This window comes from Martes martes (genome assembly GCF_963455335.1).
Source record: "Martes martes genome assembly, chromosome: 7".
NCBI lineage: Eukaryota > Metazoa > Chordata > Mammalia > Carnivora > Mustelidae > Martes > Martes martes.
The window spans coordinates 18,037,136-18,324,576 of record NC_137894.1 but is presented as its reverse complement, the minus strand read 5'-3'; the positions used below and the strand labels follow the sequence as shown (position 1 = coordinate 18,324,576).

General features: G+C 48.5%; 2 protein-coding genes and 1 pseudogene across 4 annotated transcripts; 1 reads left to right on the top strand and 2 right to left on the bottom strand.

Moving 5' to 3' along the window:
* Positions 1-51,781: 51,781 nt before the first annotated feature.
* LRRK1 (leucine rich repeat kinase 1) lies at positions 51,782-174,679 on the bottom strand. Its single transcript, XM_080808394.1, has 34 exons — positions 174,560-174,679; positions 169,355-169,571; positions 134,829-134,992; positions 126,636-126,807; positions 123,212-123,391; positions 122,648-122,796; positions 101,112-101,338; positions 99,929-100,056; positions 99,678-99,841; positions 98,654-98,791; positions 96,530-96,642; positions 95,179-95,255; positions 90,548-90,677; positions 89,874-89,986; positions 89,244-89,458; positions 86,794-86,958; positions 86,137-86,309; positions 85,046-85,166; positions 84,655-84,814; positions 83,949-84,225; positions 80,339-80,510; positions 77,625-77,788; positions 76,256-76,395; positions 73,982-74,231; positions 71,740-71,906; positions 69,630-69,827; positions 68,321-68,598; positions 66,214-66,408; positions 65,524-65,675; positions 60,012-60,129; positions 58,808-58,924; positions 55,466-56,316; positions 55,009-55,110; positions 51,782-53,166 (listed from the first exon to the last, which is right to left on the bottom strand). The coding sequence occupies exons 2-34, from the start codon at positions 169,449-169,451 to the stop codon at positions 52,989-52,991; spliced, it is 6,045 nt and encodes a 2,014-aa protein (XP_080664520.1). The 5' UTR covers positions 169,452-169,571; positions 174,560-174,679; the 3' UTR covers positions 51,782-52,988.
* A 2,903-nt stretch (positions 174,680-177,582) lies between these two features.
* Positions 177,583-214,615, bottom strand: ALDH1A3 (aldehyde dehydrogenase 1 family member A3). Of its 2 annotated transcripts, XM_080808870.1 has the most exons (14): positions 214,399-214,615; positions 208,572-208,676; positions 206,141-206,281; positions 201,457-201,586; positions 201,087-201,148; positions 198,385-198,513; positions 196,715-196,828; positions 194,385-194,487; positions 191,795-191,979; positions 188,252-188,416; positions 186,918-187,075; positions 185,594-185,668; positions 182,080-182,233; positions 178,911-179,461 (listed from the first exon to the last, which is right to left on the bottom strand). In XM_080808870.1, the coding sequence occupies exons 1-13, from the start codon at positions 214,495-214,497 to the stop codon at positions 182,122-182,124; spliced, it is 1,578 nt and encodes a 525-aa protein (XP_080664996.1). In that variant the 5' UTR covers positions 214,498-214,615; the 3' UTR covers positions 178,911-179,461; positions 182,080-182,121. The 2 variants fall into 2 exon arrangements, with proteins under 2 accessions (XP_080664997.1, XP_080664996.1); XM_080808871.1 differs by lacking the exon at positions 182,080-182,233 and having other exon boundaries at positions 177,583-179,461.
* Positions 214,616-268,276: 53,661 nt separating this feature from the next.
* On the top strand, positions 268,277-268,920 carry LOC308346077 (ATP synthase subunit O, mitochondrial-like; annotated as a pseudogene). The gene has a single exon. The product of its transcript is annotated as an ATP synthase subunit O, mitochondrial-like (transcript).
* Positions 268,921-287,441: the final 18,521 nt, after the last annotated feature.

The following is a 287,441-nucleotide window of genomic DNA, read 5'->3' as shown; positions in this document are numbered from 1 at the left end:
TAATCTTTCAGGGCATTGGGCACGGCAACTTTTTCCCCGCCCCAGGGCATTTGCACATGCTAGTTGCTATCTGTCATGTTTTCCCTTGCATTCTTTCCACCACGGGCTCACTCCCTATCCTCCCTATCTTGGTTGAAATGGCATGCTGTCAGAGAGGACTCTGATCGCCTAGTGTTACTGTCGTCTCAGTCTGTTTATTTTCTTTGCAATGCTTGAACATTTACTGGTCCCTAATTGTCTTATTTATTTGACTGTCTCCTTATCTGCTTCTCAGATTGAATACCAGGCCCATGACGGGGAGACCGGCCCTGTCTTACTCACTGACCGGCAGAGTCCCTGCAAAAGTGGGCACTCCATAAACTCATCTTGTTTGAATACGATTTTTCTGTCTCTCAAACCTAGCCCAGTCCCTGGTGCTCCAGAAATCTCTCTCGACTCATCTGGCAGGATTGCTTGGGCAGATGTTGCCTGTAGCAGGTGTTCCTGTGGGGAAAACAGGGTTTGGTCAACCCTGTGGCCCACTCGGCTCTCAAACGGCATTTACAAGGAATTGCCCAGCGGTGAAATGCGGCCAATCAGCTGGCCCTATGGGGGCACAGGCCCTCTCTCCCGCCCTCCACGAGTTGAGGCTCCGTGGCCGTTCACAGGCTTGTAAAAGGTGGCTCCCCGGAGGCCTCAGACCTCCTGGTTGTTTGGCATGTTGATGTGAGTGATGAAAATTCTCCAAAGACTCAGGTGAAGTGTGTGGGGGAGCAGATCTCCCAGGCAGGTCAAAGGTGTTTTGATTTATGACGTGTTGCCCTTTCCTGTTGGGTACAGGCCAGAGACGGTGAGCAGGATGGTTTTGTTCGGGCTTGTGAAGTTATAGGAGGAATCCTGTGGGCCTCGAGTCACTAGCTGAGAGCAGTAGAGTACGTGAGAGTGGAAAGGGGGCCCTTCTTGAATGGTAACCATGCGTAGCACTTGCTAGGCGCCAGCTGTATGCCATTCCCCAGGGAGGCCATTGTCCACATTGTGTGCGGTCTTCACACTATCCTCAAGGCCGGTGGGTCTGCATTTTGTAGTCAGAGCCTCTCGAGCTCTGAGCAGCCCCCACAGCTCAAGAGTGGGAGAGCTGGGACTGTGGCCAGGCCCACCTTTTCTAAACCCTCTGCAGGGAAGCTGAAGCCAAAAAGGCAGCCTTGGCCAGGCTCCTCTGCAGGTGAGGTCACCCCTTGGGGGTTCCTGGGTTTGTTCCCCTTGTGGGGGTGGAGACTTGGCAGCCTGGGAGTGGGAGCCACAGGGCAGGCAGGTGGGGGGCTGGCTGGGGCCCCGCCTTGACCCAGTGGCCTGGCCAAAATAGGTCCTGGGAGGTCACTCAGCCTCCCACAAGCTTCCCTTAGGGTGTTGGGCCCAGTCCCAGCATGTGGATCACAGCGTCAGCCCACCCCAGGGGAGCACCGTCTCCTAGGGGAGGAGGGGCCTGGGCGGGCTCCTCGGTGCTCATCAGTTTTTACCATTTACGGTGTCTCCATGTGGCCTTCATTCCACATCTGTCAGAGCACTTGTCCCACCACTGACAGCTGCTGTGCCGTTGTCGTTGTTGTTATTATTATTTTGCTAGTGGTTTTCATATCGAGGTGGGAGACTGGCTCATTTGTTTTTGTGCCCACAATGCTTGGAAGGCAGGAGTACGGACCCGATGGAAAGCAGTACACAAGGATGGAAGGATGGATGGGTGGATGGGTAGGTGGATGGATGGGTGGATGAGTGGGTGGGTGAATGGGTTAAATGAATGGTGCGTGGCTGGTGGGTGGGTGGTTAGACGGATGGTGGAAGGGTGAATGGACAAGTGGAGGGTGGGCGGATGAATGGGTGGTGGGTAGATAGGTGGTTGGATGTGTGGGTGGATGGGCGGATGAGTGGTGGGTGGATGGGTTAATGGATGGTCAGGTGCATAGATGGTGGGGGTGGGTCGATGTTCCGGTGGATGGATGAGTGGGTGGGTAGATGAGGAAGTTGAGAGCAGATAGAGGATTTGTTTCCACTTGCCCCGTCAGCCAACACAGAGGCCAACAGCACCCCCCATCCTCCTCAACTGTCTTCCTCCTGTCTCTGTTGGTCTCTCCTCCCTTTGGGCCCCCACACCATCCCATTGTTGGTGTGATGGGGCCAGGGTGTGACTCTGGTCACCAGAAGCGGGGATTGTGGTAAGGGAAGAAGCAAGGGGGTGGGTGAATGGGGGCCACCACTATAGCTCCCCAAGTGGAAACGTGAGGACTCTGAACCTCATCCTTCTGGGGCAGTGTTGCCAACAGAACTTTCTTCAATGATGGAATGTTCTATGTCTGTGCTGCCCAATATGGTAATCACCAGCCCCATGTGGCTATTGAACACTTAAAATGTTGAAATATTAGTGTGATAGAGGAGCTGACTTTTTATTTAAATTTCTTGTTAACTTTTTACTGAGATATAATTATATATAACATTATATTAGTTTCAGGTGTACAACATAATAATTCAATATTTGTCTATACTGTGAAATGACCACCACAGTGTGTCTAATTAATATCCATCACCACACGTACTTAAAATATTGTTTTCTCATGATGAAAAGTTTTTTTTTTAGGGTTTTATTTATTTATTTGACAGACAGAGATCACAAGTAGGCAGAGAGTCAGGCAGAGAGAGAGGAGGAAGCAGGTTCCCCACTGAGCAGAGAGCCAGATGCGGGGCTGGATCCCAGGACCCTGGGATCATGACCTGAGCCAAAGGCAGAGGCTTTAACCCACTGAGCCACCCAGGCGACCCTTGTGATGAAAAGTTTTAAGACTGACTGTCATAGCAAGTTTCAAATATGCAACGTAATATTATTAATTATAGCCTCCATGCTGCAAATTACATCCGCAGGACTTGTTTTATAACTGGAAGTTTCTCTCTTTCGACCACCTTCCCCCATTTCACCCCACCTCCACACCCCCTACTCCAGCAATCACCAATCCGTTCTCTGTATCTATGAATTTGGTTTTTTGGTTTGTTTGTTTTGTTTTTTAGATTCCACGCATAAGTGAGATCATATGGTATTTGTCTTTCCCTGACTCCTTTTACTTATTTGCCATATTTTCTTTGCCCATTCATTTCTTGATGGACACATAGGTTGCTTCCATGTCTTGGTTCTTGTAAATAAGGCTGCAGTGAATATGGGGGTACAGATACCTTTTGGAGTTAATGATTTCCCTGCCTTTAGGTAAATACCCAGAAGAAGGATCGCTGGGTCATGTGGTAATTCTGTGTTTAATTGTTCAAGGAGCCTCCTCCCTGTTTTCCGTATCGGCGGTGCCAATCTGCACTGCCACCCAGAGAGCACAAGGATTTCCTTTTCTCCATCTCCTTGTCGACACTGGTTATCTCCCGTCATATTGACGACAGCCATTCTCATGTCTGAGAGGTGACATCTCATTGTGGTTTGGGTTCGCATTTTCCTGATGATTTGTGATGTTGAGCACCAACATTTATTTGATTTTAATTCATTTTAAATTTCTATGCCAACAGCCAAAGACGAGGAGTGGCTGACCATTTGAGGAGGCCCAGCTCTGGTGGGCTAGATCAGCTCTTATTACTAAAATGACCTCATCCGAAGAAGAGTCCTAGGCCAGAGAGAATCCCTGCCTCCTAAGCCCGAGAACCCAGGACGGACAAGGGGAAGAGACGTTGCTACAGCAAAGACATTGGCAGGCACCGTCTTGGGCTCTCGGATGCCCTCCGCTGTGGTGCAGAAGCTGGAGTCTCACAGGGCAGGCTCTGAGCATCTCCTGCTGGCTTGTGGCCTCCTGAAATAAGACCGCACTTGGGCTCAGCCTCTCTGACACTCGGTGGGTGTCTGTCCTTATGGAAAGGGTAAAAGTAGAAGTGCTAAGTACCCTGAAGACACAACTGTGGGACGGCCTTTGCTCTCCTTCCTCTTTTCTCCCTCTGCTGCTTGGAGCATGGATGTGATGCAAGAATTCCACCACCTGTAATGAGAACCAGGGGTCCCCCCTCCCCACCCTCCCCAGCCAGGGATGATGGAGGAGAAAGCCCAAGTGGCCTCGCCTCCCTATTTAAGCATACGAGCTCACCCCCTGTGGTGGATAATCCTGGCAGGACCCAGCTTACAGGGCCTGACTCTCTTCTGCTCTCCGGACATATGGCCGGACTCCCCGAAGCTCCGGCCGTATGCATCCATCACGCATGCGCACCATCTAGACATGGGCTGAGGGGCTCCGAGTGGTCGCAGCTCCTGCTCCCCGCCCCCCCCCGCCCCTTGTCCTCCTGGACCAGCTTCTTCCAGGAGGCAGCACTGGCTTTGAACACATTCTTTCTTTTCTGTGGTCTAACCCTTGTCCTCTGGGGTTTTTTTGGACCAAAGCCAAAACACAAAACCAAAACTTTCCTTTTCGAAAGATCTGGGCTCTTGGAACATTGAGCTTGGGCATCTCCTGTTCCTCTTCCCCGAGTCTCCCCTTTGCAGCGGACGCCAAAACCTCCCCGCGCATGCTCTGTTCTCTGCTGCCTCACCCCCACCATGAGGACCTCCGGTGTGAAATAACCTCCGGTCTGAAGGGGCTGAATGATGGAGTAGCATGAAGTACCAAAAGCCCCCAGCCAGGAAACAAAGCCCTTAGATGAATATGGCGGAGTAGTATTCCGTCACGAACGGAAATAGCTCCGTGTGAGTTGAAAAGAACCCCTTTCCCTCATTCTGTCAAGGAGGAAGAGACTTCTTGGCCTGAAATGTGTTCGGATCCCACCGGGAACAGGTGGGAAGGGCAGAGTGGAGGGGTGGGGTGAGCAAAGAAACCTACTCCTCAAAGCAGATGCAGCCTGAGTCAGGCCCCGTGACACCTCCACACACACACACACACACGCGCGCGCGCACGCACGCACATACTGCCGACCATTGACCATCATGAGTTCAATGTATTAGAGCCATAGAGGGCGTTGGTGCCCCAGCAGAAGCTGGGGGCTCTGCAGCTAGCCCCAGGAGCCCTGGGAGGGTGGTCTTGGAAGTTGCCGGGGGTGATGTATTTTTTTCCTAGAGCGGTGGGTGGGTAGGGGGCTGGGGCTGCCAGATTGTGACACATGTCTGTGAGGTGGAGCCCAGGCCTAGACGGTCCCCGAAGTCTGTCTAAGTCCCCAGGTTCCTCCCCAATGCAGGGGGGGGGCCCTCTTTCCAACCCCAGGGCCCAGGCACCTCAGGGTGTCTGTCCCATCGGTGACGTCTGCTCTTGGGAACACCGGAACCCTTAAAGTGAGCTCCTCAGGGAGGTTGTGCAGAAACAGGGATCTACTCCACATTTAAGAATGCATGGTGGGATTTCAGGCATCAGCTAATGGGTGGACAGCTCGATTTCGGTGTCTGGCCTTTTCCGCTACCCTTGAAATTACTCATCGTCTGGGTTTAAGGCCCTGACGGCAGCGCTGAGACCAAGTATATGAAGAGGACCTTCATGAGGCCTCTCGGGATGACCATGAGCTCCAGGCTGTACGCCTAGAACGGACCAGCCCAGCAACCTCTCCCCACCCCCGAGAGTCTGTGGAGAGTCGGGAGGCTGGAAGCTTAGTCCCCACTCCGCCCCAGCTGCCTGTGGGAACTGGCGGGCCCCAGCCCCTCTCTGCTGTCAGATCTTACTTCTGTAAAGGGAAGTGGGTCACCTTTGGGGCAGTGAGCACAGGGAGAGGACAATCCTGGGTTCTAAGTCCTTCTCCCATGTGGGGGACCTGAGGCTTTTTGGGAGGCCAGCTGGTGCTAGGCCTGGGGCAGGGGCAGCATGAGGCAGGCCTGGGACATCTTGTGCCAGAAAGCAAGCAAGTGCCGAGAGATTTCTGGGATAACTGGGACATCGAAAAGCATAATGACCGTAATTGAGCACAAAGAACAGTACATACAAATCATAGGCCCATGGTGATCATCGGGGAAAAAAAGAAAAAGAAAAAGAAAAAAGACAAGGAAGGGAGAGAGGGTGGGAAGGAAGAGAAGCCCATTTCCCACCATTGCAGGTGAGCATGACACCTTTTTCAGAGAAACGCTTGTCCCTCCCAGGGAGTAAGGAAAGCTCTTCTTCACAGGAGGATGCCCAACAATGCAGAAAGTTGGAGAGAATCAGGAACTCACTGATCTGCAACCCTCAGTGTGTAACTGATTCAGGCCGGGGCCGTCGGTGGAGGCTGAAACCATTTAGTGAGAGGTTGCTGGGGACTGGGGTATTCACAGGGCACCAAAATATCACCCTATGGGTAACTTGGCATCACAGAAGTACACCCGCCCTTTGGGAAAGAGAGAGAGCCCTGTCTGAGCGGACAAAGAGCTGCCCTGAGTGAGGGTCCCTGCCCCAGCTTCCCAGACCCCTCCGTGGGTCCTCGGGAGTGGAGGGCAGTGAGTCTGGTCATGTGTGTGGCTCAGGGGTCTGGGGCTCCAGGGTCCACTGTCCACGGTGTCAGGGGCTGTGCTCCTGATAGATGCTTTCCTCTGAGCTGATGCTTCCTTTGAGTGTGGTGGGCAGGACCCTGGGGTTCTGACTCTATCCTCTGGCCACCGTGTGGCTTCTGGACCTCTCGGTCTCTAAACCTGGAAAAACACCCCTGCCCATTTCGGACAGTTTAAGAAATAAAGATACTATAGAAATCTGTCATTATTGTTTCTCTGTCCTTCTTTGTCTTGAGTGAGTTCTGAGATAATCCAAACCCCGCTTAACAGGGGCACCTGCCTACAGAGGACGTTCTGATGTCCAGTCGGAACAAAGACCTCCCTAAGTCCTGGTGTTAAGTAACAAAAGCAAGTTGGAACAACACATATGCTATGAACAGATCTCCCAGGTGCATGTGCGCATGCACACACACACACACACACACACACTCCTCACTTGGGGTGCTGAGCGTATGGGTACTAAGTGTAGAAGAACAGGACCCAACCCACTCTGCTACTGATAGGGGGCAGGAAGCACAGGTTTGGGGTGTGTGTGTGTGTGTGTGTGCCTGTGCACACATGCACACCTGTAAGTACCTGGCTTGGTCTGTCCTTGTATGTTACCTACAGAATCAGAAGCATAAAACAGGAAGCCCAGCAATCTGGAATGTGTGTGGAGCCAGGAATCATATAGAAGAGGTGCTATGTGTCCCAGGGTGTTAGATGTCTGTGTCCGGATCAGTTCCCAACACATTCCTTCTCAGGAAGCCACACAGCCACCTTGGTGCCAGCACCTTCCCTTCTCTGGCGCAAACCGGGGGACTCTCCACATTGTGTCCCCTCCCGGCTCACACAGCTTGTCACAGCTGTGGGCTTCTTGACTTCCAGCAGGTTGGCTTGTGAGTCCTGCTTCACAGAGGAGAAAAGCAAGGCTCAGAGAGCATGGGGGACTTGCTCAAGGTCCCACAGCTGGAAGCGGCTTCTCCTAAACCCACATTCTTCCCACACCCCACTCCAGGCTCCATGCTGCCCCTCCACTCCACTCCTGCACTGACGCCCAGCTCCCTGTTCACGTCCCCTCCTGTTCCAGCCCAGAAAGAGACCCAAGTCCTCTTCTTAGTGGTTCAGCCCTGCCCTCCCTGTGTCCTTGATCCCAAGGGCATTGTTATGCACACTGCCTGGTGCCAGCTACAACGGCTGCTCCCTCCTCCTCGAGTGCTCAGACCTTGGTCTCTGCCCTGCCACCACAGCCCACAAACACTACCCAGGAGATGCTGAACCTAGATTCAGAGGAATGACAGTCTTCCTGGAAGATGCAGTGCATCTGGGATGAGATGTTCCTCCTGGTGGGACAGACACATGAGGCCAGTCTGTGTGTATGAGAGATGGAGGATTGCTTGAGACCTCTAGGAGAGGGCAGGTGACACCAAGCGACACCACAGAAGCCCTCAGAGTCTCTCTGTGGGTGTGGGGATCATATCCTGCGGGCAGTGCATGGGAGCTGACCCCGCTCTGCTGAGATGGACAGGTCTGGGGGGCCTATGACACCTGGATGACCTCCATCCAGTGCTGGTCTCTAACTTGGGAGCCTGGACTTCAGGTTCAATGAAATCCTGAATTAGCAGATTATAATAATGATAAACGTTGACAATGAGCACTCGCGGGTTGCTTGGCATGGACTCAATGTTTATATGTATGTCTTCAACTTAAAAAAAAATTATTTGGGGGCACCTGGGTGGTTCAGTCGGTTAGGTGACTGTCTTCAGCTCGGGTCATGAACCCGGGCTCCTGAGATAGAGCCCTGCATTGGGGTCCCTGCTCATCAGAGAACCAGCTTCTCCCTCTCCCTCTGCCTGCTGTTCTGCCTACTTATGCTGTCTGTCTAGCTCTCTGTCAAATAAATAAAAATCTTTAAAAAAAAGATTGATTGATTGATTGATTGATTGATTTTAGAGAGAGAGAGCACATGAGCAGAGGGAGGGGCAGAGGAAGAGGGAAAAGGGAAGCTGACTCTCTTGCTAAGGGCAAGCCTGACCCTGGGCTCGATCCCAGGACCCTGAGATCATGACCTGAACTGAAACCAAGAGTCGGATGTCTAATTGCCTGAGCTACCCAGGTGCCCCCTGTCCTAATTCATCTTTATAGGTACTATTATTTACTTTTTCAGGAAACTCTGCATTCCTCCCCCTCTGGGCCCCTGTGGGCATTGCCCACCAGAAAGGCAGGGCATAGCCTGCGGCAAGCTCTCACTTTAGTACAGCCTGTGAGGTGAGTCCAGGGGTCAGGAGAGAGCATGACATGTGGACACTTCACAGCCCTGAGTTGAGAGCCCACTGCCACATCAACGGGCCCTTCCCTGGCCAGGGTTCAGAGCTGTGTTCATGACATGCATGTACTCATTTCCCCCAAATGCTAGGGAACCCTTTCGACATTTTCACGAGCCTTTTAAAGAGTGGGGTAGGGAGGTGGGGGGGGGGGAGATGTGAACAGATACTTCATCAAAGAAGATACACAGATAGCCAATCAGGACGTGGAAAGACGGAATGTCATTAATCGTTAGGGAAACGCAAAACAAATCGAGGATAAGATGCCACCACGCGCCTGTTAGAACAGCTAAAATGAAAAACACTCACAGCACTCCGTGCTGGTGAGGACGTGGAGGAACTGGAACTTCTGCGCGCTGCCGGTGGGCACCGGGAGCCGTAAAACCGCGCTGGAAACCAGTGCGGCTGCTCCCTACAAAGGTAGACAGAAAACCTACCATACGACCGGTGGTCCTACACCTAGGTATTCACCCTGGAGTTGAAAACGCGTGCGCTCACAAAAACGTGTCCGCGATTGTTCACAGCAGCATTATCCGCCGCGCCTATGGAGCGGAAAAACCCAAACGTGCATCTGCTGGTGAACGAATGAACACAGCACGGCGTAGCCTCACACGCTGGCGCTACCCGGTGTAGGTAAGAGAGCGACGCCCCGAAGCTCGCAGTGATACGGCGGAAGCTCAAAAACATGAATGAAAGAAACTAGAGCCACAATTTTCAGGGTTCCAATTCGATGACCCTCCAGAAAAGGCAAAACTCTGGGGACGGAAAAGAGATCAGCTGTTGCCAGGTTTGGGGATGGGGGAAGGAGAATGACCACAAGGGGACAAGGTGATGGAGATATTCCTTATCTAGACTGTGGTGGTGGTTACATGACTAGGCACTTGTCTGAGAGCACCAGGTTGTATGCCTAAAAAGCCAAATTTTATCATAGGTAAAGTACATCTCAAAAATCTGATTTAAAAATAGTTCAACCTGGGGGCACCTGGGCGGCTCAGCAGGTTGAGTATCTGACTCTTGGTTTTGGCCCAGCTCGTGATCTCAGGGTCGTGAGATCGAGCCCCATGCTGGACTCCAGGCTCAGCACGGAGTCTGCTTGGTATTCTCTCTCCCTCCCCCTCCGCCCTCCCCCTGCTCGCGTTCTCTCTCTCTCTCTCTCTCAAATAAATAAATAAATAAATAAACTCTTAAAAAAGAAGTTCAACCTGAAGGGCCCCTCCTCCCCATATGATCAGGCCATGCCTGTCGGTAAAGGCCTCCCTTACAGATTCCACAACTGAAGAGGCCACAGTGGAGAGCCAGGAACGAGAATCACATTCACAGAAAAGACCCAGCTCTACCTCGCAGGCTCTGGGGGAAATGAGTTGGTCATTGGGCTTCCCTTAAAGGAACACTGGGCAGGCCTATCTCTCGGGTGGGATTGTGTCAGGACCTTTCAAAGCCAGATTCTAGAAGCATCCAGCCTGGGAAGGACCCCTTCCAGCCCCGGCCCTGCTGGGCACTCCTTGATCCCCTGGTGGCTCTGGGCACCCTGGCAGGAGCTCCCTGGGGGCAGGCCAGGCCTGAGTGGGCAGCCCCTTCTTGTTCCCACTCCCTCCCCCACCACCAGTGGCCTGGGAGCGGGTGGGCATGGGCTGTCCCTTCCCACCTCATGGCCCGAGTGTCAGGGAATTAGAAACATGCGGCTGAGAGGCCCTGGCAGATGGGAAGGTGTCAGAGGCACCCAGCAGCTATGGCCCAGCCAGACCCAGACCCTGGGACCCCAGGGGCCTGTCAAGCAGGAGCATGAGGCTGGGGTGCAGGACGGCAGAGGGGAAAGGTCAGGGAGCTCAAGGACGTTGAAAAGAGCAAATGGAGAATATTTCATAAATAAAGGAAGAGTTGCTGCTGGTCGAGAAGGGCCTCTGTGGTGCTGGGCTGGGTCTGGGCCAGGCTGGACAGCTTGGCTGCTTTCCGGGGGGGCTGGCCAGAGCCTCTTTCTAGGACATAGTGGCCAGGTTTGGGCTGCTGGGATGTAGAGAGTCAACCCCTCATCAGGCCCTGGTGTGGGGGACTGTGCTCCCCCCATCATGTCACTTGGACCCATGGCCCTTATCTTTAGTGTCCTTATCCTTGACCTCAGAGCTGCCATGAAGACCAAGTCAGGCAAGGTGTTGAGAGGTAAGGGACGGTGAGGGTTGGGGTCTGAGATCAGCTCAGACCCTAGAAGCCATGACCTGTCACTTTGCTCCTATCTTGGTGGGGGGTATTTAGGTGAGAGAGGCTCGGCGGCCTTTCCTTGGTGGACAAAGCACAGTCACAACACTCACCTTCCACAAGGGGTTATCATGGAATGACATGGCCCGATGAGGGGGAAAGGGTCGGAGCCAATGGGCCTCCTGGAACAGGCTCGGTGAAGACATTGCATTTCTCCCCTCCCTTCTAGCTGGTCGCACTCAATCCCCTTCACCCTCCAGGCAGCTACAGGAGCTCAGGAGCAAGGGGAGCTTCTGCCTGGGTGTGGAGGGGGAACCACAAGGGAAGGAGGACAGGCTCTGAGTGGGAAAGAGGGGAAGAGGGGCCATCGTGGGAACTGCAACTGGGTTGGGCCTCCCTTCCCCGGGCCCAGCAAGGCCAGCCAAGGGCCTCTCCATACACGTTTCACAGAGACTTGCACACCTCTGAGGCTAAGCCATCTCTCCCCTTGAATGAGCCTTTAGCTTTGTACCATGTTTTGGTCATAGGGGCTCCACCAAGCAGCCATGGTGGCCTCTCCTTGCCAGAGCTGAGGCCGAGGAATCGCAGCGGTCAGCATTTATGAGTCTCTCTGTGCGGCCCCGTGCCCTCCCCTCCAAGGGCCATGTCCCCTCCAGTCCCCAGTGGAGTGGGGCTGAATGGACCCAGGCTTGTCCATTGGGCCAAGGTGAGACACAGTCAAGGGGTGGGCCAAAGCCCACATTTGCCTCCTGCTCTTACTAACCACTTGTACCACTTGCCTGGTTCTCCTCCCCGTGGAGATCAGAAGTGGCCTTCCTGCGGACGCCCGGGGGTCATGGTGGTTATAGATGTGTCTGGTTTGGGGTCCAGTCTGGACTGTGCCACAAGGAGCACCTGCACCCTTGCCTCACTTGGGAAGAGAACTCACCTCACACCTGGGTTTGTGCATTCACGTGTAGGTTCTGTGTGTCTCCCAGGCTGGGTGTTCGCACAGAAAGACTCTGAGGTGTGGGGATGAGTGATTCTCTCAAAGTCAGAACAGGCCCCTGGCCCCTGAGTGCCACGAAGTCCGGCATTAATTCCCGTAGGAAAACGGGCACATAGGGTGGTGTATTATATTTCTGCAACCATTTTTTTAAAAAAATTTCTGAATTGGCAGTAGTTGTTCATTGGTACAAAATTCAAAATGCATCAAAAGGCACATAGTGAAAATCTCCTTTCCCGTCCTTGCTTCCAGCTCCTCTCCCCTGGAGGCCAACCCTTTTCTTGGATTCATTTTCTTAGGTGTCTTTCTAAAGATAATTTAGCTTACTTAAGTAAATACATTTATAGATTCCTTTGACCACGTTCAACCTGAATGGCAGCCTACCATATGCATCATGATTTGTTTTTCCATTTACCATACAATGGAGATTCTTCCTTGTGCTTGTAGAATTGCCTCTTTCATTTTAATGGTTGCATGGTATTTCAATGTAGCAGGCAGTATTGTTCTTTGCACAACTCCAGGGAGGTACCAGTGTGGTATTCAGGGTAATGCTGGAGAGATATGCTATAACTGATTTGACCCATTCCTTATTAATGGGCTTTTAGCCCATGATTCATCTGCTCCAACTGCTGTAGCAAAACACCATAGACTGGGAGGCTTAAGCAGAGCTCATCGATTTCCTCTCAGTTCCGGAGTCTGGAAGTCTGAGATCTAGGTGGCTGGGGTTGGTGCCCAGGGAGGGCTCTTTTCCCGGCTTGCAGGCGGCCACCTTCTTACTGTGTCGTCACATGGCAGAGAGTGAGTGAGCTCCGAGTCCCTTTCTCTCCTTATCAGGCCACCAATCCTACTGGCTGAGGACCTCGCCCTTATGATCTAAGTTAACCCTAATTGCCTCTTTAAAGGTCCCATCTCCAAATACAGTCACACTGGAGATAAAGGCTTTAATATAATAATTTCAGGGGGAACACAAGTCAGTCCATATAGCTTGTTTCCGTATTTGATTATGATCAAATAAAAAACAAAACCGAGGATTAGGCAACCTGCCTGTTCTGCATCTCGGAACCAGAAGGTCGTGTTGGCCAAGGAGACAACACAGGTCCTGATTGCCTGGTGCTCTGGTCTGACCTCTGCTTGACATGCTTGCTGCCTTCTTGGGGCTGACTGGCCCTCCTCCAGCTCCTGGGCCACGGAACTGTGTAACTATGTGTTTAACGAACAGCCACAGATGGAGGGTGTCTTGGATGTGTCTCTTGTTATTTCTGATGAATAGCAGGTCTTTCCAGAAATGGCTTCTAGGTTTATTGGTCCTGGAATTTCATTGGTTGTAGCTGATACAGAAGTGTCGATGATTGTGGTAAATGAAACCGTAATCTTGCCCTTATTAGCCGCCTCTTTTCCTAATGAGCTGCTTATGCAAGCCTTCTTTCCCCACTGGAGATCCACATCGACAAAAACCCTCTCCGAACCAACATACTGCGTTGTCACCTTGCTGATTCCCTGGCTGGGAGGTGAATAAACTTTGACATAGGCCCGAAGCCATTTGTGCTAGGAAATTTTGCTTCAACGCCACTACGAACAACCCCGCAACATCATCGGTCATATGTCATTTCGCATGTGTGCGAGTCTACTGTAAAGTGCATTCCCGGGAGTGTGGGTGAGGGGTGGTGGCTTGGCAGCAAGCGTCCTTTCCACCTTTCCTTTAGTGTTCTTTCAAAGGCTGGAAAGTGAGCAGCTGCATTTCCTGCTTCCCTTGCAGCTAGAGTGGTGTGCTGGTAAATACTTAACAACCAGCTCTCCAAAAAACAAACATATAAATAAATACATAAATAAATAAATAAAAGAATAAATAAATAACGTACACTCAGGCTTTTTGTAGTTCTTGCTGATTTTCATGGTGTAAATACTCCCAGAGTTGTCTATTTCCATTTAGCTATTTGTATGATGCCACTGAACGTGAAATTGGGATGCTGTGTACCACTGACCCTTGTGGGGGGAGCTGGCTCCAGCACATGCCCAGTTCTGCCACGTAGGGACACGCTACTATGGTTCCATGCCAAGAGCATCCCCCCTCTGCTTTTGGCTGTTCCTGCTGGCAAGCAGAGTTGTGGTGGATGTTTCTGCAACAACGGCAGCCCAGGGTCCACTTGGTCCTTTTGTGAGGTCTGGAGGCAGGTGCAGTCACCAGCGGTGGTGACCTCCTGACCCCCACCTGGCTGGCAGGGCTGAGGCAGCAGCATCCGGCCGCCTGGTCCCCAGGCATTGTTCCGGGCATCTCTCCAATAGGCCTGCTCCTCCAGCCCTTTCAATAAAATTGTAAGCCCATAATTTCCTGTCTAAACCCCCTTTTGCTTCAAAGTGTTTGAGTGGTTTCTATTTCCTGCAACTAAACCTTGGATGATATCAAGTGGAATCTGAAACCTTTTTTTTTTATTTTAACAGATATACATTTCCCTCAAGCCCATTCCCTCATCTCTCTGTGCAGAAGGATCATAATGAGTCATAAGGTCTCAGAGGACGATGATAAAAAATTGGCACGTGTTAAGCTTGGTAAATCTGGCCAGTCTGGAGGGAAGCATCTGAGGGCACTGAGAAGGACAGGACCCATTTCCAGAGTGTGTAAGGCTCTGTCCTTCCCCAGCCTCCTCTCCAGGCCCTACTGAGGCCCTTCATCCACTCTAGGCTTTAACAAGGCCTACTGTCAGGGAAAACCATTAACCAGATCTATGCTGTTGGAGTATTATCAGAACCCAACTGTTCTGGGGAAGAGGAGTAATAAACTCCAGGAAATTATAGCCATCCTGTCCCAACTTAGGGGGAGAAAAAACCCGAGACACTCCTGTGAGATTCGCAATCCAGAGAGACAGTCTCACTAAAAGACTGAGACATAATACTAGGACGGTAGAACACTTCCCCTCCCCACACATCTGACCACATTACTAAAGGTTACTTATGGCAATTCCTTTTACCTGGTACATCATACCCAACTACCAAGAAAAATGACAAGGCTTACCATCAAAGGCGTTACAAGAGGAGAAGACTACAGACCAATACATCTCATGAACAGAGACACAGAATTCCTTAACAAACTATTAGGAAATTACACCCAACAATATGTAAAAAGAATTATACAACATGACCAAGTGGGATTTATCCCAGGGAAGCAAGCCTGGTTCAAGACTTGCAAGTTAATGTAACCCATCACACCAAAAGGCTAAAAAGGGAAATCACTCGATCATACGAAGAACAAGCATTTGACAAAACCCAACAATTATTCATGATAAAAATGTAGTAAACTATGAATAGAAGGGAACTTCCTCAACCTGATAAAAAACATTTACAAAAACCTATCGCTAACATCATACTTAATGGTGGGAAACTAGAAGCTTTCCCACTAAGATCAGGAACAAGACAAAGATGTCCTCTCTTCTCACTACTCCTTTTCAACATCATATTGGAAGTATTAGCTCATGCAATAAGACAAGAAAAGGAAATAAAAGTATATAAACTAGGAAGGAAGAAATAAAACTGAAGAACAAATCAAGAAAATTAAATATTACCAAAAATGTAGTAGTTGCCCAAGTTTTATCTTGTTCAGATGTTTTGGGGTTTTCTGCCAAGATATAATTTACACACCATAAAACTCACCATTTTGAAGTCTACAATTCAGTGGTTTTCAGTATTATTCACAAGGTTTAATAGTCATCACAATTATTTAATTCTAGAACATTTTAGAAAAAATTTTATTTATTTATTTTGAGAGAGAGAGAGCATGAGCAGGGGAAGGACAGAGGCAGAGGGAGAGAGAGAGAATCTCAGACTCCACACTGACTGTGGAGCCCAATGTGGGGCTCACTCTCACGACCTTGAGATCATGACCTGAGCTGAAATCAGGAGTTGGATGCTTACCCGACTGAGCCACCCAGGTGCCCCTAGAACATTTTAATTACCTGAAAAATAAACCCCATTTATTAGCTGTCACTCCTCATTCCTCCCCTTCCAAGTCTCTGACAACTAGTAGTCTGGGTCTCTAAGGATTTGCCTATTCTGAGCCTGTAATATAGATGGAATAATGTAACATGTGACTTTTTGTGTCTGGCTTTTTCCCTTAGCATATTTTCAAGACCCGTCTACGTTGTAGCATGTAACAACACTTCTTTCCTTTTTATGGCTGAGTGATTTTCCATTTATGGATCTATCATATTTGTTTATACATTCATTAGGTGATGGATATTTGAGTTGTTCCTACTTTTTGGCTATTATGAGTAATGTGGCTATGAAGATCCATGTACAAGGTTTTGTGGGGAAATATTTTCATTTCTCTTGGGCATACACCTAGGAATGAAATTGCAGGCTCATATAGTAACTCTGTGTTTAACTTTTTGAGGAATCACCAAACTGCTTTTCAAGGTGGCTGCATCATTTCCCATTCTCATTAGCAGTGTAAGTGTTCCACTTTCTCTACGTCCTTGCAAACATTTATTATTTGCCTTTTACATTTATTTATTTACTCATTTATTAAAGATTTTATTTTTAAGTAACATCTATACCCAACAGGGGCTTGAACCTATGACCCCAAGATCCAGAGTCTCATGCTCCACCAACTGAGCCAGTCAGGAACCCCAGCTTTTTAAAAATTATAGCAATTCTAATGTATTTGAAGTGGAATCTCATCTGGTTTTCATTGCATTTCCCTAATAATTAACCATGTCAAGTATCATTTTGTACATGTTTTGTACGAATACTCATTAGCCAGTTGTATGTCTTCTTTGGAAAAATGTCTATTCAAATTCTTTGCAATTTTAAAATCAGGTTAATGAGTTTTTAGAATTCTTTGTGTAATCCAGAAACAAGCTCCTTATCAGGCATATTATTTGCAAATATTTTTTCCCTTTCTTTGGGTCTTTTCACTTTCTTGATGGTGTGCTTTAAAACACAAAAGAATTTAATTTTGATGATGTCCAATTGATTTATTATTTTATTTTGTTGCTTATGGTGTCATATCTAAGAAACTCTTGCCCAATACAAGATCAAGATTTATGTCTATGTTTGTTTCCAAGAGTATTTCAGTTTTAGCTCTCACATTTGGGTTTTTGATCCATGTTCGGCTAATTTTTTTATATGGTGTGAGTTGGGGGTCCAATTTCGTTTCTTTGCTGGTACATATACAGTTGCAGCTGTCCTAAAATTATTTTTTGAAGACTTTTCCTCCCCCCCATTGATTTGTGTTGGCACCATTGGTAAAGCATCCATTGACCATATGTAACTATCTGATGCCTCATTTCTGTTGGTCTCCCTCTTCTTATCTTGAAAAATGTAAGTTGCAGACCTTGACTCTTCCCTCTTGTTTCAGTTAAAAATTCTTCCTAAATGGGTCAACAGGTGGCCCCATTTACAACCCTGGTGGCTGGTTGGCTTGCTGGCTTGGTGCCTCTGTTGTCCTCCACATGCTCCCTGCAGCAGGCTGACTCGGTTTTCCTCCCAGAGTTCCAAATGAATGCAGGTGGAAGCTGCAAGGTCCCTTGAGTTCTTGCTTGGAGTCGCATGGCTTCACTTGTGCTACACTCTACTGCTCAAAGCAAGTTTACAAGTTGGCATCTATTAGAAGGGTGTGGAAATAGACTGTGCCTTTTGGTAGAAGCTGCAAAGAAACTTCGAAGAATCTGTGGCCATTTTTAATTCACAACAATCTCTAAACACACCTGTGTATTTTCTAAGAACAAGGAAATTGTGGATTACATATGGATTACACATGGTTGTAGAGTCAGAGTTTTCAGGGAAAGAGACATTTAATAGAGGCCCAAAGGAAGGGAATACAACATGGGGAAGAGTGCTAAAAGCAGGAGGGAGAGCATGTGCAAAGGTCCTGGGACAGGAAAGCATTTGGTGTGTTCAAGGAACAACACAGAGACCAGTGTGACAGGAGAGAAGTGGGGCTGTTGAACACCAAATAGAATAAAATATGTAATCATGTTATATTATGGGATGGGAGAGATGAACTATTGCTTATCATTGCAATTCTCTCAAGATATTTTCAGAGGGTGAGAGAAGACAGAAAAAAAAAAAACAAACAACAACAAAACAACCCACATCTTTAGTAATAATCTCCAGCTATATCAGGGCCAGGGAGAAGCATCAGGAATGCCACATTCCACATGCCTAGGTGGCTCAGTTGGTTAAGCATCTACCTTTGGCTCAGGTCATGATCTTGGGGTCCTGGGATCAAGTCCCACATCAGTCTCCCTGCTCAGTGGGGAGCCTGCTTCTCTCTCTGGCCCACCCCCTCCTTGTGCTTGCTTGTTATTTCTCTCTCTGACAAATAAGTAAATGAAATTAAAAAAAAAAAAAAAGAATGCCACATTTCCCTTAGTGTCCAACTCCCGCTACCCAAAACGGGCTCTGCATTGGAAACCTGGGCCAGTCCATTCTGGTGGGCTTGAACACCTGCTTTGGATCCCCTTTCTTCTCTGGCTTCTCAGCCCCAGCTAGGTGGACCTCTCATGTGCCAGCTGGCTCCCCAGGCTCCCCTGCCTTTCAGGGTCCCTGATTCCAGTGACTTCTAAGGGGCAAGAGGGTTCAAAGGTCTTAGCATTTAGCCATACAGGGCTTTCCCTGGGGCTGCTCGAGGGCCTGGGGCCGGTGATGGAATCCACAGGAAAACAGTCATGCTCTCAGCCGGGGCATCTCCGGAGCCACGCTAGCCTTCCAGGTGACCTCATGTGGAGGCAAGCCCTGGCCGCTCTTGCTTTTGGAGCCTTTCAATATATTAAGAAAAGAGAGGGAAGGGGGGAAGGACGGGGAGAGGGAGGGAAGGAGGTCAGCCAGGAGAGGGGAGCCGGGCCTTGGAAGCGGGGAGCTCTGCTCACGTGCTGGTTGGGGAGTTAGTCCAGCAGGAGGGCGGGTCAGGAACCCAGGGGTTCCGGAGAGAGCTGCCCCACCTCACTGTGATTTCCAGCTGCCCTTATCCTGTCTGAGAGTTAGAAGGTCTCTCTCCCTGTGTACTCTGTCTCTCTCTTCTTTGTGGGTCTTTCTTTGCTCTGTCTCCGTTTCTCTCTCTCTCTCTCTCTCTCATTCCAGCGGCTGACGCAGGGGCCTTCCCCTCCCTACCGCCAGGACTCCTAACGGCAAAGCTGCCTTTGGACATCCCAGCCTCGGAAAATAGCAGAAGGGTGCTGGCAGGCTAGGGAATTTCTTCTCTCCAGGCTGGCCTTTGTCCAGCTGGAGGCCCCAGCCGGCCCTGCCCCCAGGACCCCCTGCCGTGTGTGGTTTCTGGCCTTCGCTGTGGCCAGGGCCGTGGTGTCTGGTGTCTCAGTGGGGCCCACACGGCTGGAGCAGATCAAGGATGCGGTGGACCGTGAGGGCGTTTCTCGCAGGCCTGCCCACCTCCAGTGTGAGGGAGAATGTTCTGGAGAGGCCTCTCTTGGTCTCCTTCTGACCTTCTTTCCTCGGCAGTCACTATTTTCCCCAGATGCCGGGAGGTAGGGATGTGTGTGGACATCACAGGGTTTGTCCTCTTTCTTGGCCCTGCCCGGCCCCTCCAGTGCTGGGGGCACGAGAGTGTCATTGTCCCAGCTGGCCGAGGGCAATGGCGTGCCTCTGAGGCCCGGGACTGCCTGGTTCAGCCACACAAATGTGGTGTTTCAGTATTTATTTTTAGTGGCCACTAGTTAAATAGAGCCTTCCCTTTGATGGGGGCAACCCTAAAAAGTAAAAATAAATGAAATCTTTGCCTTGTCAGGAAGTACTACCAGTCCCTGCTGGGTGGACCCTGAGCCCAGTCCCCAAATGTCCAGGGCAACCATCAAGGCTCGTGATTTGAGGGCCCCTCAGGGAGCCAGGCCAGTGGTGACCACAGCCCCTCACCGGGAAGACCACAGACCTTCTCTCTCCAGCCTCCCGGCCAGCACCCAGTTCACCTGCCCCACACGGGCCCCCAGAACCTGGTGGGTTGTCGACCAGGACTGGGGGCTTGGGTTTCCTGCGAGCACTAGCTGACCTCTCTGACCCTGGCTCAAATCAGGAGGTCCTACATGCTTGGAGAGACACATGAGAGTCTGTTGGCTTAGATGTTCTGGAAATCTGTATGAACCAACAGCACCAGCTCTTGGGGTTATACCGGCCAGAGCCCTGCTGCTTGTTCCAACTGAAGCTGGCTTTGGAGGTCAAGGGCTCTGGTAGCTTCTCTTGTGCTAAAGCATTGGAAGGCTCAGGGGAGGCTGAGTTCACCCTTGGGTTTGGATTTGAGAGTGTCAGGTTGGGCGGGGGTGTCTTTGCCCCCCAGCAGAAAGGGCGGCTGGCCCTGGTGGGTCTTGGGGGACACTGCCCCAGAGCCCGCAGCCAGGCCATCTCCTATCCTGTTTGTCAGGGGCCTGGCATCCCCACCAGAGAAGGGATATTCTTGGTTCAAGATGTTTCTCCAAAGGAGTCTGGGTGCACCCGGCCCACCTTGGGTAGGGTGATACCCCAAGGTCAGGGACCACCTAATCTTAACGCCTGTTCTGGTTTTCAGCTGTGAAAACTGGCCCAAAGCCACCAAGTCCCTTTTCCCAGAGCTCATATAGGAATGTGGGTTCAAACCCAAAACTATCTCTGGGTTTTTGACCCTTTTCCAGGCTACCTTCTCATTGGCTTATTGTCCCTTGTCCCTACTGCAGACTGGATTGATTATTTTATCACAGTGTTTCTTAAACCCAAATAATGTAGGCCCTGCCGCCACCCGCCTTTTGGAGGAAAAGCATTATCTTGGTTCCCTAGGACTGATCTGAATTATTTTCATTATAACGTTACTTAAATACATTAAAAAAAAAAAAAAACATGAAAACGGGCATAACCCTTATGCTTGTAGCTGTTCTGGACCCAGACCCCCAAGACCATTCACCAATCACAGACAAAATGAAAAGAAGAAAGAGACTCCGACGACGGCCATCAACCTCATGGAGGTAGGGCGACACCCACCTGGTCTGTGGTGTCTCCCCCTAGTGCCTGTACTTGAGCTGGGAAGCCCGTTGGAGCATGTCACGCAGTAGAGTCCCTACGTCCTCTGTATGATAATGGCAGGAGCTTCCTCACTCTCCGGGAACTGGTCCGCGGAACACCATGGGGGTGAGGCTGGGGTCTGGGCCCTGGTCACTGAGCAAAGCCCCAGAGACACGTGGTGCTGGCCAGGGCGGTACTGGAGCAGGACCGGAGCAAGGGACCTCAGCGCCCAGGGTGGACGAGGGAGTCCTGCGCTTGGAGCAGAGGACAGGAGGGGACAACTTTTGGCTAGAGGAAAGGTGGCAGGCCCCCAGGAATGGGCCACTTGGGCCACCGGCCACTTCTGTCCTGTTGGGCCCTCACTGCCCCCGACCAGTCCCGGTCTGTCTCTGAGAATGTAGGGTCAGCACAGCATGACCCTACAGGCCCCAGGATGCGACCGGCAGATGGGGTAGGGAATCCCTGTTCTCAACCTGGGAATGGCAGGTCACGCGCGGCTGGCTCACAGATCTGAACCCCACACCGAGGGATGGACTTTGTTCCATCTCTGCTCTCGGTTACCCCCTTCAGCCCCCTCTCAGATGGAATGGGGCTGCCAACAAGTGTGAGACCCTTTGTCTCTTGGGCCTTCTGTTTAAAGCCTCTCCACTTACTAGCCGATGGCCTTTGGGTTTGTCAGTCGATCTTTCTGGGCTGCAGTTCCTCAGTCTGTGAAATGGGTCCATGTGTGAATTCCACGAGGGGATAAGGATCTTCTGCTTTAGATTCTAATTCACCTAGACATACCTGTAACATGTATGTGTGTGCAATTACACATACGTGTGTAGACATGGATGTTCTTTTATAAGCAAGCTAAAAACGCAGCAATTAAAATAACCGCGAGCTTCTCTCCAGGGGCCTGGGGGCACCAGGCTTTGCCTCCCTAGAAGACCCGAAGCCGCGTGACCCCAGGAGGAAGGAGCTGGAGCAAAATGGCAGCCTTAGGAGCAACCCAACAACACAACAACACTTTCACTGTGTCTGTTCCTGGTTTCATCGGGGAGCAGGGGAAGAAAAGCAACTCAACTTTAGTTGACCTCGGTCGGGTCACAGGGCACCTTAGGCAGGAGGTTCTGCTCACTGGGGGCCCCCACTTTTTTTGGCCTCCATCGCTCAACATGGGCACCCAGTGGAAACCCTTTGCAAGGACTGCAAATAAGCCAAATCTCTTTTGGCCTTGGATCTCTTTTGGAAGTAGATGACACGTAAATTATTATTAAGAAGATGCAAAATATTATATCAAGGGTTTTCATGCCCAGAACTGTCCTGGGGAGCACAGTGAGCCACAGGGGATAGTCTTCCACATCTCTGAAACTTGCCTCTTTCGAGCTTTGTTTTATCAGAGCTGCCAGAGCTTTTACTTTCCCAGGAAAGAGCCTGTTTTCAGATCTGGATGGGGACGGAGCATTGACGGCCCAACCATGAGGACCGAGGGGCTGTCCTTCTACGGGGTTGCTAAGCTGGCAGGATATACATTTCTAGCTCCCCTCATAAGACGGAGGCCTGCCTGGGATAAGGTTGAGATGGAGAGATGAAGAGGAGAGCCTGGATGAAGCCATGCCTGAAGCCACATACGCAGATATCTGTTATATGAACTTCCCTTCCTATCAGCAACCCCATCCCTGCCCCCTCAACTTTTCTTACAGAGGTGGTTTTAGCCAAAAGCATCCTGACCACCCACCAGTACCATTACGCAGTAAGAAGTATGTGGACCTGCTCACCCATCCACTCACAGGCTACCACTGTGCCAGGCCCTGGGATAGGCGCCAGGGGCACAGAGACAAGTTAGATCTTCAGTTAGCACCTTGGTTGCTGAGGGGGCAGATGTGAGATGAATCCATACCACCCAGTGCTGAGCGTCAGAGGAAGGAAGGAGCGGGGAGAGGAAGTGAATCTGAGAGGGCTTCCCTGAGGAGGCGACATGAGCCTCAAACTTGAGGGAGAGATGGGGTTTTGCTAGAAAGAGAGGAGGACCTGTGGGCACAGACCAAGGAGCTGACAGGACATGGAGTATGTGCAGAAACCCCAGGCCAGGAGCTGGCAGCCGGTGTTCCCTGAGCCGGGAAGGCTGGGAAGACAGCTGCAGCCTCCGCCCGGCTCCTGCGGGGGGCCCCGGGGCAGCACTGGCAGGAAGAGACCGCGGGAAGCCTGGGGACACGCATGGCTGGGAGAGGGAGGGATGTAGTCACTTTCTTTCCAGCTCCTCATGGTAAAGAAATGACTTCCCTCCTGCACAAGTGGGACTTCCTCTGCATCTGGAAAATAGATATTAATGCTGTGTTTGACGACGCGGCACCTGGTGGGACGGGGCCCCCCAGCAGCCCGGTGTGCTCACGGCCAGCCCCACCGCCCTCCATAAGAGCCCCGCGACTGTCCCGCTGGCCCGGAGGCCCCCACGTCCAGGCAGGGAGCAACTTGGCTCTGCCACAACTCTCCGAATAAGTGGTTTTTATTTCATGTTCACCAGGGAGGTTACAAAATAGAATTGGGGCTGCGGCTCCGCATATTAGTTATGCCATGTTCCCCCATCTCCCTTCCCAAAAGCCGCTCACAAAGGGGTCTTTGTTCTCCGCAAGTTCAAAGTCAGCTTCTCCAACGGGAAACGGATTGGCGATGACAAGGAGGAGACTGAGTTTTACTGGCTGTCCGACCAGAAATGTGGGACGCCAGGGCGAGTGCGGTCTGCCGGCCGCAGAAGCCCATGTGAATGGATTTCCAGTGTGAGCCGAAGGCAGGCTGCGGGGGGCAGCCCACAGCGGCTCTCCCCCGGCGGCCACGGTCCACACTCTGCCTCCACTGCCTGGCTTTCCCCACCCAGAGCGTGAGGGTCCTCAGACCCCAGACTAGAAGGAAATCAGAGGGTTTTGTTCCATTCCTGGGCCTTCCGGGGCTCTTCAGAGGGTCTCATAAGAGCGTGGGCAGGTCTCGGGGGACCCACGCCCGCTCCAACCCTTCCGAAGCTTGGACTGATTGAATGAATGTCCAGGTCAGGCTTTAAGGGAGAAGCCTTTTTCAAAGAAAGTTTGCCAAGGACTGACCTGGGTGCCCTTTAGGCCTAGGAGATGCTGGGCGCCAGGAGATAGTCGGGGTAGGAGGCTCAGAGCCCGGAATCCTGTGCAACCTCTAACAGGGTGGCTCACCTTTCTGGGTCTTGTCTGTCCCTCTGGAAAGTGGAGTCACAGTGGTCTGATGGGAGTGCAGCCCAGGGCTGGGACCACTGGCTCAGAGGTACAGAGGTGGGCACCCACTGCTTGGCTGAACCAGACTTTTGAAGGTCAGAGAGCCTTCTCAGGGCACCTGCTCCTCGCCTAATGTAGGCCCACCACCATGGTGTGGCCCTCGCTGAGAGCAGGAGGGGCAAGGGCTCAGCACTGTGGGCCCTGGGCTGGGACTCCAGCTTTCATCCCAAGGGGACAGTCCTACACAATGCCTCTTACAGTGGGGGGCTCGTTCCCAGCATCCTGGAGGAAGCTGAGTAGCAGCATGTCCAGAACCTCGGCTCAGCGGCCCAACCCCTCCTCCCCGACCATGGTGGTCCCAAGGAGGAGGCCAAACCACGGGGCTCTCAGTTGCCAGCATCGTTGGGGTCTTAGGACACAGCAGGCCCATGGAGGCCCTCAGAGACGATGCTGGCATCCTTGACTACAGAGCTGGCCCGGGACCCATGTGTGGTTGGGAGTCTTTGAGGCAGTGGCTGTGGCCCAGACCACACCCTCAGACCTCAGACCCACTCCCTGGGGCCTGCCCCCAGTGGAGCCTCCCCTCCCTGCCATCCCCTGCCGGCCTGGTCCACAGCCTGCCACTCACAACACCCCAGGTTTTGTTCCAGCAACAACAGCGTCGGAATTTGGGGATGGGGTAGGGGCACAGTGGTGGGTCCCAGGTGCCCGTCCTGGCCGTAGGGTTTTCTCCACCCTGGAGTGGCGGCTGCTGGAATGACAGTGAGGACCACCTGTCTGCCCCTCTGCCAGGAGCCAGAGCTTCCTTTGGGAGGTCACCGATGTGTTTTGATGCATTTCTGCCGCTCCAGGGTCTCGCTGGGACAGAGCAGGGAACTGCCAGCAGGAGCGGGAGGGGCTTTAGGAAAACAAAACCTCCCTCTGGGCCTGTGGGAAGAGCCCCTGAGCTCCCTGTGTCAGCAGGGAGAGGAGGCCCCTGTGTGAGTCTTACAAAGCTAGGAGGAGAAGGAGGGTCTCTCAGAGCCCCCCTGCCTGGCTCCAAGATTCCAGATCTTTCCAGAGCCCTGCTCTCAGGGCATTTCAGAGCAGAAACCAGGCCCAGATGGAGGCTGATACAGGGGCCCTTTCCAAGGCTGGGGGGGGTGCTTTGCAGAAATGGCACTTCCCGAGGCTCCTGAATGGCCTCCTTAGGTGGCCTGTCACCGCCGCCAGCAGTTGTGTTCCCTGATAAACACTGGCTCTGGCCGTTGAGCCGTCACGGGCCCTGGTGACCTTCTGGGCAGGCTAGAGGTACTCTGTGGAAACCACATCTCAGGGGAGGCCCCTCCGCTCACACCGTCAGGCAGGAAAGTGGGGTTTTGCAGTAACAGCTTCCACATCAACCAAGAGGCCAGCGGCAGGGGTGCAGGGAACTCTCCGCAATCGTGGGACCCTCGCCATCCCAGACACAACTCCCCGTGGGAGGCAGGATGCTCGGGCCAGCTCGCCTCGGGAGCTGCTGTCATCTAACCAGAGGACGGGTCGGGATTCTCTCCACGTTTTACCTGGGGAAAACCAAGGTTCACCAAGTCACGAGGATTTAGGATTAGGGTCTGCTTGCTCCAATCCCGGGGTGCTCCCAGTTCACACTGCCTCGTGGGGAGCAGGCGCTATGCTCTGCGTTTCCTCTTTAATACTCTCCCCACAGCTGCGCTGTGGGTATCGAAGGGAGCAGGCTGCATTCTAGGCAGGTGCAAAGGGCTAATAGAGTAGAAGTGTAGAAATCAGAGGCAGGTGGTTCATCCCGGGAGAACCCCCAATGGAGGCAGGACATGTTAAAGTTTTAGTTCACAGGTAAAAGAGAACAAGGACATCTGCTCCTTTCCCGCCACCTCCCCCCACCCCCGCGCCGTAGTTAGGAATGACCTGGGTGCCACCCACTTGTTAGAAAAAGTCGGTTTTTGTGAAGGAGTCCTCTCCTTTGGCATCCTGTGGGGTGAGTTGGACCCCTGTTACCCTGTTAAGTCCCCTGTTACCCACCAATATTATTTTCTTGGACTACAACAACTAATACCTTGGCTCCTGATTTCCCTGGGCTGGAAACAATGTAGCGATGTTTAAGAATTACATAAATGAGGGGCGCCTGGTTGGCTCAGTCACTTAAGCCTCTGCCTTCAGCTCAGGTCATGATCTCAGCGTCCTGGGATCAAGTCCTGTGTCAGGCTCCCTGCTCAGTGGGGAGCCTGCTTCTCCCTCTGCCTCTGCCCCCTCCCTGCTTGTTCTCTCTTTCTCAAATAAATAAAATATTTTTTAAAAATTACATAAACAACGTCACAGCATGTCATCAAGGCAATAAGTACCTCAAATATTTCTGTTATTATTGTCATAGATCACCCCTGCCCCCGACAAGTTGCAGCCACAACACCAGCATCCCTTGTGTTCCTTTCCTCCTTGAGATCTCAGGCAGATGCATCATAAACAAATACATGAAGAAGGGTCATATTTTCAGGACACATATATGACATCCTTATCTGGCAAAAAAATATATATATGTTTTCAGATTTGTAAATTGGGTCTAAATATTGCAAAATCATTTTCACAAATTTATGATTTGCCAAAAAATAGAGGCATAAAATCAAAGTATGCTTTGTGACCCAGTCAACAAAACCACAAGAATGACATGACATGAGCAAATGTTGGGACCATTGCCAAGAATGAGTCTGTGAATGGGACATTTGAAAGTTTGAAACGGAAACTTTCCCCCCAGCTCTCATAGCCTGGTTAGGTTGAAATTCTCTTATCTTCAGATTAACCTGTGGGTCACGGGGCCATGGATGGATGCCATAAGGGCAGCTGGGAGATGGACTTCGTGAGGGGCAGGCTCCTGGGCTAGGGCTGGGGGGGCGCAGACCCCTCCCCATTGTACCTCCATCCACCCTTCTGAGACTCTGCACCAGGCCATGTGCCTGCTGTTGCCTGGCGGCATTCCTTGCTTAGCGGGGAAAATGACCCAGGGAGGTCACACAAGGTGGGAGCAAGCTACATTCCTCCCCTAGTGGCCTCAGCTCCCTTGGGCCTGCCCCGAATATTTCCAGGCTCCGAGGCAAGGGCACAAAGGGACATCCACATACGATACGCAGAACCATTGACAAGCTTTAACTTCCTTTTTTTTTTTTTAGATTTTATTTACTTGACAGAGAGGGAGCGAGACAGTGAGAGAGGGGATACGAGCAGGGGGAATGGGAGAGGGAGAAGAAGACTTCCCACCGAACAGGGAGCCCAATCTCTGGCCTCGATGCTGGGCCCGGAGATCATGACCTGAGCCGAAGGCAGACACTTAATGACTGAGCCACCCAGGTGTCCCATTCCATTATTATTATTTTTTTTTTTTTGAGGAAATATTTTCTTCCCTCCCACCTGGGTAGATATATTTTTGTAACGATATGAAAGGCCTGGTTCACATTAGGGATTGTAATGCTTTATAAATCTTGCTGCATGAGAATGGGATAGAGAGGAGAGCCCTGGAGCCCGGCCATGGCCTGCCCCCTTCTCCTCCTCCCACGCCAGGCTCTGTCTGTGAGGGGTCACGAACCCACAGGTTCGAGCTTTATCCAGCCCCTCCGTGGTGTGCGGCCCAAGCGTGCACCGTTAGTGGTGTGGCCTCCCTAGAACGGACAGGTCTGGCAAGAGGCCCAGGCAGGCCCGTGAGGATAGGGTGGGGGGTTCTGGGCTCTGGGGCGTGGGCTTTGTGTGGGCCAATCCCTTGCAGCCCCTCGCTCCTGGCCTCGCTGGGAGAGGGCCCGAGCAGGCCCCAGGGATAGTGCCGAGTAGGCTCCTCTCCGCGGCAGGTCCTGGGGTCCCCACACTGCCTTTGCTGCCTCCTGTCACTGTTCACAGATTGCCGGCTGAATGAATAAACAGCCCACAGGCTTCTTGCGAACTGGCTCAGTTCCCTGGAACCCACTGAGACGGGACAGCCACGTCCCTGCAGGTGCAGCTGCTGCTGCCTCACAGGTGGGGTGGGGGCAGCGAGGAAGCTGGCAATCAAGGGAGGACCAGCGCCTAGAACAGGTCTCGAGGTCGGGACCTGGCTAGAGGGCCTGCTTCCCGGCAGAAGCCGGGACCCCCAGCTTGGTCTCTGCTCCTTTCGCCCTCATGGTTACATCTCAGGGGCTTCCTCTGTGTTTTGAGCCTCCCAGGACGGCTCAGGTGGGCAGGGCCTCCCGGGCGGGGAGGGAGGGAGGAGGGAGGGGGAGGGGTGCATCCACACTGTAGCAGGCACCAGAATCTCCTCCCTTTTCAGGACTGAGTAATGTTCCATCGATGGATCAACCACATTTAGTTTATGCTTTTATCCGTCAGTGGGCACGAGTTTTGGCCACTTCTTGGCTATTGTGAATAATGTTGCTGTGAACATGGGTGTGCTGCTTTTGGGGAAAAAAAAATCGTATCATGAATATTTTCCTTCCTGGTGTCTGGCTGCAGCGGGCATCAGGAAGTGGAGCTGAGAAGGTCAGGGAGGGGGTGGGTGTATGCTAAGCAGCACTTCCGAAGGGGCATCAAGTCAGGAAAGATGGTGCCATGAGTTCGTGGCTTTAGAGTCCGGTCCTGGCACGAGTGTGTGGAGTGTGTCGAGGGGAGGGGAACTCTGCTCTCGAGATGTTAGATCCACTGTCTGCAAATGGATCATGACAGTATCACTTGGCTGATGTTGGTAGCAAGCAAAGTAGCCAGTTGGCAACTGACATTAAACAAAGAGACGGGTTTTGAAAAACAGCCCCGTGTGGAAGTGTAGTCAGCCAAACAGAGAACGAGCGACTAACTTCCCAAGGAGGTTTCTGTCTCCGTGGAAGGGATGAACGGGTAGGGTTTGGAGCGACTCTGAGAATATGGGACGTCTGGGGGGGAGGCGTGTAAGATCTGACATCTTTGAGCCAACACTGAGTGCCAGGAATTGTGGGGATTGCTTCTCAAACAAACAGTAACAATGGGGGAAAGGTTGGCCCCTGCATCGGGTTGAATGGTGGCTCCCCAAAACATCTGTCTCCATCTAGTTCCCTAGAAACCTGTGAATACAACCTTGTTTGAAAAAAGGGTCTTCGCAGATGTAATTCTGTTACAGGTCTTAAGATGAGATCATTCTGCATGATTCTGTCGCCCTCATCCAGCGACAGGTGCCTTATAAGAGACAGAGGAGGCACAGGTCATGTGATCAGGGAGGCCAAGACTAGGGTGACCGAGTCACCAGGTCATCCGTAGAGCCTCTGTTGGTGAGCATGACCCTGGGACCCTTTAACTTGGGACTTCCGGCTCCAAAACTGTTAGAGAAGAAATTTCCGTGGTGTTAAGCCACTTGGTGTTAACCAAGTTTGTAGGAATTATCATGGCAGCCCCAGGAAACCAATTGAAAATGGAATCATTAAAATCTGCTGACAAGGGGGGAGTGGTTTAATTAAAGTGAATTCTGGAATTATCTGTTGGTTTGACATCAGCCAGCACTTGGGTGGGTGAGGCGGGACAGGAGAAAGATGGGGGGTTAGCAGGCGGTTTGCGGAAGGAAGTCGCGTCGGTCTGCACGAGGTGGGTTATAGAATCCTGAGGTTCTATGGGAGACGGCCCAAATGTTGGATTCGAATTTCATTTATCAGGTATTTCTAACTACAGATGACCCTTGAATAGTGAGGGTTCAAACTGTGTGGGTCCACTTATATGTGGGTTTTTTTTAAAGTACAGTCCCATAAGTGTATTTTCTCTCCCTTATAATTTTCTTTTTTTATTATTGCTATTATTTTTTTAAGGTTTTATTTATTTGAGAGAGAGAGTGAGAGAGAGAGAGAGAGGGAGCACAAGCAGGGGGAGGGGCAGAGGCAGGGGGAGAAGCAGGCTCCCCGCTGAGCAGGTAGGCTGACACGGGGCTCGATCCCAGGACCCCAAGATCATGACCTGAGCTGAAGGCAGGCGCTTAAAGACTGAGCCACCCAGGCGCCCCTCCCTTATGATTTTATTAATAGCATTTTATTTTCTCCAGCTGATCTTACTGTAAGTATACAGTATATAATACCTGTAACACACAACATCTATGTTAATCTATTGTTTATGTTATTGGTAAGGCTTCCGGTCAACAGTGGCTATTAGTAATTAAGTTTTAGGGGAGTCAAGAATTTTATGCGGATTTTTGACTGTGGGCAAGACAGTTGGTGCCTCTAAGCTGTGTTATTCAAGGGTTAACCCTTGTATTTGTAAATTGTCTTGAAAATATCTCCCTCTCTCCCCCCTTGCCTTCCTCCTCCTCTCCCTCTTTTCTTCACTTTCTCGCACACATATGCACACTCATTCAGTGTGACCAGCTATGTACACACTGGCGGCCACCAACACATTGACCCGTACTTCTGGGTTCGCTTGATTTCATGCAAACCTTAAAATAAAGCTTCTTCCATGTCTCTGACAAACTTGTTAACAACGGTTACCATTTGCAACTAATTGCCTGTGTGAATCAGAATTTCCTTAAAATTCTATAGCCAGGAAAAAAAAAAAAAGAATTGGAAAACAAGGCTGATACGGAGCCACCAGCCATAACCTTCGATTTTTAATTGCATCCAGACCCAAAGCTGTGTCTTGCTTGTACTGAAAGAAACACAACCCAGATCGTAATTTCCAACTTGATTCACATCTTCCAAAACATTTAAGAATCTAGTCCATAGCGATTTTTACTAAAACCTCCACATGCATTCTTTTTTTTTTTAAGATTTTATTTATTTATTTGAGAGATTGAGAGACAGAAGGAGAGAGCAGAGTGGCAGATGGGGAGGGAGAAGGACAAGCAGACTCCCTGCTGTGTGTAGAGCCCGACGTGGGGCTTCTTCACACAACCCTGAGATCATGACCTGAGCTGAAACTGAGAGTCAGACGCTCCACGAACTGAGCCACCCAGGTGCCCCATTATGTATTTAAAGGGGACACAGTCACTACTAAACACACTTTGGAAAGAGAAAGTCAAAGGAACAAGTGCTTGTTTGGATTTATCCTTCAAGTCGGGGGGGTTGATGCTGGATTGGGTTGGAACCCTCACGAGGCATCCCCTTGGTCTGGACGCAGGAACTCCCACAACTCCTCACCCCTGTGCACACTGAGCTCATGCTCACCAGGGCCACCATTCCTACAACTTGGCTTTCTAGAAATTCTAGCCAGAAATCCTTCTGGGCCATCAATTAATGTCGGCCCCTTGAAAAGAGCATCCCATCAGTGTGAACGATCGTTTGGCTGTTCTGTTTCATCAAGAGTTGGCTTCCGCGAGTCGTCTAGTTGCAACACACGGACAAGACCCTGGACCAGCCAAGAACCATGGGCCATTTGCTTGTGGAAGGCCACGCTGGGGTTTCCTGGTGAAAACCCAGGTCGTTGCCAGCCCTTGCCAACTTTTGTCCAAGTGGAATCAGATGATGAACAACAGAGGGTTCAGCATTAGTTGGCCGAGAGTGGAACACTTTGGTGCAAGATACCCAGCTGCAGGCAGACCACCACCAGGCAAGGATTTGTGGGGCATGGGACACTCTGGAGAGACTCTGCCCGTGGGGAGCTGTCCCCCATGATCCCAGCCTGAATGTCACGGTTCTTCTTCAGGGCCTCTGTCTGATCTGTGGCATGGGTCTTGAGGGAGGCTTTCTAGTGTGTCTGGAGCCTTGGAAGAGTCTCTGTGTCCAGGTGTCTGAGAACAGGTGGCTGAGTCCCTTAGAGGAGGGTTTTTGGTTGAAGCTTGGATGTCTGCTAATCTCATCCTAAACTGTCTCTCTCAAGGAGCTGGCGGGGGTGGTGGTGGTGGTGGGCATATTTCTGGGCGTCCAGAGAGAGAGAGTCCTGTGCTTATCCACGAGGCTTCCCTGCAGGGACAGACTTTAAATGAAATCAGACTTTGGATGGGTAATGACCCTGGGCAGCCCAGCTTCTGGATCGTGACAAAAAAGCAAGCAAACAAACAGAAACCATGCATTTAAAAAAGGCTGGGCTAACTGCGTGTTCTCTTCTACCTTTCTGGCAATGACAACGTTTGCTTCCTAACACCTGGAAAGGGAGCCACCCCCATGAATGCACTCAGAGCTCTGAAGGCTGCGTGTGTGTGTGTGTTGCGGGGTGGGGGGTGTTCCTGTAGCAGCTTGTGCATTTGGCTTTGAGATTGGTTGGCAACTCCAAAGTAGGTCTGAGAGTGAAGTTGCCTTTAATTTGGAACTGACGGAGCATGCCTCCTCAGTTCCTATTAGCATGTGGGGCTTTGAAAGGAGCTTAATAAATCCCCTAATGCTGGCGAGAAATCAATGTTCTAATTAGCATTCAGAGCAGACAGCCATTTCCAAGAAAAACCTCCCGTCCCAGCAAAATCAGTGTGGATTTCCTCTCTCAAACCTCTTTGGGAGAGTAATATCGCACCCTTTAAATTTATTAGGGCACCTTTCAAACGGTTGAATACAATTTGTGGGTATGGGGAATATCTCCCTGGAGTCTGGCTCCTCTGTGTCCAATGGGGAGAATGTTCTGGGCTTTTTGGTTTGAAGATGGTGGTTCCAGGAGGACTCTCGGGGCAGACATCTGGGCCACCCCCTCCCAGCATCACGCCTGGGGCAGACAACACCAACCGATCACAGCCCCTCTGCCTGGCTCACACACCCTTCCGGACACGGTCGCTCAAGCAGCACTCGGCGTGGAGCCGAAGAGATGAAATCCTTGCTCTAGCACAGTTTACAGTCTAAGAAGGGACTGGGGGGGTGAGGGGTTCCCAGGAAAACATGCACAATGACACCAACAGTACAGGGAAGGAGGAGTGGGTCTAGAACATCTTATCCTGGGGATGCTGAGGAGGGACAGTTGAGTCCTGGAGGATCGGTAGGCCGTCGCTGGAGGAGGAAGGCTTGTCCAGGGCACAGAAAGACCAGGGTAGCCATAGCAGACAGGCTAGGACTCTGGAGAGCTGGGAGGACCAGGTCGCTAGGCCTTGAAGGCCACATTGAGAATGATTGTCTTCATGGAGAAAGAGAACAGCAGCCCCTGGTGCCGTCCCCGAGGCCATGACAGAGTGAAACAGGACAAGGCCACTTCCTAGCCGTGTCTAAGCACAGACGCTAACAGGGTTGCGGTGCATGTCACAACACAGCAAATATCCTCTCTCAATTAAAACAGGTGACCGCCGCCCCCTCCCCTTGCTCTAGGCTCTCCTCCCGGCAGATGACATTAATTTATTGGGACACTCTCCACCACACCGCATCTGCTGCCCGAACACAGCCAATCTAGAGCCCCGTCTGGCTTCCTCGGGTCGGCCCCAGAGCCACCGCACAAGCCAGGCCCTCTGCCCTTTCTGACACCCTCTGCCCAGATGGCCCTCGGTAGCCCCGGGTGTCCGGCCTGGTTCAGCGAGGTGCTCGTTTCTGGCATCTTCTCTTCTTCCAGCTCCTCATCTAGCTCAGGTCCTAATGCCCTCCTGCTCAGAGGGCAGAAGGGAGATGAGGGGGATGCCAGTCAGGAAGCCATCAGTTGGCTGGTATTGTCACTGTGATCTCACATGGGGTCCCCCTGGACCAGGTGGCTGTTTGTTTGTTTGTTTGTTTGTTTGTTTTAAAGAACTCGCTTTCCTGAGCACTGAGTTCTCCAGGGAACCCTACCCCCATCCTTCCTGGGGTAGGCTCTGCTGAGTGCCCTTGGCCTCAGTAAGCATATTTCCTCGAGGATTGGCATGCCCAGCCTGTCTCTAGCTGGGCCCCTCAGTGGCTCTCCATCACATGTGGCCTGCGGGACTTACCCTTTGGACTGACTTTGGGGGTGTGGTCCCCCCTCACCCTCACTCTGCCATCTGAGCGGTGGGCTGGCCCATGGCATGTCTCAGATTGTCCAGGAGGTGTCGACCCATTGTGTGTCTTGTGCTGCAGGGGACAATATGAACATTCGGAGGGTTCCTCTCGGGGCTCTGCTTATGAAATTTAAGGGGAAGGGGGAAATACTTCTTGACTCTTTTTCTCTTTTGCAGGGAGTAGAGAGGGGACTCACAGGACATCAGTGACTCTTTCCAAAACTCCACCCCATCCCCTGTGATCCCTGGGCTTTTGACCCTCAGTGTGGGCGAGGAGTTTAGGTACCTTCACGCTTTCTGCTAGAATGTGAAATCGATTGTCCTGGTGTGTCAGAGGACACTTCTACAATATTCAGATGGCCCCACTGTCCCCGCTATCTGCCCTCACCCCTCAGAGGCACCCTGGCCTGGAATGAATGAGATCTCATCTTGCATGTCCTCATCCTGGGGCGGCTGCACTCCGGAGGACCAGAGTTTTTGTCTCCGTCCCATGTCCCGTGGTACCAGGGCCCATGGCCATCAGGGTGGAGTGGAGCTCCAGAGCCAATGTTGGAGGTGGGACCCAGCCGACAGAGGAGCCGAGGGGCCCGTGCCAGACGGCCTCCCCTCACGAGGAGAGGCTGTGACAGCCACCAGTATCCCTTGGAGTCTGTGTCAGACCCGGTGTGAGTTGAGTGGACCCCATCTGTCCTCCTAAAAAGCGTGACCACTTAGTTTGAGGGGACAGTGGCGTCCCGAGGCCCAAGAGTGGCTAAGAAGGCTTCCAGCTGCTCATCGGTCCTCTCTGCTCCGCCGCGGAAGCCGTGCCAAGGCCCAGCTGCGGGACAGTCTGCAGTTCCCCATGCCATCCACTTAGAAAGGCTCTTGGCACAGCCAGGGACCGGCATGACAGGGAGAAAGAGCCCAGTTTTCTTTTCGGAAGCTGCAGCCAAATCGGGCTTGTTGAAGCACTTTACTGAATCCTGAGAGAAAGACTCTTTGCGTCCAGCTCTGAATGTAGGATTCCTGTTCTCATGTGGATTCTCTTCCAGTGGAATTTGGAGAGAGGCCTGGGCTTGGAGGCCGCCACTCACTGTGTGATCACAGGCAAGCCACCCAACCTCTGCGAGTTTGGGTTTTCTTGTTTGCACGATAGGCAGTAGGAAGCACCTGTATGCTGAGTAGTTTCTGGACACTGGATCGCCTCTGGTGCTGGTCACGAGCATCATGGCTGCCCCGAAGGCGGCAACTGTCCCGGGGGCCACTGGCTGGCCCCATTGGGTGACTTACTCTTTTTCTTCTGGCACAAAGTCCCCAGCCCCTCGACTGCAGAGATTGTGTCTTCCATTCCACGCCCTCAGCCCTATGACTACCACACGGAAGGTTCCTGACTAGATGTTGCAAGGACGAGTGTTAATTGGGAGGGAGTCGACTTCCGGCTTTCACACGTAAAATGAAGTTTTCATGAACTCATGAATCGACAAGAGAAACTAAGTAGCATTTTACCAAACACCTACTGTGCCCAGTGATTTACATACATTTTCTCCTGTGATCTTCACACTAGTCCTGTGAGGTACCATTTCCCATTTTACTGGGAAAAAATGGAGGAAGCTCAGTCTTGGTCAAGATTGGTCAATACGTAAGGAGGAGGGGTAGGACTTGTATGGAGTCTGACCCCTCACACGGTGTTCTTTGCATTCCTCCAGGCTGCCCACAGACAGACATCTGGTAGACCATGCTTGTTACAAAGTAGAATCATGGTCTAGCAGGGAAATAATGAACTCCAGCCCCAAGTCTGAAGGAGGTGCCGGCAGATGGCTCATGTCTCCCATTGGCTGTGGGAATGAAGGACTGGCATCCGGGCCTTCCCAGGGAGCGCATGGAGACTCCTCTGCCCTGACTGACTCAGCCCCAACCTCAGAGTTGCCCGAAGAAGCAGCGAGGGGTGGCTGGGCCAAGCTTGGTCTGCCACCTCTTAGTCCCTTGACTCTACAGGTGCTGCATTCTGCAAAACCACACTATTTCATTTTGCCTTCCTCTGGGGTTCCCAGAAAGTTTATTCACAGAGGTGAGATTGCCTCATAACTCAGTTTTTTTTATTATGGTAAAATATATGTAATGCCAAACTTACCTTTTTAACCATTTAACTAAAAAGTGTACAATCCCATGGCAATAATTTGCAATTATGCATGCATTCCCAATGTTGCAAACCATCCCCACCATCTGTCCCCAGGATCTGCAAACTATTAAACACTTACCTCCCATTTACCTCTCTCCCCAGGCCCTGGTAATCTTTAGTCCATGTTCGTTCTTTCTTTCTTTCTCTTTCTTTCTTTCTTTCTTTCTTTCTTTCTTTCTTTCTTTCTTTCTTTCCTTCATCTCTTTCTTTCTTTCTCTTTTTAAATATTTTATTTATTTATTTGACAGAGAGAGAGAGCACAAGCAGGGGGAGTGGCAGGCAGAGGGAGAGGGAGAAGCAGACTCCCCACTGAGCAGGGAACCTGATATGGGCTTCGATCCCAGGACCCTTGGATCATGACCTGAGCTGAAGGCAGAGGCTTAACTGGCAGAGCCACCCAGGCACCTCCCATGTTCCTTCTTTATGAATCTACCTACTCGAGGTGCCTCATAGAGGAGGAATCATACAGTATTTGCCCTTTTATGACTGGCTTCTTTCATTGAGCATCAGGCCCCATGGGTTCATCAACATGGCAGCCTGTGTCAGAATTTCTCCTTTTTTTTTTTTTTTAAGATTTTATTTATTTATTTGACAGACAGAGACCACAAGTAGGCAGAGAGGCAGAGAGAGGGGGGGAAGCAGGCTCCCCGCTGAGCAGAGAGCCCGATGCGGGGCTCGATGCCAGGACCCTGAGATCATGACCTGAGCCGAAGGCAGAGGCTTAACCCACTGAGCCACCCAGGCGCCCCAGAATTTCTCATTTTAAAGGCTGAATAATATTCCACCTTTTATCATATTTTGTGTGTCTATTCATCTATCAATGAACACTTGGGTTGTTCCCACCTCTTACCTATTGCGAATAATGTTGTTATGAACAGGGTTGTACAGACACCTCTTCGAGTCCGTGCTTTCAGGTCTTGGGGCGTATAACTAGGAGTGGAAATGCCGCATCACGTGGAATTCTACATCCAATGTTTTGGGGAACTGCTTTATTTTTTTCCACAGCGGCTGAACCATTTTTACTCTCCTACCCACACCGCCCAAGGGTTCCCTTCTCTCTGCATCCTTGCCAAAACTTGTTATTTTCAGGCTTTTTTTTTTTTTTTTAAACAATAGCTATCCTAAAGGTGTGTTTTTGTGCCTCTTAACTTTCTGGAACCCTCATGTCCAATTAAAAAAATTTGTCTGCCCTGTTCTACCTCATTCATTATAATATTTTTTATTACATATGCAGTACCTGAACATATTCTTTAGAGAAAAAAATATGAAGGGGCACCGGATGGCACAGTCAGTTAGGTGTCCAGCTTTTGATTTCAGCTCAGGTCACAGTCTTGGGGTCATTGGATCGAGCCCCGTGTCAGCCTCTGTGCTGGGTGTGGAGCTTGCTTGGGATTCTCTCTCTCCCTCTGTCCCTCCCTGCTCACATGATCTCTATCTCTCTCTAAAAATAAAATTTTAAAAATGATAAAATAAAAATAACAATAAAGTAAAATAACAAATCTTATAAAAAGAAAAAGGAAAAAAACCTTTGAGGAAATGGAAGAGTTGTGTCCAAGGGTACACGGATTTGAATGTTTAAAGGCTACCGTCAAGTTGTTCTCCAAGGCGGCTGTTCTTACATACTTTTCTGTCGACAGTATCCAAAGGGTAAGGTTTCCTCACAGCCTCACTGATATTTAATATTATTCATCTTTTAAAAACTTGACAATCAATTGGGGGGAAATATGGCGGGTAACGAGATTTCTAAGGTCTTGTCGTTAGATGTCTCTTGGGTCCCTGTGGTCAGCCCTCGGCAAGGACAGGAAACAGCACCCCTTCCCCTCTGCTTGGCTGCCCCGTCTTCCCTTACTCAGCCCTGCAGATGGGTGTCCAGGAGCTGCCCTGTGATCCTCCTTCAGACCTGAGGTGTCTCAGGGTCATTTGGAGAAGGAGGGCAGGGCAGCCCTGTGAGAAGGAATAGGGGCTCGGAGCGATGGCTGGGAGTCAAGAGAAGGTGGTCAGCCCTGGACAGTCTGGCTGGCTTCCAGGTTTGTCCCAGCAAAATGCTCAGGATGTAATGAGTAGAAGGAACCTCCAGCCGGGCGATGCTGACTTGATTTCTTTTGAAACGAGGGAAGCTGGAATTCTGCCACTAATGATCTCCATGACTCACAAAGAAATCTGGAGTCATGTCCCACGCAGCTGGATTAGCGCTGCTCTTTGGTCTGATGTGACAATTAATCGAATGTGTGTGACAACATGAAATCATGACAAATGGCCCTTCCACTTGGAGATTTCTTACTGTCCAGAGAAGAGAAAATATGGCAACTGCATCAGATCACGAGCAAAGAACTCCATCTTTTAACTTCCTTCGTGCATAAAAGTTGCTGGTGGGAATGAAAGGGACAAATACCCAGAGGAAACTTTGGTCTCGGGCAGGAGCTGCGCACGGGTGTCTGGGAATCTGCAAGGGTTTCTGTTGGAATGTGTCTGCGCTCTGCCTGGATCAGCCCCTTTCGGGCCGTCTGCCGTGGGACTGGGTCCTGGAGCAGAATTTTAAAAAGTTGATTTGGTTCGGGCTTTTAAAAAAATTAAAACAAAACAAATACCCGCCCCCACTGGGCCAGGACAACAACTCTTTCCCAGGCTGGGGAACAAGCAAGCCCCTCGGCCAGGTTGCCCCTGGTGACGACACATTTTGGGTTGGCTGCTCCTCTGGGCCTTTGTTTCTCTTTTGCGCAATGCGGTGGGAGAAGGTCAAGGCCGTTTCCTGCCGCACATTGTGAGAAGTCAAACCCACACCTTGGAGCCTCTCACCTACCCCCGGCTCCCTGGTGGGCAACAGAGCAGGAAGAATAAAGGCATCTGTGTTGCTGGTTTCCCAGAGGCCTGGGGGGAGCAGATCATCTGTGGCTAACAAAGGCGGCCATCTTGGGGCCCTGAGGGCTGTGGACCCCTCGGGTCCCTGGGACTGGGAGCCCTTGTCCACGAGACCCAGCCCCTTGCCCAGCCCCACCTATGCAGCCCCGGGGACTTGACATCTTTTTTCCCCGTTCCTGGAAACCTCCATTCATCTGTCCTCTCCCGAGCAGTGAGAGTAGTTGAGGGAGAGGAGGGCGCGGAGCCCAGGCCTACAGCAAGGGGCAGGGGGAAAGCCTATTCCCTCTCTAAGTTCACCAGTCGGTGGTGACAGGGGTTTGCTCTCCACTTGTGAGGACCCAGGTGCTGCATTCATCTGTCAGGCTCAGAAACACTGAGCACAGCCCGGCAGATCCAGCCCTGGAGCTCCGCCAGCGTCAATGGTCACTTCTCGGCTACCAATGCCTTCTTCGGGCCTGCAGGACACAGGCCAGCTCTGCTTGATGGGACCTGCTGACTCCGGTTCCTTGGGCCTGGGACCTCGGGGGCTTGTGGTTAAGCTGTGTCATAGGAGGCAGCTCCCATGGCCCAGAACCCAGGTCATTAGCTGCTAGAGAGGGCGAGGGGCAACTCTCCAAGGGACCTGTGGCCTCTTGCGCCCTGGCGACATTCACCAAAGGGAAAAAGGACAGGAGGGTGGATTGGCCCAGCTTTCAGAATGCCCTCCTTGGCCACCTGTTCCAGGTTCTGTCAGAAAATAACCAGCTACACCAATGCTCACGGTTCTGTGGGTCTGGAATTTGGACAGGGCACAGGAGGCTGGCTTGCCTCTACCCTGTGATGTCTGAGGCCTCAGGCGACAGCTACGCATGACGAAACAGTGGGCAATCATCTGCAGGCACCTTCCCTCTTGTTTCCCCCACAGGATGCTGACTGCTGGCGGGGCCTGGAGGTCAGGGCAGCTCTGTGTGTTGTCACCACGTAGCTTGAACTTCCTCACAACATGGCGGCCTTGTCATAGCCACACTTCTCACATGGTGGCTCCGGGCCCAGAGGCGAGCACCCGGCTTCACTGCCTCTTCTGCCTGAGTTTTGGCAGTCTCCTGGCATCATGTCCACTGGATTCTTTCACAGGAGGGATGTCAAGGCTCGTGGTATGGGAGGCGGTCGTGGCCATCTTTGGAAAGCTCTCATTGGTTTTCCTCTCACTCTGCCCCAGCCATGGTCCAGCTGCACAGGCGGCCTTGAGCAGGCCTCTCCCATGCCTTCTTCCCTTCCTGACCAGCGATCGGGCAGGTCCTTCACAGGCCCAATAGTGAGCCGGGCCTCACAGGACGGGGGAGGTCCCTGCATCTCTGCCATTCTCACCGAGGCTGCGCTCAAGGGGCACATTCAGGATTCACGGGAGCTCAGAGGGCCACTTGGTTTCTCGAAGGATCCCAGGTGGCCTGGCCTTGCCTGCCTGCCTCAGTATCTGTGGCCGTTCATGTGGCTTTGGGTCCTGTGTTTCTTGGCTATTAACCTGAGGCTCTGGAATGAGGGAAGCCAGGCAAAGCCTCACTTTGGGGGCCCAGGAGCCCCCTCAGTGGTCCAGAGGTTCCTCTGTGGATGGAAGCCCCCTCCGTAGCTGTGGTTCAGGGGCGTTGGGACAGAGCCCTTGACATGCCCTTTCCTATTTGTGTAGAGGTCGTTTCTGTGGAATGCCGTGTCCGTGGGGCTGAGACCGAGTGAGCTGCCAACGCGCTTCCTGTGGCCGTTGGGGCAGAAGCTGCAGACCGGGAAAGGAGAGTGAGTCCCAGCTGTGAGAATTGTGGCATCTTTGTAGTTCCAGAAGCTACTTTTTCCAGAGACTTTCACAGGAATAGTTTTCTCTGGATTTTCCAGACCACCCCCCCCACTCTCTATCTGTTGCCCATGTGCTGCTCACCCTCTGCCCCGAGCAATCCCCAGAGTAGACATGGGGTCTGACTCAGGCCTGCACCTGGCCGTGGGCAACATGCCAGGGATGGAAGCCTGTGTGTCTGTGCACACACACACACACACACACACACACACACAAATGTACATATCTACCACCTAGATGGTGACACATACTTCATGCCACACACCACACACACCCACACCACAGGTATACCATACACAACCACCACACACGCACACTTGCACACACCACATTCCACACACACGCACACTACGCACTCCTCACACATCATATACCATACCCCCCCAAATACCACACACCACACACCACGGGCCACATACACACGTACACTTCCACACTCACATCACACACACACACACACGCACCCCTTTATCATATATACACCCATACCATACCCCCCAGATAGACACACATCCACAAACCAGACCCATACCTGCACACAGACACCAGACACAGCACACACACATTCACCTACATGTGCCACACATGCACACTTACAGACCTCACACGTACGCTAGACAAACCTATGTACATACAAGGACATACACCATACAAGGACACACACTATACACCACACGCACACCCACACCCTTCACACGCACACATGCACACACACACCACTACATATAACACACGCCACACCTCACACATGCACACACCGTACCCATGCGTGCACAGACCACATGTGCACATGTACACACACCACACCACACACATGCACACACATTCACACATGTACACACTGTACCCATGTGTGCAGACACATACCACACATGCACACACACGCCACACCACACACATGGACACACCCACATGCACACACCGTACCCATGTGTGCAGACACATATCACACGTGCACATGTACACGCATACCACACCATACACACCACGCACGTATGCACACACACACGTACACCAGACACTCCCTCACATGGGGACTCACACTACACACCACACACACACCACACCCTCTGCACATATGCCCATGCACCCCACATACACAGAGAAAAGACTCCACACAAGCCTGCGGCATATGCAGAAAAGCCAAGTTACATTCTTAAAAATTTCTATTACACGGAGAACGCAAGCTGTCGGTCAGAAAGTTCCAAGGAGTCCGGAGGAGAAGACAGGCGCCGCCTCTCCCGCAGCGGGCCCGCCAGGACCCCAGGCCCTCCAGGCCTCCTCCGGGCCTCTGCTCACCCCCGCAGCTCGGGCGGCTCTATTTACATAGGTCCACACGCAGCCACAGGGTTCCTTCTTCCCCAGATGGGCTCATACTTGGGAATACTTGGTAAAGTAAACTCATCAAGCCCACAAACTCTCCTCAGAGGGCCAGGAGCCCGGAGACATCCATTTCTCCGCAGGCCCCATCGAGGCGGGGAGGGCAAGGGCCGGGCCTCTGGGCGCAGGGCGCCCCCTGGCTGCGGGTGGGGGAACCACCACGGGGAGTCTCGAACTTGCCGGGGGAGCTGGTGGCTGTGAGGAATGGGGGTGGAGAGGCGGCCTCCCCTTCCTTCCTGCCCTGGGCTCCAGGGAGGGAGAAGGGCTCTTCTGTTTTGGGAAACAGCATATCCTTTGGCTGAGCACCCAGCAGCTGGCCACCATGGCCTGCCGTGTCGCCTCTGTGCTGTGTGAGAGGCGGGTCTCCACCTCTGGCCTTGCCTATGGTGTTACAGGCACCATCTAGAAGCTTCTCGTAACTGGGGCCGACTGGTTTTCTGAGAGGGCCCCATAACTGTGGCACACTTGCTGGGGTGCAGAGAAAGCGTCTGCCACCCTCTCCACTGCCTGGCTCAGGGTCCACCTGCCTGTCACCCATTAACTTGTAGGTCCTCTGGGAGGATTGGGGGTCCTGGTCCTGAAGGGAATATTCAGGAAGGTCGGCCTACGAACATACCCTCGCAACCTGTTGTGCCAGGCCTGTGTGAGCCCCCCAAACCCAGCCACTGCTCCGGGGACACATACACACTCACCCCACTGGGCACCACGCTGCTGGGTCAGAGACACTCACTCTGACTCTATCGAAGGCCTGTCATGGTCCCCAAGTGGCCCTTGCATTCCGTGAATGAGGAAACAGGAGTCACAGCGCCGAGACACTCTCCTGGGCCTTTCAGGGCTGTGGGCAAGGGCAGTACTTGAACCTGGGTCTCCAAACCCCTCACTCGCCACCTCTTTGAGGAACAGCTACTCCTTTAGACCTCAGCAACCCTGAAAGGGAAGGTTGGGGTGAAAGTTCGGTCCTTTGGCTTTGGGGGTTTAGAAAGGCTGACTACAGGACCTGTCAGAGACCTCGGGCCACCCCTTCCCCGGGCTTTCCTGTTCCGAGGACCGCCCTGCCCCCATGCTGGGGCTGAGTGCTGTACTGAGCGCTCACTACGGGCTCTGGGTCACCGCCCAGGAGGTGGGTGGGACAGGAGCTGGAGGTCCCAGGAGCAGGGGGCCGCTGTGGCGAGGCCAGGCGGGGGTAGACGGAGGGAAGCCGAGTTTCCTGACTCCCGCCCTGCTGCTCCTCACCACGCGGTATAATTCAGTGTGACTCTCTCTGCTCTCTCAATTCCGACCTCTGAACGTGGCTGTGAATGCAAGGCAAACGGCTAGCAGGCAGCGTCAAGGTCAGGAGTGTGGGGGATGGGCGGCCCAGGGGCTGGAAGGGGTCCCCGCCCCGCAGACCCCCCTGGAAGGAGGTCTCCCTCATGACACGCAGGCTAAGCTCCGGCCCATACTCGGCTCCACAGAAGGCGACAAACACCTACCGTGCTTTAGGTACAAGTAAAAATATTTTAATAAGTGAAATTGAGCTGAAATGTGAATTCACTTTCATTTCTTGAGCTGGGTTTGGTTGGAGGCCTCCGTGTCCCGTCCCAGCTATCACAGAGGTGGAGGAACCTTCTAGCTCCCAGGCATAGACTGTCTCCTCTGTGGAAGCTTCCATCCCACCCGCCTCTTTCCCTTCCTCCCTTCATCTCTGCCATACCTGTGGCGAAGTACACAGCTCTGAGAGCAGGGTTGGCACAGGCTGACCTTGGCTGGCCTTGAAGACAAAGGATCTGTTTGGGGCCCATGGGGAAGATGTCACCTTGCCCCGTGCAGCACATAGCACATCTGGGCGGCCACCTGAGGAGGAAGTGAAGAAGCCGGCTCCGTGTCTGGCTGCAGTGCAAGTCCGGCCATCAGGCAGAGCTCCTGAGGGACCAGTGTGTACTTGGTGGGGGAGGGCAGGACAAGCTTTCTGGGGCCGTCCTGGAGCTTCAGAACATGCCCCGCCCCCTACTCTGATGTTATTTTTTCCCCAACATTACTGAAGTATCATTGGCAAGTAAGAATTGTGTGTATTTAAAGTGTACAATGTGACTTTAAAAAATATTTTATTTATTTATTTGAGAGAGAGAGAGAGCATGAACAGGGGCAGAAGGAGAGGGAGAGGGAGAAACAGACTCCCTGCCGAGCAGGAAGCCCGATGCGGGGCTCGATCCCAGGACCCCGGGATCATGACCTGAGCCAAAGGAAGACAGCCAACCGACAGGGCCACCCAGGCGCCCCGTGTGACGTTTTGATACAGGTGTCCATTGTGAACTGAATACCGTAATCAAGCTAATCACCATCCATGACCTCAGACTTACTTTTTCTGTGTGGTGAAAACTCTAAAGATTTACTCTTTTGGCAGATTTGAAGCATGCAGTGTATTACTATTGAGTACAGTTGCAATGCTGTACATGAGGTTTCCAGAACTTGTTACTGAAAGTTTGTCCTGGGGCTCCCGACCGGCTTGGTCCCAGGAGCATGTCACTCTTGATCTCGGGCTTGTGAGTTCTGGCCCTATGTTGGGTGTAGAGATTACTTAAAAATAAAATCTAAAAAATTAAAAAAAAAAAAAAAGAAAGGAAGGAAGAAAGAAAGAAAGAAAGAAAGAAAGAGAGAAAGAAAGAAAGAAAAAGTTTGTACCATGTGATCAGCACCTGAACCTGAGAGGGGTTTCCATCTATCCCCCAACCCGTGGTAACTACCATTCTACTCTCTTGTTACTGACTTTGACTTTATCAGATTCCGTGTGTGAAACCAATCAGTATTTGTCTTTCCGTATCTGGCTTATTTCACTTAACCTAATGTCCCCCAGGTTCATCCACAGTGTGGTAAATGCCAGGATTTGTTTCCTTTTAAAGGCCGACTAATTTTCTGTATATATGTATCCACACCACATCAACATTCCTCTGTTGACAGACACGCTCTTTCCGTATCTAGGTAGCTGTGAGTAATGCTGCAATGAATGTGAGTACAGATATCTCTTGGAGATAGAGATTTTGTTTCTTTTGGAAACAGACCTGGAAGTGGGATTGCTGTATACGATGGTAGTTCTATTTTTAGTATTTCGAGGAACCTCCATACTGTTTTCCACAATGGCTATACCAATCGAAATTTCTGCCAGAAGTATGTATAAGACTTCCTTCTTCTCCACATTCTCACCAATATTTGTTATCTTTTGACTTTTTTATAATGGCCATCCTAATAGTGAGGTGCTATGCCATTATTGTTTCGATTTGAACTTGCTAATGATTAATGACATTGAACATATTTTCATAGATCTGTTGGCCATTTGTACGTCTTCTTTTTTGCCCACTTATAAATCAGGTTGTTTGGAGGGGTTTTTTCTTTCTTTTTGTTTGTTTGTTTGTTTTTTGCTATTGAGTGGTACGATTTCCTTATATATATTTTGTATATTAACCCCTTATTGGATACATGGTCTGCAGATATTCTTTCCCATTCCATAGCTTGTTTTTTCACTTTCTTATTGCTTCCTTTCCTAGGAAGAAGCTTTTTACTTTGATGCAGGCTCACTTGTTTGTGTTTGCTTTTGTTGCCTTTGAAGTCAAATCCAAGAAACCATTGCCAAGACCAATGTCAAAGAGCTTTTCCCTTTTGTTTTCTTCTAGGAGTTTCATTGTTTCAGGTCTAATATTTAAGTCTAAATCCTTTTTGAATTGATTTGTGTGTATTGTGTAAGACAAAGGTCCAGTTTCATTCTTTATGTGTGGATATTCAATTTTCCCAACACTATTTACTGAAGCGATGATATTTTCCCCATTGTGTATTCTTGGGGCTTTTTTTTGAAGACTAGTTGACCGTATATGGGTGGGTTTATTTCTAGGATTTTGACTGTGTCCCATTGGTCCATCTGCCTGTTTTTATGCCAGTACCGTACTGTTTCAATTATTATAGCTTGGTAATATCAAGAAGTTTGATACCAGGAAGATGACTCCAGCTTCGTTCTTCTTGTTCAAGAGTGCTTTGGCTATTTGGGATCTTTTGTGGTTCCAAACAAATTTAGGATTGTTTTTCCTATTTCTGTGAAAAATGCCATTTGAATTTTGAGAGGAGTTGCATTTATATAGATCACTTTGTATAGTGTTCATAATATTAATTCTTCTAATGTATGATGGGGTATCTTTCCATTTATTCATGTCTTCTTCAATTTCTGCCGCCTGTGTTTCTGGTTTTCAGTGTACAGATATTTCACCTCTTGGCTTAAATTTATTTTTTTTAATGCTATTGTAAATAAGATGGTTTTCTTAATTCCTTCTTGGGGTAGTTCATTTTCATTGTATAGAAACACAACTGATGTTTGCATGTTGATTTTGTATCCTAAAATCTCACTGAATTTGTTAGTGTTAACCGTTTTTGTCTATATATGGAGTCTTCAGAGTTTTCTTTGCATAACATCATGTTATCTGTAAATACAATTTGACTACTTCCTTTCCTATTTGGATCTCTCCATTTATTTTTCTTGCCTAATTGTTTTGGCTAGGATTTCCAGTACTCTGTTGGATAGAAGTGGTGAGAGTGGGATCCTTGTTTTGTTCACAGTCTTTGAGAAAAAGTTTTTAGCTTTTCACTGCTGAGTATGATGTTAGCTGTGGGCTTATCATACATGATCTTTATTATGTTGAGGTATATTCCTTATATGTCTAATTTGTTGAGAATATCTTTATATCGTGAAAGAATGCTCAACTTTGTCAAATGTTCCCATATGAGATGATCATATGATACTTGTCCTTTATTCTGTTAAATGTAATCTATTGACATTGCATATGTTGAAACATCCTTGCATTCCAGGAATAAATCCCACTAGGTCATGGTGTACCATCCCTTTAATGTGTTTTTAAATTAGGGTTGTTTTGTTTTGTTGGGGATTTTTGCAGTTGTGTTCACCAGAGATATTGATCTGTAATGTTATTTTCTTGTTGTGTACTTGTCTGGCTTTGGTATAAGGATTGTTGCTGGCTTTAAAAAATGAGTTTGGAAGTGCTCTCTTCTCCTGAATATTTTGGAAGAATTTGAGGATTGGTATTAATTCCTCTTTAAATGTTTGGTAGAATTCACTAGTGAATGACTTTTCTTTGTTGGGAGATTTTTGACTACTGATTCAATCTCTACCCATTATTGATCTGTTCAGATTTTCTATTTCTTCATGATTCATCTTGGTAGATTGTATGCTTCTAGGGACTTATCCATTTTTTTCAAGCTTATCCTATTTGTTAGGATATAATTGTTCCTTGTAGGTTCTCATGACCCTTTGTATTTCTGTGGTATCAGTTGTAATCTGTATCTACCCTTTTGTTTCTAATTTTATATATTTGAGTATTTTTTTCTTAGTCTAGCTAAACGCTTGCCAATTTTGTTTATTTTTTCAAAAAGCAAGTTCACTTTCATTGATGTTTTCTATTATTTTTCTAGTCTCTGTTTCATTTATTTCTGCTCTGATCTTTGTTATTTCTTTCTTTATGTAAACTTTATTTTTTAGTTTATTCTTTTTCCAGTTCTTTGGGTGTAAAATTACATTGTTTATTTAAAATCTTTTTTTTTCCTTCTTATTGTCAGCATTATCTCTGTAAATTCCCCCCTTAGAAGGCTTTTGCTGTGTCCTGTAAGTTTTGTCATGTAGTATTTCCATTTTTGTTTGTTTCAAGATATTTGATTTCTCTTTCAATTTCTTTTTTGATGCAATGGTTGTTCAGGTGTGTTTTGCTTAATTTCCACATATTTGTGATTTTTCCAGTTTTCTTCCTGATATTAACATTAGTTTCTTACTATTGTGGTAAGAAAAGATACTGATGTGACTTCAATCTTCTTACATTTCTTATAACTTATTTTGTGACCTAACATATGATCTATCCTGGACAATGTTCTGTATGGACTTGAGAAGAACGTGTATTCTGATGGTGGTGGATGAAATATTTTTTGTGTGTCTCTTAGGTCCATTTAGTCCAAAGTGTAGTTCAAGCCCAGTGTTTCTGTAATGACTTTCTGACTGGGTGATCTGTCCATTGTTGAAAATGGGGTATTGACCTTCAGTGCTTTAAAGACCCCAAGAATCAGATAAAACATACATAAAATGCTACATCTATTACAAAACTGAGTACTACTATAAAACAGACCCAACATCCACTGCCTTAGCTTCACACCTTCCTTGTTCCAGATGAGCCCCCTTCTTATTCATAGCCATAGTTCTTCCAAGCGTTTCTGAGCCTTCCTAGGTTGTAGTGACAGGGGAGAGGGTGGTCATGACCGGGAGGCAGGGGAGGGCATCCTGGCCAAGGGTAGGGCGCTGGGTTGGGGCTGTCATGTACACTGCCTCTCCTGATCCCAACAGGGTGGGAATTGTCATGCCATTTCACAAAAAAGAAACCAGGGCCACAGAAGTGGGATAGCTTGCTCAGAGTTGAGGGTTTAGATTTGCAGGACATCAAAGCTGGCCTTTGGGTGACTAGGGTGCAACCCTGAATCTCTTTGTGGTTGTGGTTGTTCCAAGAAAAAGAACTATAGACCAGGTCCAGCTCTCATGATGCAGAAGTAAGCTCTTGGGGGCAGTTCTGGCCATGGAATGTTCCAGTTCATCATTGCTCAGGTCCCTCTGCTTGAGCTTAAACAGAGACTTGTGAAGACCAGCCTGAGAGCATCCCTTGTTTGCCACGGGGCTCGGGTTGTGTTAGTGGAAAATGTACCTTCACTTTTAGGAATTGCACTGGGCCGCTGGTAGTGGAGAGTTGGAACCAGGAAGTGATTTCCTGGTCCATGAGGTAATGAGGAGGCTAGAGGTCAGCATCTCGGGCTGGCATGGTGGGCTGCCTCCCCATTGCTGTCCCCAGGTCTTCCTGGCATCCCTAGAGGGCCCTGCCCTCAGGCTCTGTGGAGGACCGGGGAGGGAAGGACGGGATCGAAGGGGCTCCCACTGAGTCAGCCATCCGATAGTGCTTCCCTGAAGCCCTCCTCAGCCATCTCCGCACCATCCCCAGCTGAGCTCCATCCCAGCCTCACCCCTCCCTGTAAGGGAGGCTGAGAACCGATGTGCCAACAAAAGCAGGGTCTGTTCCTGAGCAGTTGCTGCCAGTGGCTCTCCAAGTGCTATTTTAACTAACTGCCCCCACCTTCCTGCCCCTATTTCCTTCAAGGCAGCTCCATTCAGCCCAGGATGGGAAATACCACTGGATGCTCAGGGAGGCAGAGGGTTTGAGGCCCCGGGCCCTGATATGTCAGACACTGTGGCTTCTTCTGGGGCATCGGTCTGCTGGCATCTAGAGGAGGGGGTTCACCATGCTGTCTTTCTGTACCCTTGGTGGGGGTGTGGTCTGCATCCCCATGCCTCCTCTGGGGGGGTCAGCAGATACTGTCTGCAAGAGGTGCGGACAGTCTGAGGGGCTGTGCAGGGAGGTGGGATCTAGGGCACCTCCAGGTAGGGCCACTGCAGACTCTGAGTGATCAGTGGCCCCGGTAGGTAGTGACCAGCTGACGACTGGTCATCAGAGAGGCTGCTGCGTTCCCTGGTGCAGGGCGGTGGCGGGAGGTGGGAGGAGGCTGGGTGCTCATCTGGTGGGTGTTGACCCTGCAGCTGGGCTGCACGTGTCCACAACACCAGGGTAAGGGGAGACCGGGGACAGAGTCCATTGGCCTTTGTCAACTGTTCCCAGTCCCTCCCACCTGTCCTCCTCAGCCTGGGACTCTCTGCCTACATCCCAAAGACTGCAGGGCGAGGGGGCGTGGTTTCTGTTTGAGCCAAGCCATGGGGTCAGGTGGATGTGACAGATTACTGGCCCCGCCCCTGGGACCTGATATTTTCCATGGGGACTTCCTATGACCTCTGGACACCAAGGTCGAGGAGTGTCCTTCCTGGGGCCCAGGGGAGAAGTCCCTCCCAGCCTGGCTCACCGTCATGGAAAGGCTTATCTATAATTTAAATAGTGCAGTGAGGAAATATAAAACAAAACCTGGGACCTCCTGCTCTATGCCAGCCCTCGACTCTCCTCCCCAGGGGCAGCCAATGTCTGCCAGACTCCTGGGCACTTTTTGGGATATTTCCCCTGTGCATACCCGTGGAGCTTTACTTTTTTCACTCAAATAGTAACTATATACACACCACACTGCGAGTTGCTTTTTAGGAAAACAATGCATTTATGACACCCCGGAGAACATGGTGGAGTAGAACCTCTGGCACCGCCCCGTTCTCTGACCAGCTGCAGAGGACGGCAGGGTTGGCAGGTCAGACATTTTTGACTTTCCTCTTGCTAGAGGTTTAGGTCATCTCCTGTTTGGGGCCACTATAGGTGATGCCACAATGACACTCTTGTTCTGTAGCACTGGGCCCTTTCACGGAAGATTTGAGATCGAATGTTGAAATGGGACCATTAGGTCAAAGGGTATGTGCATTTGAAATTTTGATGGGTATGGCCAAAATGCCCTCCAAGGGGTGGCCTGACTGTCAATTAGCTCCCCTTTAGCCCACTTGCCACTCAGCAAAGAGTTAAAGACAATTAGGTCACCAAACATCCCTGCTTAAAACTACCAGCAGCTTTGATGGAGATCCATGCCTACAAAGCCATGCCCAGCAGGCCTCTGAGCACCCCCTTCTTCCAAATGCTCCAGCCCCACCAGCTCTTCATCTGTCCTTCTGGCACAGCAGCTCATTCCTGCCACAGGGCCTTTGCACAGGTGGACCTTTCAACATGGCATCCTTGGATCCCCACAGGAATGCCAACATGAGGGGTAAAGGACATTTTGTTGTTGTCCTCATGACCTCTTCCTAACTGTTGGGGGAGGGTGAGTGCTATTTATGTCCTCTTCCTGTTTTCCTTTTGTGTTTTCTCTTTCTTATAGATAGGTACGAACTCTTTGCATATAAGACAAATTAGCCATTTGGCTCTCATTTGTCACCAATATTTTTTTCTCCAGTTGACTGTCTTTTGACTCTGTGGTAGTTTTTCTGTTTAAGTTTCTAATTTTTATGTAGTGAAACCATTTCCTGCACGGGTTTCTGACTTTTGTGCAGAGGTGCCCTAAGCCGGCTCCGTGAGGCCATGGGCTAAACGCCCGGGCTCTCCTCGCGGCAGCTTTGGGCCTCAGGCTGGGAGGAGGCCAGGTCAGAAAGTGGGTTAGGACTGGATGGTGGGGGCCCTGAGCGTTGGCCTAGCAGTCTGGCTGCAGGTGGTAGAGCATGGAATGGGGGCAGGGGAAGGATGGGACCCGGTTTGCATGTGGGGAGCAGCGGGCAGCTGTGGGGTGCCGGGATGGCAAGGGAAGGAGAGTGACGAGTACCAAGGCCGACCTGAGGGACCACAGCAGGATGTGGTGGTGACGTAGGTGGGAGGCAGAGACCCGCAGTCCCCATTGGACTCGATGCCCAGGCCAGCAGCGAAAGGAAGTGGGTAGGCTGAGGCTGATGCAGCGGCTGTCTGTGCTCGCGGAAGCTGCGATGGGGCTGCTTGCATGGGGACAGCTGTGCACTTGGGGGGGGGTGGGGGGCTGCGATGGGGCTGCTTGCATGGGGACAGCTGTGCGGCGGGGGGGTGCTGCCCATTCCACCCCAGCAGCGACCGGGCCTGGGTCCTTCCAACACGCTCTACAGACAGAGGCTGACATCATTCTCAAGAGAACTGGTTTATTTTCAAATAAAAGGAACCACCTTTGCCCACATATCCCAGCCAATCTTAAGTCGGATCTGCATAACTTAATTTTAGAAAAAGGTCAACAACTTGAACCAGAGGAAGAGCTCACGTTCACACCACCATTCCGGGTCCAGTGGCCTCAGATGATTCCTTTCGGGAGCCACGTGGTCCGTGTGCACATGTGTGTGCACTAATTTACACAAAGGGTGGCTCTCAGACCCATACATCCCCCATTAACCATTTCGCTCCTTAGACTTCGCTGTCCACGAGTGCCGTCAATGCTGAGCCAACGCCTGATTTGGTGGGAGCCCCGCACGAGGTGATTTCACAACCGGGGCCTAACCACTGAGCTATTACTTAATTTGTTAAAGTGATAAACAAGATTATTACGTGCAAACAGACAGGGTTTGTGCTCCAGCTGCGTCTGAGTTTACTGTACGAAGCTATAAACACACGGCCCTTTCTGAAGTCCCGCTGATTGAGTTTCCCCGGCCTTTTGTCGGCAGGAGAAGAATGTAGGGGCCGAGTGGGTGCTCCGGGCCCCGCGCGAGCTCTTGGCTTTCTGGCTGTGTCACTTAAAGGAACTCATTCATCCCCCAGATTGGGCAGTGCTCCTCCCCGACGTTCTTCTGAGGGCTTCTCAGGCAGAGACTTTCCTGAGCGGGAGACATCTGATCTCAGCTTGCCCAAGCGGGGCCCCGGAGCCCCAGGGACTTGTGAAATGGGCTGAGAGCTTGGAGACCACTGGGGGAAGGGGCAGAGGTCACGGCCCCCTCCCGCCCCTGCCCCCAAACTGCTCCCCAGCTGAGAGCCTCTAGCGTAACTCCATCTGAGACCTGGGGAGGGACCGGGAAGACCCAGCCCTGCTTTGTGTGACCCAGGCCGGAGCGCGGCCCCCCTCCCCTGCTCCTGGACTTCAGAGAGGAGGCAGGGGCAGTTGCTCCCAACCAGGCCCCACCGTCTTCTCGTGGGTTGTAAAACCCGTAATGGGAGAATGGAGGTAGGCAACTAGCTCTGCCCTGGAGAACCGGGGAGCCCCCCAGACCACGGCCAAAGTGGTGGTGGCACTTCTAGCAGCAAATGTTTCAGGGGCAAATCCAGTTGGTCTTCTGGGTCCTCAGGGGGCAGCAGGCAGCAGGCGGAGGGGTGGCCCGGGGCAGCCAGGTCTCCACGACTGTCATTCCATAGGAATCACCTTCTCTTCCGCGTGCAAGCCTCCAGCCTGCCCAGCTCCTCATAGGACTGGTAGAAAATGTCAAACTCCCTGGTGCCCCAGCCCCTCCAGACAGCAAGGCACCACTCCGTGTTTTCGTTCTCGAAGCCACACACGACTGTGTCCTTTGCCACCACGGCTGCGTCCATAAGCACCCTACAGAGAAAGAAGAGGTCTGAGAAAATCTACAGGGGTCCCCACTTGGTTGGGGCCAGGAACCTCAGTGTGCAACTTCTTGGGAGCCTGGCTGAGGGGGGGCATCTGGACATCCTAGCCCGACAGCAGGCTGTGCTCTGCTGCACCTGCTTCCCCCAGGGGTCTGGCCCGTGGGCGGAGGCTTCCTAACTAAAGAAGAGCCTAGGGCATCCCTTCATGTGCATGGGGACCGTCTGTAAGGGACTCACTCCACAGAGAGCAGGTAGCCTCTGTCACTGGACCGAGACCCCCAAGTGTCCAGAAAGCACCATCACCTCTGACTGCTGCTTGTCAATGGACACTAACGGATTTGAAGCACTGACTCGGTTCTCCTTGCTGTCAGCTCAGGCCCAGCTCTTCCTCCCACGCTAAGTTCTTGGTGCTTAGGAAATCCAGGGTGGTATAACCGACGGAAACCCGTGCCAACATGCCCTAACTATACGCATTTGTTTTCGGAGGCTGTGGATTGTTTTGCCGATCTGTGCACACACCATAGGTTTCCTGCTAGGCCTCAGCCGGACTGGGCAGCCCATGTCCCAGCACTCACCACCTTGCCCTGTGGCCAGCGTGCAAACCGGTATGACATGCAGGGCCTCTGGCCACCTCAGGGCCCTGCACGCTGCAGGCATTCACTAGCTATCTGCCAAGAGAATCAATGTCTCAGATGCATGGCAAAAGGCTGGTGGGATCGGGCTATGCCCCTCAGTGTCAGCTGGCTGCCTGGGCTGCTTTCTCCCTACAAGACAGTAAACCTGCCTTTGGAGGCTGCACAGGAAAATACCACAAGTGAAAAACTTAAGGACACTAATGATGGGCGAGGTGAGGTCCACAGGCCTGGGCTCTACAGACGTGCCTGCTTCCCCAGAAGCTCCCCTACCCCCCTCACCTGTGATGTGGTCACTACTTCACCCACAAACTCAGTTGGGGCTCAGCGCACACACACACACACACAATGCATCCCAGATCTTGTTTCTGGAATCAGTGGCAGACCAGGGGTCAGTGGTTCTGGTGGGTCCTTGAGGATGCCCCGTGTTTTCGGGCAAGGGAAGGGACCTGCCACAGATGTTTCCTCTTTCACCGTTATCCTGCTCTAGGGCAAACAAGCCTCATGGCATTTCTCCATCAAGGAGGTTTGCAGGATGGGGCTCAGTAGACAAAGTGAGGTGTGCGTACTGCTGGCTGGCAGGGAACTCTGGGGATACTGGCCAGTGCCAGCCTCCCACGCCCACAGCCACGCACACTGCATCCGGATAGGCTGTCTTGCCCCAGAACAACCCTCATGGTGGAGTCTGGTCTGCATCCTGGTAGGGCCCCCCGACAGATGGGTATGGAGCCATGGCAGAGCCTGGGCTTGGGCACAGGGAGGGGTGGTGTGTGCCAGGTCTGTGCCTCCCCTAGGGGCTGTCTGGGCAGGTGGAGACCCCAGAAAGGGCCCTCCTACTCGGTGGGAAGGACAGTGAATCAGTCAGCTCCCCATGTCAATGGCAGCTGGACTCCAGCCCTGGACATATAGACCCCAGGCAGGACCCTCAGTCCACAGGTGCACTGGGAACCCCAGAAACAGCCAGCCAGGATCTGTGGACCCATGACCCGTGATGCCCGGTTCAGCTAGTATTTGCTGAGCTCCGAGGAGCTGCCTGGAGGACCTCATCTTGTTCCTTCTCTGCCTTCTGGCCACCATGGCATTTATTGGTGGAGGACAGAAGGGTGAGAAGCCCCTGCGTGGGTAGCGGGTGCTGGCAGAGGGGTCCGGATTCCCCGCACCACAGCTGGGGGGCCTAAAGGAGGCACCTTCAGGCTTACCCATGTGGAGTCAGCTCCCGGGCTTTTAAGACGGCGAGGACGCGGCCCCGCTGGCCCCCCGCGTCCTTCTCCAGGCCGATGACAATGACATCGCCGCCGCGCCTGCGAAACCAAACCCGAGAAGGGGAAGCGTTTTGTCCAGGGCATGCTCTCAGGGGTGGGGGGGGGGACGGCGTGCACAGAGGGGAGGCAACAAATGCGCCGTCTCTGTGAGAACGGATTGGGTTACCGCGAGGGCGCCACTGCCGGGCCCAGGAAGCCTTTCCCAGCGGGAAACCGAATCACTGCAGACCGGGGCTCTGCCTGGCGGTCCTCGGGGGGCAGATGAGCACTCGTGGGGGCCCTTCTCAGGTTTTCTAAAGAGACCCCTCCAGGCTCCAGAACACAGGGAGCGCAGCGGCCTCGGCCAGCTCCCATGGGCGGTATGGGAGCGTGCCCCACTTGCGGGGAAACGTACCTGGGGACCCAGATGACGTCTTTCACGGCTAGGATCCTCACGGCCTGCAGGTGCTGGCTGAAGGCGTCCCCGTCCACGGGCGTCAGGTCGTGCTCAGACCTGTCGGAGCCCGAGGCGGGCTCGTGCAGCCGGTCAGAGTCCTCGCAGTCCGTGGAGAAAGGCACACTGGAAGAGCTGGCCGGGGAGCAGGGCAGGCTGGAGGGGGACGTGGGGGCCCGGTGGGGGGAGGACGGGGAGTAGGAGGACACGGAGCAGTAGTCAGTCAGCGAGTCCTGGTGCGTCAGGATCTGTGTGCCTAGCTCCTCGCTGTACATGATGCTCACGTCCGCGATGGAGTCCCCCTCGGGCTCTTTGGAGCCGGCTGCGTGGCTGACCGGGGACTCCGGACCCAGGGGGCGCACTGGAAACATGTCTCTGAGCGGGCTGGGGTCCCCACAGAAGTACCGGGCACACAGCTGGTAGGTGGCCGCGTGGTACATCACCAGCAAGTTGGCCCTGTCGTCCAGGCACCAGACGACCTCCTCCCCACGGCACTCGGAGCTGCACACGACCGAGGTGACCACCGAAGGGGCCGAGTAGGGCTCCAGCCTCCTGCTGATCTCCAGGGCCGCACAGTCGATGACCAGCAGGCCCGGCCCGTTGCTGTACCAGACCTCGGACCCGCTGTTGACCACCTCCATGGCCTTCACGGCGTAGGGGTTCTGCCGCGTGTCTTCATCTGGGATGCTGAACTTGGACCTGTTGGCTGTGTGTGAGCACAGGTAGGAGCAGCTGTTGTCCGGGGCACCCCGCACCACAGGAAACACTGCCACAAGTCCGTCATCCAGGCCTGCCAGCACCAGGTAGGAATTCTGCGAGGAGAAGACGGGACTGCCCGTGAGCCTCCCGCAGGCTGGGAGAGAAGCGGAGTGGGCACAAGACTCCTCTTTGACTGACCCCAGCACCCTCAGAGGAGCGATGTTCCCAGAAAGGCAGAGGGCCGCCAGCAGGACCTTCTGGGCATGCTCCCAGAGCAGGTGCGACTCAGGCCCAGAAGAGCCACCCACCCTCCCTGCCAGGAGCAGGAGAGGAGCGCGCAGGGGAAGAGCGTGGTCCCTGGCACATGGGGGAAGGGCAGGTGTGCCCTGAATCAAGGGGCCTGCCTGCACTCAGGCTGGCTTCCGGCAGTGTGAGCAGGAAGGGCCTGCCTTCTGCCTCGGGTCACACGCGCCTCCCTAGAGGCAGGACGTGGTTCCCTCCTTCCCATGAGCTCTGCTTGTTGATGATGTGACAGCAGTCGTGGGCAGCATGTGGGTGTGCTTGCCACCTCCTGCCGGCTGCCCCCACCAGACGGGGGCTCCATGACAGCAGGCTCGGTGTGCCCGCCACTGCCTCCTCGGTGCGGGCCTGCCACGTGGAAGGGCTGAGTCTCGACCATCTCTGTGAATCCACCTGGTGTTCTGCTCCAGCAGACAATGTGTGCAGCTGAGCCTACCCTTGAAGAAATCGCTTCCAGCTCAACTCTCTCATGGAGGCGCTTCTTGGACCCTGTGCCTACACTCCCCACTTCCCACACCTATTCTGAAATGCCTAGATAGCCGTGCTAGGGTCCTGGGGTTGCCCTCCGCCCCCACAGTGAAGCGTGCCATCTTCTATAGCCAAAGGTGCAGGGACAGTGCTGGATGCTGGGCCCACTGCAGGCCTCCCTGGAGCACCTCTGTAGAGCCGAGAACGGAGGGCAGCTGCAGAGCCCAGATGCCTGGCAAGGGCTGAGGTGGGAGGGAGGAGTTCAGGAGAATAAAGCCGAAGCCACCACAGAGCAGGGACCCAGGCTTCATGCCAGCATGGGTGGGCAGCAGAAAGTCCCCCTTCTGGGACCTGAAGCTACCTGGGAACTGGGGAGGCCAGGCTGTGCAAGGTAACGAGAGCACAACAGCAAGGTCAATGAGCCCTAAGAACATTTATCAAAATCCATCCTCAGAATTTTCGGGAAGAAGGCAGCCAAAGCAAATAGGAGCAGCGTCTCTATCTGAATCCCAGCTCTGGGCCTCAGTCAGGGCGGTGAGCCCCACAGTCCGGCTGGGTGTGAATGTGCGCGTGCAAGAATGCAGGGGCCTGCCGTCGCGGCCACGGGGCAGCACAGCCTCCGAGGGGCAGGCATGCTGACAGGGAGGCTCCGCACAGAGCCCGCTTTATTCCCCCTGGTCGTGAGGGTGGTGGTGCCCTGGTTCGGGGGCTCTGGCCAGCAGTGGCCTTAAATAACGCTTTGTGTCATGTTCTCCTGGGCTCTGGGCAGACGGGGTCCCAAGCTGCCCAGCCTCGCCCATGGGGCACAGTCGTAAATGATTCTAGGGTTCATTTCAGATTTTTTTTTTAAAGAAATAGACTGTAGTAGGGCAAAGAGCGTATCTATTTCACGACTGTTAAGAAGTCATAATAATGCTCTCACATTTACCTAAGTGCATGGGTCCAGAGCTTGGACGATGTTATGCTCAGAGAACCCTTTTCAACCTCTTCTTATCCTCATTTTCCAGATGGGAAAACTGAAATTGGATGATGACAGCCAACATGTTTTAACCAAACACCACTGATAATGACACCCTGAGCGTTGACAAGGAGCGGGGAGGACCAGCAGGGGATGAGGCGGCGGGGCAGGGGGCAAAGGCAGAAGAGCAGTGCCTGGGGTCGGAGGCCCGAGAAGCCAGACGGCACCACTGTAGGGCTGGGGCAGCTTCTCAGAGCAGGCTTGGTGTCCCTGACCTTGAGAACTGAATAAAAGGTGGCGTGGCAGAGGTGCATTCCTAGCAAGAAGGGTCACCCCAGAGTGCGGTGCTGGATGGGTGGGGAGGCTCGTCCGCCCTGCAGAGGTGCCAGAGACCCAGGCTATGGGGATTGACCACCTGGGGCTCCATTTCAGAGAGGTGGGGGCTAGAAGATCAAGACAAAGAGGGACCCAAGGTCTGGGGCTGACCGTGGGCACTCCAAAGGCACGTGGAGCCGGCTGCTCCCCGGGGGTGTGGGCAGGGCTGCCTGCACCTGTCCATTGCTACCCGAAGGGGAAGGGCACACGCGCAACGGCTCTTTATACCATTTGTACGCCAAAAGCGCTTCACCCAAATATGGGACTGTGGCATTTGCAGGTGGAATGCAAGCTTTCCCCTCAGCCCTGAGTTCTGCTTTGCGAGTTCCATGGGCTCCTGAAAAGGCACTCATGATGGGCTCTCTGAAGCTGACTGGGACCTGACCGCGGGCTCGGTGGTCCAAGAGGGCCTGGCTTTGCTCCCGCTCCTCATACCCCCGCCCCCAAGCCGAGGGGGGACACCCCAACGGAAGGGCATCCACCTCCCCCAACCCCGACCTCACCTTTTTAATAACAGGCACTGCCAACAAGCAGGTGACAACCGCCGGGGTGTCCAAAGCCCGTTGGGGTGTGTTTAAGGGACACATGCCCTTGAGGCTATAGATGTAGATCTTCTGGTCCTACAGAGGCAGACAACCCAACGTGAGACCCCAGTGGGAACGTGCCTGCCACCTTCTCTCAGGGTCCCTTCTGCCTTGGGAATCCCTTTGAGCCTTAGGAAGCAACCTTGATCGGGCCTTTCTGGTTGGCTGGTTGCATCTTCCTTTGCTTTGTAGAGATGTTGAAAATGACAAGAGTTTAAAGAAGAAACACAGAATCGCCCCTACCCTGTAACCTGGAGAAAACCACCATGGGGACTTGGGGCGGAGACTTCGTTTCCCCTGAGTGTCTGTGTGTGTGTCTCTGCATTCCTGGCCAAAGTGGGACTGGCTGACTGCGCTGTTCCCTCACCTTTCCCGCAACCACGCACGGCAGGTGGAGGGAAGCGTGTGTGAGCCCGCCAGGGAATTCGAGCGCCTCTGCGCTGCCCATCGCCTGGGGGTCCACAGCCTAACCTGCTGTCAGAGCTCAGTCTGTTCCCAAGTTTTCGCTACCGGGAGTTACACGGCGATGAGCATTCCGGCAGACTCCCGTATCTGTCCTCTGAGAGGCGGGGCGGGAGGCACCAATGCCCCGCCCTTCGCCACGCCCCTTCGCCACGCCCCCTCGCCACGCCCCCTCGCCACGCCCCGCACAGTTCTGGAGCTCCAGAGCATTCACTGCGCTGTGCGGTTCTGGGTTTCTCAGAAGACAGCTCCCCGGGCCTTCCGATGACTTCCTGGATGTGAAGGCAAAATGCCTTCAGGGCTCAGTGGATTGGCTGGGGAGACCCCGCAGTGCTATGAGAAACCCAGTGACTTCACCAGCCTAATGGAGTTCTCCTTTCTCGGGGTTCCCACACCTGAGACTTCTCTCGACTGAGTCCTGGTCACCCGCCAGGGACAAGGCCAATTGTTGCCTTTGGGGACACGCTGCGCTGCTGCTTCTTCTCAGGGCTGCTGGCACTGCTCTGGGGGTCTCACACGTGCGGGCTGGGGTTATCTGGTAATCCCACGTACCTGGGCATCCTGTGTTCCTATTTGCTAAATCCCGCCCCCCCCCCAAACGCGGCATGGACTGCGCCCTGTGTTGCCCAGCTCGATGAGAGCCCTGCGCGGGGGCACTTACCTCGGTGGCCGTCCACAGAGAGTTCTGGACCTTGAGCTGGCAGCTCAGCTTCATTCCCGCACAGCTCATCCGCTGTACTTCCATAAGGCCCTTCTCCGTGTTCACCACCGTGTAGTTTCTAGAGTCAGGGACAGTTGTGCGGTCAGCGCACGGTGACCGGGGGTTGCCTCCCTTCTCTTGGCTTGGCCTGAGCAGCCTTGGGGGAGGACATCAGCTGCCTCCTCCAGCCCCTCCAACCCAGGGTTGAATTTGGCCACGTTCTGAGAGAATCGAGAACCGTTCTCGGCGTTGGGTGCAGGTGGGTTCTGTTTCCCTTGCTTGAACGTTCAGGCCGTGGGAGGGCATTCCCAATGGGAAGAAAGGCTCTCTTCTGTCTGTGACACTGGAGGGTCCAAGAAGTTGCCCCCCGGTGTGAAGAAGGGCACAGGTGGCCGCATCTCCATCAAAGCCACTCACCCCTCCCGCTGGCCATACCTGCCACCACCCAGGAACAGGGGAGACCCTCCTTATCAGAGCAGACAAAGTCAAGGCTAAAGACAGATGGGTGCATTTCAGAGTAAGCTGGGGGTCCTTGAAACACGTCCCCCAACACGAGAGCTCTGAGAACTAATACGCTGTCATTTATAAGGGCTGCTGTTTGCTCAATGGAACTGGCCTGCCCCTCACATTTCTGTCTCCCCACTGTCCCCCGTGGGCATCCCGTGTCCTCACTGTCTGAAGTGGAGACTGAAGTTATTGACCAAGGTCACACACATCTTTTGCGCATTTGTGTCTCTCAGTCTATAGACTGGCTTCCCCTCCCCCTTCTCTTTTTTCTCTGGCAGTTTATGTACTGAGGATGCTGGGGGTGTTCTGTGCAGTCCGCACATCCCTGGGGTGTCATCTGTCTCCCCCCTGCCCCAAGTCTCGAGTCTTGATCAGATTCTTTCTGCTTTTTTTTTAGGCAAGAACATTTCCTCATTGGGGGTGTGGATTTCTATTGGGAATGTCCTGTTCTCGCTCCTTTTGTGATCATGAATGATCACTGCCTTATATCCATTATTGCAATAAAGATTGCAAAAGGCTGACATTCTATTTCTGGCAGTCTATTTATGTATTATGTATTATTATGTATTATGTATTATGTATTACTATTATGTATTAGCTTCATTCATTCTAAAAAGAGAAACTTCCTGCTTTTCTCTCTTTTGCTACCCTGGGGTAGAGTTCACATAGAAAAGGCAGAATAAAACCGCGATTCTTTCTGAATATACTAGTTTTCAAAATAATGGGTCGGAGCCCTCAGTGGTCATCAACGAGGGGCTTTTGTTTAAGACTTAATTTATTTAGAGAGTGTGAGCAGAGGGAGGGACACAGGGAGAGGGAGAGAGAGAGAGTTTTAGGCAGACTCCCCGCTGAACATGAAGCCCCATGTGGGGCTTGATCCAAAGACCCCGAAGTCATGACCTGAGCTGAAATCAAGAACTGGACACTTATCTGACTAGAGCTACCCAGGCACCCCAGTTTGTCTGTTTTTATTTATTTATTTTTTGTTTTTATTAAGTAGCATTAGAAACACATAAATTAAAAAATTTGACGTGTCTCAACCCACTGCAATTCTTCTTACTAATGGCCAACTGCCCTATCCTTGGCCAGCAGGAACCTCTTTGGGTTGATTCCTAAATCCCTTTAATCTCCCCTCACGAGTATCTGATGGCATTCTTGATTCTGGTGTGTCAGATGTTCCGGCCATCTTCCTGTCCCAGACCTGGAGTCAGCCACCTCTCAAATAAGCCCTGGTTCCTTATATACTTAGAGTACTAAGTACTAGGGTGCTTAGACCCACCATCTGGGTCCCGGGAGTCATGATTGCTAAATGGTCGTTACTGGTAGGCCTTATCAATGGGCAGGGCTAGGAAACATGAGTTTATTTTTCTTAAAGATAAAATCTATCATGAATCCAAAAATCTAAATTCAGAAGTACTGTTTTTTTTTAAATTTAATCTATCTTTCATACTTTGCATGCCAAATATCACAATGTGTAATGCCTGGCAATGTAATTACTGAAAAAATATATATTTACATATATAAATATTAGTAAACATAAATAAATATGCACACGCACCAATATACATATTTCTTTAGGGCATGGTTTCTTAGACCATGTCTTACGTCAGAGCGCTCAGTCCCCACGGCATTCATCGTGGCGCAAACGTCACCTGGACGGATCTTAGGAAAATGGCAAAGTTCTTCCATTTACCTCGTCGTGTCTCAAGCTCCACTTTATCGAAGCCTTATTCGACTGTGACACCTGCCTATGTTTGCCATGAGGCTTAGAAGACTATTCAGGCCATGAAATGCTCTTGTGACTCTGAAGATGTCCCATGAGGGGGTGGGAAAGACCTCATACCCTGACCAGGACTGAAGGATCTCACACCAGATGGCGCATGCAAAGTTGATCTTTCCAATACCCTGGCATCTTGTTCCTGTGACCTCCTGTTCATTTCCCAGTGATCTTATTCTCAGCTCACCCCAGCCACCCTCTCTCAAAGTTGCGTGTCGGATCCCGTCTTTACTAATATTTGCACCCCTCCCACCCACTCAGTGTCAAGAATCTATTTTCTGACCTCTACCCCTGAGTTTTCCAGAACATTCCACCCACTACCATAACATCACAGAGTTTTTGGTTTTGTTCACACTCTGCTAAGATCTAGGACTCTCTGGTACTTTCCGTTATTCCTTATCCATTTATGGCCCCATCATTTTATGATCCATCTCTACTATGACCCTTTTGAAAATACCTCCACTGTCCATGTCCTTCTCTCCCTCCTGCCAAAAACCCAACTCTGCTTAAAACCAACTGTTGCCCAGCTTGCAATCTGGGGACAGCAAAGCATGCTGGGGGCACATAACCTCTGTGCCAGAGGGCCTCAGGGCTGCCCTGTCACCACCCTGGTCTCATGTGCCCATGCTCATGTCACATGACGTCGTCTTCTCGAATATTCAAAACCTCTCCCGATGCTTCATCCTTCCTGTCACTTCACTGAGAAAAAGATGCGACTAGAAGGGAAGGCCCACCAATTGCTTACGTAAGGGCACCAGTCCTGCTTAGCTCTGGGTCCCCTGCCCCTCTCGCTGCTCGACAACCCCACCCCAGTCACCGTCCTCTCTCCCTAACCCCCGGCATCATTTGCTTCTTCTGCCATCAAACTGCGAATAGCACCCATCTTAAAACAAAATCCTCCCAGGATGGGAGAACTATTACAACTAATAGATGACCTGAGTAAAGTTGCAGGGTACAAAATTAATATACAGGAATCTGTCATGTTTCTGCACACTAGCAGAAAGAAAAGTTAAGAAAATGATTCCATTTACGGTTGAACCGAAAAGAATAATATACCTAGGAATACAGTTAATCCAGGAGGCAAAAGACCTGTACTCTGAAAACTTGAGACATCGATAAAACAAACTGAAGAGGACACAAATAAAGGGACACATGTTTATGGACTGGTTGAGTCACTATTACTCAAACGTCCATACTACCCAAAGCCATCTACAGATTCAATACTATCCCTATCGAAAGAGCATCAGCATTTTTCACAGAACGAGAACACATAATCTTAAAATTTGTCTGGAGCCACAAAAGACTGGAAAAGCCAAAGAAAGACAGAAGACTAAAGCTGGAAGTATCACAATCCCTGATTTTGAACCCTAACGACAAAGCCATAGTAATCAAAACGGAATGGTACGGGCCCCAAAACACACACAGATCAACAGAACAGAATAGAGAGCCCAGAAATAAACCCATAGTTATGTGGTCAGTTCCTCCACGACAAAGGAGGCAAGAATACACAATGGGTGGGAAGATGGTTTCTTCAATCAGTGTTGTTCAATCAGAACTTGACAGCCACATGCAAAAGAATGAAACTGGGCTACTTTCTTACACAATACTCAAAATAAACTCGAAGACCTAAAGGGGGGACCTGAGACCATAAAACTTCTTCTTTTTTTTTTTTTAAAAGATTTTATTTATTTATTTGACAGACAGAGATCACAGGTAGGCAGAGAGGCAGGCAGAGAGAGAGAGGAAGGGAAGCAGGCTCCCCACTGAGCAGAGAGCCTGATGTGGGGCTCTTTCTTCAGCTCAGGTCATGATCCCAGGGTCCTAGGATCGAGCCCCACATTGGGCTCTCTGCTTGGCGGGGAGCCTGCTTCCCTCCCCTCTCTCTGCCTCCCTCTCTGCCTGCTTGTGATCTCTGTCAAATAAATAAATAAAATCTTTAAAAAAAATAAAATATGAGGAGAAGACCTCAATAGACATTTCTTTTTTAAATAAGACATCCAACAGACACACGAAAAGATGCTCAACATCACTGATCATCAGGGGAATGTGAATCAAACCCACAGTGAGGGATCACCTCACACCTATCAGAAGGGCGTGTCAGAAAGACAAGAACCAAAAAAAAAAAAAAAAAAAGGCGAGTACCAACAAGTGTTGGAGAGCCTGCGGAGGAAAGGGAACCCTCGCGCACTGCTGGTGGGGATATGAACTGGCGCGGGCACTCTGGAAAAACAGTATGGAGGTTCCTCAAAATATTAAAAATAGAAATAGCATAGGATCCATTAACTCCACTTCTGGGTATTTACCTGAAGAAAATGAAAACACTAATTTGAAAAGATATGTGCTTCACAGGGTGTCTGGGTGGCTCAGTTAAGCAGCTGCCTTTGGCTCAGGTCATGATCCCAGGGTTCTGGGATCGAGCCCCGCATTGGGTTCTCTGCTCAGTGGGGAGTCTGCTTCTCCCTCTCCCTTTTCCTCTGCCACCCCCACAGCCCTGTTCGTGCTCTCTCTCAAATAAAAACAAAAACAAAAAAAAGGAAAAGATATGTGCATCCCTGTTTACTGCAACATTATTTACAGTAGCCAAATATGGAAGCAACCTAAGCGTCCACCCACAGACACATGGATAAAGATGTGGTACACACACACACACACACACACACACACACACACACACACACGGAATATTACTCAGCCATAAAAAAGAATGACATCTTGGCCTTTGCAACAACAGGGCTGGACCTGGAGGCATTATGCTAAGTGAAAGAAGTCAAAGAAAGACAAACACCATGTGATTTCAATTACATGTGGAATCTAAAAAACAAAAGAAAAAATAAAACAGAAACAGACTCCTAAACACAGAGAACAAACTGGTGGTTGCCAGAGGGGAGGGGGACGGGGGTGGGTGGGTGAAATAGGGGATGGAATGAAGGAAAAAAACAAGTACAAGAGCAAAGGCCTCTGCTGACCCCACTCACCCCTTCTCTTTGTCCCTCTCAACTGCGAACGCCTACACGCCTTTCTATTCGTGGGGACTCTGTTTTCTCTCTGGAGCGAACTCCACCAGGCTTTCAACCCGCCGTCCATTAGACGCCTCTCAGCATGGTCATCCCTGACTGCTCCCCAATTCCACAGTCCCCCCCGCCCCCTCCCCCCGATACTAGCAGGGCACGGCCAGCCTCAGGACATTACCTGGACTCCTCTTTCCCGTCCCAGAACACCACCATGTACTCCTGGCCTTGGGAGGAGAAGAAGGACGTCTGCTTCCCACAGGGTAGCTGGTACATGAACGTGGCAAAGGTTGGGTCCTTCATCTGGCTCACCACCGACAGGGCCAGCGGTCGCTGAGGGAGAGAGGCCACCAGAGCCGTGAGCAAGGGTCGCTTGTGGCCAGATGGACGCCTACCCTGTCCATGAAACCGATGGTCTTGAACAAGGGAGGAAGGACTAGAAGCTGTTCAGAAGAAGAGGCCAAGACAACTCCGGGTGCCAGAGTGTCTGGTGGCCTGGGTCCTCACTCTCCATGCGAACTTGAACTTAGGCGGTCCTGTCAGCTTAAATTCGATATTATGACCCCCATGCCCATGGATGTACAATCCTGCGGAGAATTTTCCTCAGACCTTATTTTACTCCCAACACATTAAATCCATACTGTCTAATTTGATAAATGCATTTTATTTAACCTTGAAACCCCTGGCCTCTTGCCCCAAAGAGCTAAGCTTTAAAATATTATGACTCCTGCGGATAAGGGTTGCCCCATTTGTTCTAGACCCTTAGTGAAGGATGGGCAAGGAGACATACACATGGGCTCTGGACATCCAGAGCCTCCACCACCACAGGGGCGGGAGCGGCCAGGCCCCCAGGCCCCAGGCCGTTGGGTACCTTCTCAGGCTTCGTGTCCCAGCACTCCACCATGAGTGCCTGGAGCCGATGGAACTGGACTTCCTCCGGCTGCCCCAGGACAGGGCGGATGCCCTTAGACAGCTTCTTGGCAATCTGAAGCTGGTGGTGGCCCAGCGCTGGCCGCTGTCCCGACAGCAACTCGTAGAGCACCATTCCGTAGGAGAACATGTCTACCTGGGCAAAGAGGCAAGCCAAGTCAGGTCCCCAGCCCGGGCCCAGCAGCTTTCAGAAGCTGGCCCTGAGACGGAGGGAGCAGAAGACCAATCGGACCAGGGATCCTGCCCAAAGGGACACAGTCATCGATCCATCCATCAATGCATCCCTCACTCCCCACCTGTCCAAACCTCCAACCAACCATCTGACCATCATTCTGTCCATTTAGCCATCCATCTTCCAATCCTTCCCTCCTTCCTTCCCTTTCTTCTTTTCATCCATTATCCAACCAACAAACCACCCATCCATCCATCCATCCATCTATCCATCCATCCACTTGACAGCCTATCCTTCTGCATATTTATCTATCTATATTCCTGTCTACCCATTCATCCATCTGGTGATCTGTTCTTCTGTCCACATACCTATCCATCCTCCCATACTTCCTTCCTTCCACCCAACCATCCACCCATCCACTCATCCATCCATCCAATAAACACACACGGGGACCCTGCTAGCCATCAGGTTAAGGGCTCCAAGGATGCTACACTCCTCATCCTTGAGAATCAAGAAAAGGCAAGAGAACAAGACCCTCAGCTAAATGTGCTTGGCACCAGGAGAGCAGTGTATGCAAATCATAAAGGGGGAATATCTCCTAAATCACAAAATGTTGACTCCTCTAAGTTTAATGTCCTCAAAGGGCCCAAAAAGGAGAAGTTAGTTTAGGCCTCCGTGAGGGCCGAGAGATAGATAACGTTTTAGCAGGAGGATGGCTGAGACAGACCTGAGAGTTTTCAATGTGAAGGTTCCTGTTATAATCTTAGTTTCGAGGTGCCTGGTCTGTGTCACCTGCCACTTAAGAAGCTCTTATTTTTATCACTGTGATTTGCCTTTTCTATTTTGGTTAATAGCCACAGGTGATGAGTTAGCCCACACGCTAAGGTCATTCTTTTTTTTAGGGGGATGGAGGAGGGGCAGAGGGAGAGGGAGAAAGAGATCCCAAGCTCAGTGGAGCTCAATCTCATGACCCTGAGATCGAGACCTGAGCCGAAACCAAGAGTTGGACAGTTAACCGACTTAGCCCCACAGGTGCCCCACTAAGGTCGTTCTTTTCTCCTTTTTTTATACGAAGGTGGCCAAAAGGTACAAACTTCCAGTTATAAAATATCGTGGGGAGGTAACATACAGCATGGGGACTACAGGTCTGTTTAGGTCATTCTTGAAGCAACCAGGCAATAACTCATCTGTAAATCACCAAATAATGAAAAACTGTAGACCAGGGGAGTTTCAGTGCTGGGGGACTGATGAACCAGGGCTGGCACTAGCTAGAAGATGGGTCTAAGTTGTCTCTGTGCCTGCCGCTACTAAGCGGCTTTCAGGGAAGAAGGTAAACCTTCAGCTAACATCTTGGCCGAGGCTGGCCAGGCAGTGGCTCAGGGAGTCCACTCTTGTCCTGTTAGAGTTCACTCTCTTCTCCCAGCTTTGGCGATGCTGCCTCAGCACTGACCTTGGGCAACGCCTTGTAGACAGCACCTACGGGCCAGGAGCCTTTGCTGTCCTTTTTCTGAGTGCTCCATATGAGCCCCGGGGAGGCTGGTCCACTGTCCCCACTGTATATGTCTAAATGGCAGAGCTGGGAGCCAAATCCAGACCCATTTCTGTCCTGGACTCACCTTGACTATGTTTCTGAGTCAAGGTTAGAGACTTCAGAGGTGGGAGACTTCACTGTTCCTAAAGCTAAGGAGAACTTAACCTTGACATTCCTAGTGGGCACAGACCCCTGTGCATTTCTGATCCAAGCCAGAGCCCCCTGGTCGAGCACGGAAGAGGGAGAGGAATGTGTCTGGGGAAACGGAGCTCAGAGGCTGCCATGAGGTCTGCCTGGCTGGCCTCCCAGAGGCCGGGGGCCGGCAGTGGGCCGGGGTGTGGGTACCTTCTCGTCATACACGATGCGAGGCCTGATCTCTGGGGCCTGGTAGCCGGGGGTGCCCTCCACGCCGAGGGCACCCTCGTGAAATGACTGTCGTGAGATCCCGTAGTCCGACAGCTTGATGTTGATGTGCTCCTTGACGTCCAGAGACCAGACCAGAATGTTGTCCGACTTCAGGTCACAGAAGATGATATTTTTCTTGTGCAGGTAGGCTAGGCCGGACGCGATCTGGTAGGCTATTTTCTGGGTGAGCATGTGTCCCAGGGGCATAAAGGAAGAATCTTTGCAAAGGAAAAAAAAATACCAAACTACCATTACGACAACAGTCTTTTCTCACCTTCTCTCTCCCCAGATACTTTATATCCTATGGACACTTCTCATTCTCCATGCTGGATGCCCACGGAGACAGAGAGGGACTTTCTGAAATAAAACAGTATTTAGGAGAGAGATGCTTATTTCTACAGCGTCATTCATGGTACTTCATGCCTGGAATTGGTGGTGTTTTTAACTAAAAGGGCAAGGATTCAAAATTCCTAGAGTTCATCGCAGGCCAAGCTCATGCTACTGTCAAGGGGTGGGCTGCGGGGTAAGAGTTTCATTCAAAAAAAGTTCTCCTCCGTTGACGGAGACATGATTTGAGTTTAAGTGTGTTTCTTCTGCCTGAGTCACGAGAGCACAACCTCTCTCCTTCTGTCCACTCTTTGGAACTTAGTTCCCTATTCATTTCCTGAGGAAAATTATTGTAAAATTTCATTAAAAAATAAAAAAAAAAACCTGACCTCAGTGTTTTGTTTGCTTGTTTGTTTCTTGTTTTGTTTTGTTTGTTGTTTGTTTTGAGCGATGATGGACGCACGTTGTGCATTCCGGGGAAAGGAGAGCTTTACGTGGCTGGTGGGCGGGTGGGCACCAGGCTGCTGCTCAGGCTGCCCTGGGCTGCCTCGTTTGAGACCCTCAACTGCCCCCCCACCTTAGTGGGACTATTATCACCCTCCTTTTACAGGCCAGCACACGAGGCACTTACAGGATTACAGCAGAGAACCGCGACTTGGAATGTGGTTCCCTCCAACTCTAAGCCATAAGCTTCTCCAGCTTCACCAACACCACCACCACTCAGTGTAGACCTGGGGAAGTGCCTTTCTTGGGCCACAGGGAGTCGGTGCTCTGCCCCCGACAGCCAGGCCGGGTGGGAGGAGGGAACCCCCGGGGATCCAGCTTCCCCGGGGTCTGGACTGCCAGCCTCCCAGGGCGGGGTGGCTGTATCTGGCCGGGCCCCAGGCAATGCCCCGGGAATGTTCTGGAGCACGACTGGTACCTTTGGCGTTCTCCGACAGCACGGTGTTGAGGCTGCCGAGCGGGGCGAGCTCCAGGGCGAAGCAGAGCGGGTGGATGCTGATGCCGATAAGCGACACGATGCAGGGGTGCTGCAGGGCGTGCAGCATGCTGGCCTCCTGCCGGAACTCCGAGAAGTTCTTCATGGCGTCGGTGGCCCGCAGGTGCCGCAGCATGGTGTCTGCGAGGGAGGGTGCGGCCGTCAGGGCTGTCTGGGGAGCCCCTCTAAGGCCACTCAGGTGGGGTCCTGCCACACTCAGAGCTGCCCCACGGGGACCGGGGACCGGAGGGGCTGAGGGGGCAGCACTAACATTTTAAGGTACTGAACACATCAGGGGTTGCGAAACTGTCCCCTAGAATTTGGCCCCAGACGGTGGTGTTCCTGAGGCATTCCAGTCTAGTACCGGGCCCCTTCCTCCTCAGGTGCTCAACTCATCCCAACACAGTGGGCGGTTCCTGTCCCCCCTCCTGCGTGTGTCCCTGCCATCCTGTCACTCTCGGAGCCCTCACACCACCACCCTGCTGGCCCCCCGGAGGGTCACTGCGGCGGCTTATTCTGGTTCTGCCTCCCTGAGTGTCACCTGGAGCCTGGCTCGAACCCCAGGACGGGCAGGTAACTGGGCCCTGACTGCTCACACACAGGGATGCTGAGGGCGGGCCCACCTGACTCCCCGCAGGTAGCCTGGACCTCCAAAGGCAAGACAGAGCCAGCTTTCTCTCCTCAGCCAGAGAGAGACCTGGGGCTGCCGTGGGCCTGTGACACGTCATCTCAGGTCAGAGGAGCAACATCTATCGGCAGGAGTGGCCAATTTCCGGTCTGTGCTGTAACCCCCGGAAGGTGGCTGCCCAAGGGGTCCCCTTCTTCCCCCCAAAGGGCCTCTCCTGCCACGTTGGGGGGTGGGCAAGATGCCACCCACTGGTCTGTGGCTGGCCCTGAGGTCACCAAGTGGGCTCGACCAGGCCTTGCTTGTCCTCCTGCGTCCCAATCTGTACCTCCCCTACGCTCAATCTCAAAATCAGGGATCTTGCTGGGCAGGTCTCTTTCCTTTGTCTCCCTCTCTAGGACTCTCAGCTGTTCTGGGGGATTTTGCCATTTTATACACATTTAGAGTCAGTGAGTGAGACCTCCTTCTCTCTCTCACATACACACAGGCACGCACATCCTCACTGGGATTTAAATGAGAACTGAACGATATACACTAGTTATCCCTCCACACTGGACGCTTTAATTGCTGCCTTCCCCGTCCGTGGAACGCTGCGGAATTCTGAGGTTGAGCTCACGTCTGGCAACTCTGGGAAACTCTGACTGGTTCTCACATTTGTCAGCAGACTCTCTGGGATTTTTCTGTGCAGGAAGTCATTCTCTTCCTAGAGTAACAATTAGTCTTTTCCTTTCTGATCTTTTTTTTTTTTTGGTACTGCTCTGATTCTGATTTTCCTACCAAGCGTGTAAATGACCTGAATGATCATAAGGATGAATGCGCTGAGCCGGGCGGGGAGGGGAGTGAGACACGTGATATCCAGCCGGCTGGGAGTGAGGGGGTCACCCAGTACCCGCACCAGCCGGGTGTACAGTGGTGATGGGTTGCTCTAGGTAGAGGACATCTCTGAGCTGCACACAGAGTCTGGGCCTGGATGTGCCAAAGCAAGAGATGGTTTCCTCCTTCTTGTGGGTGGCTGAGAAGCCGTCCCACGCTGGCTTCCCCATCCATTCACCTGGACCTGGCCTCCCACCTTCCTTCCTTTAGTGGACATGGCTGAGGGGGTCCTGCAGGATGAGGGTCCACCTGACGTCTGAGTGTGCACCCATCACGTGCCAGGCCTGCGTCGGCCGCGAAGCCGATGGAAACTGTAAGGATGGCTCATGCTCTTGGGGTCTTGCCTTTAGATGAGAAAATAATCTCCCAATTTCCAAGCGTGGCTCAGCCTGACCTTTAGGCCTGTCCCACATCCTGCCAGGAACAAGGCACATCGGCTGCCCAGGGACCTCCGCTGGCCTCGTCCACCCTCCTCCTCCAGTCTCCCCGAGGTGGCAGCAAGTTTGGACCAAGGGAGCACGGGTCTCGAAAGAAACGACACGGGGCCCCGTTTACCCGCTGGGGCGTTGGCCAAGTTCTTGAATTTCTTGATCTGAAACCGTTTCACCGCCACAGGCTGGCCTTGGTACCGGGCCCGGTAGATGACAGTGCCGCTCCCGCCCTGGCCCAGGACACTGCTGTCGTCCTCGCTGTGCTCCAGTTTGCTGTTCTCCAGGAAGAGTCTGCCGGAAGCACAACACGTGGGTCAGACTGCACCTCCCCAGCTGGTTCCTTACCGTCCCCCAGAGGGGCCTACTGAGGCGGGGGCAGCCCCAGGATGGGTGGATGCGAGGACAGCCTTGGTCATTTCTCCCACAGCAGGGAGTCATAGTTCAAAGCCACCCATGGGGGCAGAGCTAGGATAAGCCATGGCCGCGGGCAGGTTACGTAGCCTCAGCAAGCCTAGGTCTCCTGCATAAAGTGGGCTCATAATGGAAACTGCCTCGTAGGTGTGCTGGTGGCACGGGGGGATAGCACAGGGGGATGTCTTGCAGAGTGGCCCACGTGGAAAGAAAATTCTTTTGGGTGTTTCCCTCCCAAAGATTCTGGGCTTTGAGGGCTAGCACCCATCAGACAAAATACATTCATCCACTGCTAGGTTGATCGTTTCCTTATTTCTTTTTATTAAGTGGAGCATGATGTAAGTGGCCAAGGAGGGCTTCTGAGGGGCACGAGCTCTGTGTGCAGTCGCTGGCTAGGGTTTCACCCAAGGGCAGGGAGTTTAGACCCTCCTGGTTGGTGTGTTCCAATTCTAGGTAAAGGGGAGATTCCTTCTGGGCTTTTGGGAAGACTAAGTCACTCCTGGAAGGGAGGGGGAGAGAGAGAGAGAGGGATGATAGAGGGAGGGACGGGGAGGCAGTCCAGAGGCCCTCTGACTTCGGGGCCTCACCCTGCTTTGCTGAAGTCTGTCTGGGTCCCTCACAGGCTGCCTAAGCCAGGTGTCTCCCCTGGAGCCGTCTTGGCTGCACAGGCTGAGCCCACCAGGCAGCTCGGGGGGTGCTGCAGAGAAGCCGGGCTCTTCTCCAAGTGCCCTCCCCCCAAAACTGCCTGCATGGGCCATGTGGGCCTGTGGGGAGCAGCAGCAATGCTGGGGAGTCCCCTCGGGGCATTCTGTTAGGACTCCTATAAACTCAGGGCCACCAGACAGGGCTCCCTGGATGCCTGGTAACTCCTTCCCCAACCCCGACTCGCCCAAACTCCTGGTGTGGGGGGTGCGATGCTTCAGCGCCCAGCTGGGCCCCAGCTCAAATTTCCAGGGAGCCTCTGCTGGGCTGGGAATCCTGTCCACATTGTCGGGCTTTTCAACTAGCCGCCAGGTACGTTCAGCGAAGGACCAGGCTACGGCCTGCCATTCGATCCAAACCCAGCAGGCTTTCCTGATCTCATACAGTAGGTGCCCCAGCCCAGATTCAGTGCAGGCAAAAAACCCAACAAGGTTCAGCAAATAAATGAAAATCCTAACATTTGGGGCTGCCGCATTGGGCGCCCCTCCGAAACCTGATCCGTGCTTCTATACAACTCTGGATATGGTCTCCGAGAAAAGATAACCCTCACGTTAGGGTTCTAGGAATAAAGGGAGCTCGTTTTGCAGAATTATCATTTCGACCAGCAAGGTAACTGGGGCACCTGGAAAGGGTTATGGGGTGACATCCTCCAATGTAGGAAGCAATTTCTTAATTCGATAGACTGACCCATATCCTGCACTATCTCACACTGCTCCACATGGATTCTCCGGGATAGGGGCAATTTGGAAAAATGAGAATATAAATATTCTTACCGCCACCACCCAAAAGTTTACTTTTCTTTAAAGAAGCCAGGTATAGCCATCTTTTGACTAAGGCAACAACGGGACTTCATAACTGCAAAATAGTGGGTCACCGCCAATGTCAAATCATCTCCAGGGAGACCGAGTCAGAGCTTCTGGTTTCCACGACTACAGAACAGCCCCTCTCTGACCCAGCACTTGGATTTGGTGACCCTTTCCTGTTGGGTGGGACCATAAAGCCTTCTCTATTTCTCCAGCCTTCTCTCCAAAGTCATTATCTGAGGTTATAGGTCGACTTAACTGCAGGAACAGAGAAGTAGGGGACCCAAACGCCCAGCCTTGGGGCAGCCGTAGGAGCCTGCATTTGCCAAGAAAGGAAAACGAGGCTGTAGGTCAGGGAGCACCCCCTTCTCGAAGGCCAAGGAGAATTTTCCTTCTATTCCTAGAGCTGGCAGGAGAGCAGGAATCAGGGGAGCCGCGCTGTGGCCCTACCTGGCCGGGAAGTCGGTCATGAACAGCTCGGGGACCAGCTCCTGGAGAGGCACGGGTAGGTCGGGGTGTCTGGGGCAGGAGATGAAGTCCTGCTCAATGGCCGTGAGCACGCAGTCTTCCATGTCGAAGTACTGCACGCCCTCCGCCTTCTCACTCGGGTCCGTGTGCTGGGCCCAGGAGGTCTCGCACACCGGGCAGGGCACATACTGTTCCATGAGCGGGGTCCCGTCGCTCTCTGTGGCTGTCAGGGCTAAGTGCAGACAGACCAGGAGACGGTTTACATGAAGGCGGCCACAGGTGGGTCCCCGAGCAGCGTCCAGGTTGGGTGGGCTTTTCATAGGAGGGGATCCGGGTGCCCCTGCCTGGACCTAGGGAGTGGCTGAACCATGACTGTGTCCTTGGGTTCTTTTTTGGAGAGCGAGATCCTGAAAGCTCAGCATCGGGAAAGGTCAGGGATGCACTGGACAAGACAGTGGGTGGTCTAGACCCTCAGCAGGCTGGCTAGGGAGGGGCTGAGAGGTCGGGGATCCCTCCTGCACAGCTGGGCCCCAACAGGATGCCTCGGGCTGTGTCTGAGCTATGCCACGCTCCGGCAACTGAACCACAACCAATAAGGAGCCATTCTTAAAATTAGAAACATAAGGCTTGCAATTACTATGATCCCTCCTAGAAGGGCAATGCAGGGGAGAAATGAGTACAAATTATAACAGACAGAACCCCGTCATTTTACCTGGGGTCCCCGGGGCAGGAGACACACAGCTTTTCTGCATGCCTCTGAAAGGAGGTGCAAAGAAGTAGCCTCCAAGGGGCCTCAGGGAGAGCTGATGGCCTGCCTTGCGCAGGGTCGGAGGGGGGACTTCTAGAACCTTCTGGGCACATCTTATATCTGTGGGCCCAGTTGTAACACATCCTGCCCGCTGGCTCGTGGTGCTGTCTCCTAAGCAGCCCTGTCTCAGGTGATAATGGAATGCCCCTCCCCCACCCCCAGCTGTCAAATCTCCCCTAGGACCAGCTGTGGGGGGGTGGGGTGGTCACCGGTTGGCGGGGCATCCCAAAAGCCCAGGGAGGCTCATATGGGAGGCTCTATGGGAAGCCTCATAGAGGCTTCCTTGGATGACCAAGGACACCCAAACTGCCACAAGTCAAATGCCTTCTCTAGGGCTCCTTTCTTTCTTTCATTTTTTAAAAAGACTTATTTATATATTTTAGAGAGTGAGAGAGAAGGGGGGAAGGGGAGAGAGAATCGCAAGCAGACTCCCCACTGAGCACGGAGCCTCACATGGGGCTCGATCCCAGGATCCCGAGATCATGACCCCAGTTGAAACCAAGAGTCAGATGCTTAACTGACTGAGCCACCCAGGTGTCCCTCGTGGGCCCCTTTCTAAGCTTTTTTCCTTATAGGTCAGCTTTTCCATCAGCCCTGGAAGGCCTCCAGTCCCCGGTGTCCAGACCATGAGTCCGGAACATGGTCTGCTATGCTCTTTAAGCACCCCTCCTGAGGCTGGCCTGGGACGCAGCGATGGCTGCAGGAGACACGCCAGCTCAGGGAGGCAAGGGTCCTGGCCAAGCAGGTCTTGGTGTCCACACCCATTCTCCACTCTCTTGCACGCCAGCCTTCAGAGGCTGGGGGCTCGTGGGGAAGAGGCTGCCAGGTCTGCCCCACGCAGCCTCCTCCCGCAGGACACCCCATGGGTTTGTCTCTACTCTGGTAGCAAAACAAACAGAGGGCCTCAGAAACTTCACTTCAAAAAGCATTTTCTTTGGGTGGATTGTTAATGAAGAAGCAGATCAAAGGGCCATGTGGTGGTTGGTCACCTCTGGGATTTGGGGGTGGGAGCTGGCAGGAAAGGAAAACGGGGGTCCTTGACAGGTGTGGCTCCCTTGCCGTCTCACCCCATCCATGGGGTCCCCCCAGATTTCAGCAGCGTCCTCACTGTGTAAACAGGACCTGTGTGAAGCATCCGTTGAGGGTCTCCTTGGACCAGGCGGGGCACCCAGGCCTGTCTGTCTTCCCGAACACTGTGGGCAGCCAGGAAGCCAAGGCCTGCACACACCCTGTGGGGTCTGGGCCCATGTCTTCCCTGTAGTGCCCAAACCCATGTCATAGCCGGGCTTCGCCAGGGATCAAGATTCTGCCAAAAGGCCATTAGGACCTCTCTGGTTTCTGTGGGCTGAATCCCAGTGAGACTTCTGCTCCCCGCAGAACGAGCCCCACCCTGATTTGTAAAGAAATATTAACATGAACAAAGACTTGGTTCCAGAATGTTCTCTTACCGGGAAACCATTGATCAATCAGGGAGTTGACGTGGTCTGTGATAAATGCCATGGCAGAGAAGTCCCTCACTTCTGACTGGCAAATGATTTTTATTCCTCCGCTTTTCTTCTTTTTCCAGTTCACATCTGATGATTCCACACTGCAACCCGAAAGGAAGAGCCCACTGTGATCTCGCCATGGAGGGCCCTGGGATGATCTCCTTGCCTCCAGGCTGAGACCCGAACCCCAGGGAACACCTCACCCCTACCCTGACCCCAGGACCCTGTGCCCAGGCAGGACAGTCAGGGGGACCCCTGTGTTTGTGTACTTGTACGTGTAACCCTGCCTTGTCCCCGCCCCACTTCTCAGCCCAGTGACGCAGACATCACAGGGACTTTGCAGGAAGAGATGTTCAGGCAGGGATAGACCCCTAGGGGTGACCTTGGGGAAGGTTCTCGCCTTCTCTGAACTACAAGATACTCATTTGCTAGGTGGCAGCTGTGAGGTTTAAATGGTAACATCTATTTTTTTTTTTTAAAGGTTTTATTTATTTATTTGACAGAGACAGAGAGAGCGAGAGAGGGAACACCAGCAGGGGGAGTGGGAAAGGGAGAAGCAGGCTTCCCGCCGAGCAGGGATCCAGATACAGAATGGTGTGGGGCTCGATCTCAGGACCCTGGGATCATGACCTGAGCTGAAGGCAGATGCCCAACGACTGAGCCACCCAGGTGCCTCTGGGAACATCCATATGAAAACACTAGCCACCGAGAATGGCTCAAGTCAGGCCCTCAAAAGAAGATCTTTCTCCCTCCCCTCTCGTGGAGCTGAAGAATATTTTGAAAAATTCAGTGTAAATACGAAACCATCTTGTGTGTTTATTAAAGCTGATTAAAAGTCACTTATCAAACCTCTTGAGCTGCTTTTGTCTTTCTGTGTTTCAAAAATGGAAAGAAACCAGGAAAAGGGAGCTAAGTTATGTATCTTGTTATGTCACGTGGGGGATCAATGGTGTCCTTTGGGCCATCATCACTTAGGACCAGGGGACAGGGCCAGATGGCAGCAAGGCTCCTGAAGGTGTTCCCTAAGTGACCACGGGGTTGCCGGCATCTCTTACCCCAGAGCTCAGTGGCTACCCACTTCCCTCAAGTCCTGGGCTGTGGTCACCACACCTCCCTTCACCTTTCCTGTCCTGCCAGGGGAGAGGAGGAGGGGAGAGGAGATGGGGGCAGTTGCTGGGGAGGGTCTCCTCTTTCCGGCAGGCTGCCACGACAAGCTGCTCTTGGAAGAACTCTGGACATGAAGCAGACGGTCCCCTGGAGGAGGCCGCCGTGGGGGCTGCTCCCATGGCACCACGGTGACCCAGTCAGGCACGTTCCCGACCGTTCCTACCTGAGGTAGCCCCCATCAAAAGTGACCAGGAGCCCTTCCTGCCAATAGATGGTCTGATTTCTTTTCACTCTGAATGTGCTGCAGCGATTTCTCTGGCTTCCTGTAAAACTGTAAATGGTGACTTTCCTGTGTCTGCTTTTAGTATTCTTCCTGTTTTCGAAGAGCTGAAAGACAGAGAGACAAGACCCTGCTTACGCATTCCAGCCTCCTCTCTCTGAAGAGGCCCGCCTGGTCCCGTCGTGATAAATGCCGCCCCTCCTCCCCACTCCCTCCTCCCGCACCGCACTGCCCGCTGCCAAATTAAACACTGCACGATCTGGAGGGGGGTCCCCACGACACTCTGGGAGCACAGTTTTCCCAAAGGACTGATAATAGGCTCTTCTTTTTCAAACCTTTTCACTCCCTGATTTGACAAGCAAAAATTCATGTTAGAAAAATGTAGAAAATACAGGAAAACATACAAAAAAACAAAATAAAACCCCCCAAAACACTTAACACTAAGCAGAGAGATTTTGGTGTCTTTTATTCCAGGATTTTTTTTTTCTATGTATACGTTTGGAAAACAGCTGAAGCCGTATTTTCTAATTTTGTATTTCTAATTTTCTAAATTTCTCATTTTGGATGCTTTCAAAAAACTTCACTTCCCCTACGCCACTAAAAAACTCACATAACAGTCATTTTTCTAAAGCTCAGTATTTTGTGAAGTATAGTGACTTCCTGATCATTCGTTTCTTGGAATGTCTGGGTTGTTCCCATCGTCCACTCCCTCAAGCAGGCCAGGCCAACGATCCATGAAAAGTCACAAAGCGTTCTCTGATTTCAAGTGATTCCCTTCGCTCACGTTTTTAGCGGTAGGATTATTGCACCCAAGGGTCTGAACGTTTTTTAGGCTCTGGATATGGACCGAGGAGCTGCTGTGGGAAGAATTCGACCGTATATACACCGGCCACGGCATGGGAACGTGTCCTGCTTCTGGGGCCGCCCACTGTGGCTTCAGTCTGGGGCTTGAGACGTGCGAAGTGGTCAGCATCTCATCTGTTGCTTGCATTTGTATGCCTCTGACTACTTTTGAGAGTGAACTCCTCCTCATCTGAATTTTAATGGGACTTCTCCTCTCATTGGGAGGGAGGGCTGCCGCCTGGAAGGGCGCCCGCCCCCACGCCCAGCTGGGCCCCCCACCCTCCCCCACAGAGCCCCCTTGGGAGCTCAGGCCTCCCACGCTGACAGCAACGCTGTGTTCTGTGACCTCCCACTTAGAACGCGGCAGGAGGACAGTTCAAAGGGAGGGCAGAGTGACCGAATCAGAATTGTAGACCAGCCAGCTCCTGTACCCACTCTTACCATCATCAGTGGGCCCCCCCAAGACTTGCAAACAAGCCCCCCACCCAACAACATGGGCTACAGCAGTTACGATTTTCAGGCTCTTGTATTGATTTTTTAACACATTTCAGTAAAATGTTCGGAAGATCAAAGAACATCTTTAGTCAGCCACAGGGTTGTTAATTCCATCAGGGCCTTTTTCATTAGAATGTGGCAAAAATGAAACTCATAGTGAATTTAGTATCAATTATTCAACAATTATTCATGTTGAATTTAGCATCAAATATTCCAAGTTTATGCCAGGGGTGCTCATACTGGGTCAGAATCCTCTGGAAGGCTTGTGAAAATCAGAGCACTGGGCTCTGTCCTGGAGTTTCTGACGTAGTGGGTGTGTGTAGTGGGGAGAGGCATGGATTTGCATTTCTTTTTTTTTTTTTTTTTTTTTGAGAAATCTTAAATATTTATTTGTTTCCTTACCATTGTATTTTATTATTTTTTTAATTTAATTTTATTTTTTCAGTGTTCCAAGATTCATTGTTTATGCACCACACCCAGGGCTCCAGACAATATGTGCCCTCCTTAATACCCATCATTTCTAACAAGTTCCCAGGTGAGGTTCTGCTGGTCCAGGAATCCCACTTTGAGAAACGCCATTCTAGACAAATACTACTTTCGTGTTACTGTTTTGCATGAAATTCAGGGTGGCAGAAAGCCAGCACTCCTTTTGACCCCCTACCGGGTGAATCCACGGAAAGGAACTCCTTGGGTCAGGTCATCACTGCTTCCAGCCCAAGTTAAAGATCCACGCAAGTGGTTCTTGGACTTGACAGTGAAATCACCTGGCAAGTTCTAAAAACTCCCAGTGCCTGGGTGGCGCCCCGAGAGAGTCTGATTTAGGCAGCCTGCACTCTCTCCGTATCTGTCAGAAACTCCCCAGGTGATTCAGGGCCCTGCCTGAATGGCAAAGCCATGGTTCTCTAAGTGTGGTCTCCAAACCCACAGCATTGCAGGGGACCATGGTTAGACACGCAAAATGCGGGTTCCCAGTCCACACCCACTGCATCGGAACGGAACCTCGGAGGGGGCCCGGCCATCCTGTTCTAACAAGGGGATTTCTGATGGGGGCTGGTTTACAACCAGAGCTCCTAAAATGTGGATTCTGAGCCAGCTAGGGGCTGGTTTCTTATTCACAGAAGGGCGCAAAGGGGTCTGCCAGCCACAGAAGAGAAGGTAGCTGTGCTCATGTTGGCCTCCCGGGCTTAAGGCAGCAGCTTTGCTACAGAAAAAGGGGTTTCAGTCAACCCCTTCCAGCAAAGGGCCTCTCCTTGCCGGGAGAGCTCAGCTCTGGGTGCCCTGTGTGCACCCCCCCCCCCCCCCGTAGAAACGGCCGCTACCTGCAGGTCCATCTCCGCTAGGCTGATCAGCATCCGTGCTATAAACCTTTGCCAGAAGCCGACAGGAACAAAACTCATCTTAAACACTCTCTGAATGGTGTTGGCCTTGGGGTGCCGCATGCCGTGAGTGTCCAGGCCGGGTTTGGACGGAAGGAGGTGCGGCAGAAGGTAGCTGGAACACATCAGTGGGGACAGGTGAATGGTGTGGCCTGGCCTGGGCCCACTGCCCCGGTGGCCCCGGTGCCTTCCCCCTCGCAGAGCCTCTGGAACTCTACTTTTATTTTTTAGTTTGTTTTAAAGATTTTATTTATGTATTTGACAGAGAGAGAAAGTGGGATCACAAGTCGGCAGAGCAGCAGGCAGAGGCAGAGGGAGAAGCAGACTCCCTGCTGAGCAGAGAGCCCGACTCGGGGCTCGATCCCAGGACCCTGGGATCATGACCTGAGCCAAAGGCAGATGCTTAACCCACTGAGCCACCCAGGTGCTCCTGGAATTTTACTTTTAGAAAGATAGGGTAGTTTCTGTGTTTGAGAATAAATGCTCCAAGAGGAAATGAAGAAGGGGACATAAAGGTACCTCTTGAAAGACCTCTAGGACAGCGACTAGAATATGCTAAGGTAAGACACGAGAATGTCTGTGGTCATAAACACATCAGACATAGTAAGTCTCAGTCCGCTCACAGCAAAGGGGGCTGTGACTGGGGAATTGCTTAAAATTAACTTTGGATGGCGAAGGAAACACAAATACAGCCGCACAGTTCCAAGGGCCATGCAGACATTGGGGTCAGAGTCATATTTCTGGCCTTCGAAGCTATTTATTGTTCTTGGACGGCTGAGACAACACCATTGCCTTAAAAGTTAGAATGAGGCTGTTTGTGCACAGAGGGATGTTTTATGAGAGCCGTCTTGCTCATCATAAAAGTGCTGAGTCACCGAGTCAGCTGACGACAGCTGAAGCTGGGGAGCCCCTCCAAGAGCGTGCCTGAAACCCAGAATCCTCTGTGTGCGGGGAGCTGCGGGGGCAGGCACGGGGTGGCTTAAAGGCCTTCAGCTCCCCTGAGGCTTTTAAATACATCAGCTTAGCTCCAATAAAGTGCCTTTAGAATGTTCTGGAAGAGACCCCTGGAAATATCGTAGAAGCGTCCATTACGGCTCTGTGCCTTCAGCACACCATGCAACCCCGTGCAGACTCTCCTTTCCTGACATGGGAAGAGAAAGACACCTGCCCCACAGGGTTGTGGAGGGGAGGCCCCGGCGGGGCAAGCCAGTGAGGTTTCAGGTCCTTTTCAGCCACTTCGGGTCTGGGGTAAGAGGACCTTCTCAATCACCCCAGCTAGAGTGTCTCTCCCTCCACCCCCAGGCCTTTACCCAAGCCCGACTTAGTCCTTCATGTTCTGAAAAGTCCTGTACACCTGCTCCCTGTCTCTCCCCACTGATGAGGTCCTCATCAGTGCCTTGCCATGATTTACGCCCCTTCCTCTGCCCACGCCACACTCAGCACGGAGCTCACACGGTCCTGCAGCCTCCTTCTCTCCCGGGTGGTGTTGAGTGAGGGGAGGGAGTGGGCTCTGCGCCCAGGGGCCCCGGCAGACAGCGCATCCCACGCTGAGCAGCCGCTCCACGTGGTCAAAGGCAGAGACCACTCCGAAGCCAGTGTGGGAGAGGAGCGATGCCAGCCGACGGACCATGGCCGCTCTGCTCCAGACCACCGACACCGGCTCACCAGCTGGAAAGCCATCGCTCGCAGCGAAAGGGTGAACCAGGGGATGACCAGACGGTCAGCAAGATTCTTCCTGTGTCTGCTGAACAAAACCTTTGGGGTGGGGGGGACCGACCGTGTCTCTACGGAGGAGCGGGCTCACGCTACACCGCCGCGACTGCCTCCGTGGGGCAGGAGCTCTCAGAGATGCTGGGCAGCACTGTTAACCAAATACACGTTCACGTGCAAGGAGAGGGAACTTGCCTAGGGCACAAGGGTACCATTACACCTGTGCTAAAATGGAAAATGCCCGGACATTCGTGACTTTCTATGGAACCAGATGCCACTGGCTTTGAGTACTTAACACAGAGGGAGGGTAACAATAATAATGCTTATGACACCTGATGTCTTTGGAGTTCTTTTTTTTTTTTTTAAGATTTATTTATTTTAGAGAGAGAGAGAGAGCGAGCGAGCGAGAGAGAGCAGGCATGTGTGCGCATGCACAAGCAGGGGGAGGGGAAGAGGGAGAGAGAGAATTTCAAGCAGACCCTGGGCTGAGCAAGGAGCCCGACTTGGGGCTTGATCTCAAGACCCGGAGATCATGATCCAAGCTGCAACCAGGAGTCGGACACTTAAACAACTGAGCCACCCAGGCGGCCCATCGTTGGAGCTTTTAAGGGTAAGAGACACTTCTCATATTTTACATGTATTATCTGATTTAATCCTCACAATAATTATAACACTAGTCGACGATAGTCTTATTCCCGTTGTACAGATGAGACAAGAAAGGCAGTTGGGACTCATATGCAAGCATTCTGGCCCCGTGGTCTCACGCACTGGACTATAAGCCTTCCAGAAGACTCGGCCATGACCTGCCTGATTTTACGGTTCCACCGGTCATACATGTGTGCAGAACCAACTTGCTTTTATTGAGTCCTGGTAACCCCTCATTCCTCTTACCTGTCGGTAAAATAACTGGAAAATTCTCTGATTTCGACAATACCGTAAACTTAGAGGCTGTCTCATCTTGCATGGACCAAAGTCAAAGACACCCCCTATTCACGGTATGAGGGATCATGCAGACTTTCAATCCCTCCTTGGGGTTTCTCCTTTTAGGACCCCCTCGTGGCTCCCAGGGGGCTGAAGCGACAAGAGGCCCTCTCCCACAGTTATAAGATCGAGTGGAAATCTGCGGGGTGCCTCAGGCACGGTGGCCCAGCTCTGGCTCCTAGAGGCCCAGTCTACGCAGGTGGAGTCTCTGGGCTGGCCACACAGGGTCCAGGCCAGCTTCCCAGGAATCTCCAGTGGGCATGAGCCCAGAGCTCTAGGACTAGCTCTAGCTCTAGGGAGGCAGGTGGTGACCCAGTCTACAGTAGGTGCATGGAAAAGGTCTGTGCGCTTGGGGTCCTGGTGACTGCCTCGTGGCAACATCAGCATCAGACCCAGGAAGCGGCTGAAACTGAAATTGGGACATGGCGGCCCTGCGTGCCCAGCTAGTTCAGAGGTAGCATCACTGGATGGGACCCATGTGCACCCACCCCCACCCTGGCCCCTGCCCACCCCTGCATTTGGAAACCAGGTTGTATAATTAGTGCCTCCTTGTCACTTACCCCGTTTGCATTCACCAAATAACCAAGTAATCCACTCTCTAAAACATGAGCCCCCCGACCCTGCAAGATATTTTTAATGCCATTCACGCCTGTTTTCCTGCATTTTTTTTTTTTCAGTGAATGCGTTTCTTTGAAGCCCCTGAAAAGAAATCCCCCAGGGCCCAAAAAAGAGAGGCCAGCCCAGGCGGGCTGGTCATCCGTCCCCATGGCCCGTGCCTGGAGCTCTTGGTCAAGCCCCCAGGGACCCCAAGCCCCACTCCTTCCCTGGGGGCGCAGCATGAGCGGCCCGGCCGTGACCTCACCTGTCGTTGGCCACAGGCAAGGCGATCTCAAACTTGGCCAGGAACTGGAAATACTGCTCCTCCGTCTGCTGTGTGAAGCCGGTCCCCACCAGCAGCATCCTGAGGTCCTCTGCCCGGATCACCCCGTTCTTGGCCACCGACCGGGAGCCCTTGATGTTAAAGATCCTCTGCAGACATTCGGACAGCCAGATGGGGTCAAGGAAGTAAAGGTTCCTCAGGCCGTGGCTGGTGTCCGGGAAGTGAAGCAAGGTGCCGGTTTCTATGAGGAAGCTGATGGCTACCCAGGAGAGGGGGGGACAGAAGCAGCGTCAGACAAAAGGTGACAGGGACTCCGGGGTAACCTAGTCCCTAGGGGGCTGGGTCACTGGTTCTTCTTGGGAAGTAAGCAATGCCCCCGGCACACGTGGCCCTGCAGATGGCTCTGCTGCCCCGTCCCGGGTGCCCTAGTGGCACCCCAGAACTCTTGCCAGTGTGCTGACCTGACAGCCTGTGGGGGAGCTCCGATCTGCCCACCTCCAGCATTCGTGGATCCCATCTTTGCAAACGTCCCTACTCTTTAAACCATGGACCCCCCTTTCGTGTCACAACCACGCCAAGTGTTCTGACGGTCACTTGTAGACAGGTGCCGAGCGGTGAAACACGGGACTGCCCCTTCCCAGGGCTCCCCCTGCCCCATCCCCCGCCGCCCTCCGGGGTACCCGCTCACCGGACTGCAGGTCCTCGTAGTCCTTGATGTCCTTGTCGGGCATCTGCTCTACCAGCTGCTCCAGCTGCCTGTCCGTCAGGTACTGCACGTCATCGCCCAGGCTGCGGCGCTGCTGCTCGGCCAGCACGGCCTCCTGGAGGCTCAGGTAGCTCCTGGGGATCTGGGGGACAGGCGGGCTGGCTGGGCCCCAGCAGCTCCCGAGCCGCGCCCCACCCACCTGGCCCTGCCTGCTGCCCCCGCTCCCCGGTGGCTCCCCCTCACCCTTGCACCCCCTCCCCCAAAACTGCTTGCATGGGGACCAGCGAGACTGAGCACGCAGCATACGCGCTGGGATTCCTGACAGAAGGGGAGCAGCCCCCCCCGGGTTGCAGCCGGAGGCCTGAGCACGCACCAGCCTCCCCGCGAGTCTCTGGCAGCCGATGGTGCTGCCCACGTCCTTCATGTTGCACGTGACGTGGAAAATCAGCTGCCGCAGCCCCTCGTGGCCTTCCAGACTCTTACAGGAGAGCTCACTGCGAGTGCAAAACAGAACGTGATCCCTCGCCACACAGCTCCTCTCCCACAAGCTGGGCAGCATCTCTGTGTCCCCGGGTTTTGTCTCTCACGCTGGCATGTTAAAAGGACCCGGGAAAGGTGAACGCAGAGATACGTATTAAGGGCTCACTTGGTGCGACGCTCTGTGTGGGGAGCGACACACGGTGTCCTGAGTGTGCCCATTTTACAGAGGAGGAATGTGAGGCCCGAAGGTGCAAGGTGACCCTCAAGGACACAAGCTGGAAAGGCAGACGCAGGCTGGACCCAGGTCCTGTTATCGCAGGCCTCAGGGGTGTTCTCAAGGGCACATGAGGGAGTCCTGAAGCTCTGCATCAGGGTCAGTCCGATCCTGTGCTCTGAGACAAGCGGAAGGGACCCCAGGCTCATCCCTGCACCAAGGCTGCGGCACCCCACCCGAAGGGAGGGAACCCGAGAGCCCCCAGCACAGCATAGCAACCCACACTTGCTTCCTTGCTTGCTTAACTCACTGAGCTCCTTCCATCATCTGTAAAGTGGGCACAATGATCCCCGTAACCCACGGGACTGTCCTGAGCCCAAGGACAGGAGGGGAGAGAAGCAACAAGCTCAGGGCCCCGATCCCACTGGCACTGGCCTGGACCGCTCAGACCCAACGTGAGGACGAGGACCACATTGGGGGGGTCTGTGATCCATCTGAGATCAGCAAATGTGACAGCTGGTACACGAGTTTCTACATCTGGGTCCCACGGGGGCCGTGCATGCTCAGCACAGGCCACAGGCGAGGAGGGGACCCTGAGGAGGGTCCATGGGGTAGGGGGGACCCATACACTGGGGAGGGGGTGCCCGGGCTCTGCTCTGCCAATCCGCTGGTGGGAGCTTGTCCTACCCAGGGCGGGGAAGACGGACACGTGAGGGCACCACCGGCCCAGCGACCGCCGGGCACCAGGTGCGAGAGAGCAGGACACTCACTGCAAGTGTTTGAAGGTGATGTCAGGGAAGCCTGTGGCCCGGGACCCGGAGGGCGAGCGGCAGAGCGCCAGCACGTAGGCGCGCAGCGTTGCGATTCTCTCCACTCGGAATTTGGTTTCGATCAAGTCCAGGTGCGTTCCGACCACCAGCACCACTGCGTTTGGGGCCTTAGCCTGCCGGAGACAGCCCCACAGCTGAGCATAGACGGGACTGGGAAACAGCTCCCGGGAAACCTCCAGAAACCTCGAGGGCATGTTGTACACAGAGAGGTTCCAGGAGGCATCCCAGATGGGCTGAATTTCGGATCCCTCAGCCAGTGCGTGTGCTACCTGTGACCTGGCCTGCATCCAGGTTCTTACCATCTTTACCTGTGGAAGGGGGGGCTCTGTCTTCCTTTTGGGTCTGGGGGGGGTGGGCTCTTAAATTTAAGGTAGAAGAAAATGACGAGGGCACGGACAACCATCTGGCCTAGGAGGGTTTTAAGGACTCCACGGTGACCTATGAATCAGGGGCCCTCCTAACGCCCGCCATGATGCCCAGCGTTTCTCCCCGACCGTTTCTTTCTTTCTTTTTCAATAAAGGGCGATGCTTCAGAGAAGTGGCAGGCCCCCCGTGAGGCTCCGCGGCCCGCGACCTGAGGGTCTGGTGTCTCCTCACCTCGATGTTGAGCAGCCAGAACTGGAGGCTGGCCACGGCCTCCTCACCCAGAGCCAAGTTCCAGACCACCACATACAGGGCCTTGTCTGTGAAGAAGCACTGGTTGACGGTGGCCATGCTCGCGGGGCCGCCGATGTCCCACACGGTGAATTCCACAGACTCCACCTGCTTGAGCAACAAGAGCCGCATTTAGGACCACAGCCACAGTCACAGCCACACTGAGGTCGCTGACGGCTTCCGGTGCTGCGCGTGGGGCCTAAGAAAGGCACAGCCATGGAAGGGCTTGGCCGGTCCTGCTGCCTCTCTCGGGAATCAAGGAACCCAAGCGAGGGAAAGGGACCCAGCAGCGCCGAGGTGGGACTTCTGGAAGCTTCTATCTACCGCTCACAGAGCACAGGGCCAGGACGGCGGGTGCCCGTGGGCTGGGGTGTTGGCGTCCACCTATGTCTGTGGAACACTGGGGACACGGTCGTGTCTCTGTCTCTGCAGCAGACGGTTAGACCTCCTGCTGGAGGGAACCCCCGGGGCTGACGTCGGTGCTCACGTCAAGGCTTAACCTCCATCCGTGCGAGGGCGCGGCCGAGGACTCGAGCAGAGCGCGGCGCCCAATGAGGACGATGGGAAGCCGCCCCCCGAGGGGGATGGGAAGCCTCCCCGTTGTAGGAATCAAACAAAAGATTAGCTGTGGTGCTGCCGGGAAAGGCTGTGTAAACGGCGGTTTCTCTATCATCCTGTGAGCTCAGAGTCTGGCCCGAGCAGAGAGACGGCAGCTTTCTGCAGCAAAGGGTCATTTCCACGACGTAGCACGTTGGCACGAGACAAGGCGTGCTGACCTGCTTTTGCAAAGGAATGAAAACGGACAGCTGTTCTAAACTGGCTGAGGGCCCAGACACACGGGCAGGGACGGGCCTCCGCGTTCAAGAGATCAGGTGCTGGTGGTCCCTTGACAAAGGAGGGGAAATTATAGCACCGGCTGAAAGGAAGTGCGGGGCCGAGGGACAGGAAAGATGGAAACGGCAATTCACCCCTCGGACCTCGGACAATCATTTGCTAAAGACCGGCTGGAAGAAAGTGACACTGAGTAATTGCTCAAAAAACAAAAACAAACAAAACAGAACAAACAAACAAAACCCAACAAAACGAAACAGGAGAGAATCCAGAGATCCTGGGTGGCTTTTAAGAGCCTCTGGACATGAGTTAGTGAGATTCGCTCCTGGGGAGTTCTGGGGCGGGGAGGGGTGGTGGTTCTGGTACTACCAGGCAGAACTCTGCTCTCTAGAGAACTGGTGTCTGAGTCTGTTAAAATAATACAGCTTAGGGGCGCCCGGGTGGCTCAGTGGCTTAAGCCTCTGTCTTCGGCTCAGGTCATGGTCTCAGGGTCCTGGGATCGAGCCCCACATCGGGCTCTCTGCTCAGCGGAGAGCCTGCTTCCCTTCCTCTCTCTCTGCCTGCCTCTCCACCTACTTGTGATCTCTGTCCGTCAAATAAATTAAAAATATTAAAAAAAAATAATATAGCTTAAATGCTTAATGACCCGAACTTAGAAAGCCTGACTTGGCAAGTGATCTTGTGCAGAAGACTCCGCAAGGGAAGCTGTTTCTAGTTGGCCCCGTGCTGGGGGCCGTGGGGGGCCATCGTGCAGCCTCTGGCCCCAAGGCCCGTCGGTTTTGCCCTAAACAGCCTCCTCGCACCCGGGTGCTGGTGTGGTTCCGTGTGACCACAAATACGGCGAAGGCTAAGGGAGGCGTGATGGGGGTGCATTCCTTCCCTGAGCTGGGAGAAAGAGCTAAGCATTCATGCTGTGCTTATCCCCCCAACTCTTCCACAGGCTCTTTTCCCCTGATTCCAAGGTGAGCCCGTGTTCCTTTTTCTTTGTCTCATACTGAACGGAAAACACGATGATGAATGGGGTCGCCAGAGGATTCGTTTTAAATAGGGCTTAAGAACTCGACTGTTCAGAACCTGGGGTGGAAGCCGGTGTCAGCGGGGATGGACATTCATTCCAGGGGCGCCCTCAGCCTCCCCATCAGGGGCAGGTGAGCTGTGTCTTGCTGCCTATGGTAGCAGTTTGCTCTCTGCTCTCGGGGACAGCTACTCTGGACGCTTTGAAATGCCATCCTTAGGGCCAGGAGTGGCAAGGCCTGGCCACTGCTGTCTTTAGAAGCTCATCAGAGAAATCTAATGGACAGCCAAGACGAAGAACCGCTGGCCTGAAGCCTCCATTTAACTATAACAGAACAACTACGAGGTCATGTGAAGAAATTATTAAGAAATTATTCACCACCCTTGGCAGGAGCTGGTCAGAGACAGCAGACAGCGGCCCTTGTAAATATCCGGGGCCTGAGGCTCCAGGCTGTGAAAATCCCAGGCTCTCTGGAGAGGGGAGAGAGAAGGCGCCCAGGGAATCTCCCTCCCACCCATGGGGACTCAGCGCGCCGACCATCCTTGACCTTGGCTCTCGAGCCAGCTGGCCTCTGGAGCTCCCACTTGGTGGTCCTGATGGTGGCCTCGCTGTGCACCACCTGGGGGGCCCTCCCCGTCTGTAAGATCTCCAGGAGGGTGGACTTGCCCTGGCGCGGAGGACCCACGATGATCATTTTCATCAGCTTGCACTTCTCTGCTTTCCGCAGCTGAGCGCGCAGGTAAGACAGCATCGCTTTGGGGCCTGGGCAAAATCACAGAGCGGGGAAGGTAGACGCCGCTGACGTATGGACGAGAACATGCTCGCAACAAAATCCTGTCTTGAAGGAACGCTTTCCACGTGTTCTAATGGGGGACGTGGACAGGGCAATTGGGTTGGATGGTGCAGGGAAGCTGTGGTCATAACTACCCCAAAAGTGGAGTCCAAAAGTCAAGGACCTAAAGACGGTATCCTTCCTGCCCACAGAATCATAGTTTCATCATGTGGTTAACTGCAGCACAATGGTGCTCAGACACCATCACTTTCTGGGTCATCTCTCTGCACCTGCCCAACCACGGGAGCCTAAGCTGCTTCTGGCCCAGGTCCTTAACGACTAGACTCGAGTCCTCTTTTCCCGGGGCGGTTGGGGTGGGGAGGGGTGCTGCCTCAAAAAGCCTACCTTCTTTTTTGATCTCTGCGGGCACGTTGGTGATGTTCAGGTCTTCGATGTCCAACTGCCAGAGGTTGCTCAGCTGCCCCAGCTCCGCAGGGAGCTCGCGGAGGCCAGGATTGCTGAGGGGACACACACACCGCGGGAGGACACAAAGAAATACACGCATGCGTGCACGCGGCAGGCTGTCAGCCTCTGGGCCCTGCACCCCAAGCCCAATATCTCGAGCATTCCGTTGAGGCAGTTAACTCCGAAGCCTTCCTCACTGGAAAGCCAGCTCTGCCTTCTGCAGAGCCCCGTGGCTTAGAACCAGATTTCCTCCCCCAACATCCTCTCTCTTCTATCGATTACGACGCCATAAAGATTATCAGTGTCTCTTCTCAAAAAGGCAACGTAACCGAATTGATATTTTCATTGTCCCCATGCCGCGCCCCCCGGCGGCGCCCGGCGGGAGGGATTCGGTGCATGGAAGGATGAAGGACTGAGCAGTTCTCGCTAGGACAGAAGGCATCAGGCATCAGGGCCCCTGCCTTTCCCTCTCCCAGCTCTTTGACTAAGCCCGGTTCTCAAAGTCCCCCTGCTGGCTCCCCGTACATAGATGGCTTCCTTCACCCCCGGGGGTCTGTGTCCTCAGATGGGAGACAGAAGCACGCTCCGCCTCCCCCTGCCGGCTGGGTACTCACTTTCCCAGGTAGAGCTCCGATAAACCCTTCAGGAGGCAAACCGAGGGAGGGATGGCGTCCAGGTGATTGTCGTTCAGACAAAGGACTTCCAAAGACTCACTGAGGAAGGCCGGAAATTCCAGCACCCCCGCTGCAAAGAAACGCCAAAGCAGAGGGGACGTTGGCAGAGGATTCTGGACCATCCTGGCATGGCATGGGAGGCACCCGGGTGTGCGAGCTGGCAGCAGCCTCTGGGGGGCATTTTGGCAAGTCGACCTGAGTAAGGCGCTCGTCTTCCTGACCGAGGGGTTCTAATTCTAGGGGCTGGTCCCGCAGACGTCCCTGCACATGCGTGGCCAGGTTGTGAGGGCAGGACACTCCCGGGCACACTGTTTGTAACAGCAAAGACAGAAGACAGCCCTCCCCCCACCCAGGGAGGCAGCTGAGGAGCGACAGGGATAATATATAATTATTGCAAAGCACGGGGCAGGTCTACACGTGGGGGTGAAGCAACACTCGACAGCTATCGGTGAGCTGAAAACGGGTGTGTGCAGGTGTGGGAGCAAACGCACAGCCCGTGCCCTATGTACATTTCACGTGTATATTTTATATACATAAAGATGCTACGTGATGCGGGCCACAGGCATACGATGTCACAGGCATGTGCACACGCACCCCATGTGTGTGCACGTTACATGCCGCCGCTACAGGCATGTGAGCACACACAGGCACACATGTGTGTACACGGATGTTAGACACAAACATAACGGTAACGCATCCCACCGCTATCTCTTGGGAGGGGAGTGACTAGGAGACTGGATATTCATGCCACACCATTTGATACCATTCAAAAATTCTGTTTACCGCAGACACATCTTCAATTAAAAAAAAAGCCAATCCATTAGCAAATAATACAACGGGCTTGGTTTTTATGCTTCCTAAGATGCCACTCTCTGAAAAGCCAGCCAACTCTCTAGTGTTTAAGTGACTTCGTGAATGGGGTTAGTTATGGGATTCCCATTAAGATTGTGTCATATGTATTCCTTCCTCGGGCACCAGAGCGTGGGAGCCGAGAGCGACCGGGGCCGGGAGCTTGGACTCACACACTGATGGGGATCAGAGGCTTAGGTTTCAGCAAAATCTCCAAAGTGCCTTATCCTCCCTGGTAAGGGGTGGGGGCAGGACTCCATGCCCGCAAGGGTGCCTTTCAGCTCTAGCTCCCAGAACTCAAGATAAAAGACGGCCCCAAAGCCCTCTCTTCCGGCCCTCTGCCAGCCCAGCAAGATAGAGAAGCCAGGATTCTTTAGTTGGGCTGGAGCCACTTTCCTGCCCTTAATCACAACTTCCTCCCTTTGCTCTGGCTCTTCTCCACACATGTCACCCGCAGTATCAATGCTAATGGGGTAACCTGGCATCGGAGAATGTTCCAGAAGAGGCGATAACGGAATCCCAAAATCGGCGCCTGGAAAACCAGCCCAGCGGGCCCCCGTGGGAAGGGGGAGGGGGGCCAGTGCAGTGCCTCCTGGAATGTAACGAAGGTGCTGCAGACTTTTAAAGACGGCTTTGAACGTAAGAAAAATGTTCAAAAGGACTGTTTTGTCCCCAATGATAAAGAACGATTCACTTTAGCCTGCCCTGACACACACCGATCGAATATGCACGGGAAGGAAGAAAGGCTGACTTTCTTCCCCGAGAACACACTCAGAACACCTGGCCCCTGTGTTTTCTGATTTTCAAGTCGTCCCTCGGTGTTTATGAAGCCTCTGTAAGTAGCGGGCGGATGGAATAAGGAATTATTATTGCAGAGGTAGCACCTGTCGCAGAGCCGCTGGCCCCGAGCGGCGACGGGCCTGGGAGAGCACAGCTCGAAGTATTTATGAACTGCAATCATTCCTAAGTTATTTATGACTCCGCTGGTCTGAGTTTTACCGTAAAAACGGCTGTCCAAATTATTTTTGGACGAGGCCGCCGCACAAATAGGACTCCTTCATTGTACACAAATCTCCTTGGAATTTTACTATCCATCGGCAAACAAGTTAGCTTTTACAGGTCATTCCTTACCCGAGGATCAGAGACCCCCCCCCCCCGGAGGATAAGCCCCACGGGGGAAGAATTTGCAACGGGTCTCCTTCTTTTCACGCTGGGGTGGGCCTCGACTTTCGAGATGAAATGAACAAACTCAAGAGGCCTTTGTCAAGGGCCAAAGCCACCACCCACGTCTGCCAGGGAGACCTCCAAGGGGCACGGCCTCCTCACCTGGCTCCCCAGATGGGCTCCAGCCAGGCAGCGGCAAAGCCGTTTTCCAGAACATTAGTACACGCTCCTGTCGTGTTTCTTCGTGGCATGCCTTTGGCCTTGCACTTTGGCAGCTTTGCAAGGAAGCGTCTGGTCCCACTGAGGGCTGGGCCCTACCTCCTCTTGCCCTTCTGCATTTCCATCCTGGAGACACCTTTCTGACCCACTCGAGTGCACGAGGCTCAACCGACAGTAACAGAAGCCTGACCGAGATCCATTCCCCAGCTACCCTTTCCACGGGCAGTATACCCTTTCGGTGTCAATGAGAAGAAAGTGTTTGTCCTTCCTTCCAAGTGAAATCCCTATGTTTGGACTCAGTTTCCAAAGTCCTAAGGCCCCGCATTTTAAAAAGGATGAGTTATGAAATTCCTCATGATATGTCCCCATGAGTGTGGTTTGGGGCCTTCTCATCCGTTTCTGGGCCATCTGGATTTCCTTTCCTGCAAACTGTTTATACCCACTGCCCTCCCCCCCCCCTTTTTTTTTTCCCAATTGAGTTGTCCTTTTCAAAAAAATTAATTTGTAAGCAGTCTTTGTGTATCAGGGACTTAAGCCAATTTGTGTCGCAATAATTTGCGTTGAAAATATTCCTTCTCAGTCTGTCTGCATCATGGCTCGGTTTATGGTGCCTTTTACTGAACAAGGCTTTTCAATTTTTACAAAGCCCAAGGTTTTGGTCTTTTTCTAGTGACTTCTGGATTTCCCGCCTAGGTTTTAAAGGACTTCTCCATCCACAAATTATACCTATATTCTCTTAAATGTTGATAGTTTTCTTTTTCTTCTTTGTTTAAATCTGAAACCTACATGCACATTTTTGCAGGAGAAGTAAAGTAGGGAATCCAGTGTGGTGACTTTCCCCTTCCCACTGGACAGGCAGGTACACCACAGGATTTATTAAAACAATTAAGCGTGTTTCCCCCACTAAATTGAAATTCCCCCTTTGTCATGTCCTAAATCCCTATTATTTACTTAGGTCTGTTCCGCTGATGACATGTTCTTTTTAAATCACACGTAAAAAATCACACACACTCGTTCATGACTGATGCATATGGATACCGTATGTATATACACACGTATCAGGTCATTAAGAAGTGTAACCGGCGGACAGACGATTCAGGTCCACCTCCTGCAAATGTGTCCTGGCCTCTGGCATTTCTCGTCCCCGTCTTACACGGCCTGTACTAAAAGAGCGCTTTGCCAACAGAAACAGAGCCAAAGAAGAAAGTTATGTTACATTGAGGATGACCTCAATACTGGTTCCTGTTCTCCGGGACAGTGTCTTGAGGGATATTTCTGTGAGCATAGCTGGCTTTACAAGTCTTCACTTGTGGGTTAAAAAAGAGGGCTGGCTGAGGACCACACCTTCCCCCGTACCTCCCAGAAGACGATGAACGAGAAGAAGTGGCTTTCCTGGAATATGGTTGGCTGATCTGGCCTGGTTGTGAGACTAGTCAGAACACTCTAGCAATAGTCCTATTTCTGATGAGTTTGGGGGAAGAGGCCAAGCCCCTCCAGACACTCAGGCTAGCCAGGACAGTGGGGCTGTGTTCCCACGAGGCCTTCACCAGCCGCTATAGTGTGGCCGTGAGGACTTCATGGTGCTGCTCTTCCCGACCTCGGGGCTGGGGTTGCACAGTGCTGGGGTCCCATAGTGCTGGGCTGACGCCTGGTTCTGTCACCGAGCAGCCACACGACCTGGGCAAGTGAGTCAGCCCCTGTGCTGCAGACTGGATTGTGTCCCCCCCAAAGCCCTAGCCTACCCAACGTGATAATTGGAATTGGAGCCTTTGGGGGGTAATTAGGTTTAGATGAGGTCATGAAGGGAGGGTCCCCATGAGGGCACTAGTGCCTTTAGAAGAGATACCAGAGAGCTTGCTCTGTCCGTCTGTCTGTCTCTGTCTCCCTCTGAGCATACAGCAAGAAGAGGAGCCTGATCGCAGACTTCCAGCCTCCAGAACTGTGAGAGCATACATTTTCAGCATCTCAGCCGCCCAGTCTGTGGTTCTCTGTTACAGGAGACTGAGCTGACTGCAACTCCATGGCCTCCGTTTCTTCATCTGCAAAATGGGGGAACGCCAGGCCACACCCCACGCCATGAGCCTTACAGAAAGGCACTAACAGGTGTACCATTTCTCGGCGGTGCTCACTCACAATAGAGCTATCCACACATATAGCAACCAGTCTCATCGGACTGCAAACAGGAGAGAGGGTTTCAGGGTACATGCAGGCCAAACCTGTCCGATGAGGCACAGGGCGCGCCCAGGTTTTTCCGGGAAAACCGCATGCAAGGGCGACTCCCGGTGGTGGACCAGGGAACTGCCCGCCCGGCGGTCTCATCTGCCCCCACGGACACACACCTGTCTCGGTCCCAGAACGCTGGCGCCCTCTGGTGGTGAAAAAGGAAATACGCTTTGTTTTCAGTCCGTCTTCATTTCTGCAGGGGCCAAAAAAAAATCAGATTTTGAGGAGACCATGACAATTTTTGCTGTGACTATATGATGTCGAGCCATGCGGAGATAAAGGAGAAAATTCCATCAGGAAGGTGTCTGGGTCCCTGCAGCTACTATGTAAGCACAGCCCTTGCCTACTAATTGCACTGATTATGCTCTTAAGTCTTTGGGGGAAAAAATGTCCAGAGGAGGTGATCTAATGCTGGCATGGCCAATGGTGATTTCCATTCTTGAGCTTTCCATTACAGGCAGGTGGGAACATTTCTGTGCCTGGCAAGAAGGCCCATTCCAGTCGCTGCTCCACATCACACACTCTCACCTAGGGGTGGGGGTGGGGGTGGGGGTTCCCTTTTGGAGGTCAAGTCCTGCTAAGAAGTGGGCTTCAGCAAGTGAAATAGGGAGGCTGGTCTCCAGGACCCCAAAGGCAAGCTGTGCTCATCCCAAGATTTTCATCTTTTATTAGACTGCTCTGGGACTGTCTTTTATTCAATGGAGGTGCATTTTTTGGCCAAAACTTTAGAATAGAATGACAGGTTAGGCTGATGTGAGAAGATCTTCCAGGAGCCTTTACAAATTAGAAATGGAAGGATGCTGTTACGGGTGAATTGTGATTCCCCTTCCAACTTATGTTTTGCAGTCTTTTTTTTAGGATTTTATTTATTTATTTGTCACAGAGAGAGCACACAAGCAGGGGGAGCAGGAGAGGGAGAGGCAGAGTCGCCGCTGAGTAAGGAGCCAGATGTGGGGCTTGATCCCAAGATCCTAGGTTCGTGACCTGAGCCCAAGGCAGACACTTAACCGACTGAGCCACCCGGGCGCCCCTATGTTTTAAAGTCCTGACCCCCAGGACCTGAATGTGACTGTAATCAGAGGCAGGTCTTTAAAGAGGTAAACAAGTTAAAATGAGGCCATGTGAGTGGGCTTTAAGCCAGTCTGACTGGTGTCCTTCTAAGGAGAGATTTGGACACAGGCATGCACAGTGGGAAGACCACTTGAGACACGGGGAAAAGCGGGTTCTATGCAAGCCCAGGGGAGAGGCCTCAGGGGAAACCAGCCATGCTGTCACCTTAACCTCAGATTTCCCGCCTCTGGGTGTGTGGGGGGAATAAATATCTCCTGGTGAAGTCCCCCCGCCCTTCCCGGGTCTGCAGTGCTCTGTAACAGCCGCCCTGACAAACCAACAGAGACACCGGCCCACGGGGCTGCCGGACTGCGGTCACACACGCATTCTGGAACTTGCCAGAGCCTCCATGCTTACTTGCCAAATTGGTTTCTGGAAAGATCCAGGGTTTTGAGTTGCCTGCAGGTCCACTTCTCTTGAGGGGGCAGTGCCACGAGCTGGTTTCCCTGTAACCTCAGGAACATGAGGGCCTGGAGAGAGAGAGAGAGAGAGAGAGGGAGAGAGAGAGGGAGGGAGAGAGAGAGAGACGCAGAGACACCATCAAACACCACAGGGAGAAGGGTCAGCTCCCTGAGACAATGCAGCAAAATGATGACGACCGATTCACCTTCGCGAAGATTCCCATAGTGTGGGGCTCAAGAGAGCCTCTTAAAACTCGCGAGATTATACCCAATGCAGCAAACGGGGCCGTCTGTACACGAGCCTTCCCTCCCGATCAATGTGAGGCAGTTATTCCAGAATGAAAGGAGGACAAGTACGTCTCAGCGTTGGGCCCTCTGAAGAGTGACAATTGTGTACGGGCCCATCCCGGGAGCAGCGGCCGACGCTGAGGGTCCTGGGGGCCAAGGTGTCACACAGGGGAGGGGCTGCAGCACACTGTGGGGCGCCCCTGCCTCCCGTAACCTCCTCAGGTGATGCCCTGGGCAGGGGAGGGTGGCGGGGACACCCGGTGTCCCCTGCTGGCCTGGTGCCCCTTGCTGACTCCCTGGCCACTGGCCCTCTGTCTGTCCACCAGGGACTATGGGGGACAAGCTCCGTCCTTGGACTTGTCACATATTTTACCTCAGTGGGAGCACAGGGGGCACCCTGCAAACTCTCGACGCCTTCCCTAGGGACACGGACTCTCCTGTCCTCAGCGGCCACGGCTCAGGAGTGCGAATGGGCTCCCCCCGACCACTTTATACTCCTTACTCCGTGCCCTCACCTCTTCCGTGTCAAAGGGGGGGTCCAGGCCTTCCCCGCTGTCACAACCAGTTTGTCACCGAATGTCTCATAGGGCCGTGCACGTGCCAGGCCCCAGAACCCTGGGGTCATGCAGGGCCTACCAGGAGCCCCATCCAGAGGGGGAGACCCGTGAGCAAACACAAGGTCCCACAGAGCCGAGTGGTAAAGTCCTGGGCAACGTTCTTCCCCTCAGGATCTCCTGCTTCTGGCCTCAGTGGAAACCAGAAAACCCAGTCAGCACACGGCTGGCATGAAATGAGGAAACTGACCCAGAGCAGGGGACTCAACTCACGGCCAGGGGGGGCCACCAAGGGTAGCAGTGACCTACGCCCTCACCTACCAGGGCCCCGCCTGACGTGTGCGCGCCTTGGGGCCTGAGACGCGATGGCCCTGCTCCCCGAGAACACACAGATGGAAGGTACCTTCCTGGCCCTTCAGGGGTCCCTGAACACGAGGGGAAGCTGTGCTTCTCCCTGCACAAGAGCCTGTGGGGGGGGCCCATGAGGCCGGCGTGGCAGGACAGGGGGGGTGGGGGCGAGATGTGCTCTGCCCCGGGCTGCCCGGGTGCCTTCAGCCAACACTGGTCAGGCCCTGAGCCAGGGCGGCCCTGGGTGTCAAGAGATGAATACGAGCTATGCTGGCCTTCAGGGGCTCCCGTCCACGTGGGGAGAACAGAGACGGATCGGCAGACCACCTTAGACAGGAAAGCAGCCCCGGGGGGATGGGTCGGGGGGACATGGGGGTCTGGAAAAAGGCACTTTCTTGAGCTCACAGCCAAGGAAGAGTCTGAGCCCCAGGAATTCCAGTTCTGCCACCTCTGGGGAGGGAGGTGGGCAAGAAGGCGCCGCCCCACGGGTCCTCCCTCGGCTTTGCACACCGGTAGGCCTTGGGGGGGTGGGGGAGGGGTGGGCCCCCGGGGGCCCCCAAAAGACAGAGGCCGGAGAAGGCCGGAGAAGGCCAGACAGGGCTGTGGGGCTATGCTCACGCTTTTCAACAACGAAGAGTCCTAGAGGATGACAACCTATGCTCTCCCCCCACCCCCCACAGAGCTGTCTTCATGATGCTCACTTCCTCCCAATCTGTGCTCATAAACACGCACAATTTTGAGAGTTGAACCTTTTTTCTTTCTTTCTTTTCTTTTTTTTTTTTTTTCTTTTTGGTCTCAGAAGCTCAGGAGAAGCCAACAGATTGTACTGCGACGTGGACTGACTTCCTCACAAAAGCCAACAATGAGAAAGAGAGGGCCATGAGGCTTACGTCAAGCTGGAAAAGCCCCAGGGGAACTTCCTTGAGAGCATTTTCTGAGAAATCCACATCCCGCAGGTGGTTTTTCCAGAAGACAGCCATCTTGTCCGGCAGAGATTCCAGGGCATTTCTGGATGCTTTACAACATTTCTAGGAGTTTGATGAGAAAGAGAAGGAGATATTAATTTGCTTTTGAAGTGCCGTGAAAGGCCTTTTCCAAATCTGACGTGAAAAATCAGAACTCGACAGCTAAGGCTCTGTCATAAATACAACACGGTTACGAGGCTACAAACTGTCATTGTCCCGCGTTCCTGTCCTTGCTCCAAGGAAGGGATGGGAACGGTTTCCTGAGGGAGACCAAGGTGGCTCCTGCTCCTATCCCTTCATTCCAGAACATCTGGCCCATGGTCCTTGGAAATAACGGCATCCTTCAGGATCAAGCTCGAGGGACGAGCGGGTTTCCCACACACATCTGTTGAAGCCAGAAAGCGCATGCGAGCGATGGCGAGTTTCTTGGTTTGAAACCAACAGCAATAAAACATAAACATTCTTTATGCTGGCCCATCTGTTTTAACAAGCCAACTTCCCCAGAAACAAAAACACCATTTAATTGGCAGGGAGGTGGAGGCGAATTATTTCTTCTTCTCTTCTTTGTTCTTATTTCACAGCTCGTGGAAAGGAACCACCCCCCACCCCCACCCCCCCCCCTCCGTTTTGGGCAGAACTCCTCCTATGCCAGATGGGCAGGCTGTAACGGTGGAAAGTTCTATGGGGGTTATGGCAGGAATCTCAAGCTGGGGGCTGGGCCCGGGATGGGGTGGGGGGTAGGAGCCAGGGCTGGCTTTCAGGTGAGTTGCCTAAGACACTCAGGAGCTCGATGCCCAGTGACACCTTTGAGTGGTAACAAGGGAACAGCAGTGCTGCTACCCAGCCTGGTCACCAAGAGGAGGAAGTGAGACAGAGCCCCGACCGGAGCTCTGGTTCACGTGAGATGCCGGCTTGACCGGCCTCTCCTGATTTCCGGTACAATACTCACCAAAGGGCAGGCCCAGGCATCTGGGAACACCTTCAGGTTATTTCTGGAGACGTTCAGAAAACTGAGTGACTTGAAGCAGTGAAGAAAAAGTGCAGGGAGTTCTGTCAATTTATTGTCAGAAATATCGAGCTCCTGCAGCTTCCGCAAACCGATCCAGTTAGTGGCTGGGGTAAAAGAAAATAACACGGTAAGAAGACGGTGGCCAAGAACAAAATGACAACTGAGGTCAGGGCGCCGATGATACAACGTACCACCTTCTTCTTCAAACAGTTTTTCTAAGTAGTTTTTGGAAGCTGTCAGTTTTTGGAGTTTGGAGAGGTGCAGGAAACCCGGCGGGAGGTGCGGCAATTTGTTGCTGGAAATGTCAATCTCGAGGAGCCTGTGGTTGGGAAGGAAGGCAGTCAGGGCATCAGAAGAAAGAGGAAAGGCATCCCTGCGACATGTTTCTCTGTATTTCCCCTCGTGCAGTGCTGAAGAGCGTGCACTGAAAATGTCGCGGTAGACCTTCTTTTCATCCCATTAACTGTTACCACGTCCCGCAGAGACGAAGAAAATCACACGTGTCTTTGGTGGGCCCCGGTCTCACTGCCTAGTAGGGATGCCAACCTTTCTCAGGAGATGATAGCAAAGTCAGCTGGTGCCCTCGAAGCTGCTGGAAGGCCACAGGGCCGTGTTTCGAGCCACCTGGACCCCCACGGCCGGCCCTGGCTGAGGACCCCCACTCAGAAGGCCCTCGTTCTTGAAATGTTTGTGTGGCTTCCCTGTGGCTTGCTTCCTGACCCTGTGCTCTGTGCAGCATCCTCTCCTAGCTCACTCTAAGTGAAGCCTTAGCTTTTGAACTGGGCTCAGATCCTTACAGAGTGAGGATCGCCGCCCGTCAGCGAAGGTAAGGCCCTTCCCCTTGTCATGGAGCTCCAGGGGCCACGTTCAGGCTTCCTCCCAAGGCCTCCTGAGAAAGGAAACCAGGAGCTGCCCACGCCATCCACCCGCTGCCAGAGCGCTTTCGGGGTAACTCTTTCTGGGAGGCCCTCCCCACTTTCCCTGGGAGGTCAAATAAAAACGGGCGCCCCTGGACCTCACTGTATCCCCCAGGCAGGCAGTGTCCAGCCTCCTTGGATTTCCATCTGGAGGACCAAGAGGGGATGCCTCGGATGAGCAGCGGGCACGGCCACCATGCACAGTATAAGGTTGGGCCGAGACAAACCGCCCCCCCCCAGACTTCTCTGCGTTCCCCTGGAAAGGAGGGGGGGACCGTATTCCTCGGAACTGTGTAAGGGCAGCAGAATTCCTCTCCTTTTAGGGAGAACTGGATTTCCAACCACAAACTCTGATCCAGGAATATGTAGCAGGAGGACTGGGGGGGAGCGGGGGTCATGCTGGGCTCGGAGGTCCCCGTGCACACCCCAAGGGGCCTGCGAGGGGGCGGGTGCCCACCGGGAGCAGATGATTTCGTCCGATGACTGCACGGCAGGCAGCTCCCCCAGGTGGTTCTTGGAGAGGTTCAGCTTCCGGAGGTTGATGAGTCCCCAGGGGATGACGGAGGGGAGGGAAGCCAGGCAGTTGGCAGAAAGGTCCAGCTCCGTGATCTGGCAGGAGATGTCTATGAGCCAGTCGAGATCCACCCAGGGCAGCTTGAGGTGGGCCCACTTCACACGGAGAGCCTGGGTTTGGAGAAAGGGGAAAAGCCCCCGCGGGCGGGGAGCCCAGGGGCCAGTGTCGCCTTAGAATAGAGCAGTGATTTATTCGACCATGAGTCTGTCTGTTTCTGCTCATTTCAGCTGGAGTCCCAGAGTGTCAGGACCTTGGCCACCTAGTGGCTGGCACTGGGTGTGTGTGGGGGGTGTACCTATTTCCATCCACATCTGCATCTCACAAGTGACCTCTGCAAAACTCCGCCCCCCCACTCTCCAGACTCTAGGGGGAGCCCATTTGTCGGGGGGGGGGAGGGGGTCCATGAGTAGTCCCTCTTCCAGGGCCGGAATCCGCGGGACTGACAGCTGTTTTGTACAGAGCCACCCATGCTTGGAAGGGTCTCCCCAGACTGGAGAAGAGGACAGAAGACCCAACCTGGGTGTCCCGACCCCCCTGAGAGGCGGACCCCACACCGGGAGCTTGTGTTGCAACATGGCGGACCCCACACCGGGAGCTTGTGGATGGGCTGCTTCCAGAGTGAGAAGGACCAAATACACAGACAATGGCCAGGCCGTATATAAAAAACAGAACTTTGACGCGCCACCTGTGGCAACCTGCCTGGGAAACTAACCCCCTTCTCTACAGTAACGAGCCCAGGAAGCCAGCCCGCTCTGAGCCAGACTTGTAGGGAGCCACACCACCATGGCTAGCCCACCATGGCTAGCACCGATCCAGTAACTTCTGCAACAATCTGTAACAGATCTGTAACAGACTTGATTAATCACAGGCAGCTTCCCCAGTCTTTGTCCCCACGTCCCAACTAAATGAGCTAGAGGAAGCCAAAGTGCTCCCCCAACCAATCATGCAGGACAACCTCCCTTCTCGTGAGCTGTCTCCAGCTTCCCCATTGACGGCCCCCCAGGGAGGGGGGGCACACCTGAGGCTTCCCCTTTTCTCCCACCAGAAAGTGTTCCCACGACTCTGCCAAAACGCAGGAGAAGGTAGCTGACGCCCTTGCTACGGCAAACTTGGAATAAATCGCCTTTGCTTTTCTCATTTGGTTGGCCTTCGTTTATTTCCACAAGAGGGAGTCAGGAAAGGCCAGTGGTTTGCTGGGGTGCGGTGGTTAAATACACATGAGCAGGGCTTTTCTCTTTTTTCTGGATTCTCAAAGGATTGGGTCTCAATTCGGTTTCTGGGGGCAGGAAATCAGTTTTTTGGCTTGTTTCTCTAAAGCAACTGGAAGTCCATATGAGAAAATTAGAGAAACAAAAAATCAGTGCTTGGCCGACGGGAAAATGTAACAACTAAGCCAGGAGCCTGTGGCGGGGTGGGGGACCAGTAACGTGGGGTAAGTTTGGGTTCAGAATAGGCAGCAGCAGACACGCTTCCTTATGTGGCCACTAGATGGCGATGTGTGCCTGGTCTTTATCTCCTTAGCAACGCAGCCGGGATTGGAATGCGTGGGTCTGGGACACCCTCTCCAAACTCTGTGACCCAGGAGGTGAAGGACTGACTCTGTCTTGTCTCTCCATTCACCTGGATGGAGACGGACAGGTGAGGCTCTGTTGGATTTGGGGTTAAGAGAATGAAGTTTTAGCCTCAGCTGATTTTTTTAAAGAAGACAAGGTCACTCTACTGCTGCTTCCTTTGTGATGACGGTTTTTCCCCCACTTTTTTATTTTGAAAAATTTCAGAACTGCGGAAGAGCTGAACTGTGTGAATACGCATGAAATGCCCTTCATTTAGATTCCACTGTTAACCTGACACCACATTTGCTTGCTCTCTTTTCCCTCCACACACACTTTATTTTTTATTTTTTATTTTTTTAAGATTTATTTATTTTAGAGGGGGAGGGACAGAGGGAGAGAGTCCCAAGCAGAGTCCACGCTGAGCACGGAGCCCACACGGGGCTCAATCCCGTGACCTATGAGATCATGACCTGAGCCGAAACCGACTCAGATGCTTAACTAGTTGTACCCGCTGGGGGCCCCACATTCTTCCTTTTTTGCTGTATCATTTCCAAGTAATTTATAGCTATCGTGGCACTTCACCCCAGAATACTTCAGCACATGTCTCTACAGAACAAGAATATTTTCCTACGTGACCGCCATATACTGATCATTTTCAAGAAATGAAATCAATACAATATTATCAAATCCACCGTCCATGTCCACATAGTCCCAGTTATCCCAAAACTGTGTTTTATAGGGGTGCCTGGGTGGCTCAGTGGGTTAAAGCCTCTGCCTTTGGCTCAGGTCATGATCTCAGGGTCCTGGAATTGAGCCCCGCATCGGGCTCTCTGCTGGGCAGGGAGCCTGCTTCCTCCTCTCTCTCTCTCTCTGCCTGCCTCTCTGCCTACTTGTGATCTCTATCTGTCAAATAAATAAATAAAATCTTTAAAAAAAAATCTTAAAAAAAAAGTGTGTTTTATAACTATTTTGTGTCCTGATTCAGGATCCCATCCAGAAGCACACATTGCATGTCCCTCTACTTTAATCTAGAAGAGTCCTCGTGGCTTCTTAAAGATTTTATTTATTTATTTGACAGAGAGAGAGATCACAAGTAGGCAGAGAGGCAGGCAGAGAGAGTGGGGGAAGCAGGCTCCCTGCTGAGCAGAGAGCCCGATGTTGGGCTCGATCCCAGGACCCTGAGATCATGACCTGAGCCGAAGGCAGAGGCTTAACCCACTGAGCAACCCAGGCGCCCCAAGTCTTTGTGGCTTCTTATGTCTTTTTCAACACTGGCAATGCAGTTTTTCAAGTCATTCCAGTGGTCTCGTAGACTACCCCAGAATCTGAATTTACTCAGTTGCTCCCCCTCGTGTTCCGATTCAAGGGAAGCATTTCTGGCAAGCATCTCAGACAACCGTGAGTCCTCTCAATGGGACGTCACTAGAGGTCACCTACTGTCAGCTTATTCTGCTACTGATGATGCCAAGTCCGCTTCCTTGTTGAAGGTAGTGTCCGTCGGACCCCCCCTTTGTAAAGGTGCATTTTACTCTGTGATTCGTAAGCATGTGTGGAGTGATATTCTGAGACTAGTGAATGTCTTGAGTTCCTACATCATTTCACCCAGCGGTTTCAGCGGCCATTGTTGAGCCTAGCCTGGCTCAGTCAGTACGTTGATGGTTACAAAGCAGTGATTTTCCTAAAACTACCATTCCTTCTGTGTTTGTTACCTGGCATTCTTCTGTACAGAAGGGGGTATCCCTGCCCCTTTTAAGTATCACTATGGACTCATGGATTCTTTCTTTATTCTAAGTGTTACAATTATTATTATCATTATGTCTTTTGCCGCTCTGGTCACCCCCAGTTCGGCCAGTGGGAGTCCCATCAAGGGAGCTCCGGTGTTCCTTTGACATATTCCTACCTGTTTGGGGTATTTCCTTACTTCCTGGCAAAATCTGACACCCCCGTTTCTGTTGCTTCCCAAGCCCCAGCCCCAGAATCTGCCCTGATTCCCTTGAGCAGAAAATGGTATTTAGAAACTAGAATCTGGGTGCTAGGTGTGCCCAGTGCTACTGGGGTGTCGCTGCTTCCCAGCCCATGGATCCGACACAGCTCTGTATTTCACAGGAGTGAATCCTGATGCCTGCAGTTCAAATCCAGCCACATGGGCTTCTTCCTAATCTTTCTATAATTTGTAGTTGCATCACCCTTGGTCTGGTTATTTTGGTTTTCATTTGTTAAAGAAGTGGTTGGAGCCAGATGATGTCTAGGTCACTTCTGGACCCAGGATTCTCCCTGGCTTGTGTGCTGAGAAGGAGAGTGTGCTCCTGGATGGAGCCTTGGGATCAGCATGACAGCTGACCCACGGGCAGGCTGAGAGGAAGGTTCCAGGCTCTGCAATGCCCAGTCAAGGAGGGCCCTCCAAGGGCCTGGTGGCCTCCTCTTCCTGGGTTCTTGGAGACACACACCGGTCCCGGGCCCAGGACCAGACAGCTGGACACAAAGCCAAGAGGCCCAGATCATAGTCTGACTCTCCACTCACCCTGTGTGGCCATTTCTGGTCATTCAACAACAAGGGGATCTGTCTTGGACTGACCCAGCAGCCAAAAGGAAGCTGAAAAGGAGGATGGTTTTGATTTTGATTTTTAAGACACATCTTAGATGTCTACTGAAAGTCTTATAAATCAAATGACAGGACCATCAAAAATCCTAACAAACCAGAAATGAGCCTGATTGCGGTCTCTCTCCTGCATTTCTGTCATGTTCTGGGAGCCCTGAGCTGCAGCCTATAATCCCATTAAGAGCAGGCCCTCAACCTCAGGAGCCCCAAGCCTGGCGTCTGCCTGCCTAGCTCTATGTGGGTCCTCGGCCAAGTTGTAGCAGACGTGGACACCTTCTCCGGCTCTGTCTGGCTCATCTCCCCTTATAGGAGACCGCCTGCTGATTTTGCTCCGTGCTAACTCAGACCCGGGGCTCATCCCGTGTGCCCTAGCAGGCAGTGCAGCCGTCCAGAGCCTGCCCCGTGGGCACCTGCCGCACAGAGCCCTGGCCGACAGTCGCAGGTGGTCAGCAGCGTGCCCCGCGTGTGGCAGACACTAAATAAATGCTTGTGCACTGGCCCAGAATCCAACCACTGAGAACTGCGATCCGTCCATTCACACCTCCAACCCGATCGATCGCTCGAAAATGTCACAACCCTTCAGCCTTCCCCCCACCTCCCCCACCCAGGCTGCCTTCAGCAGGGCCCCCGAACTCCTTCCCTGGGGAGCCCCCACACTGCCAGTCTCCCCAGCCACTTTCCAGCTGTCTGCCTCATCGTCTCCTCCCCGCCCTCTGCTTGCTCTCTGCGTTCCCGCTGGCAGAGGGCTTGCGGAGTTAATTCATTGTAGGTAGAAGCGACTGGGGGATGGGTGTGCTCCCAAGAGCAGAGGAGTCAAGGCCAAGGAAAAAATGTCAATGAAACACAGAAACTGCCTGTTCATGAATGAACCACAGTGCTCAGAATGCGGACCCGATGCTGAGATTCTCAGGTAGGCTGTGGGGACCCAGAGAGTGTGGCCTCACCGTCAGTAACTGACTGGCCCATCTGCTGGGGGTGGGGGGCAGGGGGGGAGCTGGCTGGGGAGCTGCCAACCCTCCCCTTGGGAATGTGTGTGGTTTGGCAATGCTTGGACACTGTGGGAAGCACAAGGCTGGTGGGCCTGGAGCTAAGAGAGCTATTCCTGAAAACCAGCCTCGTTTTGACGGTGGGTGTCATGAGGTCTCTTGAGGGTCCAAGCTTCTGCAGGCATGGCTGGCCTCTGCCTTCACACCCAGGTCTGCCCCCGCACTGGCTCTACACCCTGCTCTGGGTTGTCTCCCCTGGAATTCACAGCCCTCCTGCTTCCTGTCTAAATGCTGCCCATCCTGCAAACTTTGGTGCCAGGACTGCCTCCTTGTCTCCCACGAGGGTCTGTGTCATGGCGATGCCATCTTGCTTCACTTGGAGGACACTGTTCTAGCAGAAGAAAATCATCGAGAAGAAGAGAGTGGCTGTGCATGCCGCCGAATTCACCAGACACGGGGAAGTGGAGGAAGCAGATGCCACCATTTCCTAAAATTGAGAGTTCTTTCTAGGTCTTACCCTCCCCCCGGCCAGAGTTTCTGCAGGGTGGAAATCTGTTAAACTCACGCCCCAGGAGAATGAGTCAAAAGCAGAAGTCTGAACACAGAACAATACACTCGGAGTCTAGACATCCTTGGGAAAGGATTTCTGGGCTTGACGGTTGGGAAAAAAAATGTGTGTGAGATTTCTACCTCGTCTTGGGTTGGTTTGAAAATTTTCATTGACAGAAGTGATTTTCCTGTTGGTGCCCAAACATGACAGGGTGTCTGAGTGTTTACAAAGCAGCAGAAGGGAAGTTAACAGGCGCACAGTTCAGCAGATGGCAGGACACTTGACGTGGAAACCAAGCAGGACGAGCCACGAAGCCCTTGTTACTTATTTGTGTTTAGCCCGGGGAAGAATCACAATAAACAAGTTTCCGAAGGGAGAGAAGCCAGCGCTTGCATAATGAAAGCCATGCACGTGGAATTGCAAAATCAAAGACAGCTGGATGCGGAGGACCCCCCCACCCCCGCCCCCATTCACCAGTGCTGTGGCTAAGGCACCTCCCCACCCCCCCTCTGGAGCAAACAGACGGAAACACACTCATGTTTGTCCTCAAGCACGAGCCCTCTAAATGTCGGGCAACAGAGAAGGAAGTATCGCTCTTCCAGAAGGCACAGGGGGCTGACCTAGACACGTGCTTCCCGAGGCAGTGGGAATGATGAGGACCGAATCAGGAAGGCCTAGATGTCTGGAAGGGCATGGCTCAGCACAGAGCGATGCTTGGGGTGCTCCTGTGTACCAAAGACCTCCTTGTCCTGCGATGGGGGCTGCAATCCAGGGGGCGGGGGAGGGGACAGCAATTCCCGGACTTTACACAAACTTTCTTGAAGCCACCAGACCTAAACCATCACAGTGGAAGAGCCAGTCCGCCACAATTATATCACTTAGATTTGCTTTTACACCAGTACAACCCTCACTGGTCGAAGAAAGATGATTGGTGAGCGAAGGGCTAGGGTCTACGATGCTTTCAGCCCGGATTTGGACCTTGACAGTTGGGGGTTGGTAGGGGGCTGTGTGCCTCTGCCACTGGTTAGGTGGGGGATAGCCTCACCAGAGTGGAGCTTCACGTTCACCTCCTCCCAGTCTCTACAGAGCTAGCAGAGCGGAACTCGGTCTTCTCTCTGTGTTGCCAATTCATGGTTCCTATCAGTTGGTCTGTGTTTGACCTTGGCCTATGGCTAACTCTGTAAGAACCTTCCCTCCTTGAGGCTGTAAATCCCTTGAGGGGACCAACTCGAGCTCCATGACACAAAGGCATGACCCGAGAAGGCAGCTTATAGAAACAGTCCGTTCCATCAAGACACACATGTTCAAAGGGGATGGGGGAGACAGAGAATCTTCTAAAATGTATTCGTGAGGGGCGCCTAGGTGGCTCAGTGGGTTAAAGCCTATGCCTTCGGCTCGGGTCATGATTCCAGGGTCCTGGGATCGAGCCCCGCATCGGGCTCTCTGCTCAGCAGGGAGCCTGCTTCCCCCCTTCTCTCTCTCTGCCTGCCTCTCTGCCTACTTGTGATCTCTGTCTGTCAAAAAAATAAATAAAATCTTGAAATAAATAAATAAATAAATAAATAAATAAATAAATAAAATGTATTTGTGAATCCCCGGCAACATAAAACCCAAGCCTTCCTTTTGGTGGTTAAGCAAAAATTCCTGGGATGATGGCAGAGGGTGCCTTCTCCTTGCTGGGCCAGCCAGAGAGCCAAGAGCCACCTTCTGACATGGGAAGCAGCAGTCAGAGCACCCAGATGGCTGGAGACACGGCAGAACCCACAGATCTAACCGAAATAGAATGAACTTGGCAAAGAGCTTGAAGAACAAGTCAAAAGAAACCCTGCAAATGAAGACGCCTACAAATGTTCTCCGGGAACCCCGACTGTCCGAGGAGGCCAGGGAGGACAGGGAGTTGGCTAGACAAAGGATCGGCACACTGGAGACAGTGCTCTGTCCCAGCTTCCTCGTGCACATGAGGGCTACGATGCACAAGACCCGACCGGCGGCGCCTGCCGCCATGCCCGCCTCCTTGCCCCTCCGGGGGGATGGATCCCTTGGTGTGACACTTCCAAACACCTGCTGCTCAAGTCCTTGAGCTCTGGCAGGGAAAGGCTCTCAAGAAGAGATGGGACATTCAGCATGTAAGGATGAGCTGGAGATCGGACGTCCACCCGTGCAGGGGAGGTGACCGTGACCGAGGGACCCAGGCCACGGGCAATGGAACGGTGGCCACAAGGATGGTGTTATGGGCTGACATGTGTTCCCCATAAAAGATATGTTGAAGCCCTAACCCCCAGTACCTCTGAATGTGGCCCTTATTGGACAGAGAGTCTTTGGAGAGATAAAGTTAAAATGAGGTCATTAAGGTAGGTCCCCAAGTAATATGACTGGTGTCCTTATGAAGAGGGGAAATTTGGTCACAAAGGCAGGTAAGTGCAGAGACAGGATGATATGAAGATGTGCAATGACAAGACGGCATGTGGCTGGTGTCATGGGTCTATGACCCAAGAATGCCAAGGACAGCCAGGCACCACCGGAAGCTAGGGAGAGACACGGAAGAACCCTTCCCTAGAGCTCAGAGGGAGCAGAAGCTTGCTGCGACTGCCACCTGGATGTCAGACTTCTAGCCTCCAGAACTTGAGACAGTAAATCTCTGTTATTTTAAGCCAACCGATTTTTGTTACTTTGTTACTGTAGCACTGATACAGATGGTAACAAGTCAAATAAAGATGGCAGAAGTCAAGACCCGAGAACCCAGAACATTCCATGGACAGAGGCCCACGCATTAAAGAGAGGAAACGAAAGAAACAGAGATTCTTGAAGGCCAAAAGGATGCCTGTTGAGACAAGTAGATTAGAAATATAGTGAACAGGTAAGGAAAAGAATAGTAATATTGGTCCTTAAACAGGTCAAAAAGCCTGTGAAGTCTCCGTAGTGTAAAGGAGAGCTTCGAAAATGACCTGAGAATGATTACAGGGAGTAAAGGAAGGGAGAGATAAGAGAAAGGGGGAGGTCAGCCTTCCTCCCAGATTCAGGAAGAAGATGAATTCAATGATTTAGTTAATGAATGACCAAATGAGAAAAAAGGGGTAATCAGCGCTGAAAAAGCACCTCTGCTCAAAATACTGTAAACATCAAAATTAGTAGTGGTTAGCTGCCACTATGATTTAAGGTGAACAAACAAAAGGAAATATTACCATAGAAACCAGATCAATGGGAAATAGAAGCACAAAACTAACTTAGAAGCAAAGCTAGGATGGCATTTTAAAGCGTCGACATGGAACAGTCTATTGCCTCCAAGGGCACACTCAAGGTCAGACTGTAGGGAAACCCTCTGTAGGGAAACTGAGCTGTGAATCTCATGATGACACCATCTCGCTGACCCTTTGCAATGCACACACAGACTTCCGTGGCCACTTTTTCAGCTCACCCTCACAGTAACCCTGTAAGGTCTGGCAGGTGAAGAACCTCAGAGAGAGGCGCCTGGGTGGCTCAGTGGGTTAAGCCTCTGCCTTTGACTCAGGTCATGATCTCAGAGTTCTGGGATCGAGCCCCGCATCGGGCTCTCTGCTCAGCAGGGAGCCTGCTTCCCCTTCCCTCTCTGCCTGTTTCTCTGCCTACTTGTGATCTCTCTCTCTGTCAAATAAATTAAAAAAAATCTTTAAAAAAAAAAAAAAAGGACCTCAAAGAGACAACTTGCTCAAAGGCAGCAGAACCAAGATGGTGATTCAGGTGCCTGACGCTCTGGTCCCTTCCTACCCGACAAACATGTTCCCTTCCCATGGCCGGGGAAAAGTTGACACAGTGTCTAAGGCATTCAGAGAAATAACCAAGGCTCCTTGATAGCAATCAAGATGCTCAAACGATCATAACCTCAAAATATGACCATGTTAAATCTTTACATTCCACCCAGGGCAATATAAGGTAAAAGAAAAACTAATGCAAATTCAAGAAAAATGCCGGCATACTACGATAGATCAAAGATGCAATGAATAGAGAAATTAAAGAGTTACGCACTGTCATAAAAATGAGCGATCACCAAAGGGGGGGGGAACAGGAGAATGAATCCTGTGTTCAAATAGATATGAACTTGCACATTTTTTTTTTTATTAAATTCTGAGTATGAAGGAAAAGTAAAGAGGAAAAGGGAGTAAGAAAAAGTGCAGGGAGAGGCAAACATCCACTCTATCTTATTGGAGGACAAAGGCAAACTAGAGGCAGAACCAATGAGAGAAGCAGAATTAGAAGGTGGCCAATCCTTTGAACGTGAAAACATGACCTTTTAGTTCATGCTCGTGTAGGAGAGGAAAACCAAGTCACAACAGAAGATATTTTTAGAACAACAAAAGTATTACAAGTAATGGAAAAGACAACGCACAACTCCGATCGCTGTTACAAACAGAAAAAATGAGGCATAATAAGGCAACCCCGCCCTACTTAGAGTAGCAAGCTGAAAGAAAACAGGAAAGTTAAAACAATTAGACCAAGCATAGAGAAACCAGAGGGAAGTCAAGACAAGGAAGTTGATAAACAAAGCCAATTCAAAGGTCTTTGAAAAAAATAACAGTCGACAAGCAATTGACTAAATGAAAAAAAGACTTAAATGTAACTAATAATCTAAGAATGAAAATGACAATCTGATGACCAATGTAAAAACAATGTTTAAGTTATGGGAGGGGTTGTCCTTGGCCACTGCTGATAACAAACCAAATAATGATGTTGAAATGCAAGATTTACTTAGAAAAATTCTCAAAGTGACATAAAAAGAGAAAAACAAAATAATGTATAAAAGACAAATAAGGAAAATAACTAGAGACTCACTCCCCCGAGGCTCCTAATTCAATGTAATTCTTTTTTTTAGTATTGTATCCCAACGTTTTTCTTGAGTTTTAAATTATTTTCTCTAAATTTCAGTGGAGCTAACATACAGTGCTATAGTAGTTTCAGATGTACAAGATAGTGACTCGGGATTTCCACACATCACCCGGTGTTCATCACACAAATGTCCTCCTGAATCCCCCCACCCACCGCCCCTCTGGTAACCATCAGTTTGGGCTCTATAGGTAAGAATATCTGAATGCCAAAAAGTGTTTAATAAAATTTATCACCTTTTCTTCATTTTTAAAAATTTTTTAAAAAATTTTTAAATTTTAATTTAATTTTTTAAAAATTTTAAAAAAATTTTAAAAAATAGATAGGTTTTTTTCCTTAAAAAACAAAACAAAACAAAACAAAAACTGACAGGGTGCCTGGGTAGCTCAATTAAGTGTCTGCCTTCGGCTCAAGTCATGATCCCAGGGTCCTGGGATCCAGTCCTGCATCGGGCTCCCTGCTCAGCGGGGAGCCTGTTCCTCCCTCTCCCTCTACTGCTCCCCCTGCTTGTGCACTCTCTCTCTCTGTGTCAAATAAATAAATAAAATCTTTAAAAAAGAGCACTATGTTTTTTTTCCCCTGTAGTATTTCAGTCATTCCTTTTAAAAATAGGAAGCTTACAAGAAATATTCCATCACTAGTTCCAAGTTAATTTTGCCAACATCTATTTGAGAAGGGGGGGGCAGGAAATAAAATGTCTGCAGTTAACTAAACTACTTAGCTTACTATTGAGAGAAACGTCAGTTTCCTCAACTTTTAAATAAAGGCAAAAATTTTACCTCATTGGACTGCATAGGTGATTAAAGTCATTGGCACAGTCCTTTGTCAGCTCATAAGTTTTACGTAAATGGGAGATTTACTGCATATATAAAGTTTCAACCATCCATTCGTCCCGTCCATGCTAATCATCCTGTTCCAGCCCTACACCGGGGTAAGCAAACCTGGCTAAATCCCCTGCTTTCGAGAAGCTTCCTTTTAAATGGGAGAGTTGACATTAGATGAGAATGTCACCCAGACAACCTCAAACTTTGTTAATTGTTATAAATAAAATGGACAGGAAGCTCCGGGAGATATAAGGGGGATCCGACCAGGCGTGTGGGTCAAAGAAGGCTTCCTGAGGATGTTGTGTGGGGTTCAGAGTTCAAGGGTGTCCTGGTCAAGGAGCAGTGGTGTGCTGAGTGCTGAGGACACAGGCAGGGATCTTCCTGGCTCTGTGCCGTCCACCCTGAAGGTACAGCATGGATGGTACCGTTTCCTCCTGCAGCTGGACCCTTCTGGTTCCGTCCCCTAGTTTCCTCTTCTTCTTTTAAAGATTGTATTTATTTATTTGACGGACAGAGAGAGAGAGAGAGCACAAGCAGGGGGAATGCAGAGGCAGAGGGAGAAGCACGATCCCCGCCGAGCAGAGAGCCCGACGTGGGGCTCGATCCCAGGACCCTGTGATCATGACCCGAGCTGAAGGCAGACGCTTCACCCACTGAGCCACCCAGGCGCCCCTCCCCTAATTTCTTCTTATTATGAATAGCAGTGTTTTGACCATGTTTGTGGGAATTCTTTTTTCCCCTTCAAATTATGTCCTAGAGGTATCTCTCAGAAACGAAATACACATTCAGAACAGTTCCCTGGGAGAAATGAGTTTTATGGCTTTTGTCACACGATGCCAATGACTTTCCGCACATATGGAACAGACTGTGCCAGTAAAGGGATCGGTGTGCCCATTTCTCGACCACCCTGCCAAGTGTCTTACTCGACAGTCATGTTTATCTTTGCTCGTTTCACAGGCTTGTATCAGTACTCTCGAGTTGCTTTAATGTGAATTTCTGTAATTGTCAGTGAAGTTGTATCTGTGTTCATGCCATGATATACTGCCTTGGTCCCCTTCTGGGTAAATTAACTCTTCATTTCTCTTCCTGCCTGGTGGAATTTGTGAGCAATGTGGTGGCAAAGGTCACGGTCCTGGCTTGGTCACTGCTGAGTCTTGGGCCGCTAGTGGGTGATCTATAAACATTGGCTGAATGAAATTCAATGATCAACTGACATGTACATTGTATCCATGATCTATTTGTGTTTTGGTGAGTTCTTTTTTTTTTTTTTTTTTTTTTTTTCAAAAATCTTCCATTGCTCTTTTATATTTCTTTTTTTAAAGACTTTATTTATTTATTTGTCAAATTGAGAGAGCGAGCACAAGCAGGGGGAGAGGCAGGTGGAGGGAGAGGGAGAAGCAGACTCCCCACCAACCAAGGAGCCTGATGTGGGGCTCAATCCCAGAACCCCAGGATCAAGACCTGAGTTGAAGGAACATGCTTACCCAGCTGAACCACCCAGATATCCCTATATTTCTTTTTAAAACCATATTTTCCTGCAAGTATTTTGCTTTAATATATAAAGCATTCGTCTTATTTCTGACGATGTACCTTTATATCTATTTGTAAATTTATAAATAATAATAATAATAATAATGTAATCATCTCCCTTTTACAACTGGGATAAATGCCCTTTTAAAAATATATTCTGATGACTTTCCAGTGCTTACCCCTTACCTGTTTGAAATTGATCTGTATCATTACCAATGTAATGAGACGCAACTGTCTACACGGATATCCACAGTTGTGCTGACATTGGACCCCGTTCTCATACTTCCCCGACTGTATTTTCCGGTTTGTCATTTAAGCTCAAAGAATAGTTTTACTCTTCCTGCGTCTCTGTTTCATCCATGATTTTCCCCATTTGAACTAAGTGCAAGCGGTTTCGCCCCCTGTTGTGTTGTATTCTGTTTTAAGATCCAGCAGGAAGGGGCGTCTGGGTGGCTCAGTGGGTTAAATCTCTGCCTTCGGCTCAGGTCGTGATCTCAGGGTCCTGGGATCGAGCCCCGTATCAGGCTCCCTGCTCCGCAGGGAGCCTGCTTCCTCCTCTCTCTCTGACTGCCTCTCTGCCTACTTGTGATCTCTGTCAAATAAATAATAAATAAAATCTTTTAAAAAATAATAAAAATTAAAATTTAAAAAAAAAAAAAAAGATCCAGCAGGAAGCCCGTCGCAAGCATCTGGAAAGGTTGCTCCTTGACTCTGCTCCTTGGCTCTGCTGTGTCACCTGCTGCCTGATGTCAGGCTCTGAAGGAGAACGAACAGCGTGGCCAGGAGCCACGGGGAGGGCATCCAAACGAGGAAGGGACTGTAGTATTTCAGTGGGCAGGGAAGAGTCAGTATTTGGAAACCAGAGGAAACAGACGTGTGCGGAACAGGGCGCAAGAGAAGCCGAATTGATGGACGGAGGCCGGAACGGTCCTGAGTTTGCTTTTACAACTTTTGAGGAGCTGGTGACAGGCTCGCTCTTCCTCTACCACCAGTGAGGGGTGAAAGGGCCGGGGTCCGGGCACTGGGTCGGAACCGTGCGCTGTCCCTCACCTGCGGGGCACTGCTGCTCCTCCAGAGACTGACTTCTGGGGACACGGGTTCCGACCCCACTACGCGGGCAGCTGTGAGCTGTGAGGCGTGAAGGACCAAGTGTTCTGGAAAGCATACAGCTCTGGAATAAAGACTCTTAGCGCCAAGCAGTAGACCTAACCGAATACAAAAGTGCTCCCCAGAGGACTTGGGGTCCCCCAGGAAAGGCTGCTTGCCTATACGGTGCCTCAGGGGCTCTCGGGAACACGCAGCCCCCACTCGGCCGACTCTGCACGAAGGTCCACCCCGCCCCCCAACAGCCGCGAGGCCGTATTTGCTGCTTCTTATCCTTTCCAAGCATCCTGTGAACACAAGTCCTCAGACCCAGCAGGTCACGTGGGTGGAGAAAGGCTGCTTCGGCTGTGAAAACGTGCAGCCAGGATGTTTCCTGCTGAGCACAGACACAGGCATCTGAATGGTGGGGCCACCGGGAATTTTTAAAGTACACAAGCCCAGAGCTGGTCCAAGAAGCCACGATGACGGTCATAATGATACCTGTTCCTCTCTAGGTGAGCTACCAGGTTTAAAACGTTAGGGACTTTTAAGAGGATATTAGTAATTTCTCCATTGGGTTGTTTCAAAATTCAGTCCAGTTCTGTCTCCTTGCAACGCTCAGAACAGCCCCAGAAAGCCCTCTCACTGCTGAATGGGGACAAACACCACGGTTATTCCAGGACCTGCTGGGCCGGCCTTTCCTGGCATTTCGGAGTTTTCCTGCTCCTTTCTGGGCATGCCAACCTCAAAATGCTGCTGTTTCTCATGGAAACAAAGCAAACGGCGACCGGGCTCTTGCCACGAGCACAGCCGTCTTGTTCCATGTTCAGGCAAGAGTCTGGCAGCTTTCAAGAGGGGCGCCGGCCAACCCGAGCCAAGAAACAGCTCTGGCCAGGTCCGACTTGGCTTTGGGTTTGCTCTTCTGAAAGTATGTCCAGACCACGTGGTGTGGGCTCTCGGACCTGGCTTACCAAACGCCAACAAAACCGAAATGGCCTGCTCCTGCCCATGGGACATCAATGTGGGGTTCTCTGCAGTCCCCGCACCAACCCCCCCGCCCCGGCCGCCCCGGCTTGTGGCAGCCTGGGAACGAGGGAACGCCTGACCCAGAGGCACGCAGGAAGGCTCTGAACCTTCCCTGGTGGTGGCTTCCACCAAAGCAGCAATTACATAAAACAAAACAAAATAAAACCCTCCTAGCCGGTGGAGAAGGCAGAGCATACACACACCCAAGACAACATGACTAATGCAGCAAGGTCACTGCCATGAATGCCAGCAAGGCCAAGGGAGCTCTCAGGCTGTGTACTCAGGGCAGCAAAGCACCCTTTGCATGGCTGCCCTTGTCTACTCTTTGGAACCAAAAATGCCAGGTCAGACCCACTGCACACCTGGGAAGGTAAGAGGGCTCACCTGCGGTTCCTGAGTCATTGTTCCTGATGGCAGGGTCCCTCTGGGCAGCCCGCCTCCCTGTCTTCTGCCAGCAGCACTGAAGGAATGTGCTATCGCAGGTTCTAGATCACGGGCAGCCAGACACACCCACTGCAAGGCCCTTGGCCTTTGAAATTCATATGAATAATCAGAATACCACCTGCTTTGGGGAAGCCCCAAAAACAGCCTCCTGACTCAGCCTGCAGTGTAATTTCATTTTCTCTTCTAGGTCAAGGAGAAGAAAAGTAACATTGTCTTTTCTTTGTCTTCTCCTTCTAAAATGCAACGATCACTTTCATGCTCTATCTCGGCAAACGTCGCTCAGTGGAAACAACGGCGGACGGAGATGCCAATCACTTCTGCTTTTAACCTTTAGCCAAGAAAATCAAAGTCGCTGGCTCTCAAGCCCGGCTGCACACTGAAATCACCTGGGGAATTTTTTTAAATGAAACTGAGGCAGGTCCCGTTAGCGATTTAGATTCAATTAGTGTCCGGTGTGACCTGAGCGCTGGGGTTTTTAAAAGTTCCCAGGGAGTCAGTGTACAGAAAAGTGTGACAACTACTGATGTACGTGGGAGGGATAGTCCAGGAATCATGAAATGGGAAAAGCCCTGAGTTCAGGAGACTCGGGTTCTGGGCTGAGTATAACTGTGTTGCAGCTGCTGTCCTTGGACAAGTAACAGGATGTCTCTAAACCACAATATTCTCATCAGGAAAACATTCTGTTCCCCACAGTTCTTACCGAGGTGTTGTAGCGATCAAGTAGGAAAGTGTTGGGAAAAACACCAAGCACAATATAAAGGAAAGGGCTGCATGGTCCCTATTTCCTTTTACAAGGTGAGGCGAATATTAAATATTTATTGTACGTTTGCTATTGATAAGAATGTTTGCATTCTTTAAAAACTAGGAAACCAGCAAGATCAAGAGAACAGTTAAAAGGAAATAGCAATAAATATAATAAAATATTATAAATAAGCACAATAAATATATTAAATAACATATTTAATATAAATAATGTTATATTATTAATATAATAAATATTATTGATATTATTAATAGCAGTAAATATAATAAATATAATTAAAAAGATGTGAGTAATAGATGACTATGTCAGGTCCCACACAAATGTGAATCGAGTGGACTCCTCAAAGACACACTCTCAGATGGGATGAAAACTAAATGCTGTCTATAAGAAATACACCAAAGAGGGGCGCCTGGGTGGCTCAGGGGGTTAAAGCCTCTGCCTTTGGCTCAGGTCATGATTTCAGGGTCCTAGGATGGAGCTCCACATTGGGCTCTTTGCTCGGCAGGAAGCCTGCTCCCACCCCCCCCCCCACCTCTGCCAGCCTCTCTGCCTAGTTGTGATCTCTGTCTGTCAAATACATAAATTAAAACAAAATCTTAAAAAAATAAAGAAATAAACCAAAGACAACGAAAAAACTGAAGATGAATGTCTGGGAAAACTTGTACAATCCTGATGCAAAGAAAAAGAAGGCAGGGTGGCCGTGTGAAGAGCAAAGAAGACACAAATCCCAATTTTAAGGACAAAAGCATGAACAGGATGAAAGCAGGTATTTGACATCATGAAATAAGTCAAAAGGGGGCATAAAGCCATTAAACGGGCCTGTAGACCAAAAACTTGTAGAACAATGTGAAGAACTAAAAAAAAAAATAACAAGTAGGAAATACATATGTATATATATATATATACATACATATGTATATTTATAAATATGTAAATGTGTACATGTCACATGTCACATGTGTATTTCAGATTCTGATAAAGAAAGCTAGCACAAATCGACAGCACATGAAAGACTTGCATCTACAACTGACAAGATAAAATTAGAGGAAAAAAGAAAAATATTTAAGCCAATAAATCTAAAAAAAGAACTCCAATAATACTAGCTATCATCTGTTAGGTACTTCCCATGTGCCAGGCATTGGTTTTAGAATGTTGTAACTATTACCACATTTAATTGTCAAGTATCCTTCCAAGATAGATACTTTCTCTCTCTTTTTCCTACTTCTCAGATGAGAAAACCAAAACACAGAGCGGTAAAGTGATCAGATGACGATCCAGAACCCAGAGCAGACCATGAAGTCTCAACGCCATGCCCTTACCTTAACTACAACACCCCAAAATACTCAGAGAAAAATAAAATACTTGAAGAAGAAAATATGAAGATTTTAGTATAGATAAAAGCTAAAGTTAATGAACTAACAGAACAAATCATAAAGAAGTAAATAAAATCTATAAGTCCTTTGACAAAACCACTTGAACATCTCAATCCCTGGCCGGTCTGATTAAGTTCCAAAGAGAAAAAGTAAAACTGTCTGACATCATAAATGAAAAGGAAAATATATCATCATCATTCATTATAACAACACGTTAAGGTAGAAAGCCACATGAATATATCAATAGCTTCCAAAGTGGGATTTGACAAAATCCAGCAGTCTTTCCCAATAACAGCTCCTAAGCAAAAAAGGAATACACGGAAACTATCTAAATCTAACAACAGTCTATTTACCAAAAATCTACAGCAAATGCCTATAAATTGCTGAGGTCAAGACCTTTAAAATCAGGAATAAGAGAAATACGTCTGCTATCCTCATGATGATTCAACTTTTGAAATTCCTAATGATACCATGAGACAGGAAATAAAATAAGTTATATGAATATTAGAAAAGAAGGGACAAACCTATTTGGACTTGATTGTATACCTAAAAGTCTCAAGGAACTCTTCCGAAAATGATTAGAATTAATAAGAGAAGCTGGTAAAGGGGCTTGATAAAATATAAATAAACAAAGGAGCTTTTCTCCATATCAGTAACATTGGATTGGAAATAGAAATGGAAAAGAATCATATTTAGTTCATATAGTGGCAGAAACAAGAAAGAAGACACAAATAAACATGGCAGGTCCAGGTTGTAAAATCTCATTAAAAATATAAAAAATAAAACCACATTGAGATACCACCTTACACCAGTTAGAATGGCCAAAATTAGCAAGACAGGAAACAACATGTGCTGGAGAGGATGTGGAGAAAGGGGAACCCTCTTACACTGTTGGTGGGAATGCAAGTTGGTGTAGCCAATTTGGAGAACAGTGTGGAGATTCCTTAAGAAATTAAAAACAGAGCTTCCCTATGACCCTGCAATTGCATTACTGGGTATTTACCCCAAAGAAACAGATGTAGTGAAAAGAAGGGCCATCTGTACCCCCAATGTTTATAGCAGCAATGGCCACGGTCGCCAAACTGTGGAAAGAGCCAAGATGACCTTCAACGGATGAATGGATAAGGAAGATGTGGTCCATATACACTATGGAGTATTATGCCTCCATCAGAAAGGACGAATACCCAACTTTTGTAGCAACATGGACAGAACTGGAAGAGATTATGCTGAGTGAAATAAGTCAAGCAGAGAGAGTCAATTATCATATGGTTTCACTTATTTGTGGAGCATAAGAAATAACATGGAGGACATGGGGAGATGGAGAGGAGAAGGGAGTTGAGGGAAATTGGAAGGGGAGGTGAACCATGAGAGACTATGGACTCTGAAAAACAACCTGAGGGTTTTGAAGGGGCGGGGGGTGGGAGGTTGGGGGAACCAGGTGGTGGGTATTGGGGAGGGCACGTTTTGCATGGAGCACTGGGTGTGGTGCAAAAACAATGAATACTGTTACACTGAAAAGAAATTTAAAAAAAATATATATATATAAAATAATATAGATAAGATAAACAAAATACAAAACCTTATTAAAGAACATGAAAGTTGTTCTTTAATAAGCTGAAAGCTGCACAAATAGAGTCATCAGGGAAATGCACAGAAGAAAGAAAAAATGTCTAATAACAGTCAAGATATTTTCCAAAAAAAAACCAAACAAACAAACAAGTAGAAAACATGCGTTAATAGTCTGTAAGACTTAAATGAAATGTCTGTTCTCAAAACAGGATGGCATTTACCTAGAAACAGATTAATAGGCCCGTGGACCAGTATGGAGAATCCCAAAATGCATACAGATAGATACTGGGGAAAATAACAATGATGACATCTCAATTCAGAAGGGAGAGGAAGCTTTATTTTAAAACTGTGCTAGAATAACTGATCAGCCATATAGAAAAGATGAAAGCTAGATTCTCTCCCTCATACCTCACATACAAATAAATACCAGAAAAATTAAAGCTTAAAATGTAAAAACTAAAAGAAAAAAAAATATCATGAGATATTCCAGGAGGAAAATATTTATATAAAATTGAGGGGGAAATGACCTTCTTATATAACCCAAATGCTAGAACAAAAAAGAGATTTGAGGGATGCCTGGGTGGCTCAGTCGGTTAAGCGGCTGCCTTTGGCTCAGGTCATGATCCCAGAGTCCTGGGATCGAGTCCCACATCCAGCTCCTTGCTCTGCAGGGAACCTGCTTCTCCCTCTGCCTCTCCCTGCCACTCTGCCTGCCTGTGCTCGCTCTCTCTCTCTCTCTCTGACAAATAAATAAATAAAATCTTAAAAAAAAAGAGAGATTTGATTACATATTCTCATATCTTTGTTATCACAAAAGAAAAAGCAGGGATGGGGAAAATATTGGCAACATGTATGATTTAAAAACAAAAAAAGGTTTAAAGTCTGAGATACAAAAAAGATCCTTTATAATGAGAAGGAAGAGATGACCAACCGTTCAGGAAAATAATCAACAAACAGTAACAGGCAACTCAAGTGAGGGGAGATGCAAATAGTTCATGAAGATAGGAGAAGATGCTCGATATTCTTAATAACAACAGTGTGGACATCAAAACAAGGAGATCTCATTTTCATCCAACAGACTGATAATATTAAAGGGTTCCTGGACATCTAATGCTGGCCAAGGTTTGGGAACAGAGATTCCCACATAATGCTGGTGAAAGTGAATCACCATAGCTTTGGGGGGAAGTGATTCCCAAAAAAACCCACTTTGGGGACTTTGATCTACAGAAGCCAATATCCCAGAAAACCAGGTTGTATAACAAAGGGCAAAACCCAGAAATAATCCAAATGTCCACCAATGGGAAAAGGACTAAGCTATGTTCCATCTATAGATTTATGGCATGTATTTAAAGAATGAGTTGTAGCCACAGTGACCTATCTAGAAGGAGTCCATGATAGATTGCTGAATTTAAAAAACCAAGTTGAAGATAATGTGAATAATACAACACTATTTTTATTAATAAAAGGAAAACTAAAACTATGTCCTGTGTATTTTTCCAATTTTATTCAGATATACTTGACATATAATAGTGGGTAAGTGGGGTGGGGGTGGGGCGCCTGCGTGGCTTAGTTGGTTAAGCAACTGCCTTTGGCTCGGGTCATAATCCCAGGATTCTGGGATCCAGGCGCATCTGGTTCCCTGCTAAGCGGGAGGGTCTGCTTTTCTGTCTTCCTCTGCCCCTCCTCCCTGCTTATGCTCTCTCTCTCTCACATCAAAAGAAACATCTTAAAAAAATATTGGGTAAGTTGAAGGTGTACAACCTGCTGATTCAACACACTTATCGCAAAATGATTACCATCAGAGTGTAAGCTAAAACCTGTATAATGTTATCTAATTACCACTCTTTTCAAGTGGTGAGAACACTTAAGGTTTACTCTTTGAGCAACTTTCAAGTCTAGAGCACAGTATTATTAACTATAATCACAGAGCTGTGTATTAGGTCTCCAGAACTTAGCCACCTCGTAACTGACGTTTGTACACTATGACCAACATCTCCCCATTTCCTGCACCCTCTAACCCCTGGCAAATCATCTACTCTCTGTTTCTAGGGGTTTGGCTTTTTCTGATTCTACATGGAAGTGAGATCATACAGTATTTGTCTTTCTGCATCTGACTTATTTCGTTTAGCACAATGCCCTCAAAGTCCATCCATGTTGCTGAAAATGGCGGGATGTCTTTCCTTCTTATGACTGAAAAATACTCCATTGTATATATGTACCACCTGGTCTTTATCCATTTATCCACGGGCAGTGGCTACTCACCATTTTCCCTGGACAGCTGCTGGACAAGGCACTAGCTTCGATAAAATACTTCCTGAGGAGATGTTTGCTGGGGTCAGGACTGTCCAGTAAGATGTAGGAACAGAAAAAAGCCCCATGCCGAAGCAGGAATATGGCGATGTCTTCATTTCCTAAAGAACGGAGAATGGCATTCAGATGTCGAGTGTGTCGCAGCTGGTCCAAAATGGCAGACGCTGATATGTGAAATGGGGATGAAAAGGGTAGTTGTGCTGGTGGACCTTCTCTATGACTTCTCTTGAGGTGGCAAATTCCTGTTCGTGGGAGGCGTTTTGTGGCACTCTGCCCCGTGGAGTGTCTCCTACTATGGTCCCATTTGCCACAGTTGGTACCTGTCACTGAAATCCCGTTGCAGGGGTAAGTGGGGCCAAAGACGGAAGGTGCAGACATTTTGAGAGAGAGGCAAATAATGGAGTTTGCAAATGTCTCTACACAGGTGTTTCAAGAGCTAGAAGGGAGGAGAAAGACAGGGTCCCACATCTCCAACCTGCAAGGGTTCCCATGGGTGGGACTGACAGGGGAACCCACCTGACTTGATGGCTGCGTACAGCGGTAAGCGCACGATGACAGGAAACTCATTCTTCCTGACTGCGTAGCTTTCTGGGTCGGCCCCGTGGGTCAGGACGAGGAGCTTCACCAACCCCAGGTGCCCTTGCTGGCAAGCCAAAGCCAGCATCCAGTTCAGCAGCCGCTGGGGGCTGCAGGGACCTGGCAGGAGATGACAGGACAAACGGAAGGTGCCACTCTGGGGTTTTGGTTGTTCCCACCCTGATCTCCCCTCGGACCATTGATAATATTGAGCTGTCCTATTTCCAGCCAAAAGTCGCTTCTGTCAAGTCAGTAGTGTCTTCTCGAACAGTCCCTCTGAATTGCATATGCCATTTTCCCATATCATTATAAATCCTCTCCTCATCACACAATGCCGAGTGAGGAAAAGTAGCATTCCCAACAGCATATATGGTACGATTGTAACCGGATAAAAAAAATGCATGTGTGGAAATAAGACTAAAAGGTACTACCCCGTGTTGCAGTATTATCTCTCGGTAGCAGGGATTGTGATCATTCCCCTCACCCCTTTCCCCATCCCCAGTCCTGACCTCATGCCCAGAACAGCATTACATACAGGGACATGGGCTTTGGAGACAAGCACCTTAGGGTTAAAATATTTTAGCTGTGTAATCTTAAACAAATTTCTTAACTTCTCCCTGACTCAGTTTACCTGTTGATAGAATGGGAATAATAGCACTTGTCCTCCCAACTTTAATGTGAGGATTGCATGACATAATGTATGTCAAGCGCCCAGCTCAAAACATTCTAACTCATTATTTGTCATTATGTTTTTAGAGTACTAACACTTTCCTGCATTTCTAAATTATCCATGAGTACATATATTACTTTCAAAAATGAAAGAAAAAGGGCTTTGGTGAAAGAAAGCGATCTAACTATCCAGCCTAAAACTTTGCAAATTACTCCCTGCAAGAACCGCCTACTTAATTCCAGGAGGAAATAACACTTAGCGCGCTGAAGGAACAGGGACAGCGTGGGCTGAAGTATTACAGTATCTTCAAGTTCAAAGTAAATGCAATGTCTTTTGGATGTAGCGGCCATGGAAAAATGATCTCATCCTCCATGCTGACACTTCCCAATTGCATCATAGCATTGTCTCATTTCCAGAGGCTGGGAGTCCTTAGGAACCCAAGTGCTCCCAAGCAGGGAGAAAGGGACCCTCGCCTCCATGGTAGGAAACTGACCAGGAAGCAGAGGGGAGGTCGGGATGGAAGAAATGAAAATCCAGCACAGAGGGTGCCTGGCGTAGTGCCTGGGTTGCAGCAGATGCTTAATCAGTGCCTCCTCTTCTCCCTCTGATAACTAGAATTAACAATTCAAAGGAGGTGGTACTCCAACAGATATTAACAAGTGATCTCCAACTCACTTCCTGCAACTGTATCTAGAGAAATGCAGTCATCATGCTGTTAACTTCTGTTGAGGATGGATGTCTACCCATCCGAGGAGGCTGTCTAAGGCTATATTTTATAGCCATGATTTTAATATGAGGAAATCAGAGCTCAGAGGAGTTTGGGAATTTGCCAGAAGCCCCACAGTTGGTAAATGACAAAGTCAAGACGTAAACCCTGCAAAGCTAAAGGATTTAAACACTCAAAACCAAAGGGTGCTCTCTTAACCATATAAACCCCACACGTATCTTCTGAGGCCCAAATCCAATGATACTCTGGGAGAGTCCCATTAGGGTCTCCATCCTTCCTCTTCCTCCTTTGCTCCATTTCCACTCAGCTACGGAGACCAGACAGTAGATAATGACGTACTTGGAATGACATCCACAACTACACAATGATGTGCCTACCCCTATGAGCCTCTCATCTCTCCTCTTCTCAAACTCTCCCTTGTTCTCAAGTTCTGTCTTGTGTGTCTTCTGGTTTCACAGACAGACTCCTGACAGTGGCTGCCTTCCCCCCGGTTTGGGAATTCATAGGGACACTCGCTGTTTTGCCCATCTCTGCACTTCCTGCAGGGTCTAGAACGATGTTCTAGACTCCTTTGGTCCTCAGCAACTCTGTCCCTAGTTGAGGTGAAGATAGGATGCCCCAAAGCAGCTGACAACCATGCTCATGTCCAGCCAAGCTCCCTGCTTTGCGAAAGTGGGCGACCGAAGCCCTTCCCTCTCTGGTCTGCCAAGTAAACACCTATGAACCCTGCAAAAACCCAGCTCAGGCGTCAGCTCCTTATGAAGACCAGAAAAGACCATTCTCTATGTGTGCTCCCAGATCACTGTGTAAATACTTCACCCTCACCATGATTACACTACATAGAATTACTGGGCTTTCTGCTTCTATTGTCTCTGCTTAGCCAGGAGCTATGAAAGATCTGGGATCACCTTTGTAAAGAAGTCTGTGTATCTCTTAAGTTTTTCAGAATGCACGGGAAGGCAATAGTGAGAGACTCATAGGATGAATGTTCAGTAAATTCAAAATGCACAATTAGGTCATGAGCCAGCCGGTGTGGATGATTTGGGGCTAGAACAGAGCTAATCTTGGGGATCCCTGAAGAGAGGGAGTCTGCCCTCAGGGACACCCAAGCTCCTCCTTGCCTTCCTATGTTTCACTGGACCCAGTATGCACCTGTGAGCCATAACACAGTCCTGATTTCTGCCCTTAACCTCATTCTCCCTCTAGACATGTGAAGGGGGCACTGGCTTAGAACCAAGTCCGACCACAAAAAAGCACACTGTGGGACAACTCCCCTACTCCTGACAGGACGGCTACATAGTATGTGGGGCCCAGTGCAAAATACAAAGGTGAGCCCCTTGTTTAAAAAAAACATCAAAAATTTCAAGATGGCGACCATGGAGTGTTGAACCAAGCACGAGCCTTCTGAGGGCAGGGCCCACACTGTTGCACACCCATGACGCTGGCCGTGCTCCCAAACAAAACCCTAACTCCCAAAGACCACCGCTAAGGTAATAATGCCTTGTGAAGAAATGAGGTACCGAGCCATAAAAAGGCATGGAGGAACTTTCAATACATGGTGTCGGGTGAAGGAAGCTAACCTAAAAGGTAGATGGGCATTCTCTACTTCCACATCCACATTTCCAAAAATCTAAAACTTCTTTAAGGACAAAAACTATTAAATTTTTTAAAAAGGGACATAGGTCCATATTTTCTATCAAATATGGCGTCAGAAAATTAACCTCCTCAGCTCAAGGAAATGAGACTTGGGGGATGGCAGGGTTTTTTTTACTGTGGACTGTCTGTGTGATGGCCCAGAAATCTGGTTCTCTCACTTGGTGAAAGCGTAAAGAAACAAGAAAGCCCACGCCCACCCTCACCGCCCCCCCACCCTGACCCCCACCGGCAAACGTCTGTCTGGTCTGTCTGATTCCTGAGAAGAGGTGATTCCCGAGAGGCGGGCAAGGAGCTCAGAGCCTGGGATGTACCTGGCAAAGATTCGAGCAACTCCTGCACGACGTCCGTATGCCCAAAATGAGCCGCCACCACAGCTGGGTTGTCGTCGGTGGGCTCGGTGGGCAGCTCCACCCGTCTCTCGGTGAGAAGATACCGGACAGTCTCCAGGTCACCGTAGGCCGCTGAGATGCTCAGAAGCTGGCCCTGGTCGACACAGAGCAGGGACAGGACTTCAGTGAGGTGGACGCTGTTGGGAACAGCCAAGACAATCCACTGCACATGCTTCCCCAAGCCCACGGGCGAGCCTGGAGCCGGGCTGTCTGGGATCACGCCACAGGGTCACGGACGGCTGCTGAGGACTTGAAACGAGGCTCGTGCAAAGTGAGAGGGGCTGGAAGCGTCCAATCACATGCAATTTCAAAGATTTAGTGCAAAAATGTCAACTATCTCGTCGATCAGTTTTCTACGGAGGACGTGTTGAAACGATCTTTCATACATTCAGATCAAAAAATATGACTGTTTCACCTGTTTCTGTTTACTTTTTGAATGTGACTGCTAGACCATTCGATATAAATGTGGGTCCCATCCTGTTTCTTCGGGACAGCACTGCTCTTCGCCTTAAGCTTCACAAGGCCGGGGAGTAAGCATCCCCATCTGAAGCAGTGTATTAATATGTGGACAAGGACATGGGGGTTCAGAGACGTGTTGTGACTCGCCCAAGATCACACAGCTAGAAATGGCTCTGGAGGACCGTACAAATGGCCCCGACTTTTCATGGGCTTGCTAGGTCTGCAAAAAAAATGCTGGATTGGCATGTACAGAGTTTGGCTGCATTACTGAAACTTTAAGTCTTCCTGAAACCTGGCTAGTTCCGATGGACTTGGGCATCTGTAGGGTTCAAGGAGGCGGATGCAGAATTGATCCACGTTGGAATTAGGCTGCCTGTGCCAGCGCTGGCATTTACCAAGGACGTACTGTGTCTAGGATACCCGGGGCAATCCGTGACCTTCATGAGTTTACAGATAAATCTGAGTCTGGAATCTGCATAAAACAGACACAAGCGAGCATATTTTACTCCTAATACAAGCGTATTAGGAGTCAATTTCAGGTGAGACAGGCAGGGATGGGTCAACAGAATCCCAGGGATGAGAACTGATATATTAGGTAGGCTCTTATCATGTGTGGGATGCTGCATGGAGCGTTTTATTTACATAGTCAACCTTAGTCCTGATAACAGTCTTAACCGTCTTATCTGCTGTTGATTAAAGAAAAAAAAAGGAGAGAGTTATTTTACCTGCAAAAAGAAAAAAAAATTGGGAATAGCCAGGAATTGCAATTCAGGACCAGGAGACTACGGTGAACCACAGGCAAGTCCGGAGAACAGAATAAAGGGACTTGGTTTTATAAGGGAAAGGAGGAAACTGGGAGGGTGTTTTACTGAGTTCCCATTAGCTGGGCTGTTGCCGGGCAAGGAGAAATTCTTCCTTCTTCCTGCTGGGGTATGGAAAGGAAGCTGCTTCTCCCTGGGTATGCAAGGTTTGCTTCTTAAGGTGAGTGGTGATGCATGAGAACTTGCCCTTCAGGGCTTCCAGACTCCCATTTTAAATAAGGTTTCCTTTATTTATTTTCACACTGTGTTTCCATCTTGTGGCTGAGGAAGGAGGGAGTTTGCAGTCTGCAGAACTAGCCAGGATTTGAACTGGGGTCGGTCTAGCCAAAGCCTATGTTCTCTCCACTCTGTCCAAGACTTCCCAGGAAATGTGGGACTTGGAGGGAGGCCCGCGTTGTGTAAGTGGAATGAATGAGCTGGTCATGTGAGGTATGCATTCCATATGGCCAGGAAAGAAAAACCCACTGGCCTGCCAATCTGCCCAGGGTGGGGTCCCCTAGGCCTGCCATTCCAGGAAAGCACTTGCATTAGGGAGAAAAGCCACAGGGACTGATTAAATGATTCACCACACACAACCAACAGCTGTCTAGACTCTAGCGGGTGAGAAGCTAAAAAGCCCCGTCCTCAAGAAGTGATGATGTCACAGGAGCCAACCCAGAGGCCAAAAGGAACCAGAAGGCAGGAAGGGTCCGGGCTGGCCCTCTGGCTAGAGACAGCCCAGAGGCTCAATGGTATGTGTGTGTTTGTTTGTTTTCCTTCAAACAGCATAGAAAAGTTTAAAATGCAAAGGAGGCCTCCCTCCATGCCTCTCCTTCCTAACGCCCTTTTGCAAAGGAAGTTGCTCTGACATAGCCTTCCAGAATGTGTACATCTACATCCACACATGGGTAATCCCACATGAAACCAAACGCTTTTTTTCACTTCACCCATGACAACTTTTACTGGCGTATAACAGCCCTACAGAAAAGAGCACACACTGTGTTCAGTCTCACGAATGGTTACAAAGTGAACACATTCATGTAGGGGACACCCAGACCAGGGATGTGAGATTATCTGTGCCCAGAAGTCCCTTTTCTGCCCCGTTCCGGTCACGGTCCTACCTGACCTAACCACTACCCTGACTTCTGACACCATAGATCACTTTTTGCCAGTTTTTATATATTATTAAAGAGGAATTATACTTTGCTTATTTTTTTGTTTTTTTTCCCCCTTTTTTGCTCTGAAATAGAGATTCTTAGCAAAGACGGTCCTGAGGGGCATCCATATTTCTGTCACTCCGTTTCCCCCAGTGGTGACAGCTTACACAATTGCAGTTCAAGATTAAGACCCGTAATTTGACATTAGTACAATGTGGGTATATCGTTCTGCCATTTTTGTCACGTGTGTATACATTTGAGTGATCATCACCAGGTAGAATTACTCCATTGAGAGATCAGCCTCTCCGGAGCCCCCCGCCATCATGAACCCCAGCAACCACGAATCTCTTTTCCATCTCGATTATAGTTTCATCATTTTGAGAATGTTATACAAATGGGATCGAACAGAATGTGACCTTTTGGGATTTTTTTTTTAATATCCTGCTCAACATAATGCCCTCGAGAGTCATCTGAGTGGTTGTGTATTTCAAAGAGTTTCTTTATTTTTTTTAGTTTTTAAAATTTAAATGCCATTAATTAACATATAGTGTACTATTTGTTTCTGAGGTCGTGTTCAGTGACTCATCGGAACACCCAGTGCTCATCACATCATGTCCCCTCCTTAGTGCCCGTCATCCAATTACCCCATCCTCCCACCCTCCACCCCTCCAGCAACCCTCAGGTTGTTTCCTATGATGAAGAGCCTCTTAAGGTTTGTCTCCCTCCCTGGTTTTGTCTTATTTCCCCCTCCTCTCCCCCGTGATCCTCTGTTTTGTTTCTTATGTTCCACATATGAGTGAGATAACATGATAATTGTCTTCCTTTGACTTATTTTGCCTAGCATAATGCCCTCTAGTTCTGTTCACATCATTGCAAATGGCAAGATTTCGGGGTTTCTTTTGATGGCTGAGTAATATTCCATTGCATATACACACCACATCTTCTTTATCCATTCATCTGTCAGTGGACATCTGGTCTCCTTCCATAGTCTGGCTATTGTGGACCTTGCTGCTATAAACACTGGAATGCGGGTACCACTTCAGATCACTACATTCGTAGATTTGGGGTGAATACCTAGTAGTGCGATTGCTGGGTCACAGAGCACCTCTATTTTGAACTTTGTGAGGAACTTCCATACTGTTTTTCAGAATGGCCTTACCAGCTTGCATGCCTACCAACAGTGTTAAGAGGGTTCCTCCTTCTCAAAGAGTTTCTTTATAATGTTTAGTATTATATTTATATTATATTTGTAGTATTTTACATATTTTAGTGTTTATATTACATATTAAATATTTTATATATTTTATTACATATTTTATATATTTGCATATTTTATATACTTATATATTTACGGTTTACATCTATATTATATTATTTTCCATTGTATGTTCAACAATTCATCTGCTAGGAATTCTATGCTGTGTCCAGTTCTTACTACTAGTAAAGTTGCTATGAACGATCACACTCAGATTTCTGTGTATGCATAAGTTTTCATTTCTCTAGGTGAAATGTTCAGGAATGCACATGCTGGGTCATAATGTAAATGTATTTTTTGTTTTTTAAGAAACTGCTGAACTATTTTCCAGAATGGTTGTTCCATTCTCTATTCTCACCATGGTGTATGAGAGAGAGTTTCTCTACACCCTCACCAAAATTTCATGTTGTCACTATTTTTTTTTTTTTAAATCTTGGCCATCCTAATAGATGTACGGTGATATTTCATCCCGGTCTTAATTTGCATTTCCCTAATGGCTAAAGATGTTGAACAATCATTAAGTCTTTTCATGTACTTATTGGCCATCTGTGCTTACTCTTCAACAAAATGTTTCTTCAACTGTTTCATCCATTATTTAATTGGGTTGTTTGCTTTTATTGTCGAGTATTGGGAGATTTTTATGTATGAACTAGGTATGAGCCCTTTGTCAGATAGGTGATTTGCAAATATTTTCTCCAAATCTGTAGCTTGTCTTTTCACTCTCTTAACACAGTCTTTCTCAAAGGAAAAGTTTTTTAATTTTGATGAGGTCCAATTTATCAATTTTTTATGGATAATTTCTTTCATGGGTATTCTTATTTTTTTTAAGATTTATTTATTTTAGAGAGAGGAGGCATGAGCAAGGTGGGGGGAGGGAGTGGGAGAGAGAGAATCTCAAGCAGACTCTGTGTTAAGCATGGAGCCTGACACGGGGCTCAATCCCACAATCTTGAGATCATGACCTAAGCTGAAACCAAGAGTTGGATGCTCAACTCACTGAGCCACCCAGGTGTCCTTCTTTTATGGATTTTCTATGTAGACTGTCATGTCATCTGCAAATATAGTTTTATTTCTTCCTTTCAGATGTGTATGCCTTTTATTTCTTTTTCTTACCTTACTGCACTGGCCAGAACTTCCAGTAATAGACAGAATATAATTATGTATAATTATTCTAAAATAAAACTGCTAGTATTATATTGAGAGCAGATATCCTTGCCTTATTCCCAATCTTAGGGGTAAAGCAGTCTTTCACTATCAAGTATAAAGTTAGTAAGTTAGTTGTAGGTTTCTCTAGCTGTTCATCAGGTTGAAGAAGTTCCCCTCTGTTCTTCATTGTCTAACAGTTTCTATCATGAGGGTATTACATTTAGTCAAATGCTTTTTCTGCATCAAGTGTCATGATAATGTGATTTTTCTTCTTGAGTTTATGGCTTAATTCATCCAAATTGTTGTAACAAAATACCATAGATGAAGGGGCACAAAAACAACAAAAATTTATTTCTTACAGTTTGGTGGCTGGAAGTCTGAGATTTAGGGTGCTGGCCTGTTCAGGTGAGGGCCTTCTTCCTGATGGCTGATCTCTTGTTGTAGCCTCATGTGACAGAATAAGGCTAGGGGGCTTTATGGGATCTTTTATAAGAGCACTGACCCCTTTCAGGAAACCTCCAGCCTTATGACCTAATCACCTTCCAAAGGCCCCAGCTCCAAACACCATCACATTATTCAACATACACATTTTTGGGGGGACATCAACATTCAGTCCATAGCAGTCTATTAATAATGGAGGACTTCATTGATTGATTATTGAGTACTGAACCAGTCTTATATCTCTGGAACAAATCCCACTTGGTCACGGTGTAATACTCTTTTTATATGCTTCTGAAATCTATTTGTAATATGTTAAGATTTTTTGCATCTATATTCAAGATGGACAGTGGTCTGAACTTCTTTTTGTACTGTCTTTATCTGCTTTAGGTATCAGGTAGACTGGACTCACAGAAATGTTGGAAAGTGTCCTTAGAGTTGGTATTAATTCTTCTTTAAACATTTGGTAGAATTCTCCCATGAAACCATCTGGGATTTCTTTTTAGGAAGTTTTAAATTGTAACTTGAATTTCCTTAATAATTAAAGGGTTATTAAAATTATGTATTTTATATGGGATATGCTTTAGTTTCTATTTTTCCAGCATTGGTCCATTTCATCTAAGTTGTCAAATTTATGTGTGTAAAGTTGTTCGTATCGTTCCCTTACAATCCTTTTGATATTTGCAGGGTATGTACAGATATTCCCTCTTTCTTCCTGATATGAGTGATCTTTCTCTTTGTTAGTTTTGCTAGAGGTTTGTCAATTTTGTTGATCTTTAAAAAAAAATACCTTTTGTTTCATTGATTTTCTCTATTGTTTTTCTGTTTAAATTTCATTAATTTTCTACTTTTATTTCTGGCATTTCCTTTCTCCCACTTGCTTTGGATTCATTTTGTGACTTCTTGTAGTTCCTTCAGGTGTAAGTTTGGATTATTACTTAGACTTTTCTTCTTTTTTAATGTAAGTATTTAGTGCTATAAATTTCCCTCTCAGCACTGCATTAGCTGCGGCCTACAAATTTTGACATGCATTTTAGTTTTCATTTAGTTCTTTTTGAGGGGGGGGGGTTTCCATTGAGACCTTCTCTTTGACCCATGGATTATTTCAAAGTTTGTGATTAGTCTCCAGGTGCTTGGAGATTTTCCTATTATCTTTTTGTTATAAATGTCCAGTTTGATTCCACTGAAGTTAGAGAACATATTCTGTCTGGTTTTAATTCTTTTAAATGTGCTGAGGTTTACCTTGTGGCCTAGAAAATGCACTCTATCTTGAGATATGGTTTGCAGACCCTTGAAAAGGATGCATTCTGCTCTTGTTGTGTGGAATGTTTCAGAAATGTCAGTTCAGTTCTGTTGGTTGGTGGTGGTTAAGTTCTGTACTTGCTGATTTTCTGCCTGGTCGTTCTAGCACTTGTGGAGAGAGGGCATCAAACTCTCCAACTATTATTGCAGATTTATCTAGTTCTCCTTTCTGTTATATCAGTTTTTGTTTTGCTATTTTGCAGCTCTGTTGTTTGGTGCATGCGCATTTAGGATTGCTATGTCTTCTTGGTGGACGGACCCCTTCATCATTATGAAATATCCTCCCTGTCCATGGTAATTTCCTTTACCCTGACGTCTACTTTACTTGATATTTAGCCACTCCTTTCTTTTGATTAATATCTGCATGGTATATCTTTTTCTATCCATTTACTTTCAACCTACATATATCCTATTTGAAGTGAGTTATTCATAGGCAGCATATAGTTGCTCGTGTTTTTTTTTTTTAAATATACTCTGCAGGGGCTCCTGGGTGGCTCAGTGGGTTAAGCTTCTGCCTTCGGCTTAAGTCATGATCTCAGGGTCCTGGGATCAAGCCCCACATCAGGCTCTCTGCTCAGCGGGGAGCCTGCTTCCCTTTCACTCTCTGCCTGCCTCTCTGCCTACTTGTGATATCTCTCTCTCTCTGTCTCTGTCAAATAAATAAATAAAGTCTTAAAAAATAAAATATACTCTGAAATCTCTTTACATTTATGTATTTGGACTAATTATGTTAATATAGCTATATATTTATATGTTAAATCTAAAGTCTGTCATGCAATTTTTTTGTTTTGTTTTCTGTTTGCTCTTTCATTTTTCTGATTTTTTCCCCCTGCCTTTCTATGGTTTCTGAGACATTTTTAAAATTCCATTTTGATCGGTCAATAGTGGTTTTGAGTGTATTTCTTTGTATTGTTAAGGTGGTTGCTCCTGGTATTACATACATAGCTTAATAATTCCACTGGTTCAGTGTTTTATCAATTCAAGTAAAGTATAAAAACCTTTCTTCCTTTACAGAATTTATAACCAGATGGGAAATGCTTGATGTAATATTATGTAAGGATAAGCAGCATACAAATCTATATATACAATATGACTGTATCTATATCAGAAACAACAACATATGCACAGATCAGCAGACAGAGAGAAAATATAACGAAACTGTTAAGTGGGACTGTTTGGATGCATTAAGAATTAGGTTACTTTCTTTTTCTTTTCCTCTCTACTTTTACATATTTCTAAGTTTTCTTTTTTTGAGCATGTGCTATTTTTATAATGGAAGACAAGTGTAAAAGACTACAGTAAGTTGAACCTTCAGATCGGCCTTTTGGTGTTCACATTTGTTACTCCTCTGTCCTCTGGGAAGGTGAAAGGGTGTGCATGGATGGGTGGCAGGTTGAGAAGTTGGTTTGAAAGGACCAGCAAACATAAGTTTACATGTGAAAGGAGGTTAAAAAGATCCCCATTATGATTATGATGATAACAAAAGAAATAATCCGAGTGGTAACATTCATCCAAGCCAGATCCCCAGTCTGGCTGGAGGAGCCAGCATCGACCCTACCTTCTCCAGCTGGGATGTGCTTTCATCACAAGCCTCTCTGAGCAGGTGCCGGGCCCTGCTGGGGTTTCCTTGCTTGTATGCAGCATGAATGCCTTCTGTCCTGGGGCACTGTGCTGTGGGGTCACCGCCTGGTGTGGACGGTTTGCTGCCCATGTCCTCAGCACCTAGGTAGACAGAAGCACACACACCATGTCACCATCACTGGCCAGGGCTGCTCATGGGGATCACTGGAGAAGAGAGCAGCATGTGCTCTCTATGACATCCATCTGAGGCTTTAGAAAGAGAAAGGAATGGGCCTGAAATAATGCCAGTGTCATGGATGACAGCAGACCCCGGGGCCTGCAGCCCTGGGCCGGGGTGGGGGGATGGGGGGTACTTCCAGTGCGGGGCTGGTGCTCAGCCGAGCTGTCTGCACAGCCACACTGTGCTGTCATGGAGGGGGTCCAGGACACCTAGGGTGGTTGTCTGGCTGGTGACAGCCAGGCTGATCTCTCTAACAGCAACAGAGTAGCAGGGACTTTGGTAGGAGAATGGGTGGTCCAGCCAAACTATCCCCCTGCTGTCTCCCTCATGGGGATATAGTATCTAGTGGTGGTAGAAAGAAAGGCCTCATACTAGGGATTTGGAAATCTAGCCCTTCTCTGCCTAGAAAACCCCACCAAGGGCATGGGATTTAGAATCAGCAGCCCTCATCCATAACTGCCCTTGCACAGGTGTGCCACATTATGATCTTGGCAATCTCCTGAAACTCTGGGTCTTGGGACCCTGGCGCAGGGTGTCCCTAGGATGTCTCCTGACTCTGCCATTGGGTTATCTGCAATGTGGCTCAGCCATCGGTCAGTATCTTGCTGTTCTCTAATAGTGGACACTGGCTGTATGGGGTGGAGGGTGGGCCAGGCTGCTCCAGGACAACTGAGCAGCTGGCACTATTTAGGAGGAGGGGTCAGCTTTGCAGGAGGCCAAGAGGCAGAATGCTGGGGCATCTACTGAGTGGCTGTGATGGGCCGAGCACTGTACCGGGTACTGAAGATGCAGAAGTACGGGAAGTCAGCTCCTGCACTCACAGAGCTAAGTAGTATTCCTTAAAAGACTGCAAAGAACGAGGAGTTATGTCCTGATCATGTTGAGTGAAATAGGGAGAGAGTCCAACCATTCTTGGCCAGGTCCACACAGTCAGTAAAAGGCAAACCTGAACAGAAGTTTGGTCCCCCAGCTCTCAGGCTGGGGTGAACCCCTTCCATCTCTCTGTGGCCTCTTTGAAGGAATGAACAAAAAAGAAGCTTCTTCTCATGTGAAAATCATGCTGAGAAGGTTGGCTTCCAAATATTCCTATCACAGAAGCAAATCACACTATAGCAGCTAACTTTTGGGGAAAAAAATTAATTTATTTACAATAGCATAAAACTACATACTTAGAAACAAATTTAACAAAAGATGGGAAGACCCAAATAAATGGAAAGACATCCCACGTTCATGGATTAGAAGAATCAATATTCTTAATACGGTAATTCTTCCCAATGTTATCTATAGGTTCAATAAAATCCCAACCATAGTTCTCATAGGCTTTTGGGGATAGAAATGAACTATCTGGGGGCACCCAGGTGGCCCAGCTGGTTAAGTGTCTGCCTTCAACTCAGGTCATGATCCCAGGGTCCTGAGATTGAGCCCTGCGTCAGGCTCCCTGCTCAGTGGGGAGTCTGCTTCTCCTTCTCTCCTCTGTTTGTGCTCTCTCTTGCTATCTTTCTCTCTCTCTTAAATAAGTAAATAAAATCTCTTAATAAAAATGGAAATTAACAATCTGATCTTCAAGTCTGTATGGAAATTCAAAGGATCTTAAATATCCCAAGTAATCTTGAGAAAGAATACAACTGGAAGATGTATACCACTGGGAATTTCAAGACTGACTATTTCAAGACTTACTATAAAGCTATAGTTATCAGGGGGCTCCTGGACGACTCATTGGGGTAAGTGTCGAACTATTGATTTTAGCTCAGGTCATGACCTCAGGGTTGTGGGATCGAGCCCCATGTCAGGCTCTGCACTGGGTGTGGAGCCTGATTGGGATTCTTTCTCTCCCTCTCCCTCTGCCCCTCCCCAACTCATGCTCTCTCTTCTCTAAAAAAAAAAAGAGAGAGAGAGAAAAAAGCCCTACAGTAATCAAGACATTGTGGTACCAGTATAGACAGATAAATCCATGAAACAGCAAAGAGAGTTGAGAAATACACTCATACTTGTAATACTTGTACATCCAATAGGTTTTGGACAAGAGTGCCAAAGATATTATGAGAAAAGCAGTCTTTCCTGCAAACGGCGCTGGAACAACTGGACGTCTACAACGAGTGAAAAGAAACTCAGACTCCCATTTCCCACCGCGCACAAGCATTAACCTGAGATGGACCATGGACCTAACATAAAGTTTAAAATTAAGGAACTTCTAGGAAAAAAAAAATACCTAAACTACCTTTATGCCTTGAGAGGAAGCAAAGGTTTCTTAGATGGGACAGAGACAGCGATAACTATGAAAGGAAAAATTGCTGGATCAGACGTCACCACAATTTAAAATTTCTGCTCATCAAAAGATTGCTCTACCATTTAAAAATGAATAAGCAAGTCATATACTGGAAGAAAATATTTATAAAACATAACCCCCCCAGCCACCCCCTAAAAAGAGAGAATGGTACCCAAAATACACAAAGGACTCCTAAGACTCAATAATAAAGGATAGCCCAATACAAAATGGGCAAAGATTGGAACAGAAGAAGATATTTAAAATGCCCAAAATCGGGGCACCTGGGTGGCTCAGTCAGTTAAGCATCTGCCTCTGGCTCAGGTCATGATCCTGGGGTCCCGGGATTGAGCCCCACCTGGAGCTCCCTGCTCAGTGGGGAGTCTGCTTCTCCCTTTGCCTACCCCTCTGCCTGCTTGTGTGCACTTTCTCTCTCTGTCAAATAAATAAAATCTTAAAACAAAACAAAACAAAATGCTCAATATCATTAGTCATCAGGGAGATGCAAATTAAAACCAGAAGGAGACACCAGTCCACTCCCCGCAGGATTACTAACATTTAAAAAGTCTCCCAGTACTTGGTGAGGATACGGAGCCACAAGAACATTCATAGCTTATTGGTTGGAGTATAAAATGGTATAACCGCTTGGAAAGAAGTCTGGTGGTTTCTTATAAAACTAAATATACAGCTACCCTCCGATCCAGCACATCTATTTTCAGATATTTACCCGAGAGAAATAGGTCTAAAAAACCTATCCAAGAATTTTCAGAGCAGTTTCATTCATAGCATTTCCAAACTGTAAATAGCACAAGTGTCCATCGGCAGAAAAACAGATTAACAACGACTGTGGTTTAGTGACTCTTAAGCGATAAAAAGGAATGAAATACTGATCTGTGAAATGAGTGACAGGAAATCTCAAAACATAATGCTGAGTGAAAGAATGACTGCACAAGATGATTCCATTTATATGGCATTCTAATCGACGGGTGGGGAAATATATCAGTATAGTGCTTCCTGGAGGCAGGGGCAGGTATGAAGTTTACTAGGGAAGGGGCACAAGGAAACTGATTTTTTTTTTCATTACACTGGTGTTATCTGTCAAAACTGACCAAACGGTCTAATGAAGAGTTGTGCATTTTGCTCTATACAGATTTTATCCCCAAATGCTATATAAACAATATTGAACTGTAGTCAAAAACACGAATGCCGAAGATTGTGAGGGGGAAGTATACAGATGCTTGCCACTTTCTTTGAAATGCACTGAAAATATTGGATTGATGGATGAATAAAGGGATGGACAGATGGCCAGAACGTGAGAGAGCAATTTTAGAAAATGTTAATGGTAGACTTTAGGTGGTGGCTAACGGATGTACATGGTTCAAGTCTTTCAACTCTATGTTTAACATTTTTCGTAAGAAAATGTAGAGAGAAGTGAATCAAAATGTCATACCCTAAATGCAGAGCTCACCATATGGCATCCTGAATGAGCTCCACCAATGGGGCAGGAAAAAATCCTGCTCTGTAGAAAGGCAAAGACAATCTGCTTACTGTAAAGGCTCTTGAACCCGTTCGGGGCCTTTACAACCGTTCACTTATGTGGCTAATGCATCACACACACTCTGCACCATTCACGAAACACCAGTGCAAGACGGCCGTGTCCGAGTATTTTTGCAAAGAGGAATCAGAAAACGACTCAGTGTGTAAGTGGCCGCACTTGTGAGTAAGGCAGCTTTGCTCCCCATCACACGCTAGGGATTCCATTAATTATTCACCGTCAGAGACCCTGGGACATCGGAGAGCGGGCTGGAAGGAGGGAGGTTGCGAGGAGGCAGAATCAAAAGCAACAGCATGCATCAGAAGAGGCACTTAATTATGTCATTGCTCATCTTTAAAAATTAAGTATTTCCCTTATCTCTGCAAAATACAAGTGTGTGTGTGTGTGCGCGCGCGCGCACACGCACGTGCGCGTGTGTTTGCACAAGCAAGTATGAAGTGACCTCTTCTGTTTACTGTAGGAACGTAAATAAAAACAGTTCACCTTCAGTCCCATATCATATCTGCCTGAGAAGGCAGAACCCAGGGATTAGGGTGCACGTCAAATTCTTGTGCCTGGTGGCTCAGTCAGTTAAGTGTTTGCTTTCTTCAGCTCAGGTCATGATCCCGGGGTCCTGGGATCTAGCCCCTCACAGGGCTCCCTGCTCAGCAGGAAGCCTGCTTTTCCCTCTGCCTCTGCCTGCCACTCTGCCTACTTGCACTCTCTGTCAAATAAATAAATAAAATCTTAAAAAAAAATTACACGGGGGATTTTACTTTCACTTGACTTTTAAATAATGCAGCATATGTGCAGTAAATGAGGTAATCAGAGCCAAGACTCTGCTCGATACTATTTATATATTTTTTAATATTGCGGTGTTTTCAGTTTTGAATCTGATTTTCTTAGGTTGTGTGGACGGCGCAGGTGCACCGTCACTGAGGCTGAGAGCTGGGGGTTCTAGGGCAATCGAATTGTTGGGAGGACATTATGGGGAAACGTCTCCTTGTGGACATGCATTTAATTTAGTCTGCCAATTTCTTTTAATTTTCTGAAATTATAAAGAGAATGGTTAACATATATTTATATTGAAAAGGAAAAAAAAGAAAAGGAAAAAAAAAAAAAGACCACAATGCTAATAGTGAGTATTAAGGGTGGGCTGGGATGGAATGAATAATGGAATTAGAGAAGATTTTTCTTCTTTATTTTCCAAGTTCCCCATAATGGAATTAAATGAATTTATTTAATGGAATTAAATAAAACTATTTTAAACTTTAAAAAGATTACACAAGTAATACAACAACACATTCTCACTGAAAATAAAAATACAGAACTACATCAGGGAAAAAGCAGAAACCTCTCTTCCCCACGATCATATACCTTTTCTTAGAGGTAAATATTTACTTTTATAGTACTTTTCCTCCAAATAGTACAGTTATATAGCTGACAACTGGTGATCTCTGATTTACACTTAAAGTGGAGGGATGTATTTATTCTATGAGAGATTATTTAGTGATTTGCGTCTATTTCTCAACCACTGTCCATATTATATTCTTGTATTCAGTAAAATAGGACAGTTCTCAATATTTTTCTCACATGGATGTACAACTCATATTAAAAATATAAACACTCAAAATGTATTCTATTTCAATAAAATATTAATGTGACAAAGAAGCAACTAGAACCCATAGGAAAACAATCACAGAACATTAGAATGACTCAGCTTCAAAATTAAAAAAAAAAAATCTTTTCAGTTCTCCATTACAATATCATTACTTTCTTATATAGCAATAAACATTCCATAGATAGATAGAGACATACACTACAAATAGGCATCTCACTTGCTTTTAATGCAAAATTAATATGCTTAGTGAAGTAAGTTACCAAGTAAAGGAGGAGAAGGGGAAAAAACCAAGAGCACAATTTTTTTTTTTTTTTTTGGTACTGTTACTTGCTTGATTTTAGGAGTTCGTTAGTTAGAAGTAGGAGTTAGTGAGAGGACACTGCAAATACAGTGGATGGCTGGGGTTACGGATTCAGCCCATGTAGAATTATTAAGAAGACAAGAAACATGTACCGTCAGCCATGAGGGGGTAAGTGGACAACATATCCGCGGTTGGTGACAAATGTTAATATCTACATAGCCTGGTATTTAATATGGTATTTAATATTTGAATATGCTGGACAGGGACAGTAATTAAAGTTCATTATGTGAAGAAGTATTGGGTTAAAACAGTATTTAAAAGTCTGCAATGAGGACATTATTTAGTCCTCGATAACCACTTTCCATTTAATATTCTATTTATAAAGAAATACTTTCAGTAACACTGTATGTGCTCTAGATTTGGGCGTTTCGAAGAGAAATGGGTTTGGTTGCCGATGACTGGGTATCTAAATATCATTTCTATAATTCAGGTTTTAGAAATACAGGTTATTTTGACTATAGGAAAACTAATAGGAATTTTTCTCTTATTTGGGAGAAATAGTAAAATAGAATTCCATGAATATTATAGTGATGTCCACTATAAAAGCCATGTCCCCTACATGCACAGTTCCTTGTGGACGTCCCCCCTTAAAGAGTCCTCCTTTGTTTGTCGGTGTAGAGTCTGTCCTGTTCTTACATCCTTTTTGTTGTTGTTGTTCTGTCCTTATATCCTAAGGAGAGTCTTACCTTTCCTTTAAGAACAGCATTTGATAAGTCATCCCTCCCGACCCAAAAATCAGAATAAAATTCTTTCTCTACTTTTTTTTCCCTACAAATCTAGGACAATAGAGAGGTAATATGAGAATATATAGATACATACATACATATATATGATCATGTGACAATATATAATTATATTACTATTACATAATTATGTTATAGTTATATAGATTATGTTATAGACATATATAACATATATTATACTTAATTCTCTCTTCCCCTCCAAAGAAAACACATATGATGGAAAGACAATGTTGTCTGTCAATTCAAAATCTGTTGCATGCTCGGTATATCCCAGAAAAGACACATTTTACTTGCACACCCATGAATTTTTTTTTATTATGTTCATCTCTATCAATAGAGTAGCAAAAAGTAAAAACATCTCTACCAAGCTCTAGTTCACAGCAAAGCAAGCAAAAGTAAACTACAGGATGCTACTGACCTGGTCACAATTGCTCAAGGACCTTGCCGTGCCATAGTCCTCTGAGTCTCTGTGCAGCCAGAGCGCGGGGGCGGGGGCCGTCCCTCCCCGGAGGGGATACCCTCCTGGTTCTGCAGGGGCTCACCTGCTGTAGCCCCAGGTTCCCCAGCCTTCAGCTGGAGGGATGCTTCTTTCTCTGCAGCTATTATTACTCTAGGATTTTAGCCTCAGTAAGCGGTTTTCATCTCTGGGTCGAATTACGGTGAAATCCAACCCTTTATTTATTCGAGGAAGAGGCAGAGGCTGGGGGGTGTGGAGGGCGACATGACCCCCAGGGTGACCCCCAATGATAATTCCTCAGCAGCTCCAGATGGTCGGGGCTCAGCCCCATCGCGCAGGGCCGCCTGGATGGACCAGCACCAGCAAAGAAAGCGCAGGGAGCGAAGGCATCCTGGCTCATGGCTCACGCAGAACAGCGCTGGGCTCCGGCAAGGGAGGCTGAGTGCTTCCCGTACCTCGGAGGCTCGCAGCACAGATGCACAACTTCTCTGTGGATCTTCTCACCAAGTGGGTTTTTGTTAATAGAAGGGGGATGTGCAGTTATAGATACAAACAGCTCACACAAGGGAGAATTGCAAGTAAAAGTGCTATTTTCTTTAGAAATTAAAAAAAAAAATACAATTAACCGCCCGGTGCTATGTGATGCCCACCGGGCACAGCGAAAAATCTAATAAATTCTAACCTTCGTGGCTGGTTAGAGTGTGGTGACGTTTGTCATTGTGGGAGGCTGGACAAATTGTATGGCTGTTTCAGAAAGCAATAGGACAATATTAACAAGACCCCATTGTTCTAGGAAGAAATAACAGAGCACACCCAGAAAGAGCCACTCCTAAGGTATGACACAGCCCAGCCGAGTTACCTACAACATCGGAGGGAAGAACCCGCTAACCCCGGAAATGGCCAATATTAGGGAATTAGGGAATGGCTTATGGTAAAGGCAACGTCCAGGTGCCCAGTGTTGACTGGTGCTCGACTTTTGTCATTTAATCTAATGCTCACGGCGACACTCTGCATGGCTACCATTTTACAGACGAGGGAGGCCAGGATGCAGATGTTACAACAGATAATAATGAAGACTAAAAACGAAAAACGCTTCCGTAACATTAACTTAAAAGTGTAAGATATGGGCACAGACGGAAGCATCACGGGGAAATACCTAACAGTTGAGTGACACCATTTGAAAATATGCAAAGTAAGAGAATTTACTCCAAATTGGTAGATTATATGGGATTAAAGAAAGAAAGGTTTCTAATGGGCAGAGTCTATTATTTTCGTTTATAAACACTGAGTCTGTCTCTCCCTCCGTTTAGAAAGAAAGCCTGAACAGCTCATGTATGTTACCTGCCTTTAGCAGTGCAATGAATGGAGATTTTTTTTTTTTTTTACATTTGGGTTTTCCTGTGCTTTCCGGTATTTTTTTTTCCTCACCAAGTGTGCATTGACTTTGAAATGAAGAAAAAGAAATTACAAGATGAAAGACATCCAGCCCAAGTTTGACTGCTTCCACCCTGGCTTACTTGATGGCCTTATCTACGTTGAAGGAACCAACTACTGGAGAAACCAATTGTTTCAGTTCTGGGAAAAGCCAGAGAACAAGAAAATCCCTTGGGACAATAATCTGTAAGCACGTCGCAGATTTTTAAAGATAAAATAAAATGGTCTAGTAATAATATTTAGTATGCCAGTCATCAGTGCCATTTATCGAATTCTGCCTGATGATGTAAGAAATGTCATCACCACCCTCCATGAGCTGCCCGGGGCTCTGAGGCATCAGAGAAACTCCTATTTAGCTCCCCACAGCGGAGATGGGACTTGGACCCGTCCCCAACACCTGCCACCCAAGTCGGACCCCTAACTCCCCAGGCTGTGTGCTCTCAGCCAAACGTGTCCTGCCTCTCCAGAACATTATGTGCTTGGCAAACACATAGGAGCTAAAAGGTGAGATGATCCTATCTCATTAGATGCAAAAACCAGAGGAAATGATGAACATCAACTCCTCCATGAATTTTCTGGGACAGCGGAAGAGAAACACAGAAATACAGAGTACAGAGCTACAGAGACAAATTCTTTCCTTGCTGAATTCCTCTTCCAAAAATTCATTTATTTATTGCTCCTTCATTCTAGAAATATCATACACCCGGTATACGCTGAGCTACACCCCGGGGACACAGCTGGATGGAAACGGAAGGAAAAGCTAGCGTGTGAGGCTATCTTCTTCCCAGATTTTAAACATCTACCACAGAAACCAGGCTCGAGAGACTTGGGACCTGCCCTGGTCAAAGAAAGAGGAACCATCCTTCTGGGGAAATAAAAATCACAGAAGTAAGACAGTTCCTTTATTTAATATAAGATGGCAGAATCTGAAGACAGAAATAGAAATCAGTCACACCAGGGGGAGAGGATTGTGTTTATAAACACGGAGGGTGAAGACCAGCCCTTGTCACACCAGTCCGGCTTCTGGGGAACTGATTTCCAAGGGAATAATTCCACACATTTAAAGACACGATGCAAAAAAAAAAAAAAAAAAGCATGAAGGCACTGATTGTTTTGTAGAGCAAAGAAGGGTGGTTATGCCAAGGACCTAATGCATTCTAAATGCTTATGGTGTTGAGCACACAGAGGGACACTGTCTTTCTGTCAGACAGACTGACAGGAAAGACCCCAAGATGATAACTCTCTTTTTTCTTTATGTAGTGGAATTTGAGGGGATCCCTTCCCTTTGCTCTATTTTCCAGTTCCTTCTGGAACTGCTGACATGGAGGAGTGGTTTTTAAAAATAGACTTTTCAGGTTAGCAAAGTAGAACTTCTGGCTGAATCCAACTTCTTCCTCTAAACAAGGATGGGCACAAGGGAAGGGAGAAAAGATCTCAACCTAGAGGGAAATGAAGCATGAGGCACCCAGATTTTTTCCAAAGGCATCTCCAAAGCTACGAACAATGCTAGAACATGCTGATGGAAATGCCATTCAACTCGGATGGTAAGACTTGGGTTCAAGTCCTAGCTTCTTGGCTGCTTAATGGCTGCATGGTCTTGGCAAGGATTTATGTCTGAATCTTGTCCCCTCTTGTAAAAACAATGACAAAAAGACACATTAAAAAACTACTGTAAAATTCATGACCAAAAAAAAAAAAAAAAAAGATGGGCTCACAAATGGGGGTTATTTGCAGGAAGTCTACACTCCTCCTCCCACTTCCCTGCCCTACACTGGAGTCTCCTTCCCACCGTGGACTCTGGGCTCCCTCAGCCTTCACTCCTGTGTCTCTCCCACCTGGAAGGAGGCCATCCCCCTTCACCATTTATCAAAATTCTCCTCCTGCTTCCAGGCGTGGCTACTCCCCAGGGAAGACTTGGGGGAGCTCTCCATGGGCTCCCCTCTCCTTCTTTTGCCTGGCCAAGACCATCCTCTTGTGAAGTGCCTGAACCCCCTCCCTTCTGCCTAGTAGTGCTGCAGCCTGGGGCCTACTTCCTCAGAGTCACGTGGGCCTGGCACTGTGCCACACACACAGTGGGTGCTCATTCAGAGTCACATGGGCCTAGCACTGTGCCATGCACACAGTAGGTGCTCATTCAGAGTCACATGGACCTAGCACTGTGCCACGCACACAGTAGGTGCTCAGAGTCACGTGGGCCTAGCACTGTGTCACGCACACAGTAGGTGCTCATCCAGAGCTCCTTGCACTCAATTTGTTGAACCTCCAGAGCTCTCCTCCTGTCAGTAAGGGGTTCCCCTATACTCTTGCTCACTGGCAGTATCATTCAGCATGTGCACGGGGGGCACCGACTTCTCTGGGTAAAAGAAGAGAAGGAGGTCTTCAGGCCCTTCTGGATTTACTTTCCATGAATGGCTTCATTCTGGCCCGATGGCCTTGCCTGCACGCCCCCCCCCCCCGCCACCTGCTCCCGCAAAGCTGCAGCGGGGTTCACGTCAGGTCAAAATCTAGACTGTTTCAAGATAATACTCTGGGGCTTTCCAGTCCATGAAAGTATCCCAGGACTTAAACACGCTGTGGGAGGGGGAGGCCCAGGGCACACGGAGCCGTGTGCAGGAGTGGAAGAGTGGAAAGGCCTTGGCACCCGCCTTTTGTACCCAGCTGGGCAAGCATCTCTACATCACCCCCTTGTGCCTCCTGGAGGTCACGGCAGCACCTACCTCACGAGGGTGCTTGTAGGGTCCAATGAATGGAAGTATGTTAGCATGGAAAGTGCTAGAACACGACCAGACCCTAGTGAGCTCTAGATCGATGCTAGCTAGCTCTTATTATCTTCACTTGAAATTAAGTGAAATGTGGCCTGTGTCTAAGAATCTTGTTAAGTCCTCTGGCATCTGAGGTCAATCATGTGAATTCAAATGGACAAGCTGGTGGTTTTCTATATCTGCTCTACTGAACTCTGGGTCAGATGTGAGTGGGGGCCAAGCAGTGGGAGAAAAGGGCTTGCCTCTAGCATCCCTGAGCTTGCGGGGGAGCAGGGGTACGGATGCACCCCAAATGTCTGGGCACCCCAAATTCCAGATAGGGCGGTGTATGCCGGTGGACACAGCCAGACCCGTGCACACTGCCTCGCACCCAGCTGAAGCTCAATAAATAGGCATGTAAATGCTACTGGCCAACATAAGGGGCCTCTATTGTTTACTCTGGCAGTGACCTTGTCTAAAAATGCTGCTGAATGAGATCAGCCAAGTTCAAGTAAGGGGCTTTAGAGTTCATTTTGATTAACAGCTCTTCTTTTAAGTTTGTCTCCGTTCGTCAGGGCTGCTCTAACCAAATACCACAGACCGGATGACTTGTAAACAACAGAAACTTGTTTCTCCCCATTCTGGAGGCGGGAAGTCTGAAATCAGGGTGCTAGCATGGTTGGCGAGAACCCTAGGCTGGGCGTCTGACCTCTCACTACATCCTCACATGGCAGAACGGGCCAGGGGGCTCTGCGGGGTCTCTTCTACCAGAACACTAATCCTATCATCCTTGTGACTCAGTCAAGGCCCAGTGGACCCACTTCCTAATACCATCACCTTGGCGATGAAGGTTTCAGGGGCACAAACATCAGACCAAGGCAATGATCTTACTTAAAAGCATGGGAAATGCCCAATAATATTCCCACGTAAGAGGTAACCTTATAGTTAATATAGTTTTTAATTCTGGAGGCAGTGTTCAGAGTTAACTGCTCAGTTAATCACTGTAAAAATCTCTGTTAGGAAATGACTGTGATTAACAAACAAACAAACAAATAAACAACAACAAAAAACCCCAAAACTGGTTATAATCAAAAGCCTGACCAGCAAATTGATACTTTCTCCAGGGAAAGGTGCTAGGATCCAATGCTCACTGTCCCTTTTAACCTAGGAGGGTATAGCCTCTTAACTGTGACTCAAAACCCAGTAGCAATAAAAGACTAATAAACCTGACGATAGTGTTATTAAGTATAACAGTGTTATCAAGTATAATTCACACATCATAAAATCCGCTGACTCCATTTACATGAAATGTCTTGAACAGGCCAAGCTACAGAGACAGAAAGTCAATTTGTGGTTGTTATCAGCTGGGGGAGGGACAGGTAGAGAGGGACTGCTCCTGGGTACAGGGTCTCTTCCTGGAGGGATCAAAGTATTTTACCTTTAGAGGGCTGATGACTATTGCATGATGCCGGGAATATGCTAAAACCCACTGAACTGTGCGCCCTAAAGTGGTGAATTTATGATGTGTGAATTTTTTTTTTTTTTTTTGCACATGGATATCCAGCTGCCCCAGTACCGTTTGTTGAAAAAATGATTATTTTCCCTCTGAATTACATTAGTGCTCTTAACAAAAATGATCTGACCGTAAATGCAGGTGTTTATTTCTGGATTCTTAATTCTATTCCACCGATCTATATGTCTACCCTTATGCCAATCCCACACTGTCTTGATTATTATGACTCTGTAGCACATTTTGAAATCAGGTAGTGTGAGTTCTTCAACTTTGTTCTTCTTTTTCAAGATCATTTTGGCTATTGAGTCTCTTTTGTTTCCACATGAATTTTAGGATCGGCTTGTCAGTTTCTGTGACTCTTCCAGCTGGGATTCTTATAAGGACCACATATGCAGACCAATTTTGGGATTACTGCCAAGTTAACATGACTAAGTCTTCCAACTCATGAACACAGGATGGTTTTTCCACTTATTTAGGTTTTCTGTAACTTCTTTCAACCATGCATTATAGTTTTCAGTGTATCAATCTTGTAATTATTCTGTTACATTTATTCTCAATTGTTTTGTTCTTTTTGGTGTTACTACTACTGTGTTTTAATTTCATTTTCAGACTGTTCATTGAAAGTATACGTAACTACAATTGATTTTTACATTTTGATCCCATATCTTGAAAACTTGCTGAACTGACTTATTAGTTCTAAGTTTTGGTAGATTCCCTAGGATGTTCTGTAGAAAATATTATGTCATCTCCAAATACAGATAGTTTTACATATTTCTTTACAATGTGGATGACTTCTATTTCTTTTTCTTGTTTCATTATGCTGGCTGACACTTGAGTGTAATGTTGATTGAATTTGTGACACTAGAGATTGTGGTTTTGTTCCTGGTGTGAGAGAGAAAGCTTTCAGTCTTTTATAATTAAATATGATGTTAGTTGTGGATTTTTAGTAGATGTACCTTATCAGGTTGAGGAAGTTCCCTTCTATTACTGGTTGACTGAATTTTTTTTTTTTTTTTTATCATCAAAGGGTGTTGGATATTGTCAAATGCTTTTTCTGTGTCAAGATGATCATGTGGTTTTTTTTTTTCTCCTTTTTTTCTGCTACTATGATATTTACATTGCTTGATATTAAACCAAGGTTGCAATCCTTGGATAAATCCCAGTTAGTCATGTTTTTATATATTACAGGATTTGGTTTGCTAATATTTTGTTGAGGATTTACCTCTGTATTCATAGAGAGATAATGGTCTGTAGTTTTCTTGCGGTATCTCTGGTTTTGGTTTTAGGTTAATTCTGGGCTCATAGATTGGACTGGGGAGTGTTGCCTCCTCTCCTACTTTTTGGAAGAGTTTGTGAGGTTGATGTTAATTCTTTAAATGTTTGGTAAAACTCACCAGTGAAGCTATCTGGGCCTGGCTTTTCTTTGGGGGAGATTTGGGATTACTAACTCAATGTAGCTACTTATTGTAATTCTGTTCAGATTTTCCATTCCTTTTTGAGCCAGTTTAGATGGAATTTATCTTTCCAGGAATTTATGCCCTTCATTTAGGTTACTGAATCTGTTGGTGTAGAAGTGTGCATAGTATTCGATCATAATTCTTTTTATTTTTGTACAGTTGGCCATGATGTCCCCTTTTCATTCCTGATCTTAGTAATTTCAGCCTTGTCTCTTACTTTTCTTGGTCATTTTAAGCGAAAGTTTGCCAATATTGTTGATTTTTTAAGAAACCAACTTTTGGGCTCGCTGATTTTCTCTCTTGTTTTTCTAGTCTCTATTTCATTTACTTCTGCTCTAATCTTTGTTCTTCCTTCTATTTGTTTTGGGTTTAGTCTGTTCATCTTTTTCTAGTTTCTTAAGATGGAAGGTTAGGTTATTGATTTGAGATCCTTCTTTTTAAATACAGATGATCATAGCTAGAGATTTCCTAAGCTCTACTTAGCTGCATTCCCTAAATTTTAATATGTTGTGGTTTTGTTTTCATTCACCTTGAAGCATGCTCTAATTTCTCTTGTGATTTCTACTTTAACCTGATTACTTATGAGCATGTTGTTTCATTTCCACATATTTGTGAATTTCCCAAACTTCCTTCTGTTATTGATTTCTAATTTCATTCCATTGTGATCAGAGAACCTATGTTGTAGGATTTCAATCCTTATAAATTTGTTGAGGCTTGTTTAAAATTCAAATAGGTAAGGAAACCCCCCCACAAAAGTCCGTGTGCCCCCAAACGCACAAAACAGGGTAACAAGACAAATGACAAGAAAAAAACCTGCAACTCATATCATAGACAAAGGGTTAAAATGATGAAACACACATCCATAAGTAATGATGGTGGGGGCAGAACCTGTAAGAAGGTGTCCCCCCTTTCAACCCCCATCCCCCCACCAGTCTGAGTGCACCTTCCCTCCAGACACATACACACACCAGGACAAGCTGACTTTGGGGAAAACACCTGGGGATCTCTTGAGAAAATAATGAGATTAGAGACTGAGGACAGAGACGATATTTTGCGAACTTCTGAGGAAGATCTGAGCGGAGGAGTTCTGAGGTTTGGCTGTGCGCTTTAAGTGGAATTCCCCACGGATGCCTTGTCAAGAAACTTTAGTAAAGATTTAAGCTGCTCTGTGATTTTAAGATTCCAGGCTGAAGCTTCCTTGAAATACATCACTGTATTGTGATGACAGAGCCACAAAGTGGCTCAGATTCCCCTGGATCTCACATAAATATTCATTTATCTTCCACTTCTTTCTTTTTTTTTTAATATTTTATTTATTTATTTGTTTATTTATTTATTTGAAAGAGAGAGAGTGCAAGCACATATGCAGGAGGGGCTGAGGGAGAGAAAGAATGTCAAGCGGTCTCCATGCCCAGGATGGAGCCCAACGTGGGGCTCGATCGTACAACCCTGAGGTCATGACCTAAGACAAAATCAAGGGTTGAACGCTTCACCAACTGAGCCACACAAGCACCCCATCCACTTCTTTTTTTTTTTTTTTTTTTTTTTTTAACAAATAGATTATACCATGATTCTGTTCTGCAACTTGCTTTTCCCATCTAAAATTCTTCTGGATCTACACATGGAGACCCAGACATCTTATTTCATGGCAGTTCTTTGTCCTCACCAATTGACTTTTAGGACATTTCTAGGTTGTTGTTTTTTTGTAATTCCTTTTCATGCTGCGCTGAACAGCCCGTGCGTGCATTTCTGCTCACCTGTGACCTGTATCTTCAGGTAAATTCAGAGCAGTGGGAGAAGAGACTCTATTGAGCCTTACTTTTTATAAAGATGGCCAATTTACTTTTCCAAAAGTTGTACCAATTATAGCCTTACTTAGTTATCAACTCAAGATTAGTTAAAAATATGAACAATGGAAGAAAAATCATATCCTTGCCTTATATTAAATAATATCAAACTTTCTGATTTTTCCCAATTTGAAAAGCAAAATAATATATCTCATGGTTGGCTCTGGTTTGCATTTCTTTCCATATCAATGACACTCAGCAAATTTTCATTGGTAGAGCCACCCTTTCTATCTTTTTCAATGAACAAGGCTCTCTACTTCTATTTTGTGGTTCATTTGGAAATTGGATGGTTCTTTTCCCCATGGATCGGCAAGTGCTCTTTGTGGTACATGTTGAAAGTAGTTTTTACCTGCTTGTTGTTTGTCCTTTGAGGAGGATTTTCTGCAGAAGAGTGCGAACTGTTACGAAATCGCGTTTATTAATCTCCTCTATATTAACTAGGTTTGTGTTGTGATGATAGCTTCTATGTACAAATGTGTAGAAGAGGCAAGGTACAGACCAGGAGCTGTGATCAGCTACATTTTGTATAAAGGAGGGAGAAATAAGAATTTGTTTTGCTTGTGCGCATACATACAAAGCAATTCTGGAATGACGTAAGAATCTAAGAACTGTAGATCGATACTTAGGGTTTTGGAACACTTAGGGTTTTGGAACCCTAAGTGTGATCCGGAGATCCGTAGTCAAACAGCTACAGTTTTTGAATCTTGGCAAGGGGGAAAAAATGATGTCATTTGCTCTTCCTTTTCCTCTGTGTATCTTCAGGCAGAGATCCACACCCTCAAGTTCAAACAACAAAAATTGACTCCAGCTGATTCGCCTCAACCCTGGGACGGCCATCTGCCTTCCAAATCCAAGCGCAAGCGGACAGGAAAGAAGCAAAAAGGCAGGATCGGGGATCCCGCGTGGCTCTCAGAGTTCTAAGTCCGTGCACATAACATTTGCATGGGGATTTGAGGGGAGCCCCATGCGTCATTAGGGGGATGACAACGTGGCCTCTGAATGGTTAAAAGCCAAAGCTATGGACGCCTACGAGATAATGCTTAACAGAGGCCAACGCGCGCAGCCTCTCCCCGCTTGCCCTAAGACAGAAACGCGGAGGAAAGCGTCCGTCTGAGCAGGAGCTGACATTCCGGGGAGCTGTGCTGGTCTGGGGCCGGGTTTCTAGTGTGGGGCGGGGGTGCACCCCGCCGTCCGCGGTTGTCGTCTTCACGGCCTCTTTTCCTATTTGTCAGTGTCCACGCGCGCAGTACAAGCATTCTCCCGCAGTATTAGCACTTGCCGCCTGACAATAGGGCTGTTTGTTTTCATGAGCGATATCCTGATTATTAAAGCGAGGAGCTCCGCGATTCTCAGCGACCGCAAACATCCCAAGAATGCCTGGGCTCCGGACCATGGCCCTTGGCCCACCAGAACCTGCCTCCCTGCGCCCGCACCATTCCTCCGTGACCTATGTCCCAGGCTTTCCCTCTGGACGGCGGGAGGCTGAATGCTATTATTCTTGATACTCAAGAATATTAGAACTTCGAGCCTTACGAAGAGGGCCTGTCTCTTCCCTGAGGCATTCGCATTTTGCAGACTTGGCCAAGGTTGGGTGGGAGGGAAGAAAAGAAAAAAAAAGACTCTGAACATGAGGGAAGGAAAGATTTTGGCTTTAATGAAAATGTTTTGGATTTAAAACTTTAATTGACGACTTTTAATTCAATTAAGTTTTAATTAAAATGATTCTATTTTGAGGATTGGATCTGGGCTCTGTGCTTTTTAGTTCTACCCACATTTGAACATGAGGACCAGCCCCATCTTCAATCCTGTGCCTTCGAATAAAATCAAAGACACCTCTGTATTTAAGAACTCCCATTTTAGGGGCGCCTGGGTGGCTCAGTGGGTTGGGCCTCTGCCTTCAGCTCCGGTTGTGTTCTTGGGGTCCTGGAATGGAGCCCTGCGTCAGGCTCTCTGCTCAGCAGGGGGCCTGCTTCCTCCTCTCTCTGCTTGCCTCTCGGCCTACTTGTGATCTCTCTCTCTGTCAAACAAATAAATAAAATCTTAAAAAAACCCAAAAACCTCCCATTTTAATCCTCAATATTATTGATCATTTTCCCTGGCAGAAATCCAGCCCAGGGGAGGCTAGAGAACTTGCCCCACAGAGAAAGAGAAAGAAATGAACACAAATTGAGGGGCTACGGATCACACAAGTGGGGGATCACACCTGTCCGGTGTTAAGCATTCTGCAAACACATTCTAACAATGCCTGTGTTACAGAGAAGGGCTAGGCTGTGGAAAGACCAGGATTTTTTTTTTTTTTTAAGATTTTATTTATTTATTTGAGAGAGAGCGAGAGAGAGAGAGAGAGAGAGAGCATGAACAGGGGAGGGGCAGAGGAAGAGGGAGAAGCAGACTCCCCACTGAGCATGGGGCTGGACGTGGGCCTCCATCCCAGGACCCCGAGATCATGACCTGACTGAAGGCAGATGCTTAATCGACTGAGCTACCCAGGTGCCCCAGGAACCAGAATTTGAAACCAGCTCCTTCTGACTGCAAAGCCCACATTCTTGCCATTGTCACGCACGTTTCCCCATAAACTACACACCTCAGAGATACCAAAAAGATGCTAGAAGATGGAATTAAGACAGCAGACTGAACCCTGACAGAGTCATCACCTCCTGCCCTAAATCCCTGGAAATTTTATTAAAAAAAAAAAAAAAAAAATTACCTGGAGCCCCCGGGTGGCTCAGTTGGTTGAGCGTCTGACTCTTGGTTTCAGCTCAGGTCGTGATCTCAGGGCCATGAGATGAAGCTCCACACCAGGTTCTGGGTTCAGTGGGGAGTCTGCTTGGGATTCTCTATCTCCCTCTCCATCTGCCCCTTCCCCTCAGCTTGCGCGCGCTCTCTCTCTCTCTCAGATAAATAAGTATATCATTAAAAAAAAACATATTAGCACAAGAAAACAAAAAGGACACCTGAGAGGATAGGATATCATGGTGTATCAGGTGGAGAAGGTTTGAGCAGTGCTCCGAGAACACTCGGAACATAGAGGAAGCAGGAGGGCCACCAAGGTCACCAGCAGGGGACTGCAGGGAGGGGGAAACCACAGTGAGCCCCCGTCCAGCCTCTGCTGGGCAGTGGGGCAGGGGGCAGGGCTCTGCCTCTTCTGTGCCAGATGGGAAGTGTGGCACTTCTGGTGGTAAGTGACACCCAGCAGGCTCATGAAGCCCCATCCCCCACCACCAAGAAGACAGGCTCCAGGCACACTCCCGAGGAAGCCGCCACAGTCTCTCTGCCCTTCTCTCTGTAGGCGGCGATGACCGATGCCACATTCTCAGACAACTGAGGGGAATCCCAGCCCCAGAGATCAGCATCCAACTCCACACGCACAAACATTTGAGGAAGATGAATACCATAAGGAGAAGCACTCGGTTTCACCTACCGAGCCCACAAGCAGAGGACAGATTAGCAGGAAGAGACCTCCCTACCTCCCACTCCCATGCACAGGAAATAAGGCGAAATTAAGCTCTCTGCTTATAGCTGAGGACCCAGCCCCACTGGAAGCGCATGGGCCCTGGGGCAGAAGAAGGTGGGGGCGTATCCCCTCTCAGCCCTCCTTGGGCCCGAGTGTCCCCAAGGGGAAGTGAGCATACAGTGACAATACTTGCACAGGCAGGGTCTTGCCAGGTCTGAGAGCAGGCATTGCTTTCTGCACCCTTACAAACTGCTCGGGGTTCGGCGGGGGTAGGGGGCTCCGCATATAACCCAGTCCCTGAGATAAGAGAGTATGGGCAAACTCTAGATTCTCCCAGTCCCGATAAAACAGCCCCCACCCTCATCCACGAGGAAAGGACGAGGCAGTGCCTGAGCTTCTCTAAGCAGCATCCTGGGCTCTGGCTTTCCAGCATCTCAAGGGCCCGTCTCCACCCAGAACCAGTATTCGTAAAGCAAGAAGAAGACCTCAGAATGAATACGAATGACGTCTTCCAGAGAGATAGGAGGACGCGGCATCCACAAACAAGGCTTGACTAAAAAGCTCAGAAATGAAAACCATAAGAGTTGCATAGGAGAGCACATTGCGTGGATGGTAGAGTGGAACGGACGGGGCTGGAGGACACCTCGGTCACCCGCAAGGACAAGCAGAAGGGGCGGCATCCAGACGCGAAGAGGACCGGCCAAAAAATTAAGAGACACGGGAGACGATGCTCAAAGCTTTCCAAAACGTGGTCTGGTAGGAATTCCAGAACTGTCTCCCCAAATAAATGAGAAAAATTCTCGAGGTGATAAAGGATGAGTTCCCCGAAGTGAGAGGGTAGCACTCAAGAAGTTGGAAAGGAAAAGTGAGTTTAGAAAACAAGAGAAAAGAAACAGAAAATCAGAAATTATATAAACTGAAAGCTTAGAGATAAAAAAAAAAAAGAACAACAAGAAGAAGATCCAGAACTGATTCTTTCAAAAGATTCATGAAACAATCTCACTGGAAGATTGATTGACAAAAGATAAGACGGAGGGGTGGGGTGGGGAGGGGAGAGAACAATGGTGTCTTCAATGAGAAGGAAGACAAAACTACACAGTAGAGAATTAAATCACGAGACCACCAGAGGAAGCGGGCCCCCTTAAAGAAATGGTGGATGGCAGGAATATTAGACAGTAAGTTCTAGGCCTGGAACATCCTGTCACATCAGAAAGCAAGGAGGGCATCAAAGACTCCTGGGGTCATGTCCAAAGACAGAGGAACCAACCCAAAGGAGCTTCTACTGGTCAAAGATGAGTAATTTTAGCATCAAAAATCAAATAAGTTGGGGCGCCTGGGTGGCTCAGTGGGTTAAAGCCTCTGCCTTCGGCTCAGGTCATGATCCCAGGGTCCTGGGATCAAGCCCCGCATAGGGCTCTCTGCTCAGCAGGGAGCCTGTTTCCTCCTCTCTCTCTCTGCCTGTCTCTCTGCCTACTTGTGATCTCTGTCCAATAAATAAATTTAAAAAAAAAAAAAAATCAAATAAGTTAAAGTCCATGAGCTAATGATGATACAAGAAAGACCTGTCACTGGTGCTCTTTGGCAGATACTAGGGAATTGACTCATTTTTCAGAAAAAGGAATAAATAAAGGGAAAGAATGACCCATTCGTTCTGACTTTTCCCCCAAAACTGTAACTCGAGTTACCACAGAGGTGATGGGAGAAAGCCCTTTGGAGACAGATCGCAGCCAACAGATGAAGGAGAAATGACAGACTCAAAATAGCACCACTTTGCAAGCCCAAATGAGACAGCCGGTCGAAGCAAGGATCGATGACTAATAAAACATTTGGACCTTTATAGCAGATTACCAGGGTGACAACATCCGAAATCACTGGACAAGTCCCCCTACCAAGGAGAGACCATTAGACATCATTTGACTCCCACCACGGATGAAACGGGAAGTACAAACTGTCTAACATTCTTGCCAGCGCATCTTACGGAATCAGGAAGCCTCTGGATCTCTGGAAACACAGACAGGAATGTGTTAAGCAACACACACCGGATGCAGTCACCAAAATCCAAACTGTGGGAGACGGGCCAGTATGGTCTGAGCAACAACCCAATCTCAAGGAAAAAGTAAAGGAGGGAGACAGGGAGAAATGAAGAACCACTGTCACCAGACAGAATGCAGGGACCTTGATTCAAAACACCGGATTCAGACAAAACAGTGATAAAAACACGTGATGGGCACAGGGACGTCTGGGTGGCTCCAAGTCAGTTAACTGTGTGACTCAGCTCAGGTCCTGATCTCGGGATCCTGGGATCAGGCCCTGAGTCGGGCCGGGATTCTGCTCGCCCCTCCCCCTCTCCCCCCCCATGCTTGTGTTCTCTCTCTCAGATAGATAAATAAAATAAAATAGAACACATTACAGGCACAATCAAAGGCATCTGAACACTGACTAGATATCTGATGTTACTAACGAAACATTTTTATTTTTTGTTTAAATGTATGTGAAATATACTGGGTTTTTTTGTATTTTAGGTTTTTTTGTTTTTTTAGTTTTTAGGTTTTTGTTTTTATTTTTTAGTCTTTTTAACATGGAATTGGGTTCTAAAATCATCTTAGAGAGGGACCGGGATATGAACAGATCAAGATTTGGCTGCGGTGACGATTATGGAAGTCGGAGCAATGGACACAAAGAGATCCAAGACAGTGTTCTCTCTAGTTTTGTAATATATTCAAAAATTTTCAAAACAGGGGCGCCTGGGTGCCTCAGTCGGTTGGGCATCTGCCTTCCGCTCACATCATGATCCTGAGGTCCTGAGATCGAGCCCCACAGAGGGCTCCCTGCTCGGCGGGGAGTTTGCTTCTCTCTCTGCCCCTTTCCCCAGCTTGTGCTCTCTCTCTCTCTCAGTCACTCTCTCTCTCTCCAATAAATAAGTAAAATCTTTTTAAAAAAAAGTTTTATAATATAGAAAATGAAAAATAACTAAGATAAAAACACAACACTTCAAAATTCTGCCTAAGCTAAAGATTTATGAAAAGAAAAACAGCTGTTTTAAATCCAGGCCAAAATACTGTGGTTTCTGAGGAAAAAAAAAAAAAAAAACAACCAAGATGGGGTACTTTTTCTCTGACTTTTTGGGAAAGGAACTGAAAGATTGAGGCCCAGGGTGGGAGGGAGTACTTTTCATTATATTCCCTTTTGTACTTCTGAATTTTTTTTATCAGGTATATGATTTATCTGTGACAAATGAATAAGATAACTAAAAAATATATTTTAAATCCCAATGCCCCTATGAACTATATGCTAATACACTTGAAAATCTCGATGAAACAGATGCCTATCTAGAAAAATGTATTGCCAAAATGAACTCAGGATGAAATGGAACATTTAAATCTTTAAAGAACTGGAAGCAATGGTAAAATATCGACCCATAAAAAAAGTACCAGGTCTCGATAGTTTTAGAGGGAAAAGGTTTTATCCAGCTTCTTGGAAAATACAACCTTTATCCTGGGCAACTTCATGTGGGTTGAAAAAGCAAGTTACAACAAGAGTAGCCCAGTAGGAAAATACTTATTTTTAAATTTTTAAAATATTTAAACTGTTCGGCAAGGAGCAGGATTGCCAAAACGTGAGTTTGGATGCCAACCACCAGCCCCCCGCCCCACCCCCACTCCATATATGGGGATAGTGAGCCAGCGGAGGGGTGCCCCTCTTTCTCTCAGCTGTAGGGTTGGAACCCAAGCTCGGTTTCCCCTGAGTCCAGTGGCTAAGGGACCGTGGCACCCCGTGGTTCCAAGATGTCCTCTGTTCACAGCCAGTATGCACACCATTGACAGGCTAGTCTTCTGAGAGGGCAGGTCCATGCTGGACCCTTCGCGGGACCGGAACCCACCTCTCTGAAACCCTGGCAGGCCTGCCTAAGAGAGGATCAGAGACTGGGGACCACACGTGCTCCATCTGACAGAGCCAGGCTTTGGGATTTCCTTTTCCTCTGTGAAGTGTCTTCCTTAACCCAGGCAGGAGATGTTGTGGAATTTATGCTGACCCAGCCCCAAGGGGACCCACTTGGCAGGACAGAGATAAGATTACTGGACTGCTGGACTGTAAAGATTCCCATATATTTACGATGGTATAAATTAGGGCAAAGGGTTCTAAGTGTCTTCAAAATAATGGTTACCTGGGGCGCCTGGGTGGCTCAGTGAGTTAAAGCCTCTGCCTTTGGCTCGGGTCATGATCTCAGGGTCCTAGGATCGGGCCCCGTATCGGGCTCTCTGCTCAGTGGGGTGCCTGCTTCCCTCCTCTCTCTCTGCCTGTCTCTCTGCCTACTTGTGATCTCTGTCAAATAAATAAATAAAATCTTAAAAAAAAAATAGCAGTTCCCTTTGGGGGCCAATGGGGGGACAGTGGTCAGGGAGAGGTCCAAAGTCATGTTTTGCATCCCTCCTTTCTCTTCCTCCTCATCTGTAATCCATTACCAAGTTCTGCGGTATATTAAAGAGGGCCACAACTTTTTGCTTTCCCTCCCTTTACGAGGCATCATCTCTCCCGCCCTACCCAGCACCTGGACTGGCCTTTTCAACTGTTTTGACCAACGCGGGCAGCAGAGGTGACGAGGAGACAGTGCCTGGCCTGAGCTTCAAGAAGGCCCTGGGAGCTTCAGCTTCTGAATTCCCCTCAATGCACCTGCTATGCTGCAAGGAAGTGGGGGCAGGTGTTTGATGGGGAGAAAGCACATGGGGAGGGAGAAGGCACGTGGGGGAGCGCTGAAAGGGTCAGATATGCCAGAGATGGAAGAAGGGCCCGGTGCCCGGCCGCTTCCTGACCCACAGAATCCTGGGGAGTCACACACTGTTGCTTGGAACCAGTGGGTTATGGGGTGGTTTGCTATGAAACAATAAACACTTAAGTCGTGATGGGTTTTGCTTCAGAACAGATCCCAGGTCCGTCCTCCTCTTCCTGCTCCTGCCCCACCCACCGGGGCCACCACCCCAAGAGCCTATGAGCTCCTCAATCCCACCCCGTCACTCCTCTGACTGCTTTAATTACTCTCAGAATAAGACCTGAGCCCTTCCCTGGCCTGCCACGGAGCACCCCCCACCCCGTTCAGCCCCTGCCCAACACTTCCAGCACCTGCTCTCAGCACACAGGCCATCTCGGGGCTGTGCCAACACGCCCAGCTCAGCGTCCCGTCATTGCTCTTGCCCTGGGCAGCAGCCTTGGATGGGAGAGCCCTTCCCCAGCCCTTTACGGGACTGACTCCCTCCTTCCATGCACCTAATTCTGCTTCAATAATGCCAGCTCTCCCTAGACGCCTTCCCTGACCTCTGAGCTAAAAGAGTGACCTCTGCCCCCCACGCCCCATCCCTGCACACTGGTTGACTTGCTTTGTGGCCTTCACACACAGTTTATTTCTCCAGTTTTCCCCTGGAACGTTAAGTATCATGAGGACATTTTCCAGCTTTCCCGACCCTTGGTCTATAGAAGGTTGGAAACAACATGGGATGAATGAAGGGGCACAGGAAGGAGAGGTGGGCATATCATCCTATCTTGTTTTTCAGGACATTTTTTTTTTTTTTTAAACTCTCTTCTTCCCAGTCTTCCCTTGGCTCCCTCCTTCTGCTCAACTGAGCAGATCTGAAATTCAGAGTCCCCTCCTCAGAGAGGTCTCACCCAATAACAATGAAAGAGAGCCCCCTAGTCCCTCTTGAGACCCTCCTCTTGCTGTAATGTTGTCTTCGTCCAGCATCACTCTCTGATTTTTCCTGTTCACCACTGTCTGTTCCTGCCAGAATTTCAGGCCCTATGAGAGCAGAGGCTCCTGTTTCGTTCTAAGAACCTAGAACAGTGTCCACCACAAAGGGATGCTTAATGACTGCTGACAGAATCATGCTGAATGAATAAAACGAACAGAAAGTGAGGCCTCAGAAGAAACGCAGAGAGTGCAGGACATTAAAAAGAACTCACATGGGGCGCCTGGGTGGCTCAGTGGGTTAAAGCCTCTGCCTTCGACTCAGGTGGTGATCCCAGGGTCCTGGAATGGAGCCCCGCGTCAGGCTCTCTGCTCAGCAGGGAGCCTGCTACCTCCTCTCTCTCTCTCTGCCTGCCTCTCTGCCTACTTGTGATCTCTGTCTGTCAAATAAATAAATAAAATCTTAAAAAAAAAAAGAACTCACATTGTGACAATGGAAAAATACTTTTCTAGCAGCATGTTCACTGGCTTCTCTTGGCATCGTAGGAAATTGCTTCCCAGGTCATTTATACACGTGCTCTGCCTATCAAGTCAACTGACTGCAAATTTCCTTAATAATGCTCTGAACCATGTAATCATTGGTTTACTGTAATTCATTGTAAAAATTCACTGTAATTCACTGTAAAAATATTGGTCTTAATAAGTCTGACATAAGCAATCAATTTAAAAATCAACTGAGAAGGTAATAAGACTGACATTAAAATAAAATAAGATAAATGCCCATCAGGACCCTCAGGAGAATTCCAGAAGTCACCTCAGACATAACACAGGAACAGAAGGCTCGGAAAGAAACGACCAAGAAAAGGAAAGAACTTTCTGGAAATCACAGATGAAACATTCAGGAGACAGGACGGAAGATGAGTCAAGAACATCTCTCAAATTTTCAGAAGCAGCAGCGGCACTGGAAAATGCAGGAGAAAAGATGAGCAACATGTATCATAACTACAAGAAGTTCCAGAAAAACAAATAAAACCAAACCCCAAAGAGAAAACGCAGAGAAGGAAGATATTATCAAAGCAAATATAAGGAATTTTTCCGGGCCTGAACAGCTGGCCTAACCAGTGCCAAGCAGCAGGAATGAAAAAGGACCCTCACCCAGGTCTTGTGTTACGAAGACCAGGATTGCAGAAGACCAAGCATACAGGGAAGATTCTAGAAGCTTCCAGAGAGGAGGAAAAAAAACCACCCAAAGGTCACCCACAAAGCAGTGGGAGTCAAACCACATTAGAGGACAACAGAGTGGGCTCTTTCACGGTCTGATGGCAGATGATTTCCAAGGGGGACCCCAGGGAGGGCAAAATGAAGATGTTTCTGGGAACGCCCAGTCTCTTTGGTGTTGCCTGCCTAAGTCCCGGGCTAGGAGTTTTCCTGATGTGCTTCCAATAAAAGAGGGGCCAAAGACTTCTGAGTATGAGCCAGAAATGTGGGATGGAGGTAAAAAGAAAAGAAGGGGTCCTCACCCCCAGGCCCCCACAGGACAAGGATGACGCGGAGTCCCCAGGCCAAATCACTGTGATGGGAACATATCACTGAAGACCACGAATACGACCCAAAGATGAGAGATGAGAGGACACCGACAGAATTCTACATGGATGGAGCAGCTGGGAGACGTGGCATGGAAGGGAAGGAAATCGTTTATCACGGCAGGCAGGCCACGGACACAGGCTCGGCCAATGGAGCAGATGTGCAGGCATATATCCTCCATGTAGAGAAATGGTAATGACCTGAAGAACAAGACTCAGATGCAGGAAACAGAGACCCTTTTGGGAGTTGACACTGGCGCTCTGCCTTAGAGCCTGCCCTGTATCCCTTGCCTCTTTAACTCGGGGTGTGTATTACTTTGATAACATTTCATGTGCGTATTCTTGGGTCTTGCGATCATGCTGGGTCATAGGCAGTGATAGTCAACTCTTAACCATAATAAGCAAAACGGAGAAATCATCTAGAAGCACTTGAACGGACGGCTGATTGGATAAACATTCTTCTATTCATGTATTGAATAGAAGGTATTGAAGGTATTGAAGTTCGGATTTATAGGCTACTGCTGAGGAGGGGTCCATTCCCAGAGAACTCAAGAATTTCATACAAATCCCTAAATATGACTGCTTCCAGGTCTGACTCATGGGGACCAGGAAATCGGACAGGTGGAAGAAAATCCTTGTTCTTCTGATCCAGGACCTGGGGAGGTCTACACAGACACCTTCCTGGTCACAGGTGTCTCCATGGGGGCCTGGGGTAGGGCTGGAAAGAAAAAGGTCCCCTCTTGGCCACTGAATGCATGCCAGGTGGTCCCGTGCAGCTCCCCAGCGAGCACAGAGGCTGTCCGGTGGGACTGCCCTGCCTGTCCCTGAGAAGTGGAGCCAAGTACGGGCCAATGTCAGGCAGGGGGAGGCCGGAGGTCAGGGCTGAGGGCTGGGTGAGCTTCAGGCTCTTAGCCCCTAGAATAGGTGTTCCCAAGAGCGCACCCGCCGCGAGGCGGAGGCGGTTGTGGCAGGGGAAGAGGGAAAGCAGCTCTTTCCCTGGGCCCAGGTGGCCACGGCCTAATGGCTCCGCAGACCAAGAAGCCAGAAAAAAAAAAAAGAAAAAGCTCAGTGTTAACCAAGTAGAAGCCTGCTCGCTCTTGAAGACAGTGAGTGGTTTACTTCAGGGAGAAAAGGAATCCGCAGAGAGGCAGGGCAAGGAATGGGCTTCTAGTTATTTCAAGAAAGGGCGTGTTAAGGGATTCTTATCAGCCCAGGTGGGTGGAGCTAGATGCCCTGAGGGCAGGTCTGGTCTTGCAGCATAAACTTCCTAACAGAGTTGCCCACAGACGGGCTGGGGGCTGGGCTGGTCTTACCTGAGAGGGAGTCAGTTCCCCATCGCTAGGAGTAAGCAAGTACATTCTGGAGAAATATCCAGAAGATCTAAGCCTCATATTAAGGGTAATATTAGAAGTCCCATCGAACCCAGAGCTTCTGTGTTTGGGCAGGACTCTGTGGGCACGAGGCACAGCTGTGCTAACCACTGCTCTCATGGATGGATGCCCGCAGCCGTTTCTCCCACCCCCCCAGGCCACCGCCGGGCCTCTCGTCCCTTCACCTTCCTCAGTAAGGGACTCCTTACTGGGTACTGGCTACGGTCCCCGAAAGGCCCAGTGCTGCTTCTGAGGCCAGGCTGAGGGCGGGGCCGCCCTATGGACCACAGACTCCTTCCAAGCAAAGCCCTGTCTACCCTCCTCGCTCCCAGGGTGTGACCCTGGCGGGACACGGGCTCCGGAAACCCGCTAAAGATGTGGGCGGGCAGTTCTGCCGGGAGAGGCCCGCATCCACGCGGACCGGCCCCCGTCCCTGGTAGGATTTCTTACAGTGGCCCTCCAAGAAAGCACACTCCCCCTGGAGGGGCACTTCTTGTTTCAGCCTCTTTCCTGGTTCTCTTTCTGGAAGGCAAGAAGAGCCCCGACTTGAGCCAACCACCTGACTCTTGGGAAGTCATTGTTAATACAGATTTGAAAAAGCCAAAAGAAAAAAAGGAGGGCACTGAAAGTAGCTGTGTAAAAACCTGTGTAAAAACCTTCTGGAAGGTTCCTTGTCCTCCTTTGGTCCATGCCGTTTCAGGGGAGGACAGTGCTCTGAGAGGCAGGCAGCTGAAGCCAGGGCTGCTCGCAGAGCGGTGGGGTCCCTGAGCCACCCCTGCCCACGGGGACGTCACGTCTCCCCTAACCCTCCAGAAAAGTATCACCAAGAGTCCTTGGCCTGAATTATCTAGAAGTCTGTTCGCCTCTCCACTTGCCAGGGAGCCTCACCTCAGCTGGCAGGACAGGTTTTTCCACTCTGAGGAGTGTCAGGCGCTGAGGTATGTGTCATGGTGTGTTTGTTCACACAGACTGCCCCGAAGCCCCGGCCCCCTATCTCACTGACCCTCGTTCTATCAACTCATGCTCTCCACTCCTCCAGGCTTTCTAAACGTTCCTCTTGCACCACAAGCCAGCTGACTGCTGACGGTGCCAATAAGGTTGCAACGTGCCTTCCTGGGACACACTGGTGCCCCACAAACATGGGACAGGCACACCCAGACCCCTGGCCCCACCCGGCAACTGGAGAAGGAAGTGCTCGCACCTTCGTGGGCTTTGGAAGGACTAGCCATTCTAAGCAGGAACAAGGTGATTTATATGGTCAGAACAGGTATGGACGTGAGAAACACACCTAGGACACATCGGTATGCAAACAAAACGCCATCATCCAAAACCCCGAAGTAAAACATGAGTTCTTCCCCGATTTTCATTAATGTTTGGATCTTTTTCTAAACTATGTTTGGAAGCCTAATAATAACTTCATCGTTTCCAAAGCATGACGTCTTCCAAGCATTTTTTAAAAAGAGAGAGCTTCTAAAAGAGAGAAAGCTGCTCCTACATGGACTATAATTTGAGTCTTATCAGTTTGCTTCCTGGCCAATTTTCCTTCCTTGGCTCTGGAAGGTGGCTGTGTGATAAGCTTCCCTGGGGGGATGTGGGAGGTGGGTGGACGGGGGAGGTGCGGAGGGGAGGGAGGGGAAGCAGGGCTCCCTGGGATCCCAGGAGGTCTGGGGAGAAGGTGAGCAGAACAGATCTGGCTCTTCTGCTGGGGACACAGCCCTGGACAGTGGGTGCAAATATTCCTCCATTGGGTTCAGAAAGAAACGAGGAGGAAAGAGGCCAGTCGGAGCAACGTTGGCCTTCAAAGTGAGCACTGAGCTGTGCCAGTGAGGTGTGCCACAAAACATCGGTATTTAAAGAGGCAACACTTTTAAAAATAAATGGCAGTGTTATTCTTCCAGTTGCAAATGTAATGCAAAACAAAATAACATGGAAAGGGAACACATGCTCAGTGCAGAAAACATAAACCCTACTCATGAGCCAGGAGCAGTGGCTCTGATCTCCCGGTGACTGTGTTACCCTGGGAATGTGCCCTGGCCCCGGGCTGTGGTCTTGGTGTGCAGATTTGTGTTTTGTGAAAATAAAATCCAAACATGGGACGTTTTTTAAAATGGGGCCTGCAGAGCTTTGGGGTCAAGGGGAAGGCCAGCAGCGGGGATTCGCCAACCCCACCCCTCAGGACGGCCCATCAGGGCAACTCCACGGTCCACTGGTACACAGGCTCCAGGCAGGAATTCCTGCAGGCTGCTTAATCCGATAAATAGCAACATATAAGTACAACCCGTCGTACTTTTCAAAGGACTGAAGCCCACCAACTCCCATCGCAGCAGATGGAAAGACAGGCACCTCTGTCTGCATCCACAGCCTGGCCATGGCCTCCTGGTGGATGGATGGAGCTCTTCATTTGGGCTCCCCCACGTGACTTGCTTTGGCCAAGGGCAACAGCGCGCCATTCTGGGCAGCGGCCTTAAGAGACCTGGTGTGTCTCTGCTTTCTCCACTGGAGTCTCTGCCTCTGGCGGTGGCAGGTGGTGGGGGGGTCGGATGTCATTAACATTAATGCTCATCACTCTAGCTAACGAGGTTAGTAGTGGCTCCTTAACCCAGAGCCACAGGTTAACAGACTAAACCTTCTCAATGCCTATGAGGTCCTACGGAGGTCCCCAGGGGATACTGTGCTGTAGAAGAGACAGGCAGGAAGGGCAGGGGAGGGTCCTCCTCTGCCCTTGTGGAGACCAAGAAAAACAAGGCTGTTCCCACCTCAAGCCTAGCCTTGACATAAGTGCAGCCATCTTGATCCCGGCAGCCATCTTAGGTCTCAGTGACCAGTAAATGACCCCTGGTTCCAGAAAGACTGACCAAAGGTTTTAAAAACAAAACGCCATGCCAAAAACCATTTGCGAGTAGGATAGCCTAATGAAGTAATAAATCGTGTCAGAAGTAGAATAGCCTAACAAGATAACAAATCATGTCAGAAATAGGATAGCTTAACACTGTAAAATATCACAAGAACACAGGGCTGGGGGTGGTGACCCAATCACCTACTGCCGAGTCCACCCCTACTCTGTACACCTCTACTCTGTCTTTAAAAACTCGGACTGTAATCTGGTTTGGGGTCCAAGTCCCTACTCCGCTGTGTCGGGTATACTTGGGCCCAAGCTTAAGCTTGTCAAATAAACCCTCGTGTGATTACATCGGTGTTGGCTCCTTGGTGGTCTCTCAGACGTGAAAACTCGGGCATAACACCCTCACTCTTCCACTGCTGTGCGGGGAGGGGGTGGGAGGTGCTGGGCAAGGAGGGGCGGGGCTGATGTCTGGCCACCAAGTAAACAGCCCATGGCCAGCAGGATGGGAGTGCTGAAAGGTTTCACCCCTCCCTCAGCTCCAATGGAGGCTTTCCCCTCTCAGAGTATGGGCCCATTTGCACACCATGCAGTCCTCATGAGCATTCAGTTACTCTTATAATTCCTTAGTAGAGAATATAATTTCCGTAAAGCTGAGCCACAGGACAGAATTTTCCAGTGCAGGCCACTTGCCTCTTACCTTCTTCAACTCTGCGGTTTAGGTGTTTTGTCCGCACATAAACACCTCCCTCAGCAATCTGGGATTCTCAAGACATCACCTCCCATGTGGGTCCCCATCCCTCCAACCCCAGCATCTAGAACAGCACCCAGTGGGGGCTGCATGACTCCCCTAGGCTCCTGTCCCCTTGTGCGTGTTCCGTGGTTCACTCGGAACAGGGTAGTGGGGGGGTCCTGAGAGTCCCCTGGGGAAGAGGCCCTATAGCAGAAAAGACATTTCTGAGCTGCTTCCTCCAGCCTGGTGGGGAACCTGCTGTAGGAGCAGGGGAAAGTCCAGATAGATCTCAAAAGGAAAAAAAAAAAAAAATGGGGGCTGGGGAGTCTCAATGCTCGGTCTCCCAGTGCATCTGAACATTTTCTGGTTATCTGTCCTATCTCAGGCCTGGAAGGCGGGGCTGGTTCCAGGTCTGTTCGGTGTCCCTTGGCCCAGGTCCCAAGGATCTGTAAGACTCAGTGGGGATCCCTGGGCCCCTCAGAAAGCCATCACGTCAGTCTTACAACTCTATGGGTAGAACAGAAGGTCAGCATGGCCCGGGCATCTATTAGAAACACAGAATCTCAGTGTCCTCGGACCAACACAGTAAGAATCTGCATTTCACCAAGGTTCCCAGGGGACTCGAGTATATACTGCAGTTTGAGAATTCTGTTCTATGGGACCCAAACACTGTAGACCAGTTGATTCTCTGCACATTAGAATCATGGAAAGGGGGTGGAAAATATTTTTTAAACGCCCATACTTGCCCTTCCCCAAAAATGCTGCTCGAGTGAGTCTAGGGGGTGCCTGGGCGTTGGTGGTATAGACATCCCCAGTGTTTCTGGTAGGGTAAAGACCTACTCATTTAGATCATTAGATCACCAACTCCTGACCAGGAAGGGGACAAGGAAGATCCCCTCTGGGGCTTTTCTGGCTGACACTGTCACCCACCCAGTAAGCCCCAGTGTCACTGCCCCATCCTCATTCCTCAGGATTGCTAAGAGGAGAGACAGGTGGGATAACGGAACTGGAAAGTAGAGGCACTACTCAAAAACCGGATATCGTGTTCTACTGCAGGTCACCTTGATCTCATGCTAACAAGGGGAGGCCTTTCTAACGAGTAATGGAAATAAGATATATGTCTTTTAAGACAGAAACAACTGTTCAAAAGATGCGAGTCGGACATTCTGAGAACATTTAGTGCTCGGCGATGTCGAGAAACAAATTCTTTCCCCCTTTCGTAATTTGATTTATGTGCAAAGCAATCTTCCAGAAACATCGCCCTAGTTAGCTTTGGGGCATTTTCAATGGAGAGAGACACTCAAGTTAATGAACAAAGTGTTTGCCCAGCCTGGCACAATGCTGCACCCCTAACTTCATGGCCCTCTCAAACCCAACATACGGGCCCTCTCAAACCCCACACGGTGGCCTAGAGAATTCTAGAGCGAAGACAGTGTTCCAATAGCAGTTCTGCCACTTAAAAACTGTTGACCTTCACCAAGTGTCTATGCATCTTTTACTCTCAAGTTCCTTGGCTATAAAATGGGGATAAATGACCATTTTCTAGGTTGTTGTGAGGATCAAATGAGACAATTTCCTAAAGCACCAAATCCAGTGCCTGGTATGCACCCAGGGCCAAATACTTTTCATTGACACTTTCAATGCCAGAGGCGCCTAGGTGGCTCAGTGGGTTAAGCCTCTGCCTTCAGCTCAGGTCATGATCTCAGGGTCCTGGGATGGAGCCCCACATTGGGCTCTCTGCTCAGCGGGGAGCCTGCTTCCCCCCTCCCTCTGCCTGCCTCTCTGCCTACTTGTGATCTCTCTGTCAAATAAATAAATAAAATCTTAAAAACAAAACAAAACAGTGTCAATGACATCCTCTCAACTTGGGTGAATGGTGTTAAAAGTGGTACAACTCTAGCAGAACTCTGGCAATCCACAGAAAGAGGCTTAAAAGTGTTCAAACCTAATAATCCCACTTCTATACATGTATTTTATGGAAATGGTCTCAAAACCACGTAGAAAAAGATGGGAGTGGGATGCTTTTGGTAAGAGTCAGTAAACAGAAGCAACCTGGATATTCCCACACATCCGACAGGGGAGTAAGGACTAAGTCGATCACGTTATACAGTGTTCCCACATGAGATGGTGTTTTACTAGATCACAGGAGCTAGGTGACTGGCAAAGTTAGGAGAAAAAAGTAGGATACCATACTGCACACACTATAAAATTAAAACAAAATCCCTGACGTCCAGAGAAGAGGACTGGACGAGAACGTACCAAGCTATTAGCAGCTCTTGGATTTAGGGCAGTGGGACTCCTGGAGAGTTTTTTCCCCCTACTTCTCTTTATTTTTTTGCCTTTTTAAAAAAATTTTTCTTTAATAAACATGCATTACTTTTATCATGAGAAAACAAAACCAAATCCCCATTAAAAAAACTTTTTAACCAACATGAAGTAATGCCCTGATTCTTAAGGTCTTTGGCTCCATAATAAATTTTGTCCCCCAGCCCTTCAATGTTCAGAATTTAAGTGAGAATCCCAAGATATACTTTATGATGAGACTTTCGCCGAGTCACTGGCCTTTTTAACCTCTGGTCGAAAACCCTTCGCTCTGGACTCCCCGAAGCACACAAACGGCAGGTGACGCCCCGCGCCAGGCTGGCCTGGCTCTTACCATTACGGGTCTCCATGGCACGTTCCGGACACACAGCTGAGCCCTCTGGCCCCACACACCAGTACATGCTGGGCGGTCGCCGAGACATGCCAGCCATGGACTCTTGGGTGGCCGCTCTCCAAGTCGGTCCTGGCCGGGGTCACCGCCGCCACTGCTGCCCGGAGGATGGACTAAGGCACAGACACACAGTCATGGCTGAGCAGAAAGTTGTCTGGTTCTGGTGGTGGAAAATATCAGAAAATCAGAAAGTTTCTTCTTGTCAAGTCCCTTCCTGCTCTCTTGCATATATTTACTATTTTATGTCGCCCTTGGGTGTCCTCCTTTGCCAACATTCCTCCTCGCATTCCATCTGTCTAGCCACGCCCAGTCAGGTGGGGGCAGGGACAGACGGAGCTCCCCCCACCCAACCTTGCTCCCCACGGATCATGGCTGCTTAAAGAACAGTCTCAAGGGGCGCCCGGGTGGCTCAGTCGGTTAAGCCTCCGACTCTTGACTCTGGCTCAGGTCATGGTCTTAGGGTTGTGAGACTGAGCCCCACACTGGGCTCTGCAATGGGTATGGAGCCTGCTCAAGATTCTCTCCTCCCCAACCCCCCCCTCCCCACTCGTGCTCTCTCATGCTCTCTCTCTAAAACAAAAACCAAAAAAAAAAAAAAAAAAACCAGTCTCGAAGAAACCCCAACAATTGCAGACACCCCTGATAAAGGGTTCAGTCATTGTTCAAACAACACATCAACATTGTCAATAGCACAGCGACACGAATAAAATTAAATGAGGCTTCTGCTTTCCGAGGTTCACACTCCGAGTTAGGGTGGGGCAGACGCACTTCACAACTGAACACAATACAAGATCTTCCCTTTGCCCAGAACAAACTCTTCCGGAAGCCCAGAGGCGAGATTGTAATCGCAAAGAGGCAAGCAGGCAAGGATCCCGAAGAGAAGGGGTCCAGAAGGCATTGGTACTGGTTATGAAGACAAGTCTGTCTGAGCCCTGGGGGGTAACAAAAAGGAGCCCCACACGTTTTGCCTGCCTGGGTACCTTTGGCCATGGCTGGAGGCATTTCTGGTTGTCATAACTTGGGGTCTGGGGTTCTACAGGCATCTAGTGGGTAGAGGTCAGGTTCATTACTAAACATCTTATAATACACAGAGCAGCCACCCACAACCGAGAATTATCTAGCCTGAATAGTTCCAATTATCTGGAGAAACCCTGAGTTCGATTAAGCTTGATCTCCCCAAACTAACCAGGCCGTGATAACTGCTGAACCGGCGTGTTGCTCTCCCATGCTGGGCTCCCACTGAGCCTGAGGTCGGTGGGGGGGGTCCCCCAATACAGGTGCCTATCTTGCTATAATGATTAAATCTCCAGAAATGCCTTGAGGGCAAGACCCAGGTCCAGCTTGGGCCTAGCATGGGATAAATAGCACAATGGGAGGGGATTACTATGTAAAATGCACATGTTTCTATTAGTGTTTGCAGAGTCTATCTATATGTAAGTACGGGGTCATTAGCCACTATCCTCTGAGACAAATAACGGAAATGGAAAGTGATCTAGTGTAGTAAGGAAAAAAAAAATCAACGTCATGTAAGTCATGTCCAAGATAATATGGAAAGGAAAAACGCACAATCTGAACATCAAAGGCTTAGACCGTCTCTGTCACATGCCAGCAGTATGACCTCAAGCCGAAACTTACTTACACGTGTCTCAGTTTTCCCATCTGTTAAAAATAGACATGCACCCTCTCACCCAGGTGACCGCAGGGTTGCTGTGTGATTTCAAATAAGGTAAATTTTTCCGCACTCACTTTCTATAATAGGGACAGAAGTGGTCCTCCCCTACAGTACCAGCGGGAGGCCAGAGAGACCATCTAATTACCAAGTTCAGAGACAGTATCAATGCTGGAGGGCAGACACACGGTCTCCCCACTGAGCAGGTTGTAGAAGGTGTCCTGAACAGTGTGGGCTCTGAGCAAGCTACAGAATAAGGCTAGAAGGGCACTGGAGCTTTCTCATCTTAGGTCCTGGAAATCAGGCCTGGGTAGGCTAGACTCCTACAGGCAGGGGAAGGTCAAGGAGCTAGGAAACCCCTCCCCTAGAAGCCATGTCCATTATGACCCCCCGTGTTTCTGAACCAAAGAGTGAGAGGTTGCAGCAAACCATACTTAGGAAAACCTGTGTTTGGAGTCTGGGAGCCTGAACAATCCAAGAAGGAATGATCCATTTGGACAAAATTTAGGAGACCATCAAAGCTTTCTAAATTGTAAAATCTGATTAGGAAAACCAGCTTGAGAGAAGAACACAGCGAAGCACCAAACCATCTCATCTCTGTTTTAAACTAGAAGCTCCGAATCCTACAGTAACATTTAGAAACCACGGAACACGGTGGCCATCTGCTTTGAAACACCTATTAAAATCAGCTACCACATCTACCCAACAACACCTTAAAAAAATCCAAATGCTAGTAGATGTTCCTTCTGAAAACAGAAGTGTCTTACCATAGAATGCTTTTAAGTTTTAAAAAAAAAATCTTTAAAATATTTTAGGCCAACCCTTGCCCAGCACATTTTGTTCCCCTTTTCATTTTCAGTTTCCTTTTGAAAATCTCTTTACTGATGGAGGATATTACAACTGGAGCAGTTTTTCAATTGTAATTTGTTTGTCGGCTTAGACTCTAAGGTAGACGTTTTAAAGTGAGGTAACTCAACTTTTGCTTAATCTTCGCCCTCAAACGGATCTTTGCTTCTTCCTACTTCCTTTGGGTTCAGAACAGTGCAACAAATCATGGTTATAAGTTCCATGTCTTGTTTTCATTATGGTGTACACATCCTTAAGAGGGCTTCAAGAGGTTTTCTGTCATGATCATTTTAATACCTTTTAAAACCTCACCAATTTTTCGTTTGCAAAACTTTATACTGGCATTAATGAACAATACCTGAATACTTAATAGGGAAAAAAGGGGGGGGAAACCTGACATTCATTGGGCAAATGTTTTTATTGGGCCCTTTCTATGAGGAGGGAACTCCATGAGATCAGGAAACTGTACAGCTTGTGGGGAAGGCACAGTTAAGTGAGTGCTTGCTACAAAGTTTCTGACAGAGGAGAAAGGCAGGAGATTCAGGACCTGCTCACCTGTCTTTTCAGGAGGCTTGGAAAGGACTGCCAGTACCAAAGGGCTAGAAGACACTTGCAAATGAAGCACGTTAGCAATTCTCATATTATCCGGTAATTTTTTGAATGAAAAGTGTTGTAGAGATGCTTGATCCAAAGTCTTCGATATCCCTTTGGCACTCCTGGCCTCCCCTGATCAGTTACCGGCTTGTCTCCAAAATGTGTTTAATGGATTCATGGACATCAAAATACCAAGGAGCTACAGACAAGAAATGTGTAGGTCTCAGTCCCAGATGAACACCCAAGAGTTTGGGAACAGTAGTTCTTCATGAGTCTGTAATCACAAATAAGTTACGCCTGTCCATTAGCCATTCAATTCCTGTGCCTGTGTGTACTGGGCACCTCTTAGTTCTGGCAGAGAAGATGCAGCAGTGAGCAATGTTGGTGCCTACAAATGGTCTCTGACCCCTGGAGCTCCAGTAGAGAGCGCCAGGCAGTTAAAGGAGAGAGCTAATAAATGAAGAAGGACCATAATACCAGTGGAGACCCCAGACGGACACTGAGCCAGGGATGTGAAAAAGAGGCTGGGTTTAGAGGGGGGTGGCTGGCCCTGTGAAGAATCAGGGGTCAAGACAGCAGACACCACATACTGGAGAGTGAGGTGGGCCAGGGTGGCTGGGGTGGGGGGACTGTGGTGGGGTGACATGGGCAATGGTCATGTGGTTCATGATGCCAGACTCCAAACAAACCGAGGGAAAGGAGGTGTCCTGTATTTCATGCCAGTCACAAGGAGAAATTATTGCAGGGTTCTGAGAAGAGGACTGACACATTCTGTTTTACCTATTTAAAAAAAAAAAATCACTCTGGGTGTCAAATAGAGAACTGGAGAGGGGAGGATTGTAATCATACAGAAATGGGTGCTCCTACTTTAGACTAGGATGGAGACTGAGAAAGAAGGGTTGGACCCAGACACACAGGTAAGCCCAACTCAACTTGGTAACAGACTGAATTCAAGGGATGAGGGTACAGGATAGAGGAAAATTCGCAGCGACTGAGCAACTGAGTTGAATATGGGCCTATTCCCTGAGATGTGGAAGTTTGGGGGCAGGAATGTTTGGCTGACCCCAAAACCTCCTTTAGGGACAAGTCAGGTGTAAGGTTTGTATGTTTGTAACTTAATTTTTTTATTTTTCCCGGACAGAAGCAAAAATACTTAGTCAATCTAGTCCACCGTTTAATGTCTGGGTACCTCGTTACAATGTTGACTGGCTGGCAAACTCTAAAAAGACTGTATTCAGTGAGAGCCTTGCTAAAAACTTAAACCTCGGGCTCCTGTTTTTTTCTACCTCTCTGAACCCTGCCGGTGTGTTTGGGGAGAAAACTTCCTGGCCCCTAACCATGCAGGGACAAGGTGGGCTGGCCAGAGGTCCCCAGATTCCCCCTCACCATCTCCCTCTGGCCACCAGCCTTCCCAGGCTCCCTCCTCGCCCTGTCCTGGACCTCACTCATCTCTGCACCCCTGCCAGGCAAGGTGGCAGAGATGGCGGGTTTTACGGGGACCTGCCAGAGCCGCGTCCCTTGGGCAGAAGCCGGGCCCAGGCTTTGCTGGGCGGGGTGGGGGGGCTGGCGCGCTTGGCAGCCCCTCAGAAGCAGCCCCCACCCCCCTGCCCCGGGGGCCAGAGATCCTGGGCAGAGCCTCCCCGTCACAAACATACACACACGCACACGCACTTACATTCACCCGCACGCTGGCGCGCTCACACTCGGCCCGCGCGGGGCTGAAGGAAACCTACAGACGCCCTGTGTCTCTTCCCGACTTTTGTTTTTTTGCCCCTGCTCCTCCGACCCCGGCCGCGGCCCGCACGGGGTTTCGGGGTGGCCCTCCAGGGCCCCGCACCCTCCCCCACTCCGCGGACCGGAGAGGCCGCGGGGCCACGAGACGGGGGTCGCCCGCGCCCTCGGTGCACCCCCCCCACCCCTCCCGCAAGGGCTACCTCGGCTGAGCACGCGACCGCCCGGAGCGCGGGCCTGGGCTGCGGGGGCCGGGGCTCCCCGAGACCCTCCGCAGGAGGCAGCCAGGCCCCAGGACGGGTGCTTACCTGCGGCTGCGGCGGCGGCGGGGCAGGACCAGGGGCTCCTGGGACGCGGGGCTGGGCGCGCGGGGCCGGGCGGGGCGGACACCAGCGGGCCTGGCCGTCCCCCTGCCCTCCGCCCCCTGCGCCTCCGGCCGCGCGCGCCGGGGCCGGGCCGGGCCCAGACGCACTTCCTCAATCCTGCGGCCCGCGGGCGGGAGGCGCGGAGAGCGCGCACGGCGAGGGTCGGCCGCGGCTGCTGCGGCCCGCGACGGGCACAGGGCGGGGGGTCCCTGTGGTGGCCCGCCTCAGTTTCCCCAGCCGGAGGTGCCCAGATGCACCGCTCCTGCCCGGGAGACGACGGGGCCCGTGGGCCCTTGCAGCGCGAAGTCTCCTCCAGGTTTGGGTACCCTGCTGGCTCCTGGAGGGGCAGGCGCAGCGACAAGATTGGTCGGTTCTCAGCTCAGCCCAGCGTTCACTGTCCCCTTGGCTCTGCTCGGGGGCAAAATCCAACGACTAACGTCTGACTTGTACTAGGTGTAGACTCGCAGTAAATACTTAAAAGTCAGGCAAATATTCATTTATGTCCAATTCCGTATAGGGCAGTATAAAAATACATATTTTTAAAGCTTTTGTACTTTGCAAACTGTGCCCCTCCCGTCACAAGAATTTATTTAATTATGGATGTACACATAAAGATGTCACTATTTGGTGAATCATTTCAAATGGTGTGGGCTGTTTTAGTAGATAAGACAGGGTGGAATGTTGGCAATTTGTTTTGCTTCGACTGAATGTAAGTATGTTCATCACACCGGGGAGGCCACTCTCTGAAGGCGGATCGTAGAGACGCACGCCCAGGCTGCCGACAGCCCTCAGATTTGGCTCCACGTGCCAACCCCAGAAAGAGAAGCCTGCTCAGAAAAAAGGAGATGGTTCTATGGTTCTGCAGCCTGGCAGGACCCGCGCCCTAAACGCTTCTCATGTAACGTTACACGAGATTTAGGGCAGGACGGAGGCAAATCCCCACCACCCTCACTGCCATTTCACAAAGGCCGGGCGGACGCAGGGCCCCCGCACGACCCCCGCACGACGTCGCGGGCACTCTGAGCAGTGGCCCGTTGGCAAGGGCACCCCGGGCAGCTTTGCTTTGCTCCCAGGGGACCCCCAGCTCTCCTGCCACGGAACGCCCTTGCAAAAGGGTGGATGCGGTTCTCAATCCTGTCCTCAATACTTCGGTCCTAGCGCCAGAACTCAACAGGCAGCAGTGTGATTGCTACCGAAAAGTCCCTAATAATTTGCAGGGCGTGGCGTCGCTGTGCTGAGTGAGCGGGGCAATCCCGGCGCGGCGCCTGCACGACGCGCGGCCGCGCCATCTAGCGGTACCGGGAGGAAGAGCACGCCCAGTGCCCGGGCGGACGCCGGAGCTCCAGCGGCCAATGTGGTTGGGGCAACTCAGCTTCCCTTTTCCAAGAGTTTGGGAATAGAGGCTAGGGAATGTCTCCAATGTAACAAAACAGCCTACTGGAGTGTTTTGAGCTGGTTACATCCCCGCATTTAACTCTATTCATTAGGCATGAGTTAGTCACAGGTTTGCACGGGAAGGTTATTACAGGTCAGTTAAGACCTTCTTGGCCACTTTCCCTGCCAACGCTGACCCGTGGTCCTCTAGCTTCTGCTCTGCGTACCCAGGTTCTCAGCATCTCAGTTGGAATGACCGCTCCTAAGGTGTAATCAACTGGAAGCTGCCTCCTCCACCTAACATTTCTGCCACCGAAGGCCTAGAGGCTGACTGCTACCTTGCCGTCCCACCCCCACAGCCTTTTAGTCATTTCTTCAGCTGCGAACTTCGTTTCCTCAGACATTTTTCTCTGGATACTTTATTTAAAAATCCCTTATCATCTGCATTTTAGGCTCAAGTCAGATACATGCTAGGGGCAGGACGGTGATAATTCTTTGTCCGCTACCAGGAGAAGCTACGGCATTCCATAAGGCCCATTTTGAGAAAATGTGCCCCCCTCCTGTGCACCCCTCACCACATGCACACCCATGACAGCCAGTGTGTGTCCCCAGAATGGTTCCCTTCAGAGAGTAAACCAGTAAAGGAGAAATAAGTAAACCAAAAAAGGAAAAATAAATAAACCAGTAAAGGAAAAGGCCATTTTCCTAGAATGTTCTGCTCACACTGAGATTGAGAAATGAAAGTTTTCTAAATAAATGAATACCTATGTAAGTGGATACATTAAGAGAGATCTGATCCAGGCCTCTCTTAAGTGTTCTCTTAAAAGGTGGCACCTTGGGGGGCGCCTAGGTGGCTCGGTGTGTTAAGCCTCTGCCTTTGGCTCAGGTCATGATCTCAGGGTCCTGGGATGGAGCCCCACATCAGGCTCTCTGCTCCGCGGGGAACCTGCTTCCCCCTCTCTCTTTGCCTACTGTGATCTCTCTCTGTGACAAATAAATAAATAAAATCTCAAAAAAAAAAAAAAAAAAGGTGGCACCTTGTCACTCTGTAGCCAAAGTGATCTTGGATGATCAACATCAAATACACAGATGTAACTGAATGGACCTAACCAAGTACAAGGGAAGCTCTTGATTCAACCTCAGTGTCAGCTCATGACTTGGTGACTGAGGCATGTTAGAAACTCAAGGTTGGTTTAAACCCAAACACCAAGATCCTCGTGACAAAGATGGAAACGTGTGCAGACAGCAGCAGAATGCAGTATTTTCTCTAAACCCCTGTGCTATCATCCCCATCATTTTCCAGACTCACCTGCTCATTAGTAAAAGGACACTCAGGCAGCTTAGGTGACAGCTTACCCTTCACCAGCTAAGTTGCGGAGCCTTTGAGGCCGAGCTCCCTGTCTGCTCAACCCGCAAACACAGACGAGTGGGTTTCACACTCAGGCAAAATGTGAGGCCTGATCGATTGAGCAAATGGAATTTGAATCTTAAGCTACAGATACTGCTTTATGACAAGCCATTTTGTACATTAGCTCTGAAGAAAAGGTCTGCCGCAGAATTAAAATGAGTTTGGTCCTTAAATGAAAAAACATAATGTTTGTCAAATATCCGATTTTATTTTATCATTGTTGCATTGTCGGACACAATCGGTAGTTGGGGGTCAGAATTCCCAGGCCAATAGATTTTTCTGAAACCATACCACAGGAGTAAACCTTAAAAGAAGTGAAATCTATTACTATATAGATTTCCATTTCTAAATACAGTATATTACAGAAGGTTGAATATACCACCTCTGTTTACTTACAACTATAAAAAGATACATTAACTATACCAATTATAAATAATGTAGCATTTCATAATAAAGGCATTATTGTACAATGAGAGAATAAGAACACTCTAATGTATTACTAACAAGGTTAGTGTCTATAGTTGCTTGAGATAAAATCCTGAAAATTCAGTGTACGAAGTCAACCCCTGACCTAGTGAGTTGCTGACAGTTTAAGTGATAAGTGTTAACTGATGCGGAGAAGGTGAATTGCATATTGCCTATTTCTGACAAGAATGACAACCCCATTCCATATAGGACTTTCTTTCATCCATACACCGGTTTTGACGTTTGTCATCTTATTGCCCTCCCCCCAATTTAATTCTCAAACATAATTTAATTCCAAAATAGAAGCACCCTCAGAAATGTAACTCATTAGTAACAGTGGAAGTATCCAAACAGCGCAATTACATTTGGTTTTGTGTTTTTAGAAGCAATCGGGGAACACTTTAAAACTTGGGATTGCACAAGCATTTGCACATATAAAGAGGAAAAGAAAAATTCACAACATGTTAGTGCAGTCCTCAGGCCACTTTAGTACCGAGGGACCCAGTTCTTCCACGGAGTCCCGGTGTTATTTGTTAATTAGTCATTAATATCAAAATAGGACTTTAAAAAGCCAAGTGGTATTAAAGCAATAGCCTTTCCAGTTGTGTATGCTTTGCTAATCTAACATAGATCACCAAGCTGGAGACATAGAGAGCTACACAGACGGATCATAAACCGTTAATGCAAGTAGTAGAAATTCAGAATTTGTAAAAGGGAATTATGGCTCTGGTTTGTAAAACGCAGTTGCTAAGCTGTCATCACTGGGTCATCAGCAGCAAAGGTGACACTAGCGATGTTTTCTGCCTAAGAAAGTGCCTTGGTTAAGGTCGCCCATGACATAGTTTTAGATAAGCATTTTGGGCACTGATTCGGTCATATTCCAAAAGCAGTTTTCGTTTTAAGCGGAGTCCCACGGTCAATGTCAAGAGGCAGTCCTTGAAGAACCCACGCCCTTTCACACCCAAGACCTTCAGTACCTTCCCATGGCACCTGCTTCCCCAAAGCGCCCCCCCCCATTGGATCCTCACAATCCTGTTTGTTTGTTTTGAACTTCGTTCTGTTTCTTTTCCGCTAACTGGTAGGAGGGGCTTGGGTCGTGGGCAGGTAACCCCAAGAAGCCGCAGGTGCAGGGCCCTGTTTGCAGAGCAAGCCAGGCGTTTTTCCAAGTTCTTACTGGAGTCAGAATCAGCCAAACATTTTTAAGGGACTGCTGGAGACGTCAAATACCACTTCCTGTTGGCCACGCCCTGAGCCCCTTCACTGTCCCCCGGGGACCTGGTTGAAAGGGAAAAATGGAAAGGGCCCCGAGCTCCATCCCCAGGCAGGACTGCAATTCCACATATACAACGGGTTGGTCACTAAAACCGGAGTGTGAGAGGAAAGTGGAAATCATTCAAATCCAGTAGATTTAAAGTCTCCAGCGCAAAGGAACCCCGCGAAGGCGGGAAACGCAGTTTTTTCTTCGGCAAAGTTCGATCTGCCACATTCAGCTGTCAGATGCTTGAGGAAGGAGCCCGCCTTTCCTTCAGGGGCTCTTGTCATCGAGTTTGATGGTGACAGTTTTCACCTCTGTGTACTCAGCCAGTGCGTACTCACCACTGCGATCACAGAAAAGAGAGAATATAAAAGAGGCATGTCACCTTGCCATTCTGTCGCCACTGTGTTCTAACGCTTGGTTGGCCAATGACTCGGCTGGGCGGTTTGGAGTCGGCGCAAAAGGCCAGAATGTGATGACTTCATAGGGGAATATCCAGGACTGCCACACCATTAGTATGTTGAGTAACTCAATGTATAACTTCAGTTTAAATAATCAGGTTTTTTGGTGTGTGATGCTTTGGAAATATTCAGAAAGACTAAGGATTTGCCTTAAATGAATGAAAGGGATGGGCGGGGGGAGGTGGATCCCCTGGGTGGGGAGTACAGAGTGAGAAGAGGGCCCACATGGGTGGACAAGGAGGGGACTGGGGGATGTGGCCAGAGGAGGGGCAAGAGGGGCATGGAGGGGCCTAGAGTGGACCTCAGAACCCACAGCCGGCATCCAGCTATAGGAGGAGTCAGGCCAGCCCAGAGCAGTGAGGGGAGCAGATATGAGCACAGACTAGACACGCAGGGGGCCACAATCTCCGAGTTCACATCTTTGCTCTGTGTCCTTTCTCTACGTCTTACAGAGCCCAGGGGCCCCTTCTCAGGTATCATGGACCTTCCTCAGGGCAGCTCCCCTTCCCAGAACTGAGATGTGGCCTTGGACAGATTTAAATGCCTCTCTGACACTTTCTCTGCTGTTAGGTAAATAAAATGTGTCCTTGTTGAGGAAAAGAGCTCAAAATTGAGGCGGCCACTGGAAGGTCTGCAGAGTCCCATTTCGTCCCTTCGATCCGTGGTTCTCAAAGTGTGGTCTCAGAGCCTCAGTGACACCTCAGAACTTGCCCCAAATGCAGATTTCCAGGCCTCCTACCCTTATCCAGGGGTTGACAGAATAACGCCCCAGAGTCAGGGTGACCCTATCTGAACCCTTCGAACTGGTGTTAGGTTACAGGGTGAAAGGGGATTAAGGCTGCAATGAACTGGTTGCCAATTAAGGTTGCCAATGAACTGGCTTTAAAATACAAGGTTAGGGGCGCCTGGGTGGCTCAGTGGGTTAAAGCCTCTGCCTTCGGCTGGGGTCGTGATCCCAGAGTCCTGGGATCGAGCCCCGCATCTGGCTCTCTGCTCAGCGGGGAGCCTGCTTCCCTTCCTCTCTCTCTGCCTGCCTCTGCCTACTCGTGATCTGTGTCTGTCAAATGAATAAATAAAATCTTAAAAATAAAAAAATAAAATACAAGGTTATTCTGGATTATCTGGATGGGCCCGATGTAATCACCAGGATCCTTAAGAGGATACGAGGGAGGCAGAAGATAGTTGGAGGGAAATTAGACTGCAGGAGCAGGTTTTAGTGGGCTGCAACAGTGTTGCCTTTGAGCACAGGGGATGGGGGCCGCCAGCCAAGGAAACTGGGGAGCCTCTAGAAGCTGAAAAAGACAAGGGACAAGGAAACATATTCTCTGCCTGGAGTCCCCAGAAAGAAATGCAGCCCCATGCATGCCTTGATTTCAGCTCAGTGAGACTGTCTGATTTCTAGCCTACAAAACTGTATAAAATAGTACATTTAGGTTGTTTAAACCACAAATTTTGTGATAATTTATTGTAGCGACAATAGAAAACTAAGACACCTACTGAAGTGGGGCCCAGAAATCTCTAACAAGCCAGGAGATTCTGATACCGCTCAAGCTAGAGAACTACTGGCTTAGACCCACGCAGGCAGATACCTAGGCGTCCCTAAGCCTCCAATTCATTATCTTTAAAATGGGCATACCATTGCCTCCTTGACCTTATCATGTTTGGAGATGATTTATTATGGAGCCCTGCATTAGGCTCCTTGCTTGGTAGGAAGCCTGCTTCTCCCCCTCCCGCTCCCCCTGCTTGTGTTCCCTCTCTTCCTGGGTCTCTGTCAAATAAATAAATCTTAAAAAAAATTTTTTTTAAATAAATAAAGGGTAGAAAGTATTATTATTTCTTAATTAATAGGTCATTGAGATTTTTTTTTTTTTGGTAGTTCCCTGAAACAAATAGTTCAAGAACCCGTGAGAATGAGTGAAGTATTTTGTAATCTTTTTCAAACATAACACAAAATATAAAAGCCATACGCAGAAGGCTGAATTCAATTTTTGCAGAGTGGAAAATCCATTTCAAAAACCCCCCCCAAACAAACGACAAGCTAGAAAAAAATTACGATCACAACCCTGTGTGGGAAACAGAGTCATTTTCCTTCATATACAAAGAGCTCTTAAAACCCGATTTAAAAAGCCCAGAAACAAATGGAAAAATCAACAAAGGACATGAACAGTCAGTTCACAGAAAAACAAATACAGATTACTAGTAAGTGTGAAAAACATGCTCAACGCCCTTGCAATTAAAGACGCACAAACTAAAAGACCAGGAGCTCATTTTTCATGGAGCAGATTACCCAATTTTAGAAATTTATTCTGAAAATTATCTCCCACAAGTGCATACAGATTTATGCCAGAATGGTTCGTAATAGGAAAAGTCCTTGGATAGAACACAAAAGTCCATCACAGGAGACCCTTAATAAAAAGAATGGAGGAATATCCAAAGCCCATTCTCAAGCCCCCAAAATAGTTTGCTCCCATTTCATTTGAAGACAGAAAAAATGGGGCACCTGGATGGCTCAGTGGATTAAAGCCTCTGCCTATGGCTCAGGTCATGATCTCAGGGTCCTGGGATAGAAACCCGCATTGGACTCTCTGCTCAGCAGGGAGGCTGCTTCTTCCTCTCTTTCTCTCTGCCTGCCTCTCTGCCTACTCGTGATCTCTCTGTCAAATAAATAAATAAAATCTTTAAAAAAAAAAGAAAAGAAAACAGAAAAGAATGCACTGCCAAGAAAATGCACAAGTAAATTCTAAAAGTGAGCATCTAGTATTGCGTTGTTAAAAATGCAAAGTCGTTAATGATTTAGTAATAAACCAAATGAAGAAAGCCCGTTCAATTATTTAGCCGATTAATCAAGTCTAATCTTAAACCATTCCTGTAAGATGAAGTACACCAATCACCTTATTCTTCCTATTCCTGCAATCCCTGCCAAAGTTCAAGTTCTGGACCCCCTGTGGTGTCTCCTAATGGGTTTCTTGCCCAGTCATGACGGTCTTGGCGCTCGAGGCCATCTATGAGCCCGGCCCTTCTCCTCTTGGACCCCACCAGAATGTTGGCAGGGGAAGGTGTGATCGCGGCTCTGGGCTCAGAACCCAGCACGTGCCCCAAAGGTGCTCATTAAATATTGGCTAAGTAAACAAATGGGGGAAAAATGAGTGATGGGACCGTGCTTATCTCTAAGAAATGGGATCGAGGATCCGCGGAGGGAGGCCTAGCTTTTCACCCGTCTCGACTGTGTGGATTTTTGTTGCTTGTTGTTGCTGTGATTGCAAAACCACCAAGGAAAGTGCCCAGGAGGAAGAGGACTTGGAGGCTTCCTCCCAAGACACGCACAGGACCAGATCCCCGGAGGGGCCTGTGGGTGGGCGGCAGAGAGCCAGCCGGGTCCAGGCGGCCGGGGCTGGGGAAAACCACGGAATCCCCCTCCCCGTGCTCCAGCACACAAAAGGAGAACTGGATGGGACATGAAGACATTAATCAGAGACCAGTGCAAATGGAAATTGGTTTTCAAGTCAGTTTCCAGGCCCCTTGTGAATTACGTTAAAGTGCTTTATCAAAAGCCTTGAAAAAATATATGCCAGGGGTCAAAAAAAACACATGGAAAAAAGTCCCGGCTGCGGCGGGAGGAGAGCCGCGCTGCGCTCTGCGCCCTGAGCCAGACAGGGGTGCTGAGGCCCCGAAAGCCCGTTAAAACCAGGGGTTGGAGGGGGGTGGAGACACAAATGACACAGGTGAGGAAAGCCATAAGCCAGAGTCGGTGTGAGTTAGTACACACTAGAAGTCAGGAGGGCCCCACACACCCTTCCTGCAGCTTCGACATCCAAGGTCATCTGCTTGGGGCCCCAAATTCTTGCCACAGCAGGAAGCCGCATCTGGCCTCTGGGGGGAGGACTGTGTGGGGTCATGGGTCCCCTCCCCATCGGTCATGACCTGACTGGTTGAAGGGAACTGATCAGAGGAGACAAATGACCACGTATGCCCTGTCTGGCTTCAGTCCATGTGGCTTACAGAGGTGACACCCCTGCTGGGCAAGGCGTTGTGGTGTGGTGGGCCCAAGGGCTCAACCCCGCCTCTGTCCCTTATTGGCAGTGTGACCTGGGAAAGGCAGGGTACCTCCCTGGCATCCCTGGGGTAGTACCCTGAAACATGGGTAGTTAGTGGTAGTAGCAGGCATCTACAATGGACCCGATGTTTGTGTCCGCCTAAAATTCCTACGCTGAAGCCCCAACTCCCAATGGGAAGGTATTAGGAGGTGGGGTCTTTGGGAAGTGGTTAGGTTAGGAGAGTTGGAAGCCCTCATGAATAGGGTAAATGTCCTTATAAAAGAGACCCCCGAGAGCTCCCTCACCACCCCCCCCAACCATGTGAGGACATAGTGAGAAGACACCCTTCTATCAACTAGGAGGGGAGCCCTCACCAGACCCCAGATCTGCTGGCCCTTGGATCTCAGGCTTCCAGCTTCCAGAATGGTGAGCAATCAGTGTCTCCTGTTTAAGCCACCCCGTCTACACAGTACTCTGGCATGGCAAGCAGAACAAAGACACACCATCTTGTGGACTGCCGTGAGCATGGCGTGAACGCACACATGAAAAAGTGCTCATACAGAGCCTGCACGGTCTGTGCTCAGCACCGGCCAGCGGTCACCCGTACTGCGGCTGGCGGCGGGCCCTGACAGGGACCCAGGTAACCCCAGCCCAGGCCCCATGCCTCTCTCAAGCAGGAGGGTGTGGAAAGAAACTGAAGCCGAGGCACACAGAACAGAACACAGACAAGCCATGTGGGACGAAACATGATTTCTACAAAGGGTTCTCACGGCCGAGAGTTTACCGAGGTTCCCTGAAGGGGAAAAGAGTCATAGGCATGAGAGGGACACCAGTGGACATGTTTTCCTCAGATGTTTGGATGTTTCTGGCATATTTGCCACGACTCAGGAATGGATCAGAAAGAAAGACCAAGATGGGGGGGGAGGGACCCCAGTTCCATGGAGACGGGTCGAAAGCATTTGTTCAGGGAGGGAAGCCAGCCCCGTTCTCTCATAACGTCTTTAGGAAGAATCTGAAAGGGGAGCTGCCCAAGGGCCCCATGAAGGCCCACGCCGAGGGGAAGCATCTGAGTTCTCCCACTGGAAGATCTACAAACAAGTACGAGGTAATGCATTTGTATATAAATAACACAAACTGTTTAACAAAGAGTAAGAGCGCGGAGCCCTCTGAAATGTTCTAGGAGCAGCCCTGCCTGTTGTCACAGATGGTCCCCCTGGGAAGATGGATCCCAAAAGCTGTTTGTCCACAAAGGCTAATAAAAACCACCAAGAAGGACGTGGGAGAGAAGGCCTTGTCCAGCTGGAAACGACAGTGTGTCCACTCCTGGAACGCTCTGTCCGGCTCCGTGCTTGGACCTTTTATCTTGGGCCAGACACAAGAAAGCCTGTCCCTGACTCTCTGCCCACGGAGTGCCTCTTCCCAGCGGGCAAGATGGAAAGCAGCCCTTTGGGAGCAGGTGATGGATTTGAGGGAGCCACGAAGGGCACCGCAGTATGTCTCCCAGAGAGGCACGGAGAAGGAGTCAGGGTACCCCGAGTCTGCCCGCGGAGCCTGGGAGAGAGCCTGTCTTCCTTGCTGAGGGCTGGGGTTTGTGCAAGTCTGGCAAAAAGGGCCCTTTTCCAGTTCTGCCCCTGTCCTCGTGTGGGGAGCCTGAGCCAAGTCTACTGGCATCTCCATCTGTGGTAGGTGCCGGGGAGGACATGGAAGCCGAGGCCAGAGGTTGGTCCTGGGGCCCGAAGGATCGGGGGATGAGGATGAGGTGGAGGACGGCAGAAGCGAGAAGGCAGGAGGGAAACAGACGGTGAGAGAGACCCATTGCAGCCCCGGAGGGAAGGGGGCACCAGCCGTCCTGACATGGCTGACACAGTGGGGCACAGGGCAAGGCCAGTAGACTAGAGCACCTGCCCGCACTCCTTCTCACCACCAATCTAGGGTGTGTTTTGTTCACCTGCCGGCAGGTGTGTGATAGCAAATACTTACAGTTCTCTGCCATTTCCTGACATTTTAAAGCCACCAAATGGAGCCTGTGCGTAGATGGCATTATAGCAGTTGATCCTAGAGGAAGAACGAAAGATGCTCACGATTACCTGGGGAAGACTGACCAGGGTCATGGGTGTCCCAGCTCTCAGGGGCATGAAACAGACCATTGCCTAAAGGGTGACTTTCTGTCAAAGTTTTAGTAATGACAACAGTGGGTGTTCAACTTCTGCCTTCTCACTCTTCCCACCAGAAGCTAAAATTTAAATATTCCTTAAAATTTTTTTAAAATTTTGGGGCGCCTGGGTGGCTCAGTGGGTTAAGCCTCTGCCTATGGCTCAGGTCATGATCTCAGGGTCCTGGGATCGAGCCCCACATGGGCCTGCTCAGTGGGGAGTCTGCTTCCCCCTCTATCTCTGTCTGCTGCTCTGCCTACTGTGACCTCTCTCTCTGTGTCAAATAAATAAATAAAATCTTTAAAAAAATTTTTTTAAATTTTAATTTATTTATTTGACAGAGAGAGATAGAAAGAGAGCACAAGCAGGGGAGAGCAGCAGGCAGAGGGAGAGGGAGAAGCAGGCTTCCCACTGAGCAGGGATCCTGATGTGGGACTCGATTCTGCGACCCTGGGATCATGACCTGAGCTGAAGGCAGGTGCTTAACCGGCTGAGCCACCCAGGCATGCCTAAAATCTGAATATTCCTAAGCATAAATCTTTTCGCCGAGATAGGAAGGGAATGTCAAGGCGAGAAGAAGGAAGAGGGAAACTGCGGCATCAGGGAATAAGATTTACCTTTGAAATAGGCCAGACCTGACCTCAAAGCTCTCCTGCTTCTTGGCTTATAAGGATTCTGGGCTTGTAACTTAGCCTCTCTGAGCCCCAAAGCATTATCATCTTTCCAGTGAGGATAATGTCATTGGCAAGATGACTGGGGAAGCAGGGACTTTTGTTCACACTTCGGACAAGACCATGCACTGCTTTTAGAGTCAGAATAAAAAATAAAGGTGGAGGGAGTGGAGTGCGAGGGGCAGCACAACACGGCGGTCAGCAACAGGGGCAGCGGGGCTGGCTGGCCAGCTCTGGGCTCTGTACCAGCTGTGTGACCCTAGGCAAATCACCCAGCCTCTCTCTGTGCCTCCATTTCCTCCTCTGTTAAACAGGGACAATGATGATGTCCGTCTCAGACGTGGTCATGAGGATGGACCAACGCTCTAAGACAGTGCTTGGCCCAGAACATGTGACTAGAAGCTGTCTATCCGTAGAAGGGCGGTGAAGCGAGCCAGCCAGCCACTCCGGAGAGCGGAAACGCACGCATCTCCTACTCACCAGACGGTTCCAGACTCCAAGGCGGAAGCCAGCTTCAGTGCTTTGTCGAGGTTTTTTGTGAACACAGCTGCCGTGAGTCCGTATTCAAGGCTGTTGGCCCTTTTTATCACTTCTTCGATATTTTTGAACTTCAGGATTGGCTGCACCGGTCCAAATATCTATGCGGAATTGCAAGAACGGCGGTGAGAGGGGCGTCCGGACGAAGGGCGTCCGTTCTGAGCAAGCATGGCCTTCATTTCATCCAGAGCGCTCACACGTGTGAGGAACGAGGACTGGAGAGCAAAGAACCTGCGAAGATCTTTTGAGCTACTGGACGGTTGACATCTGAAGGGAAGGATTACGACTAAGCCGAACTTAAGATACCAACCGAATGCATGTTCCAGGCTTCTCTCTCTTATTGTCATCCGGGCTTCTGAGAAGCCCCAGCCTGCTGCCCTGCCCACAAGACAAAACTTAACGAGTTTTTCGTGGAAAGTTATTGCTGAGGGGGTTGTAGGGCACAGCTGTAGGACTGTGTGCCCCGGCCTCTTGGTGGTACGTTTTCCATCAACGAAGGCACCATAAAATGTCTCCCTAATAACTCCCAGGGGACGGAGGAAGACACTGTTCCTCGCAATGTAAAATAAAAATAAAAATCCCATAAAAACCTCCAGGAGAAAGTCTATAAAATACCCACACAGGAAGCGCTCAGCGGTGATTCACTTTCTCTCTCGTCCCAAAAGACCACACAGCCCAGGGTCCAACCCCCGGGACCCTAGGTGGGAACCAGGGTCCATCCAGATTCACGGTGAGATTGAAAAACCAAGTTAGAATCCCACTTTTATTTGGGGGAGGTCTCCTCAATTTCCACCATTTCCAAGGATGCTCGTGATGGAAAACTTCAAAGAGAATTCCAGCCCCGATGAGTTCTTTGAATGAACACACTTTTCATTTTAGTTCAGTCTAGCGGGGCTGAAGGCAGCTTTGGGCTGTGAATCCACTGGTATAACCCACAGGAGGCAAGAACCCTCCACCACGAGCTAACCCGAGGACGTGCTAGAAGAAAGAAGAGGGACTGTGGCTCCCCAGAAACACGTGAAAATGGGGGGTTTAGGACAAACTCTACAGCTGCTATACAGTGCTTGGGGTTCCCAAAGGCAGGTAGGCAAGATGGCTTCCCTCAGAAACCAAAAGAGAGGAAGAAGGCCACGGCAGAAAGGAAAACGCTCCCCTCATAATGACTTCCGGGGTCCCTGAGCCCTAGAGAAGACTTCTGTTTGTAAGACCCCCTCCTCTCGCCCTCCCAACCGACAAGAGTCCCCTCGAGATGAAGCTTTTCCTGCCACCTCCAGTACCTCCTCTTTGGCAATGCGCATGGTGTCCGTAACTTCTGAGAAGACGGTGGGTTTGATGAAGAGCCCCCTGTCTTCCATGGCTGAACCCCCACATTCCAGCTTGGCTCCCTCCTTCTTCCCACTCTCAATCAGATCGAGGATTTTGTCAAACTGCTTTTGGTCTATCTGCAAAACACAAGGAGAGGTATGGCTTGAATTCCTTTCGGGCGGCGGCTGCCCTCTTATGGGTCCAACGGCCATTCACATGATCAGCTGTCCCACCCCTAAGTGTTCTTGCCAAGTCATAATTCACGGGACAGATGTGCCTTGTCTGCGAATATTCCTCTGATGCACAAGTCTAGGCTTTTTGGAGCAGGGGAGAGATGGGGAGATAGGCTCTCCTCATCCTTTCCCGTGTACCGTCTATCCTACCACCGACCCCTTCCAAGCTATTAAGCAAAGCTGTGAATGGGACGAGATCTGAAATGGTCACATTCTTTGCTCTCCCAACTTCTTGCATCCTGCAAGAGTTGCCAGATTTCGCAAATAAAATTACTGGGCACCCAGTTAAATTTGCGTTTTTGAAAGCCAATGAAAGACTTTTTTTTTAGCATAAGCATTTCCCAAGTCATGATTGGGATATGCTTATGCGAAAGAAGTCTTTCCTTATTTGGGATATGCTTATGATTAAAAAAAAGTCTTCTTTGCTTATTTAAACTTCCAGTCTAGCTGAGTGTCATGTAGGTTATCTGGAAGCCCCGCCCCCTTCTTACAGGGCATGATGGAGGAGGGTGACAGTGACTGGAATTGCCCATCCATGGTGCAGAGGAGAAGGGAGAAGGAAGGTTGACCACCTTACCCCGTACCCCCACCCCCCAGCCTAGTATAGAAAGCCCTTCCAAGTTTCTTACAAGGACACAAAAACCAAGGTGAAAAACAGGATAGATATCACAGTTATCTTTTGGGTAAAAAACAGGGGAAATGAGAATACATATTCATATTTGCTTCTGTATCCATAAAGAAGTTCTGGAGGGATACATGAGAAACTAAGACTGTAGGATACCCATAGAGGGAAGGTTAAGAACCAGGCCTATGAATGAAGAGGGCGTGATGGAAGAAAGCCTTTTCTCCACTGACCTCTCTATGTGTTCTAGGTTTTAACCCCTGGGAATGTACTCCCACCTCAGCAAGTAATTCAAACAACTCCAATGATTCCAGTAGTATCTCAAGGTTCTCTCTACTTCTCTTGGGTGAACCAAGTTTGGGGTTAAAAGTTCCAAGATACCCTTTCCTCCTCCCCAGAGGCCAGGAGGGTTTGAAGGGCTTCACCAAATACAGGTCCTGAATGGCTGTGACCATTTTCTGTCTGTCTGTCCTGGGGGCAGTGCTGGGTCCCTGTGGAAAGCCTGCATATCCAGACTCCATTCTTCCTGATGAGTCCATGTGAACACATTGTCTCAATCTAACAATCCCCCAAGAAATGTCAGCTGGTGCATTCCTGTGCTGGAAGGAGAACCTTCCAGAAGTAAAGGACGTGGCTGGGCACAACACCAGGGACAGAGTCAGGCAGACCCCAAAGGACAGGTTGGAACTACACTTGGCTCTGCTGGAGAGGGCACCGGATCCGCCCCCACCAGGTGTCTTGTGCAATGTTTATGCGCTTCGTTGCTCAGTTGCCAAATAAACCTGAAAGATTCTGGAGCATTTGGCTGGCTGTCTGCAGTGGACACTGATCTAGGTCAGCTAGCTGTTTAATAGGCAGGAGACAGACAGGACTATTTGGACAGCTGTAAATCCTCTCTGAGTAAAAATCTTATTACCGTAGATGAAAAAGCACTTTGGGAGAAAAAAATCCAACATCGTCCTAAAATAATATGCTGAGGTTAGGCGGCTTAAGTGAGCTTTCAGAAGGACGTTTAGCAGCAGCATCAAAAGCACCGACGAAATCAACACCCATTCTGCTTGAGTCTGCTCTCTTGGAAGAGATTTCTGTATCTGGCTTCAAAAGTCAAGCCTGGAACCTTGGAAAGAGACTTATGAATAATGATGGGGTGAAAGGTTTTCCTTAGTATGGGATCAGCTCACATATTTCCCACGGAGTCTGGATTAGCTTTACAATCACGGTGGATTTGATAATGGCTTGTGGCCATGTTTGCATTCAGACCTGAAATCCAACCGAGGTCACTAGACAACTTCGTGTCACTGGCCACTGGGTTTGGAGTTGAGGTCTGGCAGGGTGGAAAGTTTTGGCCACAACTGGGATGCTTCTCTCCACCAGGATCACGTGGCATTGGAGCCGCCGTGCATGTGGGCTGGGGCAAGGCAAGGATGGGCACGGTGGCCAGAAATGCACCTTTTTCCACATGGTCCTCCCCCTTCCCCGGCCAGGGCATCCCCACGGGATGGTCAAGCAAGACCTGATAGACATGGCCTAAAGTCATGCACTTCTTTTGCCACCTGGATCTGGGAGCCTGTCATTGAATGTTCCCCTCGCCTCCACCTTTAAAAAATAAAGACTTATTAGGTACCTTGAAATATTCACAATATTCATCCATTACTTCCATTTTCCAGATGAGGAAAGTGAGGTTTGGCAGGAGCTTGGGACTTCCACAGAGTCACAGAGCCAAACTTGTGTGGCTTCCCATGTAAACATGCGGTGCCAGTGCAGTGCGGAAGCAGTGAGCTCCCGAGACAGACACAAGTACAGAGTCTGGACACGTGATTTGCAACTTCGTGGCTGGGGCAGGACTTTGGCTCCCAGCAAAGTGGGTTGCTGTCGAGCTCTATTTCAATAATGCATGGATGGTCAGGCTGCCCTCTTTTAAATATTTATCCATCTGCTGTACTGCATAATTAGTAAGAAAGCGATACACGATGTGCCCTTTTAAAGAGGTTATTAAACCTCGCGGTTATGATCATTTTCATCCTGTCGTTAGTTTAGAAAACTGGGCCTCCAGAGACGTGCTCCTCCTGCCCAGAGACGCAGCCCTGTTCCCTGAGCCTTCTGCACTCCCTCTCCACTGGGATTCTTTGGTTTCTGACAGTGACCTTGTCTTACAGTGCACGAGAGCTCCAGGGAGGGCCTGGAGGCTCAGACTGTGGGCTCTAGGTACTTGGCCTCTGCCTGTACTTGGCTGCCTTTCGGCCATGGTTACAATCCCTCTTCTGCAGGGAGACCAGCCAGGTAACACAGCCTCTGCCCGAGTCTCTCTTCTGGGAATCCTGGTGGCTTAGAGACTGGACGGTCCTCTTGGCTGGAGGGCGCAGGCATGGCACCATATGAACTGGGAATGCCTCCCTCCTTGCCGGGGCCCTGAGCTTGGCATTATCAGCTGCAAAGAGCAAAACCTCTGTGTGTCCACTCCCGCTTTATAAGCCCACGGAGACCCGATGGGATGGCGTCAAAACGAAAGCAAGTGGAAGGCGAGGCAGCCTCCCTTCTGTTTGGGAGGGACCCGGGAATCAATGGAAAAGCACTAGAGCTGTAGGGGGCCAAGGGCCAGAGGGGCCGTCTGGTTCAGCCCCCAGAGGCACACTGCGGGTTCTGCCACATCAGTGGGTTACCTGTGGCCCCTGTTCCGTTCTGACGTCGAAGGGGTCTCCCACCGGACGCTTCTTGGCGTGCTCCACACTCCGCCTGACAAACTCGGCGTAGATCTGCTCCTCCACGAACACCCTGGAGGCGGCCGTGCAGCACTGACCTTGGTTGAAGAAAACTCCCTGATGGGCGCACTCCACTGCCAAGTCCACTGGATGGAAGGGGTGGCGGGGGCAGGAGGAAGCGATTAAGTCATTAGGGCAGGACGGGTGACAGCTGCAATGCTAATTGCCCGCACCAGAAAACAGGCCCCGGAACGGCCGCGTTGCAGAAATTAATTTTATTCCCGGCATTTCCCAACAGAGAGGATGGGAACAAGGATTTTCTGGGTGCACCCCAGTGTTGGGGGAAATCAGTCCCTTAGCGCAGGACTTCCTTACTCTAAGGACCACAGAGAGTTTGCACTCCCGGGTTCACCTGCTCCCGGACCTCCACCCCTCCCCCTTTCTGGAGGACCTGCATTCTAGAGAGTTCCAGAATAGTCTTCCGGAAGTAAGTACTGATGCAGGCCGACGGGTGAGAGCTAGTCCACCTTGAGTTTCCTTCACTACCAAGTCCTAGGAAGTCAGCTTCTTTTGCTTATTAAGGCTTAGTAACGTTAACTCCATGTAGGACAGATACGGGTTAAAAAGAGAGCACTGATTCTGCCTGAGGAGGTCTGTATCTGAACTCGAGAGCGGGCATCGGGTTAAAACCAGAAGGGTGCTTAGTAAGGAAAACCTTCGAGGCCGTGCTTCAGGGAGAAGAATGCTCAGTGGGGTATCGCTCACAGCTCACAGTGTGGTCTCCAGCGCTCCACAGTGAGCTGGGTTTTCTGCGTCCCCCCGCCCCCCTCCAAATGCACGCTGCTGCTTAGGAAATGCACTGGGCACACTTTGCACACTTTGCACTGGGCAAACACATGGCCCCTGCAGGGCACGGGCAGGCTATCCAGATGCCCCGGCACCGCTCTGGAGCAGCTCTGGGGAATGCTGCCCTCAGCTCTGAGAACCGAGACATTGCTTTCGAGCTGAATCTTCCATAGAAAGTCCCTGTAGGAGCAGGTAGCTTCCCAAGGATCTTGCCTGCCCTGCTCCGCCCCCTTCTCTGTGTCAATTTCAATCTGCCCCTTCTCCAAAAGAACGAATTCGTTTCCTGGGCCCTGATGGGAGCCATGAATGGTGGCTGCCGTGGTGGGTAGGGGGTGGGGGCACGTTACCATTGACATCGTGTGTGGATGCTAGTTATGTCAGGATTGGATTTTGCAGACGGGCACTGCCCAGATGAGGAGCAGGAGACGGCTCTGCAGGGCGTTCATGAGCCTTATAAAACCAACCCCCAAACAGGAGGGAGTTTGTGTTTTAGCTGCAGTGTTCTTCAGTGCCAAAGGAAGAAGAGGAGCTGAGGTGGAGACTGGGTGCCCAGATATGGTGGCACAAGGATGCGAAACAAGGGTCCTGGCTCTTCAGGACTGGAGTTTGGGACCCCAGATGTGGCAACAGCCAGAACGGCTCTGTGTGGTTCCAGAAACCAGTACCAACACCACCAAGGCTTCTACAAGGGAGCACCAGCCCAGGCGACAAAGGAGCCATCTGTCCTCATGCCCAGCTTCCTTCTCCTTCCCTGAAGCTTGCTGCCTCACCCGGGCCACTCGCTCTCCCACAGAAAGCCAGCTTCAAGGAGAGGAAGTGCTATCAGTCCTTTACACTTTAGCAAGAAATTGTACTAGGGTCCTTTTTCTCAGGGATATTTGCAGCACCCATCTTATCTGAGAGTGGAATGTAAAGATTTGTTCTCCATAAAAGGAATTTCTGGCACCAAGGGGGAGGTGAGGAAGGCTTTTCTAGAAGGTGCTTCAGGGTACCTGGGAAGGCACACCTTTTGGCAGCTGACCCTGTCAGCAGGAGAATGAATGCCCAACGTGGCCCTTCCTTCCCCTGGACATGGCAGCCAAGAATAGCATACAGTTTCATATCATCTCAGGAACCTCTAGCAAGACACACCGCCCCCAAGCCGCTGGGCGGGGATGCTTGCCCAGAGAAGAGGTGGTGGAGAGAGACAGACAGACAGACAGACAGACTAGGGGGACATTTTTAAGGGTCCTCTGCCACTGTCCTCTCGTTTGTCAGGCCTGAGACAAAGAAGGAAGAAACATCTCAAGTTTCGGAGAGGGGTGGGGGGTGATTCATGCCTGTGAGTGGGGAGCACCTGCCCAGCTCCTCCCTCTCCTGGCCTTCTCCCTGCGCAGGGGAGTCTGGAGAAGGATCTGGATCAGCTCCTTATGGCCCCAACTCTGCAGGGACAGGGAACACAAACATAATCCTGAAGGGCAGAAACAAGCAGCCCCTTGGCCCCCACACAGGACACGTATTTCCCCAAGGCAGCTTTCCATGAGCAATAAAGCTGGTGTTTTTATCTCATCTGCCTGCTTAGGACAGGACAACCCAAGGTGGATAAACATTGCCATTTTGTGTGTATACGTGTATCTCTTTCTCAGCTGGTTCTGAGCTTGCACAAGGAAGCAGGGAGAGATTTAAGGTCTAAGCCCCAGCAACGTCCGGAAGGGGAGACACTCACGGTCGGCATCTGCGCACACGATACAGGGGTTCTTCCCCCCAAGCTCCAGGGTCACTCTCTTCAGATTGCTCCGAGAGGCGGCTTCTTTAACCAGCTTTCCAACCTTCAGGATGAAAAACAGACCAGATGATACCTCGGCTGGGGCCAGACCTGGCCTGGATGTTCTAGATAAATCTATGGGTCTCCGGCCTCTCTGCCCAGGGGCCTTAGGCCTCTAAGGCTGCCTCCCCAACCCCCGGCCTCTCCCTGCAACTCCTCACGGATCAGACCTTGACATCACTTGGTCCGAGCCGCTCCACTTACAGGGGTGGACGGAACGGGAGCCTCTGGAAGGCCCCGCGATACGCCCACAGCCACACAGCTGGCTGGTGGCACAGCCGGCTCCTGGAAGCAGGCCGGTCCAGCTCGTCTGGAAAAGGGCTCGAGGGGACCAAGGGGCAGCTGTTCCAGTGCTCGCTCGTGGAGGACGGGGTTCCGCGGGGGCTCTTTGGTATAATCTGCAGGAACCTCCAAATTTATGGTAATAGGGAAGCTGACCTTCAGGAGGAGAAAGAGCCAATTCTCTGGCAACAGACTCAAGACCGAGGCTTCCCCAGGGGGAAAGGAGAGAACCGGTACATGGGGCAGGAACAGGACCCCTCACCGACCTCCTTCATGTACCCAGAGGGTCTCTTCTATCACTGCACACACTGCCAGAGTCGAGGCCCGGACCATCATACGGCGGGCCCCATAGACTCTCAGGAGACCGAGCCGCACACAGACGCTTAGAGCCAGACAGCCAGCAAGAGGCCGGGCTGGGCCCTTGGCCTGAGGCTGTTCCCCCAAAACTAAGGTGTGAGTACATTTTAAATATTGGCCAGCTCATAGGTGATGGAGTGCATGACGTTTGGAATAGTCCCATGGTGACAGGGATTGTCCCCAGAGAGCAACAGAAATAACACCAGGGACTGGTGACTCCCTGTGGGGTTGAGGTGGGCTTTCGTGGCTGGGTGCAGCAGGGGGACCTTGGGTGGGAAAGCACCCCCGTCCCCCTTCCGGAGATGCCTGACAGTTGAGCAAGGCCATGGGCAGAGGCCACGTTCTTGTCCCTGAGTTTGGCTACCCAGTGAGAAAACCACCCCCACTGGACCCATGCGGCAGCCCTAAAGGCACCTAGAGAGGGTTCGGGTGTCTCTGCAGAGAAGCCGGGCATGGGCAGGAGAAGGGACGAGTCTGCTATTGGGGGAGAAGACAGCTTGGGCTCCTGGCTGGACTAAATTTGTGGGGAGATGGTGGGGCGGGGGGGGACACTTAGTGCTTGGGAAGCATTTATTCGTTTCTTTCTCAAGGACAGAAGAATATGACATATAATTCCACACAGAGATGTGTGTCAGGGCAAAGGGAGAAAGTTTTCATCTCCCTTCTCCCCTATGCCCCAGGACCTGCACAGACGTGGACACAAGAAGAACTTCTTGGGTATCCTTACGGATTTCTCTCCGCACACACTTTTCCTCGTGGGATCATTCTGTAGCCACTTTCCCACGGTTTACTTTTTTGTGTGCTTCAAACTCAGACAGCAAACAGTCTTCCTTACTGTAATGGCTGTAACGCCCCGTACAGAATGGACACAGTATACGGGAAGACATGTCCTTGAGGGCTCACGAGAAGCCCTCTCTCTGACTAGTGGCTTTGAAACGGAATTTCTGAGTCAAATGTGGGATCGATACTACGATGCGGCCCTGTGCCTGGGGACTGCCATGGGGGAGTGTCTGTTGGTTTCCCACGGCCTCAGACCAGATTCTGATTTTTACCCTCTGACAGACAAAGACTCTGACTTTCACTGGAATTTGCGTTTCCCTGATGACCAATGAGCCAGGTCAAGCTTGTTGGACATTTGGTGTTTCTCTTCTCTGAGTTACCCACTGCCCCACCACTTAGAGTGCTTGTTTTTTTGTTTGTTTTTCCTTTTTCATTGATTTTTAAGGGTATTATGGATTTTAAGCCTTGGAGATCTGCATACATCATGACTGGGCTTCTCCCAGCTTGCTATGTATCCTTGAACTTCGATTATGACACTGTTTGTCCTCTGGATGTTTTACATTTTTATTTTATCTTATCTACTAATCTTTTCTTCTAAGGCTTCTGAGTTCTATTAGATACTTACTTAGTTTGGAAGCTGGACCAGTGACTTTATTTATTTGCTTTTTTTTCTTTTTAACTGATTGTTATGCACTGAAATGTGGCCACACTCAGGAGAAATAATCATAGCTCAGCTGCTCAAGGGAAAAGTTCCCAGGTCTCGGCTCAGACAGCGGCTGCCGCGTTGGCTGACTGTGGGTGAGGAGGGTTACCTCTGTGGACCCCGTGAAGGCGATCTTGCTGATCTGAGGGTGAGAGGAAATCGCTGCTCCCACTGTGGGCCCAAATCCCGGCACGATGTTGACCACTCCTGGAGGGAATCCGACCTGGATGGAAATCAAGGTGGCCATCAGTGGAGGAGAATGGACAGATGTCTGCCACAGACCGCGCTCAGGCCGAGGGAACCAGGGCTGTAGGATGTCCCCCCCTCTTTGGGAAGCCAGGGCCTGGGTCATGCAGCCACCCGAGGACCCAGACCCAGGTGGCCAGGGTGCAGGCTGGGCCCGGGTGAGGCGTACGTACGCCCTTCCTTCCTGGCAACACCTCATAACCCAAAAAGGGACTTGGAGCAAAATGGCTGTGAAACCCCACAGCCGAGCTCCATTCTGTGTGTGTGCGTGTGGCTCTGTCTACACGTATGTATTCTCAGGGAGGAGAGACACCTTGGTTACATCCTCCAAAGGCCCCTGCAAAATATCCTCTCCCTGAGCTTCAGCTCCCATTTCTTAAACCTGCCCCCTCAATGTTCCAAATGGCAATGCGGTATCACGCCCTCAAAGCTCCTGCTTGTTGAACCTGGGCCACACCCCAAGCTGGCATATCCTGAAGGCTGGGGACAGTCACTTCTTTCACATTCATGCTTCCTGCCCTGCTCCTCCCAGGCCTCTTTATCCACCAGGAACACCACAAATGAATGAGGTGGGGGATACTATTTAATAAACAATTTATTAATTTACCAACTCATGCAAACACACTATTTTAGAAAGGCAAGACTTTGGGACACAGTGCTTGAGTCTTTCGTTTTCCTAGGTGCTGTGTGTTCATGGCTGTGATTTTAGAATCTGTCACTCTCATTAATATGATGTAATCATGTCCTACATCCCCAGTCAAAGGAAAGTGGGAAACGGGCCAGTTCCTGGCGGCTGTAGCATTATTTCTAAGTAGTAAAGGTCCTGCTTCCCAACCGTATGAGCCAGCTGAGAAGTGAGAGGAATGGGTCTCTCCTCCCATCCCTCATTCCTTCCTGTTTCTTTTTTAACCTCTCGGCGACACACAAGCTGGGCTTGGCAGGGCTGAAGTACGATGCCAGGTGTGTCTGGAAGGAGGTGTTTCTTTGGGCTGCTGGTTTCCCAGCATGGCGGCTGTAGGGGGCAGGGAGTAAAGGGGACAAGACAATGGCCCGAGCGCAGAGCACTGGTAGGGAGGTTCGGGTGAATGAGCCCGGCTTGCCGCAGCCCCTTCAACGGGAGCTGGCAAGAGGACCCCTCCAGGAGAACAGCGGGCCATTGCCTACACCACAGAGGCCAGCCCCAAAGAACCTCTGACACTTGGAGGGACCCTCCTGCAAACCCTCCAGACAAAACATTTGCTCCTAAACCATAGGTCTGAACCCATAATAAGAGCTAAGTCTTCTCATTAGGATCCGTGGGAGGAATGGAGTTTCTTCTAGCTCAGTGACCACAAGCAGGAGAGAGAGCACGCACGCCTGCCAAGGGCAACACAGGGAGCCATTCCATTTCCCACTCAGCTGTGAGCCGGCTGGCACTGCCACGCACCACTCGGCTTGATGGGGCAGCTTTATCTGGTGACTGTGGCCTGGTTCCTAGGGGTGGGGATGTTATCAACAACACATAATATTTTCTTTCTTTCTCGGATGCCTTACCTCTTTGATCAGAGAGCCCAGATAAAGGGCAGTGAGGGGTGTCTGCTCCGCCGGCTTCACAACGATGGTGTTCCCACAGCAGATGGCGGGTGCCAATTTCCACACCAGCATCAGCAGAGGGAAGTTCCACTGGGGACAGAACATAGAGGAGCTTGGTGGGGGTGGGGGAGCCCGATCCACCCCGCCGCCCTGTCCTGGAGGCCCAGTTAGGTCTCCAGGGAGGAATTTGCTTTGCACGGTCTAGATTTGGGGCATTGGAGGTAATACAGGAGTGTGCAAAGATCAGACCTGCATTCCTGCCGTAAGTAGTCTTTGCAAAGAGGATTCTGCTGTAGGCGCACTACCTTCTCCTCTTAGAGGTTTATGATGCTATCAGCGTGTTAAAGGATCTGAAAAATACTGCAGGAATGAGGCCTGCCTCTCCTAAACTCAGCTATTATAGGATCTTTTTGTCTCTTGTAGTCTTTCAACTACAGAGGCAAGGATACCAAAATCACTGTGATAAGAAGCCTAACACAAGAGGTAACAGCCACAGAGCGTTCACTCTGTTCCAGGTGCTGTTCCAGCCACTGAATACTTAACTCATTTGATCCCTATCAATGCATATGAGATAGTCCTATTATCCCCTCCATTTACAGATGAAGCACAGAAGGGAGAGGTCACTTGCTCAAGGTCACAAACTAGCAGGTGAAGGCCGGGATTCATAGCTCGAGCCTTGTGTCCCCCGCTACCCTAGCCCTCCGAGTATCATCTTTGATGAGGCACAATGAAACCGAGCATCTCCAAGAGAGCAGGTACCTTGATGCTAGCTGTCCCCCAACCACTCCCATCCCAAAGCAGTCCCTTTGGCTCCTTATGTTCCAAGGATGCCAAACAGAGGAGCTTTCTGTGAAGCTATACACATAGGGCCGGCTGAAGGTAGCCACCTCGTGATCAGCGCTCTAATTTCTTTCCCAGCCCCATCTGGAATTCCGACCACGAGACAACAAACCTAAGATCCCAGTTTCCAAGGGCCAATGTGCTCAGCTAAATGATGGCAGGCATTGTTTTGGGGTACTCCCCACTAATGACTGGGGTCCCCTCTTCTTCCTGGACCCCCACTCCTTAGCATACAAATACCATCATCTCTCCTCTCTGACAAGCAAATCTGTACCTTCCCTTGGCTCTGCCACCTCCAGCAGCTCCCTTCTCTCCCCTCGAAGCTTCTTGGAAGAGCGGTGCCCACGTGCTTAGGTCCCCTTCTGTAAGCCCCAGCAATGGGGCTTCCCCTGTACCCCAAACTCCCCACACTGCTGTCGGCGAGCAAATCTAACAGTTGTGTCTTTTTTAATTGCTACGAGGGAGAGTACCCTATTGACCATAGTCTCTTTCTGGAAACGTATTCCATTCCCGGGATGCCCCTGACCCTAGCTGCTCAGACTTCTCAGTTGGATCCCCTAACAATGTATGGGATTTGGCCCCAGGCCCTCTTCTCTCACTCTGCATCCCTCTCTGGATGATCCATCCCTCCCAACCTGATGGGCAGGAAACTCCTCTGTCCTGACCACTGCCTGTGGGTGTCTCCAGCCCTCGCCTCTCTCGAGCCCCCAAGCCAAATATGCAAATGTCTGATGGGACCCTTTGCTTGTCTCTTCCACTAGCCCCTCTATGACAATCTGCCTAGAATGACCTTCATCGGTCACGGCACTCCACCCTAACCCACTTCTCCCCCAGTCTTCTGCAAATCTACCAGCAATACCATCCACCCAGTTCCAGCTATGACTCCCCTCCACCCCCACCCCCGACCTCTGATGAGACACTAAACTCCACCAGCTCGACCTCCTTAGGAGCTTTCAAATCCATGCTTCCCCTTGGCCTTCCAACAGGTCCTGTCTTACCATTTTTCTTGGGGCTTCCCTTCTCAGCCTTTTAACTGACCTGCGAGTTCCTCGGGGCAAAGGCTGAGCCCTCTGGCTTCATGTCCTCAGTACCTGGGACCCTGACACCGTGCCTGGCTCACAGTGGGCTCTCAACAGCTGGAGGAAGGGACACACGGAGCACACTTCCAGTCCTCTCTCCACGCTGCCGCCTGTCTGCACAGCCTCCTGCCCAGGTGCTGCAGTGGCCCGAGGCTTTCTCCAACAGATGGGCAGCATCACCCCATTCCCTGCTACCTGTCAGGCTCCCCACTGCCCAGTGAATAGAGTCCCAGGCCCTCGGCAGCCACGCCCTACTGGGTGCCCGGCCTGGACGACTGGACATGTGCTCCTCCTCTTCCTCACTTTGTCCTTATCTAAGTTTGGCCTCACCAGCTGTCCTGCTACTGCTTCCCCCTCCCCCACAGCCACCCCCCAGTAGCCCAGACACCTTGACACCCTCACTGGGGCCATTCCTACTGCTTAGAAGATCCTTTTTCCTATGGAATGACTTTTTCTCATCCTTCAAGGCCCTCTTAAAAGACCCCTGCCCTAGAGAAACTGGCATTCCTGAGCCCTCCGGCTGGAATCCACAGTGCCTTCTGCTGTGCTCCAGGAGTCAGCCCCGTGAGAGCCGGCACGGGAGCTAACCCACCCCGATAACTCTGAAGCACCCGGCCCCATGCCACAGAGAAAATACTCAGTTAATGCCAGTGTGACCGAAACACGCCAGAAACTGGTTCCAGAGGCCACCGGGGAGTGGGGTAGAATCTACATGGATCTATCTAGAAAAGTCACCATACTTACAGGAGTGATGGCCCCACACACACCTATGGGCTCATGCCTGGTGAAGCACACCACGTTGTCATCTGAAAGAGAGGTTACGTGGAGTAGAACATATGGGATTAATCTCAGTTGAGGGTTTTATGTTGCAAAAAGACAAGAAAGAAACCCAGAAGCCCACCAGTGTGTCAGCTCCAAATCTTGTCTAGTCCACAAAGAAGGGACATTTAACTCAATGTTAAAAGTAAAATTCCAAAGGAGAAATCAGGGAAGGGGGCCCCGAGGGGAGGAGTTGGGGGGAAACAAGGGTGCTCTGGAAAGGCTCCCAGGAGCAACGAGAAGACAGAGCCCCCAGGAGTCCCCCAATGAGGCTGCGAGGCCCGCGTTGGCTCACCTGTGGGGATGGTCCTGCCCTGTATTTTGTCAGCCCACCCTGCAAAGTATCTGAGGGTTTTAATACAGCCCTCCAGATCGATGAAAAAGGCGTGAAGGAACGGCTTCCCCGTGTCCATCGTTTCCAGGGTCTGCAGGGAAAAGACAGTATCTGTGTCACATGCAGTTTCCTTCTTTGCCATCAGGGGGTTAAAGCCGGGGGTGGGGCAAGAGAGCACAGTCGGAGGACACCGTGTCTGCCTTGTTCCGTGCGTCCCTTCCAAAAGCAGGCCACTGCGTTTCCCCCTGTCAGGTCTGTCTCAGACTGTCAAGGATTACTCTGCTTTCAAAAGTGCTCAGTTTGGGGGGCACCCGGGGGGCTCAGTTGTTAAACGTCTGCCTTCGGCTTAGGTCACGATCCCGGGGTCCTGGGATCGAGTCCCGCATCGGGCTCCCTGCTCGGCGGGAAGCCTGCTTCTCCCACTCCTACTCTCCCTGCTTGTGTTCCCTCTCTCTCTCTCTCTCTGTCAAATAAATAAAATCTTGGGGGGAAAAAAGTGCACAGTTTTGGGGGGAGGGGTTGGCCAGGGCATGGGCAGGCATCCCCATGAAGGAAGGCAGGTGGAAGGGTGATCTGGGGCCTCCCTGGGAAGGAAGGCATGGTGGCATTTGGTCTTCTGTCTGGAGCCCAGCTGGGGGACCCGGCCACGTGGGCTTGTGGCATCCCAGGGAAGATCTCGGGAGGTTAGCTGATTTTCAGGGGGGCTCTAGAGAGGACTCGCATCCTCTAATAAAAGGGGGGATGCTGCGGGTTCTTCCTTCCTGGCTGGGCTGACCAGCATGGCTGTGGAAAGAGCGACGGAGCCCCGAAGGGTAGAGGCACCAGCACAAAAGGCAGTGTCCTCCCCAACCGGGCTGCCCAAGCCGGATGCGCAGTCGGGAGGGAGCGGGCTCGCCCTCGGTGGTGAGGGAGGTGATTACCCAGGGCGAGTGGGCAGCCACTCAATGGCCGGGATTCTTTTCTATTTCCAGCCTGGGGTTTAAGAGGACCCCTTTGTCCCTCAGACAAGCGGCCCCAGTGGAGCCCGGCGCCGAAACCGCCTGTCATGGATCTCTGCAGGAAGTGGCCACCCGGACACGTAGCCTGGGGCTGGATTCTCCTTTTAGAGTCCATGTAGTGAGACGGTGACTCACTGGGGAAGAGAGGCGCCTCCACGTGCACCTGCATCGGCCTCATCTCTGACCCTGACACCTCTGGGTGCCCACACCAGGGTTAACAGAGCCAGGTGTCACCTAAGGTCACCCAGCCGGGGCACTGAATTCAGTGGCATCTAACTTCCAGCCAGCACACTGACTACTCCTTAGGCTGCTGCCCCAGGACATTTGCATCCGGGAAGACTGCAGAATGGCTACCCAGGGTGCTCGGAGTGACTGTCTCAGAACTTTGCTTCGGGGAGGAGCAGAGCCTTCCTAGGAAGGAACAACCACGTCCCTGAATGGCAGGCCATCAAAAAAAATCCCTCCCTGACTCAGTTTCTTCATCTGTAAAGGACAATAATAATAGTAAGAGTGGTACTTGCCTCATGGGGCTGGGGTGAGGGCTAGCATGGGACCTGCCCCCAGGAAGTGCCATGCTAACTGTTTCATGATGACATTTTTAGGCGGGATGACTATGATCATTATCCTTTTTGGCAGCTTCCTTTTCGGCGATCCTTATTGGGGGACACCAAGGAGACAGGAGTGTGCGTTGCTGAAGATGACAGGGCTGGTCTAGGTCTGGGATGGATCCTAAGCCCTGCAGGATGCTGTTCAGGGACCAAGTCAGGCCAAGGTAACATCTAGTACACTGTACTTCGGCTCTTACTGTTTCCAAGCTGAAACTTTTACTTTTCCACGGGAAACCCAATTGTGGCAAATCGTGCCAAAAGGTCCTGGCCCAGGCACTCCGGACAGTATCTGCAGATCTGTCCGTGGGACTGGAGGTTTAATCTTGGCCCTTTCCTGGGGTCAGATGAAGAAGAGAAAGGCAGAGGACCTTGGCATAGCGTTGTGCGGCACCTGCCTCTAGTCCTGGATGACTTCCTCTGGCTGGATAACCTTAGGTCCCTTAACCTCTATGGGCCTCAGCGTCCTCCTCTCTGAAATGGGATAATAAGTGGCTACGATAAGCCCGGCCCATGGTGAGTATTCAGCAAGCGTTGGCTAGCTTTCGTTATTAACTTGGGTGCATTTGCTTCCCGGAGTGACAAGACGAATTTGCCAGGTTGGTTCTACGGGAAATCTATTCAAGCGAATCAGGGTCATAACAGATTTAGACAAGAAATTCTTTTTAAACACACACACAAAAAGATTCACAGATGACCAGATAGGGCTCAACCTGAGAAATCAATCGTTAGCTACCAATGGGGACTTTAAAACAGTTATTGGGGCTGGACCGTGAGCAAACCACAGCTGCTCCCGAGTTTACTTCCCTTGACATTTGAAGAGGAAAAAATATGCCTTCTGAAAAATTAACACACTATAACCTTCAGATAGGAAAGAGTGAAGACAAGGGCCGAGGGAACCTGCCCCGAGACTCAGTGACTGTGCCAATATCTTAAAACGAGGAGGCCCAGAGATGGGGCTTGGGTGGAAAAGAGAGTAAGCGGGAAGAGCCCCTATTTGGGGGTTTCCAGAAAGAGCACCCACAGAGCCAGAGTCTGGGCCCCAGGTGCCTCAAGAAGGAGGAGAAAGCTAGGGCTGCTGGATCCCTTCACATCTGTTTTTAAACATCGAATACAGCAGTAAATACGGAGCTTTGTCAAAACCACTGAGCCGGCAAGAGAACATGATGGAAAGAAGCACTTCGCAGCATGAAAATGCAGGAAAACCATATCAAGGTGGAGGGCGAGGGTGCTTTCCTATGATGTGGTCCCGGTTTGAAAAACCATATTTGCCAGTAATTCTCTCGTTCCTTTCATGATGTGGCAAAGAGCTGGATCTTATTTCTTGTGGGCAGCGAGGTCCCGATGGCAAGAGGCAACTCGCTCCATCTGCGATCGCGACTCAGTCCCGGCCAGGACCGTGGGGCGGGCTGAAGGCAGAGGTGGCAGCCTCGCCACTAGCTCCCACAGATGATACTGACACTTGAGGACAGGGTGGGGAGGGGTGCCCAGGGCACATCCTCTCCCGCCTATTAGTCCCCACGGACATTGCAGACTGATGAGCTCATGCTGGGTGAAAACAGAAATGTTTTTGAAAAAGCCAGTCTGGCAGCTTGAGAGTTGAGGCTGGCTTTCGTTGCAGGAAGAAACCAGAGGCTCCGTGGACAGAAACGCTGACCCCGGGACGGAGCCACCCGTGCCCGGACGTGGGGGCAAACATGCTGGCCTGGCTGGCGGGGTGGGAAGGAAGGAGAGCTGAGCTCCCTGGGCAGACAACTCCCAGATACAGAGCTCCCCCACTGTCCAGCCCCCAAACACACATCCAGGCACAAAAACAGTATCAGCCTCCCGGATGACATGGTCTCCAGGAAGGGCGCTACTCTACGGCTCGGTCCAGACATCAGATCAAGAGAGGAAAGAACCATTTGTTCAAATTGGAGGCTGAAAAGGAGATGTAGTCCCCCTACCCACTGGGCCGTAAGGTTTGGAGCAATTTTTCCAAACAGGAGCCCGAGAGCCGTGGGAGGGCCGCGTGTGTGGGTTGAGAAGGACCTCGAGGTAGGAGGCGGGCCTGGGGTTTCCTCTGCTCACTCATTGCAAGACCAGAGGAAGGTCTTAGGATCCCTGTAAATAATGCATTTACAACCTATAAATGTCTTCACAGCCCGGTCTGGCAGGAGCGACCCAACATCACTGAGCAGGCTGAATTCCCATGCCTATTCTGCCACGTGGGAACTAAGGTGCCTAGAAATTACTGGCCAGGAAGGTATGAGGCTGGACGTGCAGCATTATTATGAGGACCGGTGTTCCTAATAATAGCTATCATCTAGTTAGTGCTTACTGCATGCCAGGGACTCTGCTAAGGATTTTAAATGGATCATTCTTATACCATTGAAAGATCATTATTATTTGTATCTCCCATAAAGAAATACATGCTCAGAGACGTAGAGCAACTTGTCCAAAGTCACACAGCTAGTAAGTGACAGAGCTGGAATTCGAACTGAAGTCTCTCAGAGCCTGAGGTTTTACCTTGCCCTCACCATCACTCCACTGCCCAGTTCACGGGTGAAACAGGGGTAATTTCTGAGTTCTATGGGATCAGTGTTTTCTGTGTTAACAGGCGGCATCTATTTTAATAAGTATTCAAAAAAATATATACCAGCCCATTAAACCTGTAACGTCACGGATTTTGTCACCTAAGATGAAGTTCAACTTAATAGTAAAAGATATTTCATGTATCAAAAAAAAAAAAAAGTTAATTTCCTAAACATACAGGCAGGACCAGGATATGGCCTAACTCATCTGGCCGGCTGGGACCGTCTGGAGTATTGGAACCACCAACGCATCTGAACTTCCTCCAGGCAAGTTGGAGTCTGACATGAAGTCTGACTTCTAAAGGGAAAGGGTTTGAGCCGGACGGCGTGGACACATGCCAACTGTCAAAGAGCTTTACCTCAACATAACTGACATACGGCTCCACACAAAACCAGGGCCCTGGGTCTCCCCCAAACCCCGTGGGCACCGGGAGGTTCCGCCCCTGCCCGCCCCTGGGCATGCACTCACAGCCAGAATGGCGCGGTCCCTCTCCACGAGGTCAGCCAACTGATGCAGCAACCAGCCCCGGCCCAGGGCATCCAGGCGGCGCCAGGGCGAGCCCCTCTGGAAGGCGGCGTGTGCGGCCTCCACTGCCTTGTCCACGTCGGGCTGAGCGGCCAAAAACCAGAGAGAGTGTGTCACCTTGTGTCGCAACCGTGTTTTGGGAGAGTTCAGTCTTTCTTCACTTACAGAGAACGGCAGAGACCCGCGTCCATCCGCACAGCAGAGGAAGGTAGCAGCTAGGCTCGAGACTGCTAAGCCCCCCGTTTGGGGCTTTCAAGTGACTTTTTCCTTCTTTATATCTTGGGTCTTTTTCAACATTTCTACAATGGCCAAGTATGAACTTTCCTTCTGATTATAAAAGCATTTTAAAATAGCTTGCAAGACTACCGACCTTAATTATTTTTCTTGGTGACCCGAGTAGGAAAAGATTTTCCACTTGCTCGCCGAGTTTGGACACACGCACACTCCCACAGTTCATCAGTTAGGTGGGACATGTCTGTCTCAGCATTTTATTCAAGCCGAGGACTGTGGTCCCATAGTGAGAATGGGGCATGAGCGCTTTTGGGGATCTCGGAACTGACCACATTGGAAAAGTCTACAGACAGGGAGGATCTGGAACTTCTCTGTCTTCAGCCTCATCTCTACTGCCCCCACCCAACCCTGCCTTGGGGCAGAAGGGTTGCACCGTTCCACCGGCAAGGAACTGGATTTTCTGTGCACCCACAGAAGAATTACAATGGAACCTTCTTCTTAAAAGGCAAGAAGTGAGAATTGTTTAATGTCACCCATTCTTACTGCAGGAAAATGAGTTCGAGGCCCTGGTTGCTGAGGAACAAAGCCTCATCCCCTAGGTCCCTCCCCCAGGTCCCTCTGAGCCTCACTTCCCTGGGGCAGTACGATAGGCAAGGGCTGCCCAGTGCAGTCAAGAGAGACACCCCACCAAGACTCTGTACCTCCAAAGCAAGCTCGGAGGCAAGTGAAAGCTTTGCAAAGGAGATATTACAACTTTGAGTTCCTTGTCCCATGCTCTGGGGGTGGGGGGAGGCCTGGGCCTCTCTAGCTGAGGGGGACAGGACCATGTCTGTTTGTGGGTGCTCAGAGCAGTCCCCCAGACCAAGGGAAAAACCAGAGCCTGGGGCAGGGATCTCATTCTCCTCTTTGATACCTGGGTCCTGCCCTTGGGAACCACCCACTGGGAACCCTGCTCCACACCTTGGCCCCCCCCCACACCCCAGTCGCCCCACGTCCTCACACCATACAAAGACGAGCTCCTCGATGCTATTATCTCTGCAAACAGAGCTTAGCTTGAAGCACTGTGCATGGGAGGGTCTGGATGGGTGAAACCACTGCGTGTTTACTGCCTGTCACGGAACTCTCACCGGTGGGATCCAATCCAAGTCTCTTTTTGACATGTCTTTGACCTTGTCCCCATTCAACATTACCCCTACACGTTTCAGAATGTCAGATGATTATTCTAGGGATGGAAGAGAGGATTAGATTTCCCTTCCCTCCTTAGAGAAGTTTTACCTTCAACCTTTCCTCTAATGGCATGTATATTTAAAAGATACTTTCTGGCTTTGCAATTTATCAAGGACACATCCAGAAGTCACATATATATATATGTATACATATATATGTATATACACACATATATGTATGTATATATGTATGTATATACACACATATATGTATATATACACATACATATATACATATACATATATATGTATATATACATGTATATACATGTATACATATATGTATATGTATATATATGTATGTATGTATATATACATATATGTGTGTGTGTGTATATATGACTTCTGGATGTGTCCTTGATACATTGCAAAATATATATGTAGTTGTGTATGTATTCATATATGTATATATGAATAAAGTTATAAAGACTATAGCTATCCATGATCCCTTCAGGTTCTGATAGAAAAGAAATCTGGTGACTGCACGACATTGTTAACCTTGCATGACTTGGTTAGCAAGTCTTTTTCCCTTCCAGCCCTTCTCTTTCAAGTGTCTCTTGCCAGAATGCGGCATTTGGTGAAACATACCAGCCGGAAATGCTTTCTGGAAAGAGGGCTTCGGGCCTCCAGGTTCAAATCACTGATAAAAACCTTTCGTTTAGCCACGTGATGAGGATCGCTGAGGTCATCCTTATAGATGGGGAAACTCTATCAAAGGAGAATGACTCTGCAGTGGCTCGTCCCTAATTGATCCCATTCTGGGCCACGTGTGTGAAAAGCAGCAAACTCAGGTCCCACCCCCAGTATGGGCCAGGTCTGTCTTAGAGCTGAGCCAAACTGCCTCCTTATCCTCTAGTTATCTGTAATTTAATTACTTGGGAGGGGGGGGTGGGAGTGGGGGTAGGGGAAGCACTCACCTTATCTCCTTCTTCTACTTCACATATTTTTTCTAGAGTTGAAGGATTATACGTGGCAAACTTTTTTCCACTCTTGGATTCGTGCCATTCATTGTTGATGAATATCTAACCAGGAAAGGAAGTTGTAATGCATTAGGGCTTAAATCAAAATCATATCATTCCAACATGCTGAGGACCTTAGGTAATGTCTTGTCCTCCCCCCCCTTCCTCCCCCCTCCCCATTCTTTTACAGATGGGACCAGGGGAGGAGATGGAGTCACGTGCCCAACCAGGAACACACTCGGAATTAGAATCCAAGTCTCCTGACTTCTAATATATTTTCAGAGAATTACTTTTTGTCCTGATGAAACTAAAGTCATTTAGAATTTTTCTAAATATCTTGTCTCTCTTATTTATTTGTTTCAAAGATTTTACTTATTCATTTGACGCAGAGAGAGAGACAGCACAAGCAGTGGGGAGGGCAGAGGGAGAGGGAAAAGCAGGCTCCCCGCTGAGCAGAGAGTCCACTTTGGGGCTCGATCCTAGGACCCTGGGGATCATGACCTGAGCCGAAGGTAGCCATTTAAATCATTAATGTGGATTCACCAAGAAGAGTCGAGTCAAATAGTTAAAGGGTATAAGTTAAATCCTACACCCTCATCGAGTTTGGGGGGGAGATCAAATAGGTTTATACATACAAAGTGCCCAGGGATCTCCTGACCTTGAAGGATAGGTCAGTAATGAGCACTCCCTTCCGTTTCCTCCCTGTTGAAACCCCCAGCTGGATTGCCAAGGAACTAGCTCCTCCCCCATTCCCTTTAAAAGGCTTATTTTCATGTTGGGCTTAATAAAAGCTTGTGTTGGAAAAGAAAGATAAGCTATCTGGTCTGGGAAATGTTCTGGTTGTATGAACAGATGTAGCAAATAACCGTTTATATCTAGAACCAAAGAATTAATCCACAAAAATCACTTCGTCGGGAGCCTCCATTATCTAGAACACAGCTGAGAAGAAGGACGTTAAAAATAAAAACAAGGGCGCCTGAGTGGCTCAGTTGGTTAAGCATCTGCCTCCCACTTAGGTCATGATCCCAGAGTCATGGGATTGAGCCCCACGTAGTGCTTCCTGCTCTGCAAGAGCCTGCTTCTCCCTCTCCCTGCCACTACCCCCTGCTTGTGCTCTCTGTGTCAAATAAATAAATAAAATCTTTTTAAAAAATAAAATAAAAAGATATCGTGAGCGAACTAAAAGGAATTCACAGAGTTCCCACGCTGAGAAGTGTGTACTATTCATTCTTCGCTTACTCTTACTGCTAATTGCCCTAAAAAAGTGCCTCATTAGGGGCACCTAGGTGGCTCAGTGGGGTAAAACCTCTGCCTTTGGCTCAGGTCATGATCTCAGGGTCCTGGGATTGTGCCCCACATGGGGCTCTCTGCTCAGCAAGGAGCCTGCTTCCCCTCCCTCTCTGCCTGCCTCTCTGCCTACTCACGATCTCTGTCTGTCAAATAAATAAATAAAATATTTTAAAAAAAAAGTGCTTCATTCAAAGAAAGGGCCTTCAGAAAAAAAACAGGAACAGAGGTGACAGATGATACACAAAGCATTCTGACAACGTGGAGGTCCCGGCTACCCAGAAGACAGCTGATCTGTGGGACAGGCTGGTCATCACACCCCATCATGGCGTCACAAAGACCCCAGTCACAGACATGAGTAAGATGCTTTAGAAGCATTTCCATCAAACAAAACGCCATCGACAATTTCTAAGCACACACCTAGCTCATCGAATTCCATTTCTGTACCTATATGCATATCATTTGCTTCTTTTTGAGTCCTTTAAAAGAATCGTGTCCCTCCAAGGGCTAATTTCAATTACTGTGAATTTTATTCATTTGGAACACTTGACTTCCCAGTGATGACAGATGAGAGAGTGTGGCTTGGTTACGGTCTCCGTCCTGGGCTCTCCTGTAAAAACTCCAAAGCTTCCCAGGAAAGAAACTCGCTCTGGGAAGCTGCTGGGGGAGACCGTTTTGATCACTCTCCCTGGAACGCAGGGACGGCTCAGCCAGGCAGGGACAAAGCATGGAAGGCCGGTTCTTATGGGGCAGGTGGGCAGAGGCACCCTGTCCCCCGTGTGGAATCCAGAGCTGAGAGCATCCCTTGCCCGTAGGATGTGCCCATCCGACTTCTGGAAGCTCAGTGCCTTCACCATGAGGCCAGGCCCCCAGGGAAGCACGTGGAATCGGCCAGGCTACAATTACAGGTTTATTCTTCCAGCTGAAACCAAATCCAAGAGTTCACTCTTGCCATCCAGCAAGCAATCGCTCAGTAACAGCGAGAAATTAATAAGTGGAGAAGAGAGGTTCAGTTAGGGTGGGGAGGGAAGTGCAGCCACAGAGAGAGGCCCATTTGTCGGAAGATGAAATTTCGTGGGTTAGAAAATACAGACCATCAGTGAAAACTGCTGATTCTAGATCCTTCCTGGTATCAATTCCAAGGGGGAGGGAAAGTGAGAAGATGGTAGAAGAGAATATAAATAAGGAGGATGGAAACAGATTGCAACGATCAGATGTCTGTTATACTTCATCCCCAAGCATGTTCCTCCAAAAAAAAAAAAAAAATTATTTGGTCGGTCATGACATTGATCCATAGTCCCTCCTAACCAGCAACTTAAAAAAAAAAAAAAAAACCAGACTTCTCAACTCTGACCATATTTTCCCATTGCGAGGTTGCCAATTTTGCAAAAATTTTTCTCTGTATACTACGCTGGTAAGTAATCTTGTAAGTGGTTTCTACTGTTGATTTTCTCGCCACTAAAACAAAACAAAAACACAAAGAAGGGGTCAGTAAGTGTGGCCTACCAATTATGCTGCCTGGACTGTTCTGAGCCCCAGTTGAGGATAATGGATCCGGAAACAAAACAAAACAAAACAAAACTGTGCTTCTTGACTTGTGAATTGGTTTCAGATAAACCTTACAGAGGTATAAAAATTAGGTTCCGGGATTCACATTTTACTGAATGAGTGGAATGGCATGTCACCCAGGCTGAGCCGGAAAACCACAGCCTCTCAGAGGAGCCGGGTGCCCGGGGGGTGGGGTAAAGATGGCGGCCACACAAGTGAGGTCTGCTGATGCCATTTACAGTAACTTCCACCGGACTCCAGCTAAACCTGAAGGAGTATGTTTTCAGAACAGGATATTGGAGCGATTCGTAGCTTTTATAAAAGAGATCAGAAAAACGGGTGTTTGAGTGAACCAGAAAGTCTTACAGAGAATCTCTGTGACTGGAAGACATTCTCTAAGGAAAGGAAAGGACCCCCCTCACCCCCCAAAGTGAAAGAGGCTGCTATCCTCTGAGATCTGGTGGGGGAGGATACCAAAGGGGATCCGTCCCCCCCTGCTATCGGAGTCACATAGCAGAGCCCAATGTTAAAATGAGAGAACAGGGGTGCCTGCGTGGCTCAGTCAGTTAAGCGGCTGCCTTCGGCTCACATCATGATTTCAGGGTCCTGGGGTCCAGCCACGCTTTGGCCTCCCTGCTTAGTGGGGAGCCTGCTTTTCTCTCTCCCTCTGCCCCTCGCTACTCACTGCCACCCCCCGCCCGTGCTCACTTGCTCTCTCTCTCGCTCTCTCATAAACAAATAACATGAGAAGAAATGAAGAAGTCCGGACAAGGTCATCCTTCTGAAAACCGGACTTTGCTGGGAAATGGTATCCCCAAGACTGTGGCTCAGACCCACCATTTCTGGCGTGTTCTCCATTAGCAAGAAGCTCCATGAGTCAGGTTTGAAAACTAACAGGACTTTACGGGGCTCACACTCTGCACCCCTCCCCACTGCCGGCTCCACTGTCTGCCCCCAGGTCTCGGTTCCGCAGTTCTGGCTCTCCTGCCTCTTTCCTAGGCCCTGTCTGCTGCCTCTCCAGCCAGAGGCTCCCTAAGCATTGCTGGCTGGGGTTCCTGTCCCTCAGCCATCACCACACAAGCTGCCTGCGGCCCACAGCTCCTGGGGTAGGCCTCTGCGGTGGTGGGCTTGAGGGCCGGGAGCAAGGACAGAGCGGCTGGAGGTCTCATCGCCTCTCCCCAGCCTTAATCACACAGCCACTTCTGTTCCACTAGAAGAGGCGGCACCCAGCAAGACCACAGACACTGGTGGCTCTGTGAATCTGCTAAGATCCTCCTCTCCATCCACTTGCGAAGGGCCACAAAGAATTGCAGAGAAAGAAGGAAACTTCCCATAAGTGGCTGCACTGCTTGGATAGGACTCAGAAAGATAGAAAGGCAAAAGACAATAACATAGTAATTTCTGGCTTCTGTAGCATTAAAAAAAACCCACAAAAACCTTACAAAACAAAAATAAAACAAAACCGTACCACCACCACCAAGAGGCCATCACCAACAGTATAACAGCCTGAAAAGAAGTAGGTACTCTGCTGGCCGTTCCCAGAATTGGTGATTGGAATTTTCACTCTGAAGCTGATACCACTACGGAAACTACATTAAAAATAATCTCCAGCGTTTATGGCGAAGTGTCTCTGTTGATTACCGAGCCCTCTGAAAACAGTTAATTTAAATGTCATGTGATCAGAGGCAGAGCCGACATGAAGTGCCAACAGACCAAAATCTGAAGGCCACACATAGTGACCGGCAACTTTCTCCGCTTGATTAAAACTATTTGAGAGACATAATTGCTACTTTTGAAAGTAAAATTGATGGGGAAATTTTCTCAGTGCTGTGTCAGCTGGAGTTTGGGGGGGGGAGGGTTATGGATAAGATGCAAATTAAAAAAAAAAATTAAAAGGAGGGAAAGTTGGGGAAAGAGAAGCCAGCCGAACCTCGGCTGGCCAGCGACCCGGCCGCGCTCCCGGCCCTAGTCCATAGCCTCCGGAGAGCCTCCGAGGGTTCTCCCATGGGACGCGCCCCGGGCAGCCCTCCTCAGCCTGGGCTCCAGGCCTCGCCATCTTCCTTTCTGCCCTAGGCAGGTGATCTCACCGCGTTCCAGACGCTCCAGCCTCCCAGCCCAGCGCAAAATAGCAGAGACTCCATGGTGCGCGGCGCGCTGCGGCCTGGCCACCCACGGCTTCCCAGGCCCCGGTTCGGAGACCATTGAGAACGCAGTCTCTGTCAACACCAGGGCCGCGGGGCTCCAGGGCAGTTTCATCTATGCTCACCTTTCTACCCGCCCTGGCTCTACTGGTAAGGTAGGTAGGCCAAGCACGGAAGGTACGACGTCCCTCTTGTGCTCGCGATGACCTGGTTCTGGAATCTCCAAGTCGCAGCTCCCCAGTGCAGCCAGAGCTCTCAGACCAGCTCGGTGTTCTCAGGCACCTTCAGACCCTGGCGAGGCCCGACCCGTTGAGCCCCGGAAACCCTGCCGCAGGGCCCGCGGGGAGACCAGCGCGCCAGGGGCACGGCGGCCCGCACCCCGGCTAGCCTTGCTAGCGGACCCTGCAAGGGCACGTCGGGGCCGCGCCGGCGGGCGCCCGGAGCCGCGCGGGCGCTGCGCAGCCGCCCTCGCCAGGCTTGGAAGCTTAAAGCGCGGAGCCCCGCCGCCCGAGAGCCCGTCCGGGAGCGCAGATCGCCGAGTCCCCTCGGGGTGCGCGGCGGACGCGCTCCCGACCGGGACGTCCGGCAGCGCCGGACGCGGCTTCGAGAGGGCCGGCCTCGGGCGGAGAGGCTCCCGTCACGGGAGCGGGGGACGAACTCGGCTGAGGGCGCGCTGCCCGCAGCGCCCCGCACCCTCGGAGCGGGGCGGCTGGGCTCCCCGCCTGCTGGCTTCTCGTCCCCGCCACCCTGGCCAGGACAGCCCAGCGCGGAGCCAGGCGACCGTCGAGTGGGCTGGGCGCCCGCCTCACCTGGGTGAACTTGACCTCCAGGTTGCGGACCGGGCGCGGCAGGGCAGGCGGCTTCCTGTCCGGCTGCCCGTTCTCCACGGCCCCGTTGGTAGTGGCCATGGCTCTTCTGCGCTCCCCGGCCCGAGGCGCCCGAGTCTGCGGCGCTGGCTCTGGCCTGGGTGGTGCGCAGCCTGCTCGCGGGGTGACAGCTCCGCGCCGCTTTATGGAGCGACCCACGCCTCCCGCCCAAGGGGGCCGTCTAATTGGCTGCAGGACCGGAGGAAGGGAGGGCGGGCGGGAGGGGAGGGGGCCGGCCTGCCTCACCCCACCCCGCCCGCCGCCCCTGCGGGAGCCGGGCCACCCCCCGCCCGGCCACCGCGCCGCACGCTCCCCCGCCCCCAGAGGCTGCCCTTGGAGGAGCTCCCCCGAAGCGCCGCCGGGCCCCGGAAGTGCCAGGGCTCGGGCAGCGGGCCAGGGTAGGGAGCGGGGGCGCCGGGGCCACAGCGCCCGGCTTTCTCCCCGAAGGCGGGCGAGCTCGCCCCGCCGCACCTGCCGCCCCCTGCCCGCCGCCGCTCCGCGCACTCGCCGGACTTCGGTCGGCGCGCCGCGCTCCGGGAATGCGCTCCCCCGCGGGGGGGGGCCCCAACCCCGAGCCGCATCAGGGGCCGCCGAACCCGCCCGGGCGGCCCTGCTTCGCAGCCCACGTGCCTGGGCCTAGAGTCTGGCCGCCGGGTCCCAGCTCTCAGGACAGACGCCCGCCTAGCGCCCCACTCGGCCCCTACTGGGACCGCCTCCAGGGCCAGGCTAGCCCAGATGGCCCGACTTTCCCCGTGGCCCTGGGGCTTCACACGCCAAGGGCCAGAAGGCTGGGAAAAGCGTTTGGCCCTTCCTATGCCGCGCTGGGCCTCTGACCTCAGCAGGCGCAGACTACCCTTCAGCAGGGGCCCTGGGCGCAATTATTTTGACTTCCAAATGCATAAATTATACGTCAATTTAACAGAATGAAAAAAGAGAGAGAGAGAGAGAGAGGAAGCACAAGAGATCTTTGCGGCTTTGCGTTTTAAGAGTTGAAGCTTTTGTCCAGTAGGCTGCTCATCTTCCCGGGGAAGCAGAGGCCTGTCCCCTCCTCTCCTTTTGCCCTTTGGCAAACGCTACACCAACCCTAGGGACTTGCCCTGGGTCCCATCTGAGACATGGCCGTGGTTTCTCGTGCTTGCCATACCTCAGGTTTCTGGAACAATGATGTGGGGCACGAACTGAGCAACAAAAGCATGGGTTTAATCCCCAGTTAGGCTCAGCCCCTCGTCCCGTTTCCTTCTGTGAGTAATCTCAACTGGCGAGACCGGAAACGGAGGCACTCCTCGCTGTCCCGACGTTCTTTCTGTTGGTTTGACGGTCATGGTGACCATCTCTGTCCCCAATCTCCCTCCTCACTGCAGTACTACTGGGTGTCCTTCTAGATAGTGGAGTAAGTAAGCTTTGAAACGTTTGCAAACCCTTCCTGGGATCACCCGCCCACTGGGGGTAAAAGGGTCCTGTGCTGTTATGGGTTAGAATGCACAGGTGAGGGAGAGAAAGGGGGTACGGGGTCCCCTGCCTTGATTAGCACTGACCCGCATCAGTGAGTCTGCCTTCGGATGCCTGCCGTGTTCACTAACACTGATGAGTCCCCGGGGGCAATGCTGCCTCTTTTCTTCAGTGGCTCCTACCCAGTCCCCTGGGTTCCCTGCCCTGCCTGACTGGCCCGTGGCCCCCATTCAGCTCTCTTGGAAACACGTGGGCGGATGTCTCATGTCAGGGCTCCTGGCTGGATGCTGAGCCCCAGCATCTGGGTGTCTGAGCCCACGGAGGCCTGCGGGGTCCCACAGCAGATTCTCCCTGCCCTGAGTGCCAGGACCCAGGCTGGTGGGGGCACCAAGCCGGAAAAGGCTGTAAGTGGACAAGCTTTCTAAGGGAACTCCTGTTCTAGGAGTTTCTGGAGGATTCCGAGTGGTTGAACTTATGTCATTTGTGTTGGGCTTAAAAACAAATCTGAAGCTTTGTGGAGGAAATTCTGCTAATAACCGCTGGATGGACGGGGAGAAGCAAACAGGGCGGGGACTTAGAACTGTGTTCTCCTAGACAGCGGAGTCTATTTGCTCGAAGGTAGACTGCTGCTGTCTCGCTCGTCATGAAATCTGGAAGAGAGGCCACCTCAACTGCCACCCAAAGTCACTCTTGTGACCTGTGGTATCCGGGCTTGGGAACCAGTGGCAATGATGCCGACCACCTCACCTGCAAATCGTCCTGTTGACAGCCACCCACAGGGTCCTGGGAGCTTGGGATGGGAGTGGGGCCCTCAGCCGGAGCAGGGAACTCCCAGAGAACAGGTCGGGAGGATGAGCCTGCTGCCAGGCTTGTCTAGACCAGCAGGCTACCGCTGCTCCCGTCTGGCCACCCAGTGGGAGGGATGAAGGCAAGATGCTCTTCTCCCCATTTTACAGGTGAGTAAACAGAGGCATGCAGACACTTGCCCCAGACAGCAGCAGCCATGCAGGAATCAAGGCCAGACTGTGTGGGGGTGGGTGGGGCAGACTGTGGAGGAGGGATTTTTCTTGCCTTCTTCTGTCTGCCCTTCTTCTCTCACCAAGGTGAGCACCTGTGTCCCACACGTCTGGAGCAGCATAGAACGGAGTGAAGGTCTGGGTGCAAAATGGTGGCCACATCCCGGGAGGCTGTACCTTCCTTAGGGATCAGACCCTGAGGTCCTGACATCTGAGGTGGTCACCGCCATTGCTAAGAGAGGAGGAAGGACCCTTTCCTTTCACAGTCTGCTGCTGGGTATCTGCGTGCCAGAGAGAGTGCCAGAGAGAACACCAGGGCACCAGAGGCCCAGCCCCTTCTGCCCACATCCCGGGGCTAGATTCCAGCTGTGTTTTCTTGGGTCGGACACTTCATCCCTCTGAGCTTCTCGTACTTTCTTTGTAAAATGATCTCCTTCCCACTTCGGTGTTTGGGGAAACTCAAGCGAGAGAACGGTGCAAAGGCATGCTTTCTAAACTGTGAAGTGTTGTCTAGATGCTGGTTCTCCGTTCTGCCATTCTTCTTGGAGACTGGTTTCCTCTCTGCAGACTTTTCTTCTGGGAAGTTCGCAAGCTCCCCTGGCTTCTCTGACTTGTGGAACCGTCTCTGATCCGCGGTCGCTCTACTAGTGTCATTGTAAAAATACTCTTTTTATTTCGTATTCAGCTCTGTGGGGCTGCTACGGTCTGGCTTCTTGGCGTATCTCATTAGGAGTCCGAGACAGTGCATGTGGAGGGGTTGGTTGGTTGATGAACACCGAGTAAAAGGAATCGTGAAGAAAAAACTCAGATAAAATTGAAGTTAGATGACCTCTCCACCCCTCCCCCAGCATTGAAAGCTCCACCTAATTCCATTTTAAACTCATAAAACATTGAGGGAGATACGGAGAGTCTGTAGCAAATGTAATGAATAATGATGGAGATAGTCATGGATCCCACATTTTGTTATACTTCATTTCAAGTCTCAGCAGGGGGGCCCAGAGATCTCTTGAAGGTCCTCAGCATCCCCATAGCCGGTGGGGAGCTGCAGAACTGCCTCCCGAAGACCACTCACCTCACCCAGCATCTAGACGTCAAGGCCAGGCTCTGGAACCCCTGGGTGTTCAGAACACTTTCATGGAAAGCCAGGCTTCTCATGGGGACGGTGGTTCTCAGAAGTTGGGAAGCAGGGTGCCTCAGGGCAGGTGACCTAACCTCAGTTTTCTTGGCTATAAAATGGGGTGAGAGGTGCCCTCGAAATGAGGGAAGACGGTGGGATGCCTGGGTGGCTCAGTCGCCGGTGCCTTCAGCTCACGTCATGATCTCAGGGTCCTGGGATCGAGTCCCACATCGGGCTCCTTGCTCAGCAGAGAACCTGCTTCTCTCTCCGCCTCTGCCTGCCACTCTGCCTGCTTGTGCGCTCTCTATCTCTCTGACAAATAAATACATAAATAAATAAAATCTCAAAAAACGAAATGAGGGAAGACGAACGGTACTGCCAGCATCTCCCCGCTGGTGTCGATGAGGTAGCTTCCCCCTTTCATGTGAAGTGTTCAGTGTGGCCTCAACTTGACTTGAGTAGGGAGCTACTTGGCTTTCACACTCACTACAAGTCAAGGTCTGTGAAGATCGCTCTCTGCTTCTCCATCATTCTGTCCTCAGGGAACACATGACCCGAGCTCTTTTCCTGTGAGTTTTCGTCAGTGATTACACCAGAGACAGGAGCATCCGGGCCTGAGGAAGATGAGCCAGTGGACCCCAACCCCCCCCACAACCATGTCAAAGTGGAAAGGGCCACAGCAGCACTGTTTTCAGCCACTTCCTCCTCCGGTCCTTTCTAGACCTGAGGGAAAATCTTCACACACAGTATTGGTCTGAGGTAAATCAGGTTCAGACCATGCAGACGCAGAGAAGCAACTACATAAAAGTTGCTTCAAATATCAAAATATTTGTGGGTCAGGCCTTGGTTAGGCGTTCCACACACTCAGCCTGACAGTTTATGGCTGCTGGAAGTTTGCCCTGAGGGTCCGTCTTCTACCAGTAACCCCAGTGATTAGAAGTGGTGACAAGGCCAGGAGAGGGCATGGCAGGTAAAGCAGAGACAGCTGGTTGATTACCCAATTCATCCCTTCCTTTCTGCCGGTAGAACTTCATATTATTGAGGACAGTGGTGTGCTTGGATAAAACATATTCTCCAGTCTCTCTCGCAGACAAGACTGGCTAATGAGATCAAAGCTTTGGTTTTGGCTCCTGAAGGAGCTCTTTTCATGGGGCCGAGTTAGCTGAGAGGCTCTTCTTCCTTCCCGCCACCTGGAACAGAGATGTGAGGGCTGGGGCTCTTGCAGCTATCTTAGGACCATAAAGCAATTCTGAGAATGGAAGTTATAGAATAAGGAACTTAGAGCAGACACACAAGAAGACCCTGTGACCCTAGAACCAGGCTTTCTGCCCTGGATTTCCTCCCTTGGATTTCTTTCATGTGAGCACAGGGGAAATCCCTGTCCTACTTCAGCCTGCTTTTTGGGTTTTCTGTTATATGTGGTTGAATCTAATCCTAAGTGATGCAACTGGCTACTTAAATCACACTATTTCACTGAGGCTAAAAGAAACAAACTTCTAAACCCTGGTAGAATGATTGTGTTTTCTTTATATGCGGTAAGCAGCGTGTTTGAAATCTTATCACCATCTCTCCCTTTTCTGGTTTTAATTAAATGCTCTGAATATCTGTGCTCAGGTTTTTAGTAAATTAAGAAAACAAAGATGAAATTAACCCTGGGATGGAATAAATGAAGCTAACACACTCGTTCGTCCACAGCTTTGATACCTAAGTTGGATGCTGAAGTCCTTCCCAGGGAAGAGAATTTTTATAGGGCTGGGCAGGTAGCCCACCATCCTACCTTGCCCATGGGAATTAGCTGCACCTTCCAGCCTACTGAGTGAGTAAGGTACCAATGCTTAGAGAGCTCAGGTCCCTGGGCCACCCAGATCTGGAAGCTGCTTGGCCAGGCCAGCACTCAATCCTTGCAGCAGGAAGTCAGACTTCTGGTTTTAAGTACACAAAATGTCACTACATATAATCATTGTGTCTCCCTCTTAACATCCCACACTTCTCAGTATTGCCACCGGACTTTCTCAGTGACATGAGGAGTTGTTTGCCAAATTTGCAACCCTCTTCGAAATTCAGGGATTCTAAGTTTTGAACCAAATTTGAATTATTTGTATGTGTGTGTGTGGGTGGGGGGTGAACTCAATTGATTCTGGCAAAACACACTTCCTGGTTAGAAGGAAAGGTATTTAAGGGGCTTATAAAAGGGATCTGGAAGATTCTTGGACAAAAGTGGCTTTTGCTAAACAATGGCGCTGAGTTAAGCCTAAGTGAATCAGAAACATACATATTAAATTTCCCCTGAAATCCACATGGGTATAAAAATGTTGGGAAAGGGGGCTTAGCGAGATGCAGTTTGCCAAACCCAAAATGTTTGAAAACTAATTTGAGTGTGTTAGTTTGGCGAATCACTCTTGGACTCATCTATCCTAGCCTCACAGTGACAAGACTTTCCTCTTGCCTTTCAGCCAGGACTCCTGTAAAGGAGCATCAGTTACGGAAGAATCTTCCTTTGGATGTTTGCCACTATTTGAATCCTGGGGTAGAGATGGGGGTGGAGAGTGGAGGAGCTGTTAAAATCTGTGTTCTCACGAAATAGCCTGGGGATTCTGTTGTCGTGCCTTTGTGGCGTGAAAGTTACTCAAGCAGTACCCTAGAAGTTCCCCTATAATCAGAAAGTCTCTGTAAAGCTCTCAGATCTTATAATATGTTTAGGCATAACATATGGGAAGCCTATTTATGTATATTGCCCTGTAGGTTTTTTTGATAGGGCATTATGGTGATCCAAAAACATCCATCCCTCCCCCAGGGGAATAGACTAATTGAACACCTATAGCAACTCCAACTTTATAATGTTTTTCATTGTTGAGAATAATGCAAGAATTGAGCTTCTATTATATTTTAGTATGCTATACTATATAATTATAATCATTAAACACAGTTTATCAATTAAAAGACAATGGGTTGGATAAGCTGTATCTTCTACTAGTGGTAATAAGCAAGCATAAAGAGTAGGAACAAAAACAAGAATTACAAATATCTCACAGCTTAAACGGGCATTTTCTAAATTCCATGGATACTTCGATTATTGTGAATTTCAGCCCATCTTTTATCAGCATTTGCACCTGCTAACCAATGTCCGGTGTGGTCCCACTGCACTCCTTCGGGTGGCCACTAGATGTCATGGGACCAAGTTCAGTAGGAAGTTGCCACTGATGTTTTTTTCCACTGTGAGGAAGAGGAATTCCCCAACTTACAAATAAATGGTGCTGCAAAAGCTTATTGATAGTACCCAAAACTTGGCCCGTATCATAGACATGATGCTAGCAATGAGAATTCGTGCCCAGGCAGCCCACAAAATCCCACTCCCTTCTTCACGAGCCTGTGAAGGGGTCCTAGCTTTGTGAACAGACCCATGTGCGTGTGACTGTCTGTCCAGGGAGCACTTTGGACCCGGCACATGAGCTAAGCGTGCATCACCCCTTTGTCCATTTCTTCTTCCGAAAACGAGAGTCACAATTCCTTCCCAGCAAGGTCATGGGACTTAACAGGAGAGCAGATGTGACATGCCAAGCACACCTGTGGTAAAAGAGACAGGAAGACATCACTGCTGCCCACATCATAATTGACTGACAGCATCACACCAGAGCCCTGTCCTGCCTGCCTTGAGCTCCCAGACATCACTCCCTTCTGGATGCTGCCTGATCTTCATCCTTTCTTTCCCCTCACACAGGCAAGACAGCCAAGGACCCTCTAATGGAAATTGGCCAAGAGACTACAGGAAGTAGGTTTTTTTTTTTTTTTGGATGCCAAAAGATAAATATATATGAGCCCAGGGGGCCAGACAGACTGGGTAGGACTCCCATTAAGGCATTTATCAGCCTCATTCTTGAAGCTTCCTGGATTTCACTTTCCTCATCTGTCAGAAGGGGGTGTTGGGACCTCCCACACAGGCAGAGAAACCTAAGTGACATCACACCTTGTGTCAGCGCCAATCTCTGCTTGGTGTGTGGTGAATGCTCCACGTAAGGCACCTGAGACTCTCATGCCAGTGGGACACACCCTAGTCCCTTCCTTCAGCCCCAGCCAAGAATCATCCAGCCGGGTGGGCAGCTTTTCAGCCGTTCTAGAAACTTCTTCCTGGCTTTCTCTCTGATGGATGTCATAGATAGCTTTCAGCGGCTGCAGACACCACGGGACAGAGACCCTTCTCTGGCTGACTCCAGGCCTGCCCCCTCTGAAACACATCCCCTTCGTATGTATTTATGCTTCATCCTGACAATGCAGACACTTCCTGGGCTCCTTCTAGAAACATTTTGGTTTGAAAAGCCTAAATTTGCCCTTGCTTGTTTTTCGCTCCCTTGTTTCATGTGTCCCATGTTAGGGCTGATTCTTCCCAATCTTTCTAGTGCATTCCAGCCCCAAGGCAGATGCTCAGGCATTAGAAGGGCACTAGCAGCTCTGTGCAGAGAAGGATCTGAACTCATCATCAGTGTGGTGATTGATTAGCCATGTCTGCCGTGGGCACCATACACAGCCGCTCTAGAAACCAGACTTCTCACACTGCACCTCGCACAGGAATCACTTGGGATCTTGTTAATGTACAGACTCGATCCCCGAGGTGGGCTCAGGATTCCGCACTACGTACCAGCTACTAACAAGTATCTAGGAAGTGTGCTGTCTAGAAGGGCAGTATCAGCATCTCATCTGGGAGCTTTTTAGAAATGCAGACTCTCAGGCCCTGCTCGAGACCTACAGAGATAGAATCTCATGTGAACCAGAGCCCCAGGAGTTCTGTACGCATATCATGGCATGAGGAGGCCCAGCAGGCTCTGGTCTCTGCTTGGCCAATACCGTGTGAAAGACACGCTCTACCCCCACCCCCAAGCTGAAGCCCAACTAGTCCCGATGGCTGAAATGAGTCCTTTTCCTCCCTCCAGCTCTCTGTTTCTTTTCAAAGTGGAGATCCACGGTAGGCTCACATTTCACCATAAGCCTAAGGAAAATCGAACACCCATGCCAGCCAAGAGCCAGGGGCCCCCCAGTCTTCAGAGACTCCCTACAGCTATGCCCAAAGGAATGTCTTTGCAGAATTTTAATCAATCGGTCTTACAAGATCAAAGCCCAGGAACGCCAGGGTAATGCTATGAAGAAGAGGTTATATGTTCATTACATGGAATAAAAATTGTTCCTTAGACTGATGTCGAATGCTGGGACTTGAGGAAGGCAGGTTTAATGGAACGGGACACAGACTCAGGGAAGGTGGGAGTGACTTTAGGGCACTTTGGAGATTAGGTTCTGTGTCACTGGAGGGGCTGGGATGGATATTATCAGGTCAGGAGGCCCATTTTGGGACATGAGACCACCCTTCCCCCCGGGGGTGGCAGGTCCTGACAAGGTGATTGCCCAGAATGGTTCAAGTAACGACCTCAAAGGGCCAAGTGTAGACGTGGACAATCAATGTAGGAAATGAGAGGCCAGAGCGGGGAGATGGCACCGAGCCTCAGGTGTCTTTGTAGGAGTGGTAACTCTCGCCATTGTATTATATTATTAACTCTCGCCATTGTATTATAAATTATAATATACATATGATTTTGTATATGCAAAATTACAATTACACATCTCTTTGTGTGGTCACTGCTTTGATACGGGTCTTCTTTTTTAAACAAAGATTTATTTTATTTATTTTAGAGAGAGAGAGAAAGCGCATGCAGGGCCAGGGGAGGAAAAAGGGAGAAGAAGAAGAAGGGAAGCAGACTCTCCACCAAGCGGGGACCCCATCCCAAGACCCCGAGATCATGACCTGAGCAGAACTCAAGAGTCGGATGCTTAACCAACGGAGCCACCCGGGCGTCCCTTTTTTATGAGACTGGAACTCTGGGGGCAGGAACACTACCTAGTTTCTCCCCCATTGTCCATATGTGACTAGCATAGAGGATATGAAACAAAAAATCACGCAATTTTGAGTCCTTGCGTTGCTTCCGTATTATGCTATGGACTCAGGCCAAGTTAGTAGTTTCTAGCGTCCTGAATCTGGCAGTTGTTGGCCATGGGACCTGAGGTGACCTCTAACCTCCAACTTTCTACCCTGTAAGACAGGACCGTTTAGCAGCACACGGTTCTGTGGATGGCTGCTCAGGTGCTGGACGGTTCTGGAAACGGGCCTTTCCAGGTGAGGGTGCCTGGTCAGGTGCCTGGTCAGGTGTGGTTGCTCTTCATCTTCTCAAGGAGGGGTCCTCCAACACCACAGGGTCTACATTGGCCAAGGGCAGCGTCATTTTGCTCTCAATGGGACGGAATGGAAGGCTGATTAAGGGAGGAGACCTTTTTTTTTTTTTTTTTTTTTTTTAGATACTTGAATAAAGCCTGGAATAGAAAGAAATACTGTCTGAAGTAGAATTGACTGAAGTATAAGGAATGGGCAAGAAAGGGAAGGCATCCAGCATAGGAGTACCACGTTCCTCTCCCTTCTGGTTCCCCACCCCTCCCACTCAGAATCAACTCCTCATACCCGGCGACGCCTCTCCTGGTCTGTCCTCCATCTAGTGCCACATCCAGGCGCCACTGCGTGCTCACCAGACATCAGCTGCACAGTGTGTCTTTCTGTTCTGAAAACACATCTATCTCATTTCTACCTCAGGGCCTTTGCAACAGCAATTGCCTCTGCCTGGAATGCTCTTTTGTGACCTCTTCTGTCATGACAGTCTCAGCTCAAATGCTACCTCATCTGAAAAGCCTCCCTGACTAGCGCACACAACATCCTTCCCTCACAACATCCTGTCCTACGGCCCTTATAGCACTTACCATCCCTTGCCAAGTGGCTTATTGTTTGGTCCCCTGCTCCTGCTTCCGCTTCTTCTTCTTCTTCTTCTTCTTCTTTTTTTTATGATTTTACTTATTAGAGAGAGAGTGCGAGAAAGCATGCACAGAGGGAGAGGGAGAAGCAGACTCCCTGCTGAGCAGGGAGCCCAATGCAGGGCCCAATCCCAGGACCATGAGATGATGACCTGAGCCAAAGGCAGATGCTCAGTCAACAGAGACACCAAGTCATCCAGAATCCAAATGCGTAACTGCAGAGACACCACCCACACTGGCCACCAGGGGGCGTCATGGACCCAGGACAGCTTGGTACTAGATCTCCAAAAGAACCCCAAATATTCAAAATGCAAGTGGTTGTTTACCTATTCCGCACTTTCATCAACTGTGGGTTCGGTAGTTCATTTGCAGGTCTGCAGTGAATGCATCGCCATTGATTCTCTTTCTAGAACAAGTTAAAAGCCTTGAGTTGGAGTAGTACAAGTAAGTCCCGCTTGTTTTCCCACCGGCCCCGGGGAAGTTTCTAGATGAAATGCCATTCTCAATGGTTAGCCTATGCTGTAGACCCGGTAAGAGGCCACAGAGATCTCCAAAACCTATTTCTTTATTTCACAGGCCAATCAGCTCTGGACTCAGAAGGGCCAGCATTGTCCAGGTCAGGGCATTAGTTGTGACCAAGCCAGGACTAGAAACCCCGGCCACCCGGCTCCCAGACCTATGGTGACTTCTACAGGTGGGAAACCATGATCCCTTGCATATGCCAAAGTACCCTCTTGGTTTTTATCTTGGAAGAAGTAAAAAGGTCAATCCCAAGTGAAGTTTTATGCTTTGTTAAAAGAGCTGGGCATGATGACCACAGAGAAATGGGACATGGTTTTTGCTTTCAAGGAGTTTCTAATTTGGTTGGGAAAACATGTCCAGGTAGAATAATGCCTGATTTGCCATCCCAGAGAGATAGAGGTAAGAGATGGTACTCTTGGGTAGAGGGAAAATTTTTAAGATGATATATTCAAGACCCTACACTTGGACATTTGTGTCATCGCTTAAGCTGGCCGCATTGGCTTGACTGCCATTGAAGGTGCCAGAGTCCCAGCCTCACACTGGGGCCACAGGGCTGGCAAGCCTTGGCCCAACGTCTGGCCTAGGCATCCTGTCATCCTTGAGACCTGCCATTTCTGCCCACCTCCCAGCATCTCCCACACAAGGCATTTCTGGGGTGTGCTTTAAAGATGAACAACCCTGGGGTGCCTGGGTGGCTCAGTGAGTTAAGCCTTTGCCTTTGGCTCAGGTCATGATCCCAGGGTCCTGGGATCGAGCCCCACATCGGGCTCTCTCCACAGCAGGGAGCCTGCTTCCCCCCCTCTCTGCCTGCCTCTGCCTACTTGTGATCTCCGTTTGTCAAATAAATAAATAAAATCTTAAAAAAAAAAAAAGTGAGCAACCCCTTCAGGGTACCTCCGAGCGGCTGTAAACTCAGAAAGGGCCATAAATAGGCCTGACTTGGGCTATTACTAGGCAGTGCCAACATGTTTGGACACAAAATAAAAGCCACCAACTTATAGCAGAGCCCTTTTCCAAAGCAGAGGGAGGCACTGCTGCCCACGTCCCCCCCCACCCCCCTCCATCTCCCTCCATCCTGACCTCAGGAAGCCACATCACCATGCTGCTGGGCACCACCCATGTTGGGCTTGCTGCATTTGAGATGCTGGTTCTCAAGAGGGAGGACACTTTTTTTTTTGCTATTTCGTAAAACGTAGCATGCAGCTGGGAGCTGTCCCATATACCTATTTGGGCTCTACCTCATCTACAGGAACTAGTAGACAAACTTACTTTTCCTCCTCTAGTTATGCTGGATTTACCATCTATTATATACATCAAATATAAAAAAGCTAGCGTGTAGGTGGTCTGGCATTCTGTTGTCGGTAACCGCTCTTTCTTACCTATAGTCCTCTCCCGTCTTTCAAATGATGGAGCAACTTCCTTTGTGCTAACTCCTATGATTGAAGAAACTTATTTTTGGTAACTTTCCCAACCCACAAAACCAATCCCATTTTAAGGTGGAAAAGTACAGTGTTTTGTTTTGTTTTGTTTTGTTTTGGTGGGTGACATGAAAACGTTTAAGCCCGACCCGAACACCAGTCACTGTTGAAAGGTACTGCCTTGTACAAAATAACAAACCAAATCCCAAATTGTCTGTTTACGGTCATCACGGTTCACTTCATTAAGCCATAACTCTGATTACATTCTTTCTTCTGCCCTACCCTGAAGGCTGAGCTCTGAGGCCAGGGGGCCTGGCCTGCGCTTCCGTGGTAACTGTTCGCCCCAAAGCACGTTTGGGCAAAATAGATGCAGGGGTGGACAAAGGAAAACTAGCAAGCTCTGTGGGGACCTAACTTCGGGGGCTCCTTCCGGGCTCCGGGGTGACTCTCCCATCCCCCACTTCCTGACCACCCCACCCAGGGAGGCCCCTTGTTCCTGGTGCACCTGTAGAGGTTCACTGGGGAAAATTCCTGGCTGAGGAGAGGGAGGGTGAGGTAGGCAACGTACGCGTGGGAATATGTCTTAATCTGCAATAATGACGCACAGGCGGAAATCTTAAAAGAACGGGGGGTGAAGTGGAACAGAGGGAGCCAATTTTTGGAGCACAGAGCAGGTGTTCAGAAATAGCTATTTTGGTGTTATAAATAAATGTAAATAGGTGCTTTTCCCTTTTCTGAGTCCAAATTAGTCTACATACTGATTTCTTCATGGGCTCGGCTCCCGATATCCTGGAGTCTTGGTTAACTTCATGGAAAGGGGGCTCCAAGTGGGCCCACCCACAGGCAGAGCCGTATTTCGGGGGCCTCTCGGTCAGCAAACATGTACAGGGCTGCCATTATGTGCCAGATTCCAAGGCAGGCACTGAGGATCCAAAGGTGAAAGTTCAGGACAGATACATGGTTGACCCCATAGCTCTTACAGGCTGGGGAGAAGACAGGCTCAGAACGAGAAAGTGGACGTGTAAACAAGCATCTGAAGAAGTGCAGAGAGAGGAGGACTTCGGTTCAGTTCAGCTAGACTTAAAGAAGCTGGACTTAAAGAAGGCGCAAGTTCATTTTCATGTAAAAATACAGAAATACAAAATAAAAATAAAAAGAAATACATAGATGAAACGTCAAGGGCTGGTGAGACAGCTCCACACCGAGTCACTGGAAAGCCTGACGGCTTGGTCTTTCTTTCTGCCCAGCCACCTTGGCTTATTAATTCCATCCTCAGGTTGGTCCCAGGATGGCTGCTGGAGCTCCAGCCATCATGGCCATATTCCAAGGAGAAAGGCAAAGAAGAAAACTGGCTTCCTGGTTTAATTAGCCCCCCCTTTGAAGAACTTTCTCTGAAGAACTTTCCCCCTGTCCCCAATGTCTTCTACTTACATCTCCTCAGCCACAGATATCTGTATACCTAGGAAATGCAGGGTTGTTTGTTTGTTTGTTTGTTTGTTTTATATTTTGTTTGTTTGTTTCTGGCTGGTCCCATTGCTGCTCCCAACAACATAGGAGTCTGTTAGTCAAGAAGAAAGAGGAAGAGATGTTGGTAGGCAACGAGCAGCTTCTGCCACAGAGACACTCGCAATCACATAAGACCATTCCGGGGAAGTGTGTCATCTTTAAGCAGAAAGAAAATACGAGTCAATTATGCAGAACGCATTGCAGTTGGAAAGAACCAAGTGCTGCTTACGGCCCAAAGGTACGAAATTTCATGGAGCCTTCAAGGAAGGTTCATAAGAATCTAGTTTGGATATTTTGTCCCTAAATATAATTCCCTTATCTGCTTAACATCTTACTTTAGCTTAGGACCAGTGAGAATGAAAGCCTTCCTATCCATCCAAAGAAAAAATTGGGGTTGTCATTCACACTAGAGTATAAACAAGTCTCCATTCTTCACAGAAGAACAGAGTTGGAGGATGGGGGTAGGTGAGGTGAGGACGTAAGGTCCTGGAACACGAATGGGGAAAAAAGAACTCTGAACGCAAGGGGACAAGCACACTTCCCTCTGGCTTCCGGGCTGAGATGGCCTCTGGGGGCAAGGGGCACAGGTGACCCTCCTAAGGCATGGCTGGAGAGGCCCCAGCTCTGTGAGTCTGGAAACATCCAAGAGGGCCCGGCATGCTGCTACCTGTTGGACGATTTCACATCATAAATGCACGAAACAATATTTTAAAATTACAAAGTGTAGCCTCCTTAGCTCTAGTCCCCGTGGCAAGAATTTCTCTAAATTCCTTTTGTTCTGATCTCACACATCATTTCAGCGTGCTAGGGGCGCCTGGAGGGAACTGTAAGCTAGACAAATGTAAAACATGTTGATTTTTTTTCTTTTTTTTTAATTTAATTTTTTTCTTTTTTCTTTTTTTTCTTTTTTGTTGCCTTTCAGCAACTGGGCCTGCCAAGCCCACTTCAAGGAAAGGAACTGCATTTTAAGTTAGCCCCATTTTCTGGCACTGGTGGGAATGTCGTCTTCTTCTTCTTCTTCTTCTTTTTTTTTTTTTTAAGGTTTCCGCCTGTGGTCACCTTGCAAGACTTCGCAGTCTCTCCGTGTCTTCTCTCCTGCCGCATCCCGGCTCCTCCTGGCTCGATTTCCCGTCACATCTGCTGTGGGCCAAGTGCCCAATAATTTTCCATGAACGCCTCTCTGCAGTGAGGTTCTACAGCTGCGCTGTTTGAGGTGCAACATCGCGGACACACACCGTCGCTGCCTGCCCCCCGCCAAGCCCGGCCACAGAGCCATCGGAAACTTGTGTTTCCCGGGGAAGGGCTTTGACTCTGCAACTCTGGGATCACTCAGCCCCACAGACTCCCTTCTCCCGGGAGCTTCCCGGCAACCCCCGCGGTTGCTGTTTGGGAAAGTGCAGCTCTGGAAGGGAAGTAGAAGGTGGGAGCGTTATAATCTGGGAACGAAAGGACAGTTGCGTACCTTCGTTAGAGGTCCAGGCTGCTGTATGCATGGGGTGGGATGTTTATTGTTGCTTTTGTAATAAGTGAGCTCTAACTCTTCAAATGTGTCCAAGTCATCGCTTTCAGGATCTGATTCTCCTCTCTTAGAAGGCATTACATTGCTTTAATATGCAACAGTCTAACAGAACATTAAATCATTTTTTAAAGTTTCATCTTGTTGAGCCTGAGCCAAGGTATTCTTGGGCTGGGTTTGCACATCCACCCTTTTTTTTTTTTATATATAGTTAAAAAGAAACACACGACAAAATACCTATCGAGTGATTTCACTCTTGCCAGCATCCAAGAGTGATCTGCTTAAGTGGGCCCTTTCAGTTTCCAGGGGCCCCACAGCACGGCTTCACCCCCAGGATGGGCGAGTGTGCTCCGGGGGCCCGCCACATGTGCCAGACTGCAAAATGAAAGGTGAGGAGGACGTGGGGGGCTGGCCTTAGGTTATCAAAGTCACCATTTTCCAGGAATGCCAAAGACTTGGTTGCAGACAAGGCTAACGCAGGGCTGGTGGGGGAAATACAGTGTCTGATCCCGCTTTGTGATCAATGCTTCAACAAGGGTTTCTCCTCACCTCTGCTCCACTCCTTCTCCGCACCGTCCCCCAGGGCCACTGAGGCCTGAGTGAGGACAGCCCTCTAGGGCTGGCTCCCTTCTTCCCACACCAAACTGTCCTTTTTCCCCCTCGTTCAGGCCACCTTCCAAACAACCCTCAGTAAACTCTGCCTTGGGTTAGGTTTGGCTGTTCACATGTCCCTCTCCCAGCTGGTAAGACAGGGCCCTGTCTCGATCCTCCTAGAATCTTGGTGCCTTCCAGAGTTCTCAGTGGCTCAGTGAATGCAGCAGAACCCCCCAAACACAGAGCCGGGAAGATGCGGAGACCTAACTTCAGCTGCAACGTCCCATCTCCTAGCCAGCGCTCAGCGACATTCTGAGAACCTCCTAGGGGACCCCACTCTCTCCTCGCTCAGGGCCTGGCCCATGTAGGGGTCTCTCGCTGGGCCTGACGACTTCTCCAGCCTCTGCCCAGATACGGGGTGCTTCTAGAGACCCTGAGACGCCCTGAACCGCCAGGGTCCAGTGTCTTTGCAAGCCAGGCCTCTTCCCGGGGCGGGGAAGACAGTCTCCCTGGGTCTGGCTTCTCCTTCCCAGCCGGCTTGGCCAGTCTGGAAACAATGACTGCGGAGAGAAACTGCTTCTCACGGGGGTTTTGGAAACCGCGGCTGGGCCTCAGCAAACAGCTTTGTGCAAAGGGCTGTGGCTCCCGAGTAGATGCTTCCAGGCCGGGAGGGTGCAGAGGAAGTGACAGAGACAATAGACAGCATTGTGTCTTCTCCCAGGAAGCTCTGCTCTGCGTTGCTTTCAGGGAAATTGACTCTGGGGCAGCTCCGTCTGTTTCAAAGCAACAGCTTTATGTGATTATGTCAGTCCCAGGCCAGGAGGAACCCGCCCTTCCTACCTCATTAACAACAAGGCCGGCAGGGACCAGCCATGCCATGGGGGGCTCTGTGCCCTAATTCATGGGGCAAGAGCTGCGTGTAGGGAGTCCTAACAACAATGCATCTTGGAGCAGAAGCTGTCCATGGACGGAGCCCAGCTTTGATGTGGGGCCCTGTCCTGATTAGGGCTGACGGCTGGGGCCCCAGCAGCCCTCTGGAAGGTGGCATAAGCCGGGATGGCATTTGGGATGTGGGCTTTTGCACCTGGGTCTGATGAAGTTTGATGGGGTTTAACACATGCAAACACCAGCTTTTGTTCTGCAGGACAATGTCCCTCCCCAGCCCGGACCCAGTCTGAGACCCCTGTGGCACCCGTTTCCTCCCCGTCGCCTCCTGTCACTCTGCTCGTTGAAGTTTAATTAGGACAAGGAGCTTTCACAGGCTCATTTCTTACTCCAGCAACTTTCTAACACTTCCTAACAAGGAGGCCACGGCCCAAGGATGGTGGGGGCGGGGGTGGGGTGGGGAGAGGAGGCTGTGGGGAAGGAGAGAACGGTTGAAGGGGCAGGGAGGGGTGAGCAGGGGATGTGTGGAGAAGAGCAGAACAGGCATAGAGGAAGCTCAAAACCACACCGGATCCTTGGGGAACTGGGGATTGATCTGGGAAGAAAAGAAAATAAAACAAATCCTAACTGGCCTTTGTTTTCTGGGTGGCCAGACAGTAACTTCCCCCAAATTCTCTATGGTTCCGGAAAAGAAAGCAAAGGATCAATCAGTGTTGACTTTGTGACTTTCAGAACCAGATCACAGGGGCCGTTAACACCTTAAACTCCTCTAACTCACACACCAGCTTTTCCCGTTCACTGGGTTCTAACCTACAGGAGTCACGGGGACGGTGCCCAGGGTCCCAAGCAGCTCCCGAACCAGGCTCCCTGGGGGGAGAGAATGCTGTTCCCTGCACAGATGGTAGGAATCCCACATTAAGGGTAGAATCCTGCTGACCTCAATGGAGGTGTTGGCAGGAAGAAATGGAGGTGGAGGGAGAGGGGATCCCTGAGCATCCTTGCCTACATTAGTCAGTATAGTTCCCGTCTTGCTGCAGTAACAAACACCCAAAATGGAGGTGTTTAAACCTGCAAAGATTTTTTTCTTCTCCTGCTACCATGTCCATGTCCACGGTGAGTTGGCTCAGAACCCTTCACACCCTCACCCCCACTCTAGGCCCTAAGCTGATGAAGCATTGGGCAAAACTGACCATTGGTTTGGTAGAGGGAGAAAGAAATGGTGACGGTGTCCTGGTTCTTGAGGTGACTTCACAGAGGTGACCACATCAGTTTTTGAGATTTCATTACCAAAGAAATTGACACGTACATATCTAACTTCCAAGGTGAGGAGGCATGTCCTTTCCTTATGTTTCTAGAAGGTAGACCAGAAATATTTGGTTAGTAGTACCAATAACTTTCTATTTTAGTTAAGTATTGCTGTATAACAAATTATTCCAAAGCTTAGTGGCTTCAACCAACAGACATTTATTTTTCTTACTCAGGAATCTGGGAGCAGCTTAGCTGTGAGTCCTTCTGACCCCAGTTCAGCCAGTTCAGCCCCCCTCAGTTGTAGCTGTGGCCCCTCTGCCTATCCCTGTCTCTCTCCAACTGGGAAGAGAGTGAGAGGAGAGGAGTGCAAGCCTTTCAAGGGTCTCCTGGTGAAGAAGGCCAAAGAGAGAGAAAGAAGGGAAATACGTAAGTCCTTGAGGTTGCCCTTACCCCCTCTCTGCCTTACGCCAGCTCTGCTCTGCCACAGTTGGAATGTTGGCCTGTTGGTCTTTGGAGTCAGGGGTCTCTGCCCAGGCACTCTGAGATGTTCCTTTGTGCAGAAGGTGCACAGATGGCTGGGCCCCCTCACTAGCTTAGTATATACTAAGCACATAAGCTTCCTAGGTCCTGGGTTCAAGTCTGTGCTACAGAGAAATGACAGACCATCGTGTGTGTAACCCTTTGAGTTATAAGTGAAACTTCAAGGCCAAGAGCCTGTTGAACATCCAGGCCCCTGTGAAAGTCCCAGCAGAGATTTCAACCAATCAGGGCTCGAGACAAGAGGAAAGAGCAGAAGGTTTGAGAGGAAACCCAGTGGGAAGTCAGCAAACGGAGCGATGGTGGTGGGGAGAGAGGCAGGCAAGATGCGTGCAGCCAGGGTCTTGATCCTCAGGCTCTGGCCTCCGCGGGTCGAAGGGTCTCTCAAGTCACGCTTTGACAACACACAGGGCTCCTCAAACTGGAGGGGGATTCTCAATTTGGAGAGGGAGCAGCAGGCGTATTAGATTTTTAAAATGAGGGGCACCTGTGTGGCTCGGTGGGTTAAGCCTCTGCCTTCGGCTCAGGTCATGATCCCAAGGTCCTGGGATCGAGCCCCGCATCGGGCTCTCTGCTTGGTGGGGAGCCTGCTTCCTCCTCTCTCTCTGCCTGCCTCTCTGCCTACTTGTGGTCTCTGTCTATCAAATAAATAAAATCTTTAAAAAAAAAATTTTTTTTTAAATGACATCGTAGGGGCACCTGGGTGGCTCAGTGGGTTAAGCCTCTGCCTTCGGCTCGGGTCATGATCTCAGGGTCCTGGGATCGAGCCCCACATCGGGGTCTCTGCTAGGTGGGGAGCTTGCTTCTCCCTCTCTCTCTGCCTGCCTCTCTGCCTGCTTGTGATCTCTCTCTCTCTGTCAAATAGATAAATAAAATCTTTTAAAAAAATAAATAAATAAAATGACATCGTAGTGTCTGTTTGGAAAAGTTGTCAGTAGGGGCAATGGTCTCTTATGAACCTCTATCTCCTTTATTTCTAGAATTGCTGGTTGTGGGGGTTGGTTAGGATTCTCACCTCCCCTGGGATTCTGACCTACTTAAAGCTCAGAGCGTGAAGTCTCCCCTCTGGGGCTGCCGAGTGTCTGTATGTAAGGAGAGGATGAGGTGCTGTCCCCAGAAGGCAGGCAGGACCCATAGAGGGCAGGAGGCCCCCCGCAGGTTGGGGGATTACTGGCCACAAGGACTATTCCTTAGATAATCCCACTAGTCACTCTTTGGTCAATCATTAGAAAGATTACTGGAAAAAGAGAACATAAGGAATTTGGTCGAATTGAGAAAGGCTCAGCATCCCTCTTCAGGGCTGGGAACCAGGCTGGCCGGGTCTAGAGGCAGCCTTTCACTGAGACAGTCTTACTTGTCCAGGAAGAGCCTTGGCCGTGTGCATGTGACTGAAAGCCCTGGGGATGTGAGCTGCCCGACCGGTGCCATGGGCTCCCACTGCCCCACCAGCGTGGGTGGGAAATGGTTCACCCAGAGAGGCCCTAGGACACTGACCAGAGCCCACACCGCCGGGACCAGCTTCCTCCCTGGGGAGTACTTTTCATTTTGTGAATTGTTTTTTCCTTCCTCCCCTCTTGTCCACTCCCAGTGGACTCCCTTTAGGACATCCCTTTTGGGAACAGTTGGGATTTTGATTTCAACGGGGAGACCATACCCCTGTTGCCATTCCCAAAGTGCTCAGTGGGCACCCAGTGGAAGGAAGGACGGCTAGAACCTCCTTGGAAGGCGGTTGGACAGAACCTGCCGATGCTGTACACCCTTGATGCCCTAGGAGTTCTGATCCTCCCCAAGGGAGACAAGTGTGCATCCCCTCTTAGAGACGTGGCCCATATGCATTGCACTGGGACACCCCCAAATGTCCGTGAAAGGTAGAATCAATTAAAATGTGCGTATCCACATGAAGAAAACACCACACTGCAATGAAAATGCAGGAACCCAACGCATGCAGAACCACAGGGCTGAATCTGACACAAAATGGAAAGAAAGACACCAGACAGAAAGGGTAATGCACTTCGTGGCTGCATTTACGTGAAGTCCAGGGCCTGGCAAAACCGATCTGGGGGATAGGAATCAGGATGGATGGGGGATCCCTTGGGGAGTGGATATTGGCAGGAAGGGGTTAAGAGCCTTCAGGGGATGGATATTTTCCAGTTGTTGACGCTGGTAGTAGGTGCACAGGTGTGTCAGGGAAGATGAAAACTTCATCAAGATACACTTTTCTTATTGAAATATAGTTGACACACATTTGCATTGTTTTAGGTGTACAATGTACTCATTGGACAAGTCTATACCTTAGGCTGTGCTCACAGTGTAGCTGTCACCCGTCACCATACCTCATACACTATCACAACACTATTACAACAACTATTACAACAACTATTACAACAATTACAACACCATTGCCTGCATTCCCTCTACTGTGCCATCAAGATACACTTTCAAGACACATGCACTTTACGTTACAGGTGCTGTGCCTAGAAAGAAAAGCGGTTAATGTAGTGAACAGGTTTCCTGCATGTTCTGGCTCTTTCTGAAGCTTTTAGAGATGTTTCCTTAACAATGAAGAAGTGATCACTCCATAAAAAACGAACGAACAAATCAACAAAACACAGTATGCATGTCACTTTACCTCCCAGACTTCAGAGTCTTTCCAGGAAGAAATAATTTTGGAGGAATGACATTCTAGTGGCAGAATTTTCTCCTCTCTAAGGAGGCGATCCCTGCCCCCTCCCCCTTGTGTCAAGGTTGGCGCGGCAAATAGTTTCAATTTTCAGATGTCATCTTCCAAGCAAAGAGTTCTCATTATGGTCTAATTACCTTGGCTATTGGAAACAGGAAGCAGATAGCTGAGCTATTGAACTTGGGGGGAAAAAGAAAAGAGAACCGCTTCCTACCAATATTTTTAAAGTTTCAAAAAAGATCACTGCTTAGTTTCCTCAGGGCTATTAAGTATATTAAAAAATCGGCCTAATTATATATTTTAACAGGAAACCAAAGAAAGGGCCAGGAAAGTGCAGTTTCAATCTTTTGGATAAATAAAAATAAATGTATGTGTATGAGCTATGAATAAATACACCTTCCATTTTAAATGATCTAATCACATATTTGCTTAAGGAATTTCTGCACATGATGGTAAAAATAAGGTATGTAACATACTTTCCTCTGAAAGATAAAAATATACAAATAAATATAAAACACTCCTTTTTTTTTAAATGGGTAATTCATTCTGGTCAATAGGGTTCCTTTTTTCTTTTATAAATTTCTACGGTTTGTGTGAACAGTCTAGGCAGGGGAACTTTGTAGAAGAGAATGTAGTGATAGAAAAATCCCAAGAAATGGGGGGATGCTTGTTTTTCTGGCCAGGGCTTTATTTCAGAGTCACTTAAACACCAACACCCCCCCCCCACCCCCACCCCCCGCCACACACAACTCTAGCGCAGAGAGCATTCCTTCTACGGGGATGTGCAAAGTGGATCCCTCACTGATTTCTCATTGTTCTTGTAAAATATATGTTATGCCTACAAGCCCAGAGAATGGGTCCTCATCAGAAGCCTTTCCATGTCATTTTGCTGCCAGCCTCTGTGATATTGGATACTACATGAAAACTAACAAAGCAAGGAAGATCAACATGGAAACAACGGGAAACAAAATCTGTATATTTTATTTCAAAGGGAAAGTCTTCATGAATGTCTCCCCTGGCTCTTTGGAGACACGATGAACGTAGGCGTACTTTTAATCGAGTAAATTAAACTTGCTTTAAAGCCAGAAGGAGCAGCCGAATTGCATTTTGCTGGAAGGACCAGCTTGGATGAGTAAAAGCACACCGGGTCCCTTGAAACAGAACCCTGGGAGGGAAATAATTAATAGTCGCCCTACCATTTTAAGGGAAATAGTCTGCTAACAGAGTCCTTTATCAACAGTTCAGAAGTAAAGGAATGAGTTTTTAAAGCATCAACCAGGTATAGACTCCCAATGACTTTTGTGCAAAGGATAAAACCCTCAGAGAAGCTTTCACTGGTTTTCTGTTCCTGTCAAAACACACCTGTGTCTTTAGCAGGTTTTTTTTTTAATGGTTTTGATTAAAATTTATTTAAAATTATTAAAAATAGCAACAGCTCAATAGTAATACAGTTCCCACCATTCCGTAAAAAAGTCTCAGCTTTGTTTTCCTGAATCCTCATGTAAAGTGCTGTGAGTTAGGGGGCCCCTGGGTGGCCCAGTGGGTTGGTCATGATCTCAGGGTCGTGAGATTGAATCCTGTGTTGGGCTCCACATTGGGCACAGAGCCGGCTTAAGATTCTCTCTCTCTCTCCCCTTTCTCTGGCTCACCCCCCACTCTCTCTAGAAATAAATAAAGAAAGTGTTGTGAGTTGCTTAGATACGTTCTTGCCATTCTTATGGCTGAATTAATGACACAAGAATTAATACAGAGACACAATTACACGTTGTTGTTATTTGGTTGGGGGAGAAGCTATATTCATACAACTATCTTAGATACACAGCCAAAGATGGTAATTTCACCAGATATGGGAACTTGCCTGTTCGGTAGGCAAATAACTAGAATCAGGATGTCCCTTAATTCAGTGTCACCTGAAGCCAGTAGCCCCAGCATCTCATGGGAACTCGCTCAAAAATTCACCAAGTCAGGCCTGACCCTGTCACTGACTCAGACTCTGCATCACCCCAGTCCCCAGGGCCCTGCTGCACCCATAATGGTTTGAAAGACCAGTTCTCGTAACGTGTGTTGATCACCGCACACCTCATCCAGGCGTCTACAGTGAGTGGCCCCGAGATGAGTAAGAGCTGGTCCCTTCCCACAAGGACCTGACATTTTATTAAGACTAAAAGGTGTGAACCAAGATGAAATATTATCTTCCAAGAGTCGCATTAGCGTGTGGATGGGGGCTTGCCTACGGTCGCCCAGGTTCTCCACACTGAGGAGGGGTCATGTTCTCGAAGCAGGTGAGGTCACGGTTTTCTATCCTGACCCCTACCATACCAGCCCTTCCTCCTGCCTCCGTACTGGCCCGAGTCAGATCCTTTTCTGTGGCTGCTGGACCAGCCATGGTGTAAAGATAAAAGAAGCAGCCCTAGATTTTCTTCTGGAAAGTAAATGGTTGGAGGCCAAGGTGGAAACGCTGAGTTTCGCTGGTTTCCAAGGGCAGCCACGCACAGATGCGCACGCTGACTGATCCCGTGCCAGATGTCTGCCTGCTCTCTCCGAGGCATAGCTGGGATTCTTAGTTGGTAATTGCTTTGGGGGGTGGGAGGGGACACAGACTGGTCTGGGGGCAGGAGGAGAGGTTGCATGCTTCCCATCTCTGAATCCTGGGCTCTTTCTCCTCTCTGTCTTGGGGCATGTTGTCTCGGAGTTCTGTGGTCCTTAACACTGTCATCCTCCCATATGGATGCTGGGCTCCCTCTGCCACGGGGCTCCAGGCAACTGCAAGTTCCAAGGAAACTGGGCCACACGGAGCCGGGAGGAAGATTCCGGTGGCCGGCCTTCAGCAAGCAGGGATGTGGTCGGGTCTTGGGAATCCCCTCTCCACTGTGGGTCCAAGGAGCGCCCCCCCCACCCCGCACCAGATAACTTGTTCCAGGTGTTCAAGCTCAAAACAAAGAAGCTTTTCTCTGTTGCCTGAGAATGAAGAGTTCTCGCTAGTTGCATAAAGTTTTTCTGAGATGGTAATATTTGGTTACAGTAAGATCGGTTATTTCACAGGAAACCCAGCAGAGGTGCCCGTAATTTGATTCCTATAGTAACTGGGAAAACTCTAAGCGGGGAACTGGGAGCTGGGGGGGAGGAGATCCCAGCTCATTAATGCAGCGTTCAGCGGGGTCAGAGTTTCGCCCTCCGAGCCAAACCTTGTATAATAGGCTGCCAGGTCCCCAGCCACCTTTCAAGGTCAGGGTCATGAAGTTTTGCTGGCATTGCTCTAAGTACAACATCCCAAGCAGTTTCCATGACCCGCATTATTCCCTCTGACTTCATCTTTCTAGTGATTGTTAATATGCTCTACGGCCCAAGCAAATAGCGTTATGCCACAAAACTGAGTCCAATAGGTAGATGTGTCAAAAGTCAATTGCTACAAATTTGTGGGGGTGCTCTAGTACTCAGTACCCGGAGAACAGGATTTTATCAAGCACCCAAGGTGACTTGAAACAATAGCTACAAATTTTTCTAAACCTGTTATACGAATGTGTACCTTCCAGGAATGTTTATTTCTAGAACTACTGTATCAATTAAATAAATCTGCAAGTTAGTATAAATTTTAAAAGATCCATGTCAATTAACAAAGATGAAATGGAAATAATTGGATATTTAATTCATGACATGTATGAGTGGCTTAAAATCTAATTTATTGGAACATATTTTATCCAAGATCGAGAGCATGAAGAAATACATGTGATGGGAATCAGATGAAGATTTTGATCCGTTCCCAGACCTGATGATGTATTTGTTTAAGCGTGCTTAAGAGGTCGGTTCTTGCTGTCCAGGGCCAGGCAGCAAAATGACGAAGGAGGAGAAACCTTTCTGGAGCAGCTCCGAAAGCCCTCAGGTTTACCTTTGCTCCCCATTCCAACAAGTGCCCGTGGCCGGTTCCTCAGGTACAGAGCAATTTGGAGAATTTTGGAAACACCTGGATGACAAGTATTCTAGTAAACCAACCGTTCCAATGATTGTGTGGTTTAAAAAAAAATTTTTTTTTGAGTCCATGTGTTGGGAAACAAGAGAAGATGAGTGGTGGACCTTCCTGGTGACTTGCAGCCACTGATTTGGGGGATGGAAGAAGACAGTTGAGGTTGGGGATGGCGAACAAAAGGGCAGAAGAAGAGGTGAACACCATGAATGTGGGGACAGAGTCATTGATAACTTCCAGATCCATGCTCTTGGCTTCCCCCCTCCATCCCGGACCTCCAGCTGGGCACACTCCCTTCTGGAGGCAGATGCGGACTGCCCTGGTCCGATAAGGCAGCAGTGGTCCCATCACGAAGTTGTCATCTGGAAACACCTGGCTTATGACTCCTCAGATGTGCTTTGGTCCCTTCACGTTGGGCTTGGCCTTCTAGGGTTATTTATTGTACCACGTGTTGCCTGGTGGGTATAAACAAAGTAGACATACTTGGTAACATCGTCACATTATACTCTCTCTCCAGCCTTCTCCCCAGGTTTTTAATATGTTATTTTTTCCTCCACTCTAGTTGTCTAGAACCAAACCCGGGTCTGCCTGCCTCACTTCCCCGTCTGGTCCAGTCCCGGGCCTTTCCATTCTTTACTTTGATTTACGACATGAGCCAGATACGCAAGTCACTGCCCTTTATGCTGCATAATTATCCAGCAATATTAATTAATTAAAAGGTTAAACATTTTAAAAATCATTAGCAAAAAATCATTAGCAGAATTGGCAATGTTTATTTACATTTTAATTTTTTCCACCTTCAAGGTTGTGAAAACGGTTCAAAGGATAAATAAACACTTGATGGAAATATTGATAACCCTGTATTTTAAATAGCTTTTAACTATTCAATGTGGTCACCTTTCTCATCTTTAAGATGAGAGGAACTGCGCGGTTTCTCAGGTTCCTTCTCCATTGTAGCTTTATGTTCGAAGATTTGGGTTGCAGCTGTCCTTTTAGGCAGCACACTCCAAAATAAGTCTAGCCAGATCTATTTTTTTTCCCAACATAAATTATGAAAAGTTTTCAATACACAGAAAGAGTGAAAGTGCAGCGCGATGAAAAACTATGAACTTACCACCGGGATCCCATAGTTACTTTTATTTTTTTTCAAGATTTTATTTATTTATTTGACAGAGACAACAAGAGAAGGAAAACGGGGGTGGGGGGTAGTGGGAGAGGGAGAAGCAGGCTTCCTCCCAGGGCTGGATCCCAGGACCCTGAGATCATGACCTGAGCTGAAGGCAGAGGCTTAACCCACTGAGCCACCCAGGCCCCCCAGAATCCCACAGTTATTAACAAGTATTTGCCTTTTCTGCCTCGTCTCTGTGTACTTGTGTCCTTGTAAACCATTTGAAAGTAAGTTGTGGACCTCGTGATGCTTTCCGCTAAAGACCTCAGCATGCATTTCCTAGAAATAAGTGCATTCTTCTGCACGACACGACACTGTAATCGCCCCTCAGAGAATGAGCAAGACTGAGATATCATATAACTATAGTACCTGTGATGCTGTAACTTCATCTGGGAAGACACATGCCGTCTCTTTAGTTCCTTTTCATCTCAAACAGCCATCTTGCCTCTCCTTGCTTTTTGCTCTTTCCCCATGGCATTGGGATGTGCGTCTGTGTGTGTGTTTTTAAGAGATCAGGTTTAGGGCACCTGGGTGGCTCAGTGGGTTAAAGCCTCTGCCTTTGGCTCAGGTCATGATCTCAGGGTCCTGGGATCGAGCCAGGCATTGGGTGTGTGTATGGGGGGGGGGGTCTCTGCTCAGCAGGGAGTCTGCTTCCCTCCCTCCCCACCCCCCGCCTACTTTTTCTGCCTACTTGTGATCTCTCTCTCTGTCAAATAAATAAATAAATAAAAATCTTTTAAAAAAAGAGAGAGAGATTAGGTTTAATGCTTTGCTTAAACAGAACGTCCTGTTTCCCGGTGGCTCTCTTTGACTTGATCTTCTAGAATTCCATCTAAAGGTTGGCTTTGACAGAGGTTGCATATTACTGGCAGGGCATGTTCCCCAGGTGAGGCTGTGTACCCACAGTTCTCTGGAAGGCACTCACAGATAGCTGCCTGAGAGGCTCAGCCCGGACACTGTCCAGCAGAAGAGGTGGCCCAGGGGGCCCCTTGGTGGCTCAGTGGGCTGTGTCCGACTCTTGATTTCAGCTCAGGTCCTGGTCTCCCAGTAGAGAGATCAAGCCCCACCTCTGGCTCTTGGCTCAGCGGGGAATCTGCTCTGGATTCTCTCTCCCTCTTTCCCCCCCTCCTGCTTTCTCCCTCTCCTTCTCTCTCTCTCAAATAAATAAACAAATAAATCTTTAAAAAAAAGAGGTGGCACACGCTTGGGAGAGGATGTAGCCTCAGATGCCCAATTGCCTGGCTTCAAACCGTGGCTCCTGCCCCGACTTGGGGTGGGTTACCTAGCACTCTGTGCCTCAGTTTCCTTATCTGAGGAGAGTAGCAAAATCTTCCTGTAACTTTGTTGAGAGGACTCAGCCCACGGACACCAGGAAAGTGCCCAAGACAGTGTGGCACACAGTGAGCCCCGGTTAATGAGGGGTTGGAAAAACCTGTATTTAGCCAGAGAAGCTCAATCATCAGAAAATGTAAATGCCATTCAAACAGCCTCTGTGAAGAGAGCCCAGGAGAGGCGCAGCGGGGTTCCCTGAAGGCTCAGTGTTGAACACAGATGCTGGTTCTGTGTATCCAGCCTCAGGGCAGTGTGGACAGCCCTGGGAACACGGAGTGCATCTTGTGGGACACGCTCCTTTCTCCACCACACGCAAACTCCACACTCACGGGGGCAGCATGATTGCAAATGGTCCCTACCCACCGTCCCCAAGGTACATCACCGAGAAACATGCAGGTACATATGATCCTGGGAACCTGCTGAATACGGTTAATTATGTTTCATTACCCCTATCCGCCTGCTGCCAGGTTTACTGTACTTTTTCTTGAATGGCAAATAAGAAAGCTTTTTATTTTAAATGACAGCCGGGGGAAGAATCAGGTTGCTAATTTCCCTGAGGGTGTACTGACTGATAGAGGCTGGCGACCAAGAGTCATTTGCCTTAAAAGATACGACTTGAAAGTCATTTTTGAAATTGCTCGGATCTGACCTAGTGAGTTCCAAGGGCCTAATTAAAAACAGAAGGCAGGAGAGTGGAGGAAGGAGGGTTGGAGGGATCGGAGTGGGTAAGCGGTCTGGGACACGTCGCTTGTCGCGGTGACTTTGGAAATGCTCTGACATTTGGATTCCAGTCCCCAGAAATCACAGGGACATGTTTGGACTTCCCTTTCTGAGGCAGTGGTGGACTCGTTCTGGGGCTTTGGCCTGAGACGAGGGAGGAAGAGGCTCAGTGTCCCCTCTGCTCTGGACTTCTCATCAAAAGCCTCAGTAGGTCTCTGTCGATGTGTCCATCCCGTTTTGTTACGGACCTGATTTGTGACTTCGGGCAAATGAGGCTCAGATTTTTTGTGTGCTAGATAAAGGGTGAGAGTAAACTGTCTCCAGCTTTTCCTTCCTCCTGGGGTCTTTGTGAACTCTAAAATTCGGTAATCAGAATCATACCTAAATTCTGTTTTATATGTCTTTTGACAATTTGCTGTTTTCTACTATAATCATTTCAGAAAATACATGGCATCTTGAATAGCTAATGATCATGCCAATCTGTTGGTGTTGTCTGGAAGGTTTGCCCACCTGTGTTGGCAAGTTTGTAATAAAAAGAGCGTCGCTCATGGTGGTGCTCTGATGGCCCTGTGGGTTGACCCTATAATTTTGAGAAGGTAGCTTGGTGCTATAAAATATTCCGTGATACTGACTGACATCCCCCTTGGAAATTTATCTTAAGATAACAAGGACAACAACAAAATCCTGTGTATGTGAAGGTGTTCATTATAGTATATTAAATAGTAGCAGAAAATCTAAAAATAATATATATATATAATATATATATATCAAATTTATAGTATGGTATTTAGCAATTAAAGTTATATAAATGCTAGACATGGGGAAATCCTTACACTATAACTTTTTTTGAAAGAGAAGACAATAAAATTATATATACACGTGATCACAATTGTGTAAGTGTCTGTAAAGGAGTATAAGTATATGCAAAAATTGGAACTACCAGGAGTTAGGGTAAGATCGTGAATTATGGGTACAGTTATCTTATTCATGTATTCTAATTACTTTTTTCGTTTTAAAATCTTTTTTTTTTTTTCGTTACTAGGTTTCTCCCAAGTTTGGTTCATGATTCTGTTCAGTTTACGGCATGTGTTGGGAGAGTTATTTACTTTTTTAAAAACGCTCAGCAACTAGGGCATAAAAATAGCAACAAAGAATGTCAGAACCATGTCTCCGATAGCCTGTTTTTCCCACACATGGGCCAACTCAAAGCAGGCACAGAGGGTGGCCAGTATGCTGGCTTTGGGTCACACGCTACTGAGCCTCAGTCTCCCCTTAGACCTTTCTCAGCTGTGTGCCTTGCTCAACCCCAGCCTCTGCTCCCGCATCTGTGTGACAGGAAGCTAGCACCTGCAGGACAGAGGTGGCCTTGGTGATCATGTGCCTGGTGACAATGGACTCTCATGAAATGACAAATTTTTTTTTAAAGATTTTATTTACTTATTTGAGAGAGAGAGAGATATCACAAGTAGGCAGAGAGGCAGACAGAGAGAGAGGGGGAAGCAGGCTTCCTGCCAAACAGAAAGCCCGATGTGGGGCTCGATCCCAGGACCCTGAGATCACGACCTGAGCCGAAGGCAGAGGCTTAACCCACTGAGCCACCCAGGCGCTGCCAAGAAGTGACAATTTTTATTTAAAATTAAAAAGAATTTTTCTAACATTTGTCACCCATCACCTTATATAGTTACAAATGTTTCTCTCGTGATGAGAACATCCAGGATTGGCCCTCTCAGCTACTTTCAAATATGCAACACAGTATTATTAGCTACAGTCCCATGCTGTTCAGTAATATCCCCAGGATTTAATTTGTTCTCTCATTCGGAAGTTGTAACTTTTGACTAAACTTCATTCATTTTGCCCAACCCCAATCCCTTGTCTCTGGCAACCACCAGCCTGTTCTCTGTACCTCTAAGTTCAGGCGATTTATGTTGTTGTTGTTGATAAATTCCATGTATCAGTGAGATCGTATGGTATTTGTCTTTCTCTGTCTTATTTCAATCAGTGTAATGCCCTGAAATTCTACCCCTGGTGTCACAAATGGCAGGATTGCCTTCTTTTTTACGGATGAATAATTTTCAGTGTGTGTGTTTCAATGTTTTCTTCTTAGCCATTGAAGATGTTTACTTTTTTCTCTTTATTATCTTTGGAAATGATATTAACACGTACAACAGGTGGTGTGAAACGTGGGCGAGTTACAATGCATCATAACGACAACGGCCCATAAGGCGTGACTGATCGCCTGTGTTTCTGCCCTGTCCCCTGCTCCTGCCACCCCACTCACTTGCTGAAGGGACTCCCTCTTTTCTCTTTGTAAAAATAAGTGTAAAATCCCAAATGGGCCTATGCCTTAACCACATCGGAACACATTGCCAAGCATTCTGAAATGTCAATTCTTGGAGCGATTGCAAGAGAAGCTATTTCCAAGTGAGGATTCTTCACGAAAAGTGAGTGGCTTCTAAGTTGAAAAGTATGTCATTTTGTTGTTTATGCATTGGATTGATATATCTCAGGTAAATTACAAGTTGCTATTAAAAAAAAAACACCAAAACATTTTCCTTATTTATTTTAGAGAGGGGGAAAGGCAGAGGGGGAGGAAGAAGGAAAGAATCTCAGGCAGACTCATGCCAACCGAGCGCAGGGAGCAGAGCCCAACTTGGGGCTCGACCCCACCACCCCGAGATCATGACCTGGTCGCTTAACCGATGGAGCTGCTCCAACAAAAAGCTATTCTGATTAGGGTCTTGAACTGAATCTAACCTTGAACCAAAAACCAGAGCTGCCTTATACTTCCTGTCCCTCTGAAATACACAACTGGAGAGTTTCTCAAGGGCTCCCGCTCCGTGAGAAGTTCTTAAAACACAAGGTCATGCTCAGTTGTCTTGTGGTGCCTCTCGACTCTCTCCCCTGCTTCCCTTGGTGATGCCAAAGGGCCTTCCTGAGCTGCTAGAATCAGGGCCCTGTGACCTGAACACCCTTCAGGGGCAAGACACAATCAGTAGAACCCCCTTAAATGACTCCATATGACCTTGGGGGCAGTGGCTCTAAATGACCTTGGGACAATGGCTAAGTATGGCTTGGGTGAGGCAAGCTATCTCTGCATTTTGTCCAGATTCAAAGGTCTTTAGCCCTTCGCTTGATCAGATTCCAGAAACCCCACATGAGGGGAGAGGGTGTGGACCACATAGCACACAGGTGTGAGCAGAGGCCACGGAGCTGAAGTGTGGAAAACACACTGCCCTCACACAGAAAACCGATGTCGTCTTGCCAGGAGTGGGCTCTTCAGGGGACCGGACCGAGGCTTCACTCCAGCTGTCCAGCCCTATCTAATTATGTAACCGGATGGCTTAAGGCTGGTGTCTCACGATGTTGACTTTCCTCAAGGGTGACAAGGATTTGTTCTCGAAGGGTGGGGTTTATGTTTGCAAACATAAACATGTAAAATCATTCGGATCTAGTGGGAAAAAAATTAGTCATGGTAGGTAATGCCATTTTTAATTTTTGAAAATTTTTGGGATCTTAAGACAAGTCATGAGATCACTTTTTGATGAGGTGTCTTAACTTGCACTTGCAAGAATATTCCAAAGCTTTATTGTGAGAGTAGGTATCCAGCATCCCAAAGAAGAAGCTCTGAAAGGCTGGGCTTTACTAAACGTGTAGGTTTGGACTCTGATCGTTGGGAATTTATTTTATTTTTTGAGCCCTATGCTTTTCTAACACAGCCATGCTCTCAGAGAGACACCCAGCAGCTCGATATCCCTCCCACTTCACAGTATTTCCCTATAGACTGATCCACATACACTTTACTTAGTTGCTTGCAGATTCAAGAAGCATTTATTTAAACAATAAATTCTATAAATTACTAAATTTCCTGAGCCAGAGGTCATAGCACTGTAATTATTTGCATTGTATTCTGCTTTCCTTGAAAATCTTGTTCCAGGACTACGGTGGATCAGTGACATTTCCAAATCACTTACGTCAGCATTACTTTGATCGCAACAACAAAGTTTTTTTTTCACATCTGACTTTCTATCAGAACCTTCAGTTGGGATGTCCGTATTACTGACTCTTCCTTTGTTAATTTCCCGTAATCTACATGAAAGCAACAAGAGCCTGTTTGATTCAGTGACTTGAGCTGATTTTTATGAACAGAACTCTCGAGGCTTAAATAGTCAAGGTAAAGCCAAGAGTTCAGCTGTTGGATATAAAGAGTTTCACCTTTCTTTTTGTTATATGGTAAAATGTTTCCTTTCCACAGAAACAACTAAAGCTCAGTGGTCAAGCTAAGCAACTTCTCCATGAGCTGTAATCATTTTCCTCTAAGAGGATGTTTGAACTGCTAACTCATGTTGCCGGTTTCAGATTGGACGTGTATGTACTGGGGGGAATATGCAAACTTCCATATTTGGCTGTATTTTCGTACGATATTTATGTCACCTGAGCAAAGTGGTACGTTTGCCAGACATCTTCAACGATGCAGACAAAGGCTGCTGTGGCTCCTAAAAGCACAGTGATGTTGGTAGTATGAGAAAGATACTCTCGTCAAATAAATTGAGACACAAAGAATTTAGCCGAAACATGGGACATGAAATATGTGGACACAATTTGCAATGACCCAGTCCAAAATTAAACCCAGCAGGAGGGAGGATTTGCAGCCCATGTGGGTCTTAAAGGCTTCATTCACTGATCGCTATCCGCTGCTGATTACCTGGGTTTGAAGGTAAAAGCAAAATGTGCTCACGCCTCGGAGGATAACATTAATCCCCCTCGCAGAGAACCTAGCCCCCAATCCAACACGGCCGCTCTGGCTGAGGAGTTTCACTTTTTGCTTTATCTCTGCTGTCCACCTGGCCTGTCAAGCCTGTCGCATACCTGCAGCCTACAACCTGGAAATCAGGGACTTTGATGTTCTAAAGGACGCTTTATCTCGGGTAATTTTCGCCAATTCTTGCGTTATTGTGTAGGATGCTCAGAGATTCAGGGAATGAGCGACGGTTTTGTCTACTAAGATCAGAGCAATTTGCAAGCTTTACTGAGGGACAAGGTCTAATAAAGGGACTTTTGAGCTGGAACCTGTCAACACCACTGGGGACTGGCATGACATCAAGCTCGATGATTATTGATAGCTTAAGCATCAGTGGGCAGAGAGAAAGGCTGTGGGCATGTGGAATTCCTCCTAGCCAGAGCAGAAAAACTTTCAGCTGAGGCCTGGCTTAGGACAAGATTTATTTTTTAATTAAAAGAGGAATTCATACACATGGGTGGGGGGAGTCAAATTGTACAATGAGAGGCAAGTGTCCATCCTGTCCTAAATTCCCACTTGAGTTCTCCTCTCTGGAGGAGCAATTATTGCCCAACTTCTGTGGGCGTAAATATTCCAGGAGTTCACAAAATGTAGTTTTTCCCCACCTACTACACCAAAGGGAGCGGTTCCTCACCCACTGCTGCCTCTAGCCTTTTGTAGGGCCATTCCTTCGTTGCTGTAAGGATGGTGTTCAGTGCTGGTGCGTATATTTTTAATCCCCTTAACACACTTAGGAGGTAGGTATGATTATTAAGACCATTTTACAGATGTGGAAACCAAGCCATGACTTGCCCAAGGCCACCAGTGTGAGGGGCCAACCCAGGACTCTGAACGAGAACCTGTGTGTGACTCCTTCTGATGTTGAAACCCAGGAGCCACCTCATATCCAAAAGACAGCTCTTATTGCCTAATACTTGGTAGATACAATAGAACCAATAAGGACTATATAGTATTAAGCCCATTAATAAAACCCAGACCCTTGAACCCACCAACACAGCTTAGATCTTGTCCAAAACTGCAGGGGTTCAGGAACACTGTCTTGTTTTATAAAAAACATTTTACTGCCTATGGAATAATCTCTAAACAATATCTCATTTAATTTTGCCTTTTCCTCATTCATTTACACAACTGTATTGTGTTCCTTTGGCTAGATGTACCATATTGGACTTAACTAGTCTTTAACCAATGGCCCATTCAGGGTGTTTGGATCAAACGTTGCTGCTGTGTGCCTCCTCCTAAGTGTGTCTTTGCACACCTCAATGACTGTAATGAAAGATACAATCTTGTGTCAACTGAGTCAAAGGGTAAATGGTGCCAAACTTACTTCCCAAGAAGTTGTACCTGTTTGTGGCTGCTGAATGGGAGTCCTGTTTCATCACGATAGTGTGAAAAATTGGACTTTTTTTTAAATCATTGCTAATTTGAAAGGTAGAAGTTTTACTCTTTAAAATTAAATAACATTTATAATTATCACTAATAATTATCATTAATTATCACATTTGAATTCCTTTTTACAGGAAAATAGCCTTACTTACTTCTTTGTTAATTGTCTTTTTTTTTTTCTTTTTTTGAATCTCAACAGATCATTGCATCTTATGGAAATCAGTCCCCTTGCTAGCCTATCTGTAACAAGTATTTCCCCCCGATTGTCATTTATTTTTTGACTCTCTTTACGATAAGATTCCCTAAACAAAATTTTGTGGTCAGATTCATTACCACATGATGTCAGGATATTCTCTCTTTTGTTGAAAGACCTTTTAAAAACACTCAGGCCTGACAGACACTTACTTGCTTTTTTATTTATTTTATGTATTTATTTTATTTTATTTTATTTATTATTTTTTATTTATGTAGTATATATAACAGCTTTATGTCTTCTTATGTCATGTTATAATTTCTGGTTTTTAGTTCTTTTTCTTTATTGTGGTAAGAACACTTAACATGAGATCTACCCTCTTAATAAATTGTTAAGTGTACAATACGCTATTATTATCTATAGGCATTATGCTGTAAAGCAGAGCCCCAGAACTTACTCATTTTGCATAAAAGAAATTTTATGCCCATTCATTAGAGAATTCCCATATCTCCCTCCCCCAGCTCCCGGCACCTATCATTTTACTCTTTGCTTCTGTGAATTTGACTATTTTAGATACTTGATGTAAATAGAATCATACCATATTTGTCCTTAGGGGTACGTCCTCCAAGTTCATCCATGATTTTGCATATGGCGGTATTTCTTTCTTTTTTAAAGCTGGATAATATTCCATCGTATATACAGACCGTATTATCCTTTTTTAAAAAAAAGATTTATTTAGGGGTGCCTGGGTGGCTCAGTTGGTTAAGCCTCTGCCTTTGGCTTGGGTCACAATCTCAGGGTCCTGGGATGGAGCCCCATATCGGGCTCTCTGCTCAGCGGTGAGTCTGCTTCTCCCTCTGCTTTTATGATCCCTCTACCTCTGTGATCACCAGCACTCTCTCTCAAATAAATAAATAAATAAATAATCTGTATAAAAAAGATTTATTTATTTTAGAGAGAGAGAGAGATTGAGCACGGTAGGTGTGGTAGAAGGAGAGGGAGAGAATCGCAAGCGGACTCTGCCTGATGTGGTATTTAATCCCACAACCATGAGATCTCAACTTGAGACAAAATCAAGAGTCAGATGCTCAACCGACTGAGCTACCCAGGCGCCCTAGACCACAGGATCTTTATCTATTCATCTGAGGGCATTTCTTGCAAATGTCCCTGAGTTTTATTCTAATATTTCAGCAGTTTCGTTGTGTTTGTGTTTAAATCTTTCATCCATCTAGAAGTTTTTATTTCAATGGAATGAGATAAGGATTTCCATATTATATTTTGACGATTTCCACGCCATGCCCCAACTCTACTTTTGAATCACTGCTCTTTTACTCACTGATTTAAAATGCAGTTTTGGGTGGGAGGGTGGGGGAACCAGGTGGTGGGTATTAGGGAGGGCACAGATTGCATGGAGCACTGGGTGTGGTGAAAAAACAATGAATACTGTTACGCTGAAAATAAATTAAAAATTTAATTAAAAAAATAAAATGCAGTTTTGATCATATCCCAAATTGCTTTATGCATTTAGCCTGTTTCTGTACTCAATATACAGTTCCATTGCTTTTTGTCCATTTGTGCACAAAAAACAAACTACAGCTTTATAATATTTTAATATGTGGTAGGGCAGATTCCCTCCCATTGCTCTTGGATTTTAACCATTTTTCTGGAAATAATCAAATGCTTCTTCTTCTTTTCTTTTCCTATGTGAATTTAGTATTAGCTTATGCAGTTAAAAAAAAAAAAAAGAAAAGGGTGGGGTGCCTGCCTGGCTCAGTCATTGGAACATGCAACTCTTGATCTCAGGTTTGTAAGTTCAAGCTCTACACTGGGTGTAGAGATAACTTAAAAATAAAATCTAAGATTGAAAAAAAAAAAAAAACAACCCTGGGAGGTCTTTTTGGTATTTTTATTGTGATCACATTAATTGGGGGAAATTACTATCTTTATAATTTTTTTCCTACCCATTAAGGTAGTTTCTCTCATGTTAAAGTCTTCTCTTCTGTCCATTGATATCATTTAAACTTCCTTTATATAAGACCTGCACATTTATTATGAAGTATGATTCCAGATATTCTCTCTCTCTCCTTTTTCTGCCCTTTATTTCCATTTTCTTTTCTAATGAGTTGTTGCTTACACATAAGAAAGTTATTGATTTTGGCATAATTTCATCATCAGCCATTTTACTAAATTCCCTTATTGTTTATAATAGCCTTGTCTCTTGTGTATGTGTGTGAATGTGTTTGTGTGTTTCTTTCAGACATACTGTTCTATCATCTGCAAATAATGAAAAATTCACTTCCTTCTTAGTTTTGTTTTGGTTTTTTTGCCTCTTATTTTTCTTGTCTAATTACATTGGCTAGCAATTGCAGTGCAATGTTTCATAACTCCAGTAATTGTATCTCTTTCCTGACCTCAACAGAAATACTGCCAGTGCTTTGTCTTTAAGCAAAATGCTACTGCTGTTGCTCTGTGTATGTGTGTGTGTGTGTGTGTGTGTGTGTGTGTAATATTGTGAGTTCCCCTATTTTAGATATCACATGATGAATTATGTTGAAATTAATAAATGTCTTTCTTAAAGCTTAGATAAACAATTTATTTTTTCTCCTTTGACTTACTCTGTGTTACATTAATAGATTATCTAAATTGAAACTGTCTCACATCTTGGAATACACTCCATCTAACTGTGGTGTAGTTTTCTTTGAAAGCATGGTTGGATTATTTAGACATTTTGGAGCTATGTTTGTGAGAAAAATTGATCTATATTTTTCTTTTGGGAGAACTTTTCACATCTTGTTATGGGTATGTAATTTTTTGCCTTGTAAAAATAAATTGTCAAATGCCCACACAGTATGTTGGAATGGATGCTGGAATTTTAAAAATGGTCATTAGTGAGAAAAACTGGTGAAATCTAAATAAAGTCTGTAGTTTTTAGTTTTATACCCATGTTAATTAATTAGTTTTGACAAATGTACTCCAATTATATAAGACATTAACATTAGGGAATTCTAGGAGAAGGATATATGGGAACTTTTTTTTTTACTACCATGGCAACTCTTCCATAAAATCTGAAAGTATTTCAAAATAAAAATTCTGATATTTAAGTGGTTTTGAAGTTTTCCTTCTTTCTTTCTGATCCATAGCAGTTTAAAGAGTACTGAAGGTCTGTACTTTGGATGTTTGTCGAATCTATTTACAATACTAACTGGGCTGTTTCGGGAGAGTAACTTTTTGATAACATAAAATTTCTACTATGCAAATCACTTTGTTTCTATTTCTATCTCTTCTGGTTCTATTTTCAATAATTTATATTTTGTTGGGAAATCATTGAGGTTTTCACATTTACTTTTGTAGAACTGAACCGAGTAATCAAATTTTCCCTTGTAGCTGAGAATTTCCCCCATTTCCATATTTTTCTTTCTTTTTTTTTTTTGGCTTTCCTCCATTTCCCTCCATTTGGTAAATTGTTTATTTATAATTAAAATTTTATTGTTTTTGTAACATTTAGCTCACTCCCTTTTCCTTGGGGTGGGGTGCATCTCTTGGACTTAGTTGGCAGTTCTACCATGTTTCCCTCTTATCTCCTTTTGTTTTTACTATTTCTCTCCCTGTAATATCTTCAGATTTATTTTATTGTTCTATCCCTAATATTTTTGAGTGCATACACTATTAATTTCAGTACCTAAGGCTATGAAATTTCCTCAGAGTATTGTTTTAGCTGTAATATGTAGTTTCTGATACTTATATTTATTATTTTTATATTCTAATATTCTTTTTTAAAAGTTGTATTTATTAGGTAATCTCTTTACCCTATGTGGGGCTCAAACTCATGACCCTGAGATCAGGAGTCGCATGCTCTTCTGTCTGAGCTGGCCAGGTGCCCCTATTTTCTTATATTCTGATGTTCTGTTTTGTATTTAGTTTTGGGCCTGAGATCTGGGGATCAGAAAGTTATTAAAATTTGCAGGAATCAGTTGCTTTTAAGAATAATTCTTGCTAGATTGCTTATATTTGTGAAAAAGTCCTTATAGGGTGAGTAATCGCTGTACATTCGATCTTGAATACTTAAGGTAAATCAAAAACAAATGAAGCAAAACTTTTGATCTTCATTTCTGCCTGCCTCCCCACACTTTGAGAAGTTCTACTTTGTTTTCCTTGCTTATTTAACTTTATTTTCCCAATTTACCAGGGGTAGGATCAAGGATTCAGTTAAATAAAAGGGCCTATCCTGTTAAACTACGTCCTTTTGAGAGAGGTTGCATAGGTTTAGAAATTTAGTTTCTGGGAGGATAGAGACATATAGGACACAAAAGGGAGAAAGGAGTGTTGAAATATGCTCCTATATCTGTGAATGTCATATCAGGGGAAGCCAAGTGATTCTAGGTACCCGTGCTAATGTAGGATGCTCTTGGAGTCCCTGCCAGAAATAATTCAGGCCCGTTGGTACCGCACAGGAAGAGCGAAATTGAGAATCTAGTTAATGACCTCAGAACAGATAGACATGGCCCACTGTGGGACATTACCTTCCCAGATGGGCTGTGGTTCCAACTCCACCCTTGGCTTTGGGAGTGACCACACTTCATCCCTTATCTTTTCTATGTGCCACCATGGACATTAAGAGCCTCTCCAACAGACACCTCCCTCTTGTGCCCTGTGTCTCCAAGGGAAGGCGTTGCTCCCAATCGTTCGGAAATGCGGCATATAAAACCCAATGTTGGTTTTATGAATATTCACATACAACCTACAAAACGATGCCTTTAGCCCTGAGTACTCCCTGAAGTAATAGATTTTGATTTGTTCCCCCCAATTTTCCCACAATGACTCAATCTGATGAAAATGATATAATTCTCAAGGGATTCATTTGGTTCCATTGCCCACACCATCTGCCATTTTCCACCCTGTCCCAACGTGGTGGGTCTTTTCTGGTTGTTTCATTTGGCTGATTGCTGTCCACATCTTCTGTGCCAGTCCTTGGGTGTGCATTCTTTCTTGAGACACATCACCAAATCTGATTACTGTAGTGAGCTTCCCTTTCCCCCTGGGCATTTATTTATTTAGATATAAGGGAAAATGACAAATGTGTTTTGTATTATATGCTATCAACTACAGCAGGCCAAGGGGTGTTTTCTATTATGGTTTCTACGTTGCCCCTGTGAGCCAGGCTTTCCTTCTATTGCCAGCTGGAGGGAATGGCCTGGGTCCCCCCAGTTGGTCAGCTCAGAATAGAAGAGAGAGTACATTACCTACTAGTTCTCCTCTTATGCTTTGCCTTCAACGTCTCTTTGTTTCTTTCCACAGTTTCTTTTCCTGTTAGGGCAAACACAAATATATTCATATATGTGAATCTCAAGGCAGCTCACTCATGTTCCTTATAAATTCCACCAGTACTCGACTTTGGTGCCATGTAGTAATAATGGTTATTATTTTAAAGTAATTACTATTGTTTTATAATTAGGAGCTGAAAAGAAACCAAGCATTCTAATGCTTAATAACTTATAATTAAATTCAGTTCTATGTGGGGTGTGTGTGTGTGTGTGTGTGTGTGTGTGTGTGTGAAAGAGAGAGAGGAAGAGAGGGAGAGTGAGAGAGAGAGGAAGAAAGGAGGAATGTATTAGGTTTTACACTAATTGGGTCAGCCATCAGCTCATGAGATGATGCAATATCTCCCAAGTTGAACATCTTCAAGGTATCATCAAATAAAAACCGTGACAATAATGACACCAACTAAATGTTGAATCTTCATTCTATGTCAAAGCCGTCTTATGTCAGTTCTCACAACAACTCTGTAAGATAGGAATTTTTATTCCCATCTATTTCCCACCCAGGAAACTGAGAGCTCTGGGTGATTAATTCATCTCTGGTGGGACTGAGATAAAGCCCAGAATATATAACCAAGCAGTGGTTGGAATGCTGGAAGGAAGACAATAGACATTGTTCCTTCCCTTTCGATAACATCCGAAAAGTCTTTTCCCCCAAGGTGGCAATAAATCCCTTTCTAGGGCCAGCTCAGGAGTTCAAGGATTCAGAACAGAGACAAACAATGTTTGGAACAGAAAATCCAGTCCTCTTGTCGCCCGCCTGCAATTTCTTTCTTTCAAGAGGGCTCTCCTTTCCACCTGATCTATTTTTAGTAAACCAAATGGATATAATTACAGGAGTTTAAGCTATTCCCTCTTACTCTGAATGCTAATTTCCATAACCTGTCATTCCCTGTTTTGTCTCATCAAAACATAGATTTGGTTTATTTCTCATATTTATAAAGTGGTTTCTAAGTGTTTGAGTGTGACATTGTTTTTCAAAGTGAAATTTCTTTTCATAGGCAACGTATGTTTTCCACTGTTTCATTTCCTCAAAAGTCATTATTTACTGAATAAATAGTAAGTCAAAGCTAAGAAGTGTGTCTTTGAATGTGTCAACCTGTAAGTCACCATATGTTTTCTTTTTTTTTTTAATTTTTATTTATTTATTTTTAATTTTTTTTTCAGTGTTCCAGAAACACCGTATGTTTTCTTAGATGTAAGCCCTTGAATGTGGGTCCCAGGCATCAGATTTTTACCTTTTTACCTTACAATTAACCTTACAGTTAATGTCAGAGTTGCAAAAATCCCTTAAACCCATCTGAGAGCCTTTTTGCTCGGTGCTAACCCCGCCTAATTGGCTGAGCTCTGAGCCTGGAAATGGTCAGGAGCAAGTTCAGGGACTCCTGTTTGTGAAATCCTTGCCATAACTACTTTCATCCCATAGGGTCATTATGGAAAAATGATCTTTCATAACACAGACATTTCAGAGCACGCCAAGGATTTTTTCCCCCCTTGAAAACACAGTCAGGAAACACGGACTCTACTCCTAGAGTAAGAACTACAGGAAAGACATTTTGTAGCCTTGCAGACGTTCAGAATAATATTTCCTGTGACAGAAAATCCCAGGGGCCAGTGATCTGGAACCACAAGCAGGTGCAAACAATTCCTTTGATGGGAGCCGAGGCCCGCAGCTCACCGGCAGGGCTTGAAACCCCGTGGAGCCCCGAGCTGCGTGGGGACCATGCCGCAGCTCCTGGGAGAGGGGCCGTCTGAGATCCTGCTATGTAATTGCCTGGGCTGCCCTATAATTTAGGGTGCTGAGTGTGATACAAGAGGGTCATTAAATAGGGACATTAACCATGTCAGAAAGTAAATGAGCTCCTTTGTTGAATGAGTTTTGTGGTCTTGGAGTCCCGGGGTAAATCGTTCCCATGAAGACAGCTCCCAGGAGGGGTCCGGGCGGCAAAGTCTGTGGGTCTGCAGTCTGCCCAGAAGGAGTGGGTTTAGTACACGCCCCACGTGCGTGCGCACGTCTGCGCACGCTCTCGTGCAAGCTACGTGCTGCAGTGTATGAGGACGGTTTTCCACTTCGGCTGAGGTCAATGCCTTTTAACGTTGAGCTTGCCTGACCCCGAACTGGGACGGACAAGGGACCTCATTTCTAAGGGAAAGTGAGGATGTTCTCCTCCAGGAGGGTCTCTCCACAGAGGCCACCTGGGAGCCAGTGATGACTCTTCTTTAGTGGTTTTGAGTCAGAGCAGCAAATGTTACCTTATGATTTCAGAATTTAACTTCAGGTGATGGATTTTAATATTTGGCCTCATTTGCAGTTGTCTTTTTTCCTAGGCATGTGTGTGTCTTTTAAACGGATATTTATTCATGTATTTTTCCAGGAACCACATACCAGGCACTGAGCTAGGCCCTTTCACATATGTATCTTCTTATTTGAGGTAAGGAAAAATGATCTTCAATTTACAGAGAAAAAAAGACTGATATGAAGAGGGGATAAAATTCTGTGTTAATACTGGCTGGCAGTTAAAACCAGTGGACACCCATAAACAAAAACAAAAACGTATTGCAGAGAGCACTGGGTGTGGTGCATAAACAATGAATTCTGGAAATTAAAAGAAATTAAAAGAAATAAATAAATAATTTAAAAAAACAAAAATAAAAACAAAGCAAAACAAAACCTTAAAAACTAAAAAATCCTTGACCTTATATCTTAAAATTAACCCAAAACAGATCATGTAAAACTATAAAACTTCTAAGGAAAGCAGGAGAACATCTTTATGTTTGGGTCAGGCAAAAAGTTCTCATATATGACATCAACAGGATGACTGAAGGAAAAACTTCATATATTGAATTTCATCAAAATCAAAATCTTTGGCTCTGCAAAAAGCGCTATTTAAAGAAAATAAAAAGACAGATCACAGACTGGGAGAAAATATTTGCTAATCATGTTTCAGATAAAGAATTTATACCCAGAATCTGTAAAGAACTCTCAAAACTCACCTGTCAGAAAATAAGCAACCCAATTTTAAAAATGGGCAAAATATTTGAATGGACACTTCCCCAAAGAAGACATAAGGGTAACAAATAGGCACATAAAAAGATGCTCAACATCATTAGCCACTGAAGAAATGCAAATTCGAACCACTTCGCACCTACTAGAATGGTTTAATGAAAAATACTGACATTACCAAGTACTAGCAAGAGTGTGGCAACGGGCACTCTCCTACATTGATGAGAATGTAGCTCTTCTGCACCATAATTTGTCAGTGTCTTATAAATATAATCACATACTGACCATGGGACCCAATAATCTCACTCTTAGGTATTTGTTCTAGAAAAATGCAAACATGTTCACACAAAAACCTATTCATGAATCTGTAGAGAAACCATCTTCGTGACTGCCCCAAAGTGAGATAACCCCAGTGTTGTTGGATGGATGGATTGACAAACTATGGACATGTATGTGTACCGTGGAATACTATTCCGCAGTCAGAAGGAACGGACTTCTGATACACATGGCAACGCAGGTGTTTCCAAGGCATCGAGCTAGTGAAAGAAACCTGTCAGAAGGTTCTCTACTCTCTAAATCCACTTACATGGCATCCTGGAAAAGGCAAAACTAGAGAGACAGAAAACGGATCAGTGGTTTCCTGGGCGTGGAGTTTGACCATAAAGGGGCAGCATGAAGGATTTGTTTGGGGTGACGGAATTTTCCATAACCTATTGGTGGTAGCTACACAAATCTATCCATGGGTGAAAACTCATAGGACAGTACATCAAATTAAAGTCAATTTGAATGTATATAAATTTAAATATTAATAATAAAAGCAAATAAGCAAAAAGAGCTGCTAACATTTATTGAGCACCAACTATGTGCCAAGCCCTATACGAAGTGTGGTTGGTTCAGGGTCATGTGATTCACTCATTTCAGTCTTGGTCTCTCAGGCTGCAGCTTCTACCACACCTCAGCTACCTGCCTTTTCAGCTCAACTGGCATAAATCCCAGATCCCAGAACAATTTAATGTTATCGCTGGTGACTGTGCTTACGATGACTTTTCCACTTGCTTTTTTACTTTCTTCTTTAGATTCATGAATTGGTGCATGGGGTTTGGCCTCCTACCATGACACCTGGCTTTCTCTGGGTGGGAGCTATGCACTAGCTAGGATTTGCAGCTAGAACCGAGGTGGGCTCAGGTGTGTGCCAGGAGACTGAGCCAATGGTGGCCATCCCCAGAAGTCAATCCTCTGAGCACACAGAAAAACAATACCATCTGATTCTCGACACCCCTGTAGTATGGAAAAGGGCCACCCTGGCTCATGGGAGGGTGCTCCGGTTCAGGGCTGTTGGGGTGCCTGGCACGAGTCACCACCCAAGTAAGGGCTCCGTAAGATGAGCCTTGCCCTGACATGGGTAAAAATATAAAGCATTCCGCACAAAGTCTGTAATTCTTCCTGCAAACAGTGCAAGAGGGGGGCTTTATTTGGCCAGAGTCAGATGTTGATTTTAGAGCCTTAATGTGATTCAGGGAAGGTTCTGGAGTTGATTTGTGACTGCAGGTGACTCTGCCTGGACTTGCTGGAACGTGGCCAGATGAGGCATGCTGGTGGCTGCCTGGACCATCCAGTCCTGAGGGTGGGCAGATGTCTGGGAGTCTGTCCATCTGCGTTTGCCCCCTTCTGTGTGTTCTCTGACCTAGCTGGTTGTAAGCCCAAGCTCTCTGTGGTGTTCTGTGAATCTCCCCAGTCTGCCATGAAGGTTGTGGGGCCCTGGCAAGGTGTGTGGGGAAGGTTTGTGTTTTGAGACTGGCTGCAAGCTTCTTCCCTGGGTGGAAAGACCACTGTGCGTAGACCGATCAAGTGAGATGTATGAAATATAAAACAGCTTTTGTAATTGGGTGGGATTTCAAAGGCCTAAATTCCAGAAATAACCACCCAAAGACAGAGACATGTTTAAAGGGTCTTGAGATGTGAGGGCTGTTTCTCAGAAAAAGACTGTGAAGGCAGGACAATTAAATGGCTTGGGGTCAGAGAGCCCTGCTTTAATTTATTTTCTCAGGGGAAGCACGAGGTGGATAGGATTACTGTCATCACACAGAGCAGAAGATGGTGCCATTAGGTGAACAGAGATCCTTTTGGGTGGGCAGGGAATGCTCACCCACGCTCCTGGTAACCCCCAGAGCTTCTGGTCCCCCCAACCCCAACCCTGGAGAGGCAGGTAGTTCGTCAGGGCACAAGAGCTGGGCTGCACGGTGAGGCAAGCTGACGCTGTATGACTTTGTGGGGCATAGGAACCACTGCAAGTCTCAGCTCCCACATCTGTAAATGAGAGGTTATAAGAATAGTGCCTGTCTCATTGTAAAAATTCTACAAACGTGGGCATAGTCTATGTACATGCTAACAATCTACATGCATGCTCACGGTGTATGTACATGCTAACAGTCTATGTACGTGCTGTCTATGAACACGTTAGTAGTCTATGTGCATGTTAACAGTCTATGTGCATGCTAACAATCTATATGCATGCTTACAGTCTATGTACATGTTAACAGTCTATGTACATGCTAACAGTTTATGTGCATGCTAACAATCTATATGCATAATAAGTGTAGGTACATGCTAACGGTCTATGTACATGCTAACAGTCTATATATGCTAACAGTCTATGTACATGTTATTGGTCTAGGTGCATGCTAACAGTCTATGTGCATGCTAACAATCTATATGCATAATAAGTGTAGGTACATGCTAACAGTCTATGTATATGCTAACAGTCTATGTACATGTTAATTGTCTAGGTGCATGCTAACAGTCTATATGCATAATAAGTGTAGGTACATGCTAATGGTCTATATGCATGCTAACAGTCTATATGCATGCTAACACTCTATGTACATGCTAATGGTCTATGTGCATGTTAATGGACCATGTGCATGCTAACAGTCTATGCGCATGTTAATGGACCAAGTGCATGCTAACAGTCTATGTGCATGCTAACAAGCTATATGCATACTAACAGTGTAGGTACATGTTAATGGTACATGTACATGGTAATGGTGTATCTACATGCTAACAATCTATGTACATGTTAATGGTCTATGTGCATGCTAACAATATATATGCATGCCAACAGTCTCTGTACATGCTAACACCCTATGTGCATGACAGCAGTCTATGTACATGCTAACAGACTATGTATGCACTTTGTACATACTAATGGTCTCTGTGTAGCTAACAGTATGTGCATATTTATGCATGTAATTGTAATGCAGAGAAGGTGGACCAGCAGAGTGACTGGGGCTGACTGCCCCAGGTTCTTCTCTTGGAGGCTCTGCATACTAGCTTGCTGGTCCTAGGCCAAAGTGCATGGGGGCAGACAGAGAACTTGTAGCACAGAACTTACAATTTACAATTGTAAATTGTACATGTTGTAGTACATGTTGTACATGTTGTACTACAACATGCGATACTCTATCATAACACCCACATAGCCGTTCTGTTCTCATGGGAAGCTTTCACTGTGTTTTGCCAAACTCTTACACATCCTCAAGAAATGAGCATGGTGGGATGCCTGGGTGGCTCAGTTGGTTAAGCAGCTGCCTTCGGCTCAGGTCATGATCCTCAGTGTCCTGGGATCAAGTCCCACATCGGGCTCCTTGCTCAGCAGGGAGCCTGCTTCTTCCTCTGCTCTGTCTGCCAGTGCTCGCTCTCTCTCTCTCTCTCTCTCTGACAAATAAATAAATAAAATCTTTAAAAAAAAAAAAGAAATGATCATGGTTCTCACGTGATTGTTCTTTGGTACTTTCATTTATGTTAACAAGGAAGACAAAAGTGAAAACAAGAAAACATTTTTTTGGAACTCCATTTATTTTGTTCAAATGATTTGAGCAACACATTTGTTGCATCCAATATTAGTTTTCAAATGCTGGAAGAATAAATATTTCCTTCTTTTCTTCCTGCTATTCATAATATGAAGGCTTCAAACACAGCACACTTTAAAGTTTAATCTGCATTACTAACCACTTCTTCATTATCTTCATAAGTCCAGACAATCAAAATAACAAGACAAGGCCTGATTTGCAGCTTTTGTCATTTTCCATAGTGTAAGTACTCCCACCCTGGCCAGTTTCCAGCTATTAAATGTGTCATCACTGAACACAGAGCTGGGGAAACATGTGGAATGGTATCTACTATATACTTTTACCATCCAAGTGCAAAAAAAACATGAATAACCTCAAGAACATAGATATTAGTAAAACGAGGTAAAATAGAGATTGATTTTGAATATTATTATTACCTTCATTTTTAGTATGATTTCTTTAATTATTAGTTTGCATAACTCAATTTTTCACAGTGGCTGTGTTTAACAAGTGGCTTACAGCATTAATTTAACTATTTAATGTTTAACAGTTGGCTCCCACATGCTGGTGCCAGCCAGCTCCCTTGGACCATCGCATGAGAGAGCCCTCCTGCCCAGATTCCCCACCCTGCACCAATTTCCACAGACAGTTCTTAAAGCCTGCTATACAGATGTTGACCCCTGATTTTTCTTCGTCACTGTCTTATACATTCCCTCTGCCTTCTTCTTCATTGGATCTCATTTCCTAGAACCCACATCTTTCTTTCTCAGCTTATTCTCTCATTTTCATGGAACACATCCTGTAGTAGCTTTCTGAGAGAAGGGAAACAGCATTTTTCCATCAAATCATCCGTGAACATGTTGAATGAAATTTCACTTGTCTGAAGTCTTAACCATTCAACTGAGATGTGTATTGTAATCATTAGCTAAAACCGTCACTTGCTGTCGCTTGCATTTCTGATCATTTGTTCAACAAATGCTGAGAATCTACTGTGTGGTATTACTTCTACCCTCCTTATTATAGTAATGAATGTTCTTTTGCTGCTTAAAGTCTTTCATCTGGAGTACTATGCTTTTCAAGTCTCTGATGTTTTTACCCTGCAAATTCCATCATCAAAACAATAGTCATCTGAGTCTTGTTTGACTTCTTTTCTATTCCTGTCTCAAACCTGACACACCACGTTTCACTTACCATAATGTGTCATCTGTGTGGTAACATCTTTAAAGACAATGCTAATATCTGACTTTGCATGTGGCTTGTGTGCTGGTTTTTAAAATGTGTTCCACTGACATGAGGCATTTTTTATTTGCCCTGTATTCTTGATTTATACCCAAATTTCTTCCTTTAAAATGAAGGAATGCAACTTAATGATAGTTTAGAAACTTCTGGAATTCTGTCTGATGAATAATCTTTGGATGACTTTATTTAGGGAAATCTGTGAAAATGGAGGGGTCAGTGGGGGAAGTATGATGGGGGAGAAAGAAGGAGGGGAGAGTAGAAAGTGAAGGAAAGGTCATCAGAAGCCAATTGCTTGATATAGAATCTGCAAAGAAAAGAGTCTTTCAGAAGGAAGGTAAAGGAATCTTTATGGATTTCCAAAAATTGTGGAATAAAATCCTCTACATTTCAACAAATCCAGTCTAGGTCTGTGATCTGTTCATGTATGGAGTTTCATCCTGAGGACTGGGGGTCAATGAGAAGCATTTAAAATGCTAACATCATTGGAGATCATCCTTCAGGATTATCCACGAAGTATTAAGACTGGAACTTATACCAGTTTCCTGTGCTCGTAGGGATCAGAGTACCCCTGGGAAGGAAGCCACCTAGGGATGGACAAATTTCTTGAGGGCATTTGCCTCCGTGCCCTGTGAGGCTGGTGGAGGAGCTGGCCTTCAAGACACCTGAAGTTTGGCATTTTCCTGTCCTTTCATCCCTTACTTACTATTATTCCCTTTCATTGAACCAACCAACTGTCATCCTCCGTGCTCTGGGGCAGCCTGACTGCTGGCCTGACTCCCTCCTGCTGATCGTTCCTAAGGGTGATCAGGGTTTCTCCATCCTCCCCAGGTTGACAGCACCCAGATTGTGTTCTTCCTGCCTTCTGGGGCTCTCCTGGCTCTACATCCATCATCCCTCCTCCATGTCCCTTTCTAAAGCATCCCAGGCCTCAAACCAGATCCCTGTGGATGGAACTGTCAGAAGCAGTCTGAGGCCTGTGGGTTCTTGTCAGGGGAGTTGTGTTACCCAAGGAACAGAAGGTCCTACATTTCCTCGTCCCCTTTCCTGTGCTCTTCTCGTGGCACTCCCAAATTTAGAGCTCAACTGTGGGCCCTGCCCATTTCCACTGCCACTCCTAAAGCCAATCATGGGACACAGAGGGTGTGGGCTGCCAAGGTGGACCCATGCCAGAGGGAGATGGGGGACTCCCAGGGAAGTTGGGAGTAGGCAGGGCTGGGAGGTGAAAATTGATGAATATAGGCAGGGCTGGTACATAAACAGAACAGGTGAGAGGGAAGGTGGTACAGGTGCCATTCAGGTGCTCAGACATGTGCCCAAGCCTCTTCTGAGTGCCTGGGGAAGCAACCTAGCTAAACAGTCCAGCATTGGGGTAGACAGATGGGACACCTGTCTCAAGAGTGTCTATGGTGAGGGCACCAGGGAAGATGTTTACTGGGGCTCATGCCTCTCCCCTCACCTGGGGGCATGGCATTGCTTGCACTTGTCCCCAAAGTCTGAGCTGAGCCCCCTATCCCCCAATATGCCCTTCACAGAACTATCTGCTGTTACAGGCAAAATCTGCTTTTCTTGTCATTGGCTCCAGGGGCAGCTTCTGCTCTGCATGGTTCACATGGTAATTTTCATCACTCTGAGAGATCTAGGGTGGCTTTGAGCCATGATGTGGAGCTCTGGTTTGTATATCACTATTCTCACGTGGCTGTCAGAGCTATTCACTCATTCCTGCCACATTGCAGGCTCTTCCCAAGTGGTCTTCCTTTGAGCTGGCATGTGTGTGTGCACCTTGCTAGCTGGACAGTCTCTTTCAGCCTGCAGCTTCTCACCCTTGTTGTTGTTGGGCCCTGGCTCCCAGCTTAGCCTGAGGTCCCATGGCCCTGGTGTCCACATCCAAGTGTCCACACATTCCCCTTGAGTGTTCTGCCTGCTGGTGGGGTGTGGTTCTGCCAGCCACCTTCTGTACTTGCTTCTTCTGCTGTGGTACGGACTGGGACAGAAGAGAAGGTCCCTCTCTGATTGAAGTCTCAGGTTGTTAAGAGGTTCCTCGTCTCGCCTCAGTGGCCCAGGAGACAATCCTCAAAGACCACAGTAAAAAATCAGAACATTTCCCAGGGTCTGGCTGCCCAGGCTTACCCACGGCCATCAGATTACATGCTCTATGTCATTACAAAGGTAAATTATCCATATCACCAGCCTGGTGCTGGAATTCACTTTTCTGTTGATGGACACTCTGCAGTTTTATATTAATTATAAAAAGGAATTCCAAGTTGCTTATGAGAGGCTTTGCCCACAAAGAAAATTTAGGGAACCATTTTTGCTCTCAAAATGAGAAGGGCGGCTTCTCAACCATCAGCAATTTGACTTGATTTACTATTAATCCCTTTTCTTCAACTCTTTTGAATTTCATCTTTATCTAAAGAGGAGTAAGAGGGTGAGACAAACTAATGAGCAGAATCAAGAAGCAATGAGAACATTTCCACCAAAATGAAGAATTTTTTCTTTGAAGGCCCACCACCCCTTTACATTCAGAGGCAAAAGGAAAATTCCAGGGATGAAGGAGAGACAAGGGGGTGGCTAGAGGTTAAGGTTGTCCTGGACTTTAATGGTAATTTTAGAAAGGATTCCAATCTTGATTTTATTCTGCTCCAAAGAAGAACACATTTTCTACTTCCACCTGATGGTAATGACCTAACTTTTCTAGAGAGAGTGTAGAACCTATGAGATCCTGTGCAATCCCATATAATTTAGCCACAAGCTGAGGCCTCCTGAGTAATCACTAGTACTCAGGTAATAGTTACTTTGGGGAGTTGCTGAGGAACAGACAGAGTCAAAGAAAACGAATTTCCATAAAGGCCAGAAATGAAAGAGGTGTGCTTCTGAGGAAGCAAACCCAGGGAGCCCGTTCTTAAGTCCCATCCACCAAGGAGAGTGAAGCTGGGGTGCTGCAGACATTGACTCAGTGAAAACGTGCAATTTCCTGATAGGTTAGCCTGGTGGCAAGTGCTTCTGAGATCTATGAATTACAGGATTGAAATCGGCATATTTTTGGATATCTGAGGTGGCAGGGTTTGAGGAAATAACTTCTAGAGTCAACACCAAAAAAAAAGAAAAAAGTTGAGATGATAGAAGATTGCCTATAGCAATAGGATTGCTGTTTGGCAATAGTTTCCTCTGAGAAAATATGATTATTGGAGGCTCAAGTGACACTTTCCTTTTCAAAAGAAATCCTTCACCCCCTAAGTGTGATTTTTCTGCTACGGGACAAAGGTAGAGATAAAGAAAATCTGCAGGCACCTGCGTTTGTAATGATTTGGGGAGTTTAAGTTAGCAACTGCTCACAGGGTTGAAATGGCAGCTCTGGGACTGATTTCTTTTCCTAATTGTTGGCTTTTGCAGTCTCCAGATACTGAAGGCAGGACAGTTCCATGGCACAGCTGTGAAGTTCAGGGGACAGAAGCCCTGCAGTGAGGATACTATAGTTGATCCTTGACTCTTACCTCCCCAACACAGCAAGGAGCAGGCTGTGTGCACACAGCCAAGCCAGGATACCTCTTCAGGCTGACATTTTCAGCCATGATTGTGGAATCCACAAAATTCCATGATGGCTCGAAGATTCCCAGTGGCCTTGAACTTTGAAAAGGAGTCATCCCAAGTTGGGAAGCAGTCCCCTGACACTGGAAAAGGCAGAGAAAAATGCCTACATCCAAGGCAAAGACAAACCAGAGTATGGTTCCTCTCACTTAAATGGTGTCAGCTCTGCCTGGTACCAGAGAGCCTTCTGGAGGTGATGAGTCAGACAAGACAGAGTAGCCCCATTTCTCCTATTCCTCTCACACAGACAACTAAAAACCCTGGTTATAATGCAACAAACAAACTCAGGAAGCCTCTGAATAGTGGAAAAAACAGAGCAGACTGGCTAGGGATCTTGGGCCTTGATAAGATAGTGTATTCCTGGATTTCCTTTTTGTCTCCTGTATGTTCCGGATTGGGTTCTGGAGAAGTTTTTAGCTGAGAAACATCAATAGGTCCAGATTTTTTGAAGTCCCAAGAAAAGCTTGGTCTCTGGGGGGCACCTGAGTGGCTCAGTAGGTTAAGCCTCTGCCTTCAGCTCAGGTCATGATCTCAGTCCTGGGATCAAGCCCCACATCAGGCTCTCTGCTCTGCAGGGAGCCTGCGTCCCCCCTTCTCTCTCTGCCTGCCTCTCTGCCTACTTATGATCTCTGTCTGTCAAATAAGTAAATAAAATGTCTTAAAAAAAAAAAAAAGAAAAGAAAAGCCTGGTCTCTCTAGCCAAAGAACAAGGAAAGAGAAGTGCTGCCTAGACTTTTTTATTAATGCCCACCCAATTCCAGCTTCTCCCAGCCCCAGGTGGCAGTGGAGGCTGAGAGGTGAGCCTTGGCTTCCACTCCCTTCCCAGTGGTAGCAGGAAGTCCTTTGATTCCTGAGCCAGGGTGCTGTTCGAGAGGCCAAGCAGGGAGGTGGGCTTCCATCTACACTTAGAAATGGCAGATCATATTCCTCCTTTCCCAACCAGAGAGTCATCAAGAGGGTTTCAGAGTGGAGGAAGTGGAGGAAGGAAATTTTTAAACTGTATATGAAATGACCCCAAGTGACCCACATATAAGACTTCATGATTAACATGACAAAAGTTTTGAGTGCTACAGCAGGGAATATCACCTAGGTTTTCAGATTAGCCTCAAGGTAACACAAATGAAGCAGATTGGACCTATGTGCTAAGTCTAAACAGATGACTGCCTGGTAAAATGGAGGATTTTTAATAGAATCCAGAGTCTCATAATTCCCAAATGCCCAGGCTATGATTTTTAAAATCATTGGTTATACCAAGAACCAGGAAAAATCTCAACTTGAGAAAAAACAATCAACAGATGTTAACACCGAGATGATTCCGATGTTGCAATTTTCTGACAAGGATTTTAAAGCAGCCATCACAAAAACGCTCTACTAAGTAATTGGGAGCTCTCTTGAAACAAATTTAAAAATGGAGCATCTCAAGAAAGAAAGATAACATATAAAAAGAATGAGGTGGAAACTGCAGAACTGAAAAATATAAATAAAGTTTTAAAATTCTGGGTGCAGTTCATAGAAAAAAGAGGTAATGGAGGAAAGAATCTGTGAACTTGAAGACAGATAAATAGAAATTACCCAATTTTGAAAAAAAGACAGAAAAGAAACTGAAAAAAAAAAAAAAAAAAACAAATGAACAGAGCCTCAAGAACTAACATTCATGTTAGCAGAGTCCCAAGAGGAAAGGAATGGGGCTGGAAAATATTCAAAGAAATAATGCCTGAAATTTCCCCAAGTCTGGAAAGGGGCATAAACCTAGATTCAAGAAGCTTAGTGAACCCCAAATGGGGTAAATTTAAAAAAAAATCCATGCCCAGACATATCATAATCAAACTTTTGAAAACTAAGAATGTGGGAAAAGCACATAGAGAGAAATGATATATTACCTATAGGGGAAGAAAATTTGAATGACAGTGCCTTTCTTATTAGAAATTACCAAATCCAGACCCAGAGAAGATGGCCACCCCAGCAGTGTCTGGGCTGTCTCAGCCAGTTCAATGGTTTAGTACATCTGTGGTCAGACCATTTTTCAAGCTTGTGAGGCGGCATGGTCAGGTATGTGGTATCGAAGGTCGCTATGCTACTGCTCTTTATTCTGCTACATCTGAACAGAATAAACTGTAACAAGTAGGAAAAGAATTCTTGAGAGTAGCATAAATCTTGAAGGAACCCAAAATGGCTGCTTCCATGATGAGTCCCTATGTAAAGCATTCCGAGAAAGTGAAAAGCCTAAATGACTTGAGCTCAAAAGAGAGGTTCTCTCTCTCACATCCAACCTGATCAATTTGCTTGCTGAGAATGGTCGCTTGGACAATACCCTTGGAGTCACATCTGCCTTTTCGACCATGATAAATGTCCACAAAGGAGAAGTAATGTGCACAGTGACCACTGCATCTCCTTTAGATAAAACCACTTTTACTGACTTAAAAACAGTCCTGAAGAGCTTCCTAAGGAAAGGCCAACTATTTAAGTTGGAAGTTAACACATATCTGTCAATCGTGGGTGGAATGATTGTCCGTATTGGAGAGAAATATGCTGATGTGTCTGAGAAAACCAAGATTCAGAAGCTGAGCAGGGCCATGCAGGAGGTTTTCTGAAAGTGTTGATTTTCTGTCAGCGAAAATTCCTAAACCTGGAGCAACAATAAAATGCTTCCTGAAAAGGAAAAAAAAAGAAAGGAAGGAAGGAAGGATGGACCAAATCCAGAAGAAAGTGGCCCATTTTTTAAGCGCTGAAAGAAAAGAACTGTCAACTTAGAATTCTAGATCCAGCAAAAATATCCTTCAGGAATGCAAAGACAATAAATCCAGTCTAAGATAAAGAAAAAATGGAATTTGTTACTTGCAGACCTACCCTGGAAGAATGACCAAAGGAAGATCCTTTAAAAAAAAGAGAGAGACCTCAGAAGTCAGGGGTTGGGACAAGGGAGATGGAGAAAGATAATCTTAGGCAGGTCCCATCAGTGCAGAGCCCCATGTGGGGGGCTCGATCCCATGACCCTGAGATCATGACCTGAGCTGAAATCAAGAGTCAGACAGTTACCTGCCTGAGCCACCCAGGCACCCCAAAAACTCATTGTCCTCAATGATCACCACTGTCCTATGATGTGCTATTATCCCATTTCTCTGATAATGAAACTGTCATTAAATCTGGGCCCAAGACCAGGTAGCTAGTAAGTAAGAGACCAGGGTCATTCACTAAGCACAGTTAGTTTTTCTATTCTAGACTTAAAACAGAGCCGAAAGGAAAGGAGAGTGGACCAAATCAAGGGGCTTGAAGGTTAGAACAGTGCGTTCTGGCAAGGTTGTCAGATTTCTAGGATGGCCCCATCCTGGGATTCAGAGCCTGAACTCTGACCCAAAGTTCTGATCTCCCCAGGTCCAGTGCTCACACTCAGGAGAAATCCCACATATTAGATGACATTAAGGACTTTCTGTTAAAAAATTATATGTGGTAATAATACTGTGCTTATTATTTTTTCAAAATGAGTCTTTAACTTTTTGGGTATTCATATTTCATTATTTGCTGACAAAATGGTATGATGTCTGGGATTTGCTTTGAAGTCATCCGGTAAGGGGGAGTGAAGGGGGTGTCAGCATGTAGATTTAAGAAGCTTATCCGTGACTTAATAATACTTTGTTGAAGCTGATGATTGCTATGTGTAGATACATTTGTCTCATCTTTCTGCTTTGCGGTATATTTGAAAATTTCCGTAATGAAATGCTTTTTAAAAAGTGATTCCCCAAAGATAAGCTGGAAAGAAAAAAAATAAGTCATGTGCCCAAGGGAGGAAGAGAGGCCAGGTCAAGTTCCCACAAGGTTGAGGGGACAGGTGGGAGCAATGCTGTTGATGGGCTGACCAGGCATAAATGAGTTTTGATTATTCTTGGGCATGAAGCAGCAGAGTTTCCCCAATCTCTGTTGCTAAGCTTGTCCACTTCTCAGTCCAGAATGACTGGAAACCCAGGCCCAAGATGAGGTGTGTCTGCCAGGGGGTCCTTCCAAGAGGCCATCACCTTTCAGGAGCTGGAGATCTGACATGGGCATCCCAAATCTAGTGAACATCAAGGGGACAAGACAAAAGTCTGTCCCACACTGGGCTGCATCATTTTCAAGTTTTGTCCTTTATCCCTTCACCTCCCCACCCCCACGACTCTCTCATAGCCAGCTGGCACTAAAATACTCAAGCCCTTTATCTTTTAACATTCCATTCCTGTTCCATTCTTTCTCCAAAGCCATGTTTGTGCTGGAATGCCCCCTCTCTGCCAGCTCACTAAAATACTCTGCTTCCCAGTTCTTAAAACATTTCTGCTGTATATTCCCACTAAGAAATTCCCCCAATATTTAGATAGGGGGTGTTGATTTCCTACCACAATTCCTTCCTCCCACATTCCTCCACCAAACACATTGACCATTTGCTTTTCATTAATATAAAAATGGAAACCCTCAGTTTATTAATTGATGTCTGTTTCTAATATTCTGATCTGGCAGTGTGGTCTGGGTGATGTGCTAGCTGCCGGGATGTAGAAATCATACCAGTTTTCGTAACTTAGTGCAAGAAACTCAAGGAAAGGTACACATTCAGGCACCTGACAGATTATCCGGGAGAAGAGGGTCATCTTGGTGAAAGAAATGATGAACATGGTGAGATGTGGGGTGTGTCTTCACCTGCTCCTTTGTGCCCTTACTTGCCCCTTCTCTTGGGCCCCCAGTACATTGATGTAACCTCCTCACTAGAACCATCCTAAAGTCGTATATTGTAAATGCCTTCTTCCGTGATGTCAAAACTTCTCAGTCCTATCTCCCCAGGGCTCTCTTTCTTGATGGAATAGCTAATCACTTGCATGATGATGACCTAAGGGATTACTCATCCCTGTTTACATTTGCATGTTAATAACTTGGTCCAGAGGGTAAATATTATAGGCATTTGGGCCCCCTTTGGAGGCCAATGAAGAGAATATTTCAGAGACTAGGTGATTTCTAGAGCCCTTCATATCAATCCATGTGGGCTGCTAAAAGAAGTTGGCACAGTGTTTAATTTATAAATCACCCAGCAAATAGTGACAAAACAAACCATTGGCAAGTCATCTCCAACTAGTTGGTGACGGCTTTATAAAAATAAGATTCATATCCATTCATAAAGAATATGGGAACCTTCCTGAAAAACTAGAGTCTCGGGTTGAACACCATCCCCAGATACAACTGGATTTACCTCTGAGGAGCTAGCAGGGATGGAGGCCTTTTACTTCAGGGCTCCCCAGTTTGGGAGGGATATCACTGTGGGCTTTGTTGGGGAACAGATATACTGTTAGAAAGAGGATAAGACAGAAGTCTTCCAGCTCCATAATCTTGGGGTCCTCCTAAAGTATGCACAGGGATTCTTGAGTAAGCTCCCTCACGCCATATCATAGTGAGCTAATTGGAAAAGGTAAAATTTCTTATCCTGAACACTACCAGTCAAATATCTCCTCCAAGGCAGATGCAGATTACTGGAGGGTCCCTCCCTCCCTTCCTCTCCAGTTTTGGCTTCCTGACGTCAGTGAAGGCTCTTCTGGCCTAGCAGCCTTGGCCTTGGGCCTAGAAAGCATCATTGTGGACAGCTCAGACTTGAGGCTGATGGCTCAGATAATTGGACAATCTAGGCCCAAATGCCAGTTTCCAAAACCAGAGAGATTTCTGTGCAGTTTGACCTATCATTTAAGCCAGACAGAAAAGCTTTGACATTTCTCCCCCACTCCCTCTTTTTAAACAATGTAAAATGCTATTCCCCATCTAATTATACCCAAGAAATGTGACAACTGTAATTTTAAGAATCCAATGCCCACAAAACATTGTGTAAAACCTACAGTCTCTATTCATCAATAAATTATGTATAATTAAGCATTCTAAAATGATTTTTTTTCTTTTCTCCTCATTTTAAAGATTTCTAGCCCATTGGTAAAAGTTTCATATTACATAATGACTTTTAGAGATTGGAGACTCCTATGTGTGTATGCATATGTCTATATTAAATATATATGTTATAACAGATATATACAACTTGAAACACAAATTTTTAATGCTTTAATTCATACATGATAAAATTGACTGTTCTTTGTGAACGGTTCTGGGAATTTTTACATATGCCTAGATTCCTATAACCACCATCATAAACAGGACACAGAACAATTTCAACACTCCAAAGAAATCCCTTGTGTTGCCCATTTGTAGTCAAATCTTCCTTTTTTTTTTTTAAAGATTTATTTATTTATTTATTTGACAGACAGAGATTACAAGTAGGCAGAGAGGCAGGCAGAGAGAGAGAGGAGGAAGCAGGCTCCCTGCTGAGCAGAGAGCCCGATGCAGGGCTCGATCCCAGGACCCTGGGATCATGACCTGAGCCGAAGGCAGAGGCTTTAACTCACTGAGCCACCCAGGCGCACCTCAAATCTTCCTTTTGTCCTTAAAGCATGGCAACCAGATACCTGTTCCCATCAATTAGTTTTGCATTTGCCAGAATGTCATATAAATGGAATCACACAGTGGATACTCTTTTTTCAAAAGATTTATTTATTTATTGGAGCAGGGGGAGGGGCAGAGGAAGAGCATCTTCAAGCAGACTCCTTGCAGAATGCAGAGCCTGACACAGGGCTCTCCATTCTACGACCCACGAAATCATGACCTGAGCCGAAACCAAGAGTTGTACGCTTAACTGACTGAGCCACACAGCCATCCCCTGTGAGTACTTTTTGAAAATGACTCCTTTCACTACCGTAAGGCCCTTGAAATTCATCCAACTTGTCACGTACGCCAATAGCTTGTTATAACAAACTGCCGAACTATTTTCCAGAGTGGCTGTACCATTCTGGATTCCCACAAACAATGTATGTATGAGAGGTCCAGTTGCTTTTCAACCTTACCAACCCTTGGTATTATTCACATTTTTAAATTTGTTTACTTTTTGCCATTCTAATAAGCGTGTAGTGATATGTCATTGTGGTTTTAATTAGCATCTCCCTAATAGTTAAGGATATTGAGCAGTTGTTCATGGTTCATTTTCTATCCATGTATCTTCTTTATAAATTATGTGTTCAAATGTTCTGCTCATTTTGTTACTATTTTCTCTTTACTATTTTCTCTTTGCTGAAAGTTCTTTATGTATTCTGGATACAAGTCCTTTGATATGTGACTTGCAAATACTTTCTCCCAGTCTATGGTTTGTCTTTTTATTCTTTTAATGGTAGCCTTTGCAGAGCAAAAGTTTTAAATTTTGATTAGATTTCATTTATCAAGTTTTTTCTTTTATGGAAAGAAAAGTTTCTTTTTAGTGTTATATGTAAGAATTCTTTGACTAACCTAAGGTCATGAAGACTTTTCTCCTTAAAGTTTTATAGTTTTATATTTTATGTTTATTTTTAGGCCTATAAACTTATTTGAATTAATTTTATAATATGGTGTAAGGGGAAGATTTCTTTCTTTTTTTTTTTTTTTGCACATGATGCTAAATAGATCCAGAATCTTTTATGGAAAAAATCTGTCCCTTCTCCACTGAACTGCTTTTGCGTATTTGTTAAAATTCAGTTGTCCATATTCATGAAACCTATTTCTGGATTTTCTATTCCATTCCACTGATGTGTGTGTTTATTCTTTTGCTAATACTATACTGTATCGATCACTGGAGTTTCGTTATATGGTTTAAAATGAGGTAACATGAGTCCTTGAAATTTGTTCTTCTTTTTCAAAATTATTTTGGCTATTCTAGTTCATTAACCTTTGCATATACACTTCAGCATCAACCTGTGTATATGTACAAAGAATCTTGCTGAGATTAAATCTATAAATCAGTTTAGGGAGATTGACATTTTAAGTAATTCTTTCAACCTTGTGAGTATGCCATTCTGTTAATTTAGGTCTTTTTTGAAATCTTTTTCATTGCATTTTGTACTTTTTAGGATATAGATCTTGCACATATTTTGTCACATTTATATCTATTTCATTTTTGGAAGCTATTTTAAATATTACTATTAAAAAAAAAACAAAAATCCTCAGTTTCCAGGAGTACCTGGGCACCTCAGTTGGTTAAGCATCTGCCTTCAGCTCAGATCATGATCTCAGGGCCTGGGATGGAGCCCTACACAGTGCTCCCTGTTCAATAGGGAGTCTGTTTTTCCCTCTCTCTCTGTCCCTCCTCTGTGCACTCTCTTTTTCTCTTGAATAAATAAATAAAATCTTTTTTAAAAAATCATTTTCCAATTACCTACTATTATTGTATGGAAAGGCAAGTGATTTCTTACATTGCTCTTACATGCTATGACCTTGATAAACTCAATTATTTGTTCTAGGAACTTATTTTTAAAATAGGTGGTTTGAGAGTTTCAACATAGATAATAATGTTATCTCTGAATGGGAATAGTTTTATTTTTTTCTTTCAAATCTGAATGTCTTTTAACTCTTTTTCTTGCCTTATTTCATTTGCTAGCATTACAGTATACTATTGAGTAGGAGTAGTAAAAGTAGACATCCGTGCCTAGTTCTCAGTATTAAAAGGAAAGCATTCAGTCTTACTACGTAGAATTATGTTAACTGTAGTTGTTTTGTATATACTCATTATCAAACTGAAGAAATTCACTTCTATTCTTAGTTTGTCAAGTTTTTCTAAAGTCATGTTATAAAAATATAATATTCTTCTTATTATTAAAGACCTTATTTCTGGTAGTAAACAGAGTACTGATGGCATTGCTTCTGATCAGAGAACTCACTTCACAGCAAATGAAAGGCCACAATGGGCCCATGTTCATGAAATTCACCGATCTTACCATGTTCCCCCCATACTGAGTTGGTTAGCTTTATAAAATGGTAGAATGGCCTTTTGAAGACTCAGTTTCAGTTCCATTGAGGTGGCACCACCTTGCAGGGCTGGAGCAGGGATCTTCAGAAAGCCATATATGCTCTGAATCAATGTTCAATATGTGTTTCTCTTTCCTCCATAGCCAGGATTCACGGGTCCAGGAATCAAGCGCTAGAAATGGAAGTGACACCATTCACTCCTATCCCTAGTGATCCAGTCATGAAAGTTTTGAGTCCTGTTCCAGCTTTATACTCTGCTGACCTAGAGGTCTTTGTTCCAGAAGAAGAAATGCTTTCCCCAGGAGATACAACAATGATTTCATTGAACTGGACATTAAGACTGCCACCCAGCCATTTGGTCTCCTCATTTCTCTGACTCAGTAGGTAAAGATGGAAGTTACTCTGCTGATTGAGATGACCAATCCTGACTACCAAGAGGAAATTGTGTTGCTACTCTACAAGGAAGTTTAGGAAGAGTGTCTGGAGTACAGGAGATTCCCTACAGTGTCTCTTAGTGCCACTCTGCCCTGTGATTAAGTCTGATGGAAAATTACAACAACCTAGTCCAAGCAGGGCTAATGATGGCCCAGACCCTTCACGAATTAAGGTTTGGGTGACCCCACCAGGTTAAAAAATACATGGCCAGTGGCGGGCATGACTGGCTGAAGGCAAAGGAAATACGGAAGAAAGTAGTTATGATTACCAGCTACGGCCATATGACCAGTTCCAGAAAGGAGGACAATGATTGTCATGAGCATTTTCTCTTTGTTATTAGTGCATGTGTGTGTGTGTGTGTGTGTGTGTGTGTGTGTGTGTGTGTGTGTTCTTTGTTGCTCTCAAGAGTATATGGGCTGTTCATGTGTGAATTATATTGATACTTCTCAAGTGTTGACGCAACTTCATCTCTGGGTAAACTCTGCTTGACCGTGATGTATTATTCTTTTTAATAGCATATGTTTAATTGGCTAATATTTTACTGACAGTCTTTGGATCTACATTCATGGGAATATTGGTTTATGTTTTTTTTTTTCTTAAACTTGTTTTACCTGGCTTTATTATGAGAGTAACATTGGCCTCCTCCTGAAATGGGTTATGAAGGGAGCCCATTATTTTAGTTCTTAATATCTGGAAGCATTTGTGGAGAATTGTTGTTATTTCTCCTTTAAATCTTTAGCTAAATTTAGCCAAATTCACCAGTGAAACCATCTGGGCCTAGAGTTTACCTTTTTTGAAAGGTTTTTAAGCCATGAATTCAATGTATTTATATATTGTATTTCTTTTTTATTTTTGGTACCTTATGGCTTTTAAGAAATCAGTCCATTTCATAGAGTTGTACATAGATTTGCTCATGGTATCCTTGTTTAAATTATGGTGTCCTTTATTTTTATTATCCTGCTGATGTCTTTAAAAGTCCCTTTCCTTCCTGACATCAGTATTTTGCTTCTATCATTTTTTTTTTCTTGCTCAATCTGGTTAAAGGTTAAGCAATTTTGTTGACTTTTTCAAAGAATGATATTTACGTTCATTGATTTTATCCATCGCGGTTCTGTTTTCTGTTGCATTGATTGCCACTCTTATTTATTATTTCTGCCCTCCTCCAGCAACCATGGCAAAGACTAAACACTATCAAATTTCAGGCTAACCTGCAAAAGCCCTGCTTTCAGGACAGCCTCACAGCCCGTAATTTTAAAATAGGTTTCGGGATGTGTTCCCCAAAGTGAGCAAATGTGACATGTGTTTGTGTGTCAGGCCTGGCAGGGACAGCCGGAAACGAGAAGAGGAAGAAAAGAGCTTTGTGCCCCGACGTCAGGCTCTAAAAAGCAAAGTTTAGAGAAAAAGACTGAGTAAAGCTTTTTTTTCCAGAAGAGACTTTCTAAGCATTGTTGGAATCTGGCTTGAATACACCACACTTAATAACATTTTACATTTCTTCATATTATGCCAAAAGGTTGTAAACTAGGGAAGGTGCAGCTCTGGGGTAGATTGAAGGTCCAACGAGTTGACCCTTGAGTGATACTTTCCTTCTCTGGCGTACTGGGTCTTCTCCACTTTTTCGGCCTCCATGGCCAGAGGCCTCAGAGCTGTCATCCATGTCCTTCTCACAATGGACATCTGCTTCAAGAACCACTCCAATTAAAGGGCAGGCCACTCCCCGGTGGCTGTTTACTGGTCCCCTACAGGCCTGGGAGTGAACATCTGATACGTGGCCTGGGGAGGGATAAACTCACTTTCGCCCACAGTTCCGTGTTTAACGGGTCCCTGTGTGTTTAGTCACAGTGTTCCTGGTTGGCTGGACCGGAGTTTAAATCGTTGACAGGAAATAATGACTTCCGGCCCGATCTCCCAAGTTTATCCAGAGCCTGAGGGTGGAAACTCGGGACTACTCTACTGGAAAGGTTGGTTTACCGTCCCTATAAATAAGTATAATGTCGTTCTTCATAAAGTATCCACTGCCTACAAATAGTTTGAGCTTGAAGTGATGTCCTTAAGAAACACCCGGCGTGGCAGAGGGAGACCTCTTGGGCCTGCAGGTTCCAGGTGCCTTCGGCCCCTGGCCACCCAGGGTGGACAAATGGGTCCCTGGCTCCGCCATGGGGGCCACCGGAAGCTTTGAGCTCACAGATTCTTGCCTGCATGTCATTAGCCAGGGGAAGGACGCCCCATGTATTCTGAAGCTCTGCTTATGGAAAGGCTTGGGAGTAATGTCCCTGAAGAGCTCCATTAGGCCCAAGGATGGGAGCTGCATAAGAAATTAATAGGTCTTTTATGTGGTAGGGAAGAGAGTGTTCCGGCCTCCAGAGGCTCAGGGCTGTCCTGCTTCAGCGTGCGCTGGGCTATCGTGGATGCACAGCCTCTCCTCAGAGGATTCCCCCAAACCCCTCCCCAGACTGTCCCCAGGATTCACGGCTTGGGTCCCTGTGTCCGTGCAGGAGCCATACTTGGCAACATGGCGTCTGCAGGCCCAGTCAGAGCGCAGCCTGGTCATGTCAGGAATGGGCCGAAATTCCATAGCACTAACCCCTCCTGCGCTCTGCCATGTTTCCAGAGACCAGCGGGGCTCAGAGCACCTCCCAGTCTGCTGAGATACATTTGGTCTATTGTAGCCAACCCCAGACCAGATGGCCACTGTGACATGACAAGGCCATGCCGCTGCCCCAGCTGTGGGGACACCTCTCCTTTCGGCTCAAAGCAGACTGACCAGGGAGCGGCCTTGTGTCCGCTGCTGGCTATCCAGACATGTACTGTTGGCTTCAAAGACGAGATTTCATTTCCTTTCCTGTGTTTTGTTTTCTGTTTGGCCGTGGGACACTCGCCCTGCCTTTCCCAGTATCATAGGAAATGCTGGGACCTATTTGTGGGGATAAACACAAAAACAAACAGGCAGGAGGGGACAGCCAAGGACACCTGAGACTGTTTAACTCGTCCCTGTGACTAAGGGGAAGTGGGTACTAACCTGGCCGCCTCTGGCTTGGGGTGGTAGAGGGCCAGTCATGCTAGGATGTCCCTGCGAGCCCACGCTGCCTTCCCTAATTGGGCCCAGGAGACAGCATGCTGGGAAGGGCTTCTGCTCCATGTCTGGCATCGGCCCGGGCAGGCCGCCGAGCACCCTCCCCACCCCCCAGGCGGGGACAGTGGTCGATTGTCTGGCTGAAAACAAGCCTGCCGGATTGTATGTCCTAGGGAAGGAGATTGGTGTCTAATCTCCGTCCACAGTGACCGGGGCACCTGGAGCCGTGTCAGATGGAGTCACTGCTCCCAGATTTCCGGCTGAATGGCCCCCAAATGCTTACATCTCCTGTGCCCCGGGGGGCGGCTGCTGGAGAGGCCCAGATGCCTCAAAGTAAAGAGGGCTCAGGCCATGTTATTAGACCCCAGGCTGTGGGGCCCAGCTTGACGCAGGCAGGCTGTGGGCAGGGATGTTCCCATAGACACTCAAACACCACACAAGGGGGCTGGTGGGACCTACACACACACACACACACACACACACACACACACACACACACTGGGCCGTGCTCCTCACAGGTACAAAGCCACTTGCCTGGAGGAAGCTTTTCGCATCTGCCAATCATGAAAATGATGAAGATAATGATAAAAAAAAAAAAAAAACAATTCACAGGTAGCTGGGTTTCTTGTCAAGGACAATGGAGTTCAGTCCAGGGCACCAACCCCTCTGCTGTAGGTTGGAAGCCCTCCAGCTCCAGACACCAGGCATCTTTTGTAACATGAGACTGTTCTGGAACTTTTCAGTGTCAGGAGAGCCCAAATACGATGGCCGAAATGCGTGAACAGGGCAGAAGACACTCAATGTTGCAGATGGCAATTACACCCTCCATGGGACCAGGAGTCTGGGTCTGGGAGCATCATCTGAGGATTCCAGCAGTGCTCAAACCCCACCCCCAAGCCTGCCTCTATGGGCCACCCCTGATGTTGCCAAATGAACACGGAGTTCTAACAGACGCTTGGATTGATAGCTGTTGTTCCTGGACCCCGGACAGCCACCGGCTCCTTTTTATTTTGCTCCAGAAGCCCCAGATTTTTGTCTGCAGAATGATTCATGTGTCTTAATTTTCAGTTCACTTTGGTGCCTCTCTCCTTGGCCCACCCGATCCTGTCTGACTGGTCAGACGGATGGAAGGAAGCCCCAGGCTCATGTCCTTTGTGCGCATCCAAGACCAGATCTTCCTCCTTGCTTCCTGCCATCTTCCCATCCTGTCATCTGCTTCCCTACTCTCTCCCCACCCCTCAGATATGATTCCTGACATGGGTCAGGCTGCCTTTGGGATTTGCTATCAGTCATTCGCTGGCTTGACTCTCCTTGGCAGCATTGGGTCCCATATTGACCCCTCCCCTTCTCTCAGATCCCCGCAACTGTCCTCAACCTGCTTGGCTCAGCCCAAGATGGGGCCCACTCCACATGCTTGGTTCTCCTTTTAGGTGTGCAGCCCAGGTATCTTCTCATTCCTTTTTACACTGATTCGTTTGGTTGGTTGGTTTTAGAGCTTGAGATGAATGACTGGTAAAGAGATAAGCAGGGTTGGTTTAAGACCTTACCCTTTCAGCAGAATCGTATTTTTACAGGTCCCACCTACGTTAAATCAAACCTTACTAAATGCGTCTTACGCCTTACTGAAGGCATTTGTGTTTTACTACATGAGAGCAGAGTTGCGTGGCACACGCTGATGTACTCTTAGCTGGGTAGACATTTGATGGAGTGTGTAGTGATTCCTGTGTACAGCATTCCTCCCTTTGTTTGGTACTGAGGATCCCCTCCCTGGTTCTTGTCCTTGAGGGGCAGCAACAAATAAGTTCTCTGAGTTTGACCATCACAGACAGGAAGGCTCCCATGGAGTCTGGGCTTATCACCCCCCAGTGTCCTAAAATGTAGATAAGCTTAGTGCACCAGGGAAATTTACATGGAACGATGGCAAATAGAAACACAGAAACTCCCTCCTCTTCCTGGGCCAGATAATTCAACTTAACTCACATCTCAAGGGCTCCAGAAACTGATCCCAAGAGACCACCCTTTCCCTGCAGTAAGCTCACACTCTGACTCTCAACGTGGGTCCTTCCCATCAGCTTCTTTTTTGCACTCAGGTCTCTCTCCATTAAAAAGAAAAAAGGGAAAAAAGAAAAAGAAACAACAACAAAGCAAAACTGCCTTGTTCCCACAGCTCCTTCCGGCTAATGCCCCTCTATCCTTTCTTTCACAGCATTCACCTGCAGTTTGATTTTGTATCTGAGCGGCTATTCCCGCCACCCCCGCCCCCAGACACCATGATGCTGCCTCTACCATGAACACTGTGTTCTGATAAATGTCCACGCCTGTCTCTGAGTGCGCCATTGTATTCCATTGCGCTGCCTGTCAGTCTGGGCACAAGAGCTACAGTATTTTAATTACTCTGGCTTTGTAAAAATGGCTTAATATCTGTAGGGTGAAGTTTTCTTTGATGACAGTGTTCAGAGTTGACTTAGCTATTCAAATTCCTTGATCATTTCATAGGAATTTTAGAAACCGTTTTCCAAGATGAATCGAAGAACCGAAGAATTTTTTTTTAAGATGTTATTTATTTGACAGACAGAGATCACAAGTAGGCAGAGAGGGAAGCAGAGAGGGGGTGGGGGAAGCAGGCTCCCTGCTGAGCAGAGCCCGATGTGGAGCTCGATCCCAGGACCCTGAGATCATGACCTGGGCTAAAGACAGAGGCTTAACCCACTGAGCCATCCCGGTGCCCCTTTCTAATGATTTTTTTAAAAAGACTTTATTTATTTGATGAGCCGAAGAATTTTAATTGGAATCATGCCCACCGTACCCATTCACTTGGAAGGATGTGGGCAAGATATCTATGATATTGAGTCCTTCTACGTATGAACAGAGAATATATAATTCTTTGTTTGTCTCTTATGTCTTTCAGTGTTTTGTAATGATCTCAGTAAGTTTGCACATTTTTGTCAGGTTTAATTCTGGATGCCTATTTTTACAATTATGAAATTTTTAAATATCCCACTTCTAGTTCCTTATTGTACCTATAAAGCAGTATTACTGATTTTTCTAACTTTGTGTCTGTATATCTTTCTTTCACTGTATTACTAACTCTATTATTTTATCTATGTATTTTCTTTTCATTTTTTTTATGTAGATGATCAGGTCATCTCTAATTTTGTCTATCTTTCTAGTTCTTATTTTCAGATGAATGCATTATTTAGTAACTCCAGTATAATCCTAAATAGTGGTGGTGATAATAGGCATTATTTTCATTATTAAATATGTTGTTTTACTATTAGATGTGCTATCTGCAGTAAGTTTTTGATAACTACCTGTTGTTAGTTTTAAGACATTTTTTCTATGTTTAGGTGCTGTTAAGTTTTCTTATGAATGAGTTTTATGTTTTATTGAATAATCTCTCTGTATCTTTTGAGAGTCCTTATGATTTTTCTCTTTTAACATACAAATAAGATGAATTATACCTACATTTATTCTAATGGCAGGACCATCTTTGCATTCCTGGTATAAAAGCTTGATTTGGGAGTGACAAATTATTATTTTAATACACTACTGGATTAAAATTGCTAATATTTCCTGTAGGATTTTTACAATTCTATTCCTAAGAAACATTGGCCTGTAATTTTCTTTTCTTATGGAGACTATCCAGTTGTTATTTTATCTAGAGTGTATTTGCCTCAGAAGCAGCTTTACTTATTTCCCATTATGTGGAATAACTTGCAAAAATAAAGATTTTTCTGTTCTTTGACAATTTGATAAAAATATACCTAAATAATTCCTTCCAGATTAAAACAAATTGGAGGGAAAATGAGTGGGGAATATGGTGATCTCCTGGAAGCAAGCTTTCCTTCCCAGATATTTTTCCTAGGAGCATTCCAAGTACCAAGCATTTTCAAGTACCCATGAAACAAACATTGATATAGATCATTTCCTGGGCCATAAAACAAACCTCAACAAATTTAAAAGAATTGAAATCATACAGAGTACGTTCTCTGACTCAAATGAATCAATAACAGAGAGGCAAAAGGAAAATCTCCAAATGTGGAAATTTTAAAATGCACTTATTTTTTTTTTAAGTTCTTTATTTATTTATTTGAGAGAGAGAGAGAAAGAGTGCACGAGCACTGGCAAGACACAGAGGGAGAAAGAAACTCCAGCAGACTCCCTGCGGAGCATAGAGCTGGTCAGAGCAGGGCTCCATGGATCCCAGGACTCTGAGATCATGACCTGAGCTGAAATCAAGAGTTGGAGGCTTACCCAACTGAGCCACCCATGTTCCCCAAAACAATACACTTCTAAATAATTCATGGGTCAAAGACGAAGCCTTAAAGGAAATTTTTAAAAATACATATAATGGATTGAAAACAAAAAGACAATGTATCAACATTTCTGGGAGGCGGCTAAAGCTGAGAGGGAAATTTATAGCATTAAATGATTAATAAGGCAAGGTCTCAAATCTGTAACCTAAGTCTCTATCTCAAGATGCTAAGGAAAAAGTAACAAAATGAACACAAAGGAACAAGGGAGGAAATAACAAAGGGCACAAATCAGTGAAATTTTAAAAATAGGAAAACAAGAAAGAAAACCAATGAAATAAAAAAGTGATTTTTTTGGAAAACAAAATTGATAAGTCTTTACAAAATAAAAAAGAGGTAAAACACAAATTGCAAATCTCGGGAATGAAATAAGAGATATGACTATAGACTGCAGCCATTAGGGGCGCCTGAGTGGTTCAGTGGCTTAAGCCTCTGCCTTCGGCTCGGGTCATGATCTCGGGGTCCTGGGATCGAGCCCTGGGATCGAGCCCCACATCGGGCTCTCTGCTCAGCAGGGAGCCTGCTTCCTCCTCTCTGTCTCTGCCTGCCTCTCTGCATACTTGTGATCTCTGTCTGTCAAATAAATAAATAAAATCTTAGACTGCAGCCATTAATTAGATTTTCTGAGAATACTATAAACAACTTTATCGTAATAAATTTGACAACATAAAAGAAATGGATGACTTCCTTAAAAACCAAAAGTACCAAAAAAAAAGATGAAAAGACAATCTGAATAACCCTGTAACTAATGAAGAAATTGAATTTTTCATTCAAAACTTCCTGAAAATGAAATTTCCAAGCCTAGATGATTTCTACCAAACATTCAGAGAATTAACATCAATTTTGCACAATCTTTATCAGAAAATGATAGAGAAAGGAATACTTCCCAACTCTTTTTAAAGAAGCCAGTACTACCTTATACTGAAACTAAACAAAGATAGTACAAAAAAAGGATACAAGAGACCCATATCTTTCATGAAGGTAGAAGGAATGATTCACAACAAGATATTAGCAAACCAATTCTAACAATGTATCAAAATAATGATACACCATGACCAAGCAGGATTTATTCCAGGTATGAGAGACTGACTCAGTATTTCCCAACCAATCAAAGCTGAAAAAGAAAAATCATGGGATCCTGTCAACACATGGAAAAGAGCGTTTTACAAAATCTAAAACCTATTCTTGACAAAGTTCTCAGAAGTTGGAGCTCACATGTCGTCTGGCTCAATCCCATCCATTAGCAGTAGGATGACAGACCCAGAGTGAAACAGACAGCTGGAAACAATTGATGCAAGAGTCTTTTCTCAGTTCCTGGAGGAAAGTAATAGTTTTGGCGCCGCAGTTTACTAGTACTAGTAAGTTACTAGCACTGATGGGTTCTGAAAGAGTGCCACTGCCAGGATCACAGTATGAAGTTGGAAAGGTGCAAGGGTGAACAGGAGGCCTGATGATGGGAAAGGGCAGTATCTCTACAGCTAGAGGTTTGTCCACCTCATACGTGGCCAGGTGAAGCTACCCGGCAACATTGCTACCTTGCATTTGTCCAGACAATCACTTTGCATTGCACAACTCATTTGCATCTCATTTGATTCCCATGAGGATGCAAAGCACCAATTCTCAACCCCATTTCCCTATGAGAGTGTATAGGCTCAAAGATAACACTGAACTGATAATAAATAATAATATGTAAAAGTGTAAGCTTATTTAAACAATAAATGATAATAATATTGTATTGAATAATTGACTACATTCACACAGCAAGTTATGGAGCCTGAGGACCTGTGTCTCTAGAGGGGTGCTTCCTACAGAATCAGAATCAGGATGACAGATACCATTTGTTTAGCATTTACTGGGCAGAGGATACTGCTGTGTATATATATTATATATATGGGGAGAGGCCAAAGAAAGTATATTGTAAAAAAAAAAAAGGTATGAAGAGAAGGAAATTATTATAAGTTAATTAAGAGCATCTATTAAAAAACAATACCTGATGTGGAAAGACTGAAAGTTTGCCCTATAAGACTGTAAAAAAGGCAAGGATGCCTATTTCTACTATTTATATTCAACATAGTATCCAAAGTCCTAGGCAAGAAAAAGATACACAGTCTGTAAAGGAAGAAATAAAACTCTTTCTATTTGAAGATGACATGATTGTCTACATAGAAAATTCCAAGGAATTTATTTAAAAAAGAAAAAACCCTAAACCCACCCATCCTATAACTAATTAGTGAGTTCAGCAAGGTGGTAGAATTCAAGATTAGAATGCAGAAATCAATCACATTTTTATATATTAAAAATGACCATACAGAAACCAAAATTAAAGTGCCATATCATTTTTACAGTCAGTAAAAAAAAAAAGAAAAAGAAAAGAAATGTTTAGCTATACACTTAAGAAAAACCTGTGGAGGATTTGTATGATAAAAATTACCAATTCTGATGAAAAGAATCAAATAAGACCTAAAAATTTGGAGAGACATACCTTGTTCATGGATTAAAATGCTCAACATAGTAAACATGTCAAAGCTCCCCAAATTGATCTATAAGCTTAATGCAATCCTTACCGCAGGCCGAGCAAGATTTTTTTTCTTGTTGTATCTACAGATCAACTTACTCTAAAATTATAGGAAAAGGAGAAGTAATGAGAAAATAATCCTGACACGGTAGAATGAAGTGGGATGTCTTGATCTTGCAGATGTTAAGGGCTACTATTGAGCTATAGTAATTAAAGCAGTGTGGTAATGGCAGAGGTATAGATTCATAGATTAATGGAAGAATAGAGAACCCAGACCTGAGGTAAAGACATCCACAAGTATAGTCAACTGGTTTTTGGCCAAGATGCAAAGCAGTTCATTGGAGGAAGCTTAGACTTTTCAGCAAATGGTGCTAGAGCAATTGGACAGCCTTAGGGAGAAGAAGGAGGAGGAGAAGGAAGAGAAAGGAGGAGGAGGAGGATGGGAAAAGGGAAGGGGAAAGAGGGGAAGGGGAAGGAGAGGGAGAAGGAGGAGGAGAACGAAAAGGTGGAGGAGGCGGAGGTGGGGGAGGAGGAGGAGAAGGAGAGGAAGGAGGAGGAGGAAAGAGGGGGAGGGGAAGGGGAAAAAGACCTTGACCTAGACCCCACATCTTATAGAAAACTTAACTCAAGATACGTATCATAGACTTAAATATAAAACACGAAACTGTTAAGTTTTAGAAAAATCCTAGGAGAAAAATCGCTGGGGTCTAGGGCTAGTCATAGAGTTCTTAGACTTGACACCAAAAACATGATCTGTTAAAGAAAATATCAATAAATACACATAACATAAAATTGACCAATTAAACTTGTTTTGTTTTGTTTTTACCAATTAAACTTTGTAAATGTACACTTCAGTAGCATTAAGTACATGAACTCTTTTCATCATGCCAAACTGAAACTCTGTCCCCATTAAACTACTAACCCCCCATTCCTCCCTCCCCCAGCCCCTGGCAACCACCATTCTACTTTCTGTTTCTATGACTTTGACTACTACACTGTGAACCTCCTATAAGCACAATCATACAGAATATGTCTTTCTGTGACTCGCTCATTGCACTTAGCCTAATGTCCTCAAGGTTCCTCTGTGTTGAAGCGTGTGCTAGAATTTCTTTCCTTTGTAAGGCTGAGCAACATTCCAGTCTATGGATAGACCTCATTTTGTTTATCCATTCATCAATTGGCTCATTTTAAAGATTATTTATTTACTTATTTATTTTTATTCGACAGACAGAGATCACAAGTAGGCCCAGAGGCAGGCAGAGAGAGGGGGGAAGCAGGCTCCCCGATGAGCAGAGAGCCTGATGCGGGGCTCAATCCTAGGACCCTGGGATCATGACCTGAGCCGAAGGCAGAGGCTTTAACCCACTGAGCCACCCAGGCGTCCCCATTGGCTCATTTTAAAAGGTCTTAAACAGTAGGTTATATGAGAGGTGACATATTTGATTATGAGGCAAAGGAAGTCACTAGAAACCTGACACTTGGGCCACATTAAGCGAGAGAAAAGATTTAAGAAGGAAGCCTTGTATAAAAGGAATATTCCAGAGAGCCTGTGCTATGAAAAATGCCTCCCTGAGAACAGACACGACCTTCCATGCCCTTCATAAATGCTGTTTCTGGGAACATGTGTGTGCGCTATCTGGGATCTTTCTCTCCATTCTCACAGTGCTTGGATGCGGTTATGGCCACCTGCATTTTGCAGATGAAGATACAGAAGCACCGAGTTTTTAAGGGGCTCTCTTGCCAGCTGGCTTGGCTCCAAAGGCTGCCTTTGAAGGCCTGGAAGGATGACCAGGACATCGTCAGGTGCCTTTCCTGGAAAACACCTTGGCTACTCAGGATCCTGGGCTCCATTCACATCCACATGGCCAAGCACAGGGTGGAAGGAAAAAGAAAGCAGCACCAGGTGTGGAGTCCAAAGATCCCAGTGTGATATGAGCCTCTTGGTGATCTGGGGCA

What these genes read in the sequence shown, in the direction of transcription:
- ALDH1A3 (XM_080808870.1), bottom strand. Translation starts at nt 214,497, where the DNA reads ATGGCCACTACCAACGGGGCCGTGGAGAACGGGCAGCCGGACAGGAAG. An exon ending in CGTGTGCGCAGATGCCGACC is followed by an intron (nt 191,980 to 194,384) that starts GTGAGTGTCTCC and finishes CCTTCCATCCAG; the next exon opens with TGGACTTGGCAGTGGAGTGC. An exon ending in GAACGGAACAGGGGCCACAG is followed by an intron (nt 188,417 to 191,794) that starts GTAACCCACTGA and finishes TGTGTTTTGCAG; the next exon opens with ATAGACCAAAAGCAGTTTGA.
- LRRK1 (XM_080808394.1), bottom strand. Translation starts at nt 169,451, where the DNA reads ATGGCTGGCATGTCTCGGCGACCGCCCAGCATGTACTGGTGTGTGGGG. An exon ending in ATCACCTTCAAACACTTGCA is followed by an intron (nt 85,167 to 86,136) that starts GTGAGTGTCCTG and finishes TTGCACTCGCAG; the next exon opens with TGAGCTCTCCTGTAAGAGTC. An exon ending in CTTGGCCAACGCCCCAGCGG is followed by an intron (nt 69,828 to 71,739) that starts GTAAACGGGGCC and finishes CCTCCCTCGCAG; the next exon opens with ACACCATGCTGCGGCACCTG.